Below are 288,358 nucleotides of genomic sequence, written 5' to 3'. Positions count from 1 at the left end.
GAGGCGGGCTCCAGCAGGAAATGCTGGAGGCCAGAAAAGAGTGAGACAGGCAGTTCGCGCGAACAACGAAAGCAAAAGTTTTCATGCACAAACCCTCATTATGGAAAACAAAAGAAGAAATGCATATGATGCAGCTTTTAAGTTAAAGTCAGTCGATCTGGCTGTCAAAGAAGGAAATAGAGCTGCTGCACGTACCCTTGGCATCAGCAAAAAGACGTAAAAAGCTTTCAGAGGTAATAAAAGCAGATGGCCCAAACTTGAAGAGTTTTGAACACACTGAACACACAGAGAGCAGACGGCCGAGGTCTTTCCACCATGCCACCGTTCCACCTGCGGTTTATAGTCCAGTGCAGTTTGTATATGTACACGTTTGGTTTTTTCCCTAAATTTAGCTGGTGCGGCTTATATTCAGGTGCGCTTTATAGTCCGGAAATTATGGTACCTGCTTATGAATCAAGGCTCATTCCTTTACAGCTCTATGGGTGTGCACAGGTATAGCTGCTCTGGTTGGCCTGTATTGAATGTGATTGACAGAACCTTTGTCTAATCATCCTCAGAGTTTTTTTTAACCAGATTCTGCCCTACCTAAAACACCTAGGCTGTTTCCCGGTCAAATGTGAAACGTGTCCCATGCAATTGGCACCTACTTCTGCATACCACTCATTACAGTAGCAGGATCAACAGTCTTGTAGCTATTTGCCAGTAGATCACAGACAGATCCCAGATGATGAAAAGTTATAGATGCAACAACCAAACATAGAGGGTATACACTGATGTCACTTTCACCCTGCAACGCTATTGCTCAGCTGTGCTGAGTGGTAAAAAAAACTGCTCTGTTAAATGGAGGAAAAAAATGGGAGAAAAAGGGCCTTATATCCAATTGAATTAGGGATGTTTGGACTAAACAGAGATCCATACTGTTACCTTAAGACACAGAGGGTTGTGACATTGATAAGTGGCCATACATCAAGTTTCCTGACATTTATGTGGACCTGATATCAAGTAGCTTATCTGTAAAGTGATTGCAGAGATATTTCAATCTCAATCAATCAATCATTCTTTCTTTGTATAGTTCTAATTCATAACCAAAGTTATCTCACAAAATAGGGCAGGTCTAGACTGTACTCTCTGATGTGGCCTATTATAATAGACCAGCGTTAATCATTAATATAATAATAAAGACTTTAACCTATTATGATTAAAAACCAGCATTAATCATTAATAGTATTATAAAGACTGTACCCTATTATAATAAAGACCAGAACACAGATTTTAACACCAGGTAAACCCTCATGTAATTTTGAGTGTGATATATTTACATGGTACAGCTATCAACTTGCATGTTATGTCTTATAAACTGTTATATCTGATACATTCCTGAAGCTATCACGGAAATAACATCAGTGTTTCACCAAATAGAAATCACCCTAGTTTACAAAGCCTCCTTTAATTAATCTGTAATGAATATCCATGGGCTTGGCCATATTTTGTCTTTCTTATATAAAATCAGCCTTGATAATGGGACGTCACAGGGCTATATGCCCTGTCACCTTTGATATTATTTTACTGTTTGGTTGATCTGCTGAAATTTAAGGTCTTAAATTTCCTTTCAGGTAAGAGGAAGGAGAATGAAGTAGGTTTAGCTTATATTCATCACTAACTGAAGCTTGTGGTTGTTACTGTGATACCCCAGCTTCATCTTGTGTCTTTACGAATGTATCATTATGGCTCAAATCATTTTTAAACATATAGGTGAGGATCTCACCACAGTGAACATCATCAAGAAGTTGTTATTAAAAAGATTCCTCTTTTCAGCTGCTTGCTGCTTAGTCCCTACTGATCTCGCTCATCACTGGGAACTTTTTGCCACTTAGCTGCTAAAACAGCAGAGACCCACACTGCCTGTGACATCACATGCATACCCTCTTTAGTAACTTCCATCACTGGGCTTCATAATGCCTTTTTAAAAATCAGCAGTTGACATTAGTGAGACTATATCCATGTTTTATACGGTGCAATGCAACCTGTAGCTGCAGGTTTACAGCATCAAAAGCTTTCAGGACATTAAATGTGACATTAACATATAACACTAACCCATGTGATGCAAACAGAGAATTTAATGTTAGCCAAAATCTCCCTCTATTTGTAGTTTTGCATTGAAAATCAGCATGTATGTGACATTTTTGAAGGACCCCAGCCTTTGACAGCGGATCGTACACAGAATTTCCAGAGCTAAGATAGATTCACCTTCAATGGTTACCCAAGACTTTTCACTTTTGTACATACTGTAATGAATGTTTAAGCCCTGGTGCTTGCTTCTTTAAAGGCTTTTAGAGTCACCTTTCACTTACCTGGTCTTGACTTGTCTATAAAGCATGCATTTTTATAAACATAGCAAAGTGAACACATAAGACCCTGCTTTAACTCGTGCAAACATCCACTGCCCCAGCAATCCCATGAAAAAGTGCAGGGTAGAGATGGAAAAAAAGAGTCTTTTAGTCCGAGCAGCTAAACATAGCAACAGGTTCTTGTTAAGGGCAGGTGAAAGTTTAGTAAATCCAAGGGTAAGCAAATCTTAAGAAGAGGCAGCTGTTAGGGGAGTCATGTCCAGGAAACAGCTTTAGCTTAAATGTCCTTTTTCTCTACTTTTAGGTTTGTCTCTGATGCAGTATTTGGTTGGGAAAGTAGTCTGTATAAAAGCTCCTTAAGTAACATAACATGTAAAGTGTGACTCAGTGAAAGGACACAGACAGGTGGCTAGGTATGCTCTGTGCTGTGCAAAAGAGAGCCCAGTCCTTAACGAGCCCTTAACTCAAGTAATATTTCATTATTTACACGATGTGGACACTGTATTATGGGCTTCTGTATTTCAACTTATTTATCATTGCATACATTCAAGTGTTTCAGTCAGAACCATTGCTACTGGTGTATAAAATCAAGCACCCAGTCATGCAGTCTCCACTTACAAACATTTGCAACACAAAAGGGTTGTTTCAAAGAGCTCAATGGCTTCAAGTGAACTAGTACTGTGATGGAATATGATTAGTGAAATTTGATCAATGCTGGATATTCTATAGTCAACTGTAAGTGATATTAGAAAGTGGAAGTGTTTAGGAATAACAGCAACTCAGCCCTGAAGTGGAAGACCATCTGAAATCTGCTCAGGTGCATGGTGTGTAAAAGTTGTCACACTCTGCTGATTCATAGCTGGAAAATTCTGAACTTCCACTGGCATTAATGTAAGCACAAAAACTGCAAGCAGGAGCTTCATGGCATGGGTTTCCATTGCCAAGCAGCTGTATGCAAGCCTCACATCATCAAGTCCAATGCCAAGCATCAGATGGAGTGGTGTAAAGCACACAGACACTGAAATGTGTTATGTGGAATGGCAAATGACACTTCTCTGTTTGGCAGTCAGATGGGCCAGTCTGGGTTTGTCGGATACAGGGAAAATTTTACCTGACTGACTGCATTGTGCCAAGTGTGAAGTTTGGTGGAGGAAAGATAATGGTATGGGAAGGACAACAAAGTCATGGTTTGATGAGTTCGATGTGGAAGAACTTGCCTGGCCTGCACAGAGCCCTGACCATAACCTTATCGAGCACCTTTGGGATGAACCGGAGGGAAGATTGCGAGCCAGGTCCAACATAAGTGTCTGACCTCAATGCTCTCTGGAATGAATGGGCACAAATTCCCACAGAGACACTCCAAAATCTTGTGGAGAGCCTTCCAAGAAGCGTTGACGGTATTTTAAGAAGGAGCATATTAAAGTACAATATAATGTCATTACAGTTCATATTGATGTCATAGTCTGGCGCGTGAATACTGTCCATATAGTGTTAGTGGCTTTAATTGCACAGCAAGCCAGATTAAAGCAAAAAGCCAACATCACGACTAATCGCAGCAACAAGAGTGGCACAGATGTACGGGGAAAGAGCACTGTGCGTACCAAGGAAGATTAGCTATCCAGAACAAAATCATATCTTATACCAGACTTTAAATATCCTTATTTCAACTGTGAAAACTAACATTTTTCCTTGGGCTGTAATTGGGATTCCTTGGTTTTGTGAGCAAGCATCAAGTGGACAGTCAAGGAGCTGCATTTTTTTGTACTTCTGCATTAGCTTTTTGGTTTGGCACTGAGGGTTACAGCTTGCTACGAATGCTTTATTTCAGACCGTTTTGTTGGTTTTCTGATTTTCTCCAGGGGATCAATTTGTTTTTTTATCAGATAGTTAGAAATATGTTAACATGACTGTTATTAGGCCTTAGGGGCTTATTGGAACCAGCTTCAAGTGGACAATTGAGTCACTGCAGTTTTTGGTTATTCTGTAAAGACCTCATTTGTCAACACAGGAATTTCCTGCTTGGTAAGATGCAAAATGCAACTTTCATTCCAAAATAAAACAACCCAGGGCAAACTGTTGTTTGCTATTAATATGCCTTTATTTTACAAGATGAAAAGCAGTCCTAAAGCCCTGCTAGAAGTCCTTAAATCACACAGTATGAATGCACTTTAGTTTGGGTTTCCAGTATCTCCAAGCAGTTTTAGTATTAACACATCAAATGACTGTATTCAAACTAGATTTGTATCCCTCTCTACACCACTACATCACCATCTTTTAAAGTCCACCTCCACTCATGAAATAGTTAACTTTTTGTTGACTTTTCCTGTTTTTATAGTTGCTTGAATGTTTGACCTTCATTGTGAGGAGTGATGTTCGGCCATTTACTCGAAAAATTTCACTCAGTTTGAAAATCTGTAATTTCACGACATTTCTGACATGTTTTATCAACGGAATAACAATGGGTTTCTTTTGCTATGAAGACTTCTTATGGAGAGAACTGTATAGGATACTATTTCTGTTAAGCTTTTTAGAATATACTGTAGGTTTCTATTTATTTCTGTCCTTGACAACTAGAAAGAATCACAGCAAGTTTTGAAATATGCCACCTGAGTCAATGCAGCCTGTAATGGGGTTGCAGTAGCTCAGTTTATTGGGACAAGGGTTGGGAACCAGAGGGTTCCTGGTTGAAGTTTTGGTACGTACAAAAGTATATGTGGAACGTTGGAGTGGTTGCTGTAACGGTGCCAGTTCACTTCCTTGGCAATCATTTGAGTGTAGTGATATCACTCTGATATCTCTCCATTTAATTCTGCCCATACGATCCTGTTTGTGCATAGTAGTTTATCCCTGGCCTGTCTGTTTGGAGCATGTATATCAGATATCCTGATGTATCGTATCATTGTCTTTCAGTATTTTCATTATTGCAGAATTGATGTACCATCATATATTGTTAATTTGGGCCTTTATTACATCATATCATATGTAATGTAATGCCAAAGGTAAATGGACTTAAGCTTATACAACACTTTTCTTGTCGTCTGACTACTCACTGAACTCTGCTATGTTCCTGGATCCGTCCCCATGTGCCCCCCACCACGGCATTCGCTGATTACCCCCTCCCCAGTGGGGTGAAAACATGGTGAGGCAAAGTATTGGTTTTGCAACGGGTGGACTGTCATGGTGGAAGCATTGCCTGCCGGTGCCAACAGATGCACTGACAGTCTTACCCATGGTCTCACCGGACAACTGGAAGTCATGGCAGAGGGTGAATATTCCTCTATTCCTCCCAGCATTGTGAGTATTCTTGCTACAATTCGCTGTCTTTCTGTCTGTTACGCTCTGACTCATCTCCTCAACCGGCTGTGCATCTTTCAAACTCTATAAACTCCAAAACTTTGAATAGAAACACACCAAGAAATGCTGCTGGGAGTGAAGTTACTCATGTCTGCCATCTTCTGGTGTAAAGTGGTGACAGTGCAGACCTCCGCCATTAGCCCTATCTCCCAATAGTAAAGAGTCCTTAAAAAAAATTCCTGGATCCAGACGGTGATCCGGATCAGTCCTAAAATCTAATCAGTTCTTCCTTATGCTATTTCTGACATTTCCTGAAAATTTCATCAAAATCCATAATTTTTTGAGTTATGTTGCTAACAAACAAACTAACTTTAACAAACCCAGCTGATCACATAACCTCCTTGGCAGAGTTAATAATTACTTAATTTTTTCAGTTTGGAGTGTTGTATGCACACAGTGGAGACTAATGGGCCCATCACCTCATTCACAGACACAGGTTGGGAAAATTGTATTAATTCTGTTTTTCTTTGGTTGGTTTGACATCAGGGAAGAGGCAGTAGTACATATCAAGCTGTATGGGGATATGCAGACCCCTCTAGCTATACCAGTTAACACTAGTTATCACTTTAATAAGAACAAAATACACACACCTACAGACAGACAGGGTAGTCTGCAGCATTAACCCCCTCACTCACGGTGTTATACTTGCAAAAACATTTTCCCCTAAAAACATGAACCAATAAACTAAACATGCATAATTATACTTTGCAATGAAACATGAACATTATAGAACAGTAGATGAGTGAATTCTTTTGCTCAAAACAATCCCAGAAGTCCCTGCTCCAGGTGACTGCTTCCTGGATCACCACAATATGATTATGAGTTACTTAATTTAATGCTTTAGGTTAAGAGATTACCTTTTTATTATATGAAAATGAACATAATAGTAATTATTCAGAAAATAAGATGTTTTTGACGTAGTATTTATATATTGAGCAATGTAATGAACTCTAATTAAACACTCCGTAACGAAAAAAATCATCCAAATGCAGAAGAAGACAATAACTAACTATTGATAACATTTCAGCACCCTTCTTGTTTTCTGTGCGATGGATGATAAAGGATTAAGCTTAACTTGGTCCACACGTGATATTTCATCTCAAGATGACTGCTCCTCGACTTTACCAGGGAGGGAGAAGGAACACACCTTTTACCATGGCCATGTAAGAGACACCCATGTTGGTTTTTTTGAGTGCAGCAGCACAACTTTTAGGTCACTGATTCTGCAGGTATAGGTGTACCGACACCGTCCTCCAGTGTTAACACCAGTTCTCAATGTAACATGCTCTCTGATTGGCCAATAGGGCCCATACCATATGAATTGTAGCCTGCTATTGGCCAAACGTTATACTAGGCAGCGGCGTTTGCCTGAAAAAATAACAAACTTTAGGTTATGATAGTTAAAAAAAACATTTTTAAACATTTGCTTTAAATATCAATCAATTTATGTTAATATAGATAAACTCTATCATGCACTGTATATTATGATTTGTTAAGAGATTAAAAAGTGTAATATGCAATAAATCAGTAACATTCCTTAGTTTGCTTTTACTTCCTGTTCACTCATTTGAAGAAAAATCCACCAGCCGCTACTGCTTTGAAGTGGAAAACCACCATATTTTATACCAGCTTTTCTCAACCTTTTTCTGTCGAGGCCCCCTTATTAATGTAGGAAAATCTTTAGTCAGCCCTGTCAAAAGGAAATAAGAAAACCAACATTTTACATCCTCATGACTGCTGATGGATTTTTGCAGTAATAGAATCAATAAGATAAATCTCTAAAGGACTCTTGTGAAATTGGATGAAATATACTGTGGCCGTGAAGACCTCAAAAACACACCTTTCTGCATTTTTCACACCATGAATACTTGCTCAAACTGAAAAAATGTCATGATCCCTACATTGACTTGATTTCAAGACCAGATGAGACATTTTGAAAATATTTGTGCAGGGATAGCTAATGATCTGCATATTCTTGATCTTTCTTGGATACATATAAGGTATTTTGAGGGCACCCCTGATAATGCAGCAGGCACCTCAGGGTGCCACGGCACCCCTGTTGTTCTTTGTCATAACATTCAATCATTCCACAGCAAAGATGAGCAGATCATGACTTGTCCTGGCAATTTTCCTGGTTTTGAAAACTGTTGCAGCATTTAAGTAATGTAAATACTAAACTAAAAGTATGTATGACACAGCAGAAGACATTTTTTTAATCAAGCAGAAATTTCAGTTTGAAAATGTTATATATTGTGCCCTTAAGTGGCCAAATTTAGAAAAAAAATGTGCTTTATTTAACCTTGCTATAAATGGGTGATTCTTTATGTTCTGTTTTTAGTAATCATTAATTATCTCTGTCACATACACAAACATACTCCCAAACAGTTTAAAAATAATCCCATCTTTTATCACTTTCCACTGGTTTTATTTGATCAATATCATTTCACAGATGATTGGATTGGTGTTGTCGGTGTCTGTATGTCTGTATACAGACTGAATGTACATAAATGGAATCCATTGCTGAATCTCTGTTTACAAAAAAAGCGAGTGTCCATATACACACTGTTCTTGCGAGAGTATACACAGCGCTTTTAGCTCCTTCCATTGTGTTGTTCTCAGTCCAAGGCCGTTTGCCATTCAGGCTGAGCTCTCACAGCTCCCATCCAAACCTCTGCTGCCTTCAATTAGCATTTAACTCATGAGTGTCAGTCAGTGTCTCCTCTTTCACCAAAGTAGCCGGGAATTCAATTTCTCCCTGTCCTTACAGTCACCCCCCCACCCCAAACCCTCTCACCCTCCTCCTCCTCTCCCACTCTGTCTCTCGCTACCTCTCTGTTTCCTCTCGGTTCATATTCAGTGTAACTCACTGAGCTGTTGAAGCAAATATAACAATATCATTAGGACAATCTATGATGGGGAAAGGTGCAAATTTCAAGGACTGTCATTTCATGTCATTTTAATCTAAAGGAAAGAAACTTCCTCAAAGACTGTGGAAAACACAGCAAGGGGAAAAAGTCTGAAACTTCCCACACACAACGCCAAATCTTGACACACTTCAGCATGACCCATGCCTCAGCACATCATGAACAAATTAAAGCAAATCAAGAACAGAAATTTCTTTTGTTTATTGATAAATTGATTGGATGATTGTCACTATTCAAGTTTTAAACTGGATAAAAAGGATGTTTTAAAAATGCAATTCCATTTAGAAAATAGATGAAAATATTACAACAAGAGATTAAGTGTGTATAGATAAAAATAAGTTACATTCGCAACTTCAATAGCAGTATTTTAAATCATATTTTCTTCAAAATATATTTAGTGGTTTTTACATATTTAAGTGACAAAACAGAAAATTAGTATGCACAAGTGCTACTTATATAAAGCACTCATTACATTAATGTGAAAACGAACTATTTTTAAATCATATTTACTTTTGCTTTTTCATGTTATTGACAGCTTTTAAAAAAATCAGAATCTAATATGATATCTGTTATTGATTCCCAGAGGGAAATCTGGACAATACAGACACTCCTTAACATTAAGATTTCCTATATGAGTATGAAATTCTACAAGTTGTCAGTTATCTATAAAAAAAATAAAATAAAGAACATCTATAGAACCAAAATTAACATAGTCAAAAATGTAACATAAATAACGCTTTAATTATAATAAATATGTTATAGCTGTGTACAGCATACAGTGTATGAATATACAGTAGTGTTCATAAATTATGCATATGCAAAGATATGTCACACTATAAGTAAAAGGCTTAGTGTCCAGTGTATAACAGTCTTAGGTCCCTAAACTCAAACTGATTCTTAACATGTATTTATGTCTATCTATGTTTACATTTACATTTAAAATAGCGGCAAACATTTTTGGAATTTGGGTTGTACAGGTCATTAAAACTGCCCCCTTTTTATCATCTACCTCAGGACTCTGCCAAAGTCTCTTTCATTTTGTAAAATAAGACAAATGTCCTTTTTCAAATCCTGTTCAAACCTCTTCCGTCTCATTTGCTGAGTAACTCAGAATACAAGTGTTATTTTCAAGCTCCTACTGTCCAATCTGAGCCAAACATTTCATCATTTTATTAGCATTTCTTTTAAATTTTAAATATAGTTTCTGCCCTAGGATTCTAACACTGATCAGTTTGGCTTGATTGAGTGTTGCATCTTTGAATTGTTCATTGCAAATTAAGTTTTTCTTGTGCGCTGGCACTACAGGTGCTTCAGGTGTGCAGTCCAACAGAGAATTGGTTCCCAACCTGAGATCTTTGGCCCCCTTGCAGGGGGAACTAAATATCTCAGGGGGGAACAAGGCTCTGTTTTTTCTGAGGTTAAAATTGGTTTTGTCAAAATTAAAGGGATGTTTCTGTATTTTTGAAGTTGGGCTGTATAGGACACTTGGCAATAGTAGTGGCATTAGCCTATAGACCAACAATAACAGTAACTATAACAAACAGTTAATTGTTACAGATAATTGTTTGAGTTATCAGTAAAATGTTCATCGCATGAAACATCAGAAAAAAACTAGACTGGCTGCAGACTGTTCATCTGAGGTGCTGTATGCACACTAAACTTTGGAAACAAAATGGGATTGAACTACCCTTTAAGTTTAAGGTAAGGATTAGGATACCAAAAGTTAAAACCTGACCTGCAAAACCTAATAACAAAACATTTAATAAAGCAGAATAAACAGTCTGCTCAAAGGAAGAAACTCATCCTTGATGAAAACATTCTCAATCAGCTAATGTAGTTTACATAGACACTTAAGCTATGTAGATAACGGAGCTACTTATCTACAGAGTTAAATCCCTACTTAGCTAACATAGCTAAAATCAAAAGCAGCTATGTAAGCTGTGTATCTCAAGTTAGCTATAGCTATGTTTGCTAAGGCTCAAGTTGCTAAAGCTAACTTAGCTATCGATAACATAGCGTTATAGCTAATGTAGCAAAAGCTAGATACATTATTTATGTAGCAATGTGAGCTTTAGCAATTTTTGCTAAAGCCCACATTGCTTAAGCTAAATTGACTACATTGGCTTATGTAGTGAAGTTAATTACATGGTTAACATAGCTTTGTTAGCTTTAGCTGAAGCTATAAAGCTTGAGCTGAGCCTATCCACTTCTGAAGTGTTTTTTTTTCATGATGTATCCCGGATATTTATGAAATGTTGCTTAGTCTGTAACGTTTGTAGTGTGGTTATTTAATGAATGTAACTGCTAGACTTTGTTATCAATCAAGTTGAATTTAAAAAAAAAATCTAAAACTGGAAATATGCTGTACCAGCAAATTACAGTGCTTCTCTGCGAGAAATATGGTGTCTCAGATGAACGGTCTGTGGGAGTGCCCGACAGAGAAGAGAGGTCTGCAGCCAGACCCCTCTGGAAAAATGAAGTGACAGTCTTAGTGTGGTGAGTGTCCCCCAAATTACATTTTTTGTTGATGACAAAGTAATGTAAGAAAAAGAAGAGCAGTTATGATCAGAAGTTTTTACTCATTATATAGGCTACTCAGGTTTTGTTTGATGGTTTAATGAAGTATTTTGGCTTTTCATAAAGCTGAAAAATTCCCTCTCCCTATTACTTTGGCTTGATTCCAAAGGTTTGTACTCTTTTTGTCACCAACCTGAACCAAATCTAAATCATTATTGTTTAAGATGAAAGTCTGATCTTTGTTGTATGGTGCAGCTAGCTTCTAAGCCATTTTCCTGTAAAAGTTTAAACCTCTTCAGTGTTTCTGATCTTTTTTGACATAAACTCCTCCACAGCCGGCACCCATTTTAATCTCTCCTGCAGTGACATAAATAGGTTGACACATTGGGAAATCATAAATACTTTTAATATGACAAATATATGATATGACATTGTCCACCAAGCATCATCAAGAAAACTAAAACCCACAAGATTGTGCACACTGCACACTATGTGCTGCTGTTCTCTGTCCAAGGCCATCTGCCTCTCTGTGCTTGCATCAGCACTGCTATGATATACTCTAACAGCCTCCATATGATCAGTAATGCAAATGATCTGCCTGGGAGTATGATGATCCCCTCCCCAGTTTAATCAACAACACATTTTTGAAATTTCAAAATCCTTTTCCCCTTAAAAACTGACAATAAAAGCATAATTAACAGGCCAGACATCTCCAAACATCTGCATACAGAAAACAAGGACACACATAAAGTACATGGCACGCACACACATTGGTCCATCAGGCTGCTCTTCATCTGTATTTCCAAGAGTCTCCCGCGACCTTCCTCCCAACAAGGCCAAGGGACATTCATACTGATTTATTCAAAGGGACGGTTCTCATTCAATTTTCTCCATATTCATAAGCGTGTTTCGCACCCCCGCTCTCGTTTTCCTTTTCAGCTTTAAATTAAAGGTACAGGAACGAGCCGGGCCTTTCATCTCGGACTGGGGGGGAGGGGGAGGGGGGGGTGGAGGGGCTGTGGGAGGACGGAAAAGGTGTGTGCGTTTATGTGTGTGATGTGTGTTGGTTGGTTGGATGTGGGGGGGGCTGGGGTGAGGGATTGGTAGTGGTGAGGCTCTCTCCACTCTGTGGCCCCCTCTTTCTCCCCCCTCACCCCCCCTTCCTCCCACCCCCTCCACCCAAACGACACCTGGCGAAAAATGATTCATTAATTCAAAAAGCAGCATTTTTTGAAAGCCGTATTTCAAAGGCTTCGACAGGAAAGAGAGAGGAGCTGAGTGGGGTAAGGGTGAGTGGAGTTTGGGGTGGGGGGGGGGGGGGGACAGGAGGAGGAGGTGGAGGAGAGGGCAACAGGGGAAGGCAGAGGCAAGGTGTTTGAAGGGGCAGAGTACTCTTCAAGTTTCTGTCACGCCAAAGATCAAGCTGGGGAAAGAAAAGGGGCATGGCAGAAACGATAAAGGGGGGTTTACTGCTCATACTTGCTGGGTTTTTGTGCAGGTGGTTTTTATTTAGCAAGAACATTAAAGATGTGACTAGATAGAATATCTACTCAAATACAGTAAAATGTGGTTTTATAAAGGCATGCTGAATATTGAAGGGGACTTATTTAGGACTGGAAAGAGTACTTAAGCACCTGTTGTTGCAGAGGGTATGAACTGACTGTCCACGATGTTCAGTGTGGTTCTCTGCTCTTCTTGTAACGAAGAGATGTGGTCCAGTTCAGATGAAAACAGCTGCTATGCTATAGCTACATCAAAGCTAATCGCTACACCGACAGTAGCTACTGCCACTGGCTCCCAGTACAAGTAAACCCTGCCTAGTTTCCCTCAAATGATGCTGATAGGTCAGGCCAGTTATCAGACTGGGCACAGTCGTTTCAGTTTGGAGCTTCGCATGATGGATCTGCCTGATGACAGACATGGAATCTGGCTACTCCAACTGCTTTGCAAAGTTTTGGACATTAAAGGTCTCTGCACTCTGAGTTGATTATTTTCAGATGTGTTTTTTCGAATTTGGATGAAACAAACAGACTCAGTGTGCACGGGCCTTAATATGTGGCCAAAACTTTGCTGACATTTATGTGAACCCAAGTTTTTTTGTACACAAAGCAGAGCCTGAAGGCACACTTTGGTTGCTCTGTAAAGTCACCAGCACCTCTGCTAAAGATTAGCTAAATCAATGACTAACACTATTTCCAACAAGTTGTTCACAATAAAAGTTTGTAGTTGTTATTTTGTTCAAGTGATTTTTTTGTGAACTCCCACTACACTTCACATAGAGGTGTGCACACAGTGACTTGTAAAATAATCTTTCTTTGATCCTGTGTTCAGGCATAAGTTCAGATACCATCACTGGCTTGTTTTAGGGGGAGAAGGGTGGTTTTAGCACCTGAATAGACATTTAAATTAGTTATCTCTCTTACTACAGTAATATAATACCATCACTGCAAAGGGCCATATTGCCCAGCCTTATAAGGGCTTTGAAAATGCAGATGTTACTACACACTCACAGGAAAAATTACTTTCAGCTTCTTTACAGCTTACCAGAGAGACTTCTGTAAGTCTTTAGCTGACACTCTAGGATTCTTCTTTACCTCATTGAGCATTCTGTGCTGTGTTCTTGCAGCCATCTTTACAGGACAACCACGCCTAGGGGGAGTAGCAACAGTGCTGAACCTTCTCCATTTGTAGACAGTCTGTCTTACCATGGACACATGAACATCAAGGCTTTTAGAGGTACTTTTGTAACCCTTTCCAGCTTCATGCAAGTTAACAAGTTTTGATCGTAGGTCTTCTGAGAGCTCTTTTGTGCCAGGCATGGTTCACATCAGGCAATGCTTCCTGAGAAGAGAAAACTCAAAACTGGTGTGTGTTTTTTTATAGGGCAGGACAGCTTTAACCAACACATCCAATCTCATCACATTGATTGGACTTCAGGTTGGCTGACTCCTGGCTCCAATTAGCTCTTGGGGAAGTCATTAGACTAGGGGTTCACATACTTTTTCTACCTTGCACTGTGAATGTTTACATGTTTTGTTCAATAAAAACATGAAAACATATCATTTTTCTGTGCAGTATTAGTTTAAGCAGGCTGTGTTTGTCTATTTTTGTGAATTAGATGAAGATCGGAGCACATTTAATGACCGATTGATGCAGAAATCGAAGAAATCTCAAAGGGTTCACATACTTTTTCTAGCAACTGTACATATAGAACACAATACAGAAAACATTAGAACTGCAAAACATTACAGCTGCAAACATTAGTTCCTATATGTAACCAACTACGCTGCCTTTGTAAGTCTCTGTTTTTAATCCTACTATTTGTTTTTTTCTGCTCAATGCTACTTATTACATTTAACTCTTAATATAATTATAATTAGTGGATTTCTGCAATGATTCTTTGAGGTTAAGTACATTTTGAATAAATGAATTTAATATCAAATATTATTACATGGCCCTGCTTTATGTTTGACTTGAGTGGCAATTGGAAGCATTCTAATGTCTGCTGTTTTCCTACTGCAGAACACAGCAAGGTATGCAGCTCTGATCAGACTCTGGAGGACTAACTATTGTTAATCCACAGAAAGAATTTTGGCAAAGTCTGTCTTTTTTCTTTGGGGAAAAATGTGAGAGCAATGAAAACAGCAGAGATAAAGCAAGAGACATAAAACACGAAGGCTATAGAACAATTTACAATAAAAACAACTGAAGAAGGCATCTGAAGGAAACACTAAATAGCGAAGTGTGGGACACATCAGTGTCTAAAATCGATGAATGGAATTGAAATTGTTGAAATCACCTTGTCTAACTTCACCGTTAATTGAATGTTTGGTTAAATGTGAGGTATAACAACCAGGTAGATGGGTTTTAAGAGGCATGCCAATGCCATGAAAACAGTTCAAAACATAGAGTCTATGGGACTATTGGTGGAAGATATAAAATCCTTTATATTTCCAAATAATTACTTCCAAGTCAGGTTGCAGTTGCAGATAATCCCCTTTCATGTGACATCAAGCAATGGAGTCCTACCCTCCGGATCATGTCTGTATTTCACTATAAGATGTTAAAAGTGCAGTAGCCCGTCTTTAAATGTTACATGTTGATATTAAATATGGCCAAAGTTTTAAATAATTAGGTTTTTGACTGTTGTAATGACTAGTTTTCTTGTGTGCAGAATTTTTTACAGTGTTTTCCAAAATTTTGGGATTTTTGGCATTTGTTCTACTTTTGACCACATTGAGCAGCCAGTCATCCTCCTTTATCTCTAATGAGGTAAAGATATGCTATATGGACGAGAGCGACCATTACACAAACTGGGACGGGAATGACATTGCAGTACTTGTACTTTTCCTATGGAGCCCCCCTCCCCCTCCCCCCCTTTTGCAACAATATCAGTCTCCACTGTTCTTGGAAAGCTTTCTGCAAGGTTTTGTAGTGTTTATGAGGGATTTTGTGCCCATTCATTCTGTAGTGCATTTATAAGGACAGGCACTGATGTTGAACGAGAAGGCCTGGCTCGCAATCTCTGTTCCAGCTCATCCCAAAGGTGCTCAAGGAGGTTGCAGCCAGGGCTCTGTGTGGGTCAGACAAGTTATTCCTCACTGAACTCATCAAACCATGTCTTAATAGTCCCTCCTTTGTGAACTGAGGCACAGGCATTTTGGGATAGAAATGGGCCTTCCGGAAACTGTTGCCACACAGTTGGAAGTATAGCATTGTCCAGATAAAGCATTAGGATGGTTCTTCACTGGAGATAAATGGGCCGAGCCCTAATCCTGAAAACTGACTCAAAATATTGTCCCTCTTCCACCAAACTTCACAGTCCTGGCATCTGCCAAACTGAGATTCACCCATCTGACTGCCAGACAGAAAAGTGTGATTCATCACTTCACAGAACATGTTTCCACTTTTCCACATTCCAGTGTCGGTGTATTTTACACCACTCCATACGGAGCTTGGCATTGGACTTGGTGATGTGAGGCTTGCATGCAGCTGCTCAGCCATAGAAACCTATTCCAGAAAGCTCCTGATGCAGTTTTTGTGCTTATGTAATTGCCAGTGGAAGTTCAGATCTCTTCAGCAATGGAATCAGCAGAGCACTGGCAACTTTTACACACCATGCACCTTGGCAGTCATTGACCCCACTCATTGATTTTACATGGTCTTTGGCTTCATGGCTGAGTTGCTGTTGTTCCTAAATGCTTCCACTTTCTAATAATATCACTTACAGTTGACTGTGGAATATCCAGCAGGGATGAAATTTCACAAACTGTCTTTTTGCAAAGTTGGTATCCCACACAGTACCACGCTCAAAGTCACTGAGCTCCTCATAACAACCCATTTTGTATTACAAATGTTTGTAAATGGAGACTGCATGACTAGGTGCTTGATTTTATACACCTGTGGCAACAAGTCTGATTGAAGTACTTGAATTTAATAGTTAACAGGTGTGGCCAGATACTTTTTTTCATACTTTGCATGTTAATCCTTTAGACTTTACAAGCTCAGTCTCCAGGCTGCTTTAAAGATAGACTGTGTTAATAAATCCGGTGTAAGACAAATATGTTTTTTTTAACAATGCAGCATGCAAAGTTGTTTGAATTCAGTTACAAAATTCAAATCAGCATCTGGAACTGTGCAGAGTGACTCCCTTTTCAACACCTTTTGTATATAAACACCTGTTAGCTAAATCAATTGCAGTTACAACTCACTTCCCAACACACCCACATTTATACACACAAGGAGTAAACACCAACAGTGGGATCATGTGTCGGCCACTCCCAGTCCAGCTGAATCTTTCATACGGCCACAGATGATGTGCTTAATTATAGATGGCAGGACAAGCCGGGATCCTTAGCCTCAATTAGACGGGGCCACAGGGTTACTGACCTGCACAGCGACTGTCAGTGCCTATTACACACTACACATGGCCGCTGACAGCGAGAGGGGCCGGGGCGGGAGGGCAGGGCTGGGTTACAAGGGCTACTACTGTATTCTTTTCTTTACGGAGAAAACACACACACAATCAGAAACACACAAATGAAACACATAAGTAGGCTGATTTTGTAACAAGAGGAATTAAGGACTTTATCAGCTTATTACTCGTCTGGTTTTGTTTGCGTGGGTGTGTTCATGGAGTGTCACATCTCTATTCTTAATGTAAACAAAGCTATGTTGTTTATTAGTTTATATCATTAATCATTAAGCCCAAACTGTAATCACGAACACAATCATGAGCTTGATAAAGGAAGTAAGCAGAGAGGCTGGCTGCACTTCATGGATGCAGTGCATAACTTCAATTTAAAAAATCTGCCAAATTTCTTATGATTTAGGCAGCATTGTGCTTCACAAGTTTTTTACTGAGGTCTTAGAACAAGGCAACATCACTTCAGATATGTTAGACACAGAAAGGACAGTTATACTAACTTTGAACAAAACCCTGATATAGGGAGGTGAAACAGATGTAAACTATGAAGATAGAATGTAATATAACTTTGACCCACCATGGTAACTTTTGTTCTTCCCGCAGTCTTATTATAAAGCTCTTCAAGTTCAACAATACACCTTGTTTGTTGTGATGAGGAGGGTTCATATAGAGGTTTTTCTGATCCAGACTCCTGAACATGTCAACATTATTTATCTGTTCCATTCAAACATAGTTAAAAAGTACTAATAAAACATCTCTGTAAGTTCAGTTTTAGAAGATGATTTGTCGATACACTATATGGTCATTACAAGACTGTAGTGACCTTTTCAAATACATGTACTTTAATATGGAGTTGGTACCCTGTTCGTAACAGTCTCCACTCTTCATGGAAGGCTTTCCACAAGATTTTGAAATGTTTCCTCGGGAATCTGTGCCCATTCATTTTGTAGAACGTTTATGGTGTCAGGTACTGATGTTGGACGAGAAGGCCTGGCTTGCAATCTCTGTTCCAGCTCATCCTTAAGGTGCACCATGTGGTTGTAGTTAGGACACTGTGTGAGCCAGACAAGTTCTTCCACACCAAACTCATCAAACCATGTCTTAATAGCCCTTCCTTTGTGCACTGAGGCACAGTCATGTCAGAGCAGGAAAGGGCCTTCCCCAAACTGTTACCACAGAGTTGGAAGCATAGCATTGAGCAAAATATCTTGGTATGTCAGGGGCCACACCATGGAGCTATTATTGTTGCAAAACTATTGCAAATGAATAAGTAGATTAAAAAAAAATGCGTACACGGATCTCTACACATACCTGCAATGTGTATATACAGTGTTTACCCTACCATTCTATTAGGGGGGCGCCCCACTCCCACAACGGCATCCCAGGCCCCCCTTGAACGTTGAGTCAATTTTATTTAATTGTATTTTCTATACAGTGCCTGATCCCAACAGAAGTCATTTAAGGATACCTTTCCTATAGAGCAGGTCTATACCTAGTCCCTTTATTAAATAAACTAAATAGCCTTATGTTATTTATCTTGTTTACACGAGTCCTGGTTTTCTGCTTGTTCCCTCTGACTCCATGACCAGAGCTGAGCAAACCCACATGCTCACTGACCAGAGAGCCCTGCCCCCTCCTCCCAATGTTAGAGTTGGGGTCTAATGTTTGTTATGATGCTTTGACTCGGTATCATGAGGGAGATTTCTCTAATGCAACTGATTGATCCTCTAAAGTTGTGTAAGAACTGATGTCCTGTGAGCGCAGGCTCACAGGCAAGTCTGCCTGCCTCTTAGGTTATTGACCAGTATACACTGGCGAACCAGCCTATACCTAGCCTATACCTAATTAATGCTGTATTTTGAACATGACAGGAGAAAAAAATCCCTCTTGTTTTACACTGTTAACTTGTTCATATTTGCATTGAAAGAGGGATGAAAACAGTGGCTTGTTTCCTGGTCGTATCACAACTGTGTTTGTGAGTTGTGTGATGTTACATTCTGAGAGACAGTGCTAATACAGCAGTTTGCACAGATGAAGGGAAAGAAAACCTTTCTTGCATTGGCACGCTATACGTAGTCTTGAGAAATGCTGATATGGTTGATTAATATTTTTATGTTTTGTTTTGCCAGAGATGCTTAGAAACTGTACAGAAATGTATTCACTAGGGATGTCACGGTATCAAAATCTCACAGTATTGTAAAAATCTCAGTAACAACTCCATGGTATGGTATTTATCGCTTCATTAAAAAAAAAAAAAATACAGTAATTGAGGACTTGGAAAAAAAATTAATATTAGCATTAATTAAACAAACAGTTGCACTTTAAATATTACTGTATGGCAAAAAAAGTGCATTAGGCTTAAGAATATAAACATACTTTGGCTCCAGCTTGTTTACTAACCTTCTAAAACCTTTATTGTCCACCACTGAAATTAGGTGTGGGTCTTTAGCGATATATTCACTGATACCCCCTGTGATCTGTTGAGCCCTTGCGCTGTTGTGGGGCTGTGGGATTGTGAACTCTTCTTTAAGAGTCTTCTGGCCTGTCTGGATTCTGCTCCTTGCATCTTGGTGCATCTTTTCAGGACGATTATTTGCCAAGTGGCTCCTCATCTTACTTTTATTCCCCATCAATTATGTCACCCCTGTCTGTCAGTGTCTGCTTTTTTTTTTTTTTTTTTTTTTTTTTTGACCGTCACTTTTTCTCCTTTCTCATTTCCTGACACTGGGAAACCAAAATGCTTCCACACATGAGATTCTGAAGTCGCCGGGTTCTCCACAGTCTCAAAAACTTCAGTCGCTCGGGTGTCCACTTCGACTGATCCTTTCTCGCCACTTGTTGAATCTCCACCATTTCCGAGTGGAGCGCAAAGGATGATGGGTACACAAGGGTTAATAGGAACTGTAGTTTCCACTTCCCTTTGCTCTGCTCCACTTTAAAAAACTACGCTTTTTGCCTTGAAGACCTGCTGTTTGAAGCTGTCACATGTCAGGGACTACACTTCCCATGATACTGTGGTATTAATGACATTGGTACATCTCTAGTATTCATTAAAGCCCAGGAAAATGTATACTTTGAAAATTCAAATTTGCTTCAATATGTGATTAATATTTTGATTTGAGTGAAATTCCCTGCTAAGCATGGTCTAATGCTTTCAGGTCTACCTGAAAGATTGAAAATGAAAATAGAACAAAAAAACGAGATTAGTTAAAAAATATATGATATTTAATTATTTCTACTTAAGGCGGGTCACTTGCAGGGAAAGAAAAGCCAGAATCCATGTGATGAATTCAAATACTACAAATGACACTTATGTGTCTCTGAAAAAAAGAGAGAAAAAAAAAACATTTTTATATTGTACTTATGCCTGTTGGACTCTCCTTTTCTGCTGCTTAGATTACTTATAGAGATGGAAAAAGTGGAGATCAAATGGAAGTCAAAGGTCAGTGAGTCACGGAGACTTCATATGTAAAACTGCATCAGATGACATGAAATTCATTTTAAATATATTACTGATAATATTAAAGTCACTGATAGGTCTTGGATAGCCATAATTTGTCATTATCTAGTTATCTGAATGTCCATTTGTGTAAGAACAATCAATGAAACTAACTAGGATTGTATAAATGTCTTTAATCCACTGGCTTTTTGGGCAATAACATCCTCTTTGATTTATTAATAGTGAAAGTGTTGACTTTTTTGATCAAATCCTGTTCATTTTACCTTTAAAACTCTGTAACTAGATGTTGTTTGACCACAGAAAAGTACTCGGCTCACGTTTTTCACATTTAGTATCCTCTTTTCAACCATCCATTTATTTGGGCTTCATAAAATTCCCATGCACAAGCATACATGCTGATTGTTTAAGCCAGAGTGGAGTTAGCTGTGACTAGACACAGCTGAGTCTCATTAGTGGAACGACTTGAGGCTTAAGTGAAAGTTATAAGAAAGTTATAGCTAGTTCAAGTCAGGCCAGTCCGGGAAAGCTCAGCCTTCATTAGCTACTTTGATGGAATTCCCCCAGGTTTGTTCTCATTTTGTTATTGTTTTGATGAAGAGCCCTGTGCCGTCAGAATTCATATACTGTGGTTTAAAAAGTTAAAACTACAAAGAAGTAATGAAAAACACACTGATATCAGCCCTGATATTGCTTTTGCTTCCAAGGTTATAAAAATGTAGTTTATTCTTGAAGGTGATGACAACATATTTGATTTTAGTAAATTGATTTTTATGTGCAACACAGTGACATTTAATATACTGCAAGAACTCGTACACTTTTATTTGATCAAAAAAGGCAAAGCCAAACTATGTCCATCCTGCAGCAGTCCTTTTTTCTAACTACTATATAAATTGTGACACTTGACCTGTGTCTGCATCACACACTTGAAATAGCACTTTATAAAAATGAGTAATTTTGCTAACTTTATGCTTATGCTCATTAATGTGATCTTTCCCTTTTAAATAAATTAACAAGCTTGTATTAAGGTTAAAAGAACAGTATGTTTCCACACTTAAAACAACTTTTGAACATCTTGTTCATTGTCTAAACTTTTGATACTTTAATTTTCGTTATCATGCTGTGATGTCTCACAGTCACATACAAGAGCTAGAAAAAAACGAGTGACACTCACAGCTTAGCAGCGAGCATTGATATTTTCCTTGTTTTTCTCACGGAGCTAGATATTGGTGTAGAGTGTCCCATTCCCAGGGTGTCTCTCGTAATACTGTCTCTGGGAACAAAACCAGGCAAATAGCCCTGAAATCTATCATATAATGATCCGGCCCTAATGACTACGGCTTCAGGAATAAGACCGTCCCTGAGTTAATCACTGCTGTCTACCTTAAACTCTGTAGCTTGTAATTACTGTGTCCTCCTGGCCCTCTGTGTCTTCTCTATTCCACCTTTGCTTTATCTCTCTATCTGTGCACTAATATACAAAAAAGGAGGCAAATCAATTTCCTTTAAACTTATATTTTGCAAGCTATTAAGGATGCACTGCTAGTTTGAGGGTCTGTTTTTTGAGCTTGCTGAATTGTGCACAAATCCTCCTTGTTCCTTGCTGACTTCTCCTTGCTGCCTCACCTGTGCTCACCTGTGTCCGTCTCTGTGGATGAGTGAGAGCCAAGCCCCCGTTGGGACCTACTGATTAGGGTATTAAAAATAAATGGGCTCAGTTTAGGGGGGGTTTGGTGGCACGGCGGTATATATTTCTGTTAATTTTTCTCCCCCCCTCCTCTCCCATGTAGTGACTGATCTGGCAGAATATGATAGCGCAGGCTGTCACGGCAATAATTAGGGCCTATTTTCCGTGAGGTCATCTTACAGGGACGCTGGGCGGCTGTGGTTCACACACAGGGTGCTCTGTGCTGCTCCTCCTGCCCCAGAGCCCCCCAGGATATGATCGTCCACGCAGGGGTAACAAAGAATCACTCCGCAGCAAATGAACGAAACATAAAACACCTACAATCTGATATGGACGCTGCTTTCCCAACGCTTTCAGGAGAGTTTACCTCAGCGGGGCTCCAAATCAAACAGGCTTTCTATGAAACAGTGTCCCAACTAAAATATTAAACAAGATCTGAAGGAGGATTAAGTTGTTGAGGGAATCACCTGTGATGGATTTCAAAAGGAAGAGCCTGATTTTTGTTTGAGCACCAAGGTCAAGTAAATAAATGTAAAACTTAGTGCTTAAAGTGTGAGTAAGACATAAGGCTATTTTGTAACGGTTGTGCTACAAGAAAGAAGACAGTGCCAAGTCAGAGCGCAACATATTTCAACTCCATTGAAAACACTCCCTGGTTGGGTCAACAGCTGCAGGCTAGAATTAGAAATCAATTATTCAGCTTCGACAAGCTCATTAAGTCTCTGAATAGGATTTTCTGTTCTGAGTCTGCCTGCTCATTTCTCCTAGCTTGCAGTTTCTAATTAGTATTTCTTTTCTCTTTAAAGTTTGATGGGAGTTTGGGTAAAAAAAAAAAAAGCAGGCACTGACTTTACACTCTGGAGGCCCTGCTGGCTCCTCTTAACAGTATCATTATCTGCAGGAGAGGCTGACTTGCTTTGGAAGACCACTGAGGTTGTTTGCTATCAGACAGGGCACCGTCTAATGATTGGTGTCATCAGGGCTAAATTAGGCATTAATAATCAAAGGAGTGTAATCTGTATAAATTAGGCATTAATAATCAAAGGATGACTGCAAATGAAGCAGCACTAAGAAGAGGGCTGGGGAAGTATTCCAGAGAAAAAATGAAGGATGTGCACGCTAAAAAGTGCGTTTATAATCAGATCCCACTGAAGGACTACTCTGTGATTGATGTTGTCATAGAAACTTGCATCCATCCCACTCTGTGGCATCCGAGCGAAGCATGCACGCGTTTCATAATGTCGCCTACTGTTGCCTACATCACCTACAGTGCAAGAAGGCTTATTAGCAAACCCTCTTCATCCCTCCTCGCTCTGCCTCCTCCCCTCTCTCTCTCTCTCCCTCTCTCCATCCCTCTCTTCCTCTCCTCTCCACATTGTGTCTGTCTATCTGATCCCGTGGCCTTTTGTTGCGCTATGAAAGGCCTGATGCCACACTCATTATTTTCTCCTTTATCTCTCTCCCCACTGCTCTGATTAGAACAGTCGCCCCTGACAGACGCCCTCAGCCAGCTCCTATCCATTACACTTTGTGTGTGTGTGACTGCGTGTGTATGAGAGAGAGAGGGAGGGAGACATGAAGCTACCTACCCTGTATAAATCCTAAGTGTTTTCAGCACAGTAAATGTCTGTTTTTATAAAGGAATAAAGGCAAACACGGATATTGAATAAAGGGTAAAATATGAGGGGGGAAAATTAGGTGCATTTTGAGCATTTTAAGGTTTTTGTGCAGGAAAATTACACTCTGTACCACACATGCTCACATTTTGCGCACATCTTGCTCTCATACACACCATGGGAAAACTGACTTGCTCAAGCCAAGTTTTCTGTTGGGGCTTTTGTGTTGTAGTGCAGCAAAGTTGGACAGCCCCTGAATGCAGCAGAACAGTTCTAGGGGTGAGAAATTACCCGTACGTAATCGACTTTTGCATGCTGTTGATGTTGATTATTAGACATTTACTCCACATTGCTCCCCATCATTCTGTGTGTGAAATCACCAAAATGTTGTCACAATACCAGAATCTTGACCTTTTATAAATACTAATAAAAATCGAATAATATTGATATCTGGTCAGAACTGAACTACTTTGGCCTCGATAAAAATCTGGCTTCAACCTCACAATGTGTTGATGTCACCATTTGTCCTCAGCTGAGACTAAGCAATAACTGAGTCTCCTGTGTCTTCTTCTTATTTCAGTGTTCAAGTGATTTCTTCGTCAAATTGGCATTGTCAGGATCTCAATGCAATAAAGACTGGTAAGTGTGCAAAATGTTTTGTTCTTGCTCCATACTATGTCTAATATTGACGAGATCAGAAGAACAAAATTTATAATTTGGATATGAGTGGATATATAATCATTAAACCAACTGTAAACAAACTTCTAAACATGTCTGGTCATACATTCAAAGTGCAACTTTTTGCAAAATTGGCACTCTCTGCTAATTCCAGTGTTACAGAAGTTAAAATGATTTCAAACAGTCTGTTTGGAGAATTGAATTGCAGTTTGAGTGGGGAGCAGAACCCGTAGATGTCTGACCTTGGCCAAGTAAAATTATCTGTGAGCTTTTCATTATGAGAGGACATTCTTAGTAATTTTTAAACAGGGTCAGATAGTTTGTCTTTGGTCTGGTGTGAAGTAAATCTCAAGACTTAGAGCAATTAAATTTGTGGGATTGTCAACAACTGATTGATAGCTGTGACGATTCCAGCCCACAACATGGCTCCACCAGCCCCTTGTTGATGTTGCAGCCTTGTTGGGACATGGTGGCTATTCACCAACCACCTAGAACTCCATCCATCTGGACCATCCAGTGTAGACCAGCATTCATCAGTTAATGAAACTGATTGAAAATTAATCTTCATATATTTCTGAGCCCACTGCAATCATTTCTCTTTGCTGGCATTAGTTAAGGGTGGCTGAAACACAGTTTTGTGCACATCAGCAAGCCTCTGGAGGATCCTGCATTAAGAGGTTCTTGAGACTCCAGAGGCACCAGCAGCTTCTAATACCTGTTTGTTACTTATCAGTGGATTTTCACTGCTGCTCTCTTAATACGATGAATTTGCCTAACAGAAACTTCCTTTAATACATCTTTATCTGAATGAACCCATCAGCGCTCTGAATCATACACAAATCTTTTTTCAGTGTGATGAGCTCTCTTTATTTTTCCTGAAATATTGAGTGTTTTCATACTTTTTGCAAGATACTGCACTACTGCCCACTTTTCACCTGCAGAGAGATCTTTCTTTTACCCCATATTCCTCACAGTGTACTAAATGAAAATGCTTTTTTTAAGTTGAGAAGATGTCTTTTTTAACGTGACTAAACATACAATATGTGTTTGTGCAGTTTAGATAGGCCTTTTTCTCTTTTGCTTACATCAGCTTTTGTTTTGAAGTATCAGTAAGTGACATTTTTGTGTAGCTTTTCAATATAGACAAAAAGCAAAACTTCCCTCAAAAGAATCTAAAAATAAATAAATAAATGTATATACGGTACAAAATCTAAAGCAAAAAGAGGTGAAACTTTGTCCACAGGAAGTGTTTCCTCACATTAAACTAATTTTATAGCAACCAAAAGTTCCTCAGAAAAGCTTTAAGTGCAGTGATTTACAAATCTAATAAACCCATATTTTATTCCCAGCTAAACACAAACAAGATATCACATGGTGAAACTGGAACACTTTACCGTTTATAGAACATATTTGTTCATTTTGATGGCAGCAACACATCTTAAAAAAGGAGGGTTGAGGCAAAAAAAGGCTGGAAAAGTAAGTGGCACTAATGAAAAAAGCTGGAAAAGCATTTTGAAACGAATTAGGCTAATTGGCAACATGTCAAGAACATGACTGGGTATAAAAGAAACATTTAAGAGTGACAGATTCAGCCAGAAGTAAAGATGGGCAGAGGCTTACCAATATGAAAATAACTGCATCTAAAAAATTGTGATACAATTTCAGGAAAAAAATCCTCAGCAAGACTGTGAAGACTTTGAATATCCCACCATCTACAGTACATATTATCATCAAAAGATTCAGAGAGTCTGGACAAATCTCTGTGGAACAAGGAACAAGGCTGAAGGTCAGTACTGGATGTTTGTTACCTTTAGGCAGCACTGCATTAATAACAGGCAGGATTTTGAACTGGGAATCGCTACATGGGCTCAGGAACACTTTGAGAAATGCAAAGCCATGTAAGTTAAAGCTGTATCATGCAAAGAAGACAAAGAAGACTGCTGTCTTCTCTGGACCATAGCTTGTTTAAAATAGAATTAGGCAAAATAGAAAACTGTTCTGCGGTCAGATGAATCCAAATGTAAAATTATTTTTTTGGAAACCAAGGATATCTTGTCCTGCAGACTAAAGAGAAGAGAGTTATATTTGGCACACCATACAATGATCCAGGACTGTAGATTGGCTAGAGTCTTGCATCAGACAAGAATGGGACAGTATTCCTCTCCCAAAACTTCAGCAACTAGTGTGTCTTTCCAGAAGATTACAGACTGTTTTTAAAAGACGAGGGACTGCAACAGAATGGTAAACATGGCTTTATCCCCAGATTTTTTTCAGATATGTTGCTGCCATCAAATTCAAAATAAGCTCATATTTTTATGAAATGTTTCAGTTTCACATCTGATATGTTGTTTATGTTCTATTGTGAATAAAATATGGGTTTATGACATTTTGAAATTATTGCATTCTGATTTTATATTACATGTTTACAATGTAACAATGTTATAATGTCATTTAGCAGATGCCTTTATCCAGAGCGACGTACATTCGAGAAAAAGAACAACACAAGCAAAGAAGAGCAACACAAGCAAAGTGTTTCATAGTGCCCAAATTTTTTTTTCATGGGGTTGAAAAAATGCACACTGAAATAATGTGCTTGTACTGTATTTTTGAAATTTTGTCAGTGTGGAGGATTTTGCTTGCTATTTGATGGATGCAGTCCCACTCCAAGGTGGAGAAGGATTTTTTCCAAAGTTCCAGTTCCAGTTACTTTTTGACTCCCTAAATCATTGAAACAGTACAGTAGCAGTTATTTTACTGCTAATTTGGAGGGTTTTTCTATTGTGTTCTTCCTCTGTTAAGGTAATTCTCCCAACATCATCCTTAAAGCATTATAGTGATATTGTACTTCAGGGTGTCATATATACAAAGTGTGCAGAAAACCCAGCAGGAAGCATTCAATACATCAATTGCTAATCTCTAATAAGCTGGTTACAGTTAAAGATTTAATTTATGCATAAATCAGTCACACTGAATTATGGAAACACTTTTTAATATTTACAAATACATGTAAAACAGAACGAAAAGCCTTTTTACACATTTGCTCGTATATTATTTTCTCATTGGTACTCTCCTTCCATGAGTAGTCTGAATATGTCATTTGCTTTTAAATTGCATTATCATGCAAAATGAAGCAGAAATTTGATGAAACTCAGATGGATTCACCTGAGTTAATGGAATATGGGTTTAAGAGGGAACTAATTATCCCAGTTTAGCAGCAGCTGAATGTATTTCTCTGGGAGGCCTGGTTCTGAATGTAAACATTAATGGCCTCCTTGATTAGCATAAGAATCGTGTGTTATTGTCCCGCTCACTCTGCCTCCTATTGGATATGCATCTGTGCAGCTCCAGACACACGCACACACTCATAGACACATGCACGCACGGACAGCAAGCTTTAATACACTTATTACCTGCCTTATCTACTAATGATGCCATTTCTGTCTTTATTGTTTTGCTAATCCATAAAATTCATTTCTCCAATCAAATTACGGTTTTTAAAGCCCAATAACATTACTGGAAGCATCTTTTAAAAAAAAAAAAAAAAAAAAGCCAAGCAACAACAAATAAAACCAAGCTTCAACTGTTGAGGTAAAGGACAATATTTAATATAGAAGGACAAGTGAAGAGGCTGAGTCATTGTTTTGTTCATTGTTTGTGAAACATACCAGAGGAACAGGACAGGTTGTTGCCAGATAAACAAAGGAGAAATAGAAGGAAAGATAAGGACGTAAAGGGATTGAGGGAATTTTGGGAGTTAAATTAAAAAAGGAGGCGATGAGGAGAGTTAAAGGGCAGGTGAAGAAGGGAGGCTTTGACTTAGGGCCTCCCGGGGAAGATGACCTTATTTCAAATTCTGGGTGAAGGACTTAAGTCGGGTACCTGAGGAGCCCCCCTAAGTCTCAACAACACACACGGCTAACCACACTCCCACACACCTTCAAGGCAGAGTTCAGGGACAGAGAGCCCCCCCTGAAGTCCTGCAGCTCCCTCAAAGGCCAAGCTGCTGTCATTGTCGTCAGCGGAGCTTCACAATAGGTTACAGAGTGCAATATTCCTCCAAGACTCAACACCACTCAGACTCCCTGATGTAGGAGCAGCAAAAATAGAACCTAAGATGCTGCTCTAATTATTCCTGTGGCATGAATGTAAAGTTATGTTTGGTATGGTAGCTGATTTGTTCATTGCACCCTTAAGCTTTGATACCTTCTAGACTTGAGACAGAGAGTATTTGTGTTGGGGATTTTTGCCTCAGCATGTTGGGTGGCAACAGTAAGAGTGGGATTTGCCAAATTTCAGATGATATGTGGTTCCCCCATTCCATTGGAGCTTCCATACTTGGAACTATATACTACTGTAGGAAAAACTGAACCTCTCTAGAAACCATTTGAAAAACATGATGCATTTCTGTTAGTTTGATACCAAAACCAGCAACACCAGTTTGAATTGTTTGAGTTGATAAAATCTCAACAGAACAGGCCTATATACAGCTGCTCTTAACAAAAGAACTTGAAATAAGCTATCAAAAGGGGTGTTATCATAATTTAGTTAATATATGCAAATCTAGCTTCGAAAACCCCTAAGCAGATAGAGCTTTGTGACCCTGAGTGATATTTGGCGCCCCCCTCAGAGAGCCGGTCCCCATGTTGGGAACCAATATGATATAGTACGACAGGATATGATGCAGTATCATTCCATAAGGTATATGGTCCAAGATAATGCAAATATCATAATGCATTCAGGGTCAGGTCAGGTATGGGAGCATATGATGGCTCAGCACTTTACCATGTTAACCTTGTTGACATGGTCCTGCTTCTCTGGCCTACTGATGGCCATCGACCAAGCCTGCACTAAGCCCATGCCCTATCCTTCCAGCTGCCCTCTCCACATGGTCGCCCCCAGCATCTGGACCAGCCCACCTGGCCATGGGCACCCAGAATGCAATGAGCTGGATCAGGCATAGAACAGCATGCCAAGTGCCCATATCAGGCAGCGGACCCTTTCCATCTCTACCTTCCTGAGCATGTTGGCATTAGACATAATCTTGCTAATGATACCCAATGATGTATCGAAGAGAGGTCGTCATAAAGGAGTCCAGTCGGTGCCTCTGGCAATCAGTCAACGTCCAGGCCTAAAGACTGGGTGGACTAAGGACTGAAAGACTCTGACTTTTGTCTGTATGCTCAGATACCAGGAACGCCACACTGTCTTGCTTAGCAATCCCATCACTTCATGATGTGTTGGTTCTACAATAATGGATAACTTTCACACACTCATATAATTGTACACAGCAATGACCTAGTAACTGAAGAATATTACATGCCTCTGAAAAGGTAGCATGCAGGAGTAATGTATCTGTTCACTGCAATTTCATGTCAGTTTTACATCTTTTCATAACCTTGTGAAGTCCATGGATTTGCCAGATTTCATGTCTGTCATCAGGTTCATCCATTTTGCAAAGCTTCAAGCTAGTATGCTTGGTCCTGGTCAGAGAATGAACAAACCAGTCAGCATCATCTGAGGAGAAAGAGACAGTAGCTAGCTAGCCTGTTCTGCAAGCTCATAAACAAAAGTGGCTGGTGAATGGATTAGCATTGGATGCAGCTTTGGTGACAGTTCCATCAGATGTGGACAACATTTCTATATTAAAAGAAGAAAGAGAGGAAAGAACTAGGGATGCGTGCAGTTAATTTTTTCTAGGAATTTTCTCCTCTTTAGACTAATCAATTAAACAAAATGTAAATGAGCGTTAAGCCGAATAGGGACAGAACTGCACTGTAAGCTGTAAAAAGTTCTGCCTTTTCTTAACATCATGTATGGGGTGCTACCCTGATGGAAGTGAAATATATCCCTTGCCATGACATGTGAGTCTTTCTGCTGTGTCCGGTTACTTTTGGCTATATCTCTTAACTTCTTTAAATCCACATGTTTACATCTGTTCACGTTACTCCTGTTCATATAAAAGTGACATGGCGATACAAAGCAGTTGAAACGTCAAGTTTTGGCACTAACACTTTGATACTTGGATCACATGAGTCAGTACAGTGATATTTTACTGTAGCTATGTTTTTCCCACCCCACATGTAGTGCAGTGAAAACTGGCATGTTTAACTATTTTCTTCTGATGGCATTGTTGTTGTTTACCAGATCAAACAACTTCACTCTTCTAGTTCAGAAAGGGTTTAAAAAGGACACACACAATGTTGAAGTTTCTGCCATATACCAAGGTTATTTGTTTGATGTTGTATATAACTCTAATGATGATGCATTCCTAATAAACACATGAAGAAATTAACTTGACATAAATTGGTTCAATGTAAAGGAAAAGCTTTGATGTAGCAAGTGTAGTGAAGCTCAGTTTGAAGTGTATTTGCTCATTTCTTGTCAAAAATATCTTATTACATTTAATGTAAGCCACATTCAGTAGAAAAGTCCAGATGAGAATCTTATTTCAACATTTAATAGGGAAAAATAGGCTTTAATTCCCTCTAACAACTAAAATTGACTGCTAATGCAGCAAGTACATTTAACTTGACTTGAAATGAGATGAAGTGTAGTTAGATCTTCTTAATGTGGTCCAAAGGTTTTAGGTTGTTTTTTCCTCACTATGGCCCATGGTGAGCCCATACATTAAGCCTTGTGAAGATTTATTCACTATTTCTTTTGACAGAAATACTGTATGGAGAAATAAAAACATGAACCATCCTTGGCAGAATATAAATGATCATAGTAAACAAGGTAGTGCTTGACTCTGACATTTCTTCTATGTTGACAAAATAGATGACATGTATAACTACTAAGAAAATCATTTTTAATCGATTATACAACTCCAAGACAACTTGGTGAAATTTTCAGTCAACTTTAACAAAATCAACCTCTCTCTAACAGCCACTAAATGGACCTTCTGACGAGATTGTTTTCTTTGTAATTATGTAAACAGAACTGTTTGTCACATAACCACCGTTTGGTTCGGGGTTTTGTTGGCATGAAAACCTATACACCAATTTACACAACCACAAGTAATGACACTGTATATACACCATGGGCTCCTGTCCAAACAGATGATAAATCATTAATGCCCCTTTCCCCTACATAACAGTCACTTTGACAGAACTAATGCGTGGATACAAGATGGCAGACTGTACTCCAAGAGTTACCTGAACCTAATAGTGACTGCATTGTCATTGCTTTTTGAGACATGGGTAACGATGTTTAGCTCTGAAACAAGAAAAATCAACAGGTTCTTTTAGAGCTATCAAAATATCAGATTTTCAAACTTTGGATACCTTCAAAATTCCATATGACACCTGTTAAGAAACCACAGCATAAATGGCATCACTAGAGTTGCACACGATTATCTGGCTAAACAATTAATCACCAGTTAATCAGTTAAACTAATTCTTTACAATTTCAGGCCAACAGCCCTGGTCAAATACTCTGTCTACTCTAAAACCGGGGCCAGATTAATGTGCTCATGGGTAACAACTTACAGGTGACTCTCTGGATATCTGCTGCCCACTGCACCCACCAACACTTGTTGCCTCTGCTACCACAGAATTGTCTGTAGATAACAACATAGGGTCCATTCAGGGCTTTAAAATCCAAAATACACATGTCCAAATGTTGACTTTCTTTTGAACTGATGTAAGTACTGTTATTTATCACTTGTGAAAGAAAGTCTAGACAAATCAAATTATGAAAACACATCAGCATCAGGAGGCTGGTGTTGTGGCTATTTCCAAGTCCCAGGCACCCATTGCTTCCCTCAATGACCTCTTTGCAGTAGCAGCAGTAGCCGTTCCATTGTCACATTAGCAGAGCTAACATTAGCTCTGATATCCCTGTCCTTTATATTTAACCATTTGGTGCTCCCACTTAGCTCTTGTTCTGATTTCTCTACTTGGCACTTTCTGGATGCAGTGTTTTGCTGACCAACGCTGAGCTCACTGGCATTACCTTTGACCTGTCCCACACCAGCTGGCCAGTGAAGAGGGTATATATGCTCACAATGGCACTGTTGAAAAAGCTACAGTGGCACAAGCTAACAGGCTAAAGTAAGGTAAAAGCTAACCTGTTTTCTTTTTTTTTTTTTTTTTTTTTTTCAATTGAGCACCCACTGTCCTGAGCCCTTTCGATTTCAGGACAAGTTGCACTTGTGGTTAATGCAGTCACCTGCCACTAGTGCCTACTGTGGCTTCAGTTACTGCTTTGCTGCCATAAAGCTCTAAAGCAGATGGACTGGCCGGATTCCATGTCTGTCATCTGGCAAATCCATCTCGCAAAGCTCCAGTCTACAGCATACATGCCAGATTGGATAATGGATCTGACCGATCAGCGTCATTTGAGGAGAACGAAGTGTTAGCTAAGGGCAGGGAGAAGTTGTATTGGAAGCCAATAGAAATGGCTGCCACCAGTGTAGCAATTAGCTTGGATCTAGCAATGTTATAGCAGCAGAACTGGACCACATTTCTTTATTAAAACAAGAGCATAGAGCCACATGGAAAGCTTTTCATGACTGAAAGATGTTTCTCATTCTTCTCCTGACCTACTTAAGCATGAGTTTGTGATTGTCATTGGTGGTGTAAGAGCCAAAATTCATGGTATTTAGTGGTGTTTCAAGTGTATTTTTTTATATGGTCAATGGGTGTTGCTGCATGGCTGCAGCTTGGTTATAAGTACTAAAGGTTTGTATGTCCAGGTTAGGTGTATGATCCTGAAAGGGCTAAGGGCTTTTGACAGCAAGAGTGCGAGTTGTATTTCACCTTTAAATGGAAGTTTGTGTCATTGTTTGCTATTATGGGCATTGTTTACATCATTGCTTTGGAAGATAAATAAAAAACTAACTTGTTTTAAACGTAAGCCTATGCGTGTCAGTCAGATCACTCCAGGATCAGACAGCTCAGTAGCTTAGTAGTGGACTGATCTCCTTCAACAGGTGGGGTTAAGTTGTACTGAATGCCGATGTGGCTGCTACTGCTGTAGCAATTAAGTCTGATGTAGCTGTAGCAGTTTAATCAGACCTGGACCACCAAGGCAGGGAGGATTTTTTTTGCATCTCTCCTGATAGACTTTGGCAGGAATTATAGCCACCAACAAGCTCTGTTGTTCAAATACTATGGCAGTGCTAGCCTTTACAACTCAGTTTAGCACTGGAGCTGCTCATTTATACTGCCTCATCTTGTCTTGTTGCTCTGATTTGGCCTATCATTAATGTCCTACCTTTTCCAAACGCTTTGTATGGGAAGTTTCCTGGATTAATGTGAAATGTATCCATGCAATGGCTATATGAAACGGTCTGGCATGCCAGGTTAATAATGCTCTTTAACCTGATGTAAACAATGATGGATGGATAGCATTGAGAGCATCTTAGTGGAGCAGTGCGGTTTAGCGCTACTATTATCTAGAAAACTAGGATAAAGGTACAAAGGCAGTGTAAGGTTATAATCACATGTAATGACATTCAGCGCAGGAATGTAAAAGTTAAAATGCAAGTCAGTCTGAAGTCCATCCTAGCACTGCTAGCATTCGCCACACTCTACAAACCAACTTCACACTATTTACTTGCAAAAGTTTCTCTTAACTTTAAAATAGTTGACTGAAAGCACTTTTGATATGCATTTAGCTTGATTTGAAATTATTTGTCTAGAAATGTCTCTAATCATCACATATTAATGTACAGTACTATCAGATATTAGTTTTTCTGATAAACTGCTGCCAACAACTGGATTAATTGTTTCTTGGTAGGAAAGAAGTAATCAGCCAGGCAATGACAGTGTTTATATGACAAGATTAGGGTAAGGATGAAGGTAAAGCTGATTAATAATAATGACATATATAATTTTGTTCACTAGTTTTGGAGTCCGGAGGGTAACATTGTTTCCAGAACATCTCTAGTTGTGGGTCAAGTCAAGGACAGCTTCTTAAGGGTCAGCTAGTCATTTTTAAAATGCTCTATAAAAGTCTGATTTCAGAACGCTTGCAAGAAATGCATGGCCTCAGATACCAATAATACCACAGCAGCATGATTTGTGCTTTGAAATTCACTCCAAATGCAACCACTTTATTCCGGGGGGCTCTACTTTAGATGTAAGTGGAACTTTCACTTATATAGAGGAAGTAGAAAAAATATGTTTGTCATTGTGGTTAACCACCAACAGTTGTTTTGAAAGGAATTCACCCTCATTTTAGGAATCACTGCTCTATTTATTAAAAAAAAAAAATCAAATGTTCAACTAGATTTAATTCGAAGTTGTTTGATATAAGTTAGATTTTCTGAAACGTCCTTGCAGAGTTTCCCTGCTGCACTAAATTGTTGCTTTAACAGCAGTGTTTTAAACATGCTGTTCCCTGTCTGATGGTATCTGATGGGATGTGAATTCTTCAATATTAACACAAAATGTCAGATTAACTGACCTGAAGAGGATGCCACTGGAAAACATGGATATTAATAAAAACACGTTTTGAAACGGGACTGATCTGTGAAAAAATGAGAATTTCAGAACATCCACAAACTCAAATAATGAATGATACATTTCTAGGTATAATGCTAATATTTACATTGAGCTTCAACCAAGCATTTTGTCACACAGTTGTTCCATTACTGTTATTATAGACATTGACGGTCTGCTGCTGTAGACCCACCGATCCACCAGCATCAACATTACATCTGTTATCATTATTAAAAGTGTTAAGTGTATCTAAGAGCTGCTCAACTTAAACAGCTATAATTAACAATATCACTCTTCTCCATTCTATTAGCATCTTAGCTGCTAATGCTAATATTGGAATTTTCAGTCTCTAATAAACATGGCCTGCATTTCTGCACATCTTGTTGCAAGTATAACAGACATATCCAAGAAAATAAGTTTAAAAGAGATTTATGGCCAGGACTTTTGTTAGCCTGCTGGTTTTCTCTCTCATCTGCATCTCCCTCATTTCTCCCTTCTCTCTGCATTTCTCCCTTCTCTCTGCATTTCTCCCTTTCTTTATCTGCATCTCCCTCTTTTTTTCTCTGTCTCTCCCTCTTCTTTCTGCATCTTCCTCTTCTCTTTTTACATCTCTCTCTTATCTTTAAATCTTCTGTTTCTCTTTTTTACTGTATCCCCCTCTTCCCTTCCTCCACATCTCCCACTTCTTTTTTCTGCATCTCCCTCTTTTCTTTTTCTACTCCTTCCTCCTCTGTCTCTCCCCCTTGTCTCCATTCTTTCTGCATTCCCCACTTCTATTTGTCTGCACCTCCCTCCTAACTCTGCATCTCCCTCTTCTCCTTTTCCACATCTCTCTTCTCTCTGCGTCTTCCGTTTCTCTTTTTTCTCTGCATCTCCCTCTTCTTTTTTTTCTGCTTCTCCCGCATTTTTTTTCTATATCTCCCTCTTCTCTTCTTCCATATCTCCCTTCTCTCTCTTCATCTTCCCCTTCTCTTTTTTCTGCATCTCTTTCTCCGCTTTTTCCTATTCTTTGTCTCCATCTCCCTCTTCTCTATTTTCACATCCCTCTCTTCTTTCTGCTTCTCCCTCTTATCCCTCCCTGCTTCTCTCTTTTCTTTCTTTCTGCCTCTCTATCTTATTTTTCCACATCTCCCTCTTTTCTCTGCATCTCCATCTTCACTTTTTTCTCTCTTTCTGTCTCTCTATTTTCTTTTCTGCAATTCCTCCATCCTCTTAAAACCCCAACTTGGCCTCAGCAGATGACTGTTTAACATGTGTCTGGTTCTGCTCAAGGTTTGCGCAGGTAAAAGGATGTTTATTCTCGACACTATAGCATTGCTAAATGTTCAGTGCTGTGCTCACAGTGGATTCATGTTGGCTCTATATAAATAACGAAGACAACTGCCCTCTTTGTGTAGTTTCTTAAGATTGCACTGGCTATAAATTGACGATATAGCAATTAAGAGCCTACAAGGAAAGCTTGTGGCAGGGAGAGAAGCAGCAAAAACAGAGTGACAGTGACAACAGAATGACACTGATATAGTCAGAAGCAGAATAAAGGAGGAGCTAGGGTGGAGGAGTGTTGTAAAAAGTGGTTTGCAGAGAGAGCAGCAAAGCTTTGCCAGGCTACAGCAGTTTAAATATGGCAGCATGAATGCAATGAGCCAATAGTGTGCTTAGAAGCAAATCAGCTGGTCGTCAGCTGATCAGAACTCCCGTGAGATCAGCTGGTCTCAGTTACATGGCAGCACTTGGCTCTACGGGCTGCACCATACGCTCAGTTTACTTTAACTTGTTTTAAAGAGGCTATTTTGTATAGGTATGGATATGGTGTGCCTTGATGTTTTGGCTTGATCTTAGGTGTGCTTTGGGCAAATATACATTAAAAACTACCATTAGGGAGATTAATTGGAAATTGCTCGGTGGTAAATTTATTTTTTAATCTGCTGACACTGGGTCTGTGTTATATAAGGTGTTGGCAGCATGCAGACCAGAAATTCCTTTACATTTTCCACAGAAAAATTCACAAAGAGTGACACATGGAACAGTTCAAAGGATTTCCTTTTTATAAAGAATACTACCTCTGTATAAACCGTTAAGGACACATTAAAGTTGCTTCCTGTTTCTTCCTACAGGCAAAGTTAAAAGTTAGGAGAACTTGTTGATCTGTCTTACTTTTCATCTAACTCTTGTTTCTTCTCACCCTCCTTATTAATCTTTGCTTCTGTTCCACTTTTTTGATCATAAGGTGTAAAAACCTGCCTTGGTAGCTCAAAGGGGCTCAGCATATCAGTGCTAACAAGGTTGAAAGGCTGAAACGTCTAACCAGGAGTGATCATATCGGCCATTCTCGCTCCCTGTCTGTCTTCTTAACCATCAGGCTGCTCATACCTCTTTTACTCTTCTCCATTTTTATCTCATCTTTACCTCGGCTCAGACCAACGTGACAGATTTCAGCATCATCAAAGAAAGACTTTCCATTAATGGGCCGTGACCTCCGACTGCTGTGCTTAAAAACCTTCTTCGCCTTCACTCCCCTCACTCCTTGACACCCCTCCACACCCCCAACTTTCCATTTCACCATGATTTTTTTTTCTTCCCTCCCTCTCTCCATAAATTTTCTGCTCCTCTCACCTTACAAGAACCCCCCTCTGTTGTTTGTGGGGGCTTGCCTGATAGCCATTAGTGTTACACCCTATTACATCAGTAATGACTGACTGTGAGCTCTAATTAGAGATGTGTTAGAGAGAGCTGACTTACCCCTCCCCTCCTCCTTCCTCCACAGAGCTGTTACTGTGACTCCATCACTGTGGCGACACCATTAGCACAGCACCTCTAAGAGTTGCAACTCCTGACTGTTAAAACCATTACGTTCATTACAGACCAATCAGAGGGGAAGGTGTTATGGCTAATTGATAAGCTGAACAATGCGTAAAATCTTGTCTCTAATTGCCCGGCGGGAAAAGGAGAAAGAGACAGTGAGAGAATGGAAAAAAGAGAGAGAGAGAGAGTGGCGAAGAGAGTGGTGTGCTAATTTCAAAATCTGATATTTTTCCACTCGAATACTTTAGGCGACAATATGTCTTCATCCAAACATGCTGTAGATTCCCCCCCCTCTTTTCTTGAATAATGGGATGTTTCTTCTGGGTTTGTCATCTGTGATAAGATGATTATCTGAAAGGTCCGTGGCACATTGTGAAGAGAGTCTCGCCTGCTCGGCTGGAGTAGGTAATCCTGGGTAATAGCATTATGGACACAGTGTTTTCCTAAAGCCCATGATTATCCACTGCTGTTTGCCGTGGGATTGACACTGGCCTCCCTGCTCTCTCTCACACTCCTCCTCTCTCTTTTTTCTTACTCTCTTTCTCACTTGTTCATGTCATCCTGTCTCTGACTCACCGCTCCATCAGGCTCTTACATGCTCTTCTCTTACGATTCCACCGAGAGGAGAAGATGAAAATAGAGCACATGGAGCAACAAAGGAACAAATTGCTTGTAGACAAGAGTGGCCCAGATTTGAATGGCATGTTATGTTCTCTCTGTCAAAAATTCGCACTTTCACTTTGTCAGTTTGGGGTTAGCATCGTGCTCAAAAACTCAATAAGAACATGATGCATTATGCTTTTAACTAAAATATGCTGCTAATCTTATGTATAAACTTGTTTAGGCCTTTTCAGACCCTAATTACTTCCAACATACAGAACTGGGAAAAAAGTATTTGCCATCCTTCATGTGTTTTTATTAAATTTTTTTTTTTTTTTTTTTTTTTTTTTTGCATATTTGGCACACTTAATGTTTCTGATCACCAAACAAATCCTTATCTTAGACAAAGATAACCTGTGTAAACACAAAATTTCGATTTTAAATGATTTCATTTATTGAAGTAAAAAGACCATCCAAATCACCTGGTCAGATCAGGTATGGGAGCGCATAAGAGCTTGGCACTTTGCAGCATCAGCTTTGGTCCTGTACTGCTCTTCACTGAGTACGCGGCCACCCGCAACATCTGGACTAACCCACCAGGTCTTGGGCACCCAGTATGCGATAACCTGGATCAGGCTCAAGCACAGCTGCCATTCCCCATCAAGTAGCTGACCCTTCCCATCCCCTCTCTCCTGAGCATGTCTGCATTAGACACATGGTCTTGCCAATGATATCCAAAGAGAAATCGTCACAAAGGAGTCCAGTCGGCACCTCTGGCCATCAGTCAACATCCAGGCTTCACAAGAGTATAGTGAGACTAGAAGAACCAAAAGACCTTAACAAACCTACCTGGTCCCATTTGAAAAAGTATTTGCCCCCTAAACCTAATAACTGGTTATGCCATCCTTGGCAGCAACAACCACAATCAAGCATTTGCATTGATTGGCAATAAGCCTCACATCCCTGTGGAGGAATTTTGGACCACTCTTATTTGCAGGATTGTTTTAATTCAGCCACATTGGAGGGTTTTCAAGCATGAACGGACTGTTTAAGGTCATGCCACAGCATCTTAGTCAGTTTTAAGTCCTGACTTTGACTGGGCCACTCCACAACCTTCATTTGTGTTTTTAAAGCCATTCAGAGGTGGACACCATCCATCCATCCATTTTCCAGGCTAAGCAAGTCAACCCAGACATCTCTCTGCCAAGCAATATTTTCCAGCTCTTTCTGGGGGATTCCGAGACAATCCTAGGCTAGATGAGACATATAATCCCACCAGCGAGTCCTGGGTCTATCCTGGGGTCTCCTCCCAATAGGCCATGCCTGGAAGATCTCCACATGAGGGCATCCAGGAGGTCAACTCAAATCAAAGATGGACTTGCTTCATGTTTGGAGTGTTGTCTTGCTTCATAACCCGAGTTCACCATGGCTTGAGGTCACAAACTGATGGCGGGATATCCTGTTTCAGGTATTTCCGGTAGAGAGCTGAATTCATGGTTCCATCAAATAGAGCAAGTTGTCCAGGTCAGGATGCACACTTTTGAAAAAGTTCAACTTTTGTCTCATCCGTTTACAGAATGTTTTCCTAAAAGTCTTTGGGGCAATCAAGACATTTTTGGCAAATGTGAGACGAGTCTTTGGGGTTTTTTAGTCAGTAGTGGTTTTGGCCTTGGAACTCTCCCATGGATGCTATTTTCACCCAGTCTCTTTCTAAGTGTTGAATCACGAACTATCAGTTCTTTTGTGACCTCACTGTTCCAAGTTTTCTCCATTTGTGGACTATGGCTCTCCCTGTGGTTTTGATGGCTTTTCCCCCTTGATAAATAAAATCATAATTTAAAAACTGATTTTGTATTTCAACTGGTTGTTTTTGTCTAATATTAGAATTTGATTGATGGTCTTAAAACATTTTAGTGTGACAAATATGCAAAAAAAAAAAAGAAATCTAGAAGAAGACACTGTATAATTTTAGAAGAATTTTATTTCACACTTTTATTTGCATTTTTTGATTCTATCAGCATCTTTTCTGACTTTTATTGAGCTGTACATTCTCTTGATAACCCTCTGGTCTTATGCTGCATCCAGGTTCTGCTCTTATTTTTAAATTTTTTCTTGCTGAAAAATCAAGTCATGTTTCATTCTCCTCTTTTTGGAAACAGGCCGTAAATCAGACCTGAGCACATACTTTCCTACTGCATTTCTGTCACAAAAATCCCACTTGAGAGTAAATAAGGTACAATCCTGCACAAATTCTAGTATTATTTGTTGTTTATACCTTTCTAAGGTCTTAAGGTCATGTTGTGTTATTGAGATTTGTGAACTCAAGAGAGACCATATTAACGGAGTTAAGACCTTTTGCTTTTAGCTGATTGGATCTCTCTTCCCTCAAGCTTTTAGGCCTGAACTTGACCTGATCTTTCTCTTGAAGTCTTTTAAGTTTTTTCTTCGTTAATGGTTTCAGTGTTGTCATTTATCTAGCGTTACTACTTTATGTCAGTCTTCCACTTGCCTGGTATATATGTGTCTCTGATGCAGTACATATTTCTTATAGACAGGCTGCAATTGTAAAAACGACAAAATATTGAACCTGCAGCAGTGCGTTCTCTCCCACAGACAGTGAATGTAAGTGTCAGTACATCGCTATTAACTTACTGAGTCTGACTGATTTGAATACCACTACATAATGTCATAGAATATATTTTCTCTTCAAAATGCATGATTTTTGGAGAGAAAGTTTGCACTCAGTTGTGTCTATTCTATATATTTTAACCTTGGTCTAGACAGGTATTCACATTTAAAGTGAGAAGTCCTTCAGCAGACTGGGAAAGCAGAATAGAAATCATGAAAATAAGATCTTGAAAATTTGATATGATTCTGGTAAAACTACAGCAATATTTATACCTGTTTGTGTACCCTGCCAATAAAAAGACAAGTGCTAAATGCTTACTATTGGGTAATCTCTCTGCTCACTGTTCTAGTTGCACAAGTATGTTGGCAATTGAGCAACATTGATGGTGATCTCTCCCTGCACTTCTTTCTGTAACTTTTTGTTAAAAGTATAACTAAAGATCTCAAGCTTCAGGAATTTTTAGAAATCATTTTTTTCTTTTTTTTTCATTCTTTTTTTTTTTTTTATGAAATACACATACAAGTATTGATTTGTCAACCTTTTGGAAAAGGATCCCTGCAGACTGTGTGACCAATCCAGCTCATAAAGTGAATTTAATATATGAATCATCACTTATGTCTCAGCATCTACTGGTTTGAGCCCGGTTTGTTGTTTCTTAACCGTAGGAGGACAGGAAATCACTTTTATAGGACTCGTAAATATATGGTGTAGAAGACGCCTGCTGTGTCAGCTATAAGTCAGGGGGTTTTACTTCCTTATCCAGGACTACAAGAGGCTGCAGCAGGCAGGTGGATGAGGTGAGAGGCAGTCAGCAGTAGTGTGCATGTGTGATTCACTTACAGTGAAGGAGCTGAACAACCACACTGGGCTCCTGTTTGCTAACAAACATCAAAGAGTCTGCTCAAGATGAAATCAGTCAGCGACATAATCAATCCTGGGGTAGAACAAGCACACAATACGACTTTTACCTTTTTGATTCCCATACCATGAATTTGTTCCGGCTGAAACCCAGTATCCCACCATTTTATCAGAGAAAGGCACAGATTCTATCACTTTACAATACCTGCAAACGTTTGCCTGATACTTTGGATCTTATTAGTTATAACAGTTACTCCACTCTCCCATGTTGTTTTCAGTCTTTTTGCTAGCTACAGCTGGCTACAGCCTTATATTACTGTACAAAGAAGCAAAGAGGGATCAAACAATGTCATCTTTAACCTTGCAAAGAAGATGGATTTGCCAGACTCCATCTCTGTCATCAGGAAAATCCATCTTGAAAAGCTCCATTCTACAATATTTGTGCCAAGCACTGTTCAGACCAATCAGCATCATTTGAGGTTGCTGTGGGTGGGGTTTAGTTGTATTCAAAGTCGTTTGCAATGGTTGCCTCCAGTGCAGCAATTAGCTCAGCTGTAGCTGTAGTATAGCCTCAGTTTTACTAGAACTGGACCACATTTCTGCATTCAGTAAAGAATAAAAACAACACTAGAAGCTTTTAAAGATGGGAAAGATGTACTTGTTCTTCTGCCGACCTGCCTCAGCACGAGTTTATGAGAGTTGCTAGGGAAGGGGTTAGTTGTCGTGTGTGGTTCAGACTTTGACACAGTAGTAGTTTTGTCAGAACTGTGCAACATTTATTTATTAATACAAGGGCAGAGAGTAACACTAAAAGCTTTTCATGTTTATACTCTTCTCCCAGTCTGCTTTAGCATGAGTTTGCAATCATTATAGGTGAGGTTAGCCAGTTTATCTGATGGTTGCTGCTGTTAGCTGTTAGCTCAGATGTAGCTGTAGGAAATAGCAGTTTAATTGGAGCTGCACCACATTTCCAACACTAGAAAAGCACTTGGAGAGCACAGACTTCCGCCTTTAGCCCTATCTCCCAATAGTGAAGAATCCTTTAAAAAATTCCTGGATCCAGACGGTGATCCAGATCACTCCCAAAATCTAATCAGTACATCCTTAGGCCATTTCTGACATTTCCTGAAAGTTTCATCAAAATCTGTCCACAACTTTTTGAGTTATGTTGTAAACAAACAAACTAACTAACAAACAAACCCTCCTGATTACATAATCTCCTTAGCAGAGGTAAAAAAAAAAACAAGAGCAAAGAGCCATACAGAAAGCTTGTCTTGACAGAGAAGACGTTTTTGCACATCTCCAGACTAGTCTTGACGTCACTTTTATTCACCGAGAAGCTCCGCCATAAACAATCTACGGCAGCAGTAGCCTGTCAGCTCAAGAGTAGAAAGAGTGCCTTGTCGATCTGATTGGCCCATCATGAATGTGGCAGACAGAACATTCCTCCAATCACATTCCGAGGATTTTTCGAAAAATCCTGCCCTTCTCAATCGCTGTCTGTGGGAGCTTTCCCAGATGAATCCGAAATACATCCATGCAGTGGATATTTAAGACAGTCTCTCTAGCGTGTCAGGTTATGTCAACTTTGCACTAAAAGGAACATAATTGACAGAATGACACTTAATGACAGCATTCATAGACGTTCATAAATCCTCCTTCATGTGAGTTGCAGTGTCATGTCAGCCTTATGCATACCCCTTCAAATAAAGTGTTACCTTACTGGGTGAAAAAACAAAATCTTAAAGTCAAAATGAGGATGTTTTAGCAAATTGTAGTTTAGCTTTGACTTCACAAAACAATCAGTAGCACATGTGCCGTTTTCTCCATTTGTGGGTAATGGCTCTGTCTGTGGTTTGCTTGAGTTCCAAAGCCGTACAAATGGAAACCCATACCAGACCGATAGATATCAGTGACTTTGTCTCTCCTCGGCTGTTGAATTTTTGTACATTGTGGCCATGATGTGATGCTTTTTGAGATATTTTAGCCTACTTCACTTTGTTCTACAGGTTCTTTTTCTTGATTCAGCAGGTTTGGTGGTAATCAAGCCTGGGGTTGACAATGGAAATTGAACTCAACTTTTTTTTAAAAATAAGTGTTTTATGACAGAAATTCATGTTTTAACATAAGGGGGGATTACTTTTTCACATAGGGTCAGCTATGTTTGAATGGCCTTTGTCTCTTAATAAATGAAACTGTCATTTATAAACTGAGTTTTGTATTGACTCTGGTTATGTTTGTCTCAATAAAAAATGTTTGAAGAGCTGAAACATTTAAGTGTGTGCTTGAAGAAATCAGACCAAATACTTCTTCACAACACTGTAGCAGAGAAATGAATCCACAGTACCCAAAACAGCTGTTGCATTTCTCTTTATTATAAAGGTGGGACTTACCCTGGACAACCATATTCTATTGTTGTCTTAATCCTACTTTACTGTTCTCCCCAGCAGCTGCTCAGTGCTTTTTTAGATCAAATACTTTTTGCTTCTACTTTAGCAGATTTATTGGGCAGGAATTTTGCTTCTACTTCAGTAAATTCAACTCATAGTAACTGCACTTTTATTTGAGTGCAGTTGTCTTCTGCTTCTTCCACCTCAGCTAACAGACTGTTGACTTACTCAACAGTAAAAAATCATAAAAGTGTGCATGTTGGCAACAGGTGCTGTAAGTGTTAGCTCTCCAATTCTAAACCCAAACAGGGCGCCTTTAAGAAGCCAAGCTTTTTAGACCATATAGCCTCCCATTTTTGCATTTCTTTGCGTTTTAGTGTGTTTTTTTTTCACTGTTTTTGTGTGTGTGACTGTGCAGAAGCTGTCAGAGCCACATGCTTACAAGCTGTGCGGGCTCACATAAACTCAATCTAATTGGATGCTGCAGACTTCACAGTATGAAGCAATATTTGGTGATTTGAGGATCACATTGTTGGACACAGTGTATGTCCTGAGTGCAAAAATACAGCCCTCCAAAGTCAATACCACCCTCCCTCCCCTCCACTTTGCATCCTCTGCTCCCGGATCAGTAAATGAGAGTCAGTATCCAGGAGGAGGCGAAGGGGTTGCGGGGCTCCTCCTCAAGTCCTCGCCCCTCCTCCCCGAATGCGGCACAGCTGCCTTTCAGAACCCCGCCGCTCCAGCCCCATTCATCCTGGAGAGCCAAAAAAAAAAAGCGGCTATTTATTAGAATACTTGTTTTGTATTGTTCTGTGCCACACAAAAGACGCTTCATTATGTTAGAAGCAAGCCCCCTTTCACAGAGAGAAACAATAAGTTGGAATTGTCTTTTTTAGAGTGTATAATAAATGTCATTTCTTCTTGTCTCTGCCCCTCAGTGTGTGTGGAGTGGTGGGTTTGGGCACCGGGCGGGCATGCATGCATGGTTGGATGGATGGCCTTGGCACTCGAGCGGCCAGATTGTAGTGGGAGTAGCGGTCTTACATGCAGCTTTGGAGGGTTTAGGACGGCTTTAGGAGGATGGAGTGAGGAAATCTGCCCACTTGGTCTGGAGTAGAGGGGACGAGGGGAACATGCGTAAGTCTGCATATGGCAATTCCTTATAAAAGACGGCGTTTTATTCAAGTATACGTGTTTGTTTTGTGCGTAAAATGTATTTTGTCTGCAAATTACGCACGATTGCGCATGAATTTCACTTAATTTGCAGTCTTTTTCAGGTGCTGTGATGTGCAGTGTTCATTGGATAAAATATGCTTCCGTGGCTGCAGACTGCTGTTTTATTTTAGGACTAGTGAGATCTAGTCAGCTTTTGCTGCACAGAGCGCGCAGCTCTGCACTCATGCTGCTACCAGTTGCTCTCTAAGCGACTCAGTCTGATTCTGCGATGTGAAAATTTCGCGTCCCTCTGAATGATATATATAAAAAACAATCTGTTGCATGCTGAAAATTACAGAAGTATTTCTTTAAAATGTGCGCACTGTCAAAAATGAGATGACAGATTTATCTCGGTGCTTTAGTTTTGAGGGGGCGGCGCGTGGAAGAGGTAGTGGGGGGCTCATCATGACAACTTTACATTTGAGTGTGCGTGCGCGCAGGTGCATGTGCATTTGTGTAATCCAGCTCGCTCTCTCTTCCTTTTAGCATTTTTTGTGTGTGTGTGTGTGTGTGTGTGTGTTGAGGTTATCAGCAGGTGATCTCAACTCTTTTTTCCCCGTCCTCCTAAATTCAACAGCACACAGATCCACGCACGCACAGCCACGCACTGCACGTAGAAATTGTTCTTGTTTACTTCAGGGGAAGAATACAGATCTTTTTCTTTTTGTGCACGAGGGCTACTCTGCAATAGAGAGGGCACAATATATATATTTTTTTTTTGGTTGTCTTAAAGGGTGGATTTTTCCACACTCCTTGTGATTTTTTTTTTTTTTTAAATTCGATTTTGGTCAGATAGGGGCCTCGCTTCAACCGCTTTGACCCCTGGCCTCTTGTCGTGCACCATCACTGCAGTGTTTGCATCCTGTTGCAGAGCCCCGCGCGCACAAAGGAGCGAGGAGGTTTGTTAAGAGAGGAGTGACTGATGGGGGATGACAGAGAGAGTAAACAGGAGGGCCACTGGGGTCCCAGTGTCACTGTTAAGGCTAATACTCCACGATCCTTAAACCCACACATAACAACGATTATCATCATAATTGATTCTAATAATTATTCTTAATCCCATTTTAAAATGTCACCCTCAAATTAAGTATTTTAGAATTTAAATAATCTGTTTATTTAATAAATGTAGAAATATGTGAGGGTAGATTAAACACCAAAAACAATCTCATTTTTGTCAGTAAAGCAGTATCCCCCTTTTAATCCAAACATAAAGGCCTTCAGATAAATCGGTTGTTTTATCTTATGTGGTAATTTCAGCAGTAATAGCCACCTATGCGTAATGTGTTTGTGCTAGGAGGCCACTGCACCGTGTTCCTTTAATGTCTGTGCGTCCTGGTGCGCTGTTTTCCCTGGCTCTCACAGCCCTGCTGCTCTCCGACTCTCATCATTACATTGTCATCTCCTCCTCGGGCCTTCAGCCACATGGCCCTCGACCACTGGAAACGTTTTATTGACCATTGTGATCTCCCGTTAACCCCCATTACCAAAGACGCATGGATCCGTCCGAGTGATCCCGCTCCCTCAGGCCCTGAACGCACAGTCACATCAAGCTTAAGCTCCAATTAAAATAAAAAAAAAAACCCAGCGAAGAAACGATGGAATGATTAAATCGTTAGTGTCGCCGCGGGAAGTGGTATTTCGTTTTCCCTTTCAATTAGAGGTTGATTGGGCTTTTCAGGGGAGGTCAGCTGTGAAATCTGGATTAAATATGCGCGGGAGTCGAAGACGCACGGATAGTTTTTCCTCTCTTGGTTCACATCACGAAATCTAGGGGGAAATGTGCGTAAAAATGGATCAAAGCCCAATGAAAATAACAGCAACATGCAGCCTTTCTCCTCGTCTTTCTTTTTCCACCACCAGGACGCGTCCAGCACCACCAGCAGACGGCGTTAAAGGCGCATTGCCCCGACAATTTCATGTCATTATATGGCTATCCATCCATCGGGGGCTTCTCCTCTTAGACCAACAGTTTTTACCAAATCTCTCTCACACCATCTTCTGCACTGAGAGTGTGTTATTTCTCTCCCTGACACCTGCTATTATTCTATACTTTAATTACATACCTGGAGGGAGAGGTGGTTTGGAAATTGATTTTGACGCGCTGTAGGAGCATCAAGTCGTCTGAGATTGGACTGACTGTTATGCGTAAAAATAGGCTGCATTTTTACGCACGCTTCCAGCGCTCACAGTGAATTTGAGAGGAAAAATAAACAGCTTGACTTGAAGTACAGATAAATGGAGAGAGTAGATGTTGGGAAATCATTTTGGAAATACTTTCACTGAAGCCTTTGAATTAAAAAGTGCTCTGAAATGAAGCAGATTTTTTTTTTTTTTTTAAATGTTCAAATTCATCTACTATTTTAGAAAATATGTCGATGTTTGACTCATCATAATCACAGGCAGCACCCACCTTTTGGCCGCCACATCACAGCAAACAAATCTTAGTTATTTTTGTTTAGTTCAAGTCTCTTACAGCGTGTTTGGAAATTTCAAATGCCTTGTGCTATTTGTGGGATTGACCCTCCTTTTCTGCCTCCTCCTCCTCCTCCCTCTCCTCCTCCTCCTCCGGTGTGTTCTTCCTCTATGGGTCCTCTAGTCACCTGACCAAACTCCATGCAAATCACTCTGCTGCTACAGCCTCATTGGCCGCTTGTGGCTCATTTAACCGCTGTCAGTGCGCATCATATGGCCGCCGCTTTAACTAACTTCTCAACTCCGACAGGGAAAGTGGCTCCAATGCGCATTCTATCACAGTGGATGTGAAGACAGGCTGAAACACTCGTTGGAGAACATTTTACTCCCCTTTTCGGATTAATTTTCCATCTCGTGTTTGATTCATTTGGGGTTAGAATATTAATTTTGAAAAGCCAGTGCTTCTGTGCGCACTCGATCCTGCGCGCGCCTGAGCTATCTTGAAAAAGACTTTTTCTCTGTTGGTGGTGAAGTTTAAAAGCAGGTGAATGTATAGCATGATGATGGAAACTGACCTCCATTCCCCCGGCCCCCAAACGAACACGAGCACGGGGCAAACGGGGCCGAACAGCGGGTCCAAAGCGAACCAGGAACGGGTGAAGAGACCGATGAACGCGTTCATGGTTTGGTCCCGCGGGCAGCGGAGGAAGATGGCACAGGAGAACCCCAAAATGCACAACTCTGAGATCAGCAAGAGGCTCGGCGCCGAGTGGAAGGTGATGTCCGAGGCTGAGAAGCGCCCTTTCATCGACGAGGCGAAACGGTTGCGAGCCATGCACATGAAGGAGCATCCGGATTACAAGTACCGGCCCAGGCGGAAGACCAAGACGCTGCTGAAGAAGGACAAATACTCCCTCGCCGGTGGACTGCTTTCTGGGCCCAGTGGGGGCGGTGGAGTTGGTTTAGGGGTCGGGATGAGTTCATCCGGGGTCGGGCAGAGGTTAGAGAGCCCCGGGGGTCACGGAGGCTCCGCCAGCTCCGGCTACGCGCACATGAACGGCTGGGCGAACGGCGCGTACTCGGGGCAGGTGGCTGCAGCAGCGGCGGCCGCAGCGATGATGCAGGAGGCTCAGCTCGCCTACAGCCACCCGGGGAGCGGAGCTCACCACCACCACCACTCACACCACCACCACTCACACAACCCGCAGCCCATGCACCGCTACGACATGACGGCGCTGCAGTACAGCCCCATCTCGAACTCTCAGAGCTACATGAACGCTTCTCCATCCGGCTACGGCGGGATCACCTACACGCAGCACCAGGGCTCCGGCGTCTCTTCCTCGGCTGCCATGGGGACGTTAGGGTCGCTGGTGAAGTCGGAGCCGAGTGTAAGCCCTCCCGTCAGCAGCACACACTCTCGGGGTCCGTGCCCCGGAGACTTGAGAGAGATGATAAGCATGTATTTACCGACCGGAGAGCCGGGGGACCCGTCAATGCAGAGTAGACTCCATGCCTTGCCGCAGCATTACCAGAGCGCAGCGGCTGGAGTGAACGGGACGGTCCCTCTAACACACATTTAGACTCCCAGAATAATTGAAAACTGCAAACGAACACATAACCAAATATTTACCTCTTTTCTAAACCACCCCGGCCCCGAGAACTACCTGCATTTTGTACAGAATGTTTATTGTAAATGAAGGTAAATAGCAGATTCATCTCGGCTCTTTTGGAGTAGCCACCAGTGGAATAATATACGAATATGAAGCTGAGATATTGGTTATTGTGCTCTCATCTTTTTGTCCATCACTTCACAGTCTTAGTTGAGGGTTCCGCCAGGTTCACATGCTGATGTTTGGTTCAACTGTCTCATATTTTTTGAGGGGGGGGGGGTTCTTGTAAGTTATTGAAAAATGAGAAAACGTGTCATAATCTTTAAAAAAGTGCTTTAAAAGAAATGGGAAAGTCACATTCTTTAAAAAAAACCATTTGTGTTCATTTGCAGAAGCCTGTGTCTTAATTCTTGGAAATCATCTCTTTTTATTGTAACACTAATTATTGTAAATTGTGAATAATTTTAATATTTCAAAGATGACGGGCAACTGCTGTTGTAATTTAAGTGCTTTTCTGTAAGTGAAAAGCCCTGATTATTGCAATGAAGATGAATTGAATAAATTTCACAAGATCTTGCTTTGATTCTTAAGACGAGCGTCTTACATTGATTATTTTTCCACAATCTTCCTCACATGAGTGTTCTTAGGACAACTTCATGTTCTTAGCTTCCTAAAGAGTCAAAGAACCACCTGTTTAAATTTTCACGCCAGCCGGACACAGATCCCACGAGCTTTCAAACGGCCTAATTGTCTTCTAATTGTTTTCTAATTGTGCGTAATTGTGCGTAAAAGCCGGAGGCCTAAGAGGGGAAAGCATATCGGTGGATGATGAGTTTCAACTTTTATGTCACTTATTTTATTTATATAGAAGCGAGAAAAATTCAGCTTTTTTTAACACGAAATGTTCAAGCAGGCCAAACTTTATTCAGGCTTGTTTTTTAATAACTGAGGCGAGGGAAGTTGATCCACACGCGTAAAGCTTAAATCGGATTTTGCATACATAACCATTATTGTAGTTTCTGACTGATTGTTTGGGGGAAATTTTCTTTAAAATCTGGATTGTAGAGAGTGCACGTGAAGGCCTCATATTTGTTATAAAGAAATATTTATATTTATTTACCAGTGATGATTTTACCTGAATTGTGCCATTCACAGCGTCATTTCCTCCTGAAGTGGCACATTAGATGTGACTCTATTTCACACAGGAGAGGAAAAAAAATAAAGAAAGTGAACATTAAAGCTTCCAAAATTGCTTAAATGAATATTTAATTTCACCACATCTGTGGTTGAAGTTGTTTTTAAGTTTCGTTTGACGCAAACAAATTGACTTGAATCGGTTTCTTGGAACGATCTAGTCCAAAATGAATGACGAAAAAAAGTCTTATTAAAAAGAAATGATCATCTTCTTTAAAGCCTTTTTCAAAATAAAAGTAGAATATTATCCGGTTTTAAATGAATAAATATAATGAATGCATTTTAAATTTTCATCCACATGGAGAAATGATTTCTTGAAGTGTTTCCTTTCAAGTCAAATCTAGACATAAATAATGATGTGTAAGGGATAGTAAAGTGATTTTAAAAAATGATATAAAATTAAACTGATCAAATAAAATTATGAAGAATTCCAGTATTCAAATCTCAGATCTTTTTTCTGCTCTGGAGATTTGGACATCCACCTTATCTGCACCTTTGCATCGACTGAGCCATTTTTAAGAGAAAGAAAAACTTAAATCAAAATATAAATGATGTTTTTGAATAGACTGATGTGTATAATCTAATATCCAGTTTGATCAACATCACAGCAGGATCATGAAGGAAGCGCATCTCCAGAACCTTCAGCTCTTATTTTGTTGAACAAGAAACAAAACCATTAATGATGATAAATCAGCAGTTTAACAAATATTCATGTTTACTGATATTTTAGGTAGAATTTAATCCTTAGTGCACGCTTTAATTGTTTTTAGTTGATCCTTTAGGTGCGTTTATTTTGCTCTTGTCTCCTGATAAATCAGAATTAAAGGGAAACAAAGATTTGAGCTGTAAATCTGTAATCATCACTGCCTCAGAGGTCGACAGTTTTTGTAATAAAAGAAAGAAAAATATCTTCTCATCTAAAAAAAAAAAATCAAATAATAACATTTAGGACAATCAGAACAAAGGAAAGCATGGGATACTTTCAGATCTAATCCAATGATCACTTCACCTCCTGCACAGCCTGGACTCAAACTTCCTCCCTGACCCAGCAGACAGACGCTCGTGACGATCAGCTGATGTGGTCACTGATGACTCATCACATTTTTACAGCTGTTTGATTCTAGATGCCTCTTAGATATTATCAGACGTTTTAAAAGCATCGCCATAATCCCAAAGATACGCATGCATCCTCTCAGATTATTAATCCTCCTTAAAAGATGAAAAATGAGTCTGGAGGTGACGTCACTCTGACAGGCCACAGCTGCTTTTGACGTGTGCATCTTTGTGTTGCCTGTAGGCCTCGTATGTAGATACAGGCTAATAACCATAGACATGCAAATGAGGGACATTTATGTGTACTTATGCATTTAAAAAAATCAATTAATCTCAAATACATCGTTAAAGGGCCTATTTCACACTGATGAAGACTTGCACGGTGTGTCAATTAAACCTGTTAGGCCTCATAGTGGAGCGTGGCACGTCTGCAGGCTGCGCATTAATCTGCTGAAAGAAAAACCCCACAGGAACAATGACTACTGGAAATTACTTTTAAATTCCAAAAGCGCAAAAGAAAGCGCATCTGTGGAGACATCTCTGCGCACCGCAGCCTCCTCGTGCGTTTTTGCATCTGTTTCCATCTTATCTGTTGATGTGAAGAGATGCGGATTAAGACTGAAAGCGGCGGGGAGGCGGAGCGCGTCACGGCGCATCGCCCTGCTAAAAAGAGGAGCGTTCTGGCAAATTTAACCCGAATAAATTACACCTTGAGGTGGAAGAGGGGTAAGTGTAGCGTGCGATGTATACGCGCGCCGCTCGTTGGTTTGTGTGGCGTGTTTGCGCGCGCGCGCGTTCGTGTTGAGCTGACCGGCCAATAAATCTCTCCACCGTTTGCTGCTCTTATCTTGTAGCCACCGATATATTCCGTGCTAGGAGGCCATCAGCTCCAGCGCACACTCGGTGCCTCGTAAAGCCCCGATCCCTTGCACTCCCTGTCCTAAATGGGGATAATTAGCGTCACTTTATCACGCCTCTGCATATTTTCTCCGCGTCTCCCCCCCTTTTCCTAAAAAAAATTACCAGGCAGCCTGCTCTCGTCGCCCGCTCTGTCACAGAAGATTATGGAGACAGATTGCACAGAGCGAATGTGCCGGGCGAGATTAGCGCGGAATAGAGAAAGCAACTGGGCCAATGAATTCCTCGGAAGGGCCTTATCGTGCAATTACACGTTGACATGTTTAACAATCTTGCTGCCTCTTAATCCTGCAGTGCTGCTCTATCTACCCACAGCTACCACGCTGCACGCCGGCACACAGACCTAATGCACCGAAACGCAGCACAAATGTCCTGAAAGTTATGAGAAATTGCTTTATTTTCAAACTTTGTGCAGCATTGAAACGCCTTTTTATTTCCCTTTTTTGTATTTTTCAGATTTCTCCGTTGTTGGAATAACATCTGCACTGGAACTTTTTGACAAGAGGTGAGATATTAGAAGGAAAAAAAAAATGTCTTTATCTGGTTTATTGTCGCCCTAAATCTCTGTTTCACTTCACCAACTAATCAAAAAGTGACAAAACCCCAAAGAAATGTTGGTGCCATCTCCATCCAGAGAGGCGTTTTACGCACAGAATTGCCCATCTTGTTTGGAGTTAAATGTAGACTTTTCCATCTCTCTGTCCAACATACACTCCCCCCTCTCCTCCCCCATCACCCACTCCCCGCCCCTGCCTGGCGGTATATCGGGGCCTGTGTGGGAGTGATTGTGGAGCGCCACTGTAGGAATTTGGCAGCGGCCGCAGTTTGGAGAGCCGCCCCACGCTGAGCCCCATTCAGCGGCCAGCGCGCTGTGAGGTTGGGAAGTTTCACTCAGCCGTACAACTCAATGGCCCCCACAAAGGCGATTACAAGCCCCAGCGCATTCCTGTAGGGACCTGGGAGCGGCGCAGGTGCGAGGGGGACCCGGGTAACCCGTCAGAGGAGTGATAAACACGGGACAGTGCCGGGGCCACACAAAACCAGCCGCGCCACAGGAAGCGGGGAGCTTTTTTTTTTTTTTTTTTTTTTTTTTTTTGGAGGAAGGAGGAGAAAGGGAAGAATAAGTTTGAAGAGGATGGAAGTTGGGTGGGAGGAGGTGAAGAATACTGAGTGGCTTCACTGTCCATCACTGAATGAAAGGAAGAGGAGACTTTCAATCAGGGCTGCAGCCAGGATTTCACAGAGGTCATGAGTCCAAAGTCTCACATTAAACCAGCCACCCACCTTTTTAAAGAGTGGACTTTCCACTTTATCAAGTAAAATCCAGCCTTTTAACTCATCATACATAGTAGATGTAGTGGCATATAATTTATCTATCAAGCATCATGCTTCATATAGTTCATAAAGAACATCATTATGCAAAAATAAGAATTTAAAATACCTAAAGTGAAAATATAAGCCCCAAACCCACTGATTTTAGCTTCTTTAAAATGTAGAATATTAACAACACCAATGCTGAGACCTACATGATCTTCAAATAGTTCCTGTGTAATGAGAAGTTGGTGAGTCTGGTCAGAGATACAAAATACTTTTATTAAATATATGGATTTTTATTGAAAGAAGTTAAGCACAAACTGGCCTTTACAAATCTGTGAAAACCCACATTTATTCCAAAATATGTGCCTCATTATAAAACAATTTCTGCTTGACAGTAAAAATAAGAAAAATACCTCAAATTGTTATAAAAATTGTAATCTCAGTGCCATCAGTGCTACAACACAAGCTTTATCATTATTCGCCAGTAAAATAAGTCGAAGCTTTAAAGTTGGTGTACATTAAGTCTCCCATAGAGGTGCTTTGTGGAGAATTCCTCTCATTCCTGCTGTGAAATAACTTAACAGGGTCAGAAAGTGTGTTTAAATAAAGCAAATACATTTGGTAGGCAAAGTATATCCATCTGACTGACACTTTTTTCAATATCTATATAAAAAGGAAACCTATTATTCATTCAGCACTCCCCTGAAACCTCCTAGTATCGTTTATTGTCACTCTTTTTCTTCTCTATTTGCAACTGAATAAAGTTTTTATGTCAACAACATCAAGTCATCAACAAGTTCTGATAAGTGCCTGGACACGATCCTTGATAGGGCATGAACAGTTGGAAACTACAGCTATGATCATAATGGGCCATGGAGCCGGTAAAGCCGGCAACACTTTGGTGAAATGTTTGCGAGGTCTGTGAGGAGATAGGAAGTCTGTGTTGTAGGGTTGGACATGAACCTCTTCCCCTACCTGCCACTTTGGCTTGTGGATTCAAAAATCTGTCGGCTACTCAAATTTATTTACCATCCACTTTCCTTTAACAAGCAGCAAAATGAGACGAGGTTTAATATGAAATCAAGACTTAAAGTATTTAGTATTTTTATATAGTATTTAAGATATTTCTCAATCAAGATCAGTAAATAAGTAGGAGTTAGTACACCAATGATCCAAACTGGTGCTCATTTTAAATCTGTTTTAATCTGTTTGTACTATGTAAACATGCAAATGTTTGCTGCATGACATATGGGAGCACTGCAAATTTATGAGGCATGTTCCTGCATTGAGTGCCAGACTTAAAAGAATTAAATATTTCATGCACAACTCCTACAATCTCACACCAAAATTCAGGCCTTGTTTAAATATCTTGGACCTGGGTGTGTGAAGCATCAGTTTACAGACTCATATGATACTGTGTCAAACCATTCCAGCTCACAGACTGTAAACATTTGACAGCAGCTCTGAGACTGGGAGGAGGAGGTGGGGTCTACCGGTTAATTAGTGATTAGGTCTGCTAGGTTCTGGTCATAAAGATGGTAAAAACAAGCAAAAAACAGGACTCAAATTTCATTCAGTTATGTTACTTTTGTTTATTTGCCCGAGTGGAGCAAAATCACCAGACACTGCTCAGAAATACATGCATTTGTCTGGTGGCGGGTGCTAATTTCCCACCCTGCTGTGTTGTGATTTTGGATCATTTAAATGTCCCCGAGGTTGTGTGTATAATTCATTTTAAAAAATGCACTGAAATCTCTTGGTAAAATTATGCCGGATCTATAAGGAGAAAAAAAATATCAGGCAGTGCATTTAAATGCAGTCAGAAGCAGTTGATTATTGAGCAATGCTGAGGAAAACTGGACTTTAAAAATGCATGTAAACATGGTCATCCAACTAAAATGGTGCTTAACTTTTCATTCGGACCAACACTTGTTCTGCACTTGCTCTACAGTCTCCTCACTGGGCTTTGATCATAGATGTAGGACATATTGGACAAAACTTAAGGCAACGTTCACACTTCAGGCCTTATTGCCCAATTCTTATCTTTTGCCCAGATGTGGTTCTTTTGTTTGACTCTTCACACTGTGGTCGAATTTCAAACAATCAGATATGCATCTGATTTAGTATCACATAAAAAAAGTGGCCTGAATCTGATATGAGAGATTGGATTCAGTGTGGCTGGTGCTGTTTACACTGTCAGGAAAAAAAACAACTGATATGAGTCACATGTGAGCAAAACAATCAGATTTGGGTCACTTTTAACTGCAGTGTAAACGTAGCCTAAGTGACGTCAGCTGTTTGGTTACTCAAGGGGCCTTTTGAGGCCAATCCAATGCTGCTGCCATATTGAAAGCACTGTATCAAACTAACTTGAGATCAAGCTACAAACAGTCAAAGAGGTGGAGCAGAGGTGAGTCTTAGGCCTCCTGACAAACAGATACTTCAGTTATGTCAGCCATGCCCCTAATTATGCATAAATCAAGATCTGTATTTAAATTTTAAAAAATTACCTCCAGTGTGTCCATAAAACAAGGGTGCATTTGTATTCATCCTGAACCATGTTTTGGTGCACACAAGTAATACACACTTTAGCCGGTGTTCTCTACATCTACATATCAGCATGTAGCCTTTAATATGCTGTTTAAAGGAAAATTAACATTATTCTTTTCTGTGTTGCTTTTTAATTTGCTTCTTTTTAAAATGTATTTTTCTTCTTTTTTCATGTTTAATATGCCACAGCCTGTATTAACTATCATAGGTAGTTCCACTAACATAAGAAGGATCAAACTGTCACCTGAAAATAAATGAGGGAATCCTCGAATTAGGCCTATAAACTTAGGACTTTATGTTGCTTTTGTACTGATGAACCACATCCATGCAAACTGTGATCCCAAAACCAAGGTATGAACAGATCCATGGCCTTTGTGAACCATTACACTCCTGCCTCAAAGGCATCATCTGTTCCTACCAAACCCTTTTTTTAAACAGGCTGTAAGCATGTTTATTTCTAATGTAAAATGGACATTTTAATTCATGGTGCATATTGTCATCTGGTGTGTTTGCAGCTAGCCTCAAGTGGATACCCAAAGAACTGGAGTTTTTTGTTTTTGTTTTTGTTTGTTTGTTTTTTTTGCCCTTTTTGCATTGGCTTCATTTTTCAACCACAGAAGCTGCCACTTGGCTGTCACTCGGACGTTAAATAGCATAATAGCTAAACATAGAAGGAGTCGTGTCGTGTTGTCGTTGATATCTACAGAAGCTGTATGGTGTTAACAAAAGTGAAATTAGTGTAAAAAAATGTAAAGAGCTGTTAAGTTTCTTCGTTCTCAGTAAGCCAGCCAAATACGAATATCAAATTAGCCAGCACAAAATGTACGAGTCTATTAAACAAATCCTGCATTATTTTTATAAACACTGTCCTCTTATCCCAATTAGATGGTCTTTTAAAACTGTAATGCAGCCTCCCACCAATAGTAGCCACTGCAGCTTTAGTTAACAGCCACTGGCTTCCTGCCAGAGCTTTCCCCAGCACTTTGGCGGACGTAAACATGAGAAGCTTAGTCTTCAGCGTGTGTTTTGAACTAGAAAATAGTAATAAAGTTGTATGCAGGCTTTTGAAGGTTATGCACAACTGAAGTGATGACTAACCACATTAAGCACAATATTAGTCTGCAAAGAGGAACTAAGCCTGGTGGAGCTAGCTGCTAACTTTAGCCACAGCCTACAGAGGAGACCATCCTTACACCATACCTGCTAACACAACGACCCTGGGATAAATTTGACTGTTTTCTGAGCATTTTTTCCTCAAGTTGATAAAATGCCATTCAAATGCACGTTTAGCTGAATTGGGAAATGGGCGCCTGGGGACATCCTTAGTTGACATACATCCAGTTTATTGCTTTCTAACTTGTTAGCCAGGTCAACAGTAATAAGACAGTAGCTCACAATAATCATAGTAACAGGTTTAAGGGTCGCATATCGCCACTTACTGTAACAGGGGTGGACATTCTCCAGTAAATAAATTAAATTTACTGCTTTGCGTGTAAACCCGGGGCAAGAATTGTCCAGTTAATTACATAAATTACCTGACTTAACTGCTTCTAAGCATACTGAGTGTTGTTTTTAAATTATTCAACTGCCCTCTAGTGCCCAAAAAGTATTTACATGCAACTTAAAAGGTAAGTTTCTCTATTTATTTATACTACAGTTTATAGGTTTTTTCCTTACATCACATGAAATTGGCTTTTCTTCTTGACAACAATCTGTCTAGCAACATTCATTGGATCTTCCCTTTTCCAGTTTGTCTCTAAAAACACTTATTAGATAGTTGGAGCAGTCATATAGGCCAACACTTGAGGACTTATCCTGAAGAAGTAGTTGATCAATGGATGTCCACGAGATTAAGACTGTTGGCCTTAGTAATCCAAGTATAGTACACTTGGTCTGTTGAACTATTTAAGTCTATCCAAACTTAAAGCCTAGGCCTCTAAAGGCTGCTGTTTAAACAGGCTAAAGACCATGGTTAAAAGGAACCAATAGTGACAGCTGGTCAAAGAGGTGTTGAAAACAGCATCCTCCCCTGCCAGTGTAATCTTTTTGTATTGCTTTCTTGACAAACAGTTGTTTGTTTTTCCAAGCAAAGCATCACCCTATCCTCCTACCTCTGACTTCTCAGTGGTACAGGAAGCCTTTTGTTGGAGAAAATGTAACCAGTCTGTGAAATCTAGAAGCTGAAAATTCAAACTTGCACAAATCCATCTGTGACTATTAAAGCAGCTTTTCTTTTCTCTTTCCAAAACGAACAATTAAGATGGAATCATTACTTGCCTTAACCCTTTAAAACTCTGTGTGTACATATAAGGGCATTTCATTTTGGCTTTCCTACAACATACTAATGAAAAATTTCTGCTATTAAAATGTTTGAAACAATTGTCTGGAATGTCTGTTGAAGACTAAATAATTTACTTACCATGTTGGGAGGATCTGGATTTAAATTTTCAGGAATTTTAGGGAAGTTGGATTTTGGGGATTTGCTGTGTAAATTTCAAGTATCTTCATAATAATGATAACTTCATTTATATAGCACATTCAAAAACAAATGTTTACAAAGTGATTTAACAGACATAGCAAAGGTATAACTCAGGAATTAATAGAGTATATAAACAATCAAAACTAGCAGAGAAAGTATTGAAAGTTGAGAAAAAGACTAAATCAACTGTAGCACAAAAGCCAGAATCAACAAACACAATTTAAAGGAATAGAAATGACATAAATGATCTTGAAAGGCAGTTACGACAGTAAATGATGAAACATCTAAAGACCACATCACATTCAATGAATTTTGCTTTCAAACTTTTTGGCAATTTCATAGGCGTTTGGGAAATTTGTTTGGGGATTTGTGAAAAGTTCAGACATATTCAAGGAATTTTAGGAAATGTAGGTGAATTTTTGGAAACTTGATTGGGATTTTGAGGGTGGAGGTGTCTTGAAATTGTCAAGAATTTTGGTGGAAATTGTACGTTTTTGGATGAATTGGCTTTGAGATTTTGGGGAATTACTTTAACATTTTTAGGAACTTACATGATATTTTGGGGGAAATTTTATTGGAATTTTTATGTTTTATGATAAAGTTTCAATGAACATGTGGGAAATATTTGAAGAATATTTGAGCTGCTTAACAAATTTATTAGACCACCTCTCATATTTGTCTCAAAGACCATCCAACATCATAAAGTGCTTTAATGCGGACTCTTTCATTTTCAGAGAGCTCTCCACATTTTACCATTTTGAACAGGAATGAGGGATTTCAAACTGAATTCACCCAAATTTGAGCCAGATCACTGGGCTTCTCTGAGAAGTCAGAAATGAATCAAGCATAACATTCAACCACTAAAACTCATTTTTCTGTTCAGGAATGCAAGTAAATAACTATAATTTGACATATTAATCAAGAAATAATAATGTGCTTTACTATTTTTTTCATTTTTTTTGTAAATCAGTAAATTTGAAAACTTATGGATAACAATAATAATTATGTTTTAGCATTGAAAATATCATTTTGGTTAAAGAGCTTCTACATATTGGTGTATTAACCATTGCAGAAACATAAAAAATGATTTTGGTAATTACCAATGCTGTTAATTTAGGGCAGATGTGGCATAAACCTTACTTTGGTTAGGGTAAGGGTGGTCTAATAAATTTGTTAAGCACTGTATCTGAGAATTTTCACAGAAATTTTAGGGAATTTGTGTTGATTTTGAAAAGGAAGATTTGGAGTGGACTTAACAAAATCTTGTGGTTCATCATCAAAATAACAAGAAAAATGACTCCATCAATACCTCTCTCAAAGACTGACACCATTTCTTATTGAATAAAGACCCCAACAGCTGACCTATGGGCTGATGCCAACTCATATACTCAAAAACCATCCAGTGCAGTCATTTCTCCAGGAACAGGATCTTCAAGAGATAAATGGACATTAATTTTTAAAAGGAAAAAAAACACTTCATATTCAAAGACAAACCTGAGTTCTTAAAATCATCAGATCCTACTAAACCCAAATACGTTTCGGAAACTAAAAATGCAATCCAAACAAAAGATCAGGTCTCAGGAGGTTAAATTATGGTTGTCAAAATGTTAATGCTTTAGCTCTTTTTCATGCCATGTGTTTGATAATGAAACCTATCTGATATCTAAATGACAGAATCCAAACTACTGAACCTTTAAACAGCAACACCTTTTTTATTAGACAGTTATGCAGGCTAGGAATGAATCAAACAGAAATCGCAGGCATATTCTTTCACATTGTTTAGATTGTACAAATACCAAGCCTTGGCAACATTTTATCACCACAGTTTATTTGAACATTTCAAGACCATAGTCAGGAGTTAACCTGCAGTTTCTGATAAATAAAAGAAGAAATTAACCAATAATGGGTGCCGCAGACTTCTATTTTTGTTTTTTTGTTTTTTTAAATCCCAAACAGGGATCGTCTTCATTTGATTCTGACTCATATCTTTTTGATGTTTAACTTTCTGGTGTTGTAACAACCCAACCTTTCGAAAACACTTAACCCTACTGTTGTGCGTAGTGCCATGGTGGCACTTGGCCATGCAAGGAGATGTAATCAAGTGGCTGTTTTTCTCAAATAAAGCAGAAGTCTTTAATCCTGAGATGATGTTAGAAAGAACACAAGAAGAACAAAAGTGCCAAGAAATGTAAAATAATTTGGATAATCTCTGCTGTGGATGCCATCAGCTCACATCAAAAGTCTGTTCTGTACACAATCAATGCTGGACCTAAACTTTGGTCCTGTTTTTATTAAAAATGGCATCCAGTTTAAGAAATTGATCCTGAAGGATAATCATGCCATAGTCAAGTGTCCTGATACTTTCGTACATCCCTACTTACAACTACATCCCTTGCTTTTCTGTCTGACATCAATTCCACTCACAAAATCACAAACTGGACCCATCCCACAGGGCTTGTGTTGTACAACCCAGCTGCAGTGTCTCTCTATCTCCTCCCCACACGCTCACAAACCCACCAGATGCTGTAAAGGATTTCTGCTCCTGCATGGCAGGTGATAACTCTCAGCACAGTGAAGATTGGGTTAATGAGGGGTCAAAGTGTTCAAATAAGAAACAGCGGTTTTACGATGCCTGCTGAACACTGATAGCCGTTTGAACCGGCTGACCTTTGACCACGGCCGGGTCAAGTGATCAACAAACTGGGTCGTTAAGATTTGTCAGATTAGAATGAGTGAAGGATGTTTATGTTGCAGCAATATGTCCACATGGTACAGATAAATAGTTCTTAATGGTTATAACCCTGATCAATTTGTTTCCACAGCCATTAGATTGTTGTCAGCTATCAGACTGTTTAAGGTTCAGGATAAATTTGATTAATCTTGAACTGAACTGATAACCTGCTGCTTATGACCTATTCAGCTCGCTGAAACATCCACGCTATATTTTTCAATGAATACATTCATGTACTATGATTATTATCAGTGACAGTTACTATCATTATTATAGTTCTTACTGCTTCTATTGGCCACATTAAAATCCTGTTTACAACCCATACCAACCTCCTCTTATCACCACCTGTCCAATTACTGTATGGTATGTTTCACCAAATTAGAAGGTAGTCTCATCTGAAACAACAGTACTGTATACAAGTATTGTATACCTCTGGCTCTCAACTGATTCAGTCTCAGAAAAATCACAACCCAAAATTCCAGACAATCAAATTTATACTAGGTAAAATTCCAATTCAAAAAGCTTTATTCGTCCACGATTAAAACTATTCCATTCAAGGCACCTAGAATGGCAGCATTATAAAAATCAAAAAGCATAAGTCAAAAAAAAAAAAAAAAAAATCACAAATGCATTATGAAAAATATCAAAAGAAAGAGAAGGGCTTCTAAAACATAGATATATATACAGTATAGAAATGTCTGAACAAGAATGAACAATATAAACCTGATGATTGTAAATATAGATCTCAGGTATTGACAGTAAGGACAGTTAAACATATGAACCAAGCTGTACAATTACAGTAAAAAATTGAAAGCCCAGAATGGTTGTATTGTAATGAAGATTGGCAAAAGTTCCAACTGCAAATAAATGTAGAAGCAGGGTAATGTGAGATGGATCAATACCAAGTAAACAAAGTGGTTGTAGTGCAATGAAAAACAAAAATGTCAATGAAAATATTAACAGAGGTTTATGAAATGGACTGGTTAAAAATGTAGTACTGAACAAAAAAAAAAAGAGTTACCCTGTGACTGTTGAGTGGTCATCAGAGGTACTCTGTGACTGTTGACTGGTCACCATAGTTACCCTGTGACTGTTGACTGATCACCAGAGTAACCCTGTGACTGTTGAGTGTTCACCAGAGTTACCCTGTGACTGTTGAGTGTTCACCAGAGTTACCCTGTGACTGTTGAGTGGTCCCCAGAGTTACTTTGTGACTGGTCATTAGTGAAACTCTGTGAAAATTGCTCCAAGACCAATTTTTTTGCCCAGACATACCAGCTTAGAACCACTACAATTTACTATTTGTCTTTTTCCCTCAGTATTATATGTTGAATAATTTTAACATTTTCTTACTTTTATTGTTTTCTCAAGCCACTATGAGTTCTTGCATTTTATACTTAAATTATGTAACTTATGTTTCTATTACTATACATTAGTGCTGAACAATTCAGCAATAATTGTAATTATACTGGACAGTGTTGCGACTACGATAATGATATAATACATTATTGGTATCAAGAGTCTACGTGTTTTGTTATCAAGTAAAATGGATAATAATAATAATTTTGAAGAGTATATTTCTCAACTCAAAACATGCAAAATATAAGTAGCATGAAAAAATACAAAACCTGAAATTTTTACAGCACTTTCAAAAAAAAAAAAATATTTTCCACAAAGATGTTAAAGCTTCTTCTCAACATTGGCATTGTTGTAAACTTAAAGGCCGTTGTGCATGCATTTTTGTAAACCTTTCAAGCACTACTCAATACAAATGCGATTACGTAATTGCGTAGCCTGACACCACAATTGTGATTAGATCAAGTGTGCAGCACTCCTACATTTTGTACAATGTTTAATTTCTCATAAGACCAGTATGTCAATTTAAAACATTACCTCAGTTGTTAATGGCATTAAAACACCTACTCTCTATTATCCGTCCTTATTTTATTATTATGTAGACATCTCTCTGCATCTTTCTCTTTAAACCTTGCACTAAACATTTGTTTTGAACATTTGGATACCAAGTCAACAGCACCTTGTGCTTGTGTCCATACTATGCATTAACAATATGTCTGTAGTGACAACCTGTGATTGGAACTCACTTGCTGGATTCTTATATAAACAGCAGCCCATTCATCATTTCTGGGGTTCTCAGGCTTACTGTGGTTTATTTGACACTGGCAATAACAATGATTAGCCTTGAGCTAAGAGGACCCTCTTGACAGCTTTTCTCCCTCATTTTGTCATAAATATATACTTTGACAGCAAAAATATACGATTTAGTAAATAAACCTTGTAGGATACTGATAGGATTGAAATGAAAACTCAGTTCAAGATGACATGTTGAGCAAGAACTGATCTGTTGTATGCAATGTGAATGATAGAGGTTGGACAGTACGTACAGACTGTAAATTCTGATGGCCCCTCTGACAGACATTCATCTGAGCTGAATCTCAAAATGGAAATACATGCTAAATCTTTGGAAATAGTATTGGATTACACTTCTATTTAAGGTTAAGGTAAGGGTTAGGATACCAAAAGTTGGTAGTTGACTGAATGGTCTGCTTACAGGAGAGAAGCTTGTCCATTTAAAAACACTGTAAAGCAGCAGTTATAGCTTACATAGGTCCATTAGCTGTGTAAGCTACGCAGGTAACAGAGTTACAGAGCTAAAGCTAAGCTTACAAAGCAGCTACATAATCTACGCTACCTGCGCAGTTAAGTTAGCTTTAGCTATGTTTGCTCAAGTTCACATTGTTAGAGCTAAAAGGTGTCAACGGTCTGTGCGAGTGGTTATAATTAATGTACAGTCTTCAGCTACACCCCTCTCCGTTTAAAAACAGTTTCCTTTTTCCATTTTTTAACAGACATAATAAAAACCAAAACAGTGCTGGTAAAAAGCTGTTTGGGGGCTGAAAGCCTGGCTCTTATTACCCAGCTGAGCCAAGTGATCCAGATCTCTAAAACAAGAAGCATATCCCATCAGTACTAGTAAGCTTAAATGAATGTAAACAAGCTATGCTTTTTCTTTAACCGTGGAGTACAAATTACATCAGTTGACGGGCAGAAGCATCTGCACTACCACACAGTGGCCGAGCCAGACATGTTAATTGTTTGGGTTAAGCCCAAACAAAAGATGTTCCAGAGGCCCACTTTCAATAATTTTTTGCTTATCAGACAGTTTTATGCACTGTTTAAACACATTATAACACAAATTTAGATAAAAATGACCAACCTTTTGCTAACAAAACATCATTTGATTCAAAATTATGCATTTCATCCAAAAGAAATCCTTCAGTTCTCACATCTTTTTTTTTTTCTTAATTCCAATTGTTCTAAAAGTGTTATTATGATTCTATAATCATGATACACCATGTTGAAGCTCAATAAAGTACATCTCTGCTTGCTAAAAATAGGAGGGGTAAGAATTTGGTGTAAGTTTGCAACTATGCATTTTTGAAGAAAGAACATAAAATGCTACAAATGGGGTTACAGATATTGATTTATCCACTAAAATGCTTAAAAACTGTATTTTTAGAACCATTTATAAATAATTGTTTATACTGCAATGATTACAAGAAGTCTTAATGGTAGAGGTGTGTTTTTTAAATCAGGTCTGGCTTTAAGAATTTAATTTCCATGTTGTGATCAACAAGCCCCAAATGTTTGTCACTTATTTCTTTTTGCATTGGTTTTTCACAACACTCATGAGCAACATACTTTTATTTTAAACAACCAACCAGTCTTGGATATCAAATCCCCTGCACCATTACCACTTGGTATCTAACTTCTTAATCAAAATGGTCATGCAAGGTTAAAACAAAGTATCTGTTTCTCTCTTTTGGTTTGATGGTCTACCCATTTTGCTTCATCTGTTATTTTTTGGCCTTTCTCCACCTATGTAGTCAGTGTAGGTGGCTGTCCACCAACACTCTGGTTCTGCTTGATATTTCTACCTGTGAGAAGGAGGGTTTTTTCCTATCTGAATATGCTGATACACAAATGCTGTCATCTGTCTGTCGACTCTCTTTCTTCATCTCCCTCTTTTCCTTTCTTGGTCCAGTGAGTTGTTGCTGTCCGCTAAAAAGTCTACTTTTATTTTCAAGGTTTCAGCTCCTAATTTACTGTTTGTGCATGATTTTGTTTAGTCATTTTCTCTTTTCACTTGTTCTTATCCCAGCTTGTCTTCCCATTGGCTCATAGCAGACAGCTGTTTAACCAGCAGCTCTGGAGGTTTCCTGTCTGTCTGGTCAGTCTACCTGTTTGTTTCGCTGCCTTTCTTTTCTTTCCTGTCACTTTGACTCCTCTTTCTCTACTTCTTTCCTTCTTTCTTAGCTTTTAAGGTCACAGATGATGGCTGTCTACCAATAAGTCTGGTTGTGCTTGAGCTTTCCTCTCATTAAAAGGAACTGTATTTTATCCCTCAGTCTCGGCATGTCTCTTTACAAAGGGTTTTCCACTGATGAGTCTGGTTCTGCTTGAGGTTTCTGCCTGTTAAAATAAAACTTCTTTTCAATGTCTTTCCCTGTCTACATGTGTCTATTTCCTTTCCCCTACCTCCCCTTCTTTTTCTGGTACTTTCTCTATCCCACTTTCTCAGCTCATGAATCAGATGGCTGTCCAACGATGAGTCTGGCTGTCTTCGAGCTTTCTTCCTTTTGAAAAGTGCGAACTCACTGGTGGATAAATCCTGTACCTCTTTAAATGATACAACAAAGACTGCCTGACACCTTTGTTTTGATTCAGCATTATATAATATGAATAAAAACATATTGGTTTGTCTTTCATATGAAACATTTCATTTTGGTCTTTTTTTTCTTTTTACAGATTATTAATTTGTGATATTTCTATCTTTTCTTTGTCCATCTCTTTCTCTGTCTCTATCTGTCCATCACCTCCAGAAACAGTCCACCACAGCCGTCACTGGTGGACACGGATCCCTGTGGGGGCCTGTGATTAACAGATAGCAGCTCGTCTCCTCTGCTGGCAGGCCATCATTACCACAAGCACTAGAAGACAGGTGATGTGGGCGAAAAGACCTTTTGGAAAATGTCAGCGACAGTCAGAGCCCCAAATTTTCTCCATTTACTCTTTCCCTTGTGATGCTACCTACTCTAAACCCCTTCATTACGCAATCTCTTCCTCCTATTGAGTAATGTTTTGTATCGAAGTACAGTGTCTGATTTCAGAGTTTTATTTTATCTTATGATCGGAGGAAGAAAAAAAAAGAAAATCCCAGCCCTGTTTTTCAGCAGAATCGGCAGGGATAAACACAAACAGAGAATAAAGAATGAAAAGGAAACAGCAGTGTCGGCAACTGCTCCCCTTTTGCTTTTTTCTCCTTTCACTGGAGCCAGATTCACTGTCTTAATACTCTTAGTCCCTCTGTTGGCATGTTTTCCAAGAACCCGCTGCATTTTTAGATTTGTAAAATCCGTCAAAATGCCTGTAATGAATATTTCTGCAGCCCTGAGTGTATTTAATGTGATGTGTGACCGGCCTAGTGAGACACATGAACTGATTTGGCACTGAAGAGGGTTTGTTGTCATTCCTGAGGTCAGTGTGGAAACCATTATTCTTAATTCTTACTCTTAACATTACTGAGTTTTGTTTTGTTCAGACCTTTCCTGTGAATGAATCTTTGTATCATGTACATTTTTTGTTTTCAAGCCTAAGAGGGTGTTGAGGCCATTTGGTGGCTTGACCGTGTTAATGCAAAAAAACATGTTTGGGTTTTTTTCAATAGAATTTTGACAAATTTAATATCATAACCTGTAATCGGTCAATAAGAAGCTCTGTACATCTTTTCGCATACACTCAGGATGTTCATAACCAAAAATGTCCCATTGAAACCCATTTAAACCACAATTTTGATCCCCTAGCCATCACAATGAAAAAAAAAACATGAATTCTATGATATTAGACTTAATTCTGGAGTCACTGCTTCAAATTTGCAGTTTTTCCTGTTTGTCAACAGATATCAGCTGTTTCCCCAAATTTGGCAGGAGGGGATATTGCATTCATTTTTCCTGGTTTCTGGTAGGGGCTTTAGTGTAATAAATTATAGAAAATAATGCAGAAAAATCTGAGTTGTTGCTCATTATTAGCTGTGATAATACCATTTTGGGAATTCCAAAATAAATGTAGTTTATAAAATATAGTTGTTTACTTTATATAAAGATAATAAACTGGCATTAAAAGGGTCAAATTCCTTAAAAGAAAATCAATATTTGATATTTATAATAAGGTCTAATCTTGGTTGCTAACAAGTGAAAAGAAATTTAACATACACTATTTTTATCGGTATTAATGTATGAGCTCCATTTGTGGACACAAACCACCTAAGTGGAACGTTTTATTAAAACCATTAAATAAATAAATTAAAAAAACATAATCAAAGTTGTTGCCCATTAGTAACATACTCAAGGCTGTTATTTCCATCAAGGAATTCCAATTTAATTTATTATGAATAATATTTAAAGGTGCAATGTGTAATATTTAGCCAAGTAGCATTTAGCGAAACTAAACAGGTACAAATAGAGAATCATATTCATAAGAAGGCCTGTCTAAATCATTGTTTTTTATAATGTGAATATCCAAAATGGTTTCATTTTAGTTTAACCTTGACCGTTCCATTTATTCATATATAAATTATAAGTCCAAACAGTTGAAGGCTGTTGATAAAAAATGAGTTGTGTTAACTTAAAATCCAAATTAGCTGTTTCAGCACTATTTCTCTGAACACATTTTTAGTTTTAAGTAAACAATCTTCAACCATTTAGGTATTTTTGGCATTGTACTCAAATAATTTGAAAATTGTCCCTTTTTCAAGAATGTCTTTGGGCAGTAGACACTTTTGCACCATAAATTAAGTTACTGACTAAGTTAAAGAAGTCCCGCCTTATGGACCACCTTAAAAAAATTGCCTCAATTAGTTACAATGTCTTTTCAATTCAAGCTTACTTCATGCAACTTGTTAACTTGAGTTGAATAAACCTAGTTAATTTTTTTTGTAACACATCATGGCATTTTTTTCTTTTTTTATTGTGTGGGGACCATCAACAATACACAATGGATAGTATACTGAGCATTATGGAAGAGGACTTCCTGGTTCAGTGCACTGAAAAAGAAAATCATGGACCTACATAAAAAAATTCTTCCACCTGTTAAAAGCAATTGATTTAAGTTTATTCAACTCAAGTGAATAAGTTTCAACTCAAGTTAACTTCATGCAACCTTTTAATTTGAGTTTGTTAAACTGAAATTATTTGCTTGTTACAAAATGAAGCATCATTTCAAGGTCCCTGTTTTTTATTTTTCACTGTATATGCACTTTTCAGTTATATCCGTTTTGAACACTTAAAATAATTAATTTCAAACTAATCTAGCACACTTAAAATGGTAAAGTTAGCATTAGTAGTTATTGCTCTAAAATATTAAGTTAGTGTAATTGCAGTGCATTTATAATATACACGTTATCTGAACTCGCAAAGGTAAAGATTAGTTTACTCTATTTTTAAAATTAGTTTTCGCATTTTTTAAGTAAGCTCAACTACTTTTATTTTAGAGTGCAGGGAGAGTCCCCTCCCTGAACTTCACAATATTTGATAGTATTTAAGGATTTAGTATTTAAGAAGAGACCAAATAACAAATAGATATTTTTGAAATTCGCTGGTTGACACTTTTATCACCAATAGATTCTAAAATCTGACTTTAAGATCTCTATAAGGTTGCTAATATTCCCAATTTTACACACATCACCTTGAATTTTGTTGTGTTTTTTACATTACAAACATGGGGGTTTTGCACTTAAACTGCCATTTAAGGAGTGAAACAATCAAAAGTTCTTTGATATTTGATTTTTATGACCAGACCTGACCTTGATTGAAAAAAATATGCAAAAGAAAATGGAAAAATATTAATGTACATTATTTTTTATTGTTATTTATATACTCGCTGGGCACTTTATTAGGTACACCTGTTCAATTGCTTGTTCACACAAATAGCTAATCAGCCAATCACATGGCAGCAACTCAATGCATTTAGGCATGTAGATGTAGTCAAGACGACTTGCTGAAGTTCAAAGCGAGCATCAGAATGGGGAAAAAGGGGATTTAAGTGACTTTGAACGTGGCCAGATGGGTTGGTCTGAGTATCTTAGAAACTGCTGCTCTACTGGGATTTTACAGGGTTTACAGAGAATAGTCCAAAAATAGGAAAATATCCAGTTAGCAGTAGTTGTATGGACAAAAATGCCCCATTGATGCCCGAGGTCAGAGGAGAATGGGCAGACTGGTTTGAGTTAGAAAGGCAATAGTAACTCAAATAACCACTTGCTACAGCCAAGGCATGCAGAATACCATTTCTGTGTGCACAACATTTCAAACCTTGAAGCAGATGAGCTACAGCAGCAAAAGACCACACCGAGGTGCCTGTCAGCTAAGAACAGGAAACTGAGGCTACAGTTCACACAGACTCTCCAAAATTGGACAACAGAACATTGGAAGAACGTTGCCTCGTCTGATGAGTCTTGATTTCAGCTGCAACATGAAAGCATGGATCCACCCTGCCTTGTATCAACGGTTCAGGCTGGTGGTGGTGGTGTAATGGTGTGGGAAATATTTTCTTGGCACACTTTGGGCCCCTCAGTACCAAATGAGCATTGTTTAAGCACCACAGCCTACCTGAGCATTGTTGATGACCATGTTGATCCCTTTATGACCACAGTGTACCCATCTTCTGAAGCCTACTTCCTGCAGGATAATGCACCATGTCACAAAACTCAAATCATCTCCAACTGGTTTCTCGAACACACTAATGAGCATACTGTACTCCAATGACCTCCACAGCCACAAGATCTCAATCCAATAAAGCAGCTTTGGGATGTGGAGACTTGCATCGTGGATGTGCAGCCAACAAATATGCAGCAACTGCGTGATACTATCATGTCAAAATGAGCCAAAATCTCAGAGGAATGTTTCCAGCACTTCGTTGAAACTATTCTATGAAAAATTAAGACAGTTCTGAAGGAAAAAGGGGAACTAACCCAGTCCTAGCAAGGTGTACCTAATAAAGTGGCCGGTGAGTGTTTATGCTGCCATTTTTGGCTATGAACACCCACAATTTCTTAACCATCTGAGGGTTAAAATTCAAAAACTGCAAGTAGACATCTCTTATATGGTTTGCTGTCATCTTGGTGTTTTTTTCATGTACTTGCACCTTTTACCTTGCTGGGTTTTTTTTTTTGCAAAAAATAGATAATACTATTAAATAAACTCTTGCATTTTATTGCTGCTTAAGAATAAAGGCTTGTCCTTCCTGTCATTTCCACCCCCCACATTCAATTTGGAAGGTAAATTAATATTTCAAAGTGAGAAGTTATGGAAAACTTTTAGCATTTAAAGTCTGTGTATTAATTTCAAGGCCTAAATGCGCCCTCAATTATTTTAGCAATGCCCTGAAGTAATTGATTTTAGGTAGAGAAAGGGAGAGGTGCAGGAGGGGTGATTTTTGTTGATGTGCGAGAACGGCAAAGCCAATAAATGAAAACAGCATAATTGCTTTGAGCGTTAACCTTGCTTTATTGATTATTTTTCTCTCATCAACGTATTTTCTTTTAAAGTTTGGCCAATAATAATGCAAGTTGTTTCTGTAATTATTTATATTCCTTCTCCCTCTGCGTGTCATTGACTTGTTCAGGTGTTTGCAGTCGAGTCCGGCTGTATGTGTGGGTGAAGGAGCGCACAGAGAAAGCATACAGGGACGAGATAATGAGCATCTCAGGTGACTACATGCAGTGATTACCAGGTTGCTGCTGTTATAGGAACTATATCACATAAACAAACACTCCCACTCTGTTCTCACACACTTATTCAGCCACACATCCACGCGCTCACACACTCTTGAGAGATCCTTGGTTATCACACCCTTCCAGATTGTTCTGAACTACTTATGGAAAACACACACATCTCAAGATGTGGCCACTCTTGCCAATATGAGCCCAGTGTTAAGAACAGTTGTTGTCGTTGTCTTGGTGTGTTTTTTTTTTTTTTAGCATCTCTAAATTCCTAGCGTTGCTAAGGTGCTTTGGGAGGGGATTAACAGAGGCTGGCGCCGATGAGCAAGCCTCGCAGATTTCCAACCAGCAGGAAAAAGACAAAGAAAGAGGGGAAAAGATGGAAGAAAAAAACAGCAGAGGGTTAGACAACAGGGAGATGGCAGTAACAGCTTGTGTAAACATGATGACTTGAGAGAGGTAAAGAGGTAGAAATGAACGAGAGCTGAAAGTGAGACTAAATCCTGAAGAGGAGGCCTCAACTTTCACACATGCACTTTCCTTTTCGCTCTTTCTTCCTTCCCTTCTTTCCACCCCTCCTTCTCCTCGCTCCCTTTTCATCTCCTCTCCTCTCATTTCTTCCTTTATTTCCCCACAGGCAACAGTTTGAGATCCAGACTCTTTCTGTTTTTTTCTTTTTCGTCTCTCCTTCTCCCTGTCACAACTTCAAACGGCGCCGACATTCAGGTCACACTGATGTGCCCGGAGCGTCGGTGACTGTGCCATCTCAGGTGTACGTCTCCCAGCGTGTCCTTGATGACACTCTCTCTCTCCCTTTCTCCCATCTCGCTGCTTTTAATTAGCGTAGTGAGCCGAGGAGACAGCTGAGCCACGTTTCAGGAGTTATCGACCTGCTTGTGGGTGCAGTGTTCAATGCTTTAATATTTCTGCAGCTGGAAAAAAATAGACATGAAATGAATCAGAAGAGAAATCAGACTGCATTTTCTAACAGGGAGGTCCTCGTTTCTTCTCTTTGAATCCTCTCCTCAGGCTCAGCGTCTCAGGTGGAGTGTAACTCTACGCGGTCTGTTTGTGGAATACAAGGCACTTGACCAAGGGCCAACTCTGCTCCCCCCTCCCCGCCCCTCTTTTCCCCTCCCTCTCTCCTCCCCCCACCTGTGTCAGGTTACCCCTCACCCCCCTCTTCCGCCCTTTCTCCTCTCCTCCAGCGATGGCAGGTTGTCTGTTTTGCTACCTGTGGATGTTGAAAAGCATGTGTCTGTATGTTTGTACTCTACCCAGACAGGTGTTTGTGGCTCTGTTCTGTCTGGACCCCGGCAGCTGGGGCTCCTGTATCTTTCTCCCCCTCTGTCTTGGCTAAAGTGACCGGGGTTGGCTGAGAGCAAGGAGGCGGCCTGTCTTTCAACCACTGATCCCCTCAGAACTACTCATCTGATCAGGCTGGATCTGCGCTTCACGGCTGCCGGGGTCACACAACCCAACCCCGGGGTCGAGCAGCTAATTACAGAGCGCTGTGTCCTCCGTCTCTGTCAGCGCCGCTAAGATGGGGAAGGTGGGGCAGAGAAGAGAGGAGTGGAGAGAAAAGAGAGAGAATATTGACTTAGACATCAAAAGGTCAACAGTGAGTATAACCAAGCTTTTCCCCTTCGCTTCAGTGTGAGGCTCCACAGCATCTCGGTCACACCCTTCCCTTCCCCTAAGGCTGAGAGAGAAGCTTACACCCATGGGACCAGAGCTGTGTCAGTCCATGTGGATTTATGTGTCACTAACTTTACATATGAGGGCTGTGCTAGTTTCTGCTTTCACGTCTTTGTGTTGAAGATTTACTGTAGGAGAAAAACTCTAAATCCCGCCACTATCATGCATCCAAAGTGAACCTGTTTGTGCTTTCACTCTTGCACAGAACTCTTAAAAACTTGCTGAGATGTTCAGGGTGGGCTGTTAAATCTTTCCCCTTGGAATTTTTTTCAACCAGCCTTCTGGTCCATTTTCCATGCAAAGTTGAAGTCAAACAACTGACAAACAGTCTTTGGTGTCAAAGTGAAAATGGATTTCAACAAATTAAGGTCTATTAAACAAAAATATACAATGTTAAATAAGTGACTGCATAAATATTCACCCCTTTAAATTGGGTCAAGCCAATTGGTGCTAGAAGCCCAACAATCAGTAAAGTGATTTTGGTATAAGGCCAGCTGTGTCTGAAAGGTGGTCACCAAACTCTGAACATCACCACAAATACACCATCCACACTGTGAAGAACAATGGTGGCAGCATCATGCTGTGGGAATGCTTCTCAGCAGCTGGCCCTGGAAGGCTTGTAAAAAACTAGATGTGCAACCCTGACTGAGACCTATCCACACAGACTCTGTGCTGTGATTGCAGCCAAAGGTGTATCTACTTAATACTGACTTGAAGGGGCTGAACATTAATGCACTTATTTTATCTAACATATCTTTATTTAATTGACATCTCTTTAAAGAAATCTGTTATCAATTTGATATTAGAGAGGTTTTTTACATTTTTAAGGCAAAAAGCCAAATTATATTGACCAAAATTGGTTTATAAAAACATTAAAAAGGTAAAACATCCAAGGGGGTGAATACTTTTTATAAGCACTGTTTGACTGGTGAGCAACGTGCCATCACCCACCAGCTTGAGCTGTTTCTACACACAAAATCATGAAATTTCCTGGATAATTTCAGGATATCCTGCCTCTAAATCTTCCTGAGTTGCTTGTTAGTCCTTACTTTTAAGACATGAAATAAAAATGATGAATCCAATGTGGTGGATGAAGCAACAATAGCTGTGTCCCATTTCAGGGGATGCATGCTTTGGAGGGTGCTTTTGACAAGATTTGAAAGAGAACAAGAATATTGTACTCAAGTAAAAGTACAGTTACAGTTTATTAAAATGTAATAATTCATTATAGGGCAGTCATTAAAATAATTGAAGTCCTAGAATATTTTTGGTGGACATCCCATGACTTTTTTTTTTACTTCGGTCACTTTTATATATATTTTACTCATGCGTCAGAAGAATATTTAAATACAAAATATTTGTTTTACACACTTTTTTTGGAGGTACATTATGAAATATTGAGGAGAAATCAACATGCTTCTTCTGTATAAAACTTAAGACATGAGGCATGAAACAAGGAGAAGTCAAACCTCATAGAGCCAATCAATGTCCTCTGACAGGCTCATAGACATCAGAGTTGATGAGGTTCTCTTTACATTCTGAACTTTTTTGGAGATAATACATAACCAGCTTCAGAATAAGTAGAAGTACTACCAGTTTTATCTTATAATCCATGAGGAGACCTACATGTAATAATTTTCATAAATATTGAATTCATACGAGAATTTAAGCAGTGATGTGGCTCACAATCAAAATAAAAACTGATACAAGCCACACAAGTATAATCAAACTGTTACAAAATTTTAAATCTGACCAACAGACACCAGCACCCTTAAATGGGCACATGTCCAAATGTGGTTCCTTCATTTTCCACACTTAAGTTGCAGCAGTTGCTCGAAGGAGTGCTCAAACAAAACCTCTCATGACAATTAGCACTACTATTCGCCTTATCATGTTTTGTTTTGATGTTAGGGTCATTTGTCTGAGGCCAAGAGTTGTAAAACTGCATTTTGCAAGATCTGGAGGAAACAGGAAGTTTAAGTTGTCTGGGCCACTGCTGATTGGTCAGATGCTGTGATGCCACTTTCTGTGACGTGTGATCTCCACTGATTAGCTGATTGGTAGTTTGGATAATAGAGGGTTGGGGGTGGGCTTGAAAGAGACTGAAATGACCATCTATGGGTCCTTGCCCCATATTTTTTTATACCTGAGGGGGATGGAAACTTAGAAGTGGAAATTTTGGCTCAGTTCAATCTCTAGGTTTTACCACTTGTTTTGAATGTCCCTTTGCCCATCTTATCAAAGTTACAAGGGACAATTGTGAAATCTCCTCTTCGACTCCTCAAGTATGCAATACATCATCAGTGCTCATCAACAGCATTCCGTAAACAGATTCAACGGCAATACCAGACATTGCTACGTTATGATAAAAGTGCTTGTTCTAAATCAAAAGGACCATGAATTTTGCCAATGATTCACAAGGCATTCTGGGAGATTTCCCATTGTACTCAGTTCAGAGTGTGCTTCTGGAAAATTTCAGTTTTGAAGGGCTGTGTACCTCCCACTCTTTACTCAATCCCTCCAATCCAACAAGAATCAGTACACTGCACACCAGACTTAATCGACAAAACATAGGGGTAGGGCTAAGTGGTAAGGGCAAGGGGTGAAGTGGGATTTAGCTTTTTTTTGGCTATGAGCTTCTAAACGCCATGTGGCACCCATGAAACAAACAAGTCCACAAAAAATCTCCTCAAGACTCCCGTGAGTAAATGTCATTATTTACTTGATTACATCCCAGGGGTGTGTCAAAGGCCGTCCAATTACAAAGGCTTCCTCCCTTCCAACAAATATTTTCTTTCTTCCCTAGCCAGTGAAGAACCAGTCTGCTGCATCCTGAAATCCTCTGTACATCAGATGGTTGACATTCAGTTTGGCCTTGTACGCAGGCTACGACAGCTGGGATCGTCAAAGAATGCCCCTTCTAGGACACAGCTAGAGTCCGATGCCATGATAATAGTTTTCACCTGTGTATCAATGCTACACGTAACCAGACGTATTAACAATATCAGTGAACAATTGGAGAAGGACAATGTGGCAAGCAAAAAAAGTGTGAAGCAGCTTTATTACTTGCACAACAGCAGTAATTTGGATATCCAAGGAAAAGACTAGTATAAAGCCTTTCACCATCTAGATAAAATCAATCATTGCGAGTAAACTAAAGCATCTTCTCTTTGGCAACAAAGCCATGAACCACTGGACATACTTAGATGTGAAATAAAAGTAGTCAGCTGAACATTAACTCCAATAAGAAGAGGTTCATAACTCAAACTCACCACATTTTAATATTTTATCATGTTTCTGGACCAGAGATTTCAAAGAGAGTTGCACCTTTTACATGCTTGGTTAAGCTAGGCTATACAGCATAGCAGACAGGTACAATTGCTCTGTGTAATTTAGCAACTTTAAGGTAAAAACTGACCAAAAAACAATGTTGGCTCAATTTTATGCTATATTGAAAATTTTTAAAGAATTTAATTTTTCACTCAGAAAGCCTCTGTGTTTGGCACTGTTTTGCAAGCTTTAGCTACCATCTACGTGTTTTTTTGCCTCACCGTATCTGATTAGCTGTATGAGTCTGTAGCCTTCGTCAAAAGCAACAACAAACTAAACTAAAGCTAGTTTTTTCAGCTCAGCTTTCCTCTTGAACAGCTGACAATGTTTACATAAAACGAACCGACTGCGCAGAATGTGGCTTGACTAGTTATAAGCCATCAGAAGAATAATTCTACAGCTGTAAACTTACTTGGATGACAAATTTTCATACAGCTCTTCTGGCTAGCCTCACATTTTTCCAATTTATCTACAGAAAGTTGAAAAAGGTACATAACATGCTGGCATTCAGTAAGGCGGGAACTCTGGATGGGAAGTGATGCAGGCTGCAGGCATCTGTGAGCTGCTATCTTCGATCAGAAATGTCCTGAAGAAGTGTTGATAAGTCCCACTCTTGACAACAGTAGTTCTGTGTTTGTGGGCTCACAGTTTCCACACCTACACCACCAGGTAATGCAGGGTCTCTCCTGGTCCCACCAAAGTTTCTCCTCTCTCTTTCTTCCTGCTGAGTCTCCATCTGCAGAAGTTGTTCCTCTGTGTACTCTGGGCCATAAAGTATCCCCCTTGTATCCATATTAACGAAAGTCATCGTAACTTGAGGCAAAATTGTTCATTCTGGTTTTGTTTTAAGTTGGCTTGTTGTTGTCTCTTTCGAAGCTGCAGATTAATCAGATACGCTAAGGAAGAAGAGCACGGCAGCCGTAGCTCGCATTGCAAAATAGTGCCAAACACACAGGCTATCTGGGTGAAAAATAAAACACTCCAAAAATGTTTTGATATAGCCTACAATTGAACCATCATTGTTTTTTGGCCCATTCTTTACATTAAATCCACCAAATTACACAGAGCAACTATACCCATCTATATACCAATATATCCCTTTAAGGGGCTGGCACCTTGCTGATGGGCTCTGAGGTCATCCCCGGGGATTTTTTGGGACGTTTTTATTCACTCTTGGCCACTTAAAAGTAATTTTACATATAAACCTCATATTTGATACATGTCTTTGCTAATGTGCTGATGCTAATGTCTATATCTTGAGGCCCAAGGCAGTTGCCCTTTGCTAAATGGTAAAACCACCCATCGCATTGGTTGTGCAGTGATCGCATGATATAAATGTCTTAAACCTAGTGGTGAATCTTAATAAATGCTTCCTGTTGTGTTCACACATTGGCTCACCTGAAGATGTGTGAAAATTTTACAAGAAAGCTAGAAGAACTTTGGGTGAAAATGTCAGCTGTTTGTCTTCAGTTCTAGAAAATTTTGGAAATGTTCTGAAGTTTTGTGCATGTGTGAAAACAGCTGAGTCCAAATGTCATATTTGATTTCCTCTCCTCTTCCTGATCTTTGCCTCTGCTCACTAAAAGACGCCACACCGCTAGAAGTCAGCCAGAAAACACACACATAGCCCCTCACGCACACACAAAACATGTACCAACCTCCATTCTGCTGTATATTTATTAGGCTGCAGGTTCATTAATCACAAATGCGGGGGCTTCTCTGCCAGCGCAGGAAATTAATCAAAAAAAGGGGACATTAATCACATGCATGAACAGCAGTAGTTACACCTGTGACAATGCCATCTGATTTAAACGTGTTACTCCAGACTGTGTTAATGATGCCACCCAGGGCCAAGCAAAGCAACCTCTCAGCGACGGCTGAAACAATAATGCGCTAACTATGAAGCAATTTTCTTCCACATAGTCACCGGGAACGCTGATGCACATCTCACAGGGGTCAGTGGGTGTTGCAGCAATTACCAGCTTTTTCCTCACAGCTTGACCACTGGGTTTTTCACTCTGACTGTTGAAATGTCTGTAAAAAAAAATCTGTTAGTCAAACTTCATGTTTTCTTTCACTCCATTCTGCTCTGACAAATAGATTAGTTCAAAACATGTTGTTTACAGAGAGTTTTGTCTTGCAGGGATGCGGAGTAAAACCCATGTAGATGACGGGTATGGGAAAGGGAATGCTGTTCATGAGAGGAGTTCTGATAGAGATAGAAGTACGCATCAAGTCAACCCTGCATGTGTGCTTACACTGCCCTCTTTTGAATTCACTGCAGTGTCTCGCAGTAAGAGGAAATGTAGAAAACAGACTCAGAAATGTCAAATGAATCAGAAAGGCAACACAACTTATGGTAATTTGAAATAGGACTACATACAGGAAGTCTTATAGGACAAAAATAATATGAAAGCAGAATCTGCAAAGCACATACTGAAGTTGTAAGACAGTAATACTGCTACATGTACATGTATATTATTAAATTTGGCAACTATTGTAAATCCACCCTGAGTCCTAAGATTTAAATGTTCATTCATTTTAGTTACAGTTTTAAATAACATTAAAGTTATGACCATAGGCAGAGCCAATGGGAGGCTTACAGGGCTCAGATGGTTTTTCAAAAGTTCTCTTGGTTTGTCATACAGATATCACAAATACAAATAGTTGCTAAAACAAATGGATGCTGCTGATCAAAGGATGTATCATTCATTCTTGTAGCCAGACTAACAAAAATCAAACCATTTTTACTTCAAATACTAAATACATGCACCAGTGCAAAACAAATACTATTCAACATCTAAGAAACCCTTGTACTAAATACTAAGAAATTCAGCATTTTCATGAATTCATATATAAAAAAATACTTTTACACTAAAGTCCTTCCATACGTTTGTTAAATAACAACAAAGTGTTGGCGACTGACCGTTCAATGTGGTCAAAATAGAAGAAATGTCAAATAAAGTTGGGCACCCTTGGAAAACAGAGGAAAATATGAAAAAGAGAAAAAATATTTCCTTCCTATTTTTTTTTTTTTTTTTTTTATTTACTTTGAGTGCCTGGAGTCGTGGGCATAGCACAGGGGGGAAAGGGGTACTGAATACCCGAGCCCCCAGTAGGGAGGGGTCCTCAAGAAACTTGTAATGAAGTGTGTTTTTATTTATTTTATCTTAGTAATTAGTGTCACTATTGAATCAAAAGCGACTAAATTAATTGGTCAACAGACTGAAATTTGTATCAAATAGAATAATATAAAATACTGGGGGGGGGGCTGCTCCCTCCTTAAAAATGTCCAAATTGTATAGTCGAGCACTGCGAAATAAAAAGCATAAATATGCATAAATATTTGTAAGAATGATGCAACATTTGTTGCTTAGCTAGCCGGTTAACGGGGGGCCTAAATCCCTAGCTATGCCCCTGCCTGGAGTACAAGGAAGAAGTGAAAGTTGATGTTTTTCAGCATGTGTAATGATAGTAGTGTTATGCTGAGGAAGTTTTGAAACTGATATTGGTAGATACTTGCTTAAAAGGTGAATTATTGGTATTGGCAGATATGAACATTTCTGAACAAATAAGTAAGTGGAGCTTTAGGCTGGACTAAGTTTTAAATCTTGATTAATCTCAGAATTTCTGCAGTCAGTCCCCATTAATTTCTCCTTTTTGTCACATTTAAATTTCCAGTTTTGTATTAAAACTGTTTTTGTTTCATTTAAGATTTTTGTACTGTCTTAAACTAATGGTTTTGCTTTCTTTTATTTTGAAAGAAAACAGGGAGCTTTGGGTTGATCAAAGACTATGGTATGAACTTAACCATGGAAAAAAAAAGGATCTTGATATGGATTGAAAAAGAAATAAAAGGAAATAAAGGTAGAAGTTGAAGGACTCAGGGTGCAGATGACCCTTGATTTGTCCATTGAGCTTCCTGTGGGTTTTTCAAAGTAAAATGACACATGAGGAGCAGTGGTTAAAGGGACAATATAGCATGCAATTGATGTGAAATTAAAAACTTAATGTGTGAATCAATAAATCGTGATTAATGACCTCAAGACCTAACTTTTTATTCTGGCTTTTAACTAAATGTTGTACCATCATCTTAACCTGTTTTAGTATTGAAGGTTTTATATGAATCTGTTTTTGTTTCAGGGTCATCTTTATTGGTTTATCATTTTATTTGATCAGAATTTACCAAGTTAATGTGTTTTTATTCCTATTTTAGCATCATTTATCTCATGTTATTCTGTTTTACACTTTCACCTAACCTCCAGTGTTTTCTCATAGCAAACTTAAGATAACATTTCATCAGAATGTAAGTTCTTGTTCTTAACAGAATCTGCTATTTATGACATATTTGCCAATGTTGTGTGTGGACTACAGGTTGGGGGAAAGGGGTGGGTGAGGTTGGTGAGAACTTTTTTCTTTAAATTATTTTTTTATGTGTATGTGTAGCTTTGTGCTATTGTTTTGTATGAAAAGTGCCATACAAATAAAGATTGACAATGCATTCGTTGCTGACGGGCCTATTCTTAACTATCGAGATCTACTAGATTCAAAACAGTGTTCATAAAGTTTTTATCATTTTTACTTTATCTATTTATTTGTATTTGTAAATGTTGCCATGTGATGCATTGTACCAGAGTTAGCTTAAAGCTAATTTACATACACAGTCCCTTGGCAGGTCACAATTAAAACACCATTTGTAAAATATCACCAAGAAAGCTATGAAACATAACGAGGTATTTCCTGGTCACCTGTGATTGTAATGCTTCGTGTGATGGCCGGCCCTCTCTGCTTCTGTGAGTTTGGTTGGTTTGGTTTCCTGGTTCAGCAGCCAATAGGCAGACTTGGGAGTGAATTGAACAGTAAACTTTGCACACCTGAGTTAATCGTCTCAGCTCATTTAAGTAGCTTCTCTCCTCACTCCCTCCACAGGCTGGTTTGGTCTGGTTGGTACTCCACAACACTCATCCATACATCGCATTCATAACTGATCTTACAGACTTACATATTTATTTCAATTTTAACTTAAGTGTGTAATAAATTAAGTTCCTCTAAAACTTGATTTTATGTTTGACTCCCTTTTTTGTCACTTTCCCTGAGCCAGGTTGTAACAAATGGGGGCTCATCTTTTTAGAACCTTGATTTTGTTTTATTTGTCAATGACACTTAGTGACTTTCTGTCTGAAATGATAAAAGGTTTTGAGTTTGGCTGAAATAGCTGCCAGAAATGTGTCACGTACAAGTGTAATTATGAAGATCCTCTCGATGGGTAAATGAGGTTAATTTATACACTCTTTCTAAAGTAGCCCAGGGCTATTAATAGGACCTGGGACCCTTATAAAGCTCGTAAATGTTTGATATTTTAAGTTTTAAAAGATACAGTAGGGTTGGTGTTATGTACTGTTGTGTTCTGCTTGTGTTCTTACTCCAAAGTCTGAGTGTAAGAGTAAGGATGACGAAGAGGACTCCCTTGCAGCTGCAGCGAATTGTGTGAGTCTGAGTGTTACTACCAGCTGCAGGCAGAGCTAACTTTTTCCAACTAGGTGTTGATTTTTGTTTAATCTGATGCAGAGTTACGAAAACGTTTCATGCGCCCTCTGTCACAGAACTCTGTACACAAACGCACATGCTCCTCCTGCTCTCTCACCCCATCTCTGCCTGATAGATTATACACACAGTAGAGAAATAACATGGACTTTTAATGTTCTACAATCCAGAACTAACATTTTAGTCTCATTCAGTCTCCTCGAGAAAAACTAAACTAGATTTTTTTTTCATTAAAGACAGAAATTTTATTTGTCCTTGTCTTATCTTCCTCATGGAAAATGGTTGTTGCTGATTATTTGTTGTCAAATTGATAGTCAACAAGAACGCTGCTGCTAACATTTTACATCTGCAGGTTTCCTCTTTCTGTCTCTACATTGCTACATTAATTTTTCCTGTTCCTTAAAAGTAATAAAGATAAAGGAAAGTAGTAGAAAGAAATTCTTTACTGTTAGGCATAAGGCTCAAGACATCTCTTTGTGCACAGTTGTGCAAAATCTTATTCTAAATGTCACATTTAAAATAATCAATTTACTAGATTTTTTAAATCATCACCAATGTCTTTATAAGGTTCCTTGCTTAATGAAACACTTGAAATTCCTGATCATACTCCTGTTTTGTTTTTCCAAATAACTCAGATCCTTCAAAATAAAACCTAATCTAAGGCTAGGTATAATTTTTTTTACTGCAGCTTTAGTTGGTGAATGAATATGCCTAATATTTCATATTTATTGAACTTAAAAAATCCACTCAAATAAAGATATCTGAGGTTACGGCCTCCTTTGCAGGTGTACCATATTCAAGGTTTATAATAACGTCTGTTAGTAACGCTTTAAAGTGCTTTAGCTGCTTACATTACATTTAGAAACTCAAAACCTGAGACAAAACTGCATATTTGAATTGAAAAATACATTCCAAGGAGGAAAAAAATAGGTACCAAGACCTCCTTCTGGAAGGTCAGCCTCTCAAGAATCCATTTAGATAGTTTTAATAAAAGAAAAAGTGAAAAAAAACAGAGAGAAAGTGGAGTTCAAGTGTTACCAAGACAGTCTTCTTCCTCACACTGTTTCAAATGAAGCAGAGGAGGTAAAGGTCGGTTCAAGACCTGCTGCTTTAACTCTGTGTTGCACTTTTTGTGCTGTGTTTCAATAAAAAGTTCTGTACAAAGAAATTAAAGAGAAAACAATGCCAGAGTTACAAGACTGTGAGCTTTTGACTCCACAGGGAGGCTCCTTCTTTGACAGAAGACTCTTCAACAAAAACCTGTTAATTTTGTGTTATTCAGTATGACACAGAGCGCAGTGAACTTGAACTTAAGCTTGAAATAGTGGGTTTAATGGTTTAACACTACTTCAGCTGTAATAATTCAACAGTTACACACTGTACAGATGATATCAATAAGCAGTCCACTAATGAGTTTGACGTTCTGTCAAGCCTTTCAGCAGTGTCTCTGAGCTTGAAAAAATCCAGATAGGATCTGCTTTAGCTTGTTTGCGCCGCTCTTGTGGCCGTGCTTGTGCCGCCGCTCTAAGGCTGCAGGCCGGCCCCAAACAGCACCGCTCTGTGACCCCTGAAGCCTGACAGGCGGCTCTGATAAACTCATATCACACATGACAGGGGAAACCCAAGACCTGGTCTAATTAGCAGGCCGGACGAGAAGCAGAGAGAGAGAGAGAAGATTGGAAATCAAAACGAGGAAGAGTTTATTAGCAGAGCCGGTGACCTCTGCTGATTTATTCATGGGATTACTAAAGAGGTCTTTGGGACAGAGAGCTCTGCCAAGTTCCCAACAAACATGTTTTGGTCCTGAGAGGTTGCTTAGCATCACAAACTTTCCTCTGTCTCTTTCTTTCTTTCCTTCTCCTTCTCAGAAGCAAACACATACATGCACTTGACACCTTCCCCCTGTAGACTCACCTGTCCAGGTATTCCAGTGATCCAGGCCAAGCCCTGTCAGGTGGAAGAAAGTCTATCCCAGGGCGGAGACAGGAGGGAGGAGGTGATGGAGGAGGAGGAGGGGGGTTGAAGTAAGTCTAGCCGGTGGAGGAGGGAGAAAGGGAGGGAGGGGGGAGCAGGAGAGACAGGGGGCAGGTAGAGGGGATCAGATTCAGGCTCCTGGGGACAGGAGGCTTGGCGTGGCACCGCACTGCCCACCCAACATCAACACTCTCAGGTTGCCTGGCTCAGATGGGCCAGATAATCACCCTCTCTCCACAGGGACCATCTGGAGGCAGCCAGGGAGAGAAGGGAGGCCATATTTTATTTCCATAAAACATAAATTCACTCATCTGCTGCCCAGGTAGAAAAAAAGCTTACCTCTTTTTTTTTTCTCTGCTACCCGACAGATGTTTAGCACAGAAACATGTACACATGATAACGATGTGTTTAAGGCCAGGACTGGAGAAAAACATCCAACACGTGCTCACAGCGGTGCTCCCTCTCATCTCTGAGTGTCTCCAGTTTGATTGACGCTAGTATCCCCGTACAGATCAGAGGACGGCCACTGTGATTATCATCTCCCTGTGGTAACTGAGACACCCTTAATCCCATAATAATCCTTCACACTCAGTCAGCGCAGGAGTGTCCTGACCTCCTGCAAGGAAAACACAGGCACACAAACACAACACACACTTGAACCCCTAAACTGACACTATTTTGCCATCCTTGCAGTAAACACAGAGCAGCATCTGGAGTCTGCACAATTAGGACAACACAAGTTAATGAGAAACACCACCTCAAGACTGTGAAAAATAACACAGTCCAGCTCTAAAACAGCTGCCTTTCTCTCAACAGCATCTGCAGTGTGACAATATAATGCAAAATATTTTAACATGCAACTTCCTCAGTCAGAGGAAAGAAAAAGAGCCCTAAACATGATAAAAATGTCACCTCTCAATTAAATTTACATTGCAGCGTCTAACATCACATTTAATATCTACAAATATGCTCAAATGGTCTCACATTTTTTCTTAAATTTGAAAGAAAGATGCAAAGAAAAACCTACTTCACAATGATGACATTTTCTACTGAATTGTTTCCACTTGCTTTGTCAAATTACCAAATGCCTTTGTAAGCTTGAAGCCTGTTCCTTTTATGCCTATTTAAGAGCATGGGACTGGATAATAATTTTGTTAAGCATGTACTGTCTGTTCATTTTAAAAAACTGAACTTTTGTGGTGGATTTCAAAGATACTGTATATGCTAGCTTAGCAAATAAGCTGTTAACTAGCTAGCATGGTAAAACGAGCCATATATCAATCAGCTTGATATGGTATGCAGTTAGACTGATCAGTTTGAAGTGAAATACAGTATGATTTATCAGTTGATATCAATTGCTATCAGGTCATCTTGGTAGTTTTAAATATATTTCAATATTTAAGTAGGAGCATTAAGCAGAAGGCAGAATAAACAGTAAAAGCAACATTTCTGAACATTTGAATAGCTAATGGAGTTAGCTTTGATTAACCTAGTGTGGTGTGACGTAAGTGCGCTTTTTCATCGAGTAAGTCTATCCCAAATCACATAATTCTGTACTAAATACGACATATTTTGAGAGCATAAGTGCACAAATACAGTACTGTGCAGAAGTTTTAGGCATGTAGAGCGCTAACAGTTCTTCACAGGTCCTGATGTTCCACAACCACGGGCTGAAGAGAGGAGGGAGGGCGGCCAGAGTCACATTTGACTAGTACAAGTTGTCGCTCAGCTTTTGTCAGGGCCTTTGCACCCCTGGTAATACGCCCAGCAACCACCACAGTTTTCAGGTGCTTAGAACATACACACGACAACCAGGAGGTTGTGGCAACCCTCCTACCCACCCTAACGGTACCCTAGGCTATGTTTAAAGGGATACTTCAACATTTTGGCAAATTCGCCTATTGCCATAATTCCTATAGTCTTAGTAATAGGTTCGTTTCCGTTAGTTGTCAGTGCAAGCTGTTTCTAGATCTGGGGGGACCGATATACCAGCTGCACAGCTAACGCTATGTAAGCAGATGGTATCTTTTGCTTTCCCTCATCAAACTCATCAAATACACAATCCAACAACTCCAAAACGCTCTTGTGGACAAGTTGTGACCTGCACATTCACCACGGTATTAAATAATCATGGAACATTACGAGATGGAGATTTTTTAAAGCTAAATGCAGTGCCGGAACCACACTCCAAACATGGCTGCTGCACTGTGTCACTCCGCCCAGTCGTTTACTCAAGAAATAGTTCTGAGTATTTGCTTCATGTGTCGTAATGTTACATAATGGCACGTTATTATTTCATAGCGTGGTGAATGTGCAGGTCACAACTTGTCCACGAGAGCATTTTGGAGTTGTTGGACTGTGTATTTGATGAGTTTGATGAGGGAAAGCAAAAAATACCATCTGCTTACATAGCGTTAGCTGTGCAGCTGGTATATCGGTCCCCCCAGATCTAGATACAGCTTGCACAGACAGCTAAAGGAAAAGAACCTATTACTAAGACTATAGGAATTATGGCAATGGGCGAATTTGCCAAAATGTTGAAGTATCCCTTTAAGCGCCACATCTACCCATAACTCCACTCTAAAGCTGTGGTTTTTGTTTTGTTTTCATCAGACATGACCTGGGTTGTGTCAATCCTCCTTCTTGCTCAATGGGGCCCTCAGGTGGGCATACTCGCCATTACACACCTTGCTTCAGCCTCAAATTTTGGCCCAAACATGCCTAAAACTTCTGCACAGTACTGTATGTTCACATTGAGAGGAATATTCAAATGCAGCCTAATACCACTGCATTCAAAGCTGTCAAAAAAAAAACAGTGTAGAACGATGGACATTTTGCAGCTACAATGAATGCCCTATAGCTGACTCAGCAGAGTGACTCACTGTTCACATACTAGCTAACGTTAGTATCCGCTAGCTGGCTAACATGTTACTAGCAACAGCAGCACATTTCAAACAAGAAAAGGTGATTTAAGGCAGAGTAACTTCATTTTTCTTTAAGCAAATAATGTTAGCATAAAATACAAGTTAAATGAATTTAACAGTCATTGAAAATAAATTTTCCTTATAATCCCCATAATGTCTGTTCTACAACTTGCTGTTCAAAAGGAAGTAGAAGAGCAAAACAGGAAATTAAACCATCACAACTTCCTGTAAGTGTGAACGGTTGTGGGCCGTGGTTAAGTGCTCTTTATTGCATTTAAGTGTTGTGTAATACAGTATACTAACAGAAGTATGCAATTCGGGACATGCTAAGTATGTTAGCTAAGCAAAAAAGCTGCAAACTTGCTAACAAGCTACAACAATCCATATGTTCATCAGCTTGATTTAAAATACCGTTAGATGAATAATCATTTTGATATACAGAGTAATTTATCAGACGATATCAAGTACTATCAGGTCACCTTGACAGTTTGAGATATAGTTAAATATTTAAGTGAAAAGTTAAGCATAATAAACAGTGAACAGGTTAGTGAGAAACACTTCATTACATGAAAATGGCTAAAGGAGTTAGCTTGTGTTTAACCCAGTGTGGTTTCCCAAATTGTATAATTCTGTATGTTTTCAGTGCATAAGTGCGCAAAGAATGATCAAATTGAGAGGAATACTCAACTGCAGAACTACCGATGCACCCATAACCATCCAAAAACTAAGTGTGGAACAATGGACCCTTTGCAACCTCAAGGAGCGCCATATTGGTGACGCAGCAGGAATTGTACTGATAACATTCTAGGGCGGTAGCTAATATTAGCGTCCGCTAGCTGGCTAGTGTGTTGTTGGCAACAGCAGCACATTTCAACCAAGAAAAAGGCATTAAATGCAAAATAAATTCATTTTCTTTCAGTGAGGAATGTTGAAAAAAATATAAGTTACATAAATCTAATTGTGGGTGAAAATAGCCGTAAAGGTTCTGTTATGATAGCCTCAACTTGCCGTTGAAGAAGAAGCACAGGAAGAAAACGGAATTGTGACTTTCTGAAAGTGAAAGTACAACATTGTAGTGAGATTTGGTTAAGTGCCCTGTACTGCATTTAAGTATCCTATAATACAATATGCCAAGAGAAGTTTGTGATTTGGGACATGCTATGTAAGGTTAGAAAACAGGCTACCAACTAGCTTACAGACTACAACAAGCCATACAGTATACAATTTTGATATGAAACACAGGACAATTTTTAGATTAAATGAAGTGCTGTCAGATTGTCTTGGCAGTTTGTTATAGAGAAATGTAAGAAGGCATCATCAAAGATTGGTTGGCAAATTTAGGAACATTTGAATGGCTAAAGGAGCTAGCTTAGCATAGCCTGGTGTGCTGTTGGTATGTCTTCATAATAAGATATTTCTTTAAACATGATAAGAACTTGGTAGGCCAACTTCTTCATCTATTTACTGACATGAAATATTAGTTCTGTTTTTATCAGTTCTTGTCTGAACATGAATTTAAACTACTGAAAGGCAAAAATCCAGGCTACAGCTAGTTTCCATCAGGTTTCTGTCCATCTGTAAAGAAGTGCATTAACTTCATTGGACACTATGAGGCTTCATCTGTTTTTAACAGATAAACTAACACCATTCACATACACAAGTGTCAATAATGTTAAATTTAAAATAAACTGTTTTTAAAAAAAAAACGCACACACTGGACTCAAAGTATAAAAATCACATTACATAGATTGTTCTAAGTCGGTGTTGTGCTGCTCCTAATGTGTTAATATTTTTGGCACCAGTAGTGGGTATTGAATAAATGCATCAAATATTAATTAGATGGAATCACTCGTTCAGATAATACTGATATCAGAAATAACATATTTTGGGCTGTTTTCATTGTTTTAAATTAAGTCTGTCAGTATTAATAGTGATGCAATTATGGTCCACAATAGCTGCATTCTTTGATTTTAGATGGCATTACTCACACGCCTTACCTTTCTTTTCAGCAGAAGCCGTAAACCACTGCTCCAGACAACTCAGTGAACAAGTCAAAGGTCAACTGCACCTTGTGCCATCAAACATTTACCTTTTTACTGTTCCCTTTTTTCCTTTTCAATCCATAACAAGTTAATTTTTCCATGGCTTATTTCAGATCATAATCTGAAATCTATCCCAAGTTTCTTCTTATCTTTCGAAATTAAAGCTGCTTTGTGTCCAAACAGAAAGTCAGTTACTCTTAGTTAAGGACTGTGGAATTACAAAATGAAACAAAAAGTTCAAATGCAATATGGGATTTTCAAGATGAAAAAAAAAAGATTTATCTAGATTGACTACTAAGTAAAAAATGTAATGGTTTGACAGTCCAATTTTTCATTAAGTGTTAATGGTTAAGTTACTAAAAATGTATCTTATTTATAGTTCTAGTTTTACATTTTGCCATTATATCAAACATTGACCATGTTTAAATCATAAATCTGAAAATACTATTATACTGTAAACATTCTAAACTGATAAAAATAATGCAGTGAAATGTAAATGAAAATGTTAGGCTATTGTGTCTTTCCTACTCTTGCATATTTTGTGTTGATAAGGGCAAAATCAATCATATAACTTCTATTATTGGGGGCAGTACACAGTTTTATATGTTTTTAATTCCTGAATTTTCCTAAAGTAATAATTATTTCTTTGTATGACAAAGGAATATCAAGAACACAGTGATTTCAGATTTTTTATTAATAACATTTTAGGTTGATATATTTAAGTAAAAGTCCAAATCAATGGCTAATTTCCCAATGTCTTCAATTGATACTTAGAGTTGCATGTAAACCAAAATCTGCTGCCTTGGTTGTACGAACACTCAAAATATATATTATAAAGTAAGAGACAGGGTCTTTTTTACATTAGAGAGGGATCAGATATTTTCTTATAGTTGAATGGATGAAGAGATTTTTTGTTTCTTTTAGTATAAGCTGCAGAGAAAATCCATTTACTGAGGAAAGCTTTTGGATGGTGTGAAAGTAGGCAATATTCCAGGTCTTTAAGTGTATGCATTTACACTTAAAAGAGACACCTCTTCAAGTGTGCATATCTGATATCTACTACCATTATGCATCCAAACTACTGGTCCAGGTAGGAGATGGTTAATGGATCATATTGTCCTGGAAAGAGACAAAATAAAATACATTTATATTTGTGTGATCACATTAGATTTTTATATTTGCTTTTCTAACAAACACATGGGTTAAATGTGATGGAAAGAAAACAACTGAGTCAAACCATGATGCGTTCTCTCCTCATGTTGCCCTCCTCTGTCTTAATAACATGTTTTTCTCTCTGCCTTGTGTTTATTGTCAGACTGCTTCACTGTGTTTGTTTGTGTGCTTCATCGTGAAGAAACTGCAGCTCTTCTGAAGACATGACGCAGAGCTCTAACTGCAGTGAGATGAGCTCAGCGGGGGGTCAGAGAGTCGATGGATGTCACTGTTTAACAAACCATTTCAAAACTGATCTATAGACAAGAAAACGTGCAGACTGCAGCCAGGACAAAGACACAGCCTGTAAGTCTGTGAGTGTGAGATGTGGTAATAACACAGGACTAGGACTAGCAAGTTGAATGGGCAATGTACAAACTACAGGGGGTCCAAATGGGTCATTATTTCACCCTCTTTGAACTGGTTGCTCTGCTTTAAATTTCTCTGTCTGAGAAGCAAAGTGGCACTCTTGATACCCAGGTATACCTGCCATCATTTCTCACAATTTAGATTTTATTACAATACTTCAGAGTTTTTAGATTCCTGCTGTTCTTTTATTCTTCACACTCTTAGCATTTTTAAGAGGATTAATTTATACCATCAATTTTTAAATACTTTTACGAGAAACACTTCATATCCAACTAGATTTTCATGCTTGATTCTTAAGAATAATTGGCTGTAGGTTATTATATATTATCAGACATCAGCAGAGTTCTATATAACAGTAGGGTATATGGTTCAGTATACATTAAGCACACATAATTTGGCCTTACATACAATTTTAAATTATGCTACAAAGGTATCCATTGTTAGAGACTGTGCTGAACTTAGCAGTGCTCCTTGACAATCAATCACAGTATTTATTCACTACTGACATAAAGTATTAAAGGACAAGGCTAGTATATTGGACAATGTCGCTGTCTAGGTCTTCCCAATTTAATTATCCGTCACTTTAAAATAGCTCTGTCAACAACAAGCTGAAATGCTATTGGGGTGACTGCCTTGCAGTTTAATTGGATAATCCTGTTGTATATTATTCTTGGTATCTTTTAGAACTACCTACCGTACTTCAGAATGGTGGCGTCTTTATTTTCTCATCAGCCCATCAAGAATTTTTCAGTTTCTAACAGTTTCCTTGACTTCAATTTTCATGAAAGCATTTGACCTCAGTAAAGTCAGTAACCTCTTGTGTTATTCATGAAAGCTGTCAAACATTTACATTTTCAGTCATAATTGATCTCAGAATTTGCTCAGGCATCTTTCATGTGTAGCCACTCATTTTAACATACACTATATGGTCAAAAATATTCGGACACCTGCCCATTACACCAACAGGGACTGTACTGACATTATGTTCAATTACATGTACTCTAGCACACAGTTGGGCCCCCTTCTGCAGCTATAACAGCCTCCAGTCTTCTTGGAAGGATTTCCACAAGGTTTTGGAGTGTTTCTGTGGGAATTTGTGCCCATTTATTCTGTAGAGCATTTATGAAGTCAGGCACTGATGTTGGACTAGAAGGCCTGGCTTGCAATCTCATCCCAAACGTGCTCCATGGGGTTGAGGTCAGGGTTCTGTGCCGGCCAGTCAAGTTCTTCCACACTGAACTCATCAAACTGTATCTTTATGGTCCTTGCTTTGTGCACTGGGTTACAGTCATGTTGGAATAGAAAAGGGCTTTCCCTGAACTGTTGCCACACAGTTGGAGGCAAAGCATTGTCCAAAATGTCTTGGTATGCCTCACCCAAACTCTGAAAAACAGCCTCATACCATTATCCCTCCTGCACCAAACATCATAGTTGGCACAGTGCAGTCAGGCAGGTTAACATTCTCCCTGCATCCGCCAAACCCAGACTTGCCCGTCTGACTGCCAGAGAGGCGCAACTTGTCACTCCGCAAAACATGTCTCCACTGCTCCACAGTCCAGTGTTAGTGTGCTTCACGCCACTCCCTCTGACGCTTGGCATTGGACTTGGTGATGCGAAACTTGCATGCAGTTGCTTGACCATGGAACCACATTCCACAAAGCTCCTGCTTCACAGTTTATTTGCTTAGATTAAAGCCAGTGGAAGTTCAGAACTTCTCAGCTTTGGCGTCTCTTACACAACTTGCACCTTAAGGCTCATTTATGCTCTACGTTTGAAATGGATATTGACAGTAACCTGACACACCAGATGGATGTGTTTCACACATCCATCTTGAATGAACGTTCTGTCTCACATCTCTACGGGCCAATAAGTGCAACAAAACACGTGACGTAGCAGCTATCGAGCTGCGCTTGTGCAGCTAATAACGCGAAACATGGCGACTATAGACATGTAAGTACTCGACTTTTGTCGTTTTTGAAAAGAAAACAACTCACTGCTGTTCTTTGTTCTTCTTTTAACGAAGAATTGTTGTCAAGTTCTGATAAAACTTATGCTTTAGCAGCATCCGCGCTAAGCTCTTCCGCCATAATTGCACCAGCCTCTTGCTGCTGCTTGTTTACATCACGACTCTGCTGTGCCTGAAAGTACTGCCCCTCGTCGCTGATTGGTCCTGTCACTTTCTAACCGTGCCCAAACAGTTCAGATAGGAGCTTAACAAGATGGATTCGTCAGTGAAAAACAAGAAAATGGACATATCCATCTGCTTTCAAGGTTATATGGACATACTCTACATTCATTCTGTCCATGTTTTGTCTGTTATCTTGAACTTACAGATAAGTATCAATACAGGGGTGGACAAGTGGCGGCTTGAGGATCACCTGTAGCCCTCCACCTGGCTCAGTGCAGACCCTGTAGTAAATTTCAATAACTGATAAACTTTAATTAAGAAAAAAAGAGTGACAAAAATCTGCCATGAAAACAGAATCTTTTAACTTCTTAACCTCTTTTATTTCATTTCATTTTTATTGTATTTTTTTTATTTTATTTTGATCATATTATTAAGTTTAATTAATTTTTTTCTAATTCTTTGATTTAGTTTTTTATTTAGTTGATACTTTCTTAGATTTTATTGACTTTGAGTGTTTCTGTAAAACAGTTTATATATATAACTAAATGCACTTGTAAAAAAATGAATATGTAAGTAAAATAAGTAACTATCACAGTCACTGCATTCAAAAAGCAGCTTGAAATTGATTGAATTCTGTGCTGCTCATTAAATTAACTCTTTCTTTTTGGATTTGAGTAAAAAAAAAATGTTGCTATAATAGATGATCATGAAAGCAACATATTTCTTTTATCATTGAATAAGTTGTAATCACAGGGGTATATTGAGAATATCCAACAATCTATAACAATTTTTCCCTTTGGAATTGGCGATAAAATCAATGTGGCCCTCGGTAACCAGAGTTGCCCATCCCTGTACCAAGTCATGGGGGCAGTGTTGAGCAACGCAGCCAACAGTTCAACCCAGAGTAGCAAAACACAGCAAAGAAGAATCATTTTTAAAAAGGCAGAACTCAGTCAAGTTTTATGAGGACATAGTGTATCTAATTTCGTATGTATGTAAAGCAGTTGTCATCCTCACTCTGTGATTTTATGCGGCCTTCTTTCTAATACTTATAGTTGACTGTGGAGTATCAGCAGGAATCAAATTACACAAACGTTCTTATTGCACAGGTGGCATCCTTTCACCGTACGAAGTTTACTGCATGCGTGTGTTTTCTGGCCTTTTTGTGAGTTGCAGGCCAGGGCTGTACAGGTAGGTGTACTTGAAAACGTAATTGAACTGTCAGACTGCTTTATTTCACTCAAACAGGAGAGGACAACTTGACAAACTTTTTGGGACATATTTACGTATTTTCATGATGATACTGACATGTAGCTTACATTAAATGTTCATTCCTTTGCTGGTATGAGCTAAAACAAACAGTCTTCATGTTTGCTGTTGTATTAATAGAAGCTCAGAGTCATTTTGTCTCACTCCCTCTCTCCTCTGTCTTTGTGTGTCTCAGGTTCACGCACAAACATACGAAAACTCACTTTGGGGAAAAGTGTGCCCAAGCTTACGAACACCGCAGGGTACCACATTTTTATGACTGGTCTCAGTGGTGTAACTACAGTATACATCCATCTCTTCGGCATTAGCGTGATAGATGTATTTTTCATGCTGCCATTAGGGCTGAAGCAGTGTGCTGTGCGAGGCTTGTGTATGCTAATGTGCCCTCTCACACCTGCAGTTTGCAATTACCCCTGAGGAACGGAGCCAAGACTCGGTTTGTGACCAGCAGCAATAATATGAGTAATGGCAAAATTGCACAAGTCCTTTTGTGGAAAATTGAGAAAAAAAGGGAGGCAATCATTAAAGAGGGGGGTGGAGAGGGCAGGGAATAAGAGGGGAGAAGGGAAAGAGAGGGGAAGTGGGAGAGACGGAGAAAGTGTGAGCAAAAAAGCAATCCAGGGGCTCTGCTGTTTAGCCATGAAATTTTTGACATCACACTTCCAAAGTCTCTTTTTTTGAGCAAGTTGCATTTAACTTTGAGATTCAATATTTTCTTCAAATAAGAATTTAGCTCAGAGTGAGATAAAAAGACAGATGTCATCGCAAAGCTTTAAGCAGCCAGACAATACCGTATCTTAAAGAATTCACTGTTCTCTACCACCTCTTAAGTTTGCAGCTAACCTATATTGTGGATTGTCAGGCTGCTCTTGTAGGCATTATAAAGCCTCAAACTGTCTGATAAAAAATGTCTCTTATAGTCTAATAAGTCTTTTTTGATACTAAATCTGGACCAGGACTGCTGCCGCACATGCACTGAATAGAAAAACGTAATTTCTCCCATATTAAAGTTTCTGCATTCCCTCCCTTTGAAATATGGAATGAAATTAAAAAATCATTCTTCTCACCCTCAAAGCTCTTAAACTTCATATCATATCTTCAAGAGGCCATAGCGCCCCGTTACCTCTTTAGACAACTCTACCCTAATGCCTGTTTCAGACTGGTGCATGTTTGGGTTAGGGTTAGTTTAAGTTTAAGCCAATTTCCAATTGCAAAAGTTTTTGTGTTTTTCTGTTCTGAGATCATCTCAGATGGACAGTCGTGAGAGTGACCATAAGATCTGAATGGGCTACAGCCAGACTGTTGAAATTAACACTGCTTACAAGAGACTTGTTAATTGTATAGCCTCCCTGAGCCAGGAGAAAAATCAGAATCAACATTCGGTATGATTAAGGTTTGTATGATTTCTCCCCACCAATGCCAAACCTGGAAGTGTAACTGTTCTGATATCTCCCCTGTGACGTATTCTATTTATCATTTTCCTGTCAGTTTTTAATGAGAGAGGTGCACGACTTATGAAAACATAGCCATCATTAGAGATGATCACACAGGCAATCTGAAAACCCCCTGCTTGTTAACATGCACACTGAGATGAAGATCAAGTTGTGACACAGCCATAATGTACTCCTACAGGCCCAGTCTGAAACAGCTATTAGGATGCAAACCTGCTTATGGTCTCGTAGAATGGGAGGTAGGGCTGGCATCTGCCAGGCTTTTTTCATTTAGAGTCAGCCACCAGTCAGTGTAGAGGAGACAGACACCCTTACTACTCTGAGTAGACAAAATGTTTTACTTCAGCTCGTGGTTTTAGTTATGTGGCTATTGGCCTAGACTGCCACTGGACTTGGAAACAGCAAGGTCCTGTCTCTTCTTCTTTATCTGTATGTGTTTGGTTGTTGCCATAGACCTGTTTTATTCTAACTTAAATATTAATTATCGAAAGGCACTTTTATATACAGTACTCTGCAATAGTTTTGGCAGCCAAGGTCAAGCTTGATGACATTTCTTTTATCTGAGCCTTTTCGCCTTTTACACCTGGAGACCAACGGCGGCTTTTGAGCTCTTGGGACATCAACAGTACGACAAGAGGCTTGTGGCAGCCCTACTACCTGCCCGGACGGTACCCTGTGCAATACTTGTTGCATTTCCATCACCCTTAGAAATGTACAAATACTAAATAGAGCAACAAAAAAAACTGGTAATGGAAACACCTGAATTTTGAAAAAAACTCTCAAATATCAGTAAAAAGATTTTACGCTCTCATGAGGAGGTTTTTCAGACATTTCAATATAGAAATATATTGCAAAAGTGCAATGGAAACACTTCGCATTTACAAGTCACAGGATGTAACGTATGGTGTCACATGACCGTTTCATTAAGAGACAACATGGCGCAGTACGTGTGGCCAGAAGAGGAGACAAGACTTTTCTTAACACCATACTTATACCCTTACACATGACTTTGTCATATATGAACTTTGCCTCTGAACTATCATCTGTTGCCTTCGTCTTTTGTTAAAAATGATCAAGGCAACCACAGTAGATGTAATCATCATCGTACCAACACGCAACAGGTTTTGAACGTCCAGCTTCCTTGCAGCGGAGTCTCGCGAGATGAGATTTTACGAGAGTTGCGAGGCTCATGCCCACAACTCCCTTCAATTGAAACACATTCAATTGTTCTTCATTGAAATTTAAGAAATATTACTTTTATTTTGTGATAAAAACTGTAATGGAAACCCGGTTACTTACTCACTTTATCCACCCAATAATATGGCTTAAAGGTGTGGACAGAGATAGATTACATTTTCATATGCCAGCTAATATACAAGGACATCCAGAGCACTACTGGGGTTTTGTCAATCCTCCTTCCCACTCGATGGTGCTCTCAGGCAGGCTTACTCGCCACATTGACAGCTTACTTGAGGCTTATTTTTGTGCCCAAACATGCCTTAAAGTTATGCACAGTACAGTACACATTTCAATGTTTTCATTTCCAGTAGAAATTTATTGCTTCCATCGCTGGCATGGCTATTGTAAGTCCCTATCATTCATTGTCTTTTTTTGTCTCAGTGTTTGCCATTTTTCTGTGATTCCCTCTGGTTATTGCTCTTCTCTTACTAAAGCTTAGTGTCCATTAATGTGTCTGCTTTTACTCAAAGTTTCTGCTTGTCAAGGAAGTATTTCCTGTCGTTTTTATAGGATGCTCATGTTGCATAAATGTTACCGCCCTCAAAAATTAATGTAACAAAGGTGCAGCCGAGACCTGCTCTTTACATTAAGTGTCATGAGGTACGTTTTTTGTGATTTGGTGCCATACAGTGAAATAAATTTGAAAACTGAAATTGTTTAGATTCCTCCGTTTCCCTTTATTTCTGAATCATCTCAGCTCCTCAATCATCCCTGCTCCAGTTCAGCTTTGATTTTCTCTTTCTTGCTCTCTGTAGGCCAACAGCCAAACTGAGCCAACTATGTTTTTCTTTCTTCCACTCCCTCACAGCCAACTATGCTGATTAGATGTTTGTTATGACCACGTGAGAGGCAGACAGATGATACTTGATAGGCCTATTTTCTGGGTATTGAGCTGCTGATAGTGTGTATGTGTAAGTGTGCTTGTGTTTGTCAGACGGGGGGTATTAGGGGTTCTTGTGGCTGCTGGCCTTGATAACAGGGGGGCGGAAAATCAATCACCTCCTTTGACAGCCATGTGAGTACACCCGCCCTTTTATTTCCCCTCTCCTCCCTCTGTTTCTTGTCCGTCTGTCACTTAAAGGATGATCTACAACGTGCGTGGAGTAAGGCATAAACACAAGTATATAAGCAGGGAATTGCCCATGTCTTCTTGCTCATATATAAGCAGGCAGGAGGCACCTGGTGAAAGCCCTGGCAGGATTAGTGAGTTGTATGAGTTGGTTACGGTGAGGAACACATGTTCAGGTCACTGTCTCTCTGACTGCACTGTGTTACCGCTCCAAACACGGTTCTTCTTATTATACTCCCCTCTCTTTTCTTTTTCTTTCTCCCTCCTTTCCATCCACACCCCCCTTCTTCCTGCACATGTGTATGTGTGCACAAGCTGAATATGTTTAAAGGGTGAGGAGGGGGGCATCAAATCCGCAGAGAGGACTTGGCAGTTGCTCGTCTCCCTCTCGCTTCATTGCTTCGGTCCTCCCCAAATCCTATTTCACGGTGCCAAGCATCCGCTCCCTGGGATCTCCACAGCTCCCATCTCCAGACGCAGGTTTAAGCCCCTCTCCTGGCACCCGGACTGGGCACGGAGAGAGGAGGCATGTGACGCACACCAGCACCGCCACAAAACAACATAAACACACCTATTATCTTTGCTCGTCGTCCTGCAGAGTTTGCACTGCTTACTTACAAAAATCTTAGTTTAAAGAGCTGCAGGAACCTCTGACAAGAGCACATAAGGTCACACACCTGAAAGCCTGTGAGCAAGTCCTCATGCATGGACCAAATCACTCCAGCAGTCATTCACACACTTATTTCATCAAGCAGCAACACAGCAGTGAGCTGAAGCTTCATGAATTAATAAACTGTAGATAAACACCATGGGCCTAATTGTCACCTCCTGGTAATTTGTTGCCCATAAGCAGAGTAAACTTGTCTTTTAACAGTCCTCCAATTAGAACTAATCAAAGCAATTAATTTGCTGCCAAATGACCTGAATCTCCACCAGCAGAGCAGTAGTAGAGATGTTACATTTATGAAGCAGCTGATGTGTTATTGTTGGACGGCCACTAGATGGCACCAAATACCTGAGATGCACATGGACAGTTATTAAGGGAGTGCTCAGTGTTTCTGCAAACTACTTGTGATTTCAATTGATTGTCGCTGCTCATCTCATACAACAGAAAAATAAATCCAAAATATGAAAAGCAATATCTGGAAGCTTTTATAGAAAAAGAAACCTTGATATAAGCTGTCAAAAAATTATGCCTTTATTTTTGGTAAAATTAAAAATATTAAAAAAAAGATCATGATTGTAATTACACTCATGGAAAATAAATAAAAAAATGTGACATGATGACTTTTATATGCATTTTTAATAATATTTCCAGCTTTATAAAGTGCATTATGTTTACCATATTGGACCTTATCCCTCTTAATTTTTCTACTTATACTTGTGACTTGTATTTCACAGTCTGGCTTTTTTTTTTTTTTTAATCAGTCTCAAAATGCTTGACATTTCTCTCAAAGATCTTGGGGTGGGGGGTTGTCTGCTCTAAAGCTGCCAAAATTAGATTTGCAAATATTGACTTAAACCCTGATAAAGTAGTTATTAAGTAGTTTCTACAAAGGTCTTTTTTTAAGAGTCATTTTTGGCTTTTTGTGCCTTCATTTGATAGAGGAGGACAGTGGATAGAGTGGGAAACAGGGACAAGAGAGTGGGGAGAGACACGTGGGAAAGGGTCACAGGTCAGACCTGTACCCAGGCCGCAACTCAAGCCACTAGGCAACCTGTGCCCCGATATACAAAGGCCTTTAGATAAGAAAAGCATACATAGGCCTTTTTTCAGGGGCGTATCAATGAACCAATTAAAATCTATGTTGATTTTTGATGGCGATGTGTCACTTTTTCTTCTCTTTTGGGTCCGGGGCTCCACCCTTCTTAGGTGCATGTAGTAGGGGTTGCTCCAAGGAAAAATGGTTGGGAAATACTGTGATACGATATGATTTGACACATTATCATATGATAGCTATAACATGATACGACATGATATGATACAATATATGATAACGATACAATATGATATGATATGACTGATCTGATACGATATGATACGGTAAAATACAACACGAAACGTTACGATACAATAAAATTAGATAAAGCTCGACACAATGTGATATAATGCAACATGGCGGGATACAACACCTCACAAAACGATGCGGTATGTTACAATACGACATGAAACCTATGATATGTTAGATACGATACAAGATGACACAAAACAATACGATCAGTTCAGTATGATATGAAACAAAACAATACAGTATGTTACATTACGATTCAGTATGATATAGCCTGACCTGGCATGACACAATTCGATACATGTGATGTGATATGATAAAATACAATATAACTGGATTTGATACAATATGACAGGATGGGATGTGATATATGACATGATTTGATTCTAGCATATTGTATTTTGTCAAACTACAGAATATAAGACATGATGCAGTTTGACAGAATACAATATGCTGGATACGATACAGAATAATACAGAATGATACAAGCTGATATGATACAACACGATATGATGTGATTCAACAGGACGTGACACAGCAAAACATGATATTGTACAATTTGATAATATGTGATATGATATAATGTGATACGATAGGATACAATACAACATGATATGATTCAACACAATACTACACAATAGATATGATACAAGCTGATATGATACAACAGGATACCATATAATAGGGTTATTTGATAAAATATAAGTTGTACCATATAGATTGATATGAATTAACACATATACATCACAGTATATAATACCATACATTTCACTTGTACTCCAGTGCTTTACATATACAGCTGTAGAGTTGTACATAAAATAATGTACCCCTAGAGGTCTAAAGAGAAATTAAAACAAATCTTCAATGTAAACAGAGATTTAATGTCAATGTAGAGCACATTAACTGTCCTTTACCCACAATGCAAAAATTTAAAACAAAGCTTAAAAATGAGATAATGATCAGAGGATTAAAACTAAACAAGGAACATTTCTACTGTATTACTGCACTTTATAACCGGTTTAAAAGTCAAGGAGTCAAAATGTCTTCTGGGATACTGTTGTCAGCTTTTCTATAGGAGCCCATGCTTTACAGAAATAGCTGTCTGTGCAAAATAAATGTTGTTTCCACAACCCCAGCCCATGCTCCATATTCCTTTATTTTTCACAGCCAGTGAGTTGATACAGGGAGATTTCACATCTGCAGCATAATAGGATCCAGTGTTTGTGCTGACAATAATACCGAGTCAGCGGCTTACACTGCAACAAGAGTTGTAATGATTTCACTATACGAGGAAAACATGATACTGAAAACCTGTTCACTAAAAATACACACAGTAAGGAGTTTATGGTTTCAGCTAATAAACAACATGCCAGCATATGGACATGATTAATTTAAGCTGTTTTTACTTTCTTGTTTGTTAAACACCTAAGGATCTTGAATATATGTCAGTTCAGAAAATTGAAACACTTTTCAATGATTTGAATCCTAAGTTATTGATATGTCTACAAAATGTGTCTGTCTTGAAGTAAGGAGTTTAAAGGGCCTGATACTGGCCTTTACTTTCAGTAGAAACCTCACAACCTAAGTTGTCAGAACTTCGAAATTAAAAGCAGGCCTTAACTTCTTTGAGTTTGTTGCATTGTTTGGAATATTTTGATTTGAAGAATATGTATGCAGTGAGTACAATATGAAATAAAGACTAATGGTTTAAGTCTTTATATCAGGGGTTTTCAATGAGGACAAGATGCAGCATGGGGTAGTAACCAAGGACCTAACTTTGTTAACTTAAGTGCTCTAGTGAGGAGTTTTTAGATATGAAAGAGACTGAAATCAATGCTGATGCAGCTTCATGACGAATATTAGCCAACAAGACCATCAACTATGTTCTAAATAGACTCAATTTGAAAAGGCCCTCTTTGGTGCCCTCTAAATGGACAAAATTTGACAAAGTGCCCTGTTTGTTGCCTCTAAATGAAAAAAAAACTGACAAAGTGCTCTCTTTTCTGCCTAAAAATGGACAAATTTGACAAAATGTCATTCCTGGTGTCCTCTACGTGGACAAAATTTGACAAAGTACACTCTTTAGTGCTCTCAGAGTTGACCAAATTTGACAAAGTCTTCTCTTTGGTGCCATCTAAATTGACAACATTTGTCAAACTTGCTTCTTCTCTTCCCTGTCAATAGATAAAATATGACAAAGTGCCCTCTTGGATGATTTCTCTTCGCATCAAAATTTGACCAAATGTCCTCTTTGGTGCCCTGAAAGTATTGACAAAGTCTTCTCTTTGGTGCAGTCTAATATTACATTCAACACAAGTGTTTCTTTTGTTGTTTGTAGATAAAATTTGACAAAGTGCTCCCTTTGGGTCCCTCTAAATAGACAACATTTGACAAAGTGCCCTATCTTCTGCCTAAAAATAGACAAAATTTGACAAGTTGTCCATCCTGGTGCCCTCTAAGTGGACAAAATTTGACAAATTGCCTTCTTTTGTGTCCCCTAAATGAAGAAAATCTTTTCTTTGGTGCCCGTGTAAGTGCACTCTTTGGTTCCTCTTAATGGACAGGATTGACAGATGTCCCCATGTGGTACTCCACCAATAGTAGAGTAAATGCCATGAAGTGCTTTAGCTCCTTGGTATTAAAGAGGTAGTGAACACTTTAACATTTTTTTCAGCTGTACACTGAGGTATCTGACTGAACTATGATAAAACACGTCAATGCTGGTGTTATTTCTGACATTTGCACCAAACTGACAATCTACATTTGTTTTTTTGTTTTTTTTTTTTGTTTGTTTTTTGTTTGTTTGTTTGTTTTTTGCTTTTAATTAGCTCAAACGGACATCTGCTTAGAAAAATCTTTTCTGAAAAGGCATGGCTGATGTAGAATCCTACCATCAGGAGGTTTCTTCGTCACAAACTCTAAATAAAAACGTAGAAGGTTACCGCCTCTAACCATTCAGAGACCACTCCCATCCTCTCCTGCACCTGCACTGCCTCGGCAGAGCTTGGGTTTTAGAAACGTCACTGTGAAGCCAACGGCCCAAACAGGTAGTGCTCAGGACCCCCACGGTCCACCAGCACATTACAGCCTACTTGAGGGGACTCTGGAGAGGAAAAATCCTCCACCTAAAAAGATCGCTCTGAGGCAGCAGCGCTGCAGGACTCTGTGTCACTCCCGTCTCATCAGTACAACCCCCGTCCTTTTCCCCTCCCTCCTCTCAGTACCAAACTGCCCATTTTTTGTGCATTTTTCAAAAGTCTGGAGTGGGCGGAGTAAGCTTTGAGCTGGGGGTTTACTTACACTTAAAGTAAATTTTCCCCAACATTCTCCTTTGTGTATCTTTGTGAAATAAATAGTTAAAAACAAATTATTACTCATCTGTTTTTTAAAGTGGTGTAATAGTTTTTAGCACATGATCCAAAAAATGTTGAATCTTAAACAGAATTTCTTGGTATTTTGCTTTAAATGCATTCTTCATTTTTTTGTGCTGCTGACCCATCACATACAGCAGGTGCCTTTTATATCATTATGGCCCCTGACCCTCAAACATCCTGGGTCCACCACTGCAGTGGAGGCACCAAAATTGGTGCAAACTGAAAGTTCCTCCAATAGTTAAATTATCAAGACCAAAGAACATGCTTTATCCACTCTTACAGCTCCATGAAAAATACTCCTAACTAGGTTAAATGGTTTGAAGGTTTTGCATTTTCCTGCACCAACAAGTAGTAAGGCCTTATATGAGAAATAAAGATTATAGTAGACCATACTATGAATCCATCCAGCCTTATGAATCCATCATCAACTGTCAAGACAAGCTTGTGTCTTTAGATTCTAACTGTAAAGATGTAGTACAACTAGGAACATTGTGTCCATATTTGTAGGACTGATGAGGGCAAGTAACCCACTGCCCCATATGTACCACCCCCTCTCACCCACACACAAGACAGAAGGAACGAATTAACAATGACCCACTTCCTCCTCTACCATGGCACAGAGAAGTCAGTCAGCTGTGATCACAGCAACAGCAGTGGAACATCAAGTGCTTTAAACTGAGCTAACATTTGATCCCATTTTATCTGAGATCAAGTCTGGCCTGCTGCAAAGGAAATGATTTGGACGTGGGTGAATTTGCTGGTCAGATTTTAAGATTCTTGAAGTTATGATTCAGACAATGAAAAATGTGTGATGTTGATAGTTAAGTTACTGATAGGAAGCGTATTTATTTATTCACTTTATGCTTCTTTGAAAGGAAAATCTTTAAATTGAACATGTTTTACCAGTGATGGTTTTAAGATATTTTTCCCTAATTAGAAAAATAATATGTGGAGTTTTTTAAGTTCTTTTGAGGAACTTTCGTGTGTGTGGATTTTGTGACCCCTGTGGACAAAATGGGACAGTTTATCTCTTGATTATTTTCTGTACATGTTTAAAGCTTCAGCAAGGAGTTTTTAACTGGTTATCAAAGAGGCTGGGTTGACATTAAAGCCTCTTTATGAGTCACAAAAGCAAACAAGATTATCAGCCACAAACTGACAGTGTTTGCATATCTATTCTGCCTTACTCAGTCCTACCCTGGCTGGGTATACCCCTGGGACAGGTTATTTACTGGATACCAGTAATAAATGAAGGCTCTTGTCCACAAGGTCCCCAGAGTAATCTTTGTAGTGCACATGTTTTCCATGGAAAGCTTAGAAAGTTTTTGAGAACATAATATTGCTAGTGATTGCCTGTTTGATGAGCATATTATGACATTTTAATGAAATACTAGACAGAGAGGGATTTGTGCAGACAGCTATGCAGGCATCAGTGCTTCAGTATGCTTTAAGATCACAGCCTCTCTATGGAGAAGTACCTCTTTTACTACAATCTTTTCAACCGTCTGTGTTTGTGAGCACCCTCAAGGTCATTCACCTCATTTGAAAGAGTCACTGACATTTGGGCTAAGTAGACTAACTCCATTCTGTTACTTCCTGTTAGTTTAATGAATCCTAAATACACCTGTAGAGTAATTATTGACTAAAATGCAGAGTAGCCAAAATCAACAATGGTACTTCCACTGCCCACTATACTCAGAGGCGTTACAGTAACCGTGTGTGTGCAAAAGGTCTAGAAAGATGTTTTTAACATGTAAACCTGCTGCTGCGAGGTAGGTTTTAAACAATGGGATTACCAGTACAGTATAAGAACAGCCTTTGCTTATACATTTCTGAAGCAAAAATCTAAAATAAAAGATCATTTGACTTAAGATTTTTTGAAAAACAAAACCTACTTGAATATATACAGGACAGCGGTGGATGTTTGAGGGGCAGGGTGAAAATAGTCAAAGGGCACAAGCACACAAAATGTTATCTTACATTTATGGAACAGTTAGAATTCTTGGAAAAGATTGAAAGTTTTTATCATTTGATTACAGGAAAGAATTATGAACTAGTTTAAGCTTCAGTTTGGAGAAAGAACACTGGACTAAAGCAGGGGGATGGAGCATGCTTGGCCAGGGTAGGAAAGGTCATTTTATCATTTTTTATCCACTGGTAGGAACCCTAGAGGGCAATTTACTAGTTTTGTCCTTTAGTAGAGTACCTCAGAGAGTGCTTTTCTATGTTTGTACATTAGTTACTCAACTTGTGGCTCTTGAGCCACATGTGGCCCTTTTGTGATCATTTGTGGCTCTTTCATGTCTTCATTTGAAATATTATTCCCCCAGAAAACCTTTAAAATGGGAAACTCTGAATTCAGAAATTTTCCATTGCAAGTCATAAATTAGTTTGTTTCCCCACACAGGCTTTGATTGTCAAACTACACTGTCAACCTTTATTTTCTGTCTGTATATTTCCATTGCTCTTTGATTTTTTGCCCCTTTTTTCATTTTTTTAGCCACTTTTATTCCATTTCTGCCACTTTTGTCCTGTTTTTGCTACTTTTTGCCCACCTTTTTGCTATTTGCAATTTTTTGTCCCTTTTTACCATTTCATACCACTTTTCACACATTTAAGCTGCTTTTTGCCAATAAATGCCACTTTTTGCAGATTTTTCCACCTTTTTGCTGCTGTTTGCCCATTATAGTCAATTTTAACTATTTTTTTGTTATGTTTTGCAGCTTTTTGACCATTTATGCCACCTATAACTCATTTTTTTCATCACTTTTCACCCATTTTGCCAAGTCCTGCCTTTTTTGTCATTTTTTCCCCATTGTTGCCACTTTTCACCCAATATTTGCAACTGTATGCCTGTTTTACCCTTTTCACCCATTTTTGCCACTTTTTGGCAATTTTTGGCCACCTTTTACTTATTTTTATTGCCACTGTAACCCTTTTTGCCACATTTCACCACATAGTTTGTGGCTCTTGCAGAGTTTATTTCCAACAGTTTGGCTCTTTGGTAGGGCAGGGTTGAGTAACCACTAGAAGGCCCCTTAGAGGGTGCCTTACTGTGTTTTGTCCACTAAAAGGGTACCCTAGAGGGCACTTTACCATGATTTATCCACTAGTGGGATACCTACTTACCTAAAAACACAACATCCCACAAAAACAGATTTTTAAAATTGTTATTCAAAACAATATATTGTCATTTTTTAAAAGAAATTACAGTATGCTGAAATGATGAAAAATACCAGTGCCAGTCCTGTAAAGCATGGTCCCCGGCCCCCATGTGCAACATTAATTTTTTATATCAAATTAAAATGATCATATTTCCTGATTTACTTGGCCTATTGACATCAAACAAAAACTGAAAGAAAGCTTAAAGATCATGCTTTCCACATAGAGTGGTTGCAATGCAAAATGTGGCTTTGTTTTCATGCTGTCATGTTACAAAAGTAGCGCATGATGAAATCACGCTGGCGTGATCATGGGCCCCTAAGGGCTACGATGTTACTCTAAAAGGCACTTGACTATTTTTTGTTCTCTGTAAGGCCGTCCTACATAAGGGGTACTTTACCATGTTTTGTCCTCTGATAGGGTACCCTGGTGCTTTACTATTTTTTGTCTACTGGAAGGGTACCCTAGAGGGTGCTTAACCATGTTTTGTTCACTTGTAGGGTACCTTAGAGGGAACTTTCCTAAGTTTAGTCGACTGCTAGGACAACCCAATATGGCACTTTATAATGATTTGTTTTTTGAAGGGCACTTAACCAAGTTCTGTCCATTTCCTCATGTAATGAGGGCACTCTGGGGGTCTTTTATCAGTGTCGGTGCACAGCGGCATCCAAAGGGCACTTTCAAAGTTTTTTCAACATCAGGGCATCAAAGGGTGCAATCAACCCCCAAACCCCTCGAGTCCACCAGTGTTACAGTCAAAAGAGGCATTGCTGCTCATAGAGGCTTTAAATTATGTTTTCTAAAAAATATATCCTTTTATATCGTAAATGTGCTTTGAAAAATACGTTTTTGCTCGTTTGACTCCTACCTCCTGCAGGACAGGGCATTGTAGACGTTTAAAAAATAATTATAGAAATGATGAATCTTTCCTCTGTCTGCTTTGCTATGAAGGGCATAAAGAAGGAATAGTATTTATTTCAGTCTACAAGTTGAAACTTCCTGCAGGAGCTTTAAAGTGCACATTATGACCTGGTAGTTTAGGCTATCTTCAGTTTTTGGCCTCTACTGTGCCTGATGTCTACAGGATAAATACCTACAAAAGAATAAGATGCACTCCACTCTCCACATAACAATGACATAACACACAACATACTAATAACAGTGACAGTCCATAAACAAAGAGGATGCTGTAATGTGTCCACTGAGGCGGACTCATCATTAGACTCTAAGTGCCCTGGGGGTCTTCAGGGATGTAAACAGCAGCATCAGGCATTAGTAGGTCAGAGCTGAAAGTGCTCGATCCCTATGCATTATTAATCGTGTCTGTGCTAATTGAAAGTCATAACTCGGCAAATGAAGCGTCTGGGGCAGACATCACGCCCCGCCACCCTGCAGCCACAGGATCCCCGTAGACTTAGACACAGCTAATTTTAGATGGACTCTTTTTGCTCAGAAGTGGGGGTGGGTTTTGTGAGGTTTCTGAGTTTTATTGTGAGTTGACAAGCCTGACAATGAAAGGATTGTTGTTGTGAAGCTGCAGTTAACAAGAGCTTAGTTACATAACACAGTGATATTAAGCTTTAACTTGATGTGTGCTTAATCTGTCAAACTATTATCTCTGTCTCTATTCTGTCTCTTTTTAAATGTTGGATTTGAGTTCCTTTAACAATGATAACTTTGACATTTTTCTCCTTTTGTTTGCTCAAACATGATTAATTTTAGTCACATTAACTCCAACATATTGGCCTTTTTACATCGGATACATCAGCATGTCACCTGTTAACCCTGAGTTTTCTAATGATGATCCATTAACTGTTAATGTAAAATTGTTAGTTATTTGGCTGTGAACTTAGAGTGCTTCAAAGTGCCACCACAGAGGAGAACATGCAGGTTACGGTAGACCCACTGTCGTGTGGATACTTGTTGTTGTTGTGGAAATGAATGGCTGGTATTCAGGGCATGTGAAATCTCTCCGCCTAAATATACTCACAGTGGATTATGTACAGTATACTGTTACAGGACCCATGTATAGCTTAATGTATACATCACTATAATAAGCTCCAATAATTACATCACTGTGGCACATGGCACAGTACATAAGGCTCTCTGCACTTGTACTTTATGCATATTTTAAATTCATGTATAAATCATGAGATGATGAACCACACTACATATAAGGTGTATGTAAAAATATGAACATGGCTTATCTTTATAGTCCTTGCTTTGTGCACTGGGGTGCAGTCATATTGGAAAAGAAAAGGGCAATCCCTAACTAATGCCACAAAGTTGGAAGCATAGCATTGTCCAAAACGTCTTGGTATGCTGAAGCATTAACATTGGCCTTCACTGGATATAAGGGGCCTGGCCCAAACCCTGAAAAAAAGTCCCCGTACCATTATCCTTCCTCCATCAAACTTCACAGTTGGCACAATGCGGTCAGGGAGGTCATGTTCTCCCAGCATCCACCAAACATAGACTGGCCCATCAGGCCCGTTTCCACTGCTCCACAGTCCAGTGTTACTGCGCTTTACACCACTCCATCCAATACCTGGCATATGACTTGGTGATGTGAGTATTACATACAGCTGCTTGGCCATGGAAACACATTCCATGAAGCGCCTGCTGCACAGTTTTTGTGTTTACATTTAACATCAGTGGAAGTTCAGAACTCTTCAGCTGTGGAATCAGCAGAGCATTGATGACTTTTACAAACCATGCACCCTTAGCAGATGTGGACCCCACTCTGTGATTTTACTTGGTCTTCCACTTTGTGGCTGAGTTGCTGTTGTTCCTAAACGCTTCCACTTTCTAATAATAACACCTACAGTTAGCTGTGAAATATCCAGCAGGGATGAAATTTCACGATCCATCACAGTACCACGCTTGAAGCCACTGAGCTCTTCAGAAAGACGCATTTTGAATCACAAGTGTTTACAAATGTAGACTGCATGGTTAGGTGCTTGACATTATACACCTGTGGCAACAGGTCTGATTGAAACACCAGGTGTGGCTAAATACTTTTGTCCATAAAGTGTGTTTTATGCTTGCTTAATATAGACTGGGACAGGCCTGGGGCACCAGGGGTTGCAGAAACTTAAAGGTCAAAGGAGGAAAACAACAAACCCCAGACCTTTCACCAGCTAGACTCTTACTACCATGAGAGACACTGATACAAAAGAAAGCTGCTGTACCACTGAAAAGCAACTATCTCCTCTTTTAAAGGACAAAAATGTATGAGAAAAAAGATCACTGAGAGACCAAAAATGACCGAGCTGCAAAGACAAAAAGTAAAAATATTGATTGTAATGATTAAGGAATAACAGAAATTAAGAAATACTGAAATAACCAAAACATGTGAAAATGAAATGTTACTAAAAATAGGAGTCTCTGTACATGGTACTCAGTCATAGAGGGTATTGATGAGGATGATTTGTAAAAATCTGATCGAAAAAAAAGTCCATGTCATTCTAACTTAAAGCACCAGCGATGAACCTACTGGTTATGTTGATCTTGGCGCCCCCTGTGGACAAAGTTTAATGGTCAGCTCCTTGCTGACTTTGTCTTGTACATGCCAATTAAAAATATTTTGTCACATAAAAAATGTCAATGCTCATTATTTGAACTATACATGCTACTCACAATGAATCTTTTGAATGTGAAAAAAACGTAAAAGGGTCTGTTTCTGCTGTGTGAGGTTATATTGTTTTTGTCTGACACCAACCCTACAGCAGAGATGAAGCGTGTTTCAAATAACTACCACACACAGAGATAATCAATCTCATCCCTGATGGTTGTATTTGATTTTGTAGGTCATAAAGAGGTGTCAATATGATTTCAGGCTGTTATATAACTTGCTAAAAAACTCCTCACAGTAGCTTTATTTAATGCATGTTTTGCAGATGATGTCGTTTCTATCCCACTATTATATAAACCTGCATGTAAATTACCAGAATCAACCCTATTAGTTGTTTCAGCATAAAATGCTTGTTACCTACTTTGGTAATAATTCATGCTAAAGTTAAATTGCATGTATGGAATTCTAAGTCAAATTTAAGATGGGCTAGATTTTTGTGTCGAAATACTATTTTATTTCATAGGGACTAAGAAATTAAATATTTCACACCTATGGTGCATTAAACAATTGTTTGAGTTTGTAGCTTTATTTTCAACTGTCACTATAGAAGGCCCAAAAGAGAGCTTTTATTTTACTCCATTTTCCATGAAAACAAGCAATTTCAAGTTGTTTTTTGGTGATTTGATGCAAACATGTTGCTATTTGAGAAAACAGCGTTGGGTTTCCTGTGATGACAAAATATGTTTTAAGATAAAAAACAACAACTGAAATCAACTGGTTATCACAAAACATGTTATACTGAATTAAAAAGATTTGGCTGTCAAACGCTTAAAGATTTTAATCGTGACTAAGCTCAAGATTTCTATAGTTAATCACAATTAATCTCCTGTTTTGCCACACTTTGAAATTCCACTGTTTTGCATATAGAAGTTTGTTGGTTTCATTCTGGACTAAGACTGAGTGACGTCCTGTCTGGATACGGACCAGCTTTTATCTTGAAAGAAGACAACAAACTTCGGGCAAATGAAAGATCATGACGTTAACTTAACAGTGGAAAAAGGAACCGAAAAGGAAAATCAGGGTACAGTTTAATAATAAGACTTCCTGCTTTTATTTTGAAAGAAAATATCAAAATTTGGTAACCTTGCAAAGCAGACCAATCAGCCCGTTTCCGTGTTTCTCACTGGTGAATCCATCTTGCAAAGCTCCCGTCTGAACCTTTTGGGCCCGGTTAGAAAGTGACAGGACCAATCAGCAACGAGGGGCAGTACTTTGTGGCGTGGCAGAGTCGTGACGTATGCAAGCAGCAACCACAGACTGTAGAAAGAACTGGATGAACCCAGTGTGACATCAGCCGTCTGCTTACCATAGGCGGACTCAAACAGCTCTTCTGTTTGTCTATCTGTTCAATTACTTATTTTCTCTTGTTGTAAATTTGGAATATATGAATAAAGCTTTTCTTAAAAAAACAAAAAAAACAAACAGCTCTCGAAGCCAATCCGCGGCAGCTTCCATATTGAAATCGCCGTCTCAACCGAACTTTGATCAACCTAACAGCCCCCCTACTAAGCACGACTTCCTGTCAGCTAGCTAGCTAGCATTCTGGTTGACAGAAACGTAGCCTCTGCCTGTCGAGCTATCTGTCAATCAAATGAGATGCGCCAATCAGTCCGCAGTGAGGTTTTTCCTAAATATAATCTAAACTATTGTGGTACCAAAAATATTCACACCCCCTGTATAGTGACAGCACATGAAGACATTAGCTAATGAGACACATTTGTTTTGTTTTTTTTAACCAGGCTGTAAACCAGTTTATTTCTAGTGTAAAAACCAACTGTTTAACAGGTGTCCAGACGGGACTTCCTGTGTTCCTGCAGCCAGCCTCAAGTGGACACTCGCAGTATTGCAATTTTTTGCTCTTCCGCATTGGCTTCATTTTTCAGGACCGGAGGTTGCCGCTTGGCAGCAACAAGAGGCTGGTGCAGTTATGGCGGAAGACATTAGCGTGGATGCTGCTAAAGCGCCAGTTTCATCATAAGTTGACGACATTTCTTCGTTAAAGGAAGAACAAAGAACTGCACTTAGTTGTTTTCTATTCAAAAACGACAAAAGTCATGTACTGGCATGCCTGTAGTCGCCATGGTTTGTGTTATGTTGTTCTATGTGGAGTTCATACCTCGGTAGCGGCTACAACGTCACGTGTTTTGTTGCTCTGATTGGCCTGTAAAGATGTGACAGACAGAACATTCATCCAATCACCCTCTGAGTTTTTTTCAAAGGCTCTACCCTTTCCCAAACGCTGTCTATCAGTGGTTTCCCACATCTATCTGGCATGCCAGGTTAAAACTTTGCTATATCAAAGATGATTACATTAACTTAACCATGGAAAATGAACTTGTTTTGGACTGTTTTGAACAGTGAAAAATAAGAATAATAAAATTAAATTAAAACTCTGATTATGGACCTTAATTGCATCATGTTAAATGAGAGTTGACACCCCTGAAAATAGGTGAAAATCTAGGGAAAACAACTTAAATTTTATCATTAAAGATAGTAAAAAAATGCATGGATACATGTCGTCTTTAGGCTTCCTTATTTGCTTTGTAAATACACATTTTAGGTATCATTTTCAGTAGCATTTAATATGGCTGGCAACAGCTCTGAACTTTAACTTGTGAAAAAAAATTATACACTATTGCTTCTTTACTAATAGTAAATTATCAGAATACTTTTTCCACATCTACTGTAAGTATTATGTTTGAAATTACCACAATTTTGAAATAACACTGGGAAGTATAAAGGCTAGTAGTTAATATATACAGTCTGTCTCTATTTCTGGACATTGATTTTCTGTCTCTTAACTCAGAGGCTCGTGTATGTGGAGGAGGTAATATTTCTTTCAGTGCAGTATCAAATATACTCCAGCAGAGATGAGAGAGCCTCAGTGCGCATGCGTAGCGTAGTCATCTGACGGGGTGAGCGCTCTGTGGACGTTACTGCTACATCAAGGGCCAGCACTGTTATCACAGAGCGGGACACAGACACCCTCCATGAAGGACCGTCTCCTGCAACAATAAAAACACTCCAACTATCCGAGAAGCAACCGGAAACACGAACCGGGCGTTTGGAGGTTCGCACGCGGGGACATTTTCCCTCTGAAATGTAGCCAGCAGCGCGTGCATGTGTTGTGGTATCGGCTCGGTCGCTGCATGGCTCTTCACAGGGATGCCATGAAAATCAGAACAGCCGACTGAGAGACCGCTGCTCCTCGCTATCACAGACACGGCGGCGGCGGCGGCGGGAGAGGAGGTGAACGATGGATTCTGGTAGAAAGATCCACTTTAGGTAGCGATCACGAAGATCCACGGAGAGCTGAACGTCTCTGTTGCACCGTGAAGTCGCCGCCGGAGCCGACTAAAAGATGGATTTCAGCCTGCTCCGGAATATCATCAGCAGATACGTAAGGGCCCCCGTCTGTCAACATTGTCACAACTGTAGCTCTGTGACCTGCAAGTGCAACCAAATATCATGCATTTTAACTGAGTTTATTTCTTGTTTTGCTGTCTCACATCAGCTCTCCTTTTGGGGTATACATTTTTGCACACTACTGCATTCACAGCGTGGATAATCAACACTTCTCTAATGATAAACATTGCACTCGAGCAGCTTTTGGCAGGCCATCCACTGTGGGCTTTACAATGTTGTTTTGTGGGACTGAATGGGGAATGTGCCAGTAGCTACAGATGCAGTGATGGCTGGTGAATGTGTGGAATAGGAATGAACTTGGCTGGCCCAGTTTAGCTGCTTTCATAGTGAGTTACTACAAGCATGCATACTAAACTATCCTCATGGCTTGCAGTTGCCCTGGTCTGCAGAGGAAATAAATCCTAATGAGGGCTACAGAGGCCTTGCAGGGACACATTCTGCAGCATAAGTTTGGGAATTTATATTTACGCTTGCAGCTTTAAACAAGAAAGTTCCTCGGGTTTAACTAGAGGAAAAATAGTGCTTGATTATCCACTTTGTGAGTTGCCATACATTGTTGTTCTGTGTGGGGAAATTTGGTTATTTCTTGAAAAGCCAGGCTGATTCAACTAAGCCATCTTTATTTGGTTAATTGACAACATTGTAGTTTACATATTTATACATTTTAATGTTAATTTTGGGCCCTGTATGCCTTTATTAAAAAGACAGGAGTGGATGGAGTCAGCAGAGAGAGAGAGACAATGACAAATGACATGCAGAAAAGGATTTGAACCCCATCTGCCTGCTTAAAGGACAACAGCCTCTGTATACAGGGCATGCAGGCATAACCACTAGGCTAAACATGCCCCAGAGAATCATTGAAATACATTTGAAACAAACCTATCAAGAACAAATAAGTCCTGAATTTATTCCCACTGCTGTCTATGTAAATTATGTCACTTTTAAAAAAAAATTTTCAACTTTTTCCAAGCAAAAGGATACTGTTTGATTTCAGTGATTTATTTCAATAAGGACTTGCCAAGCCATAAGTAACTACATCTGTTTCATGAGATCTGTGGATGCAGAGGAATGAGTCCATCAATTTTTTTCTCCAATTTTTGATGAATGCAGTAACCACTTAATAAGATAGAATCTATATCTTTGTTACATCGTGGTTTTGAAACAGATAGGCCAGTGATTTTCAAACATTTTTTGTGCAAGGCACACCTGAGATAAAGCCAAAATCTTAAGGCATACCATCTTTATGTACATGCAAAAATCGCCTCTTTAAATTTTCTTACAGTACCTTTAGTTGATGTACAGTTGTAATTAGAATGCATGGTTGTTCCAATTTACAACACTACCCCATTTGGGAACAACTGAATCATGCAAATACATGCTGCTAGAATTTATATTTTTGCATCGTACTTTTCAGCCATAGCCTAATTCACAGTTATAAAAGCAATCTGCTGTAGCAAATCCAAAACTTTTTGTACCTCTTTTAAGTAATTTTCACACCAAATTATTTTAAAAAGCGCATATGAAACAAAGGCGCAGTAAGAATATACCAGAAATACCAAAGGAATGTTCTGTTCTCTAAGAGGTTGTCCAATTTTTTGATACTTTTATAATCATAGTGATAGGCCATGGTTGTACAGATTGCCAAGGCACACCTAAACTGGCCTCCAGGCACACAAGTGTGCCTTGCCACACCATTTGAGAACCCCTGAGCTAGGCTATTTATGTTGTTTGATTTTTACCAGAGATGCACCACTTCCTAAAATGAGGAAAATTTAAAATGAAAATTTAGCTGGTTGCCAATACTGATACAAATGTTTAGAGTGCACAGATTGTGAAAATCAGGGCTCATTCAGATACCAGTGTTTACGGAGATATTTTAACTGATAGCCATTGCTGATGCCAATGAGACACAAAAAAGACTAGATTTTTTTGCAAGGGATGCACAATTTTATACTGTAAATATTGATCATATGAACAATTAAGATAGTGGAGTTGGACTAGCAGACCCCTGACAGAAGATGTCTTTTTCTTTATCATCATTCCTAAAACTTAAAAGTGTGTTTTTAAGGACTGAAACATGCTGATTTGTTCATCTTTAAACTTTAAACTTTATATGTTGAGGACTGAGGTTTTCAGTTTGAACATTTAAATGTCAGTTTTGTATCAATCTAAAATTGGTATCTAAAATTAAATTTTAAACATGTACATATCCAATATCTGCAAAACCCAATATCATACAATTGTATTAGCTGTAAATGTCAGCAAAAAGATTCATTCCTGCTAATACTAATCATTGACTTTTTTATGATATATTTCTGGGCTTTTTATGCCTTTATTTAGAGCAGACGACAGTGGATTGAGTCAGATGAGTGAGTGTAAGAGCTGTGGTAAAGGAGCTGCAGGCCAGATTCTAGCCCGACCACTTGTGTACGTGGGGCCCAATATCTTCTGACACTAGGGATGCACAATATTATCAACATGATATTGGCATGAGCAGATATGAAAATTTCTGCCTGTATCAGCTGTAAATATCGGCTGTAAAAACGAATAAGTTGGTGGCGTTTTGGGAACTACCAGCAGACCTAGTTGAAGTCTTTTTCTTTATTCATCATCATTCCTTCCTCTTTTAAGTGTTTTTAAGGGCTGAAATTGTTTTATCTGTTCATCCTCAAACTTTAAATTATGTTTTTAAGGACTGAGGTTTAAGGTCTGAACTACTTTTAAATATCAGCATATTGGATATCAGAAAAAATCAAATATTGTGCGTCCTTACCTGATACAGATATCATGCCAATAATATCATACAAACCTTGTTTTTTCATCACTTCTTTTGGTGTAAGATTCCCATGATTTTGTCTCATATTTCATCATTAAAACAGATCTGTGTGATAAAAAATCTCTTGTATAAATCAGCAATTAGATGTGCTAGATGCCAGCATTACACTGACAGTAAAGAACAAATTTCCTGCTACTGTTGTCTGCTCATACCGCATTATTTGCCACTGTGCCAAGGCCTGACTACAGGGCTGATATTGCCGATACTAATGTAAAACTGATGCGCCAGTACATCCCTACGACTATCTTTTTCATTCCTTGTTTGGTGCATGACTCCCTTTATGCTGAGAGGTTCTCTCTCATTTAACCATGAAATCAGATCAGATTTCATCGACCAGGTGACTTCTCTTACCCAGTAAAAATGTTATGTTGGATTTAGCACTGAGGTATGCTAAAAAGCATTGAATAGATTGGACACAACAGATGAACATCGGCTGGTTCATGCCACACGATTTGCAGACTGGACAAATATTTGCTGACACTGCTGCAAAAGTAATGCATTCCTAATTTTCTAGTATCATAAAGTTTAAAATTCTGGTCCCATAACAGCCCTCATTTGTGGCATATACTCCGTCCGGCTGTCAAAATGAAGATTGACCGACACGTATCATATTGATCTTGAAAAGTAGGAGCAAAAAAGTTTCGATGATATATGTCACTATGTATCACTATTACTTTTAGTAATATGTTTGCAGATTGAGTTAATATCTGAGCTAAAAAGAAAGTAGTTTCTGGAGTGGATTGTGCTACAAGCATGCATACTTAACTGGTTGCAGTTTACCTCCTCTGCAGGGGAAATAAATCCCAATCAGGACTACAGAAGCCTTGCAGGGACTCAGTCTGCAGCTTTTTTTTGTGATTTTTACACTGACACTCCCAGCGCTATAGTGTGCTAAGTTTTGCGGGTTTAACCGGAGTTAAACATCACTTAAATGCAGAGTCCTGCATGGCCTTATCAATATCAGTAATCAGAGTTCTGTCAGTTAGTAGGAAATGTCCTCTCATAAAAACAACAAGAAGGGGAGCTGTAACTGCATTACTGGAGGGTCTGGTCTGAGCAGGCCGCTGCCATCATCAGCACTCTCTGCTTATCATCCAGAGCAGGAAGCAGCTGGTCGGTGGGTGGCTGAATTAGAGGGAAAAGTGTCTAGTGGGAACCATCTCTGACAGGTCTTGTGATGTTCATCAGACTGGGCACCTCTGGAGCATCGTGACATCTGCTGTATACAGTCTGCAGCCCTTTCACCTGACCTTAAACTGGCTCAGGTGCTGTGACGATAACTGTCTGTATGAGCGTGTGCTGTCCTGTCTATTTTAATGTGTGTTTGTGAGTGCAGCAGGCGAATGACAGTGTGTAGCGAGCTTGACGGATGCTCCAGCAGGGCTAACATCAGGGGAAATCAGATCGACGAGTGAGGCGGCGAGGAAGGGTCATTGAACACGCCCCTCATCCCTCACCCTTTTCGCCTTTGCATCCTCACCCTGTTACATTATGAAGTAGACAAGGGATTAATCATTAATTCAATTATCCTGATATTGATTAAGAATCAGAGGCATGTGTGATGTATATTTGGCCTTCTATTACTGGTGTGTATCACCTTCTATTAACCCGCCATACTCTGAACAGCTGCTCCCATAATGAGGCCACATAGAAGAGCAAACATTACATCACGTAAGTGATTAACATGTGATCAGGAAGGCGCCTGGGCCTTTTCTCTGGACACACAAGCAGTAAGTCCCAACAAGGTCACTGCTTAATAGTTGCGACCAACCTCCTATCCTGCACTTTCAGCATTTTGTGTTAAATTTCCTGTATTAGTTTATCCGTGAGGCTCCCAGCCATGTAAGAATGAACTTAGATTTTTGGCCACTTGTAAAAGTTAATGAGCCATTTCACTCCATACTTTGATGCCTTATTATCATCCTTGAGTTGTGATTTGTCCTCAATGTTTTTGTGTAAAGAATATTAATGTTCAGTTGTGTTTTAAGGTCAGGTCAATGCTGCTCAGCTTATTTGTTCACGATTCCTGCAGTCTAACACCAGAAATCAGGCTTTGTTTAACTATCTCGGACTCAAGACAAGTAAAACATCAGTTTAAAGAGCTTTAGCAGGTAGACCAGCTTTAGCGCAACTCATGTTTCTGAGTCAAATCATCACAGTATGTTACTTTTATTTACCTGCCCTGTGGCCGGTAGGTTGAACAACAGACACTGCTCAACAATTGCCATATTTGGCTGGTGGTAGGTGGTAATCCCTGGTCTTAACACACTAGATATGTTGGAATAAGACTGCTGTATAAATGTGAAAATACTGAGATCTGTGTGTGACTGAGTTTGGATTTAGACTGTATGAAGGTTGTTCACCTCTTTCCTGGCTTGGTTTTATTTTAGCAGGGCAAATAAAGGAGCCCGTGACATCACCAGTCTTGATGGGGAATAACCCCACCCCTCTAACGCTACATCGATATAAAATCACAGAGCAGTTCATCTCAGTACAGTCTGGTGTGAGCTGATGCCACTGCCTTCATTCAAAGTTTACAGCAACAATCTAAATTTGCGGGTCATTAGAAGTATCATAACAGAGATATTTGTGCCTGAAAAAAGTAAATTTAATCCCCAACTTGTGTCTCTACCAGGCAGCTGCGCTCTGATCAGAAGCATTTTTATCATACTCATATGATCATATTTCTCCTGAGTGGGTGTGGTTTCAGCTCATTCAACTGACATGCCCATATCATCATAGAGCGTATTTTACTGCCTAATTTTCCATGATTTTGAAGCTTAATTTCATAAATTTAGAGATGTTTTTCATGACTGAATTTTGGCCTGGTTGATCATAACAGCAGCCTGTTATACAACAAACCTGAAATAATGATTTTTTTAAATCACTTTACAGAGACTTAAATATTAGAAAAATCAATCAAATGTAGGTTAATGATTGAGTATGCCTAAATGGCTAGTGAATGGCTGACAAGGCAAATAGCCAATCCATCAGGATTTTTTGGAGGTCAATCAGATGTCAGGTGGCAAACTTAAGACCTGGCTATCACCGGCTCTGCCCCTGAACCGCTATTGTTACTGCTGCTTTCAGCTGTAATCCATGGGTGCATTATAAACCAAGATGTTGTTCTTTTGGTTTCCAGTATTTTTACCATTTACAGATGTTTTTACGTAACTAAAAACATCAGTGAATTCTTCGTGTCAAAATGTTTGTTTACATACTTAGCATGGCTGCCTTGTGCAGAAACTAAGTACAGTACAGTCATGCATATTTCATTTTATATTAAGAATTTGCTGCAGGCCAAACAAAAATAGACCATGGGTTGTATTTAGCCCCTGGACCACAGTTTTAACACACCTGGTCAAATTTGTAATACTCTTCCAAAAATATTTGTATGCTGTAGTTTGAGATGCTTTTGTGTTAAAAAAAACTTTGTTTACCATGTGACATAATTCAACCTCCATTTTTACAACTTGTGATTTTGCACTGAAACTGGATAAACAGTCTGGATTGTGTAGCCTATAAATAGGTATTTAGATCTGTAAAATAGAGCACTATATGAACAGAAAAAATGAAATTCAATGTTCTTATTGCTGTGTTGATTTCCTGCTTTTAAGCCTGTTTTCTTACTCAGGAAAAACTGCTGGTGAATTGAGCCTGTGCTGTACAGTAATAGTTTTACTGAAAAAGTAAGGTGTCACGGTGTTCTGCAGAGCGTGAAGTTTAAATGGGACGTTAGGTTGCATAATGAGCCAACGCTTTAAAACTTTTCCACTCGGTTTGGCAAAAGAGCAGGACTTAAACTAAATGCAATAAGATATACAGTAAATCAGGACTGGGTTTTGTTCTTAGTAGAATCTGGGGCAGGAAATGATGGGAAGAGATGTAATAGATTTATCTGTAAATTGACTTCCTGTTGTTTGAACAGATCACATTTGTGTGTTATATATGCCTGCTGTCTCCACTCCCTCTTCTTTGGTGCCTTTTTGTCGTCTGGTAATAATAGCGATGGCGTGATGTCTCAGACTGGCGCAAAGTGTGAGGACTGCGTGAGGTCATGATCCGGATCAGACGGAGGCTGGCATGTGTGAGAGAGGGTCTTATTAAAGATACAGGCTGCCTTATAAGGGTATGGATGTGCTCTCTTATTTGCCTCTCATATCATTTTGATAGATTTTAGAGAATTTCATAACAACTTCCACTTTGTCTTAAGCTTTATTTACCCTTGTCTCCCTCTACCCTTGCCCTACTTTACATCTAATCTTCAAATACACTGTTATTCTTGCAGGGACCCCTCACAACCTCAGCAGATAAAAGAGAAAGACCTTGCTTTCATCTAAAAGGGTGCCAGCAGGTCCCCAAGTGCCAAGGGGCTTTAGAAAGGTTCCTCGCAACTTTACAGCTATTTGAGCCGCCCAGCTAGTGTTGAAAGGGCAAAGCAACCTGCTAGATTACCCTTGGCAACATTAGCTGTCATGAACAGTTAAGGGCAGTCTATTCCTGTCTGCTTCCTTCCCTCAGAGATGGGGTCCTTTTGGAGAGACAGAAACTATAGGTGACAAAACCACACAGGATTTGTGTTGTGGTAAAGCTTTGCCAGCAGGTCCATGTGTTTATATCAGAGGAAACGGCCATGTAACAGCATGCTAGCTCATAAGAATGATTAAGTCTCACACAGCGTGCCCTGTACACAAAGGTTTTAGACACAGCTTCAAGCCTGTATTAGGATGTTGTTGGTTGAAAATGCAGACAAAATGAGAGGGGGGTTTATTCCTTTTTTTAGGATTCAGATTACGGTGGCAGGAGAGAAAAGAGAGATGAGAGGGAGGGAGAAAGAGAAGTAGCACAGCTGGATTAAAGACTTATGTAACAGCTGGATCACAGCGAGTCAAGAGGGAGAGGAGGCTGGGGCACAACAGAATACATTTTATAATTTATAAGTCTCCTGTCTCATAGTATTTGCCCTCTTTATTTTGTTGCAGGTGTGATCTTATTTGCGTCATCGGGGTGTGTGGTGGCTCTTGTTGTCAGTGTCAGCTGTTTAAACGGTGTCTGTAGAAGGAGGGTCACTGTTTTCTGTGGCTTCAGTCTGCACCTGTGTAGCAAATTCAACAGTTACAACGCCAAATGCAGCTTTCTTTCCATGTGAGGCACAATCCTTCTTCTTATTTCCCCCATTGGTGCTTTTGATGTTTACTCTTTCTTCCATTAAAAGATGTCCACAGAGAATACGATCTTAGGAGCCACAGTTGAACCAAATAAAAGCACTAAGAAGATGTAAAAGATACCTGCATTAACAGTTAAATCAACCATATCATATCAATTTTTTCGTAGTCAATTTCATAGCATTACACTGATGATGAAATCCTACAGGTTTGATCTATAGTCCAAACGTAATGAAGCCTCCACTGGTGCTGTTTCATTGCATTATGAACTCGCTGGCTTGTTGCTATGGTGATTAATGGCAAATGAGTAGTGTTGGAGTGTATATTGAGCAGGTAGCCTGCTTCCTTTTCAGCTGATCCAGGACTGAGGCTCCTTTTTTCTTGGCTCAATACTACATCAGCTTTTTTCTCTATAAATATAAAGATTGAACATTTTACCTTAAAGAAACCCAGGAATATTTTTAGCAGTACTATAAGTTCTAAATCAGGGTTCATCAACTACATTTATACAAGGACCAGCTTTCTCCTTGAAAGACACTTTGGGGCCTGAACTTTCAAATTAGGATATTTCAAAAATGGTCTGTTTGACATGTTTTTATTTGAATTTTTTTACTTTCTCTTGAATGTATGATATTCTAGCCTCTAACAGTGAGATCAGATCCTAAACTGCGGCCAGTCACAAGGGGGCGATTGAGATATTTTAGCAGGATATTTCTGAGGCTGCGATGTCGTACATCACTGGGTTTGACACTAATATGCTGTGCATTGATGAGTGAAAAACCCAAGCAGGAAATTTGCAGTCCCAAAATGTCTAAAGCTGAAAGTTGACTTTTATCTTATAAGTCTCTTTTATCTTATAAGGACTTATGGATGTGTTAAATGGGCATGATATCTGCTAGTAACGACTGACAGGTGGATTTCTGAAAAATGGATGAAGCATAAAGTCATTCCTGATGAAACTGTTTCAATCTCAGATGTTTCTAGGGTTGTTTTAATAGTCTAATCTGGTCTTAGAGTCAGATGGGAAGATGTGAGGGGCCTGATGTGGCCCGGGGCCTCCAGTTGATGATCACTGTTCTACATCTTGAAAATGTAAATGTTGGTTGAACTCGTACAAGTTAGAGTATGCCTCTTGGTTGTACCAGCTTTTTAAAAGTGTTTTTGTGGCTTTATTTGAAACCTAGCCAACCCAATTTAAATGACCATCAAAATTGTAATGAGCCAATAAAATGAAAGTAAAGTCAGAGTGTGAACATGAAGGGTTATTAATTTTGTATACAAAAACAAGTCACAGTGGTATCATAGGCATTAAAACAACTAATAGAAAAGACAAAGGTTTTAACTGCACCATTTTAAAACATCTTTTTGAATGAATAATCTAAGTTTTAATCTTGTCTTTGCAAATTTGTTAGTATGTATTTTAGGGTTGTCAAAATTAACGCGTTAATGCAGATTAATCCATCATCATGATTAATCTGATTAAAAATTTTAATGCAATTAACCCATCTACAGCGCAGATTGACTCAAAATCCCTGACATGTCTCTGGCAACAGATTTCGGGCAGTTTGTGCAAGTAGGGTTACCGTCGAGCATGCCGCCACGTATGCGCAAATGGGCCGTTGATCATTTTGCAGGAAGGAGTTTTCTTTTCACTGAAGCACTTCCAGCTTAAAATACAGCTACAAAATATATATTAACGCGAAGCATACGTTTGTTGGGGATTCTGCTAGCACTATGGCTAACGCGTCGCCAAGCTTGCAAAATGAAACGTGATTAATATAGATTAAAAATGAATTTTATTTATCATGATTAATCGAAATAAATCCACAGCAACCCTGTGATTAATCTGATTAAAAATTTTAATCGTTTGACAGCACTAATTTATTTATGTAAAGTTTGAACAAGGGGGAGCTACACTGTTATGCAAGAAAGCTAGCTGGTGTCAGCTTGACCTTCTTTAAAGGAAATGTATTTGTAAATGTAAGACTGTCATCCAGGGCTCCCCTTTATTTTGCTGCATTCATTTTCCTCTCTACCTTTACAAGCTTCCAAGGCCAGCTGCTGAGAAGCATCCCCACAGCATTGTGCTGCCACCTCCATGCTTAACAATGGGGATGTTGTGTTTGTGGCTGTGTGTAAGTGTTTGGTGAACGTCTTGTCTGATGACTAAAAGCACTATTTTGGTCTCATCAGACCAAAGAACTTTCTTCCACTTGACCATGGAGTCTCCCACATGCTTTTTGGTGAACTCTAGTTGAAATTTAATCTGAGTTTTCTTCAACAGTGGATTTCTCTTTTCCACTCTTCCATAAAGCTTTGACTGATGAACATGGGCAACAGTTGTTGTATGCAGAGCCTCAACCATCTGGTGTTGGCCTCACTCACTGGTCTCCTTCTTGCACTGTCACTCAGTTTGTGAGGACAGCCTGATCTATGCAGATTTACACGTGTCATATTCCTCCCATTTCTTGATGATGGGTTTAACCGAACCGATCTTTGTATCCCTCCCCTGACTTAAACTTTTCAATAACCTTTTCTCTGAGTTGCTTGGAGTGTTTTTTTGCCTTGATGGTGCAACGGTAGCCAGGAATCACTTTAATTAGTCATTTAAAGGGGGTTAATGAGTATGCAATCACTTATTTTACCTTACATATTTTTATTTAACTGACATTACTCTGTAGACTCAAGAGATGATGCTATTCTGGTACTTTGAGACTTATCTGCTGCCTTTGATACTGTTGATCATATGACCCTGTTATCACGTTTTGTAGACTTGTGTGGAGATTAAGGGGACTGCACTTAAGTGGTTTTAGTCATAATTAGCAGAGAGCAGCTTCTCTGTTCATCTTGGGGATTTGTTTTCCTCTGAGAAGGCCACTCTTACAAGTGGTGTCTCTCAAGGTCCTGTGTTTGGGCCCCATCCTATTTTTGTTGTATATATTACCTCTGGGGTCTATTTTCTAGAATTATAATGTCTCTTTCCAGTGTTTTGCTGTTGAAAGAATTGAAAGATAGGGATATATTTGATTGTCTAAAATAACACTTAATACAAAACACTGTTTGCTTTTTATGTCACACAACATTGACTGTTACTTGAAAAATTCAGGGACTAAAATACACAATTTAGTGATGCATGTGCTGTGTAATCATCTTGCATACATCCTCTGCACCGTTAGCATGAGTTCATCAAGGATGAGCGCAGTCAGATGAATTTGATCTGTGAGTTAATTAGCGATACCTGCTCAACATGCTGTGCGCTTCTGCAGCACAGCATGGTGGGACAGTGGGGGAGGGGTGAGACACGACCATTTAATCAGAGCAGTTAATGGTGTGTATCTTTTATTACATCTCTGGGGTTTAAAGAAGCTACATAACAGGGACTGTGTGGTTAGATTATAACACTGCAGGGTCAGAGGTTGCCTTTCCACCATACAAATATTCACATTGTCCTGTAAAGTGCAAGGGTAAAGATCTGTTATATCAGTTTAAATCCGGAGTTCAAATAGGTCAAAACTTTCCTCCCAAGAGAGCACTGCACAACATGAAAGAAGAAGTTACAGTGGTAGGATCATCGCCGTTATCAAATCCATCATGTCATTATTAATGATTGATGGTGATGTAAGAGCTGCCTCTTTGCTCGGGGGTTGTTTTAGCGTTGTTAATAAAGACAAAGCCTCCGTGTCCAGCGACCAACCAGCCGGCCACTTTGTCTGATGGTGCAGCAGCAGAGTGAAGAGAGAACAGTGGGCCGAGGGTTGATACGGATCAGTGAGGATTAATGATCAGATAACTGCAAACCACAATGCAATCTCTCTGTGTCTTTCTCCATCCCTCTGCCTCAGTCACACTGTCAGGAGTGTGACACTCACACTCAGGCAGAGGAAGAGGAGAAAACTGCAGATGGAAATATGAGGGGATAAATGATAAGATCAGGGGGATGTAGATCAAAGAGGAAAATACTGAGATGAAAGTAAAGGGGGAACTTAGTTGATTTGATGCGTTATGACGGATGTGACCTGCTTAGTTAAAGCCATAATTATTATAGTAGTAATGACTAAAACTTGCAAATAAGTTGGTAAATTAAGTACTGGATTGAAAGAAAGATCATTATCAGCAATTTGTGGTTTATCTGTGTCATTTTAGAAACTCAGTTTCTTTGGCTATGTTGGACAATGAGTGAATTGTATGGTTTTCAGGGGCACCAGAAGCATAGCGCTGATATCAGTGCACCCAGGTTCAGTCTAGCCTGTGGCTCCTTTCCTGCATGTCATTCAGCAATCTCTCTTCCCAGTTTGTGGCTCTAGCCTCTGTTTTATCAAAAGCTTTAAACATTGGTTCAGGTAAATAATGCTGGACAATAATAAATAATGTCGGTGCAGTTCTATCATTACTATTCACACAGGACTGGTACTACAGTCTGTAATGTACTCAAATGTACAGACATTTCTGAAGGAAAACATAATGACCCCCTTAATTACTGAGTTGCCGATTCACACGGGGTTAGAATAACCTGTGGACCTCTGATAATTTGTGAATAACTTCCTGACGTCAGTGTTTGGTATGGTGCATTCAAACGGGGTAAGCAAAGTTTGTAAAGTTGTCAAATATACAGACATTTCTGAATGAAACCATAATCATCCCCTTAATTTCAGTGATGCTGATTCACACAGGATTAGAATTACCTGTGGATGTGTATGCTGAAATATGATTGGTAATCTACCCTGGATTTTTTACTCTGCAAACATGGCCTATTTGTACTGGATTTGAAACACAGACGTCTTGTGCAATTATTACAAAGTACGATAGGTCCCTAGGTAATACTAATCCTCTGCGAATGGGGCATTAAAATGTAATTGAATTTAAAAATTTGTTTAAATCTGTGTTTTCTCACCATTATTTCCTGTTTGTAACGGAAGTACATATATTCCCTTTTTGCAGACACTTTATACTTGTTGTCCAAATAACTATGGAGATCAATAAACTATATAAGGATATTTCTGATCTCGCATAACTGGAGAAAGTTGTTTTCAGAAAATTTAAAACTACTGAACTAAAAGATGAAAACTGAAAGATCCAAATGATTCCTTCCTGCCCAAAATATGACGGTTTAATATATAAATGAAAATTACAATTTTATAAGTGAAGCACAATACTGTCATATAAAACTATCAAGGTGTTGGTCAAAGCAATGATTGATGTTTGGTTTTGTGATATAACTTATTTATTATCATTTGGTTCAATGATAAATAATCCTGATGTAATTGATTCATTAGTTGAATTATAAAAGATTCAAGGCCAAATAAAAGAAAGATTCTTGTTAACAGATTCTACTTTTTAACAATTCCCCATGGACAGCCCCAGACTGAATCACTGTTCTTTGTGCAGGGATAACTGAGTAAGCTTAATATTATTTTTTTATGATAACACACTGGCCACAGGGCCAGTTCTTTTGAGTTACTTTGATATGATGTGGATATGCTGCAGGCTAACAACTTTGGATATCAGACTTTAAAATGAGCACTTTGTTCCTTAAGATGAACAATAAGACATTTTGGAGACTTTCCTAGTGTATGAAGCCACTTTCAAATAACTCCTTTAATCAGAGGGACAATCAGAAAATATGTTATGATTTAGTTTTAGGAAATGTCAAGTATAGATTATCATCATGTGAGGATACGTTCCGATACGTTCCGATATGATAAGATACGATACATTATGATACCAAGGGAGATTTAAGTAATTTAGGTTAAAACCAATGTGAGGCACCCTCCATGGGTGAAACACCTCTTAGAAGAGCATCATCTCTTAAATTCACTACACCTAAATATTTACACATGTCTCTAGATCTGGTGTAACTTATAAAAATCAAAGTTATGCTCTTTATCAGTGTAATTTCTATTGTGGTAAATCCTACAGTTTTACTTGTTGCATGCCATTTCACTTCACAATAATCCACCGATTCGTTTTTGAGAGATGCCCATTAGGGATTTACATAACTGTGATTCGGTTGATATGAGGGCATTCTGGGACATTCTGGGGATAGGACCTTGCTGTTGGGGTCACTGACCCTCCATGGGGACTTTTGGATAATCCAAATCCATTTTGAAGGATTTCATTCAGTTTTGGTTCCTTATTTACATTGAAATACAAATACATGTGTTAATCACTGATTATAATCTTAAATGCGCTCTTGATGAACACCTTTGATTATTGCCTAATTGCAAAACCGCCTATGGTAATGCGTTACAATATGATACGAAATGAAACGATACAATGCCATATGATGGGAGATGAGACTAACTTTTGGTGTAAATGTCACATTTAACAGCTAAATGTTGAGTGAATTTTCTTAAAATCTGTCAGCTTTTGACTTTTCCTATATATATATATATTTTGGCACCTGTTGTCATAAAAAAAATGTTTGCATAAATCAGACTTTTATGAATGTCCATTCATTCCTAGAATCACCATGCAGGTAAAATTGACCCCATAAGAAACCATCGATTTTCCCTCTATTTTATTTCACTCCAGCAGATAAACAGTAAATGTTGCCATGAAAACACCTCCTATCTGTTACTGTACTGGCTAATCAGAAATCATAGATCGACTTTTGACACGGACACCACGAGCAAAAAAGAAAAAAAATACCCAAAACAAAAATGAGCCATCAGTCCAAAGACAGTTTTGGATGTGACAGATTATCTTCAGCGATCTCGTTTTCTTTCTGTGGTCAAATAGTTGCTCTTGATCAGTGCTATTTATGAAAGTCAATGCACTCTAATAACAAGTAAATTTTACCCGCTGTTTTAGAGATCCCCGGTGGTTTTAGTGTTAAGGAAAGAGGATGATAGTTTAAAAAAACCTCCACAAACACATTTATACATTTTGCCAATATATCAGCTGTAAATACAGGTAGAAATTTTCAGATCTGCTGTCAAAGATATTAAACAATTTGAGCTGTTATCAGCTGATATCAATACCATGACCTAATAGTGTTGTGCATCCCTAATTTAAACCATGTTTGAATAACAGTGTGGTTTTTCTCCTGATAAAGTTTTGAGTTAAGGACGGTGAACTGGACACTCCTAATGATGGACTGTGTTTGTTTTTAACCGTTAGGGCCGGTCAGTAATTTTCCCTTTACTATATTAAACTTGTGTAAGTGATACATCATCTGGACTACATGTCAGCAACTTTGACTCCTATTTCTAAGCCCAGTGTCAGTCCAAACCCATTTTCAGTTGTAGTTGAAACCTTCTAGTTATTTATTATATTTTGTTTTATTTCCTTAGTTTTCACTGTTATTATTTTGTTTGCCCTTTCGCCCCCCTCATTTTCCATCTCACGTTACTCACTACTCTTCAGCCTCCTTTTCTGTCCCTCTCTCTTTTCGTTTCACTGTATCTATCTGGGCCATACTCTCCCCCCTTATGTTTTGGAGGGGTCTCAAGTCGGCTAACAGTGTTGGCTCTGTGTCTATTTTTATCCCACTTCCAAGCGCCTGTTGATCACTGTGGATAAGTTTAGATCCGTGACTCTGAGATTTTTGCTATCTTGAAAGAATGTAACACCATATTTTAAGTTTCAGGGTCATTTACAAGGTAAAGCTACATCACTTATTGGCTGATCTGTAGTCCAAACTAAGTAAGGATGTTGGTTTATTGCTCTGCACTCACTCAAACTTCTGTAACTCCTGGATTTAGATCTACAAGGTTAAAGAGGGGACGTGTGAACATTAAAAGATTTGTTCATTGGCAGCAACGAGCCACACCTCTGCCAAAAAGTTGAGGACATTTTAAGCAGTGGAGCGCTGCTTCCACTGAAGTGCTTGTTCCAGAACTTTTCTGCTAATGGTCAACACTTCTGTTTGAGCTGTGTCAGGCGGGCTGCTCTGCCAAAGGCTACGCTCACTCTGCCCACTCAGAGCGAAGCTTTAGGAGCCACGTAGGAAGCCGGATTGAAACAAACAGCTGAATGCGGTGGTCTCTTGACTCTTGTTTTTTTTCTTTGAAAGCTTTCTTCCCACTATACTCTGTAAGGAAGGACACCTTGGGAGAATATCTGCTGTGCTAAACTCCCAGAATGCTCTATGTTTGCCTCTTGGGAACCACTTAGATATAACAAAGATCAGAAGCTTTGTGATGCTGGTTTGCAAACACACAGTTCAACGTGCTATCTTTGTTTGGTATCAAGCCTTTGGACTGTTACAGTAAGAAAGAGATGTGTGGGCTTTTTTTGGATCTTTGTTTGGAAAAGTAATCAGAGGATGGAGCAGACTAAAGTAAGCTCCTGCAGGAAGAAGTGTAAAGATAAATAACAAATCCACACTTGTGTGACTCAGTTAATGCCACCCACATACAACAGCAAACACACACTCATCCTTCAGTCTCGTCTATGAGCTGGTTCGCCAAACAATGCTGCTGAAGTCGCGAGAAGATCTTGTGTAATATTCTGTTTGAGTTAAATTCAGGACAGCCATGACATCTTATTTATAACTTATTTAACTTTCTGGTGTGCAGGGCTGCAACACTGAGTTTTACAAATCATTGTAAAGACACTGAAGCTGATCGAGGATGCATGATGTTGTATTTTTGATGAAATCTGATATGCCAATATTTACAGATTTATTTTAGCCGATAGCTCTAGTGTCATGAAAAAATTTAGTTTAGACCTAAAATTTCACTTCCTAAAACACACTTAAAATTCAAAGGAATGACATGAACAAAGAAACGGACTAGCTGATGCAAACCTGTTTGCACATGTCCCCAGTATATCAGCTGTAGGTATGAGACTATTACAGCTGTGAATACTGTCCTGATACAGTAATCAGGCCTCCCCACAGAATTGTCTGGGCCCCTGAAAATCCCATTATAGAAATGCATGTGTGTTTTATCGGTAGCACTTATGGCTTGCTTGCTAACAGTTACTTCATGCTGGAGCTGGAGTTGTGTGAAGCAATAATTGGGTTCTGCTGTTCAAATATCGTACTAGTGCCACTTATATAACCCCTTTTCATCACTTCTTCAGACCATTTTGCCTCTTTCAACCAATTTTTGCACATTTTTAACCGCTTTTTGCAATTTTTGTGCCCATTTTTTCCTTTTTTGTTTTTCTTAACTTTTCTTAACTCTTGCAGCTGTTATCCCTTTTTGCGCCTTTCAACCTATTTTTGCCACTTTTTAAATGCTTTCATAATTTTCAGCTCACTTTTCCCCATTTTGTTTTTCTTAATTACTGCAGTCCCATTCTTTTGCCCCTTTCAACCCATTTTTGCCACTTTTAACACAGTTTTGCCCCTTTTTAACTGCTTTTCGCAGTTTTTGTTCCCATTTTTGCCTGTTTGTTTTTCTTAACCTAGTACTTCAGTTAATATTCCTTTTTGCCTCTTTCAACCTATTTTTTTGCCACTTTTTGAATGCATTTCATAATTTTTCTGCCCATTTTTCCCCTTTTTAACCAATTATCCCATGTTTTGCTGCTTTCAACATATTTTTTTCAACTTTCAACTGTTCAACTTTCAACTCAGGAAGAAATCCATCCATTTTTGCCTTTTTAACCCCATTTCTATAGCAATCATCTAATATTTGCCCCTTTTAACCATTTTTTGCCATTTTAACCCACATTTGTCACCTTTAACTGCTTTCCACCAATATTCCACCCATGTTTGCCTTTTTAAAAACATTTCTGCAGCTCTCATCTTATTTTGCCTCTTTTCAACAACTTTTGCCATTTGAACCCAACTTTGCTGTTTTTTTACCACAATCCACAATTTTTTGCTCTTTTTTTTTTTTTTTTTTTGCTATTTTTAACACATTTTGTGAATTTTTGTCTGTGTTGTCTTTTGCAAATATTTTATCATTCTTCCTTATTTTGCTTCTTCTGTCTTTATTTGATGGCATCCTGATGTTTTTGCAGATCATGGCTTAGCTATGCAGTCTGATATTACTTTCCAAATGTTTTAGTCAGTGTGCCTGTCCACATTGTTATCATTACCTTAAATAAAGGTAATTCTGTTTGAAGAAAAGGGGTTTACATTAAAAAATAGGCAATCTGGCATTACAGCATAAATTTTAAAAAAGTTTCTTTGATAAGAGTGGTTATTATTCAAGTCAAATATAAGATATGGTTCTCACAGCTTAAATTTACAATTGAGCAGGATTTTCCTGACCTCCATGGACCCTCCTTATGGGGGGGGCTTGACGATAATTAACCTTTCATGCTAATATCTGCTGATACAGATATCGTGCAGATAATACCAGGAATCCCTAGTTATAAAATCAGATGCACTATGACTGAAATAAAAAGGACCAACATTCTGTAATCCAGTAAAGTAGGCTGCAAACATTTTACTCTGTCAGTACAGATAGTAACAGTGTTATTACTAAAAGATATGAGGGTTATTGTAAGGTTTAATTGAGTGGAAATGATAAAGTCTCTAATTGTATCATTTTAGTTGTGATAATATAGGCCCAGTGGTAACAAGCCATTGAGGCTGAACAGTGTGAATTAACCCCATTTTTTCCCTACCTGTATTGCTATTTATATCTCTCCATATATCTCTCTCTCTGTCAGTGTGTGGGGGAGGAGATCTGGGTGGACAGTCGGACGGTGTACATCGGGCATAAAGAACCCCCTCCGGGAGCTGAGGCCTACATCCCTCAGCGTTACCCCGACAACCGCATCGTCTCCTCCAAGGTGAGCGATCCAAAGCCCGCTGTGTGAGTCAGTCCAGGAGCATTGTTTGTCATCACGCCGTTCTTTTGTTTCATATTTAGACAACCATGTAATCTCTTTTGTGAACGTGTTTTTAAAGATGACACATTTCACTTTCCCTGTGTTCGTCAAGCGGTGTGTCACCAGTTCTCATGCCAGAGGCGCTGGAGGATGTTATGCCTTTGTTCCCACTTCTTCTTCTGTATAAGCGTGTGTGATAGTAATTCAGCTGTCTCTCTGTCTCACAGTACACCTTCTGGAACTTTGTACCTAAGAATCTGTTTGAGCAGTTCAGAAGAATCGCAAACTTCTACTTCTTGGTCATATTTCTGGTCCAGGTGAGTCCTGTTGTAATAAACAATAAACAGTGTGATTTCTTCCATTTTAACCTTTTAATTGGAACATTTTTACTTTAAGTAAAATACAAAATCTCACAATCCATCTCTGGGTTTATTTTTTTTAGTGCGTGATTAAAAATCCAGACGTAATGCTGTAAAAATTAACATACTTGATACTTTTTGATGCAACATGATTTAAACAATACAGTATCCTCTATTTTTATATTAGTACTAAAAGTACAGCGGTTTTGAGAGAGAAAACAGACTTCCCGGCATATTTTCAACCAAAAATAAGAGAGGTAGGCAGAGGGATAGAAAGCAGCTGTCTTCTAGAGCAGGGGTTCCCAAACTTTTCAGCTGGCGACCCTCAAAATAACGGTGACATAGACCGGGGACCCCCAATGTCCTGAAGAGTGGTTTTGGCATAGTTGAACACAGCCATGCACATTCAAGAATCATCATGTGGAGGACTTTTTAAACATTGCTTTGATTTCAGCATAAATCTCAACAAATGATCATGTTTTTATTTTTAATCTAACCAATTTTATGCATGTATTTCTACAGTAATGTGCAAAATACATCATTTAAAATTATTTAAAACCACTTAAAACTACTCTTTGTTTCTTGGAAGGCCTCTCGCAACCCCCACCCAGTGTCCCGCGACCCCCCCCTTTGAGAACCACTGTTCTAGAGCAGGGGTTCTCAACCTTTTCAGCCCGTTACCCCCCAAAGTAAAGGTGCCAGAGACCCTCACTGTACCTGAGGGTGGTTGAAGCATAGTTGAACACAGTTATGCACGTTCAAGAATAGTTATGTGCTGACTTGAATTTTAAGGATTTTTTTTAAACGTTACTTTGAGGAAAGCATAAATTTCACCAAATGACCATGACTTTATTTTACACTTTACTAATTTTATGCATATATTTTTCATAAAGATGGGTAAACTATGCCATTTGAAATAAGTAAAAAATATTCTTTATTTTTTTGGAATTCATCTGGCAACCCCCTCTCAGTGTTTCTGATTAAATTGCCTCTATACCATTGCTACATCCAAACTAACTGCTTCACCAGTGTCAGCCCTCTCCCAGTACAAGTACACCCCACCCATAGCCACTGCTTCTCTTAATAGATGCAGATTGGTTAGGCCCCTACAGCCCAGGGGCAGTTGTTTCACATTGTAGCTTTGTATGGATTTGCCTGACAAATAAGGAATCTAGCTAATTTATCTGCTTTGCAGTGTTAAGCGTCTGCCCTGCTAACTGTTTAATGATCACATTTTATGCAAAATACACTTTTTCAGGTTTTTATAGCAAAAATATGTGCCCCTGGCCTGTCCACAATCCCCCCAAGAATCAGAAAGATCCATTCCCTCCCCCCTCTCTTGGTCCACCTTTCAAAAAATGTGTGCAAGTTGTTCTCAGATTTTTCCCCTCATGATGTTATGTGGGGAGTCAGCACCACTACCCAGGTTCGGTTGGCCCTTCCCGCATGGAAGAAAGTTCTGCCTTCCTCTCCTGATCTGAGGATCCGGAGAGCCATATCCATTTCCTGAGAGGGGCAGAGTCAGCTTACTAGCATACAGCCAAAGGCACAGAAACGGCTCGTTCTGAGCAGGGCTGAAACAGAGGGGTTTTTAGACATGCAAAAATCCAATGCTAGAGTGTTTTTTTCATCAACAAACTTCACAAGCATGTTTTGGGGACCTCTGAGACCAATATAAACTTGTCTTAAAAGGGTAGAATATGTGACCTTAAATTAACCTCTTGCCAAATACTTTTTTTTCTCTTTAGTACTTCATAAAGATGCAAACAGTAATGTTAGGATCTGTTACGGATGGAAGCAGAGGAGAGAGGCAAGCCATGGTGTCCCTTGGTCCCTGAAGAATGTTCTTTGTGTCTTGATTTGTAGACAGATGACAGACACTTACACTAAAATGTCCAAAATGATAAAACATAAATGAATACATTACAGACAGAGAGAATAATGGCTGCATACATGTCTTATGGATTATTGATAATAATTCAGAACAATACTTTTATTTTTGGAATGAGCCTACATTATTTTTAGAAAAAGACTCATTTACTGCCTTCAGTTACTATTAATGGCGTGGCTATTATTGAATGTTTAAAGTGACCCTTTATGATGTGCAGGCTACTATTTTTTGAGTCCAGAAGACCCTTTATTTTGTTTTCATGCCATCAAAACAGATATCAATATAGTTTCATTTTTACTTGTATCATATCACCATTCATCTAGTCTGAGGAGCCATCTCATTTCAACTCTAAAATCCTTCATTTGTGTTTAAAATGACCAGTATGAAAATCGTAAACATTATTTAAATTAGCCAGTATCATATCATCTCATATTATATTAAAATGATGAATGCTGGACTGCTCAGTGTCCGTCCATCTGAATCAGAGTCAAAGAGACACAACTTTTTCCTTGAGCCACTACAGTGCTCCAAATGTTGAGTAATCACGCAAGGACAAACTCATCATCCGGAAGGAGGAAGAAAAGGACACAACAGCATCTTAACTGGCCTTAGCTGACAGAGTGTAATTTGCTGTGGCCTCAGTCTGCTTGTTTGTTTACTGTAGGATTTATCAGAAGCATGGGAAATACCACACCTGCTTAACCTTCTGGGACAAAGGAGGCATGGCAGCAACAACATTTGTTCTTCCTTTATTTGTAGACCCCCCAAAAATCTGTGCAACTATTTTTACTCAAGTACATTCTCAATTATTCCACTTTAACAATACAATATCTAATGCATATCTTTGTGCTCCCTTTAGCAAGAAACCCACAGAAATGTTGTGCTACTTCTACGTAGTGTGTAAATGCTATGAAGAGCAGGCTGTTCCAATCAACATAACCTTATCATAGACTCATATCAAGAGTACAGGAAGCTAAGCCTTGGTGCTACACTGTACAATGTTTCATATTAAGTATATCTTGACTGAGGATACCTTCTATCAGATAATGCTCCCAGTAATATTACACCACCAGTTTCTGCATTTGAACTTTAAAACTATTACAAAGCAATTGAATTATAGGCGAATGAATTTATTGAAGTGGAAACCAGGACTGTGGCTCTGTGCAGCAGCGAATCAAAAGAGAATCACTCAGTCATACATCTCAATAAATGGCTGTGTGATTGTACCAATATGATGTTGGGCAATAGAGACAACTAAGCAAATATTTCACATTCATCTGGGAAAGCATTTAGGGAGGGTAGGACGTTTTTTTAAAATTCTCCTAAGGTGGACAAACCTGTCATTCATACGGGCCAATCAGAGCAACAAGGCAAATGAGGTAGTAGGCATGCACAACTCCAGTAGTAACCTGAGCTCAACAGACAGACTCTTTCTATTGGTGGATAAAACTCATGCTGAGGCCGGTTGACAGAAGTGCAAAAACTTCTCTGCCAAGAGAAGATTTCAGTATGGTTCTTTGTTCTTGTTATAATAAAGAAATGTGGCCAAGACTTGATAAAACTGCTATTATACTATAGCTACATCCAAGCAGATTGCTACACCGGTGGAAGCCATTCTGTACACCGGTCTACAGTAAAATTAAACCCAATTGTAAAGATCGTAAACTCATATCAAAACAGGTGGGGAGAAGAGCAAGAACATCTTTTCCATCATGAAAAGCTTTAAGTGCTGTTTTTTCTCTTTATTTAATAAAGAAATGTGGTCCAGTTCTATACTATAGCTACGTCCGAGCTAAATGCTACACTGGCGGCAGCCATTACTATCTTCTACAAGTACAGCTAAATCCCATCCATAGCTACCACCACATTCTCTTCAAATAACGCTGATTTGTCCAGTCCTTTCTCAAACCTAGCACAATCATTTCAGATTGGAGCTTTTCAAGATGACAGACATGGAATCTGGCCAGTCCATCTGCTATGCATGATTTGGAGATGATGGGGAAAAATTCAAATATGCGGAAAACTGCTAACTTTGACAGGGAAATGTTAGAAGCTGAGGACTGAACATGAAAGAGCATGTAATGGGTTGTGGTATGTGTTACGTCAGTGTTTTGAAGATAAGCAAATAGAAAACAAAATAGAAACGTCTCATTTTATGCATGTAATGACAGCTAGTGTAGCTTCTTTTTGCTTCTTTTCGCTGTATCTCTGCAGCTGTAACTGTAGATTCCAGTGAAATATTTTCTTTGAGGAAGTTTTTAAGGCTAAAGAATCACTTATAAAAAATCATCTAGTGTCAAATTATCCTTTTTCATGTAACGTTATCCATGTTATAAGCAGGGTAGTGTATAGCATGGGTTATTACGGCAGGGAGCCCTTTGGTTGTTTGCATCAGAGTCCTGCTCAAGACAGTCTGGCTGCACACCATTCATCTCTGACGGCCACTCTCACTGATTGGACACTGTCTCTTTAAGAACACGAATTCATGCTAAAACTTTTCAAATAAAATTGGATTTAACCTTCGTTTAGGATTAGGGTAAGGGTTAAGGTAGTGGTTAGGATACCAAAAGTTTAAAGTTTAAAACCAGATCTGCAAAACCTGATTACAAAATGTTTAAAACAGCCAAGGAAACAGCCTGCTTACAGGAAAAGAGCTCCTCCTCCATGCAAACCTTCTCACATCAAGTGCAGCCTACGTAGCAGTTATGTATCTCACGTAGCTAAAGCTATTCTCACAAAGTGGTTATGTAATCCACGTGCTAAGCTATCTTAGCTACATTGGCTTATGTAGCAATATTAATCATGTAGCTAGCATTGCTATGTTAGCTGTAGCTAAAGCTAACAAAGCAAAAGTGAGCCACCATTCGTGTAACTACTTCTAAAACTGGTCTAAACAAAATTGAATCCAAGATTAGATTCCTGAACTTTTTCTTTGTTTTATTTCTGAAATGCTGCTTAGTCTGCAATGTTTGAAATGTCGTTATTTCATGATTTGATTATGAATAAAGTTGTTTTTTTGTTTGTTTTAAATGAATATGGTATGGTTCATATGGCACTTGTAAAATTACCGACCAATAAATCTATTCAACAAAGTAACAATTATTTCAGTTAAAGTTTACTTAAAGTACTCTACATACAGAGGACTTGTCCCATAAAATCTGATCCTTCTTCACTGGCAATAATAACATGAGATTATGGATCTCCAGCGAGGTTATTCAGGTAAAGTCACACCTTTATGATAAAGCGAAATACAACAGCTGTTCTAGGATGTAATGTGGAATAATTTTCTCCTCAGTAATTGATCCTTTTAAAGTGTAATGAAGTTTAAAACTTCCCCCAAAATATACTTCAGTAAAGGTAAAATGACTGATTTCTCAGTTACAGTTATTTGAGTAAATGGGATTAGATACTCTCCATCCCTGCTCACTATATATTTTCCTTTACATACAACCATTTAAAAATTAAAAAAGCTGTCACAAAATACCCTCAGTAAGTGCATATGGAGGAAATCTAACAGGATTCAATTACATGGATACTTGAACTTTGCTAGATTGCAGCTTGTTACCATATTACAGAATCTTCTCCTTGCTGCACTTCCTTACTCAGCGTTGCATTTATTGGCTTTCTCTCTCCTCTTTTTTTCTTTTCTCCCCCCACCTCCCTCCCACTGTTCCTCTCCCTTGCAGCTTATCATCGACACCCCCACCAGCCCAGTCACTAGCGGCCTGCCTCTCTTCTTTGTTATCACTGTCACCGCCATAAAACAGGTAGGACACACACAAACATGCCCGCATTTCTAGGAACTATTGCCCCCACCTTGCACACGCTCTCCTGGCCACAATTACGCACACGCTCTCTCTACTATTTGGCTGCTCTATTCTCTGTATATACACATTCCTCTCTGAGCGAAAGGACATGCCATTGAATATGTCTGGTGATGTGAGAAATATGATAATGAATGGCCTCCTCTGTTAATCACTCTAGCTGAGGATCCCAGGCCCCTGGGAGATGCATCCTCTCTGCCGCGTCCCGCTACACAAGGATGGGGTACTATTAGTGATAGATGGAGCTGCTCTAGCTAAGGAAGCCAGAGTTTTACTGGGACATAAATCTAAAACATGACATGTTGGCTAGAAATTCAGGAAACAGGTCACTAAGCTCAGAGAGCACAATGCTAATTAATTACAGAGTATGACTTTCACCTCTCCCCCTCTGATCTAGCTCTCTGCTCTGGCCCCGATTCTCTCTACACAATAATCTATATCCTCTGTTTCCCCCTGCCAACAAACACTTCGGCTCTTACTTCCTTTTTCCCCCTCACAGTCTTGTTCTCTATCCTGCGTCTCTCTCAGGGCTATGAGGACTGGCTCAGGCACAAGGCTGACTGCTCTATAAACGAGTGTCCAGTGGACGTGGTGCAGCGGGGGAAGGTGGTGAGGACGCAGAGTCACAAGCTACGGGTAAGAATGGCCTCATTAGAGCTGCACAGCACCTGAGGCCACAAAGCCTCTCTACAGTACTGCTGCGTAGCTCAATTTTTCTATAACTGCCTCCACACTCCCCCTTCTCTTCCTTTGCAGTCCTCCTCTCTAACTTTTTTTGCTTCATGTCTTGTTCTATCTTGACTCTCCAACCACTTAATTGCCCTAAAATTGTAGTAGAGGAACAGTGACAGTGTCCCCTGGGGCGCCCTGCATGAGTCCCCTCTGAATAGGAACAGGAAGGATGTATTTCAAAAGTTTCGTAACTCCTGTCATCATCCCTTGATGTTCTCTGATGTCATTCTGATGCAACAGCAGATCATTGTTTGGCAGCGTGGCTCAGTCTACGTCTTGGAAATGTCTTGCAATCCATTAGAGTTCTGTCAAAACTAAGTTATGATGTTAATTATAGCAGGCATGTGCTTTGACAATAACATAAATTGATATAACCATCCTTTCTATCATGGGCTATCTATTGTGAATGATTAATGCAGCCTTTTTGGGATTTCATTGGGTCATCTTCATCATTGATATTTGAAAAAACAGTGTGGTTTCCCTTTTCATGCTTCTCTTCTGATACAAAGTGATCTATTCCAGAGTTTTTATGATAGTTTTTTTTTTTTTTTAAACTTTATTGTTAAGGTTTGGTAGTTATATAGTAATTCCACATCCCAGGGCATTTTGAAATAGCTGCAATATCCCGTAAATTACCACCACAAAAAATCTGCAGTGTAATATGTGCATCTTTATGATAAAGTTTGTGTCTGTTTCTAGCAGTAGCACTGCTGTCTGTGTTTAAAGATGCTGTAAATGTAATGACAGAACTTCCTGAATCAGTGGTTCCCAACTGGTTTTGCATCTCAAGACCCAGCTCCGCCTTCTTAATAATAAAATGTCAAGCAAGATTTCTTCCGTTTTTTTAAGCATAACCAAATCTTTTTAAACCTTAGGAGTCCATGATCACGCCGGTGTGATGTCATCACTGGTTATTTTTGTCATGTGATATCATGCAAACAAAAGTGTTGTTTTTAGGGTCTTTTTCAGTTTGTGTTCGATATCACTTGGTCATTTGATTTCAATATAAAAATGTTTTTACACATAGGGGGACAGTGTTCCATACTATCCAGGATGGGCACTAGTATTATTTTTCATAATATCAGCATTTTATGTCTTTTTTTTTCTCAAGGGGAAAAAAAACTGTATATTTTTACTTTCAGCTTAGCATTCCTACTGTAAAATGCAGTCCTCCTAATGTAATCCTCCTTGTAATTATGATCATAAGATATTTACAGTAGAAATGGAAAAACACATATAGTGGCAGCTGTTGTATACACCAGCCTGCAGTATAACTCAACCTTCCCCATAAACTGGCAAACTCATGCTGAAGCAGGTCAGGAGAAGCACAAAACATCTTTCCCGTCTTGCAAAGCTTTTGCTGTGCCTCTATGCTCTTGTTTTCATTTAGATATGTGGTCAAATTCTGATAAAACTGCTGCTGTGGCTACATCCAAGCTAATCACTCCACCTGCAGCCATACCGACACAGCCCTCCTGTAACTCCTGCAAACTCAATGCAAAGCAGCTCAGCAGGAGAACAAAAACACCTTTAAAAAAAGCTTTCAATATGGTTTGTTACCGTCTAATTCATGGAGAAATGTGGTGCAATTCTAGTTAAACTGCTGCTCAATCTGAGCTACTTGCTACACACTAGCGGCAGCCATTGCTATCGTCTTTCAGTATAACTAAACCCAACTGGTTGGGTTTAGCTACCGCTTCGTCTTCCTCAAATGATGATGATGACATCTGCTCTGCAAGGTTATATTACACAGAGCTCTGTGTTGTATGAAAAAAGGCCCTAAAAGACTTGAGCTGACTTTGTTTAAGATATTGAGTTTCTACAGTTTTAAGAAAACGTTCAAACTAGGATCATTTCTGTGTAGGAAAAAGCAGTAACACTGGTTTTGAGTTCATGTATTAATAAGACAGCCGTTAATACTTTTCTGCCTTTTTTTAGATGTCCTATTCCTGGTGGCAGACATAGGGGAACACATGAGCCAACTAGACTGTGCCAACACATTACTCTGCAGAAATCTTATATTATCCCGTCGTGAATGAAAGCAGATGTGCTGAGCTCAGCTGCTCCTATGTAGATGTATAGATACGGCCTATTTCAGGCTTGTTTCACCATTGTGGCAGAGGGTTTATAATGGGTGCAGGTACATTTAATTTCTGCTGCGTCTGCTGCTCCTGTCAAGTGTGCACAGATGGAGCGGGATGTTGAGGGCCAACTTTGAAAATGGCCTCAAATCTGCTGCTTAGCCTTAAGGTTATACCGGTTCATATTTTGTGATCGTTTTTACTGAGTTTCAGTTCGATTTTCCAAACATCCACCAAAAAATCTGTCAGGATTTCTATGTCACTGTCTCTGTCTGTTTTGCTGCTCCCTCTCTTTTCCTTCTCCAACTGTCTTCCAGCGTTTTTTGTACCAAGGTTTCTCACCGCCGTAGATCAAACACAGAGGATTAGAGTGTGAATTGGGAGCAGGAATAATGATGAATATATTAATCATGCAAAATCAGAGAGCGTGTGTCATGTGTATGGTCACCGTGGAGATGGGATTTATCAGAGCTTAAGCTGCTCCGCTCGCATAATCCGTTATGCAACTTCTCAATCCTTTGGAAAAAAAGGAATGGTAAAGGATGAGCAGACGATTACCCGCAGGTCTGTTTCTTTGTCTGTTACTCTTCTGTGTTTTTGTGGACCTCATTTATTATTAAAGGTGTGTCTGTCTCCATCAGGTGGGGGACATCGTCGTGGTGAGGGAGGATGAGACTTTCCCCTGTGACCTCATTCTGCTCTCGTCAAGCCGCCCTGACGGGACCTGCTATGTCACCACCGCCAGCCTCGATGGGGAGTCGAGTCACAAGGTGCCAGAAAGAGTGCATGTCTATCATTGGATGTATTTGAACTGAGCTTTAAATCCATGAACCCTAGACAGGAAGGAAGGATTTATTTATTTAGAGAATTATCGTGGGGCTTTTTATGACTTTATTGAAGAGACAGGACATGGATAGGGTCAGGAATTGGGAAAAGAAAGAGACATGTTGTAAAGGTCAAGGACCATAGCCTCTGTACATGGGGCGGGCGAACTAACCGCAAGGCCACTGGCGCCCCACAGGAAGGACTTATGATTCAGGATGTCTTTAAAAGCTTAAATTCAGGGGCTTAAAAGTGTTGAATAAACAACTTTTTTCTAATAATATTACAACACTGACAGTACAGTCATTATGAAAGTACACCTGTGATACTTAACACAAATTTAATTTCTTCAGTTCTTCAGTTTCTTCAGACCCATAGTGTGTCCCAAATTGCATAGTATACTCTACAACAGTACACTAAAATGCAGTACAGAGCACCCAATCACAGCAGGGAAGTCCCAAACTGTGCACTACCAACTTGCACTTACAGGAACTGAAGACATTTTAACTGTCTCTGTTTTCTTTTTCTACTTCTCTTTTAACGAGATTTTGTAACCAAATGTCAGGCTATTACGTATAATCAGAATTCATATAACTTCTATTTTATGTTTATTTGCTTAAAGAAAACGAACTTATTTTGCCTTAAATGCCTTTCGCTTGGTTCAGTTGTACTGCTGTTGCTAATAACACGATAGCCAGCACGCTAGTATGCTAACAGTACAGTATCCAAGGCAGTCTGGCTGCAGACTGCAGATCTCAGAAGCCCCCCTTCCAGACCACTACGGTGAGCGCCACCTCTGTCAAAGACATACAAACTCAGACTTTCAAAATAAACAGTCTGCTAAAAGGGAAAACACTGTTAACACAGTTAACGTAACTAAATCTAAAGCTAACAAAGCTACATTAGCTATGAAAGCTACATAGGTAACGTAGCTTCATTACTAATGTTTCTAAAGCCAAAGCAAACTTAGCTACATTAGATTATGCTATGTTTGCTTAAGCTAGACCCATTTTAGAAGGAGTTATGCTTTAGCTAGAGTTAACATAGCTACAGTGGCTCATGTAGTAACCATAGCTACGTTGCTAGCAAAGTTAGGTTAGCTTTAGCAAATCTAACAAAGCTAAATTGAGTCACTGTGTGCGCAACTACTTATAAAACTGGTCCATACATACTGTAATCCCAAATTAGACCTCTAACCTTTTTTCTGTTTTGTTTGTGAAATGTTGCTTGATCTGTAATGTTGCAATGTGGGTATGTCATGAATGAAACTACCAGATTTTGTCTATGATTGAAGTTGAATTAAAAAGAATTCTAAAATCTTCAGTCTGCAGCCAGACTCCTCCCACATTATCCTCTATGTCACCGACTTGGCATTCAACAAGACACTTTGTGCATTTATTCACTCAAAATATTCAGTATTTAGAACAGAAGTTTTTGATTTTGGACACACTGCCAATTAAAGTCAATGGCGTTTTGTTTTATACCATTTGCTTAATAGAGTTTCATAAGTTTGACTGCCAATACTGAATTTTCACTGGCTTTGTTTTAGATAAATTTTTGATTGGTTTGAAATTTATTTAAAATAGTTCTTGAAAAAGATTACAAACAATAAATAAGGCATTCAAATAGTCAACAGAAAGGAAACTGTTTTCATTATTGATTTATTTGCTTGCGCTGTTGATTTATTGTCTCTGAAAAGTTTCTATGAATTGTCCTCTATTTCTAAAATCCCAAATTAACATACTGACCTGTTTTTCCTATCTTCAGGAATGTTTTAATACAAAGTATACTTTATGTTATACTTTATATGAAGTGGAAAATATCTGAACTTAAGATGCCATATCTCCATATTTCTGGCAGTATTAACTTACAAGAGGATACTTGAGTATCGCATCCCTGGCTCAAAATTACTGTCAGCTTCCTAACCAATTTAAGGACTAATATTTTAACCAATACTATCAAAGATTTTCACCTTTATGAGGTTTAAATAAGTAGAACTTGGTGCTTTTCTTTGTCCTATGTGTGTCATGAACTATCTACAGTTTTTTTGGATATTGAAGGGGATTTAAATCAGATTTATCCAGCACATTTAGCAACAATGAATGTAACTGTCAGTTACAGCCATGTACATATTAAATCCATACATGAATACAGACATTTAAATGCATAATGCTGCAGGTGCTACCGTCACACACCAGATTTCACATTTCCAATTCTCTGATGTTCATCCGTGCCACTCATACGATCGTATGCATGGCTGAGCACCCACACACTCTCTCACCCACATGTCCCACAGTGTAGTATGGAGTACTCCGCCCACCCTCCTCAGACATGCCCTCAGGGCAACCCCCTGATGTGTTCGCCGTCCCAGCATGCCGTCCTCTCCTGACCCTCTGCAGCAGCTCACCTGTCATTTAGAGAATCTGCTGGAGGCCGGGCTGAGGAATCATATGAACCCCGCTCTCATTAGTGGCTTAGGGTGACATTTTCTTCTCTTGTCTTCTTCTTCTAACCCCCTTCCTCCACCTTTCTGTGTCAGACCTATTATGCTGTACCTGATACCATGGCCTTTAGAACGGAGCAGGAGGTGGACTCGCTACATGCCACTATTGAATGTGAACAACCGCAGCCTGACCTCTACAAGTGAGTCTGACACAGGCTTACTGATAAATCTTTGTACACAGTTTATCAGCTACAACCTCTTGGAAAGTCACCCATGCTTGTTGTTTGCTTGTTTATATTTTGCTTTGACTTTTTTTCCAGATTTGTGGGACGCATCAATATTTACAAGGACAAAGAGGAGCCTGTGGCTAGGTGAGTGCGCTTTCATATTTTAGAGAGGTAGTTTTTCATTTTTGTTATTCCAAGGGCAAGTTTATTTCTCAATTAATAAAATGCTTTAATGGGTTTCCTCAAAAATGCTCTGTTTAATCCTTGCAGACCACTTGGGGCTGAAAACTTGCTCCTTAGAGGAGCGACACTGAAGAACACGCAACATATTTATGGTAGTAAAAACCTCACTTTTTTGGTTATCTATTGACTGTTTTGACAGTAGAAGACAGAATTAAGTCATTATTACCCTAATAACTCTGTTTTCTCTCCTCTCAGCTGTTGCAGTCTACACTGGTATGGAGACCAAAATGGCGCTCAACTACCAGTCTAAATCTCAGAAACGTTCAGCTGTAGAAAAGTACGAGAACTTCAGCCTTTCTTTCTGCACAATTGCATTTCTGGAGGGTTGTTTGGTTTTCCTCTTCCTAAAGCTTACACTGTCTCTCTGCAGGTCGATGAATGCCTTTCTCATAGTGTATCTGTGCATCCTGATCAGTAAAGCGGTGATCAACACTGTTCTGAAATATGCCTGGCAGTGGTCTCCTGACCGGGACGAGCCATGGTACAATCACAGGACGGAGAACGAGCGGCAGAGACACGTGGTACAACAATCAGCCTTTGACTTAGAAACACTACCTTTAAATTAGCTCCATGATGTATATGAGCTTACTCCTTAGGGACATTTTATAGGTTTCATTTTAAACCTCTTGACCTCTGTGACTGTTGTACATAACTACATATTTTATTTTTTCATTTAACCATTGCAATCATTGCCCTTCAGCTCTTTAGTACATTTAAGACTTTTTTTTGGTCTGATATTAATCTTCCTTCTGGTTTTTGTAATTTTGGTCTGTTGTCTGTTGTTTTACTTCTGTAATTTGTATGTCATTGCCCTTCATTGATCTTAATAGCAGTGGTTTCAACCTAGATTGGGGAAACCCTAGGGGGTGCATGTATTTCTATTTAAATCACAATTACAAACATAATGTTCAACAGCATATGAGGGGCACCCTAAAACATTAAAAAAGGGTTATTAAATATTGAAACAGGATCTGTTCACTTTTGACAAATAAACTTGAAACATTTTAAATTGATTATTTATTTATCTAGAAGAAATAAATCCTTTATTTCTGGGCTTAAAAAGATGTTATTTTTTTTAGCAAATTTCAAAATTTCAGGGACTAAAGAGTTGAAATTTCAAGTTTTTGAAGTAAAAATTCTGTAAGAACACACACATTTAAAAAATTGTTGTTGGATAACCACAGTTTATAAAAATGTCTCTTCTTTGTCCAAACTATAATGATATTTCCAGGCTAAGATCACAACTACATCCTTATTGCTCAGTCCCAGTAAGAAGTACAGTGTGATAAGGCTTTCAGCTGCAGCACATGTGCAAGTGAAACGGCTTGATCTGGTATGATTTTCTTCCCAAAAATCAGCTATTTTCAACTTTGTTATCTAAAAAAAATCAGAGTTTTAGATTAATTTTCAAAGTCATGAATTTAGTTTTGCAACTTTTTTGTATTTAATTTTTTGTAGTTTTTCCTTAAAAATGAACAGATCCTCTTTATTTTCTTTTTTTTTTTTTAGATATACTTTTAAGAGTGGCCTTTGTATGGATGGTTAATGGATAGTTTATACAGTGCCTGCAAGAAATATTCACCTTCTTGGATGTTTTACCGTTTTATTGATTTTATAAATCAACCATGATTAATGTAAGTTCGCTTCTTGACAAAAGTGCAGAAACCCTTTAATGTCAAAGTAAAAACAGATTTATTCAAAGTAATGTCAATCAAATACAAAGATGTTATGTAAAATAAGTGACTGCATAGATATTGCCCCCCTTTAAGTCAGTATTTAGTAGATACACCTTAAGCTGCAGTCACAGCACTGAGTCTGTGTGGATAGCTCTCAATCAGGCTTGCACATCTGGACACTGCAATTTTACTCAGTTCTTCTTTGCAAAACTGCTCAAGCTCTTTCAGGTTACAGTGGGATCAGGCATGAACAGCCTTTTCCAAGTCCAGCCACAAATTCTCTATGGGATTGAGCCCTGGGCTTTGACTTGGCCACTCCAGAAAATAAATCTTCTCCCAAGCTGTAGTTCTCTTTCAGACTTAATAAGATTGCCCCCACCCCTCTACCTTTACAAGCCTTTCAAGGAAGAGAGGCATCCCCACAGCATGATGCTGCCACCACTGTGCTTCACAGTGGGGATGGTGTATTTGTGGTGATGTGCAGTGTTTGTTGTCTTGCATCTTGTCTGAGACAAAAAAAAACTCAATTTTGGTCTCATCGGATCGAAGAACTTTCTTCCACCATTGAGTCTCCCACATGCCTTTTGGCGAACTCTAATCAAGATTTAATGAGTCTTTTTCAACAGTGGCTTTCTCTTTGCCACTCTCCCATAAAGTGGGCAACAGTTGTATGCAGAGTCTCTCCCATCTCAGCTGCTGAAGCTTGTAACTCCTTCAGAGAAGTCAAAGGTGTCTTGGTGGCCTCTCACTCGTCTCCTTCTTGCACCGTCTCTCAATTTGTGAGGACGGCCTGATCTAGGCTGATTTACATGTGTCACATTCCTTCCATTTCTTGATGATGGATTTAACTGAACTCAGGGGAATGTTCAGTGCCTTGGAATTATTTTTTGTAATCCATTCCCTGAATTGTACTTTTCTATAACCTTCTCCCTGAGTTGCTTGGAGTGTTCTTTTGCCTTTATGGTATAATGGTATCCAGGAATACTGATTGACTGGACCTTCCAGACACAAGTGTCTTTACGCACATTCACTGAACTCAGTTAGACCCTGTCTCACTAATTGTGAGACAACTAACACCAACTTGCTGGACCTTATAGTGGGTTCTGGGGAAGAGTGAGCTTTCTGAAAGAGTAGGGGACCCTAAGGAGAGAAGGTTGGGAAATACTGCCCTAGAATGTAATTTTAGGTTGATGATAAGGAATTCGTCTCTCCTCCAGGTGATCCGAGCATTCACAGACTTCCTGGCCTTCATGGTCTTGTTTAATTACATCATTCCGGTGTCCATGTACGTGACGGTGGAGATGCAGAAATTCCTCGGCTCATATTTCATCACGTGGGACGAAGAAATGTACGACGAGGAACTGGGAGAGGGAGCTCAGGTGAACACCTCTGACCTGAATGAAGAGCTGGGACAGGTACATAAGCTCACATGAACTCACATACACACGCTGCATTTGAACTATTCACAGAGGTGCCCAACCTCAGCCTCTCCCCCTCTCCTTTCCCTCCCAGGTGGAGTATGTGTTCACTGATAAGACGGGCACTCTGACGGAGAACAACATGGAGTTTATTGAATGCTGTGTCGATGGGAACGTCTACATCCCACATGCCATCTGCAACGGCCAAATCCTCAGCGCTGCCTCCAGTATAGACATGATTGATTCTTCACCTGGAGGATACAGAAGAGTAAGTGTGTTTGACGGAGTAAACACGCTGCTAAATCCAGCCTGAATAGACTCTTGGCTGTGCTAACTCTGCTACTCTGCACTTCAGAGATGCAGCCAAGAAAAAGAAAGTTATGAGCCATAACTGCAGATTAACATGTCACATTTTCAGGCAGGTGGCTTGTTCAGGTAATTACCTTTGACATTTTGATATGCACAAATGTCTTTTTGCTCATTCCCTTTTGCTGATAAACACAGTAGGGATACAGCAAATTTAAAGTTAATGAAAACTTTGACATTTTCTTTGTAACACTTTAGTGTTTTCTCTGTCTGATGTGGAATAAGAAATCTGCTGGTACACAGAAAAGTGTTGAGCCTTGCATTTTTGGCAATGGTCGTGGTCATTTGTTAAGATTAAATGGATGAAAAAAGGCACAGTCAGCTTGCTGTCACTACAAATGACCAGAGAAAGGGGAAGAAAATGTGCCAGAACATGTCCAAAAACTGCACCAACACTGCAGGATTGCAGTTCAATAAATGCAAAAAAAAATCCTTTAATTTTAAATATGCACCTGAAATGCAAATGATTCTTAAAGTGTTGCTTTGTGTCTGTAGGAACATGAGGATCTGTTTTTCCGGGCGCTGTGTCTATGTCACACGGTGCAGGTGAAGGAGGAGGAGACGGTGGATGGAATCAAGAGGGGCATCCACCAGGGCCGGCCCACCTCCTTCTACATCTCCTCCTCGCCGGATGAGGTGGCTTTGGTGGAAGGAATGAAAAGGTAAAAACACACAAAGAGCTGTTTTTTCATTTTTCAAATTAACTAACTTACAGCTTTAGTTTGATTTTTCTGCTCATGTTCAATAAACAATGTCAGAACAAAAGTATTTTCTGTCTATAACAAATAATAAAATCTTACAAATAATTAAAGGGGTATTTAGAGAAATTAAACTTCATCAAATCACAGTTTTTTGATATTTGGTTGTAAATCCTTTGTAGCTAATCACAGTTTGAAGTCACTCTCAAACACAACAAAACTAAATGTCCTCCATGCAAATGTTCTGTTGCTGTGCCAGCCATTATTTTGGCAAGGCAGCTTGTTGTGAAGGCGTCCTTCCAAAATGTAGGCTCTGTAAACTAAACAGTGCAACCAGGCTCAACCAGACTGTCCTGCAATGACAGGAAAAATCATCTAGAAACACAATGCACAATCCTATCAAATACACACACTCTTTGTTGAAAAAAATTTCAACCTAAGCTCTTGAGACAAAGGATGAATGAAAAATATTGAGTTTGGAAAACTGTCACTTACTACCTCACTCTTGCTTTATTTCTCCCTTCCTGTTTTAAACTCTCTCACAAAGCAAGGACTAGATGGACATCAGTGCCTGAACTAATTAATGCTCTACAGAATGAATGGGCACAGAAACACTCAAAAATCTTGTGGGAAGCCTTTCAAGAAGGGTGGAGGCTGTTATAGCTGCAAACAAGGGTGCAATTCCATATTAAAGTACATGTGTTTCAGTACAATGTCGTTACAGTCCCTGTTGGTTTAGTGGGTAGGTGTCCGAATTCTTTTGTCCATATAGTGAAGCATGGAGAGGTTGGCACTAAGTCACTGGAGCTCACTGTCCAGCTATCACAGGTGTCATGGGACCAATTAGACAGTTACCAGTTAACAACTCTGGGCTCATGCTGCCCGACAATCTACATGCCTGAGATCACAAGCATGAAAACCGATTACTTGTTCATTATGCAACGTCTTTATCTAATGCTTTTATTGAACAGAGACACTCTTGAAAAAAGCAATAAAGGGAAATCCATGTGTTTTTTAACCTCTGGAGCACAAAACAGAAGGAAAAAGGATTATTTATAAGGTTGAGCATCATGGAAGACACAAGATCCAAAGGGAAGAAAGAATTCACAGGGTGCTGCTCTGATAAATTGCTTCTACACATGTGAAATACCGTAGTAAGAGTATCTGCACACTGTGCTCCAGTTACTCTAAATGCGTCAGAACACCTTTAGCCTTTCCAAGTGTGATGCAACAGAGTAATACTGTAAATCTGTATATGGATCTCCTCACTGAGACACTTGTGTTTTCTTTCTCTTGTGCTTTCTTGTTTCCAGGCTGGGCTACACCTATCTGAGACTGAGAGACAACTACATGGAGATCCTCAACAAAGACGATGAGATTGAAAGGTTTGTCTGTTGTGGCTAAAACCACAGGGGGATAAAACCGGGGTAATTCAGCTGATGAAGTTGTGGTCATACATCAGCTGCCTGCAGAGAAACCGCTCTCAGATTGTGTTTCATTTTATGTCCGCAAGAAAGCTACGAACCACGAAAGAGTGGGCGGCGGGGTTTGTTTTTAGAAACGGCTCGATCAGATCAAAATGCTCCGACTGATCTGTGAGAATGAAAGGCAGCGAGAATCCATTAGAGAGCTGGGTGTGTGGAGAGGGTCTAATGTTTGATCCGTGGGAAGTGTTCGTGTAACCAGCCCTCTCTCTCCATCACTCTCTGCGGTGGCCTGTCAATAGTGAGCTATTTTAGAGAGGCAGGGGAGCTGGAGAGCGGGGGGGTTATCCTGCAGGTAGGAGGGAAGGGGAAAGCAAAAGGTTGGAGGGTGTTTCACACATTTTCTAACCTTTTACAGGAGATCTACAGTGCTGTGAAAAAGTATTTGTCTCTTCCTGGTTTCTTTTTTTTGCACATTTGTCACACCTCAATGTTTCAGATCAGCGAACAAATTTTGAAATTAAACAAAGATAACCTGAGTAAATTTAAAATGCTTTTTTTTAAATGATTATTAGAGTTTATTAAGGGAAAAAATACATCCATACCTACCAGGCTCTATTTGAAAAAGTACTCGCTAGTCAAAGTCCAGACTTAGATCCAGTTGAGATGCTGTGGCATGACCTTAAACAGGCCATTCATCCCTGAAACCCTCCAATTTGGCTGAATTAAAACAACTCTGCAAAGAAGAGTGGGCCAAAATTCCTCCACAGAGATGCAAACACTCATTGCCAGCCATCACTAATGCTCGCTTGCAGTTGTTGCCACCAAGGGTGGCACAACTAATTATTAGGCTTAAGGGGCAATTGCTTTTTTCACATAGGGCCAGGTAGGTTTGGATGGCTTTTATTCCCTTAATAAATGAAATCATCATTTTAAATTAGCATTTTGCATTTAGCTAGGTTATCTTTGTCTATATTAGAATTTGTTTGATGATATGAAACATTTAAGTGTGACAAATATACAAAAAATAAGAAATCAGGAAGGGGGCACACTTTTCTACAACACTGTAAATTATTTGCCCCTTCACTCATACTTGTCTTAACTTTATATGATTGAAATGTTAATCATAAGTTGATAATGTGCTTGTATGTCTGTGCTGGGGTGGGGTGTACTTTTTTAAGAAGCTGGAGGATTTTCTGCAACAGCTAAAATCAAAATCAGAAATAAAGATGCTTCAGTTAAATCTGCATTTAATGTAACTGCAGGGGCACTTAATACAAGTGCCCTCTTTTAGGAATTTAAGTGTTCAGTGACGATTAAAGACTTAAAACACTATTTAACATTACTACAGTGCAGATATGACTTCAAGGACTCTCATCATTTGACTGTCATCCTTGAAAAACAAAATGAAAACTGGAGTACCTTCTTTGTTTTTAATATGTGGCAGTTACTTTTGTTTTACATCAACACAGTTGGGTCTCAAAGAGGAAGAAAACAATAACGTAAAAAAAGAATCAGTATGGTGTGAAGAAGGAATTTTTATTTGCAAACTTAAGAGCAAAAACAATTTAATGAATATCTGAGCAGGAGTTTAGCTGAAAATACCTTCTTGATGCCAGCTCTGTGTGTGTGTTTCAGGTTTGAGTTGCTCCATGTGCTGAACTTCGACTCTGTCAGGAGGAGAATGAGTGTCATTGTCAAGTCAAGCTCAGGTGAGATCAGCAAACATGGAAGCTGGAACTGGCATCAGTGAAATTTTGTGCATTTTGTTGATTTATGTTGTGTGTTTTAGGAGAATACCTGCTGTTCTGTAAGGGGGCAGACTCGTCCATTTTTCCTCGGGTGGTGTCAGGAAAGGTGGAGCAGGTGAAAGCTCGGGTGGAACAGAATGCTGTTGTAAGTGCACAGTTTGACCATTACATATACTACTCATGTAGAGAACTTTATCATACATTGTACCAGTTATTTAAGACTTCAATATCATCTAAAGATATTTAGTTTTAACCAAGACAAATAAGATGTACGGTAACATAGCACTGTAAGGTCACTGCAGTGGATGATGGAAGCACCCGTTTAGACCATTTTAGTTGATAATTATGTCAACTAGATTAGAGTCAGCGTACTTAACACAAATGTCAGTGTCTGTCAAATAAGATGAGCCAACTCAAGTCAGGTGGTATTTCTCCATAAAGGCGATGATCTACAAAAGCCTTCATGCCTAGTGCCTACATGGCTGTTTGTACAAATACCTCTTCAGTTTTTCATTAAAATGTCCAAATATGGCTCAAAATGTTCATCATGTCTTCTTATTGATACAGGAATTTTGAATTTCTTTTGTTGAGACATAAGGTGAAAATAACGATTTTTACCTTGACAGTTTCGGCGAGCAGCTCTCGCCTTCTGAGACGCTTCTGAAGAAGGCGAGAGCTGCTCGCCGAAACTGTCAAGGTAAAAAACTAACATCGTTATTTTCACTTTATGTCTGAACAAAAGAAACTCAAAATTCATGTCCAAATATGGTCATCAAGCATGTATTCAATGGAAAACTACATGAACATCTCTACAAATATTGCTATGACTTGTGCTGTTTTACAACTCATGAAATGATTTGCAAGTATCTGATGTTGACATTTAAAGATTTAAGAACTTTCCTTGTACAAAATGTACACTACATCCAGTAAGTAACATGTCCTCTTTGCTGTCTGGGCTGGGATGGGACAGCCAATATGGCTTCAGGTGCAAATGTCTTTAAGCTTTTAAACATGTAAAATCCAAATTCAATAATAGTTGGGTCGCTGTGTAAAATCTAAATAAAAATATGCAATGATTTTCAAAACTTGTAAACCCATATTTTATTCACAATTAAGCATAAGCAGCAGAAAAGATGGTGAATTGGGGCATTTTACCTTTTCATGAAAAATATGAGCTCATTTTGAATTTGATGGCAGCAACACATCTCAAAAAAGTAGGGACAAGGCAACAAAAGGCCGGAAAGTAAGTAGTACTGATGAAAAACAGCTGGAGGAGCATTTTGCAACTAAATAGGTTAATTGGCAACAAGTAAGTAACATGACTGAGTATAAAAAGAGCGTTTTAGAGAGGCAGAGTCTCTCAGAAGTAGCGATAGGCAGAGGTTCACCAATCTGTAATACTGAAGACTTGATATTTGACTATCTGCAGTACATATTTTTATCAAAAGATTCAGGGAATCAGGAGAAATATCTGTGCAAGGGACAGGAACTGGTATAATTCCGTCATGGAAATTACTGTGTGGGCTCAGGAACACTTACAGAAATTATTCTCTGTCAACACAGTTTACTTTGCCATCCAAATAGAGATTTAAGAAGCCATATGTGAACACGATCCAGAAATGCCACTGTCTTCTCAGTGCAAAAGCTCATTAAAGATGGACTTAGGCAAATGGAAAACTGTTCTGTGGTCACATGAATCAAAAATTGAAATTCTTCTTGGAAACTATGGACTCCATGTCTTGTGGACTAAAGAGGAGAGAGATCATCCAGCTTGTTTCCAGTGCAATTAATCAATCAATTAATCAATTAAGCCTGTGTTCCATTTTTGAATCTACTGATAGCACTTGAATTTAGAAAACTAAAAAGTAGCCTATTTAATACAGAAACACCTTGACCAATGTCTATTTAAAAATGGTCACTTTTGGGGGGGATAAATACATGGTCTGCTATTTTTATAAAATCTTTTTACAACTTTTATTGTTGGCTTTGCACGAATAAAGTTGGCACCTGCTCTTGAGCTTAGTAGAATATTCAGGTGCTAAAAAGAGCAGCAGGGGACATAACATTTGTCAGGTGGCCAGAAACTTAACTCAGAATGAATGCTAATGTCGGTGTGGGTCTGCTGGATGTGAAACTGTTTTCACCCAGATTCCCTATAAAAATTTTATAAGGTGATTTTATGACAGTTTTGTGTTTACGGCTTTCTTTACTGCTCTTGCTGTAAATAATCTGGGATGATGAAAAGTATTCACTCTTCAGAAGCCATATTATCTGAACTTAAGCAAACTCACAATCAATCTTATGATGTCAGAGAGCACCTCATCCAAACCCTCCATTTCTCTCTTCTTCGTTGTTTCACAGGAGGGGCTGCGGACTCTGTGTGTCGCGTATCGACGGCTGTCAGAATCCGAATATGAGGAGGTCTGTCATCACCTGAACGAAGCCAAGCTGGCCCTGCAGGACAGGGAGCAGAGATTGGCGCAGGCCTATGACATCATCGAGAGGGATTTTGTGCTTTTGGGCGCTACAGCGGTGGAGGACAGGTTGGTGCCCAGCAGAGAAAGGGAGGGAGAGGAAGGTTAAGGGAGAGATTTAAAAACAGAGCAGCAGCAGGGGAACAGAAGGAAAGATTAATGAGTCATGAAGTCGCTTTAAAAGTCTTGTAATGACTCATGAGGTCAGAAAAGATTCAGCCTGAGCTCAGATAGGTGATTTTCTATTTCTACTGCTTTGCTATTTGTTTCCTTTTCTCTATTTTAGTCCCTGCTCTGTGGCAATATTCACTGTTAACATGCTTGAACAAGGTGGACCTCAGCATTGATCTGTAAGGGTAGTTTTCCCTCACTGATCGATCCTCTGCCTGACAGTTTGACTTCCCAGTAGATAAACTGGTGATGGGCAGGGACCAGGGTGGTCATGCATTGATAACTTATCACCCGTTGGTAATTGACTGATTGAAGTTTTGATGGATGCTTATGCTGGAGCCAGTGGAGGCTGAAGCACTTATTGACTTATTGACACGCAGGCTCCAGGAGAAAGCTGCCGACACCATCGAGTCGCTGCACAAGGCGGGGATGAAAGTTTGGGTCCTGACGGGGGACAAAATGGAGACGGCTGCTGCTACCTGCTATGCCAGCAAGCTGTTTCGCCGTAGCACCCAGATCCTGGAGCTGACCAAGAAACGTACAGAGGAACAGAGTCTGCATGACGTTCTGTTTGAACTGAACCGGACTGTACTCAGACAGCGCTCCATTTCTGGGTAAGAATTAGCACATGCAAGTGCAAGGCTTGAACACTTGATAGAGTACCTATGAAAAAGTATTCAGCCCCTTGGATGTTTTTCCCGTGATTTGATTTTGTAAATCAGTAATGGTCATCAGTAAATCAGTAATTTGCCTTTTTGACAAAATATTTTTTTCCAAATAATCTCTTCAATTCCAAAGAAAACAGATTTCTCTGAAGTAATGTCAATTTAACAAAAAAATGTATGCAAAATGAGTGACTGCAAAGAATTATCCAGCCTCTTCAAGTCAGTATTTAGTAGATGCACCTTTGGCATTTGCCTCATTTTTGGTTTTCAAATGGCATTTAACCCCTTTTGCTAATATGCAGCAGTTGCTGTGAATTGCCTGATCGATAATCTGACTACTGGTTCAAGTGGATACACCAATCTGCCCGCTTACAAATCAAATCATCAAAAATCAAATCAGCCACAATTACATTTGCACTTCAAATTTGATTCAATTTGAAGAGGAGTGCAGACTGATTTTTAATTGGTTTAGTGGAAAAGCTCCCTCCTGATTAGTCTGTAATATTGCATTCCAGGTTGTCAGTAGACTGCCTTGATTTTGGTCTAATCATTGACGGGGCCACACTGTCAGCTGTACTGAAGCCCAACCAGGAGGGCGCCGGGCCGGGAAACTACAGAGAGATCTTTCTGGAAATCTGTCGCAACTGTAGTGCTGTGCTGTGCTGTCGCATGGCACCGCTGCAGAAAGCACAGGTCAGAGAACTGCTTCTTACTTAAAATACTCCAGACCTATTCCTGAATGACTTCAAAGACTTTAACAAGGTTTTTTGTTCCTGCAGATTGTGAAGCTAATTAAAGCCTCCAAGGAGCACCCCATAACTCTCGCCATCGGTGATGGCGCCAATGATGTCAGCATGATCTTGGAGGCACACGTGGGCATCGGTGAGCTCATTTCATCACCATGTTAAATGGCTTTGATTAATCATCCTTTACAATTTAAAGACTTAATTTTTTACACTTTGACTGATATTGACATTCAATACAAAGCAAGATTTGTGATTCAGTGTTATGCTTAATGCAAATAACCATTTTGGCAAGAATCCTTTTAAATTTCTATGAGTATTTCTCATGACATAATGTTTAACATTTTTTCAAACTTTTGTTATGAACATCACAGCAACAGAAAACTTAGAGGTTCAAAAATGCATAATTGAAAATAAATTATTTTAAAATAAATAAATAACCTAATATAAATATTTTTTTAATCAACAGATACTATACACTATTTTAAATCATAAAACATGTATGCTCAAAATGAATTTGTTAATCTGCTCACATAAAATGCGACATATTATAAAGCCATAAGCCAGTAGTATATGACTGTTTTTGTGATTACATAAGATGGACATTGGTTTCTGTATTTGTGTTGATAAAAACATGGTTTTGTGTTGCAATCATGGCCATTTACATTCTTGACTGGATTAAACGCTTACAACCTCTTTTAATTCCTCAAGGCATCATGGGTAAAGAGGGCCGTCAGGCAGCAAGGAACAGCGACTACGCCATCCCAAAGTTCAAACACCTGAAGAAGATGCTCCTTGTTCACGGCCATTATTATTACATCCGAATAGCTGAACTTGTTCAGTACTTCTTCTACAAGGTAAAAGATGAATGCCTCTCTCTGTACTCTGCATATTCACACATTTTAATCACTTTATCGTAATTCCCAGTGAGACACTGAGTGACAAAGAAGCAGATTTTGCAGCGACTCTGACAGATTACGGGATTCATGAATCCCTGGTGTAACATTCTCTCCTGGATTCATGGCTACGACGATCAGTGTGGGCGGCTTCTACAGCGAGCAGTGCCCTGCCAACTGATTCATTTTTTCTTTTTGGCAGGCCAGCTCTGTGCGGCCCACTCAGTCAGCTTATAGCACAAGCTCTGCGTAAACAGGAATGTGTAGATAGTAGCATTTTTAGCTTCTTCAAATCTCTCTGCGTGTACTTGTCACAAGCTCATCACTTTCTCTTTTTGTTTGTTTTCTTCTTTTAAATCTTTCCAGAATGTATGCTTCATCTTCCCTCAGTTCCTCTATCAGTTCTTCTGTGGCTTCTCCCAGCAGGTAAGTGATTCATGTATCTTTATAGTGTTAATGACTATGTTAACTTCAAAAGGATGCATTAATTTGTATCTTAGAGACAACATGGAGGCCACTTGTTCGTTTCTTTTTGCTCACCCAAACTTTATTCTTACAAACTTTATTTTCTTTCCTGTATTAATTCATTTTCTGTATGATATAATGACATCAAAGTAATAATTCTGTTTTTACAAATGATCTGCACATATGTTATCATACATGCAAAGCACTTAACTGCAGACAAACAAATCTAACAGCTAGCTTAGCATTTAGCAACTGGAGGGGAGGACGTTCTTTCTTTTTAGGGGTTGGAGAAGACCAAAGCAGAGCCAAAAGAACTGTGAATATTAAAACCATCAAAAGAACCAGAGCTGTAAATTTCAATTAAGGATGCTGGATCTGTAGTTTTGCAGTCAGCTGCAAACATATTACAACCCCAGTTCCAAAAAAGTTTGGGCACTGTTTATAATGTAAATAAATAGAGATTGCAATGGTTTGCAAAACTCTTAAATGCATATTTTTCCAGAATAGAACATAAACAACATCTCAGATTTTGACTCTGAAACATTTTACCTTTTCATGGAAAATATTAGCTCATTTTAAATTTGATTGCAGCAACACATTTCATAAAAGTAGGCACAGAGCAAAAAGTCTGGCAAAGTACATGGTACTTATGAAAAAAGCTTGAGGAGCGTTTTGCAACTAAATAACTTTATTGGCAAGAGGTTGGGAACATGACTGGGTATTAAAGGAGTATTTTAGAAGAAGGAAAAGAGGGCTAGAGGTTCCACCACTTACATTACATGACATATTTAAAAGATTCAGAGAATCCAGAGAAATCACTGTGCACGAAAGACAAGACCCAGGCCCTCACAGCAATAAACAGGTGCAATTCTGTTCTAGAAATCGTTGCATGGGCTCAGGAATGCTTCCAGGATTTTTGATCTGTCAACACAGGGCACATTGTGATCCACACATGCAAGTTAAGTCTGTATTGTGCAAAGAAGAGGCCATATGTGAACACGATTCAGAAACAGCACTGTCTTTTCTGGATAAAAGCTTATTTAAAATGGACAGAGGCAAAATGGAAAACTGTTCTGTGGTCAGACAATTTACTTTTTAAAATTCTTTTTGGAAACCATGGATGCCGTGTCCTGCAGACTAAAGAGGAGAGGGACCATTAATCTTACTATCAGCACACAGTTTAAAAGCCTGCATCTTTGATGGTATGGGGTTGCATTCGTGCCTATGGCATGGCATTTGGTGCATCATAAAACAAAAAATCCATGCTGCTACTGTTGATCAGCTGGAATCCTACATCAGACAAGAATGGGACAATATTCCTCTCCCAATACTCCAACAACTGGTAATAATAATAATAATGCATTTTATTTATAGGTGCCTTTCAAAGCACTCAAGGTCACCTTACAAGAAAAATTTGAAACAAGACAAATAAGTCCACCAAATATATACAAGTTAGCAATAAGTAAAGACAATGAATGATACAGTGTAGGTCAACTGAAAGACATCAGTCAGACTGAATACGCCAGGTTGATGTCCCAGACGTTTTTCAGACTGTAATTGCAATTAATTGCACCCTTTTTTTTATTGCATTTTAATATTCTGTTATTTTGCATTTTAAACTGTTTTGTTTTAGTTTGGACTTTCTACTATCTTAAACTAAGGGTACTTGACTTCCTGTTTGGATACAGACCTGTTCTTATGGGTAGATTAAAGATTTTAACATGGGCTTAATCTTGAAAAAAGGAATTTGTTATGGATTGGAAATTTAATAACAGAATATTTAAAGGGTTCATATGACTTCTGACTTGTCCACTGAGCTGTCTGTGAGTTTTAAAATAAAATGAGACCTTAAGGAGCAGTGGCAGGCAAATTTTCATCCCTGTGACTGCATGGAAAAAGCTAGCGTGCCTTTACCAATGTGTGTTGAAGGGGGCAATTATGCATGTGATTAATCGCAATTTAAAACAAATATGGTACTAGTTTAGGAATTTGATTAATCCTGATTAATTTGATTAATTTTGACAGCCCTAAATTTCACACAGAGCCCCATCTCTTTTGCTTTTCGGGTGTCATTCAAAGGCTTTATCAGGTGATATTTGGTCTTTAAGTTTGTTTACTGTTTACAAATTGCAAAAAGAACTTACAGAAAAAAAAGACTTGCTGTTTTGAAGTTGAATAATTTCGATATTGTTTTGTGTACCTCTGCAGCCTCTGTACGACACCGCCTATTTGACGTTGTACAACATCAGCTTCACCTCACTCCCCATCCTCCTGTATAGCCTGGTTGAGCAGCACGTCACCATGGAGACACTCAAGAGGGAGCCCGCCTTGTACAGGTAAAATCAAAGAAATAGTCTCCTAAACTTTCTAGAACTTTGCATTATGTTGCTTACATGATTTCATTATCTGCATGTCTTTTTAGGGACATAGCAAAGAACTCCCTCCTCCGCTGGCCGGTCTTCCTGTACTGGACGTGCCTCGGTGTGTTTGACGCTGTAATCTTCTTCTTTGGTGCCTACTTTCTGTTTGACAACACCACCTTCACCAGCAATGGCCAGGTGAGCCTCGATCTGTGTCAACACTTTGTGAGAGAGTAGAAAGAAGGAAGAGTAAATGTCACTTTGTGGGGAGTTTTATGTGTACTCGAGAATAATCTATGTAAAGTTTTTTTTAAAACACTCATCCATCTCCATTGGATTCCCATGAAAGTGGAGCTAAGTGTTACTTTGTGGTCACGTTTTTGTCACTATGGTTCTGTAACAGTAAGGTTTCTGTACCAGGCCCCCCATAGATCAGCAACATTGGATCTCCATTCATATCGACAACGCAATAGCATCTTTCTCTGTATTGTTAATTTGTATCATGTCAACTGTTTTTGATTGCCTTTGGTCCTGTTTTTTAAGTTAAAACATCCTGAAATTTATTTTACCCTTTGTCCTGATTCTTTTCTCTTTTCTTCCCTCTCTTTCTCTCTGCTTCCTCTCTCTTTATTTTGCTTCTTTTTCTTTCTCTTCCTCTTCCTCTTCTTCGTCCTCAGCTTATGACCACCAACACACAGATGGTAAGCCTGTCTCCCTCCCTGTCAGCTCTCTCTGTCTTTCACGCTTTTTTTAGTTCCTGTCGTACCGTTTAAGCTTTCCGTTTGACCGTTTCATCCAGTTTCATCCCTCCTCACTTCACGTCATCCATGCACTCTCATTTGAATGTGTAGTTTCCCAGTGCTCCATTATTCCCTCTAATCTCTGTAAAGCCCTGAATCTTGCACAGTACCTGATCCTAACAACTCCACACTGACGCAGTAGAAACCTTCGATTCTCCCCCACATTCTCCTGTGTGTTTTGCTGTGGTAGTAAGTAGATTAATTCTAGTATATGCTATAGATTACAATCCAACATCTGTTTGTTGTTCTGTCTAACGTGTATGTGCATTTGTGTGTTTATGTGTATTTCCATGTTTATGTGGTTGCAGTACTTTGGGGTTGTTTCTTTATTTTACCACTCCAGCTTCCAGGGGCAAATGGGTGGTTCTTGTCTTGTAGGTTTGGGCACAAATTCACAAATGCCTTTGCATGCACTAAACCTGTTAAAATCAGTAACAAAAAAATATACTAATCCATAAAAAAATGGTGAAATGCATCAAAACTGCACTCCAGAGAAAGAAGAGAAGGATGTATTTTATTAATACAGTATCATAAGGGGAAACTCAAGTTTTATGCTCTGTTATAGAACCTGCTACACACCCATGTCTAAATAAATGCACAGAATCCGATTGGAAAAGCACCAGTGGTAAGGTTTAAGAGTGATGTACACAAAGGAGAGCCCAAGTGATTGGGGCTTTGGGCCTTGCTCCAGGGTTCTTCAGCAGTATTCAGGTGGTACCCCTCCAGCTACCAGGCCAGTGTCTAGACTTGGATGTGAACTTGCAACCTTCTGGTTCCTAATCTATGTCCTTACAGACTGATCAACTGCCACCATCAGCTCCATTTGCTACCAAAGTAGCTCCTTCGCTTGGGGCAAAGACACTTCCCACCCAGAGGGAGCAGCCCACCATTTTCTGTTTTTACATATTTGTCATACAAAGATGTTTTATTTCATCAGACACATTGTAATATTAGATAAAGATAGCCTGAGTAAGTGCAAAATGCTGTTTTTAAATGGAGATTTCATTTATAAAGGAATAAAGTACCCCCCCTGTTAAATCAGGAATTAACTCTGACCAACCACATTTTTGGAAAACTGAGCTCAATTTCACTCGCCACACCCAGGCCTGATTACTGCTAGTCCTCTTGAACCAAGAAATCCCCTTAAATAGAACCTGTCTGACAAAGTGAAGTAGAAGTAAAAGCTCTCCAACACATCATGGTGCCATCTAAAGAAATTCAAGAACAGATGAGAAACAAAATCATTGACATCTATCAGTCTGGAAAGGGCCACTGAACCATTTCTTAGGCATTGGGACTCCAGCTATCCAGTGGTAAACCCTCCCAGGAGTGGCCAGCCTACCAAAAGCACATCGACAACACTTCCAGGAGGTCAAAAAAGAACCCAGAACAACATCTAAAGACCTGCAGGCCTCACTAGACTCAGTTAAGGTCAGTGTTCATGATTCAACAATAAGAAAGAGACTGGGCAAAAATGGCATCCATGGGAGAATTCCAAGGCCAAAACCACAACTGACCAAAAGGAACATGATGGCTCGTCACCAAGACTTTTGGGAAATATTCTGTGGACTGACAAGACAAATGTTAAACTTTAGTGTGGGGCCTGTTACATTTGGCTTAAAACTAACACAACATTCGTTCATAAAAGAACATCATGCCAACAGTCAAACATGTTGGTGGTGATGGTCTGCCACTGCTTTGCAGCTTCAGGACCTGGATGAATTTCTGTAATTCAATGAATTCAGCTCTCTACCAGCAAATTCTGAAGGAGAATGTCCAATCATCATTGTGTGACCTCAGGCTTAACCACACCTGTATTATGCCGGAGGACAATGTTCTGAAACACACAAGCAGGTCTCCTCTGAATGGTTCAAAACCGAACATGAAGTTTTTTCAGTGGCCTAGTTAAAGTCCAGATTTAAATCCGATTGGGATGCTATGGCATGACCTTAGCAAAAACCCTCTAATGTGGCTGAATTAAAACAAGTCTGAAAAGAAGATTGGGTCAAAATTTCTCCATGGCGATGTGAAAGACTCATTGCCTCATTACAAAGTGCCTCACTTATGCAATATTTTTATAATCTGAAACATTTAAGTGTGACAAATATGAAAAAATAAAGAAATCAGGAAGGGGGCAAAAACTTTCTAAGGGCACTGTATGTGTGGCTATAATAATGTTTATAGACTCACCAATGCTAAACACCAGCTGTGGTTATTACGTAAATTGCAGTTTCTTCATGTTAAAGAGTTTCTTCCACCTCCCTGCTCCTTCTTTCTTCATCTCCCAACCCTCATCCCATCTGTTCACCCTGATGTTTGCCTAAACCTTTCTAGGATTTCTCAAGGTAGACAATTGGGGATACTTGAAGTCTGAGTGAAAATGCTTAAGTTTTATGGCCCTTAACCCAATAAGAAATACTCTTCTCAGCTCATATGTGCAGAAGGCATTTGTTCCTTCCTTTTTTGTGCTCGTGTACGCACATTCAAATCACAGGATGAAGGGAGATATTTGTCATTGAGACAGCCAATAACCCTTTACTTTTTTTCTTCTCTTCTCTCACAGATGTTTGGGAACTGGACCTTCGGGACTCTCGTCTTCACTGTGCTGGTGTTCACCGTTACGCTAAAGGTGTGTGAGCACATGTCACTCATGCCTGTTGTGTTGTATAATCCATCAGTTTGATTGACCACTGCACGTGTGCCTGATCGTCCGCTTGGACGGGCTTCAGCGTTAAGTGGCATGTTACATAAATGTATTGACTAAACAGACCGCCCAGTTTGCACAACAGTAAACCCTGAAGCCAAAGTCATTGACTTCATTGACTGGTTGAGTGTTTACTGAGTACATATTCTGTTTTTTTTTTTTTTTGTTATTTGTTTTCTCCAGCTTGCCTTGGACACACACCACTGGACCTGGATCAATCACTTTGTCATCTGGGGGTCACTTCTTTTCTACGTTATTTTTTCTCTTCTCTGGGGAGGCATCATTTGGTACAGTTTAATTAGTTTATTTAGCATCCTTTAATTTAAAATTTACTATGCCATATCAGAAAAATTAACCCTTTTTACATGCTTCCCTAGGCCCTTCCTGAACTACCAGAGGATGTACTACGTGTTCATGCAGATGCTGTCGAGCGGCCCGGCCTGGCTCAGCATCATCCTGCTCATTACGGTCAGCTTGCTGCCAGATGTCATTAAGAAGGTCCTCTGCAGGGCCGTCTGTCCAACAGCCACTGAACGTGCACAGGTAAGAAGCTTTCACCAAATAGACAGCACAACCAGTGCTACACATGATAAATGAAATAGAGTGACAATAACATTAAAGTTAAAGGAAAACTCACAAATGTAAGAGTTTGAATGTTCAAGACCTAAATTTGCTGCAACAACAAAAGCATTCCATTTCTTCAGTGCCTTTCTGTTGTCTTGTGATTTCTGTGAATTTAAATGGTCTTGTTTGTCAGATTTTTTAGTCATTTCTGAAGAGTTAACCAAATGCTTTGCTAAAAAGATTAACCTAAAACTAATAATTGCTGCCTCATTTTAAGGAATTTAAGTTTGCTCCTTTTACAGTGCAGGTCATTTCAGTTCATGTGCTGAAATGACCTGATACGGCTAATAGAATCCACTCAAATCCTACCTGATGCTTTGAATGTAAATCTAATCCACTCTGTTAATGAACCAGAAGAACCATTAGGACCTTTAATAGCTTTGTGCAACTGTGTGATTTAAAATATTCCCCTGTTCCCCACGGCTTAGCCTCACCTTCCTGCAACGCAAACTTCACCATGAATGGATAATTGAGCGAAAGGTCTGACAGATTTCTTTCTGCTGTGCTTTTTCTTCTCTTTTTTCCCTTCTCACTGCATCCTAATGGACTACTGTAATCCAAAATCACACTACCCTATACCTTTCTCCCTTCTTTTCCTACATTCACCTCCCTTTTCCTACTTTTCTCCTCCCAACCTCCTCATTACTCTGTTCTCCCTTCTTGTTTCCCTCCCTCTGCTTCTGTGTGTCCATGACTTTGCACCCTGCCCTCTGCACTCACTTGTCTTTCGGGATAACTGCAGTCCTCTCGCCCGTGCCTTACTGTGGAGCCGTCCACCATCTTCATGCTTTCTCAGTCCTCCAGCAGAATGAGTTTCTGATTGGCCCAGAGAGACGAGAGAGGAGCAGGAAGAGGAGGTGACTCTCTTTTTCAGCCCTCATCTCTGTATGCATGGTAGCATGTCCCGGTGTAAAGTACTCATTACCGTCTCAACTAATGCGAAACTAACAACCAGCACGCTATAAATGACAAAGGTGACAGTGTTTGGTTAGAGGGCCAGGCCAAAAAGTGTCTTCTTCCTGACTTTTGTCCTCCCATTTGTGAAGTGAACATTTGTAAATCTGTGCATTTTATATTTACCGTCAAAGAAACTGAACTGCATTCTTTATACCATGTCCTTTTCATGTCATACATCTCATCAATATGTCATGAATGATGATGGGTTTGCAGAATTTCTTCCGTGTGTAAGAGAAGCCAGATGTTCTTTATGATTCAAGAGGTGAGAAGAGTAGTTGATCAAAAATCTTGTGTCTTTAATCTGCAGGTTGCTGCTTAGTATAATTGTAAATTGAAGAAGCAGAATAACACAAAATATTTGAGATTAGGTCCTTTAATCCATGGGAATGTACTGATCAGTTTTATTCGGCAATGTACGGTGCTTAACAAATTTATTAGACCACTTGTCATATTTGTCTCAAAGACCAACCAGCATCATGAAGTGCTTTAATGCGGACTCTTTCATTTTCAGTGAGCTCTCCACGTTTTACCATTTTGAACAGGAATGAGGAATTTCAAACTGAATTCACCCAAATTTGAGCCGGCTCACTGGGCTTCTCTGAGAAGTCAGAAATGAATCAAGCATAACATTGAACCACTAAAACTCATTTTTCTGTTCAGGAATGCAAGTAAATAACTATAATTTGACATGTTAATCAAGAAATAATAAAGTGCTTTACTATTTTTTTCAGTTTTTTTTTAAATCAGTAAATTTGAAAATTCATGGATAACAATAATAATTATATTTTAGCATTAGAAATATAATTTTGGTTAAAGGGCTTTTACATATTGGTGTATTAACCATTGCAGAAACATAAAAAAAATGATTTTGGTGATTATCAATGCTGTTAATTTAGGGCAGCTGTGACATAAACCTTACTGTGGTTAGGGTTAGGGTGGTCTAATAAATTTGTTAGGCACTGTACATAACAATATATTAAGAAATTATTCTGTACTTCTCACCCAAATTTATTGTCCTCACTAAATTGGACCAAAAGTGTACAGTCCCTCAAGTGGGGTTATTAACTTCACTTTATGTAAATGTGAAATCTGCTGCTCTTGATGGGATCACAGCAGGATAACTGTGGATATAATAACTCAGAAAGCTTTATTTGATTTAAAGTTATACAAAAAGAACAAAATTTAAAGCCAACATGACTCATAACTCACTAAAAAGGGACCAAATCCTACTCTGTATCCATGTCTACAAGTGGATATTAAGGTTTATGAACGAGCTATGCTCAGTAGAAGTGAAAACTGCTTTGAAGGGGATCTTACTATGCACTTCAGTTAGATTTTCTTGTTCTCAACCGTTGTTTATAGCTTGCCAGTTATATCAAAGTAAAAAAAAAATCCTACTCTTTGGAGCATTTTCTGAACAGTTTCCGTAGAACATCAACTGTTCAGAAAGGTGGTCCTTCCACTTTTGTCCACCATGTTAAGCTCTTGTGAGGGCCTTTGATTTTGGTGTTTTTTGCACCCCTTTTGACAAAGTGGTACTACTGCTGCACAATCACTCTAATTGCAATCACAATGTCGTGCTGTGCAATTATATATTCACATAAAAAGGGGGTTTACGAAAAATAACTGAAGAAAGTGCAACAGTGCCACTTTAGCACTTTGTAGAATAACGTTTATTTTTTAATAAAGGAAAAACTTGTATTTTTGGGAAAGTTATTTTGACAGCAGTGCTGTGAAAATTTCCAAGACAGTCTCACTTCACACTGTGCGTCTGAGATGTCATCTGTGTCAGAAAGGAAGTGGCATAATTTGCTGGCACAACATATTTCCAGTTTTTGATTTTTTGATTGAAATTAAACTAAGTCTGTCGGTCACATCTATGAAATAACCACAGTGTAAAAATTACAGACTAAGCAACATTTCATGAATAAAACCAAGAAAATGGTAAGAGGTCTAATTTGGGATTAAATTATGTATATACCAGTTCTGGAAGTAGTTACATGAACAGTGGCTCGCTTTAGAGTCATTAGCTCTAGTAAAGCCAGTATAGCTATGCTAGCTACGTAATTAACATGACTACTTAAGCTAATGAAGCTAAGTAAGGTAGAGCAGCGTGAGCTTTAGCAAACATAGCTAAAGCCATTGTAGTTAAGTAGATAATGTAGCAGCATAGCTTAAGTAGCTGCTTTGTGAGCTTTAGCTACTTAAGCTATGCTGCTACATTTACTATGTAGCTAAGTTAGCTACGTAGCTTACGCAGCCAACAGAGCTACGGATGCTACGTATGTATTAAGTAGTACTATAACATGACTGTTTACTCAGCTGTATTAAATGTTTTTAATTAGATTTTGCAGGTCAAGTTTATAACCTTTCATTTGTGGTATCCTAACCTGCACCCGAAATGGAAGTTTAAAACAATTTAAAAGTTTTAGCATGTATTTCTGTTCTGACTCAGACGGCATCTCAAATGAACGACTGAAAGAGTGACCATCAGTATCAGCATGTAGTCTGCAGCCAGACCTTTCTTAAAATTTCAGAGGTTGTAATTTTTCTGCGAAGTAATGTTTGTATGATTTGAGTTGAGAAATACACACTTCAAAGCTATCATTATTCCCTGCATTCTCCTTGATGGCCAAGCAAGTAGAGTCTTGATACTATTATATATTATATCATAATTGCAAATAGCAGTATTGTCCAGAATAATTGCAATTGCACATTATTACGCAATTGTGCAGCACTAAGTGGTACCTATTATCTAGGGCTGTAATGGAATTATTTCACCATAAACCGTCACAGTTTAGACATCACGGTTCGATGCATGCAGTCACATGACGAAAATGTCTGAACATGACCTCCATACAGTATCCAGGTGGCAGTAATGCTTGTAACTGTCTGCTAAGCATCAGTAAACAACAAAGAATGAAACAGGACAATAAAACTTTAAAGATCACTGGGGGTGTGCTGAATATCAGAAGCAGTTCTCTGTATAATGCAATCAGCTAATATACTCAGGCAACTCAGTCTGTCTAAAGAAAAACAGACCTCATCAACTTCCTTTCCTTTACCGTCACCCACAGAAGGTAAAGACAGCGGGGCCCCTGGAAGTCTGTGTGGCCCCCAGCTCTGCAGGTGGAGGGGGACACAATGAGAGGGACCCGCTCCACCCTGATAGGACCTGTGAGGGAGACAGTGGAGACAAAGCCACTAGGACCTATGACTCCGTGATGTCACACGGCCTCAGCACCCCACCCAGCATACCCTAGAATACAACCCCACCACGTCCTAGTTGGGCTAGGGTCACCATGGTAACAGCACACAGAGGGTGTTGTCGGTGGGGAGTCGGGTTGTTATTGCTGCTGCCGTGATGCTTCCTGCTGCTCTGCTCTGCATGGGGCGTGCTGTCGTGATCAGGCTCAGGCTGGGGGAGGTGATAAACTGTGTCAACATGAGAAATTTACCTCCGTCAAACCTACTTTTAGGAATCTCCATCTCCAATTAATTCTGCTGTGCTGCGTCCAAAGCATGCTGCGCTTCTGACTGCATGAGGGATTGGGAATTAACTTGATGTGGGTAGGAGCCAAATGAGATATTTTATCCTCTGTTTATTAGGTCCAGGCTACTTAAAACCCATCGCCACCTGTCATGTGAGCTCAGACAAGTAGTAGGAGGTGTGCTCTGACGTCTTGTTGGTCCCCAAGTGTAAATAAAGATGAAGGTTCTGGGTTGGAGGAGGATTAGGAGTTAAACATAAAATGAGTGTGAGGACATTAAGGTTTATACCAAATGGTGACAGACTGGTAGTTGAACCAGAAACCAGGGCATTGAGGATTCTGCCTCTGCACATGGGGTGCATTATTGATTAGAACATATAGTCTAACTATATGACTGATAAACTAAAATAGAACTGCATTTTTAGTTTCTCCCACTTATTTTGGATCAGTAGGACCTGATAAGAAGGTTCTGCAGAAAATACAGCACTGGATAGGTTTTTGAGCAGATGTTTTGGCTGTTCGTTGGACTGTTGGTCAGTTATTGGGGTCTTCAGGCAGTAAGAAATGGTGTCAGTCATTGAAAGAGGTATGATGGAGTCATTTTGATGATGGACCAAAAGGACTTGTTGGGGCCAAGCATGAACAAAATTTCCACTAAAAGTTCTTGGAAATTTTATTTTTCAAAATCCACACAAAATCTTTGAAATTTTAAAGAAAATATCCAAAACCTCTGCAATAATTATTTTTTAAGTATTCCATAAAAAGTACCCCTAAATTTCTTTAAATATTCCTCAGATTTTATCAAAAAGCCTAAACATTAAGAAGGTTTTTAAAGACTCCAACAATACTACATGTAAGGTCCTGATTTCTTTTAAGCAAATGCAAATTTCTTAAATCTCTTATCTCAAAATTTTGATGGCAAATTTCCCAACATTTCAAGCAAATTACTGAAGCCTCAATGGGCATTCTGGTCAATAATCTCAAAAATTCTCATAGCATAAATTATTACTTTGTTCTAGGAAAGACAAGATGCAATGTCCACAAATGTTCATGCAGGGACCTATGGGGTTAAATTACAAAAACATACATAATTTTCCATAAAAATCAATGTGGAGAAAATATGTTTACAGACTAAAAATTAGCGGGGGATGGGAGGTACTCCACTGATCAGCCTAATGTTTGTCCTTGTAGTTGACTACCACTTCTAATGTCTTTTTAACTGAATTTTACCAAAATAATGTTGTTTTAGCAGACTAAAACGCTTTAAACTAACCATTTAGGCTCAATAACTCAGCAGTACAAGAATAAAATAGGTGTTTGTTGTTGTTTTTGAGGGAGCATCTTATTTTCATGCTTCTGTGTCATGTGTTTTTCACATCGTCTGATTCAGCAGGGTCAGGCGTACATAAGTGAATGCATTAGTGATGTCACAGACAAAAGTGATCTGGAAAAATCCATGATATGCAGCCAATATTGCATTGAAAGGTCCATTTTATAGCAGGAAGAGTAATGACATCTAGTGGTTAATTGTAGAGTTGCAAGTGTGAAATTACAATATTAGTTTCATGAGCATGCTTTATCTAACATCATAATGGGGATTTTCAGAGGGTCTCTTATCTTTGATCATTAAAATATGCCGTTTTCCACACTTAATGGATCATTTTGTCCAGTTTGGTAATATCTTGATTTTTAAACTCATTCCATTAAACCTTCTGAATGTAACCCTGCTCTTCAAACTCATGCATCAAGCCTTCTCACATCTGTCATTCACAACTTTGTGTGATTTCTGCATGCTTCAACCCTTTTTAATTCCTCCTTTCTGTCTGTGTTTTGGATTGTATCCTGATCTAACATCTCCCATCTGTCTGCAGGATCAAGAGAAGCTGTCCCGGGGTGGCGTGGCCGAGCTGACTCCACTGTCCTCTCGTCGGTCCTTCAAAGGCACGAGCCCAGACTCCTCTCACCTCCACCTCAGCGCTGTGGAAATGCTGTCGCTCCGCACGTCTGATCCCCTTCCTCAGAAACTCCTCGCCCATTTGGCGGAAGGAGGAGGGGCAGATTTATGCTCTCTCAGCCCGTACATGGTCCGTCTCTCTGGGGCGGGGTTTGCCTACTATGCTCCAGGGCCGGAGACCTCGGTGTGAAGAAAACAGACCCTGAAACTTTGTGGGCTGAAACAGAGAGCAAAATACATACAGCATCATCACCATGTGCATTTTCTGGGCCACACCCTGCGTGGAAACCCTTTAGATATAATAGCACTGACACCTCATGTTCACTTTGTTTTCAGTGTGGTCCACGTCTTTAGTTTCTGCTGAAACTCTTACTTGAAAAAGTAATCAAACAAAAGGGGATGGTGCATCGTCTCATGCACTGTGGAACTGTTTCAGCACGTCAACAGTCGAGCCTTTTTGTACTCTTTGTCCTCATTTTCCGTCTCTCGTTCTTGCCTGTTCCTCCACTGTTTGTGTCCCTTTGTAAAAAAAAAAAAAAAAAAAAAAAATGTTTGTCTAAGAACATTTATGTACAGTTCGTGGTCTGGCCAAGTAAGGGGCAGCCGTCGAAGCTCAGCCCTTTAGGTGTGCGTGCGAGTGCATGAGCGAGAGTGTATGCATGATATTTGCCTGTTTCTGTATGTTTGTATGTGACACAACTTTGCCTTACAGGTAACCACACAGCAGCAGGCTAGGAGCCAAAGGAGAAAGGTGTTATAAAAGATATAGTGGTGTATTACAAAGCCTTACACTCACAGACACCCATCAGCTAAAGGGAGAAGAATCTAAAGAGGGATGTGCAGTATTCTAGCCGCCCTGCCTTAATTCATAAATGCTCATTTTTAGTGGACTCTACAAGGAGGAAAGATTTTCAGACGTGTCTGGTACAGCGTGTCGATTATTCTTCTTCTTTCCCCTCATGATTGTGTCGACGTCTGTTTTTTCTTATCTGCTCGTGTAGCATGTCATATCTCTTTGCTGCATGCTGATCTGCTCCTCTTTCTGTTCTGTCTTTATCCTCAGTCATCATTCATCAGAAAAACCACACCATGACACCTTTTCCTTTCTCCTCTAATGACGAGCACATTGTATCCTTTGCTGCCCCTCTGTGGCCATGCAGGGTAACAAAGGCAGTCTTTATTTATGGATGCCCTTGCTTTTTGTCCTTTCTGTTTGCCTTGTGCGTCTGCTGCCATGTTCTGTGTTATGCAAAAAGTCAATGTAAGATTGTCATGTCACATTTTAAGACTTTTTTTCTGTGTTGCATTAATCCATGTTCTAAATTTATTGATGGCAGTCACTGTTGATGTATGGATGTAATTTAAAAGTTTTTATATATATTCTAAAGAGAAGGGTGTTACGTTATTATTATTATTATTATTGTTGTTACCAGAGTCAAGTAGGAGGGAAGCTTGAATCGGCGATGTCACAATCAAATCACTAGAATGTCGAACTGATTTGTCCATGTCCAGCTGATGATTGTAGCTCATTATGGATGAACGTCTTTTCTGCATTTCTAACATCTGAGGTCCAGTTTGTCCAAAGCATATCTGTGGTGTTGCACAGCAAGGGACTGACTTGGGAAGTCTTGAATGTCTGATTCTGAAGCATTTTTTGTATGTTTATACAATTTATTTTCATACTCTCACTCCCATCTGCCAACATGGATAGATTTAGTAACGGGTTTTCTTTTTCTAACTAGGGCACAGATGATTTCTAAGTTTGGTTAGAGGTCTGGATTTCTCTATTTTAGTTTCACACAAAGCCCTTTTACAAGTTTTTGGACTTGGGGGCTCAACGTCCTGACCTCAGTAGATGAATAGAGGAGCCTCGGTGCTTGTTATGCAGTGTCCCACCTCACTGTGCTGTTGCCATAGATTTCTACCACAATAATGCTCTATTTTGTTTTAAAATACATCGGAAGATTCTATATAGTCACTACATTTTGTCGCATTTTGGTTTTCCATTCAAAATATTTCTTTGCTACTTTTGTATCCCAGAGAGAAGATTATATTTTAACTCTGTTAGAATGTGTGTTCAATTTATAACCAAAATGAGAGCAACATAAACAATATATGATTCACTAGAGATTTACCAATAGGACTACGCCACACTGCACTTTGTTCTACAACAGATCCCCCTAAAACAAGGTCTATTGTCCATCGACCGGGGTTTATACGTGTTCACTCTTCCTCACGTTATTTTTCTAAGAATGTAGTGGGTGAGATTAAAAAAAAGTGACCAAATAACTTGACTAGGAATGGACTGTCTGTCTGTCTGTCTCAAAGTGGTTAATCGCACCAGCCTTCAACTGCTGATCAGAATGTCAAACTTGCTTTTTCTAAGTCCATCAGCAGGACAGCAGGTGCTCATCCCGTCATTCCTGAGCTTGGCAAAGGTCGGAGAAAAAAACGTTGACTTTTGTGCTCTGAGCAGCACGTTTCATATCATACCTTCAGTACAGCACTGTTTGTATTACTAAACAGGTTTTGAGAATTTTTCTTTTTTTTTGTTTTTTGGATAAAGATTTTAAAAGTTCACCTATTGACTTTTTGCCAGCCTGTCTGTAGCAAATGAAGGCAAAGCACTGTATTGTCATTCTGCTTGTAATAAAGAAAGAGTGAAAACATTTCTCCTCTGTCTTGATAATGGGTTTACTAATGCCATCTTATTTCTGTATTTTTATTCCCCTCTATGATCCATACCTTTCTTCAGAGGCTCTCACTTCCTGCCCACCCTGCAGTGCTTTGTAAATTTCCATGATAACCTTTTACCTGCCAGCCTGTCTGACTCCTCTGTCTCCTAATCCTCCTCTCAGTAACTATACCTGACCATAAATGACCATACAATTAGAATCCTAACCAGGGGCAGAGCCAGGCATGTTAAATATCCGGTGCTAAGCCCAAACAAAGTATGGTCCAGGGGGACAGTTTCCCTTGAAATTTCTATTTTCAACCCAAATTTAATTTTAAAATTACAACAAATTACATCATATGGGCAAATACGATGCCGTTCAACCCACAAAAAAACAAATTGCTTACATTATTTTGTTCCTAATTTAACTGCACTTAAAGTGTCATTTTGATTCTAAAATCATGGTCTATCTTTTTAAAGCTTAATTATTTTCACTTCTGCCTCCTAAAACTGCCTGAAGTTATTTTAAGTTATTTTATGTTAAGTGACTTTACACAGGTAGGGTAGGAATTTTGTTTAAAAAAAAGTTTACAACTGGAACTATGCATTTTCAAACTACACCTTAAAGATCTGGCTGAAATTAAGAAAAATACTGCATTTACCATTCAGTGTTAATTTTGGCAGCTGCTTTTAATGTTAGTCTTAGTCTTTAGAGGAAATGTCTTAGTTTTAGTCCCATTTTAGTCATTTCTGTCCTTTTTAGTTTTAGTCTAGTTTTAGTTGACGAAAATTCAAAAACATGTAGTCTAGTTTTAGGCCATAAAAAGTCCTCACATTATAGTCTTTACTTAGACCAAGTATTTATTTTCTTGACTAAATCTGGTACCAAATCATGGTAGTGTGTTCCATGCACTCAAACCTGGGGTCCTGCTTTCTACAGATCAGAGGCAGAATAGGTAAAGATGCATTTTGACAGATTCACCACCAGTGGAGAAATATCACAGATTTTGAATGTCTGACGAAAACTAAACTAAATTTTAGTCTAGTTTTAGTCATCTTGATGAAAATGAAACCTACTTTATGTCAGTTTTAGTCATCACAGATCTATTTTGTTAGTCTTAGTCTAGTTTTTGTTATGGAAAAAAGGCTGTTGATGAACATTTTTAGTCATAGTTTTAGTCGACGAAATTAACACTGCTACCATTGTCACTACCAAGAGCAACAAAAATTGCTTCAATGGGAAATTTCTTCCCAGCCAAACTGGATGGGGGCTTCACCAAGTGGGCAGAAAAAGGCCTTATTATGATAATAAGTTGTTTAAAGGAACAAATCTCAAGGCTTTCTCACAGTTTCAGACCCATTGCATCTAAAGATCTGTTGGAAAAGTTTCAAATCTGACATTATCTGTTATCACGCAAAGAATGGAACACTACCAGGACATTACCATCTAATTTTGAAATGTTTTGGATTGGGTTAGTAGGCAATCAAATAGGCTCAAAAGGCACGGTGTCCTGTTTATAGATAACACTTGGATACAACCTCTTATAATTTAGATGTGAAAAATAAATGGGAATTGGAGACCAACCAGGTAATCTCAGATGATGAATGGGAGAAGTCCTGGATGCCTTGGCATAAATGTTTGAGTAGCCCTAACTGGAAGGAATTTGGTTGGAAGTTAAGAATGCGGTATCTCAAAGCTCCTCTTGTAAAATCTGGTTAGGATAGAAATTTTAACCCCCTCTACTGGAGAGGAAGTAGTCCGATGTGCTTATTTCTTGTTGCATTATCTATTATAACACTCACAAGCAACATACTTTTTAACCGATCTGAAAGAGTCAGGACTTAAAAATATATCATTGCATAAGCCCATAAGCAACCCCTAACTCTGCCTTTGGCCAAATAAGTTCTTTTTAAAGGCAATTTAGAGATTTTTCAGAACTTCAGATTTAGTAATGCACTCCTCCATGCTTTAGATATTATTAAACTTAACTTTAAAAGATCAATCTTGAACATCTCAAAGTAAAGTCCCTTACATTTAGAAAATAACAACAAAAACTTTCCAATATAAGTGGCATGATGTCACTAGTAATGCTTTGCCAACTATGGCCACCGTTACCTTAACAAGAAGAAAAGACCCTTAATTTTTCATAGCAGATGTACTTGACCGTCACTACTTATCACCACTGTTGTTATCCCAGTAGCAATGCAGCACTAGGTTGGATAGTAAAAGGTGGAAACTCATGGATTTTGGAAAAAATAAACCTTTATTGGGTCATTTGATCAGCCGAGAGGCTAAGTAGGTGGCAACTTTAATAATAGCTGAAGTCATCAGAATGCCAACATGGCTGGTATTTTTTGTTTGGGAAGGACAGAACTTTGCAGAAAAATCCTGGAGGGTGATTGGACAAACATTCTGTCACATTCCTTGCTGGCCATAAGAGTGACAATACACAATGACATAGTGGGCATCCACAGCTCCAGTTATAGTGAGTTCAACAGGCAGGTATAGTTTATGAACGGTGGAGTCAATCGGCAAATCAAAATCATCTTTTCTGCCAAGAAAGGTTTTCAGTGTTGTCCTTTGCTTCTTTTTAATACAGATGCTGCCCAGATCTGAAAAAAAAAAACAGTTGTATTTGTTTACCAGCTTGCAGTACAACTTAAACAGACCTGTAAATATTGCAAAGTCATGCCGAGGTTGGAAGAAGAGTGAAAAATCTTTTCCAACTAGAAAAGAGTCCATGGAAGTTCTTTGCACTTCTTTGATAAAGAATTGTCTATTTCTATAGCTTAATCCAAGCTAATGTTAGCTGGCAGTACAACCAAACCCCTTCCTTCTTCTTCTTCTTCTTTTGGGTTTAATAATGGCGGTTGGCATCCAAAGTGTTGCAAACTCCTTCCTTTGGAAAACCTACTGCATTGTTCTCTTCAAATGACACTGATTGGTCCGGTCCTTTCTCAGGCCGGGCTCAATGGTTTCAGATTGGAGCTCTACAGTGTAGTTCAACCTGATGACAGACATCTGATCTGGCCATTTCATCTGCTTTGCAAGGCTAAGTTAAAACATGCTATAAAATACTGATATGTTAAAATGTCAAAAAAAGTTAATTTTCAAAAAGCAGTATGCTTAAAAGTTAAAAAAAAAAAAAAAACGGTTTGACATTGAATATGGAAGTCTCATCTCTCAAACGTTGGTTAAAACATCATTCAAACTTTAATACGTTTTTTTCTTAAATCTTATTATTATAGCCTATATATTTTTTTTTTAATTCGGTGCATTATGTAGTAATGATACATAAACAGTAATTTAATTTGGGCGTACTTCGCTATAACGGCATGCATACATGACCCCCCCCCCCACTTGGTTTGATCCAAAAGTTGCCGCATGAGCCCAGTTCACATTAGCGGGTGTACAAACTTAGAAACTCTAACGACAGGTAGGACTGTATGAAGGAAGTTGTTGGAGGCTAACGTCAAGCTTTGCTTTTAAACATGTGAATAGGAAATATAACGAGTAACGCATCATTATGCACCTGCTTCAGATATTTATTACCCCAAAATCGGTTGGTTTAGCCCTCTACCTTGCTAGTTGGTAACTTGTTTAAACGTAGCTTCCTGTTTAACGCTGATGAAGGGAGTGGTGAAAACGTCACTGGTTAGCGAAAAAACCGTTAAAAGCCCCAGGTGTAAAGGATGAAAACACATGAGGTAGGTTATTTTCCGTAAGATAAATACCCACTTTTGTCTTTACAAAAATGGGATTTAAGTGGCTGAAAATGGCCAAGATAATTTTCTTTAAGTAAAAGTCCTGCATGAAAAACTACATAAATAAAATAGATACACGATAAAACAACAACAACAACAACAACAAAAAAAAAAAAAAAAAAAAAAAAAAGCTTTGTCGGTGCCTCAGCATCAGAACTGGTTTTTATTACTGTTTAGGAGAATTTTACCCGTGCAGCAGGTCCTTCTAAAACGTTTTGTCTTTCATTTAACCATTTCAGACCAATCAGAGGTCGATGTGATTATGATGTCATCATCAGGCAGGTAAAGGTGCAGATCTGATGGAAGTAGCCAGATGTCGAGGCCTAATAATAATGACAACATGATGATGATGATTTAAATAAATAACAGCTTTTGCTTTAAAGGTGCAGTATGTAATATTTAGCCTAGTAGCATTTAGTAAAACAAACAAACTCAAACAAAATCAAACATGATGTCTGTAGGTAGGTCTATCCTAATTAGTGTGTATCCACCTGAAAAAAAATGTGTTTTTTTATGTTAACTCAGAATAAGCAATCTATTCATACATGGGGAGGGTCCCCTCCACGGACGCCGCCATCTTGAATTTTTGCATTTTGCATGTTTCTACGGTGCCACAGAAGCGACCAGATAACAGATACACTTTTTTTAATTCCACTGGTTGCCACAGTTTTCACCAGAGAAACATACAAAATGCAATAAATTCAAGATGGCGGCTCCCGTGGAGGGGACCCTCCCCATGTATGAATAGATTGCTTATTCTGAGTTGATATCAAAGAAAAACAAATTTTTTCAGGTGGATAAACACTAATTAGGATAGACCTACCTATAGACATCATGTTTCATTTAACCAAGTTTGTTTGTTTTACTAAATGCTACTAGGCTAAATATTACACACTGCACCTTTAACTTTATCTTGTTAGACCACTGTGTCAGATGAAATCAGTTTGACTTTCTCAATTGATCATTTGGAATTAATCTTATAATTAAAAGCTAGGAAAGTAGATATAAGCAGAAGAGATTTTGCATTATTTCACTCAGGTTTTCTTTAATCCATAACCATCCTCAGAATATCTGGCAAGACAGAAATATTAGAGAGACATCAAAATAAAATTTCTTTAAAAGATAATACCCTTTCTGCCCTTCTTGGTTACATATGTTTCAAAATGGAGAAAATGGCTTAATTCTTTCTCTTTCTCAGAGGGACTCTCATGACCAGTTGTTCTTGTACTCAGATGATGAGATTTGGGCGAAAGCTGATGAACAGTACGACTAAAAACTCATATCCAAAGGTTTGAAGGGTTAAGTTGCACTTTAAATGCCACCAGATTTTATCCTTATGTAAAAGTAGCTCTGCACTTTCTGTCATAACCAAGTGCTGTCACATGGTGGCAATGCAGCATAATCATTAATGCATGACCGGTGGGACTATTTCTGCACATGACAACGTTTCATGACGTGGCTGTTATGCCTCGTTTCCACTCTGGATGTCACTATTGCATCATTGGTGTGTTTGAAACTGCTCTGCTGACCTTCACTTCCCCTCCCCCTCTGTGTCTAACAGGTCTACCTAGGTTTGCACCATCATGTGTGCTGATGCTGAAGCATGCATGTGTGAATGAGTCTGCGTCCTCCTCCTCCTCCTCCTCCTCTCCATCGCCGGCTTCCTGCGCTCTGCCTCTCTCTGTGGCTGGAGGACTCGTCACTGCACCCACAGCGGCTTCAGCATCACTCCATCATCCATCCACGCAACATCCATTTCTCACAAGCAGCCCTGCCGCCTCAAGCTGCACACACCCCCTTTCTCTCTGAGATTTCTATCCTCCAGCATCTGAGTGACAAAACACAACCAGCCACATCCAGGGTTAGTTTACCCTTCCGCATCCCTCCTCTTCCATTCTGCTCGGCTGGTCTTCTTCCCCCATCATCCGATCTCTGAAGCTGCGTTCAGGAGAAAGCAGGCAAGCTGTCTCTTCTTCCTGCGAAAGCGTCTCTTTGCTGGACAGCTGGCCTCCCGCTGTCCCTCTGGAGGATGATCCTGTGGATGAAGACTGAGGAGATGGCGCTGGGGGAGCTGCTGGAGAGGCTGAGGACAGTCACCAAAAGCATAGGTGGGATACAACAACACACCCAATAGCACTGACTCTTTTATCTGTATCATCTATTACAGAGGATTGTTCATGTTGTTGTACACAAAAGGGAGAAATTCATAATCTGTTCAGTAAGAGGCAAAATTTCCTCTTTTCTAGGTAAATTGTAACACAATTAGATATAAATGAAGCTGATTTAAGCAGGATTATCATGGGAAACACAGCATTGCTTCTGCAGAAAACCAGCCCAGGTTTAATACGAAGATTTTATGCTCTTTCTGCCTGAAGCTAGGCAGCTGTTTGGCCTGTAATTGGTATTTTTATTACAAGATCTTCTTGTGCAGTTATTGCTTGAAGGGGAAAATGTGATATTGACTCTGTAATAGATAGTCAGATAAGAAGTACACAGTATTATGTGAGCATAGTAGAACAAATCCACAATAACACACTCTGATTTTGATTTTATGTCAAATTTCATTAAATATGTCTGCTCGGATTGATGTCTGCAGACATTCTGATGTGTTGAGGTACAGTGTTGTATCTAATTGGCCTATTTCCCCAGCACTCCACCCTAAACGGTTACAGTATTGTGCTCAATCAGAGACACTGACCTACATTTGAAAAATCGATAAACATTAAAACATGGACAGGTTACCTAACATGGACTTGACTCTATAGGTCGATAAATCATGTCTGAGATCTTCTTGGCATGTTTTTGTGCAATGCTGTCTTGAACTGCTGCGGAGGCTTTCGCTTCTGATCGTGCAAATTAATTGCCTTGTCATGGGTTATGAGGCTATTTCCAAGTCTATTTCTCTTTTTTTCAAACCCTATATGACATCTCGTGATACTTCTGCAGCAGAATCATTTATCACCACTGACCAAATGACATTTTTCCTTCTTCATCACATTAGCACCACTTATTTGAGTGATATTTCTGATGTTTGCCTCTCTTTTATTTTGATCCATCTATAGAGATCTACCTTAATTGACTCACAGCCAGCATGTGACATTAGAACAAGCATGAATGCACTAACAACACGTTTCAGCGCAAACCGTTTTTCATTTAATGCTGCGCATGTTTGTTTTTTCTTTGAAGGTCAGTGAGTCTAATGTGTCAGCCCTGTGAATGAAAACTAACCAGTCCAGGGTGAAAGTCACCTCTCACCCAGTGATGGCTTAGATTGGCTCCAGCCCCCTGCAGCCTGCAATGGATGTATTTAGAATTAATATGCATTTAAAGTTTGAAATCTAAAGACCTAATTCCAAAAATGCTGGGACAATGTGTAAATTGTGAAGAAAAATAAAACACATCAATCCGTCTACCCCCTTTATCCTTTTCAGGGTTGTGGGGGCTGGAGCCTGTCCCAGCTGTCATTGAGCGAGAGGCAGGGTACACCCAGGACTGGTTGCCACTCGGCTGTCAATTGCAAGGCTGACATACAAAGACAAACAACTACATATCCATACCTATTGCCAATGTAGAGTCACCAATTAATCAAACTTAAAAAAAGAATGTAGTCTTTTGCAAATCGCTGTCATAGCGCCAAAACCTTGTATCTCCATTTTACATGATTTATTAATTTATTTTATAAATCAGTTCTGTTGGTCACCCTCTTCATCTATTTGTGGGGTTTCACAAATTTTAAACCAATTAAAAGTGCCAAGAAAATGCTGACTATTACCATTCATTCATTACCATTCGTTCACCTGACAAGCAGAGATATGAGGTTTTGGCCTGACCAGAGTGAAATTCTTTACAACCTATATTTAGTTGAATACAGCACAAAGACAAGACATTTAACGTTCAAACTGATAAAATGTATTGTATTTTGGGCCACACTCTGAATTTGATGCCTGCAACATGTTCCAAAATAATTGGGACAGGAGAAAGAAAAGGAAAGTTGTAGTATGTTCAAGAAACACCTGGTGCATTCCACAAATAAGTAGGTTAGTTGGTAACAGGTTATAGTACAATGATTGGGTATAAAAGAAGCACTCCTAGAGCTGAGCTCATCTGAGATGGGCAAACTTAAAGTGGAAAAGTATGGTACGATACGATACGATACAATACGATACATTTTATTGTCCCTTTAGAGAAATTTGTCTTGGACTCCAAGTGCTGAACCCATTAAGCTGCCATATAACTACACATAAACAATGAACATCACCAATAATCTACATGTACAGAGTTGCTCCTATTTAAAATAAATCCAGCTATACAACCTACACATATCCCGCATACCCATACTGCACAGCGTGTGCTGTGGGCAGAGTCAACAATCAATGCAAAATTTAAATGCTAGCAGTTGTAATGGTGTAGGGACGTATTAGCATGAGTCACAACAGCATGGCTTCACAGTATTGTGCATTCAGTCCAGACCTGTCTCCTCTATGCAATTGATAAAATTCACTGTTGAGCAACTTTAGATGTACATCAAGAAAGAATGGGAAATTTCTACTTTCACAACTTCAAAAATGATTGTTTTCAGTCCTGCATGTTGTTAGAGGAAAAGGTGATGAACACAGTAGTAAACATGCTACTCTCTTACTTTTTTGAAACAAATTACGGGCATTAAATTCAAAATGTGAATACTGACAACATAAAGTTTGAACATTAAATATCTCTTCATTGTGCAGTACTCAATTGTGGCTTTTGCTGCAGTCATTAACTGCACAGTGGGCTCTGGTTGCATCCTCTTCTTCTTAGCGCCAGGAATGGTGAAGTAGTGAGTGGGTGGACTTCAGTGAGGAGCGGGGCATAGCAACAACTCAGCCACAGGAATAAAACAGAACAGGTCAGGTTCTTTTTTCAGCTTGGAGTGAGCTACACTTAAAAAAATATCAGGCTGCAGCACTCAAACAAACATACTGTATGATATATACAAAATGAAGTAAAGTAGGTCATATTTTAGGAGCTTTAAGTATGTGACTTTACACTAAACACTTGCATACTTGGGCCCATTGGAGGCACTGTTAGGAAATGTGACAGGAATGTGCTGCGGCAGGAGGATGAGAGCAGTAATCGGCTCAGAGGAGAGACTCTAACGCTGATCACAGAAGACAGCAAAGACGAGGAGAGAGTGAGGGGAAGAGATTCAGGGAAACAAAGTCAACTACGGATGAAAAAGGATTTAGCATTGTCTAATCTTGCAAACTGCTCACTTCTCCTGGGCTAAGGTTGTGTTTTAAAATGCAGAAAATAGAGACCCCTGTGGCTTTTTTTCTTTTATCATCACACAATTATTGGTCAGTTAGCTCTTGGCTTTTACAGTCTGTTCTTATAACATGACTGAGCATACAATATTCTTGAACTGATAGAAAATCAGGAACATCTTTTTGCACCACACAGTGTGTTCATTTGGTGAACGTAGTCAGTGCCAAGATCCAATCCTGCCATCTATCGGCGAGGTCATTTGGTCAGAAGTGAGTGGGCGGATCTTATCAGTGCTCTCTCCAATTATGGATTTCTTCAACATAAAAAGATGAATAACTTTAGCTATGGACCGCTCTTAGACAGAACAGGAAGAGTACATTAACATTCATTATGTTCACCAGTAAAGTTGCTTTTTAGTATGCCAACATTTGCTGTTTTTAATCTTCAAGGAGGAAGGATGAGATTTATGAAATAAGTGTTGCTTTCAAGTATTTGATCAAGATCTGAAGTGTTAAACAAGATGTTTTTACTAGATTTATACATGCAATCAAAAGAAATTGATTAACAAAGTCAAACTATAGAGAGCAGAAATGTTTGTTCCAGATTTTATAGCTTAGATATTTTGCTCAAAACAACCTCCGGTGTTTGAAATAAAGTCAATGTTGAGGTTCACAAAACTGCAGTTCCTTAAGTCTCCACTTGAGGCTGACTGCAAAAATCAAGGAATAACCTTTGCAGTAGATTTCATATTAAAATGCACATTTTTACAGCAGAAAAAAACATGCTTCTTTATTTGCACACACTGTGGCTAATCTGACAGACAAGTGAGCATTTTATAGCTGTTTACCAGGAGCATGAAGCCCACCTAAACCCCTCCTCTTTCCTGTTGCAAACCAAAAGTACATTTGAGACAGCTTTTTTAATATGATGACTATCATTGCTTCAGGGTGGTTCTAGAAAGCAGACAATCAGATAGTAGTATGCTACATTGTCTGAAATATGAATGTGGGGATTTTCCATCAAACCTGCTAGGAGAAATATTTCTCTTGATAAGTAAAATCTTGGTTCAACTTGTTGGGCTGTAGAAAAATACAGGGAAAACGTATGCACTACTAGACTTCATCTTTAGGTCAAGATTTGATAAATCTGGACAAACTTTGATGGGAAATGGTCAAGAATTAGCTGGGATATGCTGTTAAAGTAGTGGTTTATGTAGAGGTAGGAGGCCCAGGTGCAGTTTGGCTCATTTCCTGTGTGCTCCCCTTTCTCTCTCCCCAGTTTCTGTCTCTAGCCACTGTACTATCCCACTAATAAAGGCCAAAGTGAATCTTATATATATTGATTTATTGAGCTAGAAAAAACTGACATCTTAAGACCTCAAAAACATTGAGGTACAGTGTTGAAAATGGATGTTAATATGTCAAAAATTAACAATTAAGACTTCAAAAACTGATGTATGATGATATTGAAAAATTGATGTTTACATGTAAAAAGGACATTTTAAGACCTCAAAAATTGACATGTTAAGATGTTAAACAGTGTTGGTAACATGTCAAAAAAATTGACACTTTCAGACCTGGAAATCTGACAGTCTAAGAAGCTGAATATTTGTGCTCGTATCAAAAGTCGAAATTTGAACTCTTAAAAAGTGTCATGTTTAGAGGTTGAATGTTGATGTTAACATACCAAAAATAATCCAAACGGATGTGTTTAGATGTTAAAACTTGATGTTTAGCACGTTAACATTTTGACATTTTCAGATCTCAAAACTGACTCAAATTGATGTTGACATTCCAAAATATTGTAATTTTGAGACCTCAAAAACTGACATATTAAGATGTTGAAGATTTATGTTAACATATCAAACATGGAAAGACATTGAAATGGACTTTATTGGTTCTTTAAATACATGTTAAGATGTTGAAAGTTGAAACATAAACATAAAAATTGATGTTTTCTTGTACTGCATCTAACAGCCAAACATATTCTCAGTTAATTTATCCTAGACAATGTAAACAAAGGCCATACAGTGCTTGCCTGACACCTACCCTGCAGTATTGTCCACTTACATTGAGAATAACTATACAGCAATATTCAGTAGTAGTCTGTTTGTGCAGCTCATAAAGAGGAATTAGCACTAATCCCAGTGTTTCATAGCCAGCTAGAAACTCATTACAGGAGCTTTAAGATCTAATTATCTACAGAAAGGTGCAGATAAATGTGTTATGAGAACAATTGTAATTTGCAGTCAGTATTACTCACAGGCTCTCATCCAGTGTCTTACTGGGCATTTGACCTACTTCTAGTTGATTTAAAGGGACACATCGAGTTCAGCTAGTCACAGGTCTCAGCTTTTCCAGCTGGACTGTGCTCATGTGCAGTCTGGGATGCTCCGGGGGCTGTTTTATTTAGCTGTAATAGTAACAAAGTCTACATGATGTTGAGATGTTCCTGTGTTAAGTATGACCATATTTGTTATGTAGCTATCTGCTTGTGTTTGTTTGTGTGAGAGAGGGACCGTGTTGTGATGTTTTTGCTGCTGATACAGGCAGGATCTAAGATTTATGAGAGTCTGAGTGCCAGGCAGACCAGCTGTCTCATGACTTCAGGGCTGGTGTTTGATCTCAGATTTTTGTTATTGATCCATTTCTCCTCTGTTGCATTGTTTGGATAGGAGACACTATAAGGAAAGTTTCCCATAAATCAGATCAATATAAGACTCTATTGTTGTCAAAATTGTGAGTGTCGTGTTCGTTTTTAGCTCCAGGTCAGGGGATTGTTCAACCTGTCGAGGGGATCTTTGCTGCTCATCCCTAGAGGTGAAACAGGTGTAGAGCCAGATGGATAAAGCAGGTCGCTGTGAGCCTCCAGCAGTGGTCAGAAGCAAAGGTGGCCAAAATACGGGAGGCTGCTGCAACAACAATTTCTGTTTAATTGATCCCATTTCTGCTTTGCATTCCATCAATTTACTATTATTGGAAGTGCCTGCAGAGGTTTTGATTCTTCAAATTTTAGCAGCAGTCTTCTGCTCATGATTTTTATTAATTGTTAATTCACTTGCTTTTTATTATACTTTGCATTAAATTTAATGTTTTTGCACTCTTTAAATTAATTGAGTCGCAAATAATATCAGATTTGTGCTGCAGTATTTGTATCAAGCATTTCTGTAGTTTACTTCACTTTAAATCATCGAATGATGACGTACAAATCGGAGAAGGGATGGTTGATGTGTACAACACTATACAAGCTAGTCTGGCATTATGATTACTGTGTGTGAGTATGATCATGTTGGCATTAAGCTCACAGAACCCCCAGTGTGACTACAATAACGTAATAATAAAACAGATTCTTTCCAATCATTAAACCAACATTTTTATTAATTTTATCACATAGGAATGTCCATGACCTTCTCTATGCACACACAGTCTTCTATGTATTGAAAAAAGGGCAAGTGTCATAAATTTAATATCATAATGATTTCATGAAATTCAAGGGACAGATTTATTAGATACATTCTATTCTTTATCCAAATTTATTTATTTTTCCCAGAAAGCCTCCGTATTTTTGCCACTATTTTGCAGTGCAGGCTGTTTACCGGTTACGTGCTCTTACATTGCAAAATAGTGACAAAAACACAGAGCCTTTCAGGGGAAAAAACACAATTCTTTAAAATTTTTTGATTGTGCGTACTTGCCAAATTCCAGGAAGACACTGTACCCATCTATTACGCTTTATAGCCTAGCTTCCTGGCCGGTACAACTTGCCAGCCCTTCTTAGGCCCCATCCACATGGAGATGAATTCAGGAGTATACGCAAAAGCTTTTTGACGTTTTTTGTCCCAGCGTTTTGGGAGACCGTAAACACTACTTTTTGAAACCGGGTCCCAGAGTGAAATCTGTAAACACTTACTGTTTCGTCTCTATGTGGACAGCCAACCGCATCTTTCTTGAAACGATTATGTCACACGTAGCGTAGCACACTTACACTGCATGTGCATGTCAAAACAAAAACAACAATGGTGGATTTCAGGGTTGTGTTTGCGCTGCAGAAGCTATTGAGCTTATTAGGGCTTTTACAGTAAAACCTGATGCTCCTTTACCACCACTGAGAACAGCATATGCCAGATGTTCTTAAATCCAACGTGGAGAACAACCAGAAGGGCAACTAGGAGAAAGTTTGTGGCAGTTTTCTTTGATCTTATTCTCTCTTTTGGTGCATTTCCGTGGCAGTGTTACAGCGCCACTTACAGGCTTGGCATAGATACTACAGCGTTTTCAGTCGTTTTCAGCGGTTCCATGCTTACGTGGATATTTCCTGAAACACCTTGAATTTATGGAAAAGTTTTTCAAAACGAAACAGAAATATAACATTTTCGTCTCCGTGTGGACAAGGCCTTAAAGAAGCAATGCTCATTGAAATCACTGGAGGCTAATGCAACTACTTCTGGTACATACCTCATACGATTCAACTGCAAATATGCTGAAATATCCCTTTAAGTCTTCTGACAAATCTACAACAATGTCTAAAAATGCAAAACTCTGTGCTTTTATTCTCTCAAAATGAACAATATTCTGTTCACCATGTTCTGTCTCTATCAATAACAAAAGTAATTCCCATTTCTCTGCTTTCTGCTGTAAACGTTGGCAGTTTATTATGGGGCTCAATGGGACTTCTGGGGATTTTTGGACCCAGCCTTTCTGGCACGGAGAACTGCAGTTTTTTGCACTTCCCCACTGGCCTAATTTTTTTTCCAACATCTGAGGCTGCTACTTGAGAGCAAGACATTGTATGAAATGTGCCTTTTTGGCCTGAGCTGAATGAGGTCAGATCTAAGTGCATTTGAACAGGAGAGGGGCTAGATGCATCATCCTGCCACAGCAAATAAAACATGCCCTTGTAGAATTGTCTGGTTCCTGGGCTAGACTTTTAACACCTTGGTTCATATCTGCAACACTGTAATACTCAGTTTCTCTTGAATACAAGTAATTTCCAGTTGTTTTCTTAGGATAGTAATTTATTTGCTTTGTTATGAAAGTATAACAAAGTTATGTTATGAAAGTCTGTTTTTCACCTAAGAAAATTGTAATCAAAATCTGCTCATCAGACTAAACAAATTGGCATTAGCAACCATTCCTTCTGTTTTGAGCATCTTTATTGGTTGAAAGTCTCCAGTAAACAGGACTATATTTTAAACAAGGGGTGGGCAACTGGCAGCCCGGGGGCCACATACAGTCCTCCTCTTTACTCAGTAAGGCCTCAAATACAAATACCATAATATGATAAACACCCAGAAAATTAAAAAAAAATCTACCATGAAAGCATGAAAAATTGAAAAATGTTCTCATAATCTTTGATTACTGATGTGTATTTAATTTTTTGCTCAGATAACCTTGCTTCTGGAAAACTTTTTTAATGCATTATGTTTAGCTCATTAAATTAACCATATCTATTTGCTCTGAGCTTTGAAAATATAAATGTTGGAATAAAAAGGAGAGCGGCAATGGGAGGGGTCAGCTGCTGGATAGGGCAATGGCAGCTGTGCTTTCTTTCCTTGTCCTGATCCACTTCACTGCATACTGGCTGCCCAGGACCCAGTGGGCTGGTCCAGACACCTGGGGTGGCCGCGTGCATGGTGGAGGGGTCAGTTGGGAAGATACCTAGAGTGATGGGGCATGGGCCTGGAAAACGGTCGTCACGAAGCCAGAGTAGTACAGGACACATTGTTGATGCTGGGAAGTGCTGAACAGGCATACGCCCCCATACCTGACCTGACTTGACCAGACCAACGTCTGCTAGCGTTATGAGCCCACCTAGTAATTTGACTGCAGGGGGACATTACTATGGAAAATGCTGTTTTAGTTTCTGTAAAACAATTTACAGGTGTCTGATACTGACATTTCATGCTTTCTAAACTTACAAAATGTGCACTGCAAAGATTACTGTGGGGATTTTGTTGGCAGTAATTATTTAGCACTGGCATTTAGTGAGTAAGATGCCTGTTTTGCCATCCATATGGTGTCCTGGCTGCTAGAACTGACTGTATACAAAATGTCTATAAGCTGGCTGTTGTGCTTGCCTTCTACAGTTATGTGTCTATACATGTACCCAAAGTCAATTAAAGAGAAGATGCTCAGGATGTTTAAATATACAGTTAAGGTGAGCTAAGTTTATAGCATGATTAGGCCACTGTTCTTCATCCAGTTTGCATCCACAGCAGAACAGAGTTAGCTAGCAACTACACAGCTGTATGTGGAATAGTGAATACTAAGGATGTCCCAAGGCGTCTATTTCCCTTATTGGCTTAGCACCAATTTTAATTGTGTTTAACCAACTAGTCTAAAGAGGAGAAAAGGCTCAGAAAACAAATTCATCATAGTGTCATTGTGTCAGCAGGCTGAGTAGAGCGTGGCTAAAGTTAGCAGCTAGCTCAGCCAGCCTTCATTCCTCTGCAGATCATGCTTTACGTGGTTACTCATCACTTTGATAAAGTTGTTATGCATGAGTATAACCCTCAGCAGACTACATACAACTTTTCTTCAATTTTCTAGTGTAACACACTGCAAGACTGCACTGTTCTCACATCACACTAAACGTTAAGCTTCTCATGTTTTTGTCTGGGAAAGTGCTGGAGGGGAAAGCTCTGGCAGGAAGGCAGCAGCCATCAACTGAAGCTTGTGATAGGAGTCTTCCTTACAGTTTTAAAAGAGCATTTGACCAGGATTTCAGGCCTGTGTTTATAGAAAATTAAAGATGACTAGTTTAGCCGACTCATAAATCTTGCACTGGCTAGTTTGATATCTGAATTTAACCATTAAGTTGGCTAACTGGGCAGATCCTGAGGGAATATTCAACCTTTATGTTTGCACACACATCATACGCACTGTAAAACTAATACTCCTAGTAAAAAAATTACATTAATGTCATTCATCTGTCTTAAAAGGCTGAAAAAATGGAAGCCCTGCTATGCTTAGCATTTATGCTATGCTTAACTTCTGGGTCAAAGCGCAGAGACAGCACAGCATGCACAGAACACCAAATCCAGTCTGGTCTGATTAAAGCGTATGAATGCAAGAAAAAAATGATTTCTGTCTGCAATGTATAGGTGTGTAAGTCTCACTTAATAAATTTAGATTTTGTTCAGTTTCAATTGGACTACATGTGCGTTCATTTAAAAAGTCTAGTTTTAGCCAGACCAACACAATAACTCCGCTTCTTCTAACTTCATAAATATACTGCAGGGCTATGATGACATGGGAGGTCACAGGAGGTGGGTGATACCACAAAGGAGGGATCAAACCCGATTAACCAGGGAGCGGGGGGGGGGGGGGGTGCAGAGAGGGATGGAGGGTTACTGTTAGATTGGCTGATGTTGTGTTTGTCGTTCTCCTGCAGTCGCCTCATCAGTATGTGTGAGAGTGCAGCTCCTCTCTCATCTCTATTCTAAGCCTATAAACTAAAAGCTGCCTTTTGCTTGCCAGCTTTAACTGCACTAACACAACCAAACACACACATTAACACACTTTAAAGCCTGTTATCAAGCTCCTTCTTTCTCCCATCAAAAAGCACCTTCTGTGTTTGCTCTTCTGCCTCAGTTAATGAGCAAAAAAACTCAGAGCTGCGACCTGGCTGTAATAAAGTTTAAGAGTAGCAGTTCTTAAGTTTTACAGGTTGAATTCCCTCTCAACTGACCAAATAATGAATGCATGAGAGAATCTTGGGAGATAGAAAGAAGGGAAAGAAAAGGCAGATTAGTTAAGGAGTGGAGGAATATAATTAGCCCCAGCAGCAGAAGGGGATTTGTGCGCCACCGGCTGCCCTCTGCCTCTCCCCCCCTTCACCCTTCCCCTCTCTTTCGCCCTTTCTGAGCTGTCAATAGTTGCACTTGGGACGAGGTTTGCATGAGCATCAGTGTGAGAGAGTGTGTGTGTTTGTGAAAAGCAGAGCAGAGCTGGAACCGTTCTCACCTCCCAGCTTGAACACTTTTTGTCACAGAGGTTGTGCAGACTGTGACTCAGCTTTTTTCTGCTTCTGTCGCCTTTGCACCAGAGCTGTTTCCTCAATGTGGTTCTGCAGAAGAGAGGACACCAGGCTGGACTTTTTGTACCTACAGTATGTGGAAGCTTGATTCTAAGTGAGCTGGCACACTGCAACAAAAGAAGCTCCTTCCCATGCCTGCATTTGTAGGCTGTGATTTGGAGTCTATTAGAGTGTGCAGCGGAGCTTTGCAGGTGCAGTGAGGGGGGCGCGGGGGTCTCTCTGGATGACAGAGTTTGTTTGAGTGAGTGAGACCAGCACAGCCGGCTCTCATGTCTCTTCATGAGTTTCTGCGGGAGGGTGGGGAGGCATCGTACCGGATCATGAACCGGCTCAGTCAGCTGATGCAGAACTTAGACATATCCGGACTGGGCTCTCCTTTCCCCTTCAACCCTCCAAGCCGCAAGAACTCCTGGAGAGACTGGGATGGTAAGTCTAAAAACGGAAAGAGAGAGACTGTGCGTGTGCAGCTTTACAGTGTACATAAAACTACATACCTTTGGGATGGTGTTTTGTGTAGTAGATTTCTGATTGAAGCTCTGGCCACAGTTCTGCAGGGCATCATGCCTAGAGCCTCACACTGTTTCCTCTGAGCTCCCCACTGAGCTGTTTCTCTCTTTATGCGTATAACAGTTTGTGTCTGTGTGAGTGAGAGAGAGCCTGTGCAGCTTGAACAGCCGCTTCAGTTTACAACATACAGATCTCTGCAGATGCACGTTTTCTTTTTTCCTTATAGCAGCAGAAACTGCAGTACGCAGCATCTCTCCAGTAGATCGTCTGCTTTACAGGAGAAGGAAGTGCTGATTAAAGCTGCTGAGTTCTCAAGTTAGTGTGAGATTGTTGACACTTCGAGACTTTGGTGTCTGACTCTGCAGTAGAAAAAGGACTTTCCCAGGTGTTACAAAGCAGAAGGTAAAGGATGGTGAGGAAAACCAGGAGGAGAAGTTCTTCTCAATGGGATAGTGGAATGCCGATGGTTCAACTCAAACCGCGTGAGTCAGGAGATGTATTGATGGTGTTTTTGTGTCTCTATGTATTGTCAGACTACTTGTGCATGTTAACTGCATAGAGAAAGGCATCTAGTGTCCATATGTTCTTGTGCAAGCTATTTTACAATGCCCTACTAACAAACAATAGATGTATTTTCCATGAGCATCCTCATTTTAGTCTCTAATGTGACCCTTGTCTTAGTGATGCAGCTTTGTCTTTCACCAAGGTCGTCCTCTGATATTTATAATCAATCTACCTCTGCATGAATGTCACTGCACATGCAAAGATACTGCTGTGCCTTGCACTTATGCGTTATATTTGTGTGTCAATATGCAGTATGTGTTAGGATTCACAGGCTTGTTGTTCTTGTCTGTTTGGTCGGCCTGTACCTCCAGTTAAGAGTTTCACAGAAAGCTTTCCTTCCAGCTCTGTTTAAGTCATCAGCCCAGAGGTGAATCCATGCAAGAGGAACTATGTTGCTGATGTAACAGTTGTTTGCTTTTGCAGACTAGGACTACATAACATTGAATCCAGACAGTCAGGAAGAAAAGGGATATTTTTGGAGTTTATAGAAAAATATTCGCACTTACTTGTATGTGTACGTCAACAATTTCATCAACAGCTGAATCATAAATAAGTTCCAGTTAGAACAACTGAAAATGAAGATGAAAGCTTCTTTCCAGAACTTATCAATCTGACATTTCCTTCTTAAATTGAGAAAATAAGCATGCAGAACTTTTTTAGGCTCACAGGTTGAAAATAATACTATATGGACACAAGTATTTTGCGGCCTGACGATTATGCTTACATAACATTGTATGTAAATGCATGTACTTTATGGAGTTGGCCCCCCTTTTGCAGCTATAACTGCTTCTACTCATCTTACAAGGCTTTGCACAAGGTTTTGGGGTGTTTTTGTGGGAATTTGTGCCCATTCATTCTGTAGAGCAGTTATGGTGCCCGATGGAGTTAAGGTTAGGGCTCTGGGTGGGCAAGTCAAGTTTCTCCACACCAAACCCATTAAACCATGTCTTTATAGTCCTTTCTTTGTGTACTGGGTCACAGTCATGTTGGAATAGAAAAAAGCCTTTCCTAAACTTTTGCCACAAAGTTGGAAGCATAGCATTATCAAAATGTCTTGGCAATGCTGAAGCATGAAGATTACCATAGTGAGGGGCAATCTTCATGCTGAATAAGGGCCAGGCTCAAACCCTGAAAAATAGCCCCATACTATTCCAACTCCTCTGCCAAACTTCACAGTTGGCACGAGGCAGTCAGGCAGGCATCCGCCAAACCCAGACTCCACCATCTGACTGCCAAACAGAGAAGTGTGATTCGTCACTCCAGTTTCCACAGTCCATTCTCAGGCTTTACACCACCCCATCCAACACTTGTCATTGGGCTTGGTGATGTGAGGCTTGCATGCAGCTGCTCAACAATAGAACCCATTCCACCAAGTTCCCGCCTCACAGTTTTTTGCTTGCATTAATGCCAGTGGAAGTTCAGAACTCTTCAGCTGTAGAATCAGCAGAGTGTTGGTGACTTCTACGCACCATGCGCCTTAGCAGTCATTCACCTCACTGTGTGATTTTACATCGTCTTCTGCTTCGTGGCTTAGATGCTGCTGTTCTTAAACGCTTCCACTTTATAATAATACCACTTAAAGTTGACTGCAAAGGTGGCATCCATCACAGTACCACACTTGAAGTCACTGAACTCTTCAGAATGACCCATTTTGTATCACAAATGTTTGTAAAACCACTTTGTTTCCAGTAGTGGCTCCTCATCCCTGGATTTGTTTAATGTTTAAACACAATGAATAATTATCTCCAAATGAGACCTAGACTGTTATTTGATCAGCGATCTGTCCCTTTGTTTGACCCTGAGCTCACTTTGAACTGTGCACCTCTTCAACCCTAATGGCACTCATGTTTATCTCTTAAGGTTTATGGCACTGATAACCTTTGCACCTGTGCATGTTAAACACCAATCCCCTAACCCCAAACAACAAATAAATGCACATGCAGATGCACCCACAAACATTGAGACTAATATGGTCACAATTTTGATGCTTTTGAAACTTGTCAATACCACATCTATAATTATTGACCATTTGCTCTTGTTAATTAACAACGACAGCAAAGTCAAACTGACCGCTATGGCACAGATCAGAAAAAGTCACTGTCCAAGCATATAGACTGTTTTTTGTTTCCTTGTTCAACAAGTTCTTTTTATACAAACAAATTTTTGTCCTTATGTTCTGGCTTCCTGTTAAAAAACATCACCCTACCCAGTTCTCTCCCATTCTATCTTAACTTCCTATCTACTCAGTAGTAAAACTACCATCCAATCAACATTAATACATTAATAAATACTTAAACATTCTAGATAATAACAACAGGAATTTTAAACTTCATTCTCGAGTATCTTCAAATAAACAAATGATCAACACATGTCAAGCTACCTTTAATTCAGGTCCACAATCAGTGCATAAATTTCGGTTGCTGCTATTTATTACTTATGTATTGTCCCTTTCAACACACTTTGCTGGTACAAGACATTTCAAAGTGCAGAGTTAAAAAAAAATCCATAAACAAAGTCTGGAAGAAAGTTGTTACATTTTAGAAGAAGCTAGACAAATGCTGGCTTGCTTTAGCCTTGTTAGCTTCGACTAAAAACAATGTAGCTAGCTAAACTAGCTCTGTAAGCTAATGTAGCTACATTAGCTTAAACAACGCAACCTTTAGCAAATGTAGGCAAAGCTCATCAGCTACATAGGTAATGTAGCTGCTTTATCCAATGTAGCTAACGTAGCTTTGTTATCTTAAGAGTTAGCTACTTTAGCTACATTAACTATGTAGCTACATTATCTACAGAGGTTACATAGCGAATCAAACTTTGTTAGCTTTAGATTAAGCTATAGCTATATTAAGCTATATTAGCTACATTATCTATGCAGGTTTTTGACTCTAAACTTTGGTATCCTAATTCTAACCTTACCCCTAACTGGAAGTTTAATCTGGAAGTTTCTATTTCCTGTCTGACAGAGGCAGCATCTCTCAGTAGTGGTCTGCAAATGGGGGCATCTGAGAGCTGCAGTCTGCAGTCTGCAGAACTGTAGCTAAACATGAAGTCAGTTACCCTTAGTTTAAGACAGAAAAAAAATCATAAATGGACCAAAAAAACTTACAATGAAAAATTGTGGAAATTTCAAATGGGATACAAAGGATGCTATTAATTGCGATTAACTACAGAAATTCTGATTTTAATCACCAATAAAAGTTTTAATCTTTCGACAGCCCTACAAATAATGTGGAATTGTAAAAAGCTCCAACAATGTTTTTTTTTTTAAATTTTGCAGTTCAAGGGGATCATATCAGAGTTTGAAATTCTGGTGTAAGTACGTGTTATTTATGATATAACTAATCAGTGTCACTCTTTTACTGGCTGTAGGTCTAAGGTGTAGACTATAGTTATCACATAACCTCAGTGCTTTGACATATTTGCATTCACTTTTGTCCTTCATTGTCAGTGAACTGCAGTTAACAGTAATCCATTAGTCTCTTTAGAGATAGACCAGTGTGAGAGGCATCGCTATGACAAACACTGCATTAAAATGCTTTTTACTGATTGGTTAAGTGTAGTGAATATGTCACATCTGCAATAATATTTTGGTTGCTTTAAACGTTGCACTCCACTAGTTAACGTGGTGCAACCAAACAATGATACAAGTCACAGCTTAATAGTATCCATGTAGTGTTTAATGTGGACTTAACTAAGACATAACTTCAGCATAGCTGGTGTAAAAGGCAACAGGCCTATAAGCAGAGTAAAGTTGTTTCTAGAAACTTCCCAAATGAAGAGACTGTACAGCGTCTCTGTTGGTTTATTTGGACTGAAATGTATCTTTTATACCACATTGAAATTGAATCTAAATGACCACATTCATTAAGGACACAGCATCTTTCTGTGAAAGGTCTCATTAGAATTAAGTCTTTCACTAACTTTGCAAGAATGGACTCTTTTGAGTGCTGTAAACAATAATAGGGTCTTTGAATAGATACAGTCTGTGTTTGGTTAAATGGAGATGCAGGGCTACTTAGAATAGAGGCTTTGTATTTTTGGTCCACTTTTCCTGAGATAAGTCAAAAGATGAGGCAGGGTTATGTATGATAGCCTAGGTAAATGAGGGCTGCAGCTGCTATCTAACCACTGTGACACAGCATATGACATAATGTTATCCTCTTTCTGACTGCTTATAGAGTCAAACTGGGTCCGTTTTACAGGGCTGGGATTCAAACTGGAGGCTAGTGAAGCGGGAGGGGTCAGGACAGGTAATTGTCCTTTGAGGGGAGGGGTAAGGGTACCTTAGTGTTACACTGACGCTTTTGTCTACTGGGAAAGTAACCCGAGGTTGCAAGAGGAAGTTCTCCACAGTTACTGAGTGACGTCCTGCAGGCTGTGGAGCACCTGCAGAGAGGCTGCATGGTGTCAGGTGAAAGGTGGAGTCAGAATGCGAGGGGGATTTTTACAGTAAAACCTTTTTATTGTAGAGCTGCATGGAGGAAGAGTTACAGAGGAGACAGAGTAAAGAAGACTGGAAAAGAAGCATGGGGGGAGAGGAGATGGAGGATTCAGGCTTGTCGCTGGAGGAGGATGTGGAGTTAGACTCTGGGTTTTGTTTGGAGGTGGACTCAGGAGTGAGGACTGAAGGCTCAGATAAAGAGGAAATGGACTGGGCTGTGATTGAAGGGAGCATCGATTGTAATTTTGATGAGCAAAAAGAGAAAAGAGAGAGTCAAACTGAAGATAAAGTCGAGGCTGACTCATTCGAGGATGAAGAGACTGAATCAGAAAAAGAAGAGGTGAATGATCAGACTGAAGATGAAAAGACAGAGGGTGCATTGGATGTGTGCTTGTGGCCAGTGGACAAGGGTGGGGGTCATGTTCGGATCTCTCTTGACGAGGTGGAGAGATACTACAGATTTTCTCGCTGCTGTCACTGGCTGTGTGGTACGTAGGTGATCATGTCTTTTTTTCCCTATGTATGAAAAAAACAATCTCCTATATTCTACAACGTCAAGGGACAGTTAACTCAAAGTTTTCCTCTGTTTTTCTATCTCTATATCTTCCACTTGTTTTCTGCTGCTGAGTTCACCTGCTCTTCCATCTTGTCTCTCAAGAAAAACAAGCAATTACTCACTGGCTGATGTCGGTATGATGCTGTAACCAGATGGTTGTTTTCTTGATAAGATCAACCTAAAGTAGAAGAAGACATAAACTGTAAATCACAAAGGATCCACTGATAACCTGTGCCCTGTTTGTCTGCGTATGTGGGGTTTTATATTGACAATGCTGGGATAATAATCAACTTTGATGCACTTACCAAAGTTGAACAGCAGTTGAGGTAATGCGTTACAGCGTAATCCGTTATAGTTTTCAGATTACTTTTTTTTGTTGTACCAAGTGACGTAACATGTTATTTTTGCAAATCAAGTAATCTTTTTTTTAACGTTTTCATAGAAGTAATCTATTACTTGAAAAAAAGCCATATTTCCCTTCTCTTTTGTTGCCACAAAAAAGACCCCCAAAGCATTTCATTCAGAGTAAGGTGACATAGAGGACAGCATTTATTTTGCTGAAATATTCCAATTATGATGCAAAAAAAACCACTGTAAAATGTAAATTCAAGAGTAACTGGTAGCCAAAGCCTGCATTGCAAAATAGTGACAAAACCACAGAGGCTCTCCTGGTAAAATATAAAATGCTTCAAAAGTTTTTAACAGTGCACAAGTTTGAGCCAACATTGTTTTTGTGGCCTACTTTTACCAAAAACTTGCTAAATTTCAGAGAGAGAATGTACCCATCTGTTTAAAGGAACCCTGCATGATCAGACAAGTTCGTCTTGGATAGATACTGTATTTGTATCTCTCATATGTATATTGAACTAAAAACTCATTAGATATCCTAGTTATGTGCATTTTGAGTGTTTTAAGTTTATAGATTCACCAGGAGACTGCCGTGTTTTGGTCCACACTGGCACTCTGACGTCACAGTGCCACAGAGCTCCTCGCTGTTCCTTTGCAGTAACCGCTGTTTGAGACCGGTAGCCAGTGCTAGGGCTGCATCTCAGAGACACTGCCCTTCTCACACATGGAGAATTTTAAGATTTGAGGTCTCTTCTTTTTTTTTCTTGCACTGCGAGCAGTTATCAGTTGAACCAGACTGGAAAATGACAAATACAGAGCCATCTCCTTGTTGTTGCAAATATGTCATCGACATCGGTAGAATATGCTATATATTAAGCATTTGTTTGGAGAAACTCCCTTTGTTTCTACATAATGCTTTTATTTTGAAAAGCTACCGGCACCTTTCTACTATACATTGACTGAAATCATTTGTGTTTATTGAGGTAAAACTTAGGAGGAATGACAGGGCTTTGACAGCAGGGAGACAGCGCCAACACGCAGCAAACTCTTGCCTGGTATGAAAGCTGTTATGGCAGCAACAGATGCAAGTGCAAGCAGCAAAACATACTGCCAGTCTGAAAAAATGTTTCCTGCATAGCAACAGTGAGGAATGCGATGGCTAAGTAACGTCACACTACCAGTGTGGACCAAAACATGGTGGCCTCCTGGTGAGTTTATAAGCTCAAGGTTACTCAAAATGCAGATATCTAGGATGTCTGGTGAGTTTTTTTAGTTCAATATACATACAAATATCTATCCAACAACATTAACTTATCTGATCATAGAGGGTTTCTTTTAAGCTGTATAGCATAGCTTTGGGACAGTACAACCAGCGATTCGTTCTTCAAGGAGCAATACTCACTGAAATCACTGGTTGCTAATGCCACTACTAATGCTACATACCTCATACTGCCCAACTTGAAAAAAATACTGAAACATCCCTTTAAGAATATATCACTGTCAGGTGAGCATAAGCCATTACATCACATCATGGTGCATTTTGTTACATTACACACTTACTGTCAGACCTGCCTCTGTTAAAATGAAATGAAAATAAAGAAAATGAATTTCATTAATTTTCTGCTTTATATTAACAAGCTTTTAACTAAACAATTTTCCTCTATGTTGACAAAAGGAAGAGCATTATATTTCAAACATGGATAGATATTAACAATGCACAGTGGCCTCCACTTTGTAAAAGTTAGCTAATAAGCTCAGTAGAGTGAGGCAAGTGAAAGAAAATTGAAGAAATATTCCAGTCTGGCACTCCTGATACCTTGTCATCTCCCTCTCTCCTTGTTCCTGGTCCATGTTAACACAAGCGACAGGGAGGAAGATACAAAGTGGGGGTTGGGGGAAAATCATCTAGCTGCATCACACACGGGTCATCAGGATAGTTCAACAATCAGTGTCATCAAGCTGATTTTGTCGTTGGCCCTGCTTCATGTTATGTGTTACAGGGCTCGGTGTGAGTTTGTTCAATTTGATGCAGAATAGATTATATTTAACCTGAGTTCTGATTCTCCCACTTTGCCCACCCCTCTGTATCGGTCACTTATGCAGAGAATTTAATTTCCCTTTCTTGGGGTATTTAGGGGTGTAGTGCTAAAGACCCTCACGATGTAACATTGAACATGGCTGCATGTGTAGGGATAGGGGCCCATATTTTTAAATAACCACACAATACATTTGGATATCTAAGCTTTACGTTGATGCGAAGTTTAGTAATTGTTGTAAAAAACTGCTTTGTTAAGGTTTGATTTCTTTATTTGAAAAGGAAGACAGTGGATAGAGTAGGAGACAAGGGTGAGAGGGAGGAGATTAGCATGCAGTAAATGGCTAAGAGTCAGAGTCGAACGTTGGCTACTCACTTCCAAGACCGCAGCCTCTGTATATGAGGTTCTTAGCACAACCATCACTTTGTCTAATGCCTCCGTTCTTATATGCTCATCAGGAGAATAATGTTTATAATAGCTAAGAGATCGTATGTAAGTTATGGCACAGGTATTCACCTTTTCTTGCACAAAGTTTGAAAACATAATCAGTCAATTTGTCTCCCTGTTTTAATCTAAGATTTTAGCCAATACCACTTGTAGCCTTATGTCAGGGGCCACATACCAGTCAAGAGTACCACAAATCTCAAAATATGATAGGACCAGAGGTGGTAGATAAATAATTTTGCAGATAATATATTTTTTAAAATGTCTGTTTGCCAGATTTTACCCCTTATATGTTTTCCTACAGAGGCTCTAAGCAGGCATACATCTGTATATTATGTTTTACTCCTTTTCCCAATGCAAGTCAGTGATATTTTGACTTTATGTTGTTATTTGGGGAAAACAATTTAAGTTTTTTTTCAGTAAAAAATTGTTTTTTTCTTCGGATCTTGAGTAAACAACTGACACTGCCGCGCTATCGTGGGAAAACTAGTGTTGTTTTTCTGAGATACGAACATTGATAGGTCATCTCGAGAAGAAAAAATACATTTTACGATGGGAAAATGGTTTAAAACAGAATCTATGGATGTCCTCACAGGGCTTTTGTTGTTTTCTCATCACAGACCATATCTTTCTTTCTTTACTGCGTGTTGCGAGAGACTGCAGAGCAGCAAACTTGTTTACTGTTACCTTAAACTTCAGCCTTTTTACCGTCTTCTGAACCCTGTCACCCCTCACCTTCCTGCATGATATTACTGGGACTCATCTGTTAATGCTCACCCTTATTAAGGCTTTGTTTTGTCTCTGTCACTCCTCCTCCACGGCTGTGACTGTAAGCCCCTTATTCTCACTTGTTTCCCTCCCCCACCCCTTTGTTTATGGGTGACTATCTATTCTGTTTTTGCCCTTTTTACCCCAAAACACTGAAAACAAAAAACATTAAGTAAAAAAATTATGTTGCCCGTGTGATGGAATTGCTGAGAATAAGGAACTTTGTGTGAAGGGATAACTTTAAAAATTATCCACCACATGTACAACCTCTCTAGTTTCCCCTCTTTATTTTCTTCCTCCTCTTCTGTCCTGATGAATCCTGCTCTAAGATGCCTTCTCCAGTTAAATCTGTGTCAGTAGTGGCAGGCGGTAGTCCAGGTGTGTGACTGTGACCCAGTAACGTTTGACTCGTCACCTACAAACGTGAGCGTGAGTGGACGCTAATCCCTGCCGTTAAGCCTTTTAAAGAACATTAACTCCTCAGTCAGTACACACCAGCTGTAGAGCATGCGTGTGTTTACCATGTGTTTATTTTGAGGAAATAATATTACCCTCTATCAGGATGTGTCTGTTTTTCAACTTCTCCAGTAAGGACAAGAAAAGTTTGAATTACCTTATCACTTCATATTGCTGGAAAAGAGTCCAATTATTCTTACTGTTAGGTCAAAACATTTGTTTTACATGTACAGGGGCTACAAAAGTATTCACCCCCTTGGATGTTTGACCCTTTCATTAATTTTATTAATCAGCCATGGTCAATACAAAATTAACAATAAAAATACAGTAAAATCTCTCTTATGCCAAAATGAAAACTGATTTCTACAAAGCAATGCCAGTTAAACAAAAATATGTAAGGTAAAACAGGCGACTGCATAAGTATTTACTCCCTTTAAAGTGGCTGACCTAATTCAACAGAGTTCTACCCAATTGGTGCCAGTAGTCTCACAATTAGTGAAGTGACGATCTTCTGAGTGCAGTGAATGCGTTTCAAGAGATTGTCATATATAAAGACACCTGTGTTTGGAATGTCAAGTCAGTGGTTAATCAGTATTCCTGGCTACCATTACACCATGGAGACAAAAGAACACTCAAAGCAACTCAGAGAAAAGGTTATTGAAAAGTTTAAGACCAGGGATGGATCCGACAAAAAAAAAAAAAAACAAGGCACTGAACATCCCCCAGAATTTAGTTAAATCCATCATCAAGAAATAGAGGGAATATGGCACATGGGCAAATCTGCCTAGATTGGCCTATTCTCACAATCTGAATGACCGTGCAAGAAGGAGATTAGAAAGAGAGGCCGCTAGGACACCTATGACTACTCTGAAGGAGTTAAGAGCTTCAGCAGCTGAGACTCTGCATACAACAACTGTTGACCAGGTTCTTCACCAGTCAAAGCTTTTTGGGAGAGTGGCAAAGAGAAAGACACGGTTGAAGAAAACCTGTTAAATCTCGACTAGAGTTAGCCAAAGGGCATGTGGGAGACTCCATAGTCAAGTGGAAGAAAGTGCTTTTTGGCCATCAGAAGAGACACCATGTTTGTTGGACACCAAACACTGCACATCACTACAAACATCATCACCAGCCACACTGTGAAGCACAGTGGTGGCAGCATCATGCTTTAGGGATGCTTCTTCGACAGCCAGCCCTGGAAGGCTTGCAAAGTTGCAGGTAAAATTAATTAAATCAAAGCCTAGACCTCAATCCTATAGAGAATTTCTGGCTGAACTTGAAAAAGGGCTGTTCACACCTGATCCCCATGCAACCTGACAGAACTTGAGCTGTTTTGCAAAGAGAGTAAAGCTGCAGTGTCCGGATGATTGAGACCTATCCACACAGACTCAATGCTGTGATTGCAGCCAAAGGTGCTTCTACTAAACACTGACTTGAAAGGGAGTGAATATTTATGCAGTCATTTATTTTACCTTACATGCATTTATTTAATTGGCATTACTTTCTGAAAATCTGTTTTCACTTTGACATTAACAATTTACTTTTTGGTTTGATGAATAATTGGAGTTCTTGTTACAACAACAGGAAACTACTGGTTATTGCAAACACCGGAGTAAAATAAGTGTATGCAGAAATGTCCACTCAGGGCTTCCTTTAAAACAAGAAATACTTTGCAATCTTTTATTATCTGTCATGTTATATAATGCAAACAAGTACATGTAAAATAAATGCTAAAAGTCACTTGATTCCCTACAACTGAGCAACTAAATTCTTGTTTTCTGTTTGGAGGATGTGGTCTTCTCATCCCAATATACACTCTTATTTAGCAACCCCTGCATCACTTCACTGTGACCTAATCAATACTTTCTGAATCTTGAAATCACAAAGAAAAAGAGACAACAAAAAAGTAGTTTCGCTGTTTGTCTGTTCTCATCTGTGAGTAATACAGTAGTGTCTGAAACTGGCTCATCCTCTCCTCTTTAAAAGCCCAGAGGGATGTTTACCATTGTACAACAGTATGAGAACCGAGAGTGGATGTTTGGGAGGAAGTAATGCAAGTAGTTAAAAAAGGAAAACAAAAGGGACAGTAAGGGGGAATGTGACAAACAGACAGTGTTGAAAGGGACTGAAACTCAAATCTTGATTCTTCCAGGAGGGGATTTTTCAGTAACAGGATAGTCTCTTTCTGGCAGACGTGGATGGGTGGGTGGGGGTCTGCTTTTGATTTGATATGTGTGGGAGTTGCTTGGGGCAAGGTGTGGCCAGGTCAGAAAGCGGAAACTAGTGCTATGTGAACTTGATGCTTTGTGGAGTGCCTGTGAGCGCTCTGCAGATGACCAAACAGCTGCAGCTCAGCATCCTTAGGCTGTAAACACTGCTTTGACAGACACCACTGGTCATCAGGTGATTTGTCTGGTCTTTTTTCCACTGTTGCTTGACTTGAGGACACATGTTGGAGAGTACGCCTTTGCTTTAGGTTAAACTGAAAGAACAGAGGAAAGGGAAGCTGTGTCTCAAATAACATCTGTAGAAATCAGTCAATCACAGGTCTCCAATCAATATCTGTCAACACTAGATGTCATTGGAAATAGCATCCAATCAATAGAGTGAAAGGCTCATGAAGATGCTCTACTACAGGTCAGGTAGCAGCTAAAGAGGCTGGATCAATTTTTAAAGACAAAAATAAGTACAACACTGGCACAGTCAATTCATTTGCACAATCAATAACATTTTAAAGGCTCTCATTGGCTTTAATTAGTTACAAGTGCAATTTTGCAGCCTTTATAGTATCAGAAATACAGTAAAAATACCAGGCTGCATGCCATGTTGCACCCATGGTCTCCATGGGTTTTGTCATGTGTGGTAAATAAAGCACACCTTCAATGCAGAATCAAGCAAAACAGCTCTCATTTTAATTTAAGGGAGGAGCAGAAGGAGCTGAACCACATGGAATTGATGATTCATGTGGTGTTGAATCTAAATGTATTATATCATATTGTATCATATGGTATGGTATGGTATGGTATGGAATATTATAAAATGGAATGGTATGGAATGGTATGGTGTGGTATGGTATGGTACGGGATATTATAAAATGGAATGGTATGGAATGGTATGGTGTGGTATGGTATGGTACGGAATATTATAAAATGGAATGGTATGGAATGGTATGGTGTGGTATGGTATGGTACGGGATATTATAAAATGGAATGGTATGGAATGGTATGGTGTGGTATGGTATGGTACGGAATATTATAAAATGGAATGGTATGGAATGGTATGGTGTGGTATGGTATGGTACGGAATATTATAAAATGGAATGGTATGGTTTGGTATGATATGGTATGGTATGGAGTAGTATAGAATAGTTTGGTATGGTATGGAATACTATGTTGCTGAATGGCATGACATGGTACTATAAGGCATGGCATGTTATGGAATGGTATGGAATCGTTTGGTGTGGCTTAGCATGGCATGGTATGATGTAGTTTGGTATGCCATGAAATGGTATGGCATGATATAGTTTGTATGGTATATTATGGTATTATATCATATCATGTATTGTACCATGTTGCATCATATTGTTTCTAATAGTATGTTATGGTATCATTATTTATCAGATCATATCCTATCCTATCCTCATCATATCATTTCTATTGTAATGCATTATACTCTTTGACATAGTATGGTGTTGTATGGTTAGAAATCATATTGTATCGTATCATATTGTTTCACATCACATCATATCTGTCGTATTGTACAGTGACATTTGTCTGGTGTCAGTGGTAACCTATTGTATTTTATAGTATCACCTACTGTTGTATCTTAACATTTCATAGTTTTTTTGTTTTTTTTTTATTTTACATGCATTGTTTCATATGGTACTGTTCTTTAGTGTATGGCATCACGTTGTTTTGTGTCATTTTAAATTGAACTCACGATTGTACCCAGAGAGTAAAAAACTTCAACTTGCTTTGAACTGAATTAAATTGAAGAGAGGAGAATATCCTCCAGAATTTGATGATATCTGTGATACGACTTCCAATTTTGTGTTTTGGGATAGGTACACATCGTATTAATGTAATGTACAGTATTGCTTCCACACTTCTCAATATAATGCATAAAGGAGTTTGACATGATTAATGGTAGGTAGCATACGAATCAAAATCCTCCTTTGATCGATGCTGTTTTGACAGCGTAGTGAGGCACCAGCTGGTCTTCGAGGACAAAGGTTTAGAGGAGACTGAAAATGGCAGACTGAGAGGAGGACACACTTGAATGAATCCCATCCTTGAACAGTTTGTGCCAGAGAGAGCAATGAAGGTCTGTGTGCTGATATCCTCAGGCTCAGTCACCTGATAGGCCTCATTGCCAAACAAAGAGTTACAGCAGGACTCAGTGGTTTGTTTAAACTGGAGTCGAAGGAGGAGGGCTGAGCCTGTAAAGGGATCAGCAGTCCGGATAACGTACGGAATAAAGAAGGGAGCGGACATCCGTAAAGATGTGGGATATTTGTTCATGCTTTCAGATGGACTGATGCCACTATTTTCTGATGTCAGAGGTCAGGTATGGAGCAATATTAGTATCCTTGTTTGGCAATATTCTGATAAAACAGAGGAAAAAAATGTAGGAGGACTTTTTTTTGCATCTGAAAGTTGCTATTACAGACATGACAGAGAAAAATGTCTCTTGTTATCAGTATAAGGGGTCAACTTGAAATATTTTTGATATATATTTGAAGCTTCAGCTTTACCTGTAAAAGTTACCTCAGTTAATCTCCATAGTCTGTTTTTAATATATAGACTCAAATTAATGCAGATACTTCTTTGTGTCATACTAAAGCAAACCAAATCAGTCAGAAAACAGATTGTTTTTATTGTTGTTTTTTAAATCCTATCACTGCTTCCGCTGGTGAAATGATTTATAGTACTCTACAGATAGCCTTCATGTACATTTTTTAGCATCAATTAATCAGATTAAGTGATATATTTGATGATTAAAGGATTTTTGGTATTGCATAAAAATAAAATAATGCTTATTGGACCTGTACTGGACATGATCTGCAAAGACACTTTTCTACAGGAGGCGTCAAAATCAACACTATTGCAAAAATCTTTACAGGCATGGGTGAAAACCACGGTTAATGTCCCTGAGTTATCATCATTTGTATATGTAATATACTACTTTGATGACAGTGATATAGAAATTTAGACGTAAATGTGTTGACATTAACTTTCCAAAGAGAAGAATATGATTCTGTTGTTGACCCAGAAAGACCCGACCTGCTGTGTATTTTTCCCAGTGTGCCGATGATTCAGATGATCTGCTTCAGGGAAACTGAGCAAACAGTGTCAGACTAACACAAAAAGTCAACACTGCTCTTTTCAGTAACTGATTTTCTGGTCTGTGTGGAAACAATATTTACAGGATACCTTTTGTCTCTTTGAGTCACTCCTCTCTTATAATCTCCTGACTTATCTGTTCACTCCATGTCCCCTCAGCTTATTTCAAACACGGTATCATAGGTTGTGATACTAGAGAGACTCTTGTGTTTAGTATTTGAATTACAAAAGGAGAAAGTCAAAGTGAGTGCAGCTCTGTGGCCCCGGGCATCTTTACAAGCTAAAAGAAGTTTAATGAGGAGCTGAAGGGGCCGGTGATTTTCTTTCTGACTCTGAACTCCATCAGCTCTTTATTCAGATAGCTTTAAAACAGCCTACCTCTGCATAAAACTTCATGTAAATTACTTTGTTCTCCGCAGTTACTCAGCAATCATTTTCTATGTCCTTATTTTTATCACTTGTGTTGATTTTCCCTGTCAAAATGCAACTCATTACTAGTGTTTTTGTACCACAGTGCCCCAAGGGCTTACTAAAATGTGTGTAATTTACCAGTGTAGTTTCCTACAGTAATGTAGCTAATTACTTTTTCTCTCAGGCTTTTTTGTGACATGTGTTCAGCTGATAGCAGACAGCTGATGAATTAGAAAGACAATAAGCTGATAAGATACCAAGCCTATCGATCTTGTTTTTCTTTGGTAAATAATGAGGGTAATAATGCATGTTTTGTGAGTATATACTGTATGGGTGCTTTTATCCAAATAGATATGTGTGATCAGGATGTAAACAGACAAATTTCCCTTTTCTATCAATCATAACTTTAGCTTCACATGCTTTCTAAACTATATTTCCATGGAAATTAAAATGTGAAACATAAAGATCTGCACTATTTAGCTGATGTGAATGAGTGTGTAAGATCTCAGACAGACAGAAACATAATAACCCTACACTAAAGAAGTGTAAGCTGTCTGATTTATCCTGTATTGATCTGTTTTGGCAGCTCTCATTTTACAAGCTGGACTAAATCCAGTTTTAACTCAAAGAGCATCAATGAAAGTTTCTTGGATAAAAATCAGTGCATACGCCATCTATAGTGGGGAAACTGCTTATGGGTAATCATGAACTTGAACCTACTTCTTTGTAAAATAACTTAACCACAGTACTGTCATTTTTTTATCATATCAAAATGATGCATGTTTGAGATTTGTCTTAACAGCTATAAACATGTAATGGTGTTTTTTTTTTAGGTGTGACATCCTCCAATCGGTTGGTGAAATACCCACTGCCTGATTCTCATATAAATGCTAACAATAATGTTCAAATTTGCTGACAGATAGAGAGCAAAGGAGCAAAACAGCAGAGTCTACTGGTCCCATAAAGTTTTTCTTTGCATCCCAACCTGTAGACTTGTTTTCAGTTCACCTCAGTAAACAGATCTACTCTGATTACAACTCAGTCGACTAGTCTAAAGAGGAGAAATTCCCTAGAAAACAGTCAAATTCCTCAGAGCGTCGTAGACCAGGAATTCAAGCCTGTTTATAAAAAATGATAGGTAATTAGTTTAGCCAACTCGTAAATTCGTCTAATTTGATAAACGAATTTAACCATTTTAGCGACTAACTGCATCCCTGCCCTCGACAGTTACAAAATTACTCTAATAAACACTCAACATTTACAGAGTTAGTAAATAGAACTTTTATTTTACAAACACATTAGCCCTAAATAATGTGAAATTACCCTACACTATCTCTTACTGCTTTACTGTATTTCAAATACTGTAAGAAGTTTGCTGTGGTAAAAGCCTCACCTCATTTGCATATTTGGTAAACATTAAAAGTTAGTAATTGAAAAAGACATTAAAAGCCTAGTTATATTTGTGGAAATCATCACTGGTCAGCTTTGAATCAAATGCTATTTCAGGTTTATTTTTGGAATATTGTTTTATGCTACAAAAAGCACTTTTTTAAAATTTCTTTTAGACCACCACCATCACTGCTTGGTTTATCTACACATGACGTTCTTTTTAAATGACTTATCAACTAGTTGATGAATGCAATTTCAGTTGGTCAAGTTTCTTTGACTGGCTGGTGCCCTAGTATTTGTATGATATATCAAGTAAATAATGTGTCTCACAGCTGAAACACTGGCTGGACTATACTATTTTATCCCCCCTGTGAGTGTGTGCTATGAACCTTTATTTTGATCACTGGTTTAACTCCAATCTTCCTCCTCCCACTGGGCTAATCAAGCCTAAATCTGATTATTTTAATCCTTATGAGGGTAGTCCATGTGGGATTGAGAACTCTTTAAGTTGGAAGCCTGTTAATTTGTCAATACTTCACTGTTATCTACAACAATGCACATTAATTTGCTCTAAAATGCAGCTTATGCTACCTGCAGGAAAACTACTCTTGTATTTATAATGCTTGAAAATGTTGTTTGATGTTTAAATGTGATTTTCAGTATATTAGAGAAAGCATCTCTTGTAACTGACTTTACTGTTTTGTTGTTTAACAGAACAAAGTGAAACCAATGGCTGAAACCATTTGATTACACAGTTGATTATGAAAGTCATCCCTACTTGAGTATTGAGCTTTAATGTTACTTTTTAATTTCCTCTCTCTCCAGATGAGATCATGCAGTTGGACAGCAGTCCCCTCCGTGCGGCTGACATCACCCCTGACCTCAAGAAGCAGTTTGCCTTCTTATCAGGTGAAACTTTAACTTTGATTTACATTTTGTAAGTGTTAAGCTTGGCCTTTTCCCACCAATTCATATGCTGTGTGCTTGTTTATTTAAGTGTCATGCAGGGTTTCTTAAAGCAGGATTATATTTAGACTAATTTTTGGGTCTAAATTAGTGATATGTACAAATTTGATGTGCTTTGTTCTGATTTGTTTTGGAAATGTAATGCAAGTTGAAATCACAGGCTGTATTAAAAGATCAAGGATATGACCACACCCCAAAAACAAAAATTAAGAAGAACGTATACTTTTTTACTCTCCAAGGAGAATTCAGTATTTTACCTTCATTGAACATGCTACCCACACAGAGGCCAGGAATGTGAAAATGCACTAATGGGTCAAACTATAAAGTAAAAATACACAGCATCTCATTTTTTTCTGAAACTTGATTTCTGTGATTATAGTAAGTTGTTTTTACTGAGATGTATGCTCAAGAGAAGACATTTGTGAGAAGAGGAGTTTAGTTCTTGCTAGGAAAGGAGAGTTACACCATAGTTAAGAGCTGTGCTGACAAATGCAGCTCCTTTGCAGAGTAAAGGATGAATAGAAGGAGCAAATGGGACACTATAACACAAGAGTCATTAACTTTCTAAAACTGTGAGTGCATGCTTCAGACTGGCACCTTTAATATTTTATCCAAATTAAATGTTTTATAGAATGCAGAAGCAAAGTCAATTATATCAAGACTGAAGCTCTTCCAGCAGACCACAGCTACAAAGACTCTGGCCTCAAATGTGCAGGATGTCAGCAGCCACTGTGGATATTTAAGCTTCATTTATGACCAACGAATGGAAAGCAGAGAACAGCACCAGTGTTAATTTCGTCAGCTAAAACTATGACTAAAACTTTTAGTCAACAGTCTTTTTTTCCCATGAAAAAACTAGACTACAGCTAACAAAAATAGATCTGTTATGACTAAAACTGAAAAAGACTAAGTTTAGTATTAGTCAGAATGACTAAAACTAGACTAAAATTTAATTTAGTTTTCGTCAGACATTTAAAATCTGTGATATTTCTCCATTGTGGGTAAATCTGTCACAATGCAATGAATCTGTAGCTCTTCTGCCTCTCAGTTGTAGAAAGCAGGGACCCCAGGTTTGGCAGGGTGCATGGAACACGCTACCATGACTTGGTACCAAATTTAGACAAGAAAATAAATGCTTGGACTGAAAGTAAAGATTAACCCTAAACCTAGACTAAAGTGTTTTGAGTTTTCATTGACTAAAACTAGACTAAAACTAAAAAGGGTAGAAATGACTAAAATGGGACTAAAACTAAAATGCATTTTATTCAAAGACTAAAATTAAAATTAAAAATAGCTGCCAAAATTAACACTGGACAGCACAGTAAATCAGACATTTTACTTTGACAACTGTCTATGTTAGCAAAGACGTTATAACTGATAACAGTGAAGCCATCATAATTAGTTTAAATTTGCATAAACGCTAATGTTAAAACTTTATAGTATATTTTCTCCTCGGTATCAAAATTATTTACGAACTGCTGTGTGTCATGCCACATTGTTAGACCAAACAATAAAATCTGGTTAAAAATGAGTATGAGTAGTGTTAACTAAAAAACTCCAAAATAGCTTTTTCAGCTCTTTTTTTCTGAGTTGATAGAACAGGTTTTTATTTTGGAATAAACAGTACTTGACCACTAGGAGGATTTTTGTCATTGTACTTAATTTATTGACAATCATCTCTTAATCTGCGTAGCTTTCCTTTGGGCATGCCTTTGGGCAGTATACACTTTTGCATCATGAGTGAAGTTACCCACTCAGTTAGGGAAGTTCTGTCTGTAAGGACCAACTTCAACAAAGCAAGGATGATGTACTTAACTCAGTGAAGAGCTCTTTCTGGGTCCAAAATTAAAGTATGAAACATATAAGGAAAAATTGCAGTGGGAGAGAAACATGTAATTTTTACCTCGAGTCATACCCTAAACAAGTATTTCCACTGTTGAAAAACTTTCATTAAATCAGTTATTATGGATATTTTGAGTATTTTTTACTTGTTTGGTTTTGCAGTGCATTAATTGCTAGAAAGAGTAGATTCTCATGATATCTAACATTCCAGGATTCAACCAGCACAGCAGCCGATATCCACACCCAAACAAACAAACAACAATATATGGACTTTTAAATCAATATTTGAAGCTCCACTGGGCTCTATGGATCATAATATTCCAACAAAAAAGGCAGAGAAATATCCTCACAATCCAAATTCAGCAAAAGATTCAAACCAAACAAATAATTTTTGTTTTATTTTATTTTGATTTGTACCTTTATCTAACCAGGAAATCTCACTGAGATTAGACAAGACCCAGGTAGCAGCCAAAACAATGTATGTAATATTTCATCTTATTACATGCTACATCCATAAAGATTAACAGATTGCTTTATACATACAAATAACTGCAATTTGGTGCTCTGCAATTATGGACGTTCATTTTGGGTTAAGCAGCGTTTCAAAATAAAATATTAGGGATATTTCTGCTTGTTGTTTAACAAGCTACAAGAGATCATGCACTCCTGCTTTGTAAATGATGTTAACAAAAATGGAGTTTAACAGAAGTTTAAGGTTTAATAATCTTTTTTTTTTATTTGACGTCCACATTAAAGAATATTTTTTTTCTTTTTTTTAATTCTTAACTCTGATACTTAACAGGTTAATAGTCCTGTGCCTTGCTCATCTATCTTTATATTTAGCCATTGGTTGAGATCTTTTGAGGCAACTGCTGCATGCATCCACTCAGAGAGCTTGTCTTTGCAACAGTGAGGCTCAGACTGCTTTTTTAAGTGTCTGATAACATCAGTGAAAAGATCCTTACAAAAATAGACCCTTAAATGTAAGTCCCTTTAACTTACCAGAAACCAAAGTCTTGCTCTGATGTCTCATGGGACATGAATACTGCAGGAGGATGACGTTGCAACAGTGAGTCAGCTGAGGAGAGGTAAATTTGTTGCCTTGCATTACAGAAAGCAAAAATGTCACTTCAAAAAACAATTTGAATCAGCAGTTGGCAACAAACAAGGATTGTAGCTTATGTGCTTTAAATATAGAAATTTATACATTGATTACATTGCAGCTAGTACAGATAGTTTTCTGCCTACCAAGCAAGACTACATGACTAACTTTTGTTTCGATTAGGAAGTCAGACCTCTAAATGTATACATATAGTACCTTAAAATGCTGTGATTAAAACAGCTTAAGACAAAAATCCCTCTCATTACAGGCTTCCCTGGATATATTTGTACTGTAACGACTCAGCTTGATATTTGCGTAGTAAACGTGAACTGTTCTCCTCTTAGTTATGATTTGCTATTCAAATATCAGCCACCTTTTCCTCTTCCCTGTTTGTTCACTGTCTGGTTGCTGCTCTGACAGTGACTTTAGTAAACGTGCTGCCTCTCTTTGTGTCCGCTTTATGATAACCCTCCTTTTTCTTCCCTGAGAAAATCTTTACTCCACATGTGAGTCGTCTTTCACAGCACGGTCCAGATATTTGTGACACCTTTTTATCCACTCTAAGTCTCTTGTGTTTGTGTCTGCAGCCGAGTCCAGGAACCATTTTACAAACAAAGATCCGAGCAGACGTTGAAACCATGACCGTGCACTTGTTGTTGCCATAGTGATGAGGGAGGAAGAAAAGGCAGACAGACTGATATTCCCGTCATGAATACTGACAGAGCAGCTGTGTGACTGTGTGACTGTGTACTGTAGTGTAAGGCGAGGATGAATGTGTCAATTTCAACAATAATCATTGTGTACAGACACAAAAGAGGCGCTCTGTTTGACGTCTTCATACCATTTAGAAATATAAATACATCTTGAAAAGAGACTAAAATAATGTTTTCTAAAGGCTCTTCAAAAATATTTTCCCAAAGAGCCTCTCACTTTGAAAAATCAGACAAAAAAACACGTCATGCTGAAATTAGACATTTTAGCAGCATCTTCTAACATTGTAGTTTTCCCTAGTGCTTCTTCCGTGCTTTTCTAGCCCTTTTCATCAGTCTGAAGTTGGGAGGTCTATGTCAGAAAAGGGATGTCACATATTTGTGAGCACCAATCAGGATTTAATGATATTTTGACCAGAGTCTTATGGCAGTGATTGGGTCACTGCTGATCGAACAACACTGGTGGTATGAAAGAGGAATTTAAGTTGAATTTATTGAAAATATAAAAGACGTTTTTCAGTTTTTCAGTTTTTTACTGCTTCATATTGAGGGGGGACTTTGAATAATAAGACATATTGTCCTTATTATAGTGCTGAAAAAAAAAGCACTGTAAGTGTGTCAAGTGTGCGTGATGTCACAAAGTGATGATTGGACATTCTCCTTCAGGATTTTCTCAGCAGAATTCATCGTTCCATCAGTTACAGCGTATGGTCCAGATCCTGAACCCTAGCTCCAGACTATCACACTACCACCACCATTGTTGACTGTTGGTAAGAGGTTCTTTTGATGAAATGCTGTTAGTTTGACTCCAAATGTAACAGGATGCACACCTTCCAAAGTTCAACTTTTGTCTCAGTCCACAAAGTATTTTTCCTAAAAGTTTTGGGGATCATCAAGGTATTTTCTGTCAAGTGTGAGAAGAGCTGTGTTCTTTTTTTCAGTGGTGGTTTTGGACTTGAAAATCTCAAATGGATGCCAGTTTTGCTCAGTCTATTTCTTATTGTTAGTCATAAACACTGACCTTAACTGATTCAAGTGATACCTGCAGATCTTTATATTTTGTTCTTGGTTCTTTTTGACCTCCTGAATGAGTTGTTGATGTGCTCTTGGACTAATTTTGGTAGGCCAGGCATTCCTGGGGAGGTTGACTTCTTTTCCAAGGTTTCTCTATTTGTGGCTAATGGCTCTCACCATGGTTCGCTGGAGTTCCAAAGCCTCAGAAATGGCTTTAAGCCTATTTCCCTTTGTCAGACAGGTTCTTTTGTGTGATTTCTTTATGTAGCTAGTGAAATTGAACCCAGCTTTCCAAAACATGTGGTTAATCAAAGTCATACTATGATTTTAAAAGGGGGGGGGGTGTTCTTTTTCACATAGAGCCAGACAGGTTTGGATGGCTTTTTTTCCCCCAGTCAATAAAATAATTTAAAAATGCATTTTGTGTTTACTCAGGTTGTTTTTTTCTAATATTAGAATTTTTTTTAATCTGAAACATTTAACTGTCACATTTAAATATGACAAATGTGCAAAAAGTAAGAAATAAGGAAGGGGGGAATTACTACTTCACATCACTGTGGATTAACATTAGTGTCTTATGTACAGAAGGTTACATATTTTCTACATACCTACTACAGATAGTCCCATCTTTTGTACAGCATACATATAAAAGACAGTAATGCTGATCTCATAAAGTGAACAAATTTTGGTATGCAGAGCTCCCTTAAAGTCATGAACAAAAAATAGTAAAATACCCAGTTACTTAAGCAATTGTTTTGATGTAGATGCTATGCAGTTTGCTATTTTTAAAGTAAGACTAAAGCCAAGTTTTCCAATGCAATCTGTTATATTTGAATGTATAAATAAATAAATACCTCTTTTTAAAGCATCAGCTGGTCAATCTTTATTACAAAGAGGGTCCCTGGGCTAGTCAAGCAGCATGCTTTGACTTTCAACAGAGCACATGCCTAGAAACTAGGGCTGAACGATTTGGGAAAATAATCCAATTGCGATTTTTTTCCCCCCAATATTGCGATTGCAATGTGATATGTGGTTATGTTTCAAGTTCCTCATTTTATGTGTTGTCTATTATACAAAAGCAATAAATAACTGTATTTTATAACCCACACAATATTAGATTAAACAAGGGCTGATCAGTTAGGAAAAAAAGATCTAATTGTGATGATTTTGACTCGTATTGCAAATTGAATATGAAATGTTGTTTAAAAGGGAGTGATTTTTAATGTCATTCATAAGAAAAAGTACAGAAATGAAGAAAGTAGACTTTTTTGTAGACTATTCTAAAAACATGGCACTTGAATAATTGCAAGGTATGTAATGCATAATGTCTCTGCTGCAAAAAAAAGTTTTAAACTGGTATTTTGACACAAGTTTCAGGTTAGAGAGATATTGCACCTTCTGCGATTTGAAAATTGCAGCAGGGTATATTGTAATTTAATCCAATTTTCAATTAATTGCCCAGCCCTACTAGAAACCTCCATATTGATAGATACATTTATGACAATGCGTATTGAATACAATACAATTAGTTTAAAAGCCATTAATCCATAGTAGCATGAATCTGAATGTGAGGGTACAACAAGCTTTATGCTATAAAGGAGGAGGCTAGGGTAGAGCTTTCCAGCAGCAGCAGTGTGATGCATCAGAACTGATGCAAGCAGGGACTAGTGAGAAGTACATCATATTTAAATGCACCGCTGTGTTGAGAGACATTGTTGTGATTGGCTGTGAGAGCTGGCAGGCAGAAATTGGGATCAGCTGGTTGTCAGCTGATCACGGCTGGGCGTATGACTACCACGTCCTGCATGAACTAATGCTAAGCTTCATATTATGTACAGAGAGCACAGCAATCCACCATACGTTTAGCATTTTTAATTTCACAAAGTTGCAGTAGAAAGGAAAAATTCAATTTTACCAGGCAGAAACTTTGAGTAGAACCAGACTCATGTTGAAGAGCCATTTGCCAAAGCTCTGTTGGATATATAAACACATAGTCTGCTAATTTAGCCATAGACTAAAAAGTGTAATTTATATTAGGAAGTCTGAGTGTCACAGAAAAGATTTGGGGAAATACATAGTGTGGAAAGAATTAGGTTGTAATACATTTTCTGCAAAACCAGCTTATTTTTAGTGTATTTTTGAATCAACTGTAGACTTTTCAAGGCCCTATTTTCCATGTCTTTAGTGGAAACTTAGCCGTGTTTGTTTATTTGTCTGTCTCTTTAAGTTAAAAGGTACCAGACTCATCCTTTCTTGTGATGGATTTTGCAGTTTTCTTTCTGCAAAGCCTTCCCTCTTCCCTGACAGCAGCTTTAACACCAGCACCCCCCTGTGGCCACAGTTTCCTCTCGTTTAGTGCCTTGTTATCACACCCAGTTTATTTTTAACATTTTCCTTAAATATTGATGACAAAGTCCTCAGACAAATTCACAAAGGTGCACTCAAAGCACTCTTACATAATTCCTCCATACTTGTCTCTCTATATAAACTCTATGTCCTTTCTTGTCTTTTTAGGAGGTAGAGGGGATAATGGCAGCCCCATCATCGTGTTCCCAGAGTTCCCCACGTTTGGAGAGATCACAGACAGAGAGTTTCACAACGTGCTGACATACCTGACCAGTGTGCCCAGGTAAAGGACACCAATACTGAGTCATTATAACACTGTTAAAACAGAACATACAAACTCATATGTCCTTGTCTTATCTCCTGTATCACACTTTATACTTTTTTTAACTCCAGAGGATGCCATCAGTCAGAAGAAACAGATTCACAATAGGTGGACAACGGTCTGTTAGGAGTTTTCATTATCTAGGAGATAACAAAGTCGCTAATTTTGTTGCTGAAATGCCTCTCTCATGATAAAAGAAGTGTGCCAGTAGGGGGCAGCGGGTCCTTCGACACAGTTTAGCCCTTAAAATGCACAGGCTGCAGACAATGCATGCTGTGGATGAGATGGGACAGTCTGTGTATTATAAGCATAACTATAAGAGAGAGGTGTTCTCATTATCTAATTAATAAGAAGGCCAGTTATTAATCCAGCCTCTTATCAGTTTCCTGCAGACTGCCTTTGTTTACATGAATGAATGGACCTGATTGAACAAGGGGGGAGGGGAAATGTACAAAATCATCCCATTCTCCTTCTCTTAACACCATCCTCTGTAACAGTTAATTTAAATCTGTATTTCTGTTTTTCTTTATTTCTTTCTTTATTCCCCAGACACTCAAAATAATACAAATGTACAAAAATATATCAAGTTATGTAGATCCAAGAGAAAAAAATTACCTCCTTTAATGCATTTTGATGTTAAATGATTCCTAAATGTGTTGTTTTGCTTTATTTTGCTCCATCACTCCCCTTGGCTGTCTCTCTTTTGCTTTATCATGTCTGCACTGGTGTAAAAATAGAAACTGCAGAGCATCTGACTGTTTGAATCTGAATAATGCATACAGACAGCTGAGCTGAAGTTTCTGAACTCAGTGAAATTTACATGATCACAAAGGGCATGCATCTGTACAAAGTCGTACATGTGCAGCTACATTGCTTACTTCTTGTTTTGATATGAGGACTCTGTTCAACAAAAAATACTCTCCTTAAGTTGTATTTACAAAACAGAGGGCCACCATTTTTGTTTCAAAGATGAATGAGCTGTCAAAGTGGCTTCCTGGTTTGTACTGCTAGCTACTTGCAGCGTATTTGCAACATTAACCAACAAGGCCACCTTCAACAGCTTTTCTACCTCATCACCTTTTTTTTTAAAGGAGCTTACTTTGGAACAGTTTACCACTCTCAGTCATGGAAACTCCAGCTTTACAAGTATGAAAGGTCGACTGAAAGCGTGGCTCAGGACAAACCAGAGTTGTGACCATGTTTATCATTATCTCTACACGGGCAAATATGCAGTTTCCTTTAGCACAGTCATGATCGTGTGAAATACTTAAGCACTTTACCACCTGCCTTATGCACAAACACCTTCCACACTTAACACTGGTCACATTGGTCAGCACACTGGTTAGTTTCAAGCAAAGTCCCATAGCCACCTTCAGTATTGATACATGTGGATAGTATTGTACTGTTTGTGTTGTTTGGTCTCTGGGTGTTGCCTAATTTTATGTCTATTTTTTATTATGTATGTGCTTTATGTACACTTCTATATGTATACCATCAACCTGCCAGTGACTATGGATGGCAATGAGCCTATGGCTACGATCTGGCATATTAACATGTCTATGTTCATTAATGTGCACTGTCCCTTATAGTAAATAAATAAACAATCTCAAATGTTGCTTGGGCAACCAAATGCACACTCGGTGGCAGATTTTATTCATGCTCCATCAAGTAAGCAGGAAAACTTTTTTCTATTCATATGTGAAATTTCGTAGCCATGTTACAATGGGAATGACAAACCCTAGTGCTGAAATCATACAACCTAATGTTATTCATTATCATGATGGTAAATATACAACAAAAAAAAAACTGTTAATGTGCAGTACCGTCCTGCTTGTAGAAACCGATCTATTGCGATATATAAACCACCTTTATTGAGTGAGCGTGAGAGTTGTTGCTGTAAAACAATACATCATCTCCTCCAGTTGTAGTTGTATGAACTGGTAGGCTTTAAGAACATTGCAGAGCAACCTGTAGCAAGCCTGGTTGTCAATTTGCCTAAGCATGAATGAGATACAGCAACAGAACAGCAGCTTCCTGTAGCAATTACGTAGCAATCGTTAACGTAACATCCAGAATTTCCACGACAACAGTAAACATGCTGCCGCAGTGATGGTGGCTGCTATGGTAACACAGACTGTTAAAACTACAAATTTACTCATTTCTCCAGCTTTGGAAGCTATTGGAAAAATTTTGAGCTTATGTAAGTACTCAACTAGAAATATATAGTAGGGTAATATTTTCCCATGCAAAATTTCTACATATTGTACCTTTAAGTTAACATTTAAATCTAAAAAAATGAACCAATACAAACTGCACAACAGTTTTAATATCAGACCCAAAAAGACACAATCCCCTGCCTGAATGCATCTCTCTGTGGTCAGATTTAGTCATCTGAATGAGGGTCATTCACAGGAGGGAGAGAGTGTTGACCCTCAAGCTGCTGTGATCACAGAGAGCAGATGGCTGGAGCCACCTGAGGGACTGACACCCCTGACATGGCTCACACGGCCCGCAGCCAGGAGCAAATGTCCTACCACTGTGTATTATGACCTTCAGCAGCTGCTGCTGGTGTGAAATTAATACTTTTTGATCAATGTTAATGGCTGAGATAGTTTTTAGGGCTGATTCATATCACAACACATGTTTGCTTCAGTATCAACTGTTACTATTTATTTGTGTTCAAGCAAAACCTGTCTATTTGGATGTATGAAGTAATAGATTATTTCCTGTATTCAAATTTATTTACTGCAGGATTTACATTTATGTTTTTTAATTCTTTGCATGCACAAAATAAGCAAGTTTTGATTGATTTTATGTTAAAGGGATTTTAAAGATCACAGATTCGTAACGTGCTGCACCACAGCTCTATAATCTGTTTTTAATTTAATGTGCCATTGCACTCATATTCACCCGGTCACTTCCTACACAACAGGGCTACAGAAGCAGGAGAGGGTGTATCAGTGTGTGTTTAAATGTATGTCTGCAAATGCATTTATGCAGCAAATTTCCCTCATCACTGCACTGACATTAGGCAGAACCTCCTCACAGCTTAGCTTTACTCTTTATTCTTAAAAATCCAATTATTATTCGGACACTGGAGCAGCACAAGCTAGTATGACTATAGAAATGAAGAAGGTTATTTGTTTGACTGTGTCTGTGTACATTAAGATAACCCCCAAACATTAAAAAGCATTAAAAACATGCAGGCAACATGTAAACTTTCATACATTTAAAGTAGCCATGTGTAGACCCAGGCTATTTATTTTAAATGTATTGTAGTAGGTCATAATAGTTTGCGCTTAGTCTTTGTCCTGCTATGATATAAACTGTTATCTTATTTGTAAATGGTCACATTTTGATAACACACATTGCTTCATTTTTAAATTGCTTAACTTAAGAGCAAATTTTCAGACAAATTTAAAGCTCCTGTAAAAACTTTGATGTGCCAGTTTTGGCCCCCTAGTGGACCATGCAGGACCTCTTCAGAGTTTTTTCTTGATAACTCTGAGCAAAAAAAAGGTACAGTTTTATTTATTACCTCATTTATTAGTAATGAGGCTTATTTGCATATGAGGGGAGCAACTTTGCACCATTTTTTTGAATATTCCCTCATTCATGTGCATGCAAAAGGGACAGGCTGCTGTTTGCTCAGCTGAGCAGTTTGTGTGGATTTTCCCTTTTTATGTGCTCTGTGGATCAGATGCTGTCTTTTTTGCCTTTTGCACTGCATGAAAATGCACAAAAGCAGCGCTATTCTTTTGTGGGTCAGGGTTATAGTCTGTGTAAAGTTAGCTATGAAAACCATATCTTATTTTAAACCTAAAAGATGAATATTAAAGCAACAAAATACACTTTTAATTTTTTTTTAAAACAAAATGAACATTTTTTGACTATTTTAATAATGTATAGGGCCCTGTATCACTAAAACATTTGACTAGTAATCTCATCGACGCTTCATCGATGACCACAAGTCAGGATACCATAAGAAACGAGAGGAAACAGAAAGCTTTTAAAGGGACATATACACCCCAAAACAACTCATCAATACATTTTTCAGCTCCAAAAAGAGGTATATTTTAGCCAGGAACCTAGCATCAATGCTACTCATCTTACACATATATCGATATTATCCAAGTGTATTTGGAAGAGCCCATTTACTGGACTTTCAGAGGATCAGCTATTTCTGTGAGCATGCCTTGCTCTACCTCTTTGTCTTCTACTAGGTGGGTGTAAAGTAAGTGTAAGACAGCATTTCCAGAATGGTAACTGCCATCTTCAGGCTTTAGAGTGTCTCTTCAGGAACCAATGGGTGACACCACTGAGACAATGTCCATGTTTTATGTAGTCAGTGGCTTATAATCACTATGTGACACCAGACAGTTTCAGGCACTAACAGCAACAATAGTCCCTTTTTATGCTGATGATCTTGTTTGATTTTAAAGGTCATAAAGAGACGACAGTATTAATTTCAGCCAATTTCATTACCTGATTAAAATCCCCACATGGGCTGTAAAATCAGGTAAAAGATGAAAACATTGTTATTGACATGCTTCACTGACATGAGATGAAAAAATTAACATACTACATAAAACTTTGCCATTACATTCTTGTCTCTCTCCAATTTCAGCCTCAGGTGATCCATTTTCATCATAAACTACCATCTCAGCAGCAATAAATGCCTAAGAGGCAGAAAAAAAAATCCCTCTTCCTCCTCTTGTGCTTGGCTGAAATGTAAAATAGTGTGAGCTTTCAGAGCTAGGATGGCAGTGAGAGTCTGTGTAGATGAATGGCAATGGTAGAGAAAGAGAGGTTGAAAAGTACCCGTAGGCCTGTGGATGTTTCCGAGAGAAAAAATAGAAGAAGCAGACATGGATAGGGTGCGTTTTCCAAATAAATGAAACCCTCATGCTTTACAGTACCTCCTCTTTGAGCCTGCCCCTCCCCCACATTCCTCTGACTGGCTGCTGGAGCTGCTCATCTTTCTGCAGCTGGCCTGTGAGTGGTGTTTTCTTCAGCAGCTCCCTGTGTTTTATTGGGCAGATTAAAAATGCAGTTCAGAGGGGGGTGTGCTGGATGCTGTGATGGTCTGAAACATTTGGCTTCCTCCCATTCAAACACGCTGGGATCTACCTCAAAGACATATCCTCCTGTGCTCTGTTTTCCTTTTCCCTTTTTTTTTAATCTGAGGACGTCTTTAAACGTGCTGCCATCCTTTTATCCTTTTTGGGCAGTTTCAAATGAAGGACACTGAAAACTTCAGGATTTACAAGGATGACATTTCTAATATAAGGTGCTGATTGGTGCACCTTTCCAGCAGGTGCATCATGTTTGTTACCGGTGCTGTTGAGCAGCACATGTCATTGTTATTGATTGTTGGAGGTGTGTAAAGCTGCTCTCTTGGGACCAGAGAGGACAGCGAGGGAAAGAGGGGGTGCAGGGGAGAACCGGAGGCTGATGGCCAAAAAAAACCTGGAGGTGCTTCACAGTGTCTTCCATTAAAGGCACAAGCTGTTTAAGGAGATAAAGAGGAGAATAACATAAAAAAGCAGCAGAAAAGCACCAGGATACTGGTGAGAGAGGAAAACTTCATGGATATTTTTTAGCTGTTGTTTTTCAGCTTTTTTTTGTTTCCTGTGGACTTATCTGTGCCTAAAAAAGCTTTGAGGAGACATACTTTGCTGCAGTGTGTGATTTTCTAGATCTTTAATAGTTTAAATCATGCAGCTGATTGCAGTCACATAAGTGATTCCTCTTTCTGTGTTCCAGTTTGTCATCGACAGGCGTGGGTTTCATCCTGGTTATTGACCGCAGACAAGACAGATGGGCAGCTGTCAAGGGGACCCTGCTTCGAATTGCAGTAAGTTCTTCTTTGCTTATGCAACATTGACTTTTTCCTGTGTGGGAGAGAAAAGGCTATTTTACTACCTATTTTTATTGAAAAAGGACCCAGATTTGTGAGGTTTAAGCCCCTCATATATTGGGAGTGGAGGTGTGTGAGGGGTCATTACCCTTTTCTCTCATACTCACAGCAACATCACTGATATCACAACCAACCAGTGGGGGGTTGTTGATATGAGCTCCATCTTTGAACTCCATCCCATCACAATCGCAGCTTGCCATGTGTTTCCATGGCTACGGGGGAAAATAGACTGACATGTGCCAAAAAAAGGCAGAAGGAGATTAGGTTTCCTTTGTTCACTTTTTAAAAAATGCATTCTTAATCACTTCAACATCCTATCATCTACATTTGTAAAATATGTGTCATAAAAATCACAGAAAACACACCAAAACAAACAAATACAATACTTTGTTTACTTTTGCATGCAAAAGCAGAAATTTGTCTTTGTGTTGCACGTGTGAAAAATTGAAACACAAGGTGACATATGGTAAGGCATGTATGTGTACAGGAAAGTATGTTTCATTAATACAGTCTCTAATACAGTTTGCTTCATTAGTAGCAGCCTACAAGCCTCCACAGTGAGTCACTTTTTGTACCATATTGCTCTGTAATCAGTTGCTGCATGCCCCTGCAGGAAGGGAGACAGTTATGTAAACTGTCCGCCTTCTATTTTTGCACATTTTCCTTTATTTATCTCTTTGTTTTTTAACTTTTGTTTTCAATAGTCATAAAAGGTGCTAAGTAGGCGAAAAAACAGAATTTTTTGAGCATCACAAACATTTCTGGTTATTCTCTTTATTGCTTTTTTAATGTAACCTTTATTGAACCAGGTAGTCTCTTGAGATTAAGATCTCTTTTTCAAAGGAGTCCTGGCCAGAACAGCACACCAATAACAAGACGGATGTCATAATACAATAAACATGAGAAACAAAGAAAATGATAAAACCAGCTAAATGAAGCAAACACACTTTTTCAGTTAGAGGCCTGAGTTGAGTTTTTATAACCATTTCTACTGCGGCATACTTGTTTCAATGCTTCCTGTGTGGATATCATGATTCAGGTGTGCATTAGAGACAATCTCCCCCATCAGATTATGTCTATGCATGTCACTATTTTGAGTGAAGAAGATGGACACAGCCCTGTAATAAGCCATAGTGCAGTTGTAGTTTGTCCCCTAATTTTTTTCACATGTATTTTGAGCTTAGATTAAAATGCAGTTGTTCTGTACGCTGTGTCACAAGTGAAGGTCTTACATGCACAGTATGTAAATTCTGCAGCTAGGTTGCTCTCAATCAAAACAATAACAAAATATGACAAGTAGAGACTAGCATTGCTCACATCCAGCCACATCTGATGTTTTCTTCTTTTTCAACAAACTGGCAATCCATACGGTCCATCAACTGAACAGTTAACCAACTTTTGGTTCCATGTAGGGATGCACAATAATATCTCAGTAACAGAAGATATTATCTTATAAACTGAATTGTTGGATATTGGCAGATATAAACATATTCTGATATTTATAGCTAATATTTTGTCTGTAAAAGTCTGCCTGTATCAGCTGTAAATAATGGCCGTATGAACCAATGAGTTAATGGAGTTTCAGGACAAGCATACCTTTGTCAGCTGAAGACTTTTTCTTTATTCATCATCATTCCTTACACTTTAAAGTGTGTTTTAAGGTCTGAAGTTTGTTAATTTCTTCACCATGAAACTTTAAATAGTGTGTTTTAAGGTCTGAAGTTTAAGGTATCAGTCTTGGCTAAAATATGTAAATGAAGGCATATCGGATATCGGCAAAGATCCAATATGATGCATCCCTAGTTTCCTGGAGAAATTTCTCATATTGAGGGAGACAAAAATGATATATTGAGCATCCTGGTTAATGATGTGAGTGACTCATGAAGCATTCTGGGATCACTCACTAAACAGACGGCAACTTTTAACAGATTTTCTCCCTCATGATGAGAAATTCATCCATGAAATCAAAAATTCAGTCCAATGTTGGGTATATGAAACTCCTTATGAAGAGCCATTTTTTCACTACAGTGTCCTCAGTTCAAAACAAGGAGTAAGTCATGGAGGCTGGCATGCTGAGCAGTGCGTCTGGTCTTCACTTAACATGGAAATGCCCAGTAGGGCTGCTGAGAATAAGTGTGGTCCATCACTAGTAAGCAGCACTAAATGTGACTGTGATATAGCAACAGAAGGGACATTTCTAGTAGCAGTTCCCACTACATTATGTAGCATCAAAGGTTTTTAATGGCAACAGTAAACAAGTGTTGGAAATAACTGAGGTCATGTAAGAACTCAAAAATATGTAGTGTAGTAGCGGTAATTTTTGATTAATGGACATTTCAGTGCAAAAAGTCTATATGTTGTAGCTTTAACACGATTGTGCCTTTAACAAGATAAGAGCTTATGTTTAGTCTAGACTTTTTATTTTTATGTTAGTTTAGAATAATTGGTAGTTCTTATTCTAAAGAGAATTTTTTTCTTGTTTTTTTTAAAGACTTCAGTTCTGGATCTTTTCCTGTGAGCCCCACTGGCTACAGGCTTGAATTTCACCTCATTTAACAGATTTGCCATGGAACGTAAATCTTCATTGTATTGAAACCAAGAAGCAGACGTATATTTGGGTTTTTCAGACACTGTTTGGTGAGAATTGTTGTCAGTGAATGCAGTAAAGTAGCAATAAATATATTGCAGGGAGGGATGTATAGGCACCAAATGATGAAATGTAGACAGAGTGGGAGAGAATGAGAGATAAATATCAGCACCCATAGTCCCGGGAGACATGTGGGAGACCTCATCACTCATTTGAAATTAAATCAAGCTTTATTAATCCCACAAGGGGGAACATTTACAGGCAGACAGGCGGGTAATAGGAGGCAGTCAGTCATCCAGGCAATAATGTCCTGTTTGAAGTGATTCTGCCCGGCTGCTAAACGGATGTTGATGAAAGCTGGCACGCTGTAAAGCTGCAGAGCAGAGACTAGATCATGTGAGCACACAGTGATGTGACATACTCACTGAGTGTGTTATTGTTGACATATATGAGGATGTGTATTCATGAGCCACAGAGAGAATAAGCGAGGATATTGAATGTTTACGCTGTCAAACAGCTCCCTTTGTCTTTTTTGTGTCTATGTATACCAGCACACTTGTGTATACATGAGCCTGTGTGAATGTGGGTCAGTGTGTTTCAGGTGAAAGCTATGCGTCGATGTGCACGGCTGAGTTTGATGTGATGACACAGAGTGTGTTTATAGAGAGCTGCTAATTAAGTCTGCAGAGTTACTGTCGGTCCCTGATGGAAAGCCTCGTCTTTGTCAGTTATCTGCCTCTTCTTTTGGACTTTGTGTGTGCTTCTGTGTGAGTGTGTGCTTCTCTGTGTGTGTTTTATCTCTGAGTCTACCATTGACAGAGAACAAAGAACAAGCAGACCATGACCATGACTGCCAGAGACCCCAGATCCAGACTGCATGCTTCAGTGGTTGAGCTGCATTTGAAGGTTAACTCTGGACATATTCTATGGTTGTATAATGCAGTTAAAGGTACAATATAAAGATTTTTTGCACTGCTATTTTATCATTATTTAAAGATAAATGACTGCTCCTACATTAGATATATTTTAACTTGAGCACTAACATTAACTCACTGATTACAGTTTTCTAAGCCAGAGAAATTCTTAAATTTTATAGTTGTAAGGGTCTATGTCTTGTCACTGCAGCTGCCATGACAGAATTGCTGTGACAGACACGACAGGTTTACCCTTGCTATGGAAACACAAGATGTTAATTCGAAGACTGCTACATAACAGTGTTAGTTTTGACAGCTTTTTAGATATAGTTCTAGTCTTAAGATTGAATTGCCTTGTAGTTTAGTCATTGATACCCTTTATAGTTTTGTTCTAGTTGCAGTCCTTTGCCCTAATCTGGTGCAAATTGTATCTGTGCATTCTAAGCACCCTGCAAAACCTTGGATCCCTGCTTTCTAGCTGAGAGACAGAAGAGCTGCAGCTTCAACATTCCTAACAGCTTATGCCCTCATATATTAGTTTTTGAATTTCCAACAAAAAAAGTACATTTAAGTCTCATTTAGTCTCCTTGACCAAAACTAAACTTAGTTTCCATCTGAGTTTTTTGTCATCCAAGATCTATTTCTAGCTATATTTAGTCCACAAAAGTAACACTACTGCATAAGTGTGAGCTACCACTTGAAGCTGCCATTCTGTTGCCGTATCTCATCCATTCTTGAGATGGACTATGATTACTCTCTGCTTTCGGTTTTGGATTCTGTTTCCGAAGTGCTTCCCACAACACATCCATTCTCCAACCTCTTATCCCATAACGTTGCAAAAAGGATACCAAATGAAGAGCTGTTTGGGAGTGGGAAGACTCTTGTTATTATTGATTTGAGCCAAATAATTCAGATCTCTAAAAAGAGCCGGATCTCCCATCACTTCCAGTGAGGCTCTATTGATATTAGCTGCTGAAATGCAAATAAGATTAGCGTTTGCTGTGACAATTCATGACAAACTGTACTGAACCAAACTGGACTGTTTCAGGTAGTTTTGCATGTCTGTATGAGTTACAGCAGCAGCAAATGTAAATATCACTTGTAAATTTGGTTACAAATGCCATTTAACAGTCTGAACCATTTTCATTTGCAATTCAGGTATTGTAAACTCTGTTGGAGGACTTGAGGTTAACTCCTTGAGAAACACCCTTAAGCAGCTTCTAAAAAGGAACATTTCAAAGCTGCTAATTTTTTTCTCTGATTTTGAATTACAAATTTATTACGTTAATTTGAAGATAGAAGGTTTCACCTCAGAAACAAAAAGACTGCAGTACAGTTCTAAAATTAAAGATAGATCTGAATCTTAGATATACAAGACTGTAAGGTCATTTTCAATCTTTGTATTTGTCAAAAATGTTGTTGACTAGTTTTTCAGCGTTTGTTTTTTTAATTTAGTTTCAAACACAAGTAAGACTCTGATGACACTCCTGCTGAGCTATTGGTTCATCCTTAAAGCTCTGCTGCATCCCTAGCTAGCAGGTTAACTATGTGATCGACGGATGTGTGCATGCAAATGCATGTTTTCTGAAAAGAGGTCTGTGGAGGTGACGTTGGGGCTGAGGCTGTGGCCAGTATTTTTTTTCAACATTTTACAGGATTTTGTTATAAAAGCAGCTTTGCAATAAGCTTTTTCCAAGTGTAATACTAGCATGTTGTCTGTTAATGTTAGCACTGCTGGTATCTCAAAGACAGATATATTTGCATACTACAGTATCAAATACTATCTGCATTTTCTCCACCATGTTGTCACATTTTTAGTTTCAATCTACACAGAACACCATATTACTTTTCCATCAATGTAACTGGTTAGAAATTGAAGATGCAGTGGGGTCTTAAAAATATTTTGGGATTGGTCTTACAAAAGGTCTTAAAAAGTATTAATTCAATTTCTCATTTTCTGTATATAGTCATATAAAGATGAGTAAGTGGACTTACTGTGTACATACAGTAAAAGCACAGCCTTTTGACTGCACTGAAAATAAAGATTTTACCATGTTTTTTCTCTGTTGTGTTAACATTTTTAATGCCATCAACCATAAATGTTGTTGATGTTACAGCTCTTTATATCAAAACATGTTATAAAACATCAGTTTGCCCCACAACAGTTTTCATTCCTTCATGTAGTGAGCGGCCGTGTTCTCCTCGTTTACTCGGTCAGAAAGGACAAACACTAAGTTGATTTATTAATCCTATTAACAGCTCTATTCCCTAGTGGTTTTCATTTATGGTGTATTCATCGTCATTTCTGCTTAGACCAGCGCTCCTAAACCCACTGGGGGACTAGCGGCCAATCAGGCGGAGCAGCCGTTTAGGTCATTAGCTAATTAAAGCTGCATTAACAACTGCATTGCCTGAGGAGGGAAGATCCATGTCCAAAACGCAGCCATCATCTAAATGCTTTCCCAGCAGTATTTATCCTGTCAGACAGTGTCAATCAGGACATTTTTATTGGCTTTTTATTGGATCTGTTGGCTGATGTGAATGTATGGTGGCTACATAGAATGATAAATATTAGGATTAAAATGTCCAACAGCATTAATTTGGGGGGGATTCCGGGGTTGGCATCCTTGCTTAAACGCTGACTGTGATTGCGTGTAAGAAAAGCATTTCATCTGAATATGCTCATTAAGAACATGCCAATTTGAGTCCTAGCTGTACCAGTTAGATCAAAAGGCTGAATATATGAGCACTCACACATGTATGAGTGGGCAGTGTCTCCCTCTTCTTCCTCATTATTCTTGTAGAGGCATCCCGGGACGAGAAGATTAATGTCCCTGCCACTTTTGTTGCTCCACATCCCCCACATCTCGCACATCTCTTGTTCTCAACAATCCATATCAAACAGGCTGAATGTGTTTGAGTGAGAGTTTTCACATCGGGCTCACAAAGGATGGAATCATATGTAGGACGTGCAGGCTGTCATCATAGATATTTGATGTTTAATTGGCTCAGAATGGAGGAGAACTGATTTGCATCTTCTCTATCCTTTCAGGGCTCCTTCCCTGGGAACCTCCAGCTGGTTCTGGTTCTGAGACCCACCACCCTCCTGCAGCGTACGCTCTCTGACATCCTTTTCAAGTTCAACAAGGATGAGTTCAAGATGAAGGTGCCGGTGAGTGAAATCAGGCCTACCTCAGGAAAAACATTTTTTCTTTTTAGTCTGACTGATTTTGATGAAGAAGTCTGCTCATTAGAGTTCAAATATTATAGTTAATATGAATTATTCGTAGGAATGGCCCAAATGTTGCACATGACTACTGCTGCCTCAGCAGTGTGTCAGTGTAAATTAATTTCTTATAGGGAAGAAACAAAGCAACTAAAAGCAAACCTATAAAACAAAATAATCAATATGATTTCCCTCTTAGAGCAAGAACCCAACCAGACCTGAATAATCCTTAAGAAGTTTTAATTCTTTTGTGGTTCAAAGACATAGGGAAAAACCAAGCTGCAGCATCCACTGTCAAAAAACAAAGCCAATGCTGAGGTGCAAAAAAGCTTGTGTTCTTCAAGTGTCTTCTTGAGGCTGGTTCCAAATGCAAAGGAATCCCACCAGAGTCCTTCATTAAAATGTGCATTTTTACAGCAGAAATAAACAAATTTACAGCCTGATTATGAAATAAATTTCATCTGATTATCTCTCAGAAGGAGATTTTCACAACCCTTCATTTTGATGAGTAAAGGCTGAGAAATGTACAAAAATTAGCATCATGAGGGGTGGGTCTAAGTTGACTAGCAGGTATGCTGTGGCTATTTTCTAGGAGGCTTAAAGCCTACCTCAGTTCCACCTCTCTGACTATTTTCAAACAGATCAAGAGTCAGAATTTCCAACATGGTGACTGCTATTATTGGGCTTCTAAATGGCTCCTCATGGGATGTGGGTGATACCACTAGAGCAATGTCCATGTTGTATAAAGCCTAGAACAGTGGTTCTTTAGTGTTTTAGCATCAGGACACTCCATCACCCCCTCAATGACAAATTGTGCCCCAAATTTCTTTTACTCTTTAACTAATGTTTTTAATGAAAAGTGGAGAAATTCGGGCTTAAGATGGAGGAAAAGTTGTAATGGAACAAATAGATGGAGACATTTTCTTCAAAATAAAAGCATACGTATCATAGACTGAAAATGGCTTTGTGACCCACTTTTGGGTCCTACCCCACTATTTGAGAACCAAGGGTGTAGAACATACAGTGGATAACTGAATCTCTTTAAAGTGATAGGAGAGGGGAAAATAGAAAACACTGTGGAAATAAGATGCATATACCCAGGTTGAGAGATAGAAATATCATGCTGAAACAGCAGCTCATTTCCACCCCCACTGAAATGTCTCATATTCAGAGCGTGTGTTCCTGTCGTACGATTTGGATGTTATCCTTTTTGATGCTTCTGTTTCAGGTGATCATGCTGAGCTCAGTTACTGAGCTGCACTCTTACATTGACCGCACACAACTGACACATGAACTCGGGGGAACACAGGAGTACTGTCACGAGAAGTGGATCTCTCACCGCACCGTATGTACACAGTAAACACAACCTTAGTGGTCAGCATTAGGCAAATTTCAATGTACCACAACACTGCCAGCATGCAAGCCTATTAAACAAAGCTTACAGAGCAATTTCAATCAATGCTGCAATTTCAAGCATTGCTGTGTTACAAAATATGCTGCCAATTCAAACTCCATTACAGAGTGCAGAATCTGATATCTACCTGTAGAAGAATGGGAGTTACTCTTGTAAAAGTGGTGTTTTCTTGATTCTTTTTATATGAGCATGTTGGCTGAGTCTCTGCCATGTCTTGTTTGTGTCAGGCTATTGAAGGTTTTGCATTAATGGTGAAGAAAACAGCACAGACTCTGCAGTCGTTTGGGACTGAGCTGGCTGAGACTGAACTCCCCAATGAAATCCAGGCAACAACCATCCTGCTGAGCACGCACACCAGCAAGAAAGAAAAAATGAAGGTAACAGTATAATAATACCTAATTTCCGTAGTCTCTCTTTGTATGCATTTTAAAACTTAATCTGTGTATAGGAGGATCTGCTGGTGGCTCTGGGTCAGGGCAGCAGGCTGCTGGAGAGCATCAATGAGCCTGTAGTCAGAGACCCGGACCACAACATGAACCAGGACGAGCTGGAGAACCTGGCCACAGTGCAAAGGTAAAACAGCCGATGATAAATAGGATAGCAGCTGCTGAAACAGCACCTGATGTTTAATCCTTCTGATACACATAAAAGGAAGGATGTTTTAGATTTTGAACTCCTCCATTTAAAACAAGCAAGCATCTTATGCTTTGATTTGTGCTACATATGAATTCAGTGTGTTGCTGAAAATAAAGTATAATTTTCACTATTGTTCAGTGAACTACTAAATTGGAAAATAAAAATGATCTTGAATCAGAATTTTGAAGTGGGAGGCCATAATTATGAGACAAGAAGTCCTAATACTTTAATAAAAAGTCAGAATTATAAGATTGTTATCAATATGAGATAAAAAGCTTAAATAAGGTACTGATTTTGCCCAATGTACTCATAAGTATGACTGTTTATGTTCCCCATAATTTCTACCTGTTATCTAGTAAATATGAGTGATCTCAAATTCAGATTTTTTCCTTATAATTATCACTTTTTATGATTTTTAATCTGTATGTCAAAGTTTAACTTAATATCTCATTGATTTATTTTTTTCTCAAAATTATGAATTTACTGCCATAATTTTCTTTTTCTCATAATGCTTACTTTTTACTTTTTTAATGTTCATACTTACTTAATTTTCACATTGCTAGCATTAGGCTTAAACCTCAGCACTATTTTTTCCTGATTTTTTTTTTCATAAATCAGTGCTATTTGTCATCCTTTACATCAGTCAGTGGGTTTTACAAATTTAAGCCTATAAAAGGTGTCAAAAAGATGCTGACTGTCATCATATAGTGTTAGAATTGATAGAAAAAATTTTGAATTCCTGTTGACAGCAACATCTTTCTTTTTAAAGTGGCAGAAATGGGCTTTTTGGATGATTCGCTACTTAAAATATTCTTGTGTGTGTTTTCAACATTTTTATTTCAAAAAATTAATGACAAACTTTTTTATGTAAGAATTTGTGTATAAATTATTAGAAATGAATGTCAATAATTAGATAAAAAGTTGACATTATGAGATAGTTGTTATTATGAGATAAAAGGTTGAAACAGGGAACTAATTTTATCTTTCTTACTTATACATATGACTTTTTGTGATACTTTAAACTTCTGTCATTTATCTCTTAAATATGACTGTAATATCTAAAAATTCTGATTTTTTTTCTTGATAGTATCACTTAATATCTTATCATTTTGATTTTGTATGTCATAATTTTTCTCTCTTGCTCATAGTTTTTATTTTTCTTATCTCATTACTATGGATATTCTGTCGTAATTTTGAATTTTTCTCATGATTTTAAGTTTTTTTTTGTTTTGTTTTGTTTTTTTTTTTTAAGATTTATTTTTGGGCCTTTTCATGCATTTATAAGATAGGGGAGGACAGTCGATAGACTCGGAAACAGGCAGGAAATGGTACCACAGGCCATATTCGAACCCTGGCCACCTGCGTACATGGTGTGCGCCTTAACCACTTGACTACCGGCGTGCCCTTTAAGTTGTTTTTTTATGTTTATTCTTTTTTAACTTTAATATCACTGGCCAAAACCACCTTTCTTTTTTATGGTTTTAATTTCTTTCTTTTTTTTAAATAAATCAGTGCTATTGGTAACCCTTTATGTCTGTCGTTTGGTTTTATAAATTTATAACCAATAAAAAGTCTCAGATTGATGCTTTCACCATTTGGTTTTAAATTCATGCATGGATGTTAGCTGTTAATTTTGACTTTTTACTTTTAATTTATAGATCTCATCTCTTCTAAACACAATTTTATTCAAAGACTTGTAACATACAAACCGAATTTGCTTAAGATATTATTTTCAAACCCTCTCGATCATTTTTAAAAGAGCTCCTTTTACTGATCCACATTAAAAACATGTATGCCAGCAGGCTTTTGTTTTTGGTGTCACTGATGTTGCCTGGTTTCCTCACGGTTGGCTCCTGTCTGCCATCATGGTGGTTTGAATAATAGTTAGCAGGGCGGTTTGCTTTTCAGTATGATATTTTAAGTAACACTGAGGGCACTGATTCTGGTGTCAGCAAGCATTAGCTTTACATAACATGCACACATGCAATCCCAAAGTAAAAATAAGCACCATAGTCAGCATCCCTGAATTTTCTTTGTTTTATCCACTTTTAGGTCTGCTCAACTACCTTTTTTAGGAGATTCAGTTTATCTCTCTCTCTCTGCTCTTCATCAGGCTGTTGTCTCAGCTGGACGAGACGGAGCGAGCTTTCGATGAGTTCTGGGTGAGACATCATACCAAACTGGAGCAGTGTCTCCAGCTGCGTCACTTTGAGCACAACTACAGAGAGGTGAGCCTGAGCCTGTCGGCGTAGACGTTAACACAATCCTGGTTTAAGACTTAAAAACACTGACTGTGGTGTTTGTGATGCAGGTGAGGGCTCTGTTGGATCAGGTGTCTGAGAAACTCTCAAGCTTCTCTGAAGTGGGGATCAGCCCCGCCCACGCTGACCACATCTTCAGTGAACTCAGCACCTATGAGGAGAGAGTTTGTGTAAGTGATACACACACATTTATACCCACAATTAAGGCTTTGTTTGACCACAGCACGAATAGATGAATAACATGACTTTGTTTATCCTCAGGTTGTATGACTCCTAATAAAAGTAATTATTATACATATGATAGTTATTGTGCTGTTATGATTCTAAACATGTTATTTTATTAAGCACTGCCTTAGCTTATGAACGGTGGAGGTGTTGGTGGATAAAGCTCATGTTGAGCCCAGTGAAAAAACATCTTCTTTGCCAAGAAAAGCTTTCAGTGTGGCGCTTTGCTCTTTATTTAATAAAGAATTGTGGTCCAGTTCCAATACAACTCATTCTCCTCTAATAACGCTGATTGGTCAGGTCTGTTCTCAGACCTGGGAAAGTCATTTCAGAATGGAGCTTTACAAGATGGATTTGCCTGATAACAGACATTGAGCCTGGCCAATCCATCGGCTTTGCAAGCTTAGATTTATTTTTGCATCATGAACAACAAAACAAAGGTAGAAACAAAACAAATAGTATGGACATGATGCAGCATTCTTAACCAGTAAACAAGAAAGAGAAAACGATAGGAGGAGCATGTGGGAATTTAATTTGAAAATATCCATACACATTTGGATCGGTAGACAACTGCATCTTTCCAGATGTCTTATACCAAAATGGTTTGGTGTGAATACTTGTACCTTTTTGCCCCTGATAAGTACAGACATACTGTAAAACTGAGCATGCTTCATTGCGCTCTGTTATTTCCTGCAAATTTGCATACATTTTCACACAAACTTATTTACAACCATTAAACATCACATAATCCTTTTTCCCTCTCTTAGATGTTAATTTTTATAAAGGTCATAAATGCTCTCCATATGTGTCTAGTTTTGTTTTGGGCATTATTCAGTCAAGTGATCCTGTTTTCAAAGGCAGCAGTTTCAGTCATGACCTTCAGCCTCTCCGTGAACTCTGGATAATGTTTAAAATGCTTTTAAAAATAGTTCATCTTAATCTGGATCCAGATCTGAGTCAAAATGTAGAGAATAAAAGGAGAAAGTTGCATAACCAAGCTAGGAGTATAGGTTTATCTTAATTTTGCAATTTGAGTTTAAAATATAACCGTGTTATTGCCTTTTGATATCACATTTTCAGCAATCAACACTTAGTTTTTCACATTATTGTGAGTTTAATGTACCACTCTGTGCCTTTTCTGCAGCAATTTCCTGTTTTTGAGCTGCACTCCAATTGTGCTATTTTTCCTCTGTTATAATGGGAAACATCCTCCCCCATGAAATCTACTACAGTGTTACTTCTAAAATAGGACTGTTTGAATGTATCATACAGTTGTGTCCTAACACTTACTAAAACCTGTGCAAGATCTTTTAGAGATAGCAGAAGCACGTTTTCATACACAAAAGCTGCAATCAGACAGATTATATAATCTCAAAGGTAGTTGAAGTTTTTAGCATATTTAAAGTATATCTAGAGCTAAAACTCATTCAGACATGAAAGGCACAAGTTAAATTGAACAATTAATCAAAGAAGAACTTGTTAAGTAATAACTGTTCCTCCACTCTGCTCTACAGGAGGTGCTGAACATAGCACTGTCTTTAGCCACTGAGGGTGAAGAACTCATCCAGAACTCCCACTATGCTGAGGACTCAATCCAGCCAAAATGCAGCGAGCTCAGAGTGATCACTGAGACTGTGAGCAGCAGCTTACAGGCCAAGAAGGACCACCTCCTCAAAGCCATGGAGCTGCACCACCATCTGGAGAGGGTGAGGAGATGACCACTAAAGCATACTCTGAGTACTTTTACAATGTCTGGAGATTTATACTCATTCTTCTGCCTCTGCTGTCATCCTCAGGCTTCTAAATGGGTCGATGATGGTATTTACCTGCTGGCATCCCAGCCTGTGGATAAATGTCAATCACACGAGGGGGCGGAGTTAGCCCTGCAGGAGCTGGAGCGTTATTTGGACAACGCAGGCCAGAACCAACTGAACGATCTCAGCACCATCTGGAGTGAATATGAAGCAGTGATCAACCCACAGTTCAGGGTAAAACAACCACACAATAAATACACGTTGAATTTGACATGGGGAAAATAGATGTTACTTTTTCTATTGTTTTTGCACCTGTTTCATGTCTAACTTTATGAAAAAGTTTGACCATGATGTTGGCTCTCTCTGATAACTTCATATGTATAAGGAACAAGTGGACAAGGTTTTCCAGAAGCAGGCATCCATGCAGGAGATGTTTGACAAAAGGAGGATCAGCCTGAAGAAGCTTGCAGCCAAGCAGACTAGACCAGTTCAGCCTGTAGCGCCCAGACCTGAAGCCTTCATTAAATCCCCCCTCAACTCACCTGGTTAGTCTCCACACATCCACATCTAAAAGTCCATCCAGCACCAACAAACATGGCACATTCAGAGTCTCTTAGATTATCTTTCTTCCGTTTTCTGATGCTGGGTTTAAAATTCAGCAGATCATCTTGACCATTTATAGATGTATATACGCATTGGTAACTTTCATGTAATTAGCTGATTAGATATGTGTGCTACAGAGTACATGAGTGACTGTATGGAAACAAAAGATGTAGCCTCAAACTGAGCCTTTTTTATTTTATTTAATGCTAGTTTGATGGTGCAGCTCGTCTCTGACTCCCCCCCCTCTTCCTCTTCCTCAGCACACAGAGCTCAGCAGGAGAAAAACAGCTCAGAGATTGACTCTGGGAACAATTGTGAGAAAGTAAGAAAAGAATTGTCAGGACCGTTTGTTTGGATTCCCCCTTAATTATCCGGTTACCTGTCGTTTATCACAGTTATTTGTTGTCTGTTGCCCCAGGGGAGTGTCCCTCTGCAGAATGGAGAGACTAACAGCAGGCATGCCTCACTGTCAGAGGAGGAGGAGAACCTGGCTGTGCTCAGGAGGTAAGAGATCTGCAAAGGCTCTTTCGTGTGTGGCTGAACTGCACAACAGATTGACTAAGAAAAGACAAACATTATCTATAGAGCTGTGCATTTGTGTTTTTTGATTGCACCTGCACCAGATCCTTATTTGATCTCCGTATTCTTTCCTTGTCTGAAGGCATGTGATGAACGAGCTGCTGGAAACGGAAAGAGCCTATGTAGAGGAGCTGCTCTGTGTATTGCAGGTGCTTATTTTCTCATAAACAATTTATTTTCCTTCTTTTTCTTTAATTTTTACCTGAAATTAACTGTTTTTTTGTGTTTGTTGTTGTAGGGATATGCCTCTGAGATGGATAATCCAGCAATGGTTCACCTCATCCCTGCTCCCCTGCAGAACAAAAAGGAGATTCTGTTTGGCAACATGCCAGAAATTTACCATTTTCACAAGAGGTGAAAGAGCGCCATCTGCCTGCCATTCATGATATAAATGCTATGGCAGCTGTTGTTCATCCAACTTAACAGACATTTAACAAATTATTTTTTCTCTATTTTTGCAAAACATAATATTCATGGTTTGCAGGACTTTCCTGAGGGAGTTGGAGCAGTACACAGACTGTCCAGAGCTGGTTGGCCGGTGTTTTCTAGAAAGGGTGAGTGATTATGACATAGTTTAACACAGAGATATAAATCAAGATGGGCTCTTGAAGGGTTTTTAAGAAAGTTATATTTCACTGCCTCCCTTTAGATGACCGACTTGCAGATCTATGAGAAGTACTGCCACAATAAGCCTCGCTCTGAAAGCCTCTGGAGGCAGTGCTCAGATTGCGCCTTTTTCCAGGTAAACACAGGCAACACAACAGTCAAATTCATGAATTTATACATTTTTCACTGTGTTTCATTCTAATGTTTCTTTCTTCGTTGTCAGGAGTGTCAGAAAAAGCTGGAGCATAAACTGGGTTTAGACTCCTACCTGCTGAAGCCTGTTCAGAGAATTACCAAATATCAGCTGCTATTGAAGGTATGGTAGCCTGTAGACTGATAATTTGCCTTTTAGTTGGATTTCTCTTCTTCAGCCATTCACTGTAATCACATGGCAGCCGTTTTCCTTTTATATGCTCAAGGATATCAGCTCAAGAATGCTGGTTCAGTGTCAGACTACTTTATTCCAGGTCATAAGTCATAAATGTTAAATTATAATTCTAGCAATTCTCCAAAAAAATAACAGATAAGACAGAAAAAACAGTGAAAACCAAATGTAGTCATATTTCAACGTAGCCCATTTGATAACCTGTTAGCTACTGTCATGTTACACCTAATGCTGGCATCCAGGCTCATCTTAATCCAGTGGTTCCCAAAGTGGGCCGTGGGCCCCTTCAGTGTGGCATGGTGTCATGACAGAGGGAGGCGTGACAAGGCAACCCCAGCTGATGACCTCAGCACTGAAGAAAAGGAGCAGTACATTTGCTGTCACCTCAGATTCGTCAATGCAGTTGCAGATCAAGTCCAAGAAATTGTCTGCAATTTGAATAGAAGTGGAAAAGGAGTACCCACTTCTAGGCAGGATAGCTCCAGCCACTCTCTTCCCTCCGCAGAATCCTTGCTCCAATCAAGACAAAATACAGAACAAAACTGGACACAGTTTTTTTTACTTTTGTTTCTTCCCTTTTGACCAGCTTCCAACAACTTGGGGTGTTTTTTTGCCTCAGATTGATTCTCTAGTATTATGTACAGCACTTTGGCCATTTTCTACTTTAATTTGATTGATTAATTAATTGTCAGAAACCCTAACAGGATATGAACTCCAACCCTGAGCTTGACCTAAAGGCTTCAGAGTGAGTATGATCAGATTGAGCTGCTATTTATTATGTTTCTAATGGCAGGAAATGCTGAAGTACAGTAAAAGCTGTGAAGGGGCTGATGACCTGCAGGAGGCGCTCACTTCCATTTTGGGCATCCTCAAGGCAGTAAATGACTCCATGCATCTCATCGCCATCACAGGATATGAGGTGAGACATTAAACAAGACACAAAGACACATCAGGAATATTCTGTGTATAGGTTAAAATGTCAAGTTAAAGATGCACCCTGGTTTTAGTACAGACAGAACATTTTTGTTTTTATGGTAATTAACACACAAATGTAGAGTAGCTGTTTCCAAGATGATAAATGTACACTATTCAGGATCCAGACACTCCAAACAAAAACAGACCTGACAGAAAACAGACACATTGAATTTAACATATTAAGCTGTACAAAAATCAAGTTATGGCCTCTCTACAGTTAATGTGATTAGATGTGGTGTGGTTGTTCAGCTCTGCTCTCTCCTTCCTCAGGGTAATCTGAGTGAACTGGGTAAGCTGCTAATGCAAGGGTCATTCAGCGTGTGGACAGAGCACAAGAAAGGTCATGCTAAGGTGAAGGATCTGGCCCGGTTCAAGCCCATGCAGAGGCACATCTTCCTCCACGAGAAAGCCCTGCTCTTCTGCAAAAGGAGGGAGGAGAACGGGGAGGGCTACGAGAAAGCTCCATCCTACAGTTTTAAGCAGTCTCTGAGTGTGAGCATCTTTACGGTCTTCAAAATGGGAATTTATGTTCACGTTCTTGTTCTGCTATGCCTTTGTGTGCATAAAATGTTTTATAGCTATACCTTGCCTTCTTTTTGAACAGATGAGCGCAGTTGGCATTACTGAGAATGCAAAGGGAGACAACAAGAAATTTGAAATCTGGTGCAACTCCAGAGAAGAGGTGTACATTGTTCAGGTATGTTGTCACTCAAACGTAGTGCTTTGTTGATAGTCCTAGAATTTTCTATTTTTCAACAAATCTGATAAAAACAAACTGGAAATGGACAAGAATACATCCAGGGCAATTTATAATCTAATATATATTAAAATCAAAAATTGGTATTGTGAGGAATCACTTGAAAACTGCAGCTACATAAAATCCTTTATAACAGACAGAAACCTTAAACAGAACTAGGCTGTGAGTGGCCATCTGCCTTGACATAACTTATCTGGGCAGTGAAAACTTTTATTTGTGTTCAGATCTAAATCTAAACAATTATCTGAAATAATCCCCAAAAATTAAACATTGTTTTAGTTTAGTAGTTTGCTTGAAAACCACAATGCCCATGCCCCCAAAGAAGAGAGAAACTGTCTATGGTGCAAAGTTTAGAATTTTGTCTGATTTTCAAATGATTTTCATCATTTAGAAACGGCATTTTATATTTACTTGCGTGGTGTTTGTGAGATATTAAAATTGGTTTGATGAGCCGAAACATTTAGGTGTGATAAATATGCAAAAAAATCAGGAATCAGAAGGGGGCAACTACTTTTTCACGGCACTCTACTTGTGTAGATTTGTTACATTTAGCTGAAGGAAACAAAGCTTGAGTGAGCAACTGTCTCTGAAACTACTACTAAAATGGATCTGTACTTAATTAAATCCCGGATTAGATCTCTGACCTTTTTTACTGTTTATTTATGAACTATTGTTTGACTGTAAGGTTTTTCGTGTGGCATTTCATGAACGTAACTGTCAGACATTGTTTATGAATAAAGCTGAGTTTTTAAAAATATTTCTGAAATGGAAAATACATTGTTCAAATTACAGTAATTCTGTTCTGACAGAGAAGGCCTCATTTGAACATTCTGTTAGAGGTGCCTATAGAGATATACGGTCTGCAGCCAGTCTGTCTTTGAACTGTCTTATCAATACAGTAGAGTATTTATCACACTTCTAAAACAACCAACAAATGAGACAACACATACCTAAAAGGATTTTGCAAACCACTTTTGGGAAACACTGTTAAATCTGGAAAATACAGTGCCTTTTCACCAAGCTTTTTTTCCACCAAGTCCACTTCAGTTCAGTGAGGTATGCTGTTATTTGTGTTTTCACAGTCAAAACTTAGGAAAGGTATCAAATAACTGATTTGTCCCATTCCACTTTTATGGTATTCCTATATTGGGGTATCATGCGTATGTTACAAACCCTAAAGGGTGCAGCTAAACCTCCACACACACAAACACCAAAACACACTCCCAGATAACAGTACCAACGAATCAAGTAATGTCTATATGTATTTTAAAAAATCACAAAAACTTGGTTTATGACCATTTTGATAGTTTTAGATAACCTGGTGGTGCACCTGAAATGTGTTTTATATTCTTTTATGAACTTTTTTGACAATAGACTAAAACACTGTGTGTTTTTTTTTAATTTTCATGCACATTGATCTTTGCATCCATAGTAACAGTGGTCAGAATTATTCCTTTTACAAAGAGCCCTTTCATATTTGTTTGACTCTCCTCTTTTAGGCACCCACAGCTGAAGTAAAAACGACTTGGGTGAATGAGATCAGAAAGGTTTTAACAACCCAGCTGGAAGCCTGCAGAGGTACAGAGTGATGTTTTCAAAAACCTGTTTCTGAATCTTGTGTTCATGTTTAACTACAGCTTGGAAAACAACACCTTTGATCAATATTGTTTCTGTGTTACAAAGCAAACCAGCAGAGGGCACCGGACCAGGTTTTCCAGTTCCCTCCTGTTCCCAGTGGAACAGTTAGTCTCAGGTAAAGCTGCCAGTGAGATCAACTGAAAATCTGATTGAAAACTTCTTATACTGAGAATGGTCGGGATTGATTTGCGGCTTATGTTCCACTATCATCCTTTCACAGTCCCTTTAAGTCCAATCAGAGGAGCTTTAAAAAGGGAGAGGAGAAGAAAGCTGAGCCCTGCAGCCCTGATGCTAACTCTTCTTCTTCACCAAAGCCCACAGGAAAAGGTAAGGACACATGCAGAGGTACTCAACAAGAACAAAAAAAAACCTCATTCAGCAGTTCTAGTGCATGCCTTTTACTACAAAAACTATTGTGTGTCTCTATGTATTGCCCTTACCTATTGTCTCTTCCACTGAATCAGCTTAAACCTCGTTTTCCCGTATACTCTTGTTAACTTACCTAAACCCTTCCTTCCTTCTTGTCTTCTTGTTCTTCCCTTCTTTTTCTTCTTCTGGGTTTCCTCTATGTCAGACGAGGCTGTGACAAGCCCTACCTCAGACAGAGCTGCTGTGGCTAAAAAGCGCTTTACTTTACAGGGCTTCAGTAATCTCAAAGCTCAGAAAGGTAACAGAGGAAACCATCAGTTTCATATCATAACTTCAGCCCATTGCACCATCTTCTGCTTTTCTGAGATAAATGTGACTTTCCATTGACATTTTGTGTATTTACATGAATGTTTTTATCTATGAGTGATAGATGACAATTAACCTTTATCCTCTTGAAATAACCTAATTTTATTTTCTATTCTTTGCACAAATTGAGATTTTTTTTAATGTTGAGTTTTTATTGAGTCAGTTTAGCCATTTCTGTCTGTTTCAATTTCTTATGCCAAGCAAGGCTAGCTGCCTAGTTTGATATCCATCTTTACATCTAACTGAAGGGCAGTTTGCCTTTTTGTTAAAAATATAAAAGCTTCTAACTAACAGAGTAACTAGATAATGTATATACGTATCTTAAAGCCTGACCAGCAGGTCAAACCCTGCATGCTTCCCTCCACAGAGCTAACAGCTACTGATGATAAAAGCTTTACATTACCCATGATGATTCTCCTGCCAGCAGGTATCTCACAGCTTTAGACACTGTTTTTTAATCCCACCCTTTTCAGCTTTGACCTTACACTGAAAGAAAAGCAAAAGCTTTATTACCAGCCTAAACATGGCTACTTTCTACACCTCAGTTTACAAAAAGGTTAGGATGCTTTGTGAAGTTATGATTGAAGTATAATGTGATGAGCTGTAAAACATACAAAACAATATTCTATGGAATATGTCACAAATAAAGTAATATCAAAACTGAGAAATTACATTTGCATTTTGGGAAAAAAAAATACATATTTTTTATTCAATGCTCAGCATAGTTTTCAAAACAGGAATGGACAATGTTACAGTATTTGAGTAAGAGTAAATAGAATATTTTCTGGAAATGTGTGTGTGAGATTACCACAGTGAGCTTGCTTACAGTATTTGAGTAACACTAAAAAGATTTGTGGAAATGGTAAATGGAGCATCCCAGAGAGGCAGAGTCTCTCTGAAGTAAAGATGAGAAGGGTCTCAAATATAAGTCAAATTGGAAAATAGCAAAATAATTTTAGAGTGATAAGAACAAATATCTGTGTGCATTGGAAAGGGGGCCAAAAACCAATAACCTGGATGGCCATGATTTACAAACACAAAACATTTTTTAAAGAGGGAACTGGTTTCAACTTTAACTTTAATGTCTCTGAAGATAAATTTGCTTTAATGCCAGGCAAAAATATATATACATATACAGTGCTTAACAAATTTATTAGACCACCTGTCATATTTGTCTCAAAGACCATCCAGCATCATGAACTGCTTTAATGCAGACTCTTTCATTTTCAGTGAGCTCTCCACGTTTTACCATTTTGAACAGGAATGAGGAATTTCAAACTGAATTCACCCAAATCTGAGCCGGCTCACTGGGCTTCTCTGAGAAGTCAGAAATTAATCAAGCATAACCTTCAACCACTAAAACGAATTTTTCTGTTCAGGAATGCAAGTAAATAACTATAATTTGACACATTAATCAAGAAATGATAATGTGCATTACTATTTTTTCAGTTTTTTTTGTAAATCAGTAAATTTGAAAATTCATGGATAACAATAATAATTATGTTTTAGCATTAAAAATATCATTTGGGTTAAAGAGCTTCTACATATTGATGTATTAACCGTTGCAGAATGATTTTGGTAATTACCAATGCTGTTAATATAGGGCAGCTGTGGCATAAACCTTACTTTGGTTAGGGTTAGGGTGGTCTAATAAATTTGTTAAGCACTGTTTATTATAAAGACAAGCACATAGACTCAGGCATTAGAAACACAAAACATGAAAATGATATACAAGAGGACATCAAGAGAATAATATTAAACTGTCCTTATACTATCAGTGAAAGACTAACATCACCATGTTCAAACTTAAAAAAATATGTGATGATGTCGGCAATGAATACAAATTGGGCATAAACTGTAATTTCCAAAAACAATAAAACCTATTTGCTTTTATATCTGATATACTGAATTTGTGCTATTTAAATGGTGTTTTACAAAGCATTTTAACTTTATAGAAAAAAAAGAGTTGTATTTGAATGTCCCAAAGTGTGGCGATGAGTCAGCATGCACAGAAATAGAGCCCTGAAGCGGCTAAATGCAGCTATGATTCAATGTAATATTTGAAGCTTTTGCTTTTCCTTCTGTGATGGATCAAAATGCCTCTACATTAGCCTCCTCAGATCAAAAAAACATAAGAACTCCAAGTAGAAACTATCTCATATGGATGAGATTTCTTTCTCTTTTGTGGCTTTCCTGAGCCTGTCTGTTCCAGCTGTCTGTGCATTTGTGTCACCTTAGTCTGTGCTGAAAAATCTCTTCACCATGTAGCCTTTGTTCTTTTTTTAGTCCAAATGTGCCTTAAAATTGTTGGATTTCTAATCCTTCTAACATCCTTGGCAACTTATTTTCTTGCTCTACACCAGGATCTCCCACAAGCCCTGATCACAAGACGAAACGCCAGAGCGACCCCACGCCATTCGGTTTCAAAGGTACTTTGTCTAGTCATCAGATACCTGCACACTCTCTCTCTCTCTGGTTTGTCCCGAAAGCCTAGAGAACAGCCTCTGACTCTGATGATGACTCTGATGATGACTTTGATTGGCTGTAGCTGCTACTGGGAGAGTGACTAGCTGTGTTTTTATCACCTCCTGTCCTTCAGATCCAGGTCCTCCCCCGCTCCCCCTGAGCAGGGCCAGGTGGTTCAGCACCTCTAGTCTCTTACAGTCTAAATGGAGAGGTACACCGACATGCTGGATGTGTGTTAGGCCCACTACTTCACCTCGATAAACACTTATGTCTTTATCAGTTGTTGCTTTGCCATCCCACATCTCCCTACTCCTTACAGACCTAGTGAAATAACAGAAATGCACTAATGTGGAGGGACTCTTGCCTGCAAATTTACTTGTTTGGGTCAGGGTACTTAGACTGTGGAAGTGCATGTCTGTCTCTGTAGTTTTGATAATTATTGTGTCATGCTGGGATTCTTGGGATTAGCAGCTTTTTTGTGGTCCTTTGGCTCACTCTTTCACGTTTGTAGTTTCTCTCCCTCTCACCGCAGGTCACGCACGTTTCATAGGTTTAGGCTTGAATATGCTGTAAACTAAACACCCACATGTGTCTCCCTTTTCATCTCAGGTTGGAACAAAACCTCCTTGTCTCTGGACGCCTCAGAGGAGCATGATGGCTACTCTAGTGCTGACGATCCCCTAAACTCTGACCCAGAGGATGACGGAGTAAAGAAACTGGTGAGCAGTAGTAAAGGGCAGGGTATATGCCGAGGTGTGCAGTCAGGGGCAGCAAGGCTAGCAGTGCTGGCCCTGTTAAAAATTAATATAATAGATTTTTTTCATAGTTAAAAAGTTTTTCTGAAATGTGAGTGGAATCAGTTACTTGTTTAATATGCAACTCCATAAAGAAAATGAACGGTTATATTTTGTGCTGAATGGAAATTTCCTACGTCTTAAATGCATCACAGCTCCTTTCCTCCATTAGGGCCAGAAGTAGTTGCATTGCAAGCCCTGAGCTGAAGCTGGTCATTACTATTGGGGTTAAAACATTAAGTGACAGTGTCATCAGCCAATCAAATTTTGATGTGTTATTGAGAGACTGCCTTAGGGCCAGTGGAGTTTCTTGTGCTAGCCTGGGTGTTGCCATTCAAATGAGCGGAGGTGATTGGCGTCTGAAGTCTGAGAAAGCTCTTGTTTTGTTGTCTGATTTTATGATGTGTTCTTTCTTGTCCTTAACTTTGAGCAGACTGCTGGGAAATACACTGTGATGGCTGACTATGAGAAGGACGGTGCTCAGGATTTCTCAGTGAGGAGTGGAGACATGGTGCAGCTGGTCAAAGAGGGAGATGACCAACAGTGGTGAGAATGATAATAAATCTTAAGAAATAAACCAAATATTTTAGAGGCACTGCCATAATAATAATAATCATCATATGTCTCTGTTCTTGTGTGGCCCTGCAGGTTTGTACGTAACCTGAGCACTTCTAAGGAGGCCTGGATCACTGCTGCTAATCTTATCACACTTATTGGAAAGTCAAAGTCTTGCCAGTCTCTGACAAGCTCAGGTAATAAAATTGTGGGAAATTATCTTGGTAGGAGGAAACAACGACATAAAGTCCCATATTTATAATTCTAAGTGCCTCTTATTCATGTCTTTAGAATAAATCTTTAAGTTTGTTCCATCTAATCATACTTAGAACTCGCTGTGTTAGTTGGTACAGCTTGTGGTGTATTAGAAATGAAAAAGGAAAACTAAAAAAGTAGCGCAAAATAAATAGCAAAGCAGAAATTAATAACCTAATGGAGCCTGAGCGGAGCAGTTTAAACACTTGTAGTTGATGTTATCTACCCTCTCTGCTTTCACATCCAGAGGCTTTTCAAAAACAGCGTGGAGAAGGAGAGAGATAAGAAGCCGGCAGGTCTCGTAGCTCTGCTGCTTTTGCAACTGGAGCAAACTTTTCTTCTTCGTGTGTTTTGTTTTGCCGGCTTCTTCCCTTCTTTCATTGGTAGTTTAATAGAACAGTTAGGAGCATTATTGCCACCTAGATTAGTGTGCTAATACTGCCATCTGTGATGTGTATAATGAGGGGATTCTTCTGATATATGCACTTCCCAAGAGATGCATAGTTATGCACACTTTTATCACGCCTCATCTTAATTATTGTAATGCATTTTACTTTGGTTTTAGCCAGGCCTCTCTCAATCTTTTAACTGGTAACTGTATAAACAAGCACATTTATCCCATTTTAGCCTCTCCTCATTGGCTACCTGTGTGTTTTGGGATTGGTTTTAATTTTTTTTTTTTACTTATAAATCTTTCAATGCACTGGCTCCTTCAGACCTTTTTAACCTCATGTTTATCTGTGGCCTTCAAATCCACCAATCAGTCATTTTCTTACTGTTCTGAGGTCAAAGTTGAATCTCAGGGGTGATTGAGCTTTTTCAGTCCCTGTGTCAAAGCTCTCACTCTGCCTCTACACATTTGACTGTCCCCCATATTGCCTGTTTCTAAATCAAACTTAAAAATGCACTTTTATTCCCTGGCTTCTGGCTTTCTGTGAGAATTGGCTTTATAAGCTCTCTGTTTTCATTTGTCTTTTTGTGTCCTCTTGTTTTTGAATTGGCCCTATACCTCTCTTGTGTTACTAATTTTTGTTGTTATTCATATTTGGCCAAGTTTATGTCATTTTTAATGTGCTTCATAAATACATTTGGATTTGGATTAATCCTGATCAAATGTGTGTATTTCCAACAGAAGGCAGTGGCTCTGGAAACCTTAGCACATCCTCCAGCTGCAGCGAGACGTACACCAGCTTCTCTGACATCAAACCCTGAGCTCCTTAGCACTTCGTCCATCACCAAAATGCCCCTGCATCGTGTGGCTGTATTGCCAGCATTGGTACTTGTTGGAATTTTACCAGGAACTCACAGAAAAGCTGTATTTTTCCATTTTTTTTACATCATGCACATGCACCAGTTATGTAGACAATGTGAACATATGTGAAGATACTGAGTATAGAGGTATCCAGACACAGACAATGACTTCACAGTATCGTACAGTGATCTTTCTTTAGTCACACACCTGTCTGTGTATTTTTTACAAAAACAGAGAATCCCTGTCATTATATTGGAGTAGATGTATGAATGGACCAGCAGGACTGATCTCAGCTGATGCATCTATTTGTGCTAAAATTAAACCTGGAGAAAATGTGGTCATCATCCTTTCTGTTTTTCTGCACTGCATCACCCTGGAGTTCATAATCTCACTGTTATCGTACCTTAAAAGGGAAATGGTAAATACGCACAGCTTGCTTAACCTGAATGAATGTTCTCTCAGAGTCTATAAACCCCTGTTTATTGTTTTTTCCCATTATATGTGTATATTTATTTGTAAAAAACATTCTGATTTCCTCCTCATCTCTTTAATAGCTGTCTTTGGACTCTCTTCCTGTATGGCATTTGTCTATTTGTTGCATAGTCTGTATAAAGCATTTGTCTGTTTTCATCGCAATGATAGAAACCTATTCTGCAACCAGCTACCCAGACTTGTCCATCAGCTTTTGTGTTTTGGGCTGTCCAATGACCTAAATGTAAGATTCTGTGGATTTCCATGTACACTACAGTTAAAAATGTTTCTCCATGTGAATAATCACTGTATAGCGCTAACTTATTCCCAATGGAGGGATGATGTTCTGAATGTAGATATTGTTCATTACTATCTGTCTGCCATTAAGTTTGTTATTTGAGATGCTATATTGTACATTAAGTCTGGTGATGTCACTAATTTGTGACTGGTCTAATTTTTTTTACATAAACGACCTGTGACAACTTGATCACTGCCTCTTTCTCTAATTTGTGCCACTAAATGAAGGCGCTTTGGGGTGGAAGTGGTTTAGTGACAGCAAACTATGCATTTGTGTTACTTATTGGGAACAAGTCAGATAGAGAAAACAAAGAGGAAAAGGCCTTTATTATAATGATGGGTTTGTTCAATAGACACAGATCCCATTTGAGAGCCATTTTATATAATTATTACTATTTCCATTATTATTTTCATATGTGTGTCTCTTTGATATGTGATTGATTAGTAGTGAGTATTTCCTCTCCACACCACTCTACCACAGGCATATCATGCATTAGGGACTCATGTTTGATGGTGAAATATTGTTTTATATCAGGTGTGTCATGAAGCCCAGCCAGTGAGCAGATTTCATCTGGGCCACAATATATTTTTGGGTGACAGTATATTTTGAAAAAAAAAAAAAATAGTTACATGATATTTTCATCAAGAAAATTAAGCATGATTGGAGTAAAATACGAGCATAAATATCAATCATATATGGTAACATTGCTAAATTTAAAAGGTCAAATGAAGCCAAACTGGTTCTGGTATTCTTCCATCTTACAGAAAACAGAAAATGAAAGAGGCCTTTTTCATAGCCTGAGCCAGAAATGAAAGTGAAACTTAGGAACTGGGTTGCCAGACTTGTCAAAAACAAGCTTTTAAACCTTTGGACATAAATTAGACTTAGGTAACTAGTGCAGACTATCAACTGAAACTGAATCTAGGAGTTTCAGGATTTCAATGGCCAGATTTCCAAAACAGTAAAACTTGAATAACTGATTTTGAAAAAGTAAAAGTAAATAAATAAGTTGATAACCCACATAATCAAAGGAAATACATTTGAACTATAAACTCAAAAACACCAAGGCTATTTGAACCAGTTCAGCAGTAACTCACAAAATTGTTTCTGGCACTTAAGTTTCACTAGTTTTGTTTACAATATTATCTATTAAAAATGTAGTTCCCAAAGTGGGGGTTGGGGCCCCTGGTGGGCTTACAAAACAAAAAGGAGGGGTCACAGGGTGCTTTCCAAAAACACAAAAAGAAATTTAATGTGATTCGAATGGTATATTTAACCCATTATTACAAATAATATCTTTATACGATTTCAATTTAAGAATTAAAAGGCATAGCTATTGAATGAAATGTATACATAAATATAATAAATAAAAACATAAAAACCATTAAAATGAAAGAAAAAATCTATAATTACAGCAGGCCTGCAATTTTTACAAGTTGTTTTTGAAGGCAGATCCTCATATTTTATTTTATTGAATATGACTGTCACTGTGTAAAAATTGCATCCATAGAATGGCTTTTATGGAAACCAAAGTCCTTCAGAAAAAGAAGAAAATTTACTGTCACATTGTTATTTTTTCTTTAAAATAATTCAGGTTTTGATTATGGAGGGTGAAAGTAACAAAAATTAAATGCTAAAAGTGGAGGTGATAAAAACCAGTGAATTAAATAATGAGGTGTTAAAGTACATCTGAATTTAAAAATGAAGTGATAAAGTATGAGTTGATTTGATTAATCTAAGAGGGATTTTATGAAAATAGTGGCAAATTTAATCATTTTGACTTTTTTTTATTAATTTGTCATTAAAAGCTTAAAAAAATCTTTTATCAATCGAGGAGAGATGCCTCATAGGTGAATGTAAAAAAAAAAGTGATGATAAAATAAAGGTGACGACAGTATATGTTTTCTACGCCAGTCTTTTCTTAATACATTCCCTAGTTTTAATGGTTTCCAGTCATAACGTCTTAAAATGCTTTCTCCTCTACAGGTGCCACTAAATATGGCAGTTATCTGCCCAAATACTTATTGGAAAAAAACGAGGAAAACGATACAAATAAGTGCTGTTAGCTCAAAGGAGGATACGTTGGGTCAAACCTGGCAACCGCGAGCAAGACGATTGGGCGTTTGTAAATTGTCTGTAGAGTGAACATCGGCGGTGATAGATTTGTGTTACGTCACTTTAACTGACTTCGAAGCTGCTTAAAGCATAAATGACATTTATTATAAGTTAAACAGAAAGTTAGCTTGTCGTTAGTAAATAAAATGGTCCACGGTCAGCGAGTACACTGCATACTTTGTGGACGGTCTGAAGAGACGAAAGTAACTGGACCTCTGTCGACTAAAAGTGACGTGACTGCTCATCAAAACTGTCTGGTAAATATTAAGATTCTTTATTGTTTTTTAAGAGACTATGGGTTTTATGCTATAACTAGACCATTACATTTACTTAACGTGTTATGCTATTTGTGGAGAGACAACCAGTGCTCGTGGAGAAGGAAGAGACCTATGCTCGTTTTAAAGACATTTTTAACATCTTTGGTGAAAATAACAACTTTAATTTGTCAAAATCTTCATTAAGACTGGTTTTAATTATAGATGTCGCCATGATAGTTTTCTTTGAAGACGTCTTTTCTATAAAACTCCTGTGAGTAGTTTATAGCACGCAGTGAAACTGCCTTAAAGTTACTGCAATGCCTTTTGATATCTTATAAAAGCAGACAAGACCATAGAAATAAAACTATCTCTTTATTGTTATTTTTAATACCTGAAATTACTGTTGCAGGGTAGGTATTATGAGACAATAAGCTACATAGCCAACTCTGTATTTTATAGTTTCCACAGCAAAACCTCCTAATGAGTCAAACATTTGACTGTTAAAAACAGCAAGGGGTTTTATTTTTCACCTGACACATGTTCAGCATGTGGGATGTAGGAAGTAATTTACAATAACTAAAACCAACAAAAACATTATATCAAATTAAATCATGTTTATAAAATACCTGATTACAAGTTATGTTTTCAGTGGTAAATACAGCAAGAAGTTTTACCTCAAGTCACCTTGTTTTTATTTATTTAGTCTGATGTATGGAGCTGGTGTCATGGTTTGACTTATTACACACAGTGAGTGGACCACACTGCTATAGTCAAGGCAGTAAGAGAGTTAGTAAGAGAGGAAGGAGCTCCAGAGGTTCCTGGGTTTCGCAAACTTCTATAGAAGGTTCATCAGGAACTACGGCAAGGTGGTACCCCCCCGACTGCTTTGACCTCGACCCTTCAGCAGTACAAGTGGTCCTCTGAAGCAGAGGCTGCGTTTCAAAGACTGTAAGAACTCTTCTCATCAGAGCCCATCCTGATCTCTCTGGATTCCTCACAGCAGTTTGTGGTCCAGGTCAACACTTCAGAGGTGGATGTTGGAGCCATTCTCTCTCAGCGTTCCCCCGATGATTGGCAAACTCCTCCCCTGTGCCTATTTTTCCCATCGGCTCACACCTACAGAGATGAGGTCTGATATTGGGAACAGAGAGCTGCTAGCCGTGAAAATGGCATCAGAGGACTGGTGGCACTGGTTAGAGGGGACAGAACATCCATTCATTGTGTGGACAGACCACAAGAATCTTGAATATATAAAGACCGCCAAAAGACTAAACTGTAGACAGGCCAGATGGGCTTTGTTTTTTGGAAAATTTAATTTTGTACAACAGACCTGGCTCAAAAAATGGTAAATATGTTAAAGATGAGCCCAAGACCTCCCCTGAGACCATCCTCCCTGAATCTTGTGTGGTTGCCATGGTAACTTGTGATGCGGAAGAGGAAGTAAGGCAAGCTCAGTCTCAGCAGCCTGATCCAGGTAATGGCCCAGCCAATAGACTGTTTGTCCCAGAATTGAAGAGATCTCATGTGTTGGGGTGGGCACACACAAGTAAACTGACATGTCACCCGGACAATTCTGGTGGCCAATCATGGAACAGGACACAAGAGAGTGTTTTACTGCCTGTACTGTGTGTGCACAGAACAAGGGGACCAACAGACCTACTCCTGGCCTTCTCTGCCCCTTGCCTGAACCCACTTTGGTCCCACATTGCCATAGGCTGTCACTGGCTTTCCTGAGTCTAATGGTAACACAGCAGTTCTTACAGTCATTGACAGATTCTCCAAATTTGCTCACTTTATTCCTCTCCCCAAACTTCTCTCTGCCAAAGACACTGCAGATTTACTGGTGAATGAGGTGTTTCAATGTCATTGTCTGCCCTCTGACATGTTGTCAGACCGTAGTCCCCATTTTATCTCCTCAGTTTGGAAAGCTTTCTGCACTGCCATTGGCGCCTCCACAAGTCTCACCTCTGGTTTCCACCCACAGACGAATGGACAGGCTGAAAGAGCTAACCAGGAGATGGAGATTGCCTTATGTTGTCTCGTTTCCCAAAGCCCCTCCGCCTGGTCCATACACCTTCCTTCCCCACAATACCTTGAATAGCTCTGCCTCAGGAATTTCACCTTTCCAGTGTTTCTGTGGTTATCAGCCACCCCTGTTCCCTTCCCAAGAGCAAGAGTTGGAGTTTTCAGTTAGACTAGATATCCAGAGAGTGATCTTTTGTTTGGTTTTGTCTTTGATTTTTCTTTAGTAAAGGTTTTCCAACCCTTCTTCTGTGTGTGAGTCTGCTTTTGGGTCCTCCACTACCTTGTGTCAAAAGAGATACTTTTATGAATTAACACAAATACAATTTTAGCGTTTTCCATTTCAGTTTGAGCTGACATACTCTCCATTCATCTGTGTTATTTTTGTGTTTGACGAGCATATAAGGTGTATTGGCTGAAGGCATGGGATATCTGTTTTGACTTTATAAAAGGACTTAAATCACGTGAAGAAATCTACATTTTAACATGTATGTTGTATCATTTTAAAGGGCTGTTTTCCTCTTTTCTTACACTGTATCTGTTTTTACAGCTGTATTCTTCAGGAATTTATTGTAAGGAGTCCCCACTGCTTGATGACCTTTTTGGGTTTTCTGTGGATGATGTGCGAGAAGAGGTGAAACGAGGAAAACAACTGGTAAAAACAGGACATTTATAAATAGGAATATGCCCAACCAACCAGCCTGAGGCCATTCTCAGTTTTATTACATTATTTTTCTTGCGCTGCAGAGATGCTGCAGATGTAAAAAAACCTATGCAACTGCTGGGTGTGAAGTCAAGAGGTGCAAGAAGTCTTACCATTACCCATGTGCGGTTGAAGAAGGAGCTCACATTGTTGAGGATACAGAAGAGGGAAAATTTGGGTAAGTGTAACATTTATTTTTTTAAAACATCAATGTTTTACAAAGGTTTGTTTATGTTAGTTGGATTGTCAAACTAACTTTGTTTTTCTCCTTGCAGGCTGTACTGCTACAAACACAGTGAATTACAAAGTAAGTGTAGACCTGCAGATTTCTGTCTGTGAACCATCTTTAATTTATGCCCTGTGAGGAGCTGAATCTTCTTCTTAACTTCCAGAAAACAACAGCTCTGTAAGTGGAAACAACACTCCCCGTATGAGTCCCACAACTTCCAACAATCCCAGTGAAGCAGGATCATTTGAGGTTTGGTTAATGAAACTAGCTATGACAATAATTTAATGTTGCAAACTCGACAAGGCAACAGAAAGGCTCTGTAGCGTTCAGAAAATGTGACTTGAACATATTTGTTGAGAACCAACAAAACCGAATCAATGCCAGTTGTCCTCGTTAGAGGCAGGATGGTTTTAATTGGACTTAAAATAAACAGCATTTATTTACAGTGTCTATTACCGCAAGTGAAAGCTATTTTTTATGTACTTCAAACGCCTTTACTATAAATAACTGCAGAAGAGCTGAAAACTCTAAAAGATCCCAAACTTCTGTGTAACAAGTAACAATATCCTGGTGTTATTTTCATGAGGTTTGCTGCCTAACTTGTGAGAAGCAGAAAGGAAATATCAGCTTAAAAAGTTTGATGAATAGCATAAATATGTAAGTACAATCCCCTTTTTAAATGAAAAATCTGTACACATTTCTTTTCTAATCTTCTTTTGCATGAACATCTGACAATGCATGAATATTGACTTGTGTGTTTTCAGGATATACTGTGACAAACATGCTCCCTCGTCACATAAGAGAAACATCAACAGTAAGCTTTGCTTGGATGTGTCTCATGTTTAGTTTTCATTTTAATTTCACTTACAGAAAGTTTTTTTCCTTGGTAGGAGATTCTTCAGGAGCTGGTCCGTCTATGTACAATAGTGACTCTAACTCGTCCAGCAATTCGACACGGGCATCCTCCAAGGTACACATGCAGTGCTTCTTTGTCACTTCAGATATATTTTTTGAAAGTTCACTTTTAATCCTGCTTTGTCTTTAAACAGAGGCGACTGAGTTCAGATGACAAGTAAGTCTTCTGTCATTCCCATATTGTTCTAAAGCTTTCACATTTCACCTCCAATAAAAATTAAAGCCCAACTCCTCAATCTTGCTCCTTTGTCCCAGTGAGGAAGTGACCCCCTCTAAAAGGACGTCCAAAAGCTTCAGGAGGACAATATCAGAGGATTCTTCAAATTCAGGTTAACCCATTTTTCTTTCATAAGTGAATGTAACATTTGTGGATTTAGCACTCTTAACCCACAAAATACTTTCATTTTCCTTCTACAGATGAGAATCCTCCTAATTCTGAATGTGCACCTTTAGACGATGATTTTGCCGAAAGTGCCTCCTTTAATCAAGAGTCTGAAGTAAGACGAGTCTTTGATTATTCCATACTAATGAAGTTTTGTATAGTAATTTTATTGTAATGATATTTAATAACCTAATATTCATTGTTTTCTCCTCTCTTAACCCTGTAACGTGTCTCAGCAGATCAGGTAAGATTGTTCTTCTGTAATGAAAATTATTCTTATCAGTATTTCATTATTATGCTAAAGAAATGCTGACATTCTGAAACCATCCATTTTTGGATGGCTGGAAGGACAGTAGCGTCTTCAAGGTTTATTATTTCCCTGAGTGATTTCAGTGGTGTGCTATATAGAGAGAACATGAGATAAAGGTACACATTATGGAAAAAAATATTTGGCCACAACTTTATTATTGAATTCAGGTGTTTCAATCATACCTGTTTGCACAGTTGTATAAAGTCAAACACCAAGCCATTTGCAAATATTTGTCATGCAAAATAGGATTGTTCTGAATAGCTTGGTGACTTTAAGTGTGGTGTTTGGTACAGTTTGCAAAATTTCATCCCTGCTGTGTATTCCACAGTCAACTGGAAGTGATATTTTTAGACAGTGGAAGTGTTTAGCAAGGCCTGTGATTATAAGAAATTTTGCTGGACAATATATTGTCCCACAAATTATTGCTGATAAATGATATTATTGTCAACAATGTTTTGAGACAAAATTAACCACTAATGTAATGATAATATATCATAATAATGCAAGTACACCCTTTCAAATGCAATAAACTTTTATTTCTCATGAGTATTTTTACCATTGTAATCAGAATGTCAAGAACTTTTAAATACCCTAAATAAATAAAACAAACAGACCATTTTGCGCTGTTCCATTTGTATTTACTTTGTCGACCAAACGCTTCAGTGAGTGTCAGAGAGGGACGAAGGCTCTGCATCTCGAGGTGCAGTTTTTTTTCCCCAGCTGGGAAAACTGGGTCAGGTGGTTATGTTTTAGGTGGGCATGCAAGTTTGTTGTGTTGCCTTTTTTTGTTGCCACCGCTTGCGAACAAATTCGGCATACTGGCTTGTCCATGTTGATGGGCTCACCTTGCTCATTTGGTTTGAAGCTGAAATATTCCCACACCGGGGCTGTGGCATTTGGCTCTGCAATCATCTTTTTTCCTCCTAATTTCTACTACGTTACCTTGCATTGCTTCAAGCCTCACGAGGCTCACTTGCTGCACTCTGTGTGTGTATGCAGCCTCGCCTCCCCCCACAGAGACAAAGAGACTGGATGACTGACAAGAGGGTTCACTCCGTTCATTTCGCTATGGAACAAACGCGCCCAGGTGCTGAGACCGATGCACAGAGTGAACCCTCTTGTCATCCAGCCTGTTTGGAGGCGAAAGACGAGGAAAAGAAACACACATGCACATGGCAATATATCCAGGCCGGCAAAATTATTGAGTTCATTTTCATTTATCGTGCGATTAATTGGTTTATTGATTATCGTCCCAGGCCTACGTTTAGCGACATCAGCCATAAGCAGAAGACCATGTAAAATCCCAGAGCAGGGTTAATGACTGCTTTGGTGTGTGGTGTGTCAAAGTAACCAATACTCTGCTCATTCCATAGCTGGTAACTTCCACTGGCATTAATGCAAGCTCAAAAACCGTGTGGCAGGAGCTTCAGTGTTTCCATGGCTGAGCAGCTGCATGAAAGCCTCACATCACCAAGTCCAATGCCAAGCGTTGGTTGGAGTAGTCTGGAGCACACAGACGCTGAACTGTGGAGCAGAGGAAAAGTGTTCTTGTGCCTATCTAATTGGCGATTAGATGGGTGAGTCTGGGTTTGGCAGATGCCAGGAGAACGTTACCTGTCTGACTGCATTGTGCCAATTGTGAGGCTTGGTGGAGGCGGGATAATGGTATGGGGCACTTGACAGGATTTAGGCTAGACCACTTATCTCTAGTGAAGGTAAATCTTAATTCTTCAGCATTCCAAGACATTTTGGACATTGCTATGCTTCCAACAGTTTAGGGGAGGCCCTTTTCTATTCCAACATGACTGTGCCCCAGTCCCCAAAGCAAGGACTATAAAGACATGGTTTGATGAGTTCAGTGTGGAGGAACTTCAATGGCCCACACAGAGCCCTGACCTCAACCCCATCGAGCACTTTTGGGTTGAAGTGGAGATTGCATGCCAGGCCTTCACATCTAACATCAGTACCTGATCTCATAAAACCTGTACAAAATGAATGGGCACAGATTTCCACAAAAACACTCCAAAATCTTTCAGAAGCCTTCAAAGAAGAGTGAAAGCTGTTACAGCTGCAAAAGGGGGCTAACACATATTAAAGTACACGTCCTTGAATGCAGTGTCTATAGTCCCTGTTGGTGTAATAGTCAGGCAGCCAAATACTAATGTCCACATAGTGTATTGTGCAGCGTTTAGAGTAGATTTCCAGATTGTGTTTGCACAGAACAAAACAAAACCTTTTCTTCAGCCATGTCGACTTCTCTGCTCCCCTCTCTCCCTGTGTTACAACCATGAGCAGCCATTTGTAGGACCAATCTCCATTCAGATACGCAGTTCAAAGTTTGATAAATTTATTAGACCACCACCCAGTGTAAGGTTTATGCCACAGCTACCCTAATTAACAGCTTTGGTAATTACCAAAATCATTTTTATGTTTCTGCAATGGTTAATACACCAATATGTAAAAGCTCTTTAACCAAAATGATATTTTTAATGCTAAAATATAATTATTATTATTATTGTTATCCATGGATTTTCAAGTTTACTGATTTACAAAAAAACTGAAAAAATAGTAAAGCACATTATTATTTCTTGATTAGTATGTGAAATTATAGTTATTTACTTGCATTCCTGAACAGAAAAAATAGTTTTAGTGGTAGAGTGTTCTGCTTGATTAATTTCTGACTTCTTAGGGAAGCCCAGGGAGCCGGCTCAAATATGGGTATAAAAAGGTGAATTCAGTTTAAAATTCCTCATTCCTGTTCAAAATGGTAAAACGTGGAGAGCTCATTGAAAATGAAAGAGTCCACATTAAAGCACTTCATGATGCTGGATGGTCTCTGAGACAAATATGAAAGGTGGTCTAATAAATTTGTTAAGCACTGTATCTACCTTCATTGAACAGTTGTACCTAATGATGCAGCCAGTGAATGTATGTATGCTGTAAGAATAATTGAGGATGATCTTAAATAATTGTTTTTCTCCGACAGAACCAGCACGGAGGGGGACATGGGGTTCAGCTCAGGTAGGTGGTTACATGACTGTCAGTATTTACAGAAAGTGTATCAGAGGATATAATGTCTTTAAAAAAAATTGTAAACTCCTGCTGTCCCTTAAAGAACATCAACAAGAGGAGGAGAACACTGGTGGAAATAATGAAGAGGATGGAGATGAAACCTTTGTACAATCTGTGAGTTTTTTTTTACAATTTGGTAACATTAATGTCAGAAATATTTTTACCTTTAAACTTATTAGACAACACATCCATTGCACCACCTTAAAATATTTTTTTTCCCATCATAGACTAAAATAACTGAAAAAATAAACTTGAAAAGCACTTGGAGAGTGCGGACCTCCGCCATTAGCCCTATCTCCCAATAGTACAGAATTCTTAAAAAAATCCCTGGATCCAGACGGTGATCCGGATCACTCCCAAAATCTAATCATTTCTTCCTTATGCCATTTCTGACATTTTCTGAAAATTTCATCTAAATCCGTCCACAGCTTTTGGAGTATTGTTGCAAACAAACTAACAAACTTGACACCTGATCACATAACCTCCTTGGTGGAGGTAATTAATTTCAGCTTTCGTTTATTACAGATGATTTTTTTTTTATAGGTTAAGGGGCGGTTGTGTCAAAATACTCTTACGGTGGACACTGAAAAAGGCATCACTTAAAAAATATATATATATATAAAGTGCACTTAAGTACATTAGCTAGAAATTTGAAGCTGTATTAATAGAGGTGCAAAGCTAAAGAAGCCCTAGGCTGACATGCATCCATCCTTTATATACTTTATTTACTCCATAGTCCAACAATAAATTAATTCCTGGTGTTATCAGGAGGGCTCAGCTTATATTTCTTTTGTCTTGGAATAACAAAGCTGGTTTTGTCATGATTACCGGACAATTCTCTGGTGATCAAGGATGTAAAAAATATGACGGTAACTGATAGGGCACACCACTACTTCTAATTCTGCTGCTTCTGCTACTACTACTTCTAATGCTACTGCTTCTACTGTTACTACTGCTGCTACTGTTACTGCGATGGCTACTGCTGTTACTACTTCTACTGCTGCTGATTCTGCTCCTGCTGATTCTGCTACCAATAACTTTGCTTCTACTGCCAGTACAGCTGCCACAGCTACTGTTGCTACTGCTGCTACTGTCACTACTACATCCACTACAATTGCTACTGCAGCTACTGCAACTATTGCTAATTCTACTTCCACTAATACAGCTACTACTGCTGCTATTATTGCTACTTCTGCTCCTGTTGATTCTGCTGCTGCTACTTATGCTGCTACTGCTACTATTGCTAATTCTGCTTCCACAAATACAGCTACTTATGCTGCTACTGCTACTATGGCTACTGCTGTTACTATTTTTACTACTGCTACTTCTGCTACTGTCACTACTACTGCTACTATTGCTGATTCTCCTTCCCTTAATACAGCTACTACTGCTGCTCCTGCTACAACTACTTCTGATAATACTTCTCCTACTGCTACTTCTGCTCCTGTCAATTCTGCTACTGCCAGTACAACCTCTACTGCTACTATGGCTACTGCTGCTACTACTACTGCTGCTACTGTCACTACTACTGCTACTGCAGCTACTGCTACTATTGCTAATTCTGCTTCCAATAATACAGCTATTACTACTGCTACTACTTCTGCTACTGCTAGTTCTGCTCCTATCAATTCTGCTACTGCTACTACTGCTGCTACTATTACTACTACTTCTACTGCTTTTGCTACTGCTGCTACTATGGCTACTGCTGCTACTACTACTGCTGCTACTGTCACTACTACTGCTACTGCAGCTACTGCTACTATTGCTAATTCTGCTTCCAATAATACAGCTATTAATACTGCTGCTACTTCTGCTACTGCTAGTTCTGCTCCTATCAATTCTGCTACTGCTACTACTGCTGCTACTATTACTACTACTTCTACTGCTTTTGCTACTGCTGCTACTGTTACTACTGCTGCTACTGATTCTGCTACCAATAATTTTGCTATTACTGCCAGTAAAGCTTCTACTGCTTCTATGGCTTGTGCTACTACTAATACTGCTGCTACTATCACTACTACTGCTGCTGCTGCAGCTACTGCTACTATAGCTAATTCTGCTTCCACTAATACAGCTACTACTGCTGCTACTACTACTTCTACTGCTTGTACTACTACTACTGCTTCACTGCTACTAAAGTTTGAATAACCTGAAATAACGTTAGCTTTGAAAAACCTAATTTGAATGACTTAAGCCTTGGTGAATTCAAATAAGTGTCTTCAATATATGGATAATAGATTTTCTCTTTTCATGGCTTCTTTCCCCGATGTTTAATCATATGCTAGAAGCATTCCAGATATCTGACTACTAGTAAATCCTCTGATATAGTTGTGTCTGTGTCCTCTCAGGATGCTGAGTCAGAGAGTTTGCTGATTCCTGTAGAAGTCTGTATGGATTCACTTCCAAACTCAACCACTGAATTCGCCACTCAGACTGAATGTACAGTGACTAAAGTCGTAAAGAGGGAACAAGAAGGTATGACCAAATAAACTGTTGTTGTTTGTGTAGTAAGGAAGATGAATTTTTATATGAATAGAGATAAATACCATAGATTATACAGTAGATAAATCCTGTAGAGTGCTACTTTGATTGAAAAGACTTCTCAGTCAGCTTTTCACAACAAGTGACAATCAAAGGCGGGCAGCAGAATTCCTGGACTGTGAGTTTGTATCATAACAATTGCTATAGGGTGAAGCTGACAACCATTATAAAGCTAGGGGAGCAAAACAAGCTGCATAGAAACTGCACTGTTGACTTAATGCAGATAAACGGTCAAACCATTTTTCTCTTTGAGAGACTAAGAGATTGCAGCTTACACACCTGAGCGACTCATGAAGAATGTTTTTTCTTTTGTCAGGGTCAAGTCATATGCACAGTCCCCGGCAGAGTCCTCTCCCAGATTCTGATGAAGTCATCGAGCCCTCCATCCCACAGCAAAGCTCTGTAGCATCGCCTCCCTCTCCTGATCGCTCCGGACCTCAGAGTGTCACCAACCCAGCTCCGTGTACCAGCTCATCTGTTTCCCCACCACCACCACCACCACCACCACCACCACCACTACCCACCTGCATCACCATCAGCTCCTCCCCTCCCTCTCCCTCAGACTCAGTGCCCAGCATTGACTCCGCCAGCTTCTGGAAAAGCTGTAACACTGCTCAGTGCACTCAAGCCATCTTCAGTGATTTCTTTGAAGAGATGAATAACATCTGTGTCAAGATTCAGTCAGACCAGGCCAGCCAAGAGGGTGAGAGATACTCAGAATCTCTGTGCCACTCTTTTATGTTGTAAACACTGAAAAATAAAATACTGTCTTCCTTTACAGATTATGACCATGCTCTAGCAGTGATAGAGGCTTCTGGGAAACTCGAAGAGCTTGTGACCAAACAGCAGAAAGGTGAAGTTTAAAGAGAAACTTAACACTTACACTCTAGTAACAGCTCATGAGCAGCTCTCATGACTTTAATTTCAGTACATTTCTCTTTAGTGCTCATTGTTGCAAGGTAACAAAGGTGGTCCAGTAGTGACTGTTCTATCTTATGCTTGATGTTTGCTTTTTTAAAAGGGAATTTTCAATGAAAACATAAAAACAATGGAAAGTAATCCAGCCCACGACTTAGCAGCAGAACTTACTTCAACATTGGGTTAATATCTGTAACTAATGAGACTTGCTGCAAAGTTTGGGTGCACTTTTCATCGCTGATTTGAGTGGGTGAGGAAGCCAGGGTTATGATGGCATGCTTCTCCCAGCACAACCAGTCTTTTTTTCCAGGTGAACGTTAAGGGCATGTAACACCTGTAAACTTAGTAGTTTCCCACAAAAATTAAAAAAAAAAATAAATAAAAACACAAAGATTATACAAATCTGCAGGCTTAAATATAATAATCCCACAGAATTTTATCTTTTTTTGTGGGAATGTCTTTTAAAATGATATTAACTCCCACACATGTAATTTTAACGTGAAAATGAAAATTGTGGTCTATCTTTTTTGTAGCCTTTTTCCAGCGGCCAGTGAATTCAAGTCAGTTTAAGCTCAAGTCACATCCAAAAAAACATATCCATGGTGATATTTTTGTTCGCCATGAAACAGTAAGTCATTTTTTTTCTCTGTCTTAAAACACTTGTAGAGCCTTGAAGCTTAGCACAGCATTTTTGAATGAGGAAATTATAGGATTAATATAAATTTTGGAAAATTCACTGAGTTCTCTTGGAATTAAGCCATCAGTTGGGTTCCTCTGATCCAAATACAGTTGCTAGAAAAAGTATGTGAACCCTTTGAGATTTCTTGGATTTCTGCATAAATTGGTCATCAGATGTGTTCTGATCTTCATCTAATTCACAAAAATAGACAAACACAGTCTGCTTAAAATAATACTGCACAAAAAATTGTATGTTTTCGTGTTTTTATTGAACAAAACATGTAAACATTCACAGTGCAGGGTGGAAAAAGTATGTGAACCCCTAGGCTAATGACTTTTTCAAGAGCTATTTGGAGCCAGGAGTCAGCCAACCTGGAGTCCAATTAATGTAATGAGATTGGATTTGTTGGTTAAAGCTGTCCTGCCCTATAAAAAGCACACACCAGTTTTGAGTTTCCTGTTCTCAAGAAGCATTGCCTGATGTGAACCATGCCTGGCACAAAAGAGCTCTCAGAAGACCTACAATCAAGAATTGTTGACTTGCATGAAGCTGTAAAGGGTCACAAAAGTATCTCTAAAAGCCTTAATGTTCATGTGTCCACGGTAAGACAGACTGTCTTCAAATGGAGAAGGTTCAGCACTGTTGCTACTCTCCCTAGGCGTGGTTGACCTGTAAGGATGACTGGAAGAGCACAGCACAGAATGCTCAATGAGGTGAAGAAGAATCCTAGAGTGTCAGCTAAAGACTTACAGAAATCTCTGGCACATGCTAACATTTGTGTTGACAAATCTACAATAAGTAAAACATTAAACAAGAATGGAGTTCATGGGAGGACACCATGGAGGAAGCCACTGCTGTCCAAAAAACACTTTGCTGCACATTTGAAGTTTTACAAAAGAGCACCTGGATGTTCCACATCACTACTGGCAAAATATTCTGTCCATAGATGAAACCAAAATTGAGTTGTTTGGAAGGAACACACAACGCTATGTATGGAGAAAAAAAAGGCACCGCACACCAACATCAAAACCTCATCCCAACTGTGAAATATGGTGGAGGGGCCATTATGGTTTGGGGCTGCTTTGCTGCCTCAGGGCCTGGACGGATTTCTGTCATTGACGGAAAAATGAATTCCCAATTTTATTAATAAATTTTACAGGAAAACTTAAGACCATCTGTCCGCCAACTGAAGCTCAACAGAGGATGGGTGATGCAACAGGACAACGACCCAAAGCATAGAAGTAAATCAACAACAGAATGGCTTCAACAGAAGAAAATACACCTTTAGGAGTGGCCCAATCAGAGTCCTGACCTCAACTCGATTCAGATGCTGTGGCATGATCTCAAGAGAGCGATGCACACCAGACACCCGAATAATATTGCTGAACTGAAACAGTTTTGTAAAGAGGAATGGTCCAAAATTCCTCCTGACCATTGTGCAGGTCTGATCTGCAACTACAGGAAATGTTTGGTTGAGGTTATTGCTGCCAAAGGAGGGTCAACCACTCATTAGCCTAGGGGTTCACATACTTTTTCCACCCTGCACTGTGAATGTGTACATGTTTTGTTCAATAAAAACATGAAAACATATGATTTTTTGTGCAGTATTAGTTTAAGCAGACTGTGTTTGTCTGTTGTTGTGAATTAGATGAAGATCAGAACACATTTGATGACCAATTTATGCAGAAATCCAAAAAAATCTCGAAGGGTTCACATACTTTTTCTAGAGACTGTATAATTAATTTTACAGTTCATAGAGAGCTGGCAAAAACAAACTTTTTTGCATGTGAACACAATACACAGGACAAGGCTTTACCTCTTACCGCTTTGCCTCTACATTTAAGCAACTTACTGTGACTTAAACATACAAGGTAAAAGGTTCCTGAAACTAGAACACATTTTGAGTGGACAGGGAACTGAAGTTATTGTAACCAGTAAAACTAGCTGGTTGACAGTGTTCCTGTATGTTGTTTATAATTTCTGCAGAGTGCTCTTTGACCCATTTTAATCCATTCTGATAAGATTCATGGCTCTACCAGTTTTAAGACTGAAAAAAAAACTACTTCCTGTGTCATGGCAAACAAAAATAATGCCGTGACTATGTTTTTTTGTATGAATGGAGCTTAAGCTGACTTTAAGCCACTGGCAGTTGTAAAACAGCTACAGCAAACAAACAGTAAACAAACACTTATTTTACATTTTTTGGGTATTTTGTTACAATTTTTAAAAGCTGTAGATTTTTACCGTCTTAAAAACATAATAAATCCCTGTGAAAAAAGTTTGTGGAAAATGATTACATTTGCAGGAGGCAACTGCTATTAAATATGTGGCAAATTTACACTTTCATCTCGTAATATTTTAAATCAAACATTTTTGACACTTTATAAAACAAATCAATTTCATTTTTATCACCTTAATTTTATCATGTTTTTTTGTTACTTCGACCCTTGAGGCCTCTTTCCTTGAGTGATAAATCAAAATGTTTGAGCTGATAAATGTTGAATGAAAAACAATCAAAATGTTAAAATTTGCTACAATTTTCCTCAAATTGCAACAATTTTCATCAAATCAAACTAAAATTAATCAAATCAACTCATAAATTATCACTTCATTATTCAGTACACATTATCATCGCCACTTTTATCGTATTTTTGTTACTTTCTCCCTTCATAAGACAGTTACAACTACTTAAAAAACTACACATTTCTCTAACTTTGAAAACTGATGGAAATATGAATTATGTAAGAACTCAACTGAAAGAGATCTATTACATAGGTATAAATTAGGTTTAATCATTTGCAATAAATCCAGAAAGTGGTAGAGTTTATGTATTGTACCTGGAAGTACTGCAAGTTTGACTTTTAGGAGAGAGAGTTCTAGGAGGATACGTACGGGGCACACAGCCTCTCTTTAGTCATCAAAAATGAACAACTGGAATGGGTTTGCTGTTAATACTTTAAGCTTTAAAAAGCACAACTTCAGCTTTTGGAATTGCAAAACTTGTTAAAGTTGTAAAAATGTAACCTTACCTTTCTACTTGCCATGAAATCATAAAACGTCTAAAGGAAGATAAATTGTTTTTCAGAGTTGCTAAGGAAACGAGAGGAGCTGGAGAAGGTGGCCACAGCTATGACGGAGGTCGTCTCAGCACTGAGGAGATGAGCCCATCAGCAGCTAAAACAACAGTGTGGATATCACAGTTTTACCTTCTTTTTATGGTGGATGTTTAATTTGACATTTGTCGCAGGAACATTTTAAGCATTTTATGTTGCATATATACAGTATATTTATACATACATATATATCTTTACATTGATTATGAGTTCATATTTAATCCAGTCTGAGGTTGGAAAAATGTTATTTAGCACTGATAATAAGTTGTTGAAAGCTTTAAATGTTGAAATTATACAATAAGATCTTGTAATAAATTTGGTCCTACAGTAATGATTTACATTAGGGCATGGACATTTTAAGGGAAGAATGAGTCAATGGGAGGTAGCTGCATTTAAAAAAGTTAATTAAGGTATATAAAAAAGTAATATTTATCTTAATGTTTGATACTACGTCATGAACCAAGTTCACATGACTCTTTAAAGGCACTGAAATTGTATAAAATCTATAAAATCTGTCTAGTTAAATTAAGAGTCTTTGCTGGTGTTTTTCTCTGCAAAAATGTTGTGTACCATCAGTGTCCTCTTGATATCTGTAAAATGAAGAGCTTTATGACAGTAGATTCACATGTAGCAAACAAAAACATTCATACTGTCTTTTAAATGTGTTTTATATTTCTGAATGTCAAAGCCTGGAAGTCAAAGAGTGTTGGAGGGGAATATTCTCAAGATCCTTGTTCCCCAAGACTGTTCATATTTATGGTACCTCCTCAGCCCTCACTGGAGTGAAAATGTTTCGTCACTGTAAAAGGAAACATGCAGAAATGTGAAATTCTGAAAGATCACTGCCACAGAATCATGTTAAAATATGCCTTGTAAGTTTGTGTGGTACTGTAATATTTGTGTTTCATGTTCCTGAACTTTTTTCAAGTTGTCCTTCAAGATGATAAACCCCAGTTTTGTAAGTACTTGTATCAGAGCTTTTGATTGTTTCTAACTTTGGTTTAGTGATTCTTACCACAAGAACAAAGCTGAGTTTGTAGAGGTTCTCTAAACCTCCATATTTCTCAGTGCCTCAAGTTCTAAAACATTATAGCTGTTATTTCAATGATCTGTAGTATCAGAAAAGGTCAGACAGTGTGTAGAGTTCACTGCTTTTTATTTATAATTAAAAAGACAAGACTAGGGATGGGAATTGACAAGATTGTATTGATATCAGTGCCATTATTGATTCTGCTTATTAGTTATTTCTTTATCGATTCCCTTATCAAGTGAATATTCTTTTTGGAAAAAGTAGACTATATAGGTTTGCACTGTTAACAACTCCAATTTTATTGAGTCTCTCTGAAAGAACACAGAACAAGACATATTCCACCTTCAGTAGGATGACCGTTTCACAATCCAAGGTTTTGGGTTCAATCTCCAGCTCCTGCAGTCTCATGTAGATCTGTACTTCAGCAGGACATAACCCCAGTTTAATCCCACTGTTTAATGTGTGGCGTGTAAATGTGTATGGATGCAACTGAATAGGATTAGCTACTACTGATGGCCAGTTCTCCACAGCAACCGCTGCCACCAGTGTGTATGAATGTGAGTGAATGGTATGAATGGGTAGGTGTGGCCTGTGGTGGGAAAGTGTTACACAAGCCTAAGTCCATTTACCATCCAATGAGAGTCAATGACAAGGACACTCCGATTACTGGCAACAATAAATAGTTTTAATAAGTGACAGTGTTAAACCTTAAGTGTTTGTGAGAATATGCTAAAATATACTATATTTTCTGTTCTGCAGGAAATGTCTCAGTTAAACTCATCTGGATCTACAATTTCTGAGCTTGAATTAGAATAATACAGCTCATTTTCTTTCAGAGAAAATCTTATTTATAATATAAAACCAGTCTGGACAATCTGATCATACAAGAAAGAAACTGAAATCTTGTACAAAATTAAAAGTTCTTGTAAAAAAAGATGCATGTCTTGCATGAAATCACCGTTTGATAAGACGTTGCATGCATGCTGCTGGTGTAATTTTTAGAGAGACAAGGACACACTTTTAACCGCTTTAGCCTGTCTTTGACTGTCCGCCATCTTTTACTTTCTCATAGTCAGGTTCCCTATGTTTGGATTTTAACTTTTTTTGGATTTTTGTGGAGAGTATCAAAACTATACATTTTTGGAAACTTTTTTGTATAAGCAATAAGAAAAATAATGTTTCCATTTGCCCTGATACCTATATGGCCACCATCTTGGATTTTAAAAAATGGCTGCTGTGAAAAAGGTTTCATCAATATCTCAGCTTCTAAATAACCTAGAAATTTTATTTTGACAGCTAAACCAATTAACTTTTCTGTTCTTGTTCACATGGACTGCCTCTCATGAGACTGAGTTTTTCAAGGCACATGAAAGTAAGGCATCAATAAAAGAATTATTTAGATTAAATTTAAATTATGTCAATGGACTGACTGAAACCGGTTCTTGATTCCCAACCCTAGGTGGGTTGTCGAATAAGGGACGATTCCGTATTTTAAGGGGCAGCTGGCAGCCCTAAGACCAGCAAAGCTATCCATATTATCACATGTATGAAGTTTGAAATGTGATGTATATCATTAAGACACAAAACAGCTGTGTCACCTACGGCTTGCAAAAGCAAGGAGTGATGCTACATTGTTTTGACGTGACGTCGGGATGTTCAATTATGTTGTTAAGCAGCTGAACAGCTCAGTGGTTTATATGGCTGACTGTGGTTTGGGAGGTTGGGGGTTCAAATCCCCGTCAGGACACTAGTGTCCAGTGTGGGCCCTTGGGTCCTTAACACCAGGAACACCTGTCCCAGATGTAAGTTGCTTTGGACAAAAGAATCTGCTAAATGATATTGTCATGTTTGGGTTAGGGTTAGACTTCAGTGGACCTAGTTTCTCTCTTATAGCATGTGTTTGAGAGCAAAAGCGGTCTCCTCTTTGGCATTATGGCATGTGAATGACAATGTGAGTGTATGTGTTATACAAGTAATGTAATGGGGCATGGGAAGGGGGGCAAACTGAAGTAGAAGGCACAACAATTTGGGATTTTATTGAAAATTTGTACATATTTCTGAGTTTTTTTATGCCACCAGTTTCAAACCAGTTCATCCAAGAAGTCTTCTGAGAGGTATCAAGGACAACTGGAGTAATGGTGTGGTGTGCAAATCAACACAGACAGACAGTCTGCACATTGTTTGAATGAGGTTTTGTCCCTAAAAAAATACAGGAAATGAGAATCAAAGAGTTTTTTATTGAATATCTTGCAGAGATCACAAAATCTAACTGGCACTTGCATAACTCTGAATCAATCAATAAATGTATCCATTGATTATGAAGTAGAAATGTCCTGCATAAAAGTTAGCAAATTTATACTTTAAAATACAATAGTGCAGAATATATACAACAATAATAATATAATACTGTAAAATAGTGTTCTCTACATGCTGTTGTTGTCACGTTGATGTAAAGTGTCTTTATAAAAATGAAATCCAGGCTGAACATGAGCCATTGAAGCTCCTACAAGGTCACATGACTCTTCTGTAAACTGAATGTCTCTGCATATTTGTACCAGCTTAAAACAACAAAAAGTTTAATAAGCAGCTGAAAACAACTGAGTTGTGATAATAAAATACAAACTAAAGAATCGTTTTATGTTACAGAAATGTAGCTGCACATTTTAACACTTTACGGAATCAAGAAATGTGGCACACTAACAATTATGTTCATATCTGTAACAAGGCCTGCAGATTAAATCAAATATTAGCAAAAGCTTCATATGGCAAGTGCTCAATCAAAATTACAGAAGGTGCTTTTTTGGTTGAAGGCAAAATGTAACAAAACAGTTTAAAAAAAAAAAGAGCACAGATTTGCTGCAGTGATACCCAAACCTGCATTTTTTTCATGGATTGAAATGATTCTCTATGAAATCAAAATGGGGCTTTTACATCTGCTCAAACTCCCAGAATATTTCAGGGGTGAGCAGCATGTGTGGATGCAAACAGCCACAATCTTTCAGCATCCTCTTCACCCTGAATTCTTATCCCTGGGCCTCTGGTATAATTTCCAGGTGATGTATGCTGTTAGTGATAAAGCAGCAGTGATCGTAACATGCATCATGGTTTAGAAACGTTGCTGTCATTGTGCCGCTACAAACTCTTTTCTGCTTGAAAGTACATCCTCACTCATGTTTTCAACTTGGAGATAATGCCCACTTAAAAGTAGTGTTAAAGTTAAAGCAATAATGATCATCATCGCATTGTAATCTTACTTGGTTCGCACCCTCATGGCTCCTGACACCCCCCTCCTTCCTACCTGACAAAGAAAGTAAACAAGACGAATGTGTGAAGAGGCAAGTCAGAAGGAGGCAGCCTCTTGTGAGATTTTTTGGGTTTCATGTAACAAAAATGTAAAAAGAGATTCCGTTTTTAAACTGCCATAAATGGTAAATCAGATCAAAATCAGTCTGGATCAAAATAAATGCAGTAACATTAATTTCCTTGTCATGCAGCCTGTGTGTAACAGTTTAAGACTTAAGTTCAATCCCAGTGCACCCTTGCTCTACCACTCAGCTGTACTCCAGCATTTGCATGTTCATGTCTAGGGATAGAGGTGCAATGATTCTTGTTGGAATAGGGGGGTAAGGTGAAGTGCTAGGGCTACATGGCCCATCTCCAGGAATGCCTTGTGAAGCATCAAGATGTGAATATTACAACAATCTAATATCATTATTTTATGTTGTTTCAATGCATTATAGGTTTTTTTGTAGACGATGTTGCACCTCAGCAGAGAACTCCAGATAGGGGGCAAAAGAGATTTGTACTAGGATATGGGATATTGGATTTTTGCAGATATCTAATATCCTGATATTTACAAATAAATTTTGACCGATACCAATATCAATACTGATATTTTAAAATTAGGATTTTTTCATATGCTACAGAGGCTAAGCTATCTCTTGGCTAAGCACAAGACTCCTCAAGCACCCTTCCCCGCATCTGACTAGACCAGTGGTTCTCAACTGGTAGATTGGGGCTCAAAAGTGAGTTGCGAAACATTTTTTTAGTGGGCACTATGAAGGTAGTTCACTTTTTACCAGGTAGATCGTCATGGTAATGTGTGCTCAACACCTCATATATGCGAACTTACAAATGGAGTTGACAGCCAGTTAGATGTGATTGCTTAGTGGGATCTCTTAAGTCAGAGTTAGTAAAGCCAGATAACTGAAACATATCCTGAGTATTTTGAACTCTCTACCTAGTACAGACCCCACAGTTTGACCTTTGCATGACTCTGCCTTCTTTGTTGCCGTAATACTTTCTCTATCCCTACATCTACAAGTGCAAAAAGTGAAAACCTCGATTCAAGATGGCACATCAAACTGTCATCCAGTCGTCTAAATAAGAGGAACAAAATCAAATTGTTTACCACAAGTGCAAAAACTAAGGAAGTAACTTGGTCAGTTCAACAAAATTTAAAAAAGTAAAGTGATAATCAGGCAACTGGCAAAAATCTTCAAGTTCATAGAAAACAACCACTCTAATGGAGTGAGTGTTTACTCAGCTAGTCAGGCACTGTGGCAACAACTACTGCAACCGTGTAATGATGCTGCTACCTGTAAGCTCCACCTCCTCATTTCAGGATGTACAGCCAGTGCGCACACGTGTTCTGGTCAGATTCAACAGTGATAGTAACAATCTAAAGGTTTCCACTCGTCAGTGAAGAGACACAGAGCTAACTGAGTGATGCAGTCCTTAGGGAAATCACTGCAGGAGTTTCCTCGGTGTCTCTGCACCTTGGTCTTTAAGTATTTGGCTTGGGATCAGTTTTTGAAGGCTCCACAGCGGCTGGCTCGACATATGAAATCTTTGAGCAGGTTCCCATCAATTTGCCAGAAAGCAGCAGTCTGGGTAACTTCAGTTAGGTGGTTTACACAGAATTTGAAGCAGAAGTCTTCCAGGTCCTGAATGACAGAGGTGGAAGAAAATTAACAGTGTTAATTCAGAAATGACTCTTAAAACTCCCATTTCAGTGCAGCCACTTTGACAATTCTGTGTTTTTTTGACCCTTAATCTAATCTTGCCGTCTCTATGGTTGGTTTTATGAGGGTAGATTTCAATGGCAGGAGATAATACACAATTATGAAGAAATTTGTGTGTGGGTTTTGTGAAAAATGCATCTTCCACATTGAAAAGGTATCGCAGAACTTCATCTGTTCCTGAGGCAACAGCCATTTGATCTGACAAAGACCAAGATTAAAGTAATCTGGCTGATTTTTAAAAAAGAATAAACCATTTATACAGACCCCCCCCCCCCCCATTATGACATACAATGATAACTGATTATAAGAAGAATCTTAAATGCCCCAGAAAGGCTGCCAGTTTGACTCAGTCAGTAGAGCAGGTGCCAATTTTCAGAGGCTACAGTCCTTGACGTACTGGTTGCAGGCTTGAGTCCTGATCCCTGCTCTGTTTGAAACATCCCCTCTCTCATTCTCTTCTCCCATAGTCCTACCTCTCTTCAGCTGTCCTTTCCAATAAAGCAAAAATACAGTGGCTGGGAGGTCTTAGACAAATTAGTATCTTAAATGTTTTGCATTAAAAGAAAAGCCAAATGCAAATAGCTACAGCACAATTCAAGTACTCACAACATGATTACAAACAGCTGCAACAGGAGCACAAGCAACTAGTAGCTGAATGTGTCCATCTGGATTCAGTGTCTGCCTGAAGCAGCTATTTCTGTTGCAAATTACATTTTTGTTTAAGGTACTTGGTTTGTGTTACATTCATCTTTTCTGTTAATGTGAAGCATTCTGGATCTTCATTTGTCTGAGACTTTCTGTGCACTGTACAAAAAGTGCTTCTCAAAAAAATCTAAAAAAAGAAAATTGAGACCCTTTAAAGGCAAAGTGCAGGATTCATGTAACACTGCAAAACTGCTGGATTGGCCAGATTCCACATCCATCGCCAGGGGGATTTATTTTTGCAAAGCTTCAAGATGAAACACTTGTTCTGTGTCAGAGAATGAAAGAATAAATCAGAGTCATTTAAATGGGAAGAGGTGGTGGATATGGGTGTGATTTAGTTCAATCCTTCCCATCAGTTTAAATGGATGTTGATTTGTGAGCTATCACTTTATAATTTGTGCGGATCTCAGGGGGAAAAGTAGAGGGGGTTCCAGGGCAAAAAGGTGGGGAAGCACTGATTTAGTTGCACCGCAAGCCTGTAAACAATAGCATCTGGTGAAGAGATTAGCATGGATGCAGCTATAGCAGCAGTTTACCAGAACTGAACAACATTTCAGAAGAAGTACACTAAAAGCTTTCCTTGGTGGAAAAGATGTTTTTGCTCGTTTCCTGACCTGTTTCAGCAAGCGTTTAATTTATCACCTGGCCCCCCTGACAGTGAACAACAATAATGGCTGCCTTTCAAGCTTGTTTATGCTGCATTCCATTTACGTCGAAAGTCCGACAAGGGGGCTAGGAATGACATGACGAGTTGATGGCATTCCAGTAACTTTAAGTTGGTACTAAAGACCCTCAGAGTTTCTGAGTTGGGACTTCATGGGGCATTCAAGATAATCTTTCAAGGTCAGGGATCAACTGGAATGTACAGGCGGTGCACAACTACTACGTCATTTGTTGCTCCGATTGGCCTATAGTGAATGAGAGATAGGTTATTGGTCCAGTCAATCTCTGATATATCTATTTTTCAAATGATCTACCCTTCTCAAACACTGTGTGAGCTGTTACCCAGATGGATGACAAATACTGAATTTACAATCCTTTGCTTATGTGAACGAGTTAATGTTGCACAATCAGTCTAATTGCAATTGCGATGTCAGGCTCTATAATGACATAATCACATAAAAGGCTGCAAGTAGTACTTGAAAAGTAAAAAAAAAACCTGCAAAAGGGCCTTTAAGTTTATAGCTGTGCCACTATCGCACTTTGTGTAGCACCTTTATGTTCCAAAAAGGGAAAATCAGATTTCGTACTGTATTAACTTCATATTTTGAATTATTTTTTACGCTACTTAATACTTGTATATTTTGAGGTGAGAAATACATACTTCAATCACAAATTGCAATAATTTTCAATATGATTTTGTATTTTTACCAAATCATGCTGTACTAGAATCAGTTCAGTCTCAGTCTGGCATTCCAGGTTAGGATTCATATTTTGAGCCATTAAATTTTGGTGTCAGTTTTACATCTTATCTACCTTTTTTAAGATTTATTTCTGGGCCTTCTTGCCTTTAATGGAGAGACAGGGCAGTGGACAGGCACTGGTTGGGCCTGAACTTGGCAGCCCTCCCTGAGGACAACAGCCCCTGCACATGGGGCAAGTGAATTAACCTTTAGCCCACCAGCCCCCTAGGCTTCATTGCTTTACCAATGTATGACATTATCCAACTGTCTTCTTCTATCTCCCCATCATCTTTTTCTTTGGCCTAAGTTCATGTTACCCTCCTTCCTGTTCTAAACACCACCTAACAAGTCTTTAGTATTGATACTGTGAGTCAAATTGGCAGGAACATCTATTGAGATTGCTGTTTTATGTAAAATTAATGTCAATATTTGGACAAAGCAACACAGCAATCGTGCAAGGACAATGGCACATTGGCATTCTGTTATTCTGTCCTACCCTAAATGTCACATATCATCATATAATTCATAGCCTTACTGAAGCTTCTAAACTGAGGGTTTTACAGGGACTCTTCTTCAAATACTGGCATAAGCAGAGACTTCCTGGCTCTGTTATTGTTTATTGCTGTGCATCCTCTACTTCTGCTTCAAGTTAACAGCTGATGATTAATTCGTACCTCTGCGTCATAGCGTACAGCAGCAGAAAGCAGGGAGAAGGCGTTATCCACGGTGATTCCTCTCTTAATGATATGCTGACAAAGACGTTTCAGGCGGTTCTCACAGTATGATGTAGCCAAATCCAGCAGCCCTGACAGGACAGAGTAACAGATAGTAACACTCTAAGTAAGCACAGCTCGTACATGCACACAAATGTCAGTAAAGGTCAGGCTGTGACGTTTGTGTTTGTGGTTCTGACCGATGGCGTCCTCAGGAGGCAGCTCCACGTTGTCAGTGTACAGAAACTCAAGAAAGGAGCGGTACACCGGGTAGGAGAACTGGTCGATCTCAATCACTTCCTTCATGTCTTCATTCCAGTGAGACTGGAACATGGACCTGAAATGTTCACACCTGCACGACACTTTGTTTCAGAACATTTTTATAATCTGCAGAAGATGAAATATGAAGTGACAGCTGCGTTTGGATCTCTGACCTGATTTTGAGGATTGCTTTGTGGACACAGATATATTTGCCGTCCACGCAGAACTTGAGGTCGGCTGTCTCTGGGTTGTCAAACTCTTTCTTTAGAGACTGAGCCACGGTCAGGAAGTCATCATGCTCTGGAGGGAGAACAAACACCCACGCACACACCATCAAACATCAGCCTTCAGCATTAGGGAGATGGAAAAACTGTAAAACTGTAACTGATTTTTTTAACATCTCTTTTTTACGACAAAAAGACATAACTACATGTTATTTTCCTGCTGAAGCTTTCTTTGCAGTTTCCTAATAATTTCACTGTCCGTTTCCCTGAAAGAACAGGGTATGTCAGATCTGATTAAAGGTTAAATTGAGACACTGGTCTAGTGTTGCCATTTAACCATTTGATATGTATCAAATAATGCCAATAGGTATGAAGCTGGTTGTTCAGTTTGATATCAGAAACTGTTGCAAAATTCTCATTTACATGCATGTGACCGCTATAACCCTCCTTCTCCCCCCTTAAAAATGCCTGTGAAGCCACATTCAACTAACCTCCGAGTCAAATCATAGAAAGATCATTTATAAGACTTTCTGTTTAGCTCTGAGTGTCTGTAGTTTGATACTAAATCTGTGTGGTTTCAAGTTTTGTTTTGAGGTTTTAAGCTGCAACTGAAAACACCCCATTTTCTGATATGTCTGTTTCATAGTACAGGCATTTGAACAACATAACAAGTGGGGACTTTTACTGTGGAAAAACATGTCAAAACTGCGTGCTATATGAGTTGACTGATCTTTAATGGATCTTCAGAATGAAGTGAATGGAGTTGCAGTACTTACAGACACTATTTGACAAAATCAGAGCCAAATCAGTTCTTTTTATCCCCTTGGACTTCAAAACATTGAATCACAAGTTGAAAATTTCAGAAATAGTTTGAGCCATTGTAATAGAGATTCACATTGCTGGCTTGGCTCAAGACAAAGCAATTGATCCATTCCACCATAGCCTGTGTTAAAGGAGCAACTAGCTCTTGTTTTAAGTGTCGAAGCAGAACATGCAGAAGACCTGGGGACTCAATCTGAGCTGGATTCTGTCACATATCACTCTGTAAAGCCCAAAACACGCTGGCACCAGACAGGCGCATTGCATCATTGAACGTAGCTCAACTGCCATCCCCAACACACACCGACAGCAGTGCATCAACAGTCAAACTCCCCACCAGCCACCGCTGGGCCAGGTGCTTCATACTTGGGCTGAAAGTCTGCTTGGGGATTTCCTCCCTGCCTCACTGGGTAAATGAAAAACAATGGGAGCAGTGGTATTTCACCAACAGCTGAGGCCTACTCTTTATTCTATGCTTCAAACAAAAAATGGCACTAAATTTATTTTTCTGTGACCCTCCACTCAATCTATCCTAGATGGGGATCTTTTACAAAATGAAAATGAAAATTATGAAAATGGTTGGCAAATATACTTGGGCAGTAGTAAATATAACAAGTTAAAAATATAGAACTTTGAGTGGGAAACACTGCCATTAATAATTCAAGTCTTGTGATTTAACTTTTCAGGTTGAGAAAAAAGAAACAGAATTCTAGAAAAATCCAGAGGAATAATTTCCCTGAGTAATGTTGCCATGTTTCACTCGTTCAGTCTCCCAGTGCCAGAAATAAAGCAAATATGCTCAGATCAACATCTTTTGTCTTCTTTTGTAAAGTGTGTGAATGCAGACGTTCCACCTCTTCATCTTTCTGCCTCAAGCCTGATGTTTTACACACCTTAATGGCTCCTCATAGCTCTGTTCTACCTTGCAGAGTGAGAAAAGCTTATCATCCAGGAGTTCACAAATCTGCAGTCACTTTTTAAGATCCTTTATGAAACGTGTATTTTGAAAATCCCTTCTAGGTGATGCCTTCAGGAAAAATCTGTAATTTCACTGCATACAGATGCTTTGTGAAACAGTTAATTTCTGAGACTGCATTACAGCACGATGAACATCTGTTTAAAGCTCAGTCTCATCTGTGGTAAACCGATCTTTTAAAGTTTTTACCCTCTGCATAATCAACTTTTATTAAGCAAATCAAACTTGTAACTGCTATTAAGTCCTTTCACTACAACATCATTGTACCTTGTCTTACCCATGGAAAGAAGCCTCCACATGACTGAGGGCGTAGCGAAGCATGCAAAGACATCGTCAGTGCAGGTAAAGTGCGTGAGGTGGGGCAGTACAATAGACTGACCCCTGCACTGGCCCCACATGTACACCTGACCACTTTGGGTCTTAGCAGCTGATGTGTGTGTAGAGTGACAGGCAGCGATCTCCACAACCCTGTCAGAGGAGGCAGAGGAGAAGACTGAGCAGTTTAAAACATAGAGAGAATACAGTTTATCAATTCTGTGGTGACAGTCTCACCCACCTCTCTTTCTCAGCCATGACCTGAATGGGACTCAGCTGGTTACTCTTGTTCCCGGTGCCCAGTTGTCCGTACGTGTTTGCCCCCCAAGCGTAAAGCACGCCTTCATCAGTTAGTGCAAGAGAGTGAGCGTAACCTGAGACAATCTGAAGGCAGGGAAGATAAACTTTAAATATGAGAAAGAAAACAAAGGCTGCTTTTCACTCAATAAATAACGATAAAGATCTCAGTTCACTTATTTATAGATGTAATCAAATATCCTAATATGCAAATAAATATGTATTTGAATTACCCTGTTGTTTTAAATAGCACAATCTCTGTTATTTGGTAATTAATGGTATCAAAAACTACTGAAGTTTTAAAATAAACTACAGAGTGAGTCATGTAACCAAAGCTGTTATTGAAAAACAGAGAGAACTTTCTCTTTTACCAAATTTCCCAAATATATTGTCAACACATTTTGGTATCAAAACACTGCTAATGTATTAGCACATTTTTGACAGTGTGCAGAAGAATTCCTGAAATTCTTTGTAATTAAACACATTAAAATCAAAAAATATTGATTGCCTTGGACTTCTGTTTTTGTTCCCGTGTTAGCAAATCAGATAAAGATATTGTTTTATTTCTACTAGGATAGTTATGAAGTTTAAAAATGTAATAAAAGATAGGCAGACTGAGGACATATGACAATTAATTCATTTATTCACCCATGTGTGTATCAGTTTGATCATTAAATACATTGTCTTTGTGCCATGAATGAGTAATGGTTTAGAAGGACTTGCAAATTACTATTTTCTCTTTAATTCACATTTTACATAACGTCCCAACTTTTTTTTTTACAATTGGTTCGTATAACACAAACACAGAGGCTGAATTCAAAACTGACTAATTCAGTTTTAAAGGATGAAGGCATTGGGACTGAAGAGAGTTTAAGTGAACATAAGGAAATGCACTCCTTCCAATGGTGAATGAACCTAAAATCAGATTTCCTTTATCTGTGTCTAAGATGAAATCCACCCTTAACATGCAATTTTCAGCAAATTTGGGACTAAATTTCTGTTATTTCTCTGTGTCATTTTATATTGGTTGTTTCTGATGGTCTTTAATAGAAAAGTCGGAAACATTCTATTTGGTTTGACATCCATGGCACTTTTCTGATAATGCTATTGAGTACCTTTCAGGCAGAAGTGTTCAGACAACAACTAGCCTGTCCTCATGTATTAGTCCATTTTAATTAATTCAACACATGAATCTCTAAACAAGTCACAATAAAAAGTTAGTGCTGCAGAGACAATTTAAGACTGTTATTTCAAACCTGTTGCACGCATACGCCCTGCAGTGCTGCAAGGCGACATGGTGTGAGCTGGTTCCCATTATTTCCCAGCCCAAGTTGTCCATTCCCATTGTAGCCCCAACAGTACACCTGCAGAGATATGAGGATAGCATGAGTGCTGCACTGACAGAGGAAGGATCAAACTGTTCTAAAAGCTTAATGTAAACAGTCACCTCTCCATTGTCCACCACCGCCACCGATGAGGTCTGACCACAGACGATGTTGATCACCACTTTGTTCTGCAGGCAGCTCGACACTCTGCGGGGAGTGGGCTGGTTCGCTGTGGAGCCTGAACCCACCTGACCACAGTTGTTGTAGCCCCATGCATACACCTAGAAAAAGGAGGAGGAAAAATGTATAGATTTTGTATTAACTTTTCGTCAGCTGTAATACCCTTGGAAATGTATTGACTTCACCTCACTTAGAAAGTAAAGCATGAAAACATTTCTAAAAAAGACAAAACCTTAATATGACAGAGTAGACTTTAAAAGGTGACAAATAGTTAAATGTTGAGCAGGCCTTCCATTTATTTAAGGGTTTTTATAAAACCAAAATAAATTATGTCTACTCTTTTACCAGTGGTGCACCATGCTCCAAATTTCAGGGATTAAAGCTCCTTGAATATTCCTTTATATTCAGGCTTCTTACAGCTCATGCAAAGTCTGTTGCTGGTTATTTTATTTTAGCAACATTACACTGAAAATAACTGCAGTTGATAATGGTTGTATTTTACCATGGTGTATCATATAACAGCAACTAAAAAACATGTAAAAGATAATAATAACTGAATGCTAAGCATTAGATATATGCACAATACACTCAACTCAACTGGGTAAACAATATCATTTTATCAGGACTCTAATGGCTTTACAAATTTTATAATGAAAAAGCTAAAGCAAATTAAACAAAGGTAGAAAAGAATATTGAATATGCCTGTTTTATATTTTTAGAACAATTATATTTTTCACATTTTGAGTTTTTTTTGGATAAATATGACAGTCAAGAACTACTGCATCAGCTACTAACATCAAACACCAGAAGCCAAAAGCAGACAGCGCCCCCTGCTAGTTAACGTGAGTAATGCAATATATATTTTAAGCAATTCAATTTAAATTGTCCCTATTTTTATTGATTGTCACACACTGCGAGAGACCATATGCGATTGAAAATGCATCACCATTCATTCTATTGCAAGAGGCAGCTTCTGCTTCACTGTTCAGAATGTGCTGGAATACATAACAAAACAGACCACATCAGCGGGGGTTGGCATCACTTGTTAACCCCTCATTCGGCCATAACCTTGCATTTAAAGAAAATAGTGAATATACCATGCTCAGTAAATAAATTTTGTGGAGTGCTAGCACCACAAAGATTATTTCTAAACTTTGTGGAAAACATTTTTAATAGGCAGAGCAACATGTGGGCTGAGTTTGTATCATCACTGCAGGCTGAGTGCTCAACTACTGTCCTATAGCTGTTAGATGCACAAACTCCAAACGGTGGAAACAGGTGGTACTAAAAGATGAAATGGAAATTCTCACATAGGAGGATCATTTAAACTTTTTTTTTCCCTTTTGGAAGATTAAAAAAAAAAAAAAAAGACTGGGCTTATATACCACCGTGACTTAGGCAAGTGTTTCCTAAAATTAAGAATTTTTTGTGTGTTTTGACCTTCATAACACATGTTAACAGCCTTTTAGGTCGCAAAAAAACACTTTTTTTGAAATCTCCTTCCAGGGTGAAGATTCTTAAAACTCAGTTTACAGCGTTTACATATAGATGGGGAAAATGGACGTTTGGCCTTCACGTCACTCTTGCCGGTTTCTCCTCTGTTTGACGCCACTGTTGTGCAATATTATTACTTTTGTTTCTAAAGCAACAGTAGGTATAGCCAAAATTGCTAACAGGACTCGCTACAGAACTTTGGTCACTGTTGCCTCATGTAACACCAGAGAGCTATAAACCCTACAGCCAACGTTGGCAATTAGGATGAGACCTGAATCAGGTTGGTGGGACAACTTTGAAAATTAAATATGCATTACGGAGGGACCGTGAGAAAATTTCAACATGTCAAGTACATAATTTCTGTCTGTGAGTAAACGGTTTCACCCACACAGTAACAGACAGACTAGTGTTGGCATCATGTGCACTTTCCAACAGTACGTTTTTTCATCTTCATGTGAATGAAGATTTTTTCAAAACCCTGTGTGTGTGGATGAGATTATATATTGAATACAGGTGAGGAAAAACCTCTGGTTTTAAAAAATGCCCGTCTACGTGTGGACAAGGACTCATATTCTGCATTTTACGGTAATCCAATCATCTTGACATATACAAGATTCCTTCAAGCAGAACACAGTCCTCTAACCTTATTACAGCTGTGATTGGTTATGAGGCTCTGAGATGGTGCATAATGAGCCTTTCACACATCCTTTACCCACGCTATTTCCTGCCAGCCTGCCTGTAAATTTCTCTAAGAATTCTGCGTGAGCAGATGTGTGAATGCAGAGGGCGGCAGTCAGGAAATTCACTGCTAAGTGATGCAGACAAGTTTTTCCTCCATTATATCTATACTGCTTATCTTGGTTGTCTAAATATTGTTTCTGTAAGAACATCCAGCCGCTCCCGCCCTCTTTGTTACCTAACCCTGACAGAATATTTGGAGTTGACACAGCTAATCTCCTGCTGTGAGATGTTTGTGTCATTGGCAAATTCCCAAAACATCAGGGCCAAAATATCCTGATATTTTCTACACTGGTCATGAGTGCACGTGTAAAAAAGGCTAAGCACTTTCTTTAGTAAACACTGTATGGCCTGTGTTATCATGGCTGTATAACTCATCTTTTAAATGACCTTTTTTCACCTGACACTCACTTCTCCTGAGTCGGTCAGTGCCATCGAGTGGTGAGAGCCACATGACACCTCTGTGATCTTCTTATTGAGCAGGTTGGCAGACACGAGAACTGGAGAAACTCCTTGGTTGGTTGTCCCATTTCCTAGCTGACTGTACCCATTATGACCCCAGGCGAAAAGCTCTCCGTCTGAAACACACAAAGCAATCCGTCTTTCTGCAGCACTTTATAATCCCACTGTGAGGCAGAGGATTAAAGGTTTTTTGTGCAGATACCCTCAGTGGCCAGAAGGACGTGGGGCCCGCTTCCATAGCTCAGGCTGACCACCTTCCTTCCACTCAGGAAGTCCAGCTTCTTGGGTACGATGGTGCTCAGACTATCCCCTGTTCCCAGGCAGTTACTGCAGTTCAAACCAAACACGTACACCTGAGTGTTTGGAAGAAAGACAAAAAGGGATCATGTTATATGGATCAGTAGGGAAGAAGGTCAGACTTCAGACACACAAACATCAACAGAGCTGATAAGAGCTGGAGTGCAACCAACTACAGCTCACTTCACACAAAATCAAAACAGGATATATGACAGACAGAGGTGACAAGTAAAAACATTAGCCTTGGCTTAACCCTAACACTAGTAACAATAAACCAAACAAAGATCCTGCATGTCCACTGGCTAAAAATTAAATTCCCATAGCTGGTTGTCATGATTATCATGTTTCACGGAGAGGATTTACATTCAAGATTCACTATATATTAACTATATGAGTTTGTTCTCAGATAAGCACAGGGAGTGATTTCTGATGCATTTCAAGTGCTCAACTCCATGAGTTCACAGCTAACAAATCAGGTGGACAATACAATACAATGCTGTGCCTGTCTTGTTTTGTTTCATGTCATTTTGCATTGTATCATATAATCTTATCATATCGTATCAATGCATATCAGAGCAAAAACCAAGCCATGAGATCAAAGGAACTGCCTGCGGAGCTCAGAGACTGGAAGGCATAGGTCTGGGGAAGGCTACAAAAGAATTTCTACTGCACTGAAGGTTTCCAAGAGCACAGTAGCCTCCATAATTCTCAAATGGAAGAAGTTTGGCATAACATAGACTCTTCAAAGAGTTGGTCGCCTGGCTAAACTGAGCGATCGGGGGAGAAGGGCCTTAGTAAGAGAGGTGATCAATAACCCAATGGTCAATCAGACAGAGCTCCAGAGATCCTGTGTGGAGATGGGACAAAGTTCCAGAGGGTTCCACTGCAGCACTCCAGTGATCTGGGCTTTATGGCAGAGTGGCTAGATGGAAGCCTCTCCTCAGTGTAAAACACATGAAAGCCCCCTTAGAGTTGTAAAAAAAAACAACAAAAAAACAAAAAAAACAACAACAAAAAAAAAAAACAAAGGACTTTTGGCTGTGAGAAACAAGATTCTCTGATCTGATGAAACCAAGATTGAACCGTTTAGCCTCAATTCTAAATGTTATCTCTGGAGGAAACCAGACATCTCCTGCCCAATACCATCCCAACAGTGAAGCCTGGTGGTGCCAGCATCATGCTGTGGAGGTGTTTTTCAGCTGCAGGGACTGGGAGACTGGTAAGGATTTGAGGGAAGCAGACTACAGAGATATTCTCTATGAAAAACCTGTTCCGGCTCATTCAGGGCCTCAGACTGGGCTGAATGTTTACCTTCCAACATAAAAATGACCCTTAACACACAGCCAAGACAACATAACAGAAGAGTGGCTCAGGGGTAACTCCTTGATTGTCCTTGAGTGTCCCAGCCAGAGCCATGACTTGAACTCTCCATCTGGTACTGCATGGTTGTTTCATCATGAACTGGTTTGATCTGCCATGTATGTGCACATGTGAAGGGAATATGAAACCAGTTTTTAATTGCTTACAGTGTAAATATAAACAGAGACTGACTCAGACTAACCACAGAGAATATAAAAGCCTTCTTGGCTGAAATCAGCAGTCTGCTTTGGCAAGAGATAGATTAATAAAAGAGTTGGAAGCAAAAGAAATATGAGTTAGAAGATACTAAAACTCTCAGTGTAGTTGAGGATACTGCAACTGATCTTTTAGGTTTGACATAGCAAGTGACTTCTTTGTTTCATGTAGTCATTTGATCCATTCCCACTATGAAAATACTGACATGGAAACAAACTGCTTTCAAGGTATCAAAACAGTCTAAAAATTAGGATATGGTTAGAAAATTCAAATAAGGTAAAGTTTACATGATTTTTAGTATAATCTGTATACCAAGGGGCCATCTAGTGACTAGTGATGCACAGTTCAACTCCTCTAAACAACCCTGAAAATCTTACATCACCAGCAGGGCCAGCAGAGACTACCTGCATGAGTAAGCTCACCTCATCATCATTGGTGATGTAAATAGCTTCATTAGCAGACGTTCCAAACACACAAGCTTTCCGTATATTGGAGAGCTCCTGGGGGCCCATCAGGCTGAAGATGGGCCATTTGGTTACATCCACCATGATGAGCTCACTGAAGGTTGTGGTGGAGGTGGCGGGGTGGACGGATGACCCTTAATCCAAAGGCAGGGTGAGGGGGAGGGGCAGGGGGAGGTTGTTGCTTAGCAAAGTTGCCAGTGCTGCTGTCACTGTAGAGATAACATGGAAAAAATACACTCACTATGGATGCATTAAACACATTTGTCAACCTACATAAGCACTGTTTCAGTGAAGGCATTTAAACACCAGCCATAATTAACTTATTGATTAGTAAAGTTTGATCCTTTGACAGAAGGATTTTAAAACAGGCAGAGAAGTTTATCCTTTCAAAAATGGCTAAATATTTACATACTCACACAGAGAAAAACCGGCTTTAAACAAATACAGTAATGTAAAGCTTTATAAGAAATTATGTTAATCTCATGCATGCAGACTTCTCCTCTTAGGAGAGATTACAGAAAAATGTGGCAATGTGGTGTAAAATTAGCTCAAACAGATCTGGACTGGTATGTAGAAAACTTCTCAGGGTAAAACTTCGGGCATGAGTAAAAATGTGAGACTGACATACATTTTTGAGAAGATTAATGTAATGCTTTAACATTTCTACTTCCTGGCATACCATCGAATACCACAGACAGAAGGGAAGCACTTCTGGAAAAAAGGGGACAAAGACTCATCTTGAAACAGATTATGTATTTTGATTTTTTGTAATAGCGGACAGCGATGAACTAAGTTGTAAGGTTTTCCCAACACCACAACAGTAAATTTACATAGGATGCTTGTAAAATTAAACGTATGATACTTGTTGCTGATACTCTGGTGTAAACACACCGTTTTAAAAGCCCAGTGGTAACACTGGCTGGGGTCAGATGATTGCCATGACCCAGTAACAATTAAAAACAAAGTTAATGAGTGAGGGGTAGCTCTGTGGGTAGAGCAGGCACCCATATACTGAGGCTATAGTCCTCCACGCACTGATTGTGGGATTGATTCCTGGTCCTGGCCTGGGTTTGGTGCATGTCTTCCCTCACTCTCTCTCCATATATTTCCTCTTTCTTCAGCTGTCCTAAAGGCAAAAAGGCCCAAAAATAATCTTTAAAAAGTTATCAAAAAATGTCACGCTTGCAAATGGAGATTATTACACTTGTCATTAGCTTATATCTTTACCTCCATAAACTTAGGAAGTTGTAACTCTATTTAAGAGGCAATAACTTGTTTGTTTATTGAAATGAAACAGCTCTTTGACATTTAAGTGCTGATTACATTTGGTGGAAATGCTGTAAAAGTAAATCATAACACTGTACAGCAGTGACAGAGAGTATTATACTGGATAGAAGACTTAGACTTAAACACTTCATTCTTATACAAGACTGTTAATAGAGGGATTTCACCAGTAGTGTATTTCAGCATTATAAGTGCTCTACTTTTCCTCATGAAAGGAGCGGTCTATGTAACCCTTCGACCCCTTACCCTTTTGTAATAGGAAATGTAGGTTAAAAAGTGCTTAAACAGACCAAAATCCCTGGTCTGTGGTATTAGTACAAACTGGTGTTGGAATGATACCAAACTTTAAATCTGACATGATTCTAGTAAAAATAAAATAATATTAAAAGGGAAGAATCATGTTTTATTGCTGGGTACAATAAAAATACTAACAGGCTATCAAAAATAAAAATATATAAAATATTAAGGGGTTAGACAAAGAAGATGCACAGATGTGCAGGTTTACTAGTGAATAGGTTACAGAGCATTTTTTTTCTAAATGAGTATAACCCACAGTGTGCAGTTTTAAACAGTAGAGATAAAGTCCAATGACTTTTAATGTAACACATAAGTCTGTATAAACATGTATTTTTCATGCATTGTATACCAAAGCAACAAAACTAGAAGTCCTATTCTCCTAATACTGGGTAATTTGTTGTTTTTGACAGCAAAAAAAAGGCAGACAAAGTGCTGCAAATATTGGCAACATGTTGGTACTTTAATGCTGCCAATGTTATTGTGAATTTAAGACAGTGTGTAAACACTCGCCAGCAATTTCTGATGGACTCTCCACTCTTCTTTGGAACATTTCTTTAAAAAAAATTCTGTAGCTTCAGCCCTTTCTTTCATTAGCTATGATAAAGATAAAATAAAATGCACTGATTATAACATATGGTTTCAAGAAGCATCAAATTTATGGTAGCTTTAGGACAAATACTAATTTAAAAAAACTATTTTAATGTGCATGTAGTATTTACAAATGATAGAATAAAATTTATCTACTAAAGAGACAATTGTACACCTCAAAAAGAAACTATATTTTAGAAAGTTAATATTCAGATGTTCATAACTCCTGATATTCAGCCATTTTAGATCTTGATTTTCTGATTTCCAACTTATGGAGACAGTTGTCTTTGCAGACACTGTAACGTCTGCTATTTATCTTCTATTTTTGATCTCCTATTTCAAACCACAGACTTGCTGTCCCACTCTAACTGCTGTTGGTGAAAACAGCTTATGAACCTTAGGAATTTCTTGTGAAAGTGACCTGATGTGTTGAAAATCTGGGTCACAGAGGCTTTAACTGTTGTAACAACGTTCCTAAAACAACAACGACTCACATCACCCGCTCGCCCTCACCCCTGATGTCTAAAAACTCTACAGACTTGACGACTACACCGTAAACTAAAAAACAGCCGGCTAGCAGGCTAATGTTGATGCCCATTGTTACAAACGCATATTCAGCAAACCGTCCAGCTGACACAACACTGCAAAGTGAGCGGAGCTGCTACTAGACCAATCTAAGCTAACTTGTTTTTCCAACTGGCTATTAGTTAGCAGTTCAACCCCAAAGAAAGGAACTTTTCTGGCAACTTCTAGAGTTGTAGAGGAATATACTGACATTCCCGTTGACTCACCTGTTAAACAGGCCTGCCTCCGCTGTCGCTAACGGCTCTGGTTGACGGTTTGACCATGACACACGGAAACATAGAGGGATGTCTGGCTTTGTTTTCACTTTCCGCTCGAGCTTCCACACTCCGCTGCTTCAACGGTTTATTTGCGGAAGTGAGAAGGAAAAAACACGGTGACGTCATAATAGACCAAAATAATCGATGGCTGATGGCGTTTTAACCATTTTAACCGACATACTGAGCGATTTTAAAGGGAATTTTTAACATTCACGCATGAAAATGGAAGACATTTGAAGTCAGTATCATCATTAATACAATTATGAAGGATTTCTGAAAAGCTAAGTGGACAATTTTGAATTAAAGAAAACGTATTAAAAACAAATTGTGTCTTTTTCACGAACAACTTGGGTAGGCTGGATAATCTTTCAGTTTGAAAGCCGAAACTAGCCATACCTTAAGTAAGCAACTGAGCCCTAAGTGACCAATTATCATATAAAACACATACTTTATGGAAGTCTGAAGTGGCCAAACACTTTTAAAAAATTCAAAAACAGACTCCAACAAGTGTTCATTCCCTGATAAAGGATTAGAATATCAGGATAGGGCTAAATGATTTGGGAAAATAATCAAACTGTGATTATTTTTCTCACATTGTGATTTAACATATGATTATTTTCAAAGTTATTTATCTTATGTATTTCGCAACAAACTCAAGCAATTAAACATTCCATATTGTCTCAAACACAAATGATAAAGATTAAACTAGAGCTGAATCATTTTCAAAAACAGATAATTGTGATTATTTTGACTAATATTGTAAGATATGATTTGCTGTACTGAAGGGAGTTGTCTTTTAATGGCATCCTCAGTTTGTCAAAAGACAAGATTTATAAATCAGCATCTTAAGAACACACTCAGACATATAGATGTCTGTCCACTTGTGCCTTCTGTAATATTTAACCCTGTGTCAGTACATTTTTCATTTTTTTCTCATTTACTTATATTTAACAAAATTAAGGGTGGAGGGCATAATATAGGAAGTATAACTGCAGTGATGTTAGTTTTGAAATAGTGCAGATTAAGGAGAAGTGCACATCATTAAAACACAAAATTGCTGTTCAGTATTGAATATTCCCAGATAGCCATTACAGTTACTTTAAGGGCCGAAATGCTGTGCAATTAAATGAATAATTGATGCCTCTGTTAAATCCTAAAACCTCCTGGTATTCTAGGATGGTAAATTCTTACTTTATATTAAGACATCCCTCACTTTTTTGCTCTGTATTACAATGAAAAAAGATTTACACATTCCCAAGAGGGGCTCGGTTATTATAAAGGTTAAACTATTCGACTTAAAAAATAATTTGGTACAAATATTCACTAGGGTTCTGGATCAATCCATCATTTTACATGATGTTCCTCAGCAGTACAACGTCCCCTCTCCCTTATAAACAGTTTCATTCAAGCAGAAATTTTTAATAGCTAAATATGGAGACAAGTGACTATCCCTAATTTCAGAGGAAAATCACTGAACAAATCCTAAAATTTTGGTCAACATTATGGCATCTATTTTTTTAGGTGCTTTTTTACTGCCAAGTCCTGGCTTAATGCAGATTTCCTCAAACTAATAGGCTCAGTACACCTGCAGTACTTCATTAAAATATATATACATTTTTATTTATTTATTTTTTAAACGGGCATAGAAAATAGAAATTATGAATGTAAAATTGCACAAATATCATTGCCACAAAGCAATCCAGGGTCATGGGGAATCTGAGTCATGCTGAATAAAATTATTCACTGAGAAGCCAGTAACTTTTCTGTTTGCATTTTCATGTTTTGTTGATATAAATGTGTATTTACAGACCTAATCAATCATTGCCCTTTTCTTAGTTGTTCTCACTAGTGTTTATGCATACTCTTGGTGCAGCAAATGGTTTCATTACACAGTAACCCAGTTCAACTGTCCACTCTAAACCTCGCTTTTAGTTCGTGCCCTGGACTGAAAACAAATATTTGCAGAGGCTTTGTTGGGTGCCGAATAAGGTCAGACTCAACACCTTTACTTGAAGAGAGTAGTAGTGAGGTCTAATAGAAGTATAAACCTATGCTTATTCATTACCAGGAGAGCAAAACTGTGATATGGAGTGTTGCAATTCAGTTTCATTATGACTGCATTTCATAGGGAATTTTCTCATTTCCATGGAAGCTTTAATTCAGGAGTTAAACATCATGAGCCTTGTTTGTGAACTTATTTACCACCAATGCTTGTGCAGTTTCATTCTGACCAATGGCGACTGTATGTGTGAATCACAACACTTGCAAGCACGGAGGATCCAACGGCTAAACAGCAAGTTTATTTTGGTTAGGATCAGAAACACAGATCATGTCCTGAGGGTGAGATGAGGGGAGATGATTTCAAAAATCCCCTGTCTGAAATATGGCAATGATGGTTGGTGGTGTATCGGGGGAGGGAGGGGGGGATAATGAGTGGGATAGAAATGGTGTGTTACAATGTTCAGTGAATCAGATCGGAGGGGGAGCAATTACTCTCAACAGCAGAGAGCAGCAATGACCATTCCCATGGCAAACTCCAACAACAGGGAGAGCACATTTATTTCCTGTAGCCACATCTCCCAGTTTTTAAATTCTCCAGTTGCTCAAAGAATCGTCTTTTCTATTCAATAAAACGTCGTTTTAGTTGAAATGAAAAACAAAAGGCACAATGATTTTCAACTCATTCTTGTCTTTAATATGCACAAGAGTTGAAAGCATCAATGAGCCACCTTAAAGAGAGGAATTCAATCTAAAATTTATAAAAAGATATAAACAATCAGAGGCCAAAACGCTGTCTGTTGCTTTTCTCCTATTATTTTTTTTATTTAAAACAACTTTTCATTAGCAA

At 38.9% G+C, this 288,358-nt stretch overlaps 5 protein-coding genes across 14 annotated transcripts; 4 read left to right on the top strand and 1 right to left on the bottom strand.

The window, feature by feature from the left end:
* Positions 1–48,154: 48,154 nt before the first annotated feature.
* sox1a (SRY-box transcription factor 1a) lies at positions 48,155–68,813 on the top strand. The gene is made up of 3 exons (XM_041807779.1): positions 48,155–49,246; positions 53,090–53,138; positions 66,612–68,813. The coding sequence occupies exons 1-2, from the start codon at positions 48,407–48,409 to the stop codon at positions 53,108–53,110; spliced, it is 861 nt and encodes a 286-aa protein (XP_041663713.1). The 5' UTR covers positions 48,155–48,406; the 3' UTR covers positions 53,111–53,138; positions 66,612–68,813.
* A 44,053-nt stretch (positions 68,814–112,866) lies between these two features.
* Positions 112,867–172,976, top strand: LOC121522904 (phospholipid-transporting ATPase IH-like). Of its 6 annotated transcripts, none has more exons than XM_041807584.1 (31): positions 112,867–113,334; positions 131,934–132,056; positions 132,323–132,412; positions 138,032–138,112; positions 138,698–138,805; positions 141,624–141,752; positions 144,344–144,447; positions 144,568–144,618; positions 144,745–144,809; positions 144,913–144,994; positions 145,088–145,238; positions 147,611–147,808; positions 147,906–148,079; positions 148,673–148,839; positions 150,189–150,260; positions 151,938–152,011; positions 152,092–152,195; positions 154,412–154,593; positions 155,076–155,309; positions 155,876–156,053; positions 156,140–156,242; positions 156,815–156,960; positions 157,366–157,425; positions 159,673–159,800; positions 159,887–160,022; positions 160,502–160,525; positions 163,188–163,253; positions 163,512–163,615; positions 163,706–163,871; positions 167,987–168,214; positions 170,272–170,409. In XM_041807584.1, the coding sequence occupies exons 1-30, from the start codon at positions 113,296–113,298 to the stop codon at positions 168,170–168,172; spliced, it is 3,525 nt and encodes a 1,174-aa protein (XP_041663518.1). In that variant the 5' UTR covers positions 112,867–113,295; the 3' UTR covers positions 168,173–168,214; positions 170,272–170,409. The 6 variants fall into 6 exon arrangements, with proteins under 6 accessions (XP_041663518.1, XP_041663519.1, XP_041663520.1 ...); XM_041807585.1 differs by lacking the exon at positions 167,987–168,214 and adding an exon at positions 164,695–164,809 and having other exon boundaries at positions 170,272–170,367; XM_041807586.1 differs by lacking the exon at positions 170,272–170,409 and adding an exon at positions 164,695–164,809 and having other exon boundaries at positions 167,987–168,096.
* Positions 172,977–178,579: 5,603 nt separating this feature from the next.
* Positions 178,580–247,020, top strand: mcf2lb (mcf.2 cell line derived transforming sequence-like b). Of its 4 annotated transcripts, none has more exons than XM_041807075.1 (32): positions 178,580–178,901; positions 208,159–208,242; positions 215,482–215,596; positions 221,402–221,492; positions 228,109–228,228; positions 229,511–229,627; positions 229,924–230,073; positions 230,145–230,269; positions 232,446–232,560; positions 232,644–232,763; positions 234,333–234,524; positions 234,615–234,806; positions 234,958–235,117; positions 235,436–235,497; positions 235,594–235,679; positions 235,837–235,903; positions 235,993–236,108; positions 236,239–236,308; positions 236,404–236,496; positions 236,584–236,676; positions 237,539–237,664; positions 237,991–238,212; positions 238,325–238,417; positions 239,977–240,055; positions 240,161–240,230; positions 240,336–240,442; positions 240,690–240,782; positions 243,214–243,279; positions 243,926–244,035; positions 244,544–244,656; positions 244,759–244,862; positions 246,053–247,020. In XM_041807075.1, exons 1-32 carry the CDS (start codon positions 178,823–178,825, stop codon positions 246,130–246,132), a joined length of 3,510 nt encoding a protein of 1,169 aa, XP_041663009.1. In that variant the 5' UTR covers positions 178,580–178,822; the 3' UTR covers positions 246,133–247,020. The 4 variants fall into 4 exon arrangements, with proteins under 4 accessions (XP_041663009.1, XP_041663008.1, XP_041663011.1 ...); XM_041807074.1 differs by lacking the exon at positions 178,580–178,901 and adding an exon at positions 190,406–190,500; XM_041807076.1 differs by lacking the exon at positions 178,580–178,901 and adding an exon at positions 191,016–191,063.
* Positions 247,021–249,047: 2,027 nt separating this feature from the next.
* phf11 (PHD finger protein 11) lies at positions 249,048–265,159 on the top strand. Of its 2 annotated transcripts, none has more exons than XM_041807749.1 (18): positions 249,048–249,313; positions 251,886–251,990; positions 252,083–252,216; positions 252,314–252,345; positions 252,431–252,516; positions 252,854–252,924; positions 253,032–253,081; positions 253,158–253,237; positions 253,317–253,339; positions 253,438–253,511; positions 253,600–253,679; positions 253,804–253,808; positions 256,861–256,895; positions 256,990–257,060; positions 259,295–259,421; positions 259,804–260,190; positions 260,269–260,340; positions 264,170–265,159. In XM_041807749.1, exons 1-18 carry the CDS (start codon positions 249,203–249,205, stop codon positions 264,244–264,246), a joined length of 1,620 nt encoding a protein of 539 aa, XP_041663683.1. In that variant the 5' UTR covers positions 249,048–249,202; the 3' UTR covers positions 264,247–265,159. The 2 variants fall into 2 exon arrangements, with proteins under 2 accessions (XP_041663683.1, XP_041663682.1); XM_041807748.1 differs by having other exon boundaries at positions 253,801–253,808.
* A 2,285-nt stretch (positions 265,160–267,444) lies between these two features.
* rcbtb1 (regulator of chromosome condensation (RCC1) and BTB (POZ) domain containing protein 1) lies at positions 267,445–285,593 on the bottom strand. The gene is made up of 12 exons (XM_041807565.1): positions 285,460–285,593; positions 282,458–282,708; positions 280,366–280,516; positions 280,113–280,279; positions 277,412–277,570; positions 277,221–277,328; positions 275,909–276,051; positions 275,630–275,820; positions 273,507–273,633; positions 273,273–273,424; positions 273,034–273,164; positions 267,445–270,173 (listed from the first exon to the last, which is right to left on the bottom strand). Exons 2-12 carry the CDS (start codon positions 282,581–282,583, stop codon positions 270,033–270,035), a joined length of 1,596 nt encoding a protein of 531 aa, XP_041663499.1. The 5' UTR covers positions 282,584–282,708; positions 285,460–285,593; the 3' UTR covers positions 267,445–270,032.
* Positions 285,594–288,358: the final 2,765 nt, after the last annotated feature.

Source organism: Cheilinus undulatus, linkage group 15, assembly GCF_018320785.1.
Source record: "Cheilinus undulatus linkage group 15, ASM1832078v1, whole genome shotgun sequence".
In the NCBI taxonomy this organism is placed as follows: domain Eukaryota; kingdom Metazoa; phylum Chordata; class Actinopteri; order Labriformes; family Labridae; genus Cheilinus; species Cheilinus undulatus.
This window is presented reverse-complemented; position numbering and strand designations above follow the sequence as displayed.

What these genes read in the sequence shown, in the direction of transcription:
- phf11 (XM_041807748.1), top strand. Translation starts at nt 249,203, where the DNA reads ATGGTCCACGGTCAGCGAGTACACTGCATACTTTGTGGACGGTCTGAA. An exon ending in AGAGGATTCTTCAAATTCAG is followed by an intron (nt 253,512 to 253,599) that starts GTTAACCCATTT and finishes TTCCTTCTACAG; the next exon opens with ATGAGAATCCTCCTAATTCT. An exon ending in TGTGACCAAACAGCAGAAAG is followed by an intron (nt 260,341 to 264,169) that starts GTGAAGTTTAAA and finishes ATTGTTTTTCAG; the next exon opens with AGTTGCTAAGGAAACGAGAG.
- rcbtb1 (XM_041807565.1), bottom strand. Translation starts at nt 282,583, where the DNA reads ATGGTGGATGTAACCAAATGGCCCATCTTCAGCCTGATGGGCCCCCAG. An exon ending in CGGTGGTGGACAATGGAGAG is followed by an intron (nt 277,329 to 277,411) that starts GTGACTGTTTAC and finishes ATATCTCTGCAG; the next exon opens with GTGTACTGTTGGGGCTACAA. An exon ending in GTCATGGCTGAGAAAGAGAG is followed by an intron (nt 275,821 to 275,908) that starts GTGGGTGAGACT and finishes CTCCTCTGACAG; the next exon opens with GGTTGTGGAGATCGCTGCCT.
- sox1a (XM_041807779.1), top strand. Translation starts at nt 48,407, where the DNA reads ATGTATAGCATGATGATGGAAACTGACCTCCATTCCCCCGGCCCCCAA. An exon ending in TGGTGAAGTCGGAGCCGAGT is followed by an intron (nt 49,247 to 53,089) that starts GTAAGCCCTCCC and finishes TGTATTTTTCAG; the next exon opens with ATTTCTCCGTTGTTGGAATA.
- mcf2lb (XM_041807074.1), top strand. Translation starts at nt 190,416, where the DNA reads ATGCAGAACTTAGACATATCCGGACTGGGCTCTCCTTTCCCCTTCAAC. An exon ending in AGTTCAAGATGAAGGTGCCG is followed by an intron (nt 228,229 to 229,510) that starts GTGAGTGAAATC and finishes CTTCTGTTTCAG; the next exon opens with GTGATCATGCTGAGCTCAGT. An exon ending in ATCCCCCCTCAACTCACCTG is followed by an intron (nt 235,118 to 235,435) that starts GTTAGTCTCCAC and finishes CCTCTTCCTCAG; the next exon opens with CACACAGAGCTCAGCAGGAG.
- LOC121522904 (XM_041807582.1), top strand. Translation starts at nt 113,296, where the DNA reads ATGGATTTCAGCCTGCTCCGGAATATCATCAGCAGATAC. An exon ending in AAAGAGGAGCCTGTGGCTAG is followed by an intron (nt 144,619 to 144,744) that starts GTGAGTGCGCTT and finishes TAATCCTTGCAG; the next exon opens with ACCACTTGGGGCTGAAAACT. An exon ending in CTCTGGGGAGGCATCATTTG is followed by an intron (nt 163,616 to 163,705) that starts GTACAGTTTAAT and finishes ATGCTTCCCTAG; the next exon opens with GCCCTTCCTGAACTACCAGA.